This window comes from Molothrus aeneus, chromosome 3 (assembly GCF_037042795.1).
Source record: "Molothrus aeneus isolate 106 chromosome 3, BPBGC_Maene_1.0, whole genome shotgun sequence".
Classification (NCBI taxonomy): domain Eukaryota; kingdom Metazoa; phylum Chordata; class Aves; order Passeriformes; family Icteridae; genus Molothrus; species Molothrus aeneus.
The window spans coordinates 74,299,726-74,588,083 of NC_089648.1; the positions used below are offsets into that span (position 1 = coordinate 74,299,726).

Here is a 288,358-nt window from a genome sequence, read left to right on the forward strand (position 1 = left end):
TACAAATCAATACCCATAGTATTCTTATGAAGCTGTTGTCATATTTTAAAATTCAGTTTAACACCTATGGATTTAAGATTGTCTTTATAAAACAGGCTCGGTCAGAAGAGTGATGTGTAAATCCTAAGAAGAGCAGCTGTCTTTTTTTTTTTTTAAATTTCTGTATCAGATTAGGTTTAATGTTTCTCAAAAGCTTATTAAAACAAAAAAAAAAAAATCAAAAAACAAAACAAAACCAAAAAAAACCACCAAAAACCAACCAAACAAAAAAGGGCAAATAGCAAGACTTCTGTCTCAGCAACCTGCAGCCCAAGTTTGCAGGCAACCCTACATCACCTTCCAGCCTCGCGTCCCAGGTACAGAGGTGCTTCCCCGTCCCTCGCACCGTCCTCCTCTCACACCGGGCCCCGCCGTTCTCTGACGAGGAAGAAATTTCGATGGTTTTTGTTTGTAAAGACCCTGAGCGTGCCGGGGCAGGCGCTCCCGGCGGGCTCTACGCCCGCTTGACGCTGTTGAGGAGCTCGGTGAGTTCGCCGATGTACTTGATGGTGTACTTCAGGGTCTGGATCTTGGTGAGGGGCTGGCCCCGCTGGCTGTAGATGGGGGGCAGGTAATTGCGCAGCGTGTGCAGCGCGTCCGCCAAGGTCCTCATCCGCAGCTTCTCCCGCTCGCTGGCCTTCCTGCGCCGCTGGGCCGACATCCGCACCTTGGTGCCCTTGGGCAGCCGGGCCTGCCCGGGGCTGGGCAGGTAGGCGGCGGGGAACTCCACCAGGCCGTACCCCGCCAGGCCGCTGCCGCCGCCGCCGCCGCTGCTGCTGTAGGGGGTCTCGGCCGCCGCCGGGCACGGGGACGAGGAGTAGGATTCGAAGGAGGGCGTCGGGGACAGGCTGTGCGGGGGCGAGATGGGGTGCAGCTCGAAAGGCCCAGCGGAGGTTTTCCAGTCCCAGGCTGACAAGCAGGCGGGGTGTTCCGAAGCCAGAGCATCTTCCATGTTGATCAATGTCTCGTGCAGCTTGTCCATGCTGGAGGAGCGCTCGGGAGAAGCGGTGCCCTCTGCCCACCAGCAAAAGCTGGAGCCGCCGGCTGCCGAGAGCTTTTTATGATGGAGGGAGGAAAGTGACAGAGTGGGAACACGGGCTGGGTGCGAGGAGTTCAAAGGAGCGCCAGAAGTGCTAAGATAGAAAATGAACTCCTGATGTGCTAGTTTCTTCTCAGTGATAATTATCAACCTTCAGCTAAAAAGCCTTTAAGCTAACAGGCAACAGCAAGAAAGGGAGAAAAAAAGATTATCTTCTCGCAACTAAACCGATTAAGGCTACGCATCTACACTGAGCATTGGGCTAGAGGGAAAAGTGCTGAGAGAGGAAAAAGAAAATTAATCATTTTACAAAACAATTTACAGATCTAGAATTTATTGGTCGCTAACACAGACCCTAAATTTAGGCCATTGAGCCCTGATTTCTGAGTGACTGAAGGTGATGGCACTGCAGCAGTGATATGTGACCCATGCTGACTGCTGCTGGGCTATCTCTTATCTGCATGTTAATTGTGAAAGTCAAAGATGGTTTGTTTGGATTTGTGTGTGTTATGGCTCTCCGTGGATTTTTCCTGTCATGAGATTGCATCTCACGAGAAACCAATCACTTTGGTTTTCAATATGAGAAAGGAGGAAAGAACTGCAGTACATTCCCCTGCAGTTTGTAGCTTTATGTGCTATTTTAATACATGACTGGGAAATCAAAAAGGAAATCTGTAATTGTAAACAAGGTCAAAGTCCCATTAAAAAATAGGAAAATGTAATTAAAAAGAAAGGTCTAGGAAGCAAAATATACAATGTATAAACTTTGGGTCCAGACAAATGTTTTCTATGGAAATTTAATTCAAAGTAATATGTAGGTTATATATGTGTTAGAGAAGAGTAGAAGCTACTTCTGTAAAATTTTCTACCTCTAGGAATCTGTTCTTCTGGCAGAAAAGCCCTTTTCTAGCCCCTGTTCAATGCAACAGTAGTTATATGTTACACAGTTCAAATGAAAACGTATAACCTATAAATTAATATCATTAATAATAAGCACTTCCCATCTCTAGGCTTCAGTACAGCTTCCAGTGATGATTAATGGTCTCTATTACTCTGGGGAAATGGATAAGTGGAGGCAAGGAGGAGCTTTCCCCAAATCACACAGCAAAGCATTAGGAGAGCCAGGAAAACTGTCCAAAACTCCTGAGCTCTGCAGATGTTGAGCAGCTTGGCTGCCAGCCATGACTTTGTGTTGGCACATAATGGAAACAAAATGTAATATGTAATGAAAAGAAGGGGAGAAAGAGTGTCAGCCTGGAGGAAAATTAAAAGTAGGATTTATTTTAGAGTTTCCTTCTGTGTAATGATCTCTGTGTGCTCCATAATCCACTCCAAACAAAGGCAGGGAATGCCTCAGAATTGAACATGGCCTGCGGAGGTTTTGTGGAACATGCCACTTCTTTCTGTGAAATCCTCACTACAACCACACAGAAAAAACCCAATCCAATACTCAGCATAGTCACTGAGAAGGCTTTTGTGAGTTTTTCTGAGTTAGGTATCAAAATGTTAGGAGGCATCTTATGGTTTAAAACTTAGTGGGTTTATCCTGAGATGAGCAAGAAAGTACCAAAAAGTGAAGGATTTTTGCATTTCAACCAGGGCTGAGAAAGTTTGACTATTGTGACATCTACGCCACACAAGAACTCAGGGCACAGCTCCTGCAGACAGGATTGCTTTGTGTTTTATGGATACCTCATCATATTCTGAGCTCTTCTCTGGTCCTTCTTTAAGGAAAATGACATTAAACAGTCCTAAGAAGCACAGAGATGCTGAAACTGCTGAAAACTAAATTAAGACAAGATGACATGTATTTTCTGTGACTTCAGTGATCTGAATGGTTTCATTGAGTACCCAGACAATGGTCACAATGTCACAAGTTAGACATGGGATCTAATTTTGCATAAATGGGGAACTTGTGCTATCCAACTCTTTCACCTTTTTTTTCCTTTTTCCTCCCTGTATTTGTGTTTGTAGTGTCTTTTCCGTTTGATAGGGCCCCTGCTCTTATTTAACTTTTTTTTTTTCCTCTTAACACAGCAATTAAAAGACTACAAACACAGAAATAGAAGGAGGGGGAAGTGGAAAAAAAGGCACTTTTGTCAGGATGTGAAAAGGAAAAGAAGCTTCCCAATATATGTATGCATATATGTATGCGTACATGTCTATATGTGCATAATATATACATATGGCATATTTAAATATATTAAAAATACATAGCACATATAGAGACTGTTCTGTACAGCAGTTTCATTTTGGAACCAAATAGCAATTAATGCAGTCAAATTTAGAAGCAAAAACATCAACCAGTCACTTGTTTGATGACTATAAATCAAAAATCAGTTAATTTATGGGTAATCATAGAAAGTGTTGGTCAGACACCAAAGGGGGAAAGGATTTTGTGCACATCCAAGATTTTGTTCAGATTTTTGCTGTGAATGAGAGATTAACTCATTCTGATTTCATCTCTCTGTTATATATTGAGATTAGGCAGGGAAGAGGAATGCAAATTATAGCAATAGCTATAAATTTTCTTGTGTCTTATGAGTAAATGTTTAAAGCATCCAAGGCAGGATATGAGAGTATGTCGACAAATATTCTAATAATTGCATGAAAAATCACTGGATCCTGTAAGGTTGTGCTCCTTGAACTGTTACACATGCAAGAAAAGTTTACAGGTTTTTCTGTATTAATAGATATTATGGGGCTGATGCCTTGCAGTTCTTGTGCATCCTTTTTATGACCATTGTGCTCCCTGACACTGCTTTAGCTTGGGCACAGCTATTTGTGTCCCAAAGGCTGCCTGGCTGTGGTCCAGGGGTGAGCAAAGGGCTTCCCCAGACTAAAGCAAGTGTTGCCACAACACATCTTCAGAGCCAAAGGAGGGGCTGTGCCCTGTTTGCTCTGCTGGTGGAGATGCAGACAGAGGTTCAGTTTGGAAAACCAGCCACCCATTTCTGGCCACGGCCCCCAGGTTCCCTAAGAAGACTCAAATGAAGCATGCCTCAGTTTTGGCTGAATTGGGAAGCTGTGCAGCACCTTTCCATGATCCTGGTGTGATCCACAGCCTGCATAAGTCAGCAGAGTCTCATGGCATGTAGCTGTTCTTGGATTAACGAGTTTTGGACAGTGTTACATTTGCACCCACTAGAATGAGAATTCTCACTTAGGAAATTATCTTGCAAAATATATAAGAAAGTTATAACACACAAAAATCAATGGGAATGGTAGAACTGTTCTCAGTGCTATTTATAACACTTTAAAAAGTATCATACAGAGAAAGGTAAGGCTACAGGCTGGATACCAGGTTTATTTTTCTAAACCTTATGACAACTGGATGCTCTCATTGAAGGTCTAAGAAAGTCCAGTATTTCAGGTGGCCTCTTCCTAGACATTAAATACACAGAAAAAGGAAAAAACCAAAGTTTTGCAATCTTTATTTTATTCTGCCTCCTCAAAATTTTAGGAATTTCCTTTTTATCCATTAATAATGCCAAAACATTGAAGGAAAGTGAGATACTAGGCTAACACCAGTGAAATATGAACTGACAAAAAACGATAAGGCATTTTCTTCTTGACTGGTAGTTTGGATTTTCATTTCAATAATATATTCTGCAGTACAAAGGCTAACATCTCAATCTTCATCTCCTTTAAAATGAAATGTTCCTTGCTCATATTTTTTAATTCATCACAGGAAAATGGATGCATAAAGGAGCAAAAATTTTTCCATTTATAAAACCCAAACCACCCATGGCATAGAAAATTACTAGAGCTTCAGGTTTTACATTTAAAATAAGAAGTCCAGATAATATGGCATGATTATGTATAGTAAAAAAATGCATTTTTTTGTACAGTAATTTACAACTGATATAATTTTTTTTCTATATTAGAATGTATTTCCACTGTACTGTGATTTTGATAGGAGAAACATAGAGTGAGTAAAAAACTATAGTGGCTGGGAAGAATGCAGGCTGAAACTGAGTTAACATGGATAAAGATGTTTAAATAACACTAATCTCATCACAGTCAGCCTCCTTCACAATCTTGGCTTATTTTTCACAAGAAGTAGATCATACTAACATCCTTGTAGGGCAGTTAGATGATACAGTCTCATCTTGCAGTTTGTAAGGTGAAAAAAAATCTCCCAAAAGCTTTTAAAGTCCCTTCACCTCCTCTTTTACAAACGGCTCCCCAGGCATTGGCTGCAGTGCCACCCGCTCGCTGGGGAGATGTCTGTGGCCTTCCTGCACAAGGAGTCACATATAAAACGTGGGGCAAGCAGCTGCAGGTCTCACCAGCTTCAGCAGACCCAGCAGGTGTTCAACACTTCTGAAAAACAGTGTTGAACACCTCTGTTTGCATCCAAGCTGGCAATAAAGGAAGGAAAGGATCCACCACATTTGTTATCCAGACTCACCATTAGCCACCAGACAATGCTTCTCTCCTTTTTAATGCTTTGCCTCAGTTTGGGTAGAATAATTTTTTTTTTAGAATTTTTAGACCTTGAAGCTCCCTTCCTACTTGTGGAAGAAGGTTTAATCTGGGTCCAACCTTAACTGAAGAAAATTAGACTTCTGAATAAGCAAACTGGTCAACAAATCCATATATTTGGGGGTTTTTTAAGGTCAGTATGCTGAAGAATGCAGATGCATAGCCACTTACAGTTCCCAGAGAGAAAAAAGGCAGTAAGAGAACAAGGACCAATTCTAAGTCCAGCCGTATAAGAGGGAGGCCAAAACTCTTACTATAATCAATTAAAATAATACGTAAATTAGATGTCTAATTGTTATTAGACAACTAGACCATCTTTAGTCAAGCAAATTTGTGGCTAGCACAAAAGAAACTGTTGTTATTAATTTGTAGTAAGATCAGAATGCTGTTAAAAAATGTTCTACTGCTGTTAAAAAAATCCTGCCATAAAGGTTTAAAATGTTTAATGTTCTCAAGGGTGCAACTCCAAAATATCCAGACTGGACCCTGCTCATGGAGAAGAAACAGTCAAGTGAGTATCACCGATTTCTCCAGGGCTTTGCATTGTGAACCAGCATCTCTCTGGTGTTGGGCTGGGAGGATCAGGACTTATCTATTTGCTTTACATCCTCAAATGTAAGTATTTGATCCTCCAAATAGTGTCAGTCCCCATCGACTGACAAGTGACATCAGCTCCGCAATTCATTTAAAACATCTGATCTCCAAGCAACTGGCTTCCCAGATGAAAAGCCCTACGTGTGGAATTTACACCTACCCACCTTTTAAGTAGTGAGTTTATTACCTAGTGGTTTTCAGCTGATATTTAGGAATGTCTTTTTAATACCCCTGTTAACAGAAGTTGAAAGGAGGTTCGACTATGTGGTTGGTCTTTAATGTCCACTGGCTACTTCAGCCAGAAGGAAGGGGCAAAGCTGGGGGAGGAAGGAGAGCCCAATAAGATCAATTTTGCTCAGAAATGAGAGGTAACAGATATTATCAAAATAATAAAAGCCGTTTCTGCAGGAAAACTCTATTAGCACTTAGTGCAGCTAATTATGTCCATTTTCATATTTAGTTTTAAAAACTGTTGTGTGCTGTAGTGGAGGAGATATATCTCCATTTTTCATGGGAGAGGTGGAGGGTTACCTGTTGCAAGTATTTCAAGATTAGCTATACCTCCTTTCCTACCCAAAAGCATACATTCAAATTTAATAAATTGTGAAGTACAATATATTTTATCCCCAAGTGTTTCTTCTACTGTCCCATGAACAGTGGGATGATTGCCTTTGCTATGTGTAACAGTGGTTTCACAGGCCTTATTAAAAACTGGGATAGCACCTAAGGGTTTGCACTCTTGCTTTCCTGCTGTTAAAATGGGCTTTCATGCATTCATTTTGCAATCTGATGAATTTTCCAGAACTAGGTAAATATTACAAGAAATTAAAATAGCCAAGAAAATTGCATTGAAAGCTCAGTTGTGGCTGTAGTCGAGCTGCAGAGCTGTGTGTTTGTGAAGGGAGCTCTTTTTCAATTTCTGTGATTACATTTCAGTTCAGGCTGTTCCTTTTTGTCCACTGAACCTCCTCATCAGTATCTGCTCATTTCTTCCTCCCCCACATCTTAGCACTGATGGGCAGAATTGCTGTGTGCTGCTAACAGAAATCATGTTTCATCTCCAAGCTAAACGAAGTTATGCTCTGGGCAAAGTCTCAGTTCAGTAATTATAAAATGGATCAATAGTCTGGATAAGAGACAACATACAAGTGTTAGATTACAGATTTTATTAGCACTTACATATTTCACATTCTGAAATAAAATGCTGTGCGTCTGTTTGAGCACCTTTCAGAGCACGTGGTTAGCCCCGGGTGAGGACCATTAATTTCAAACTGCAATAATAGATTTCTTGACAAGTTGCTAAATCTTAATTTTAGTCACATTCAATCTCACCAAAAAGCCCCCAAGTCTGTCTTTCAGGCTATTGATGAATCTAAATAGGATGTTAATTTGGGGAATTTTTTTTTTTTGCATTTGCTCAGAGTGCTTCCATGAATTTTGCCTACTGAATTAAACTCAGTCTTAGAAGAGTCCCATGAATCCATTTGAGTAAAATCGTTTGTATTTTTGTAGATAATGCTGTGTATGCAGAGGTTTCCAAATGATATTGAAATGTAGGTAGTGGTTAATGTCTTGGAGAGCAGAGCTTCCATCAGAGGGACTGGAGAAAATTATCTGGGAGCAGCCATGGGATGTGCAGAGAAAGCAAAAGCAAATCCCTGTGCTGGCTGGGATAACCCCATGCAGCAGCACAGGCTTAGGAAGACAAGCCAGGAGGCAGCTTCTTGGAAGACTTGGGAAGCCTGGTGGGTTGAAACACTGGAGCAAGTCTAGAAAAAGTTCACCAAGCTGTCTGGGGGACCCTAGGGAATGTGGTGTGTGGAAAGAGGGCCAAGGAACTCAGGGCAAGCCTTACCTCTGCCTGCAATTGCAGCTACCTGGTGGGAGGGGAAAAGAAGAGCAACCAAGCTCTTTGCACACTGCAGGAAAGAGGCAACAAACAGCATTTCTGAGTCTTAAAAGCCCTTGACCTTTCAGTGATGCATTATAGGTTTCCTGCTGGTGATAGAAGACACAGATATTTTTCCTGCCTGATTATATTTTTGAACGGTTGTGTTTGGGTTATGAGACCATAGTGCAGAGGTCTACGACTGAAGACCCTGCTCCTTTTCTTTACCTCATAATCAAATTTTATTTTCTACCCCTTCTCAATTTTTCTACTTCTAGTTTGTTCCATCTATCACTGAATATTATTCCTTTTCCTCTTTTGTTTGTCATTTAATTAATTTAATTTCTCTCTCTCTTTCTTTGAGGTTTCATTTACTTGATTTTCGGTGTCTCTTTTTGGTTCTTCTTGGTACTGACAGTAGAAAATTATGCCTTTTCTTGACATCTCCTGCTCACATAATCATACATCTCTCTTTATCTACTCATGGATAAAGTTAACTTAGAAGCAGGAAACATGTAATTATCCACTTGAAACAAGTTTTTAAGGCAGTCCTAAGCACAGCCCATCAAACAGGTATATTGTTTTACTATATAGTTACAGCTGGGGACTCAGTTAAGGTTGTAAAGTTAAAAAAAATAAAAACAAAACTTTAGCTCACTGCTGTTTAGAAAACTAATTTTTAATTTCTATTTTTAAACACAAAAGAGAGTAAAAAACCTAAACTCCAACCAAGAATACTTAAGTATGGGCCAATAAGTCAAACTTAGGAATCTATCATCAGGTCAAAGAAAGAGAAGTCAAAATGTAGAACTAGAGGGAAAAAGGATTACCAATCAAACCCTCAGCTTGCCTTCATTCTGAGAGCCCATTTAGCTGTGTGTTGCTGTCTCCATCACTCTGAGGAGACACAGACATCTGGTTTGCACCCTGCCTGAGTTCCTGCTTAGTTAATGGTAATTGGATGTGTAAAAGTGGTGCATGCATGAATAAGCAGGTAGATCTCACAACAGCAGGTATGCAAATCCGGGAGGCAGCTGGTCCTGGCTACCACTCCACTCCCTTAGCATCCAGTTTGCTGCAAACCAGGGAAAACAGAAAAGCGCTGTCTGTGGAGGCAGCACAATCAGGTCACAATCAGGATGGAAAATCAGGTCACCAGTGTCCCGTTCTCCACCCTGCCACTGAGCTGCGTGATCACAAAAAGGCCCTGTCTTCTGCTCTTGCTCCCCAAATCTCTCCCTTCCTTGGAGAGAGGCCGTGCCAGGGGAGGGATTACCTCTGCAGATATCTCTATAGTGCCCACCACAGCGGTCAGCTTAAAAGACTGTATAAAATGGAGACGGAAATAGAAAGCAATTACATCTAAATTCTCTGGTTGATACTGCTTTAAGCCGGTTGAGCTTCCAGAGAAGTGACTTTCTACAGTAAATATTGGCAAATGGCTTGTAGTAAAAATAAAAACCAAGGGGAAAAAAAAAAAAGGAAAACGTTGATTTCCCTGACATTGACCTGCCCTGTCAGGCTGGGATGCGCATTCATCAGTGTCTCGCTCTTATCTGGTATCTGACATTCTGTGATCAGTTGAAATCAAAGTAACACAGATGGATGGCGTTCCCTTTTGAAGAACAAAATGTACCGAGAACTGAATTTTCAAGTACATTCAACTTGAAGTTAACTATTAGATTGAAGGAGCATCTCTTAAAGGAGGGGCAGGGAAAAAAAAAAAAAAAACAACAACAAAAACAACCAGAAACTCAGAAGGGCATTTGGGGTTTCCCTATTGATGTGCACCAAAGTAAGCTAACATTTACATAGTCCCTGCTACCTTCAGTGTGCTCCAGACAATGGCTAATCAGTACTCATTACACAGCTTTAAAAAGGCCGAGTATTCTGGGGTGGTGACCTGCATCCTCCCAAATAAAACCTAGAGCCTGAGGCTATTTGGCCACACACCTCCATCCTTGGAGCTTTCCTGAGATCAGACTGGCTGTCCCCCTCCAAGGAACCTCCCAAGCTTGTATTCTTTCAGAGGAAAAGATCAATTTGTAGAAATATCATTTGCTAATGGAACAGGAAGGAATTTGATCCAGGGAATCTTTTAATTAGTGAAAAGACTACTTTAAGAATCAAATCTGTGATGAGAATGAAATGGAGCACTGGCTCACACACCTGGAATTCATCATTACAATCCAGCAAAGGAATCAGCTAGTTTTGTGAAATTTTAAAAAATCATGAGGGATACAACACTCCTGTTTCAAATTCTAAGCTATGTTCCTACTGAATCCTTAGACTTCCGACTTATATTGGGGTCACATAGTAAATACTAAGAACATCTTTTATATATCCTAGGGTTGTGTGTTTGATTATGCTTGCACATGCTCATGGTGCCAGGAGCACCCTGATTTTTTTTTCAAGGTTTCCTCTTCTAGCCCAAAGATAGCTCTCTTGCCCAGAGAGTTAATTTTTTTTTTGTTGTTGTTTGTTTTTTAGCAAAGCAAAAATTAAAATAATATTTAATACATGGTTCCATGGCTCCCACAGTCTTTTCTCACTTGGTATCAAAATTCTTCAAGTGTTCTGCAGCAAGAAGTTCTTTTCAATAATAAATTCAAACCTATGGAAGAAGCCAATCTTTATAGCTAGTGGACCACCAGACTGTATTCTTTAAAATTTTCCATGAGGACTTCCTCTAATTTAAAATAAACTCTAATAATAGAAGTATCAGTGTATTTTATTTCTAGTATTATATAAAGGCCACTCAAATTCAGCAATAAAATATTTTCTGGACACAAATAATTTCTTTTTTTTTTTTTTCTAGTGTAAGTCTTCAGGGTGACTCTCAGAGCTACTTTTGCTCCTAGATCTTCCACCTGGTAAAACGTGCACGTAGGTGTCCGGCCAGGGGCACAAGCACTGAGGGGAAAAGATCAAAGGCCTATAAATGTGTCAAACTTTCAAATGCAAATCACCTGCCATAACTCTGCTGAGAACAAATCCTTCATTATCACCATTCTGTGAAATGCTTAAATTAGCCTGAATTAGCTGAAAAGAACAAGAAAAAGAAAGCCATCTATCTTCCTGTGAGTTTTATTACCTTTAGATTTATTTGGCTAATGGTTTGATAGCCCACTAATCCGAATATCTGCATAACCGATTCTTCAAATAATCCATAAATAAAATACGCGATCACAGAATGTTGTTATTAAAGTGAGATCTGTGACAATAAATTAATAAAAGAGCACTTAAAATAAGCCACTCCTTTTCATTGCCAAACTATGAGCTACTGTGAGTGATATAATAGCAATTATCAACTGGCTTCTTAGTTTGAATCACATTTAGAAGAATTTTTTAATGGGCACTTCCTAAATTGTATGTTCTCCAGATAGATGCCGCACTCATCTTTACTATTGGCTGTCATTCTGCAAACATAATTACTTTTCTAAGAGGTACTGTATCTTGGAGTTTTTTATGAATACTTTTAGTGATATAATAGAGTATTTGATCAATTTAATTGACTAAAAGAGCAAGAGTTATAACCCCCCACAATTGCACTGTACTTTATTTATAAGGGGAAGTCCTAGCACTGTATTTTGTTAAATGAACAGCTGCAGAGAGGTTTTGTTAAGTGAACATTATTTGGAACTTGAAAGAGGGTAGACTGCTGTTAGAAAGCTCTTGGTTGGGTTGGACAAGGCAATGTCTGGGAGGAGCTGGCTGGGGACCCTGAGCTCCACAAGCTTCTTCACAAGGTGTCCTTGGGTGGGTCTGGTGGGACTTCCCAGAATATCTTTGCTGGTAAATTCTATCTGCACCATGGACACTTTGTACCTCACTGGCTCTTCTGTTGGTCAGATTTTTTAATATATTCCCTCCCTGAAACATTCATCCCACACAGTCACTTGCTTAGGTTGTATTCCAAGTTATCAATACAGTTGATCACAATATTCAAACTTGGGTCTTTTCCCCAGGCAGGAGTAACAAGGTTCTAAGATTTCCATACAAGAGGGCTATACCAGATCATATGGATGAGGACCCCACAATTTTGAAATCTTCCTGTTCACTGTCATGTCAGAGCAGCTCCAAGTCTTTGACTTCTGTAGTGATAGTGTCCTGGCCATTGGAAGACACCAGTGATTGTTGATAGTGATTTTTCCTGAATCTGTAACTTATGGCTTCCTAGCACAAACAGTTTGTGTTGTAGTAGAAAAGAAAAAATAAATCCCACACTTAAATTACTGGTATTTTACAAAGTAAATATACTATCACAAAGAAGTTTTTGCAAGATAACACCTCTGTCATTGGTAGGAATATAATCTTGGTGGATTTGTTCAGTTCTCTGTAAAAATTCCAACATTTTCAATGCCAGAGCCTCATATCCATTTTACACAGTTATTCTTCAGATTATTAGTGTGGGGAGAGGAATGTTGTCTCTGTAAAACCTCAGTGGTGAGCTATTGAGAACAGAACAAACAAAGAATTACTGGTCTTTTAAATTTTTTTTTATTAAATATGCTGGGTTGTTATACAGAAACCAATAGATTATCACAGGATATTTTTCAGCCCAGTTTCCAAACCACTAACACCAGAGACTACAGTGTGGAAGGTGCTGGATTAGAAGGTTCTGGATAAAGGTTTGTTTGGTACATAGAAACTTGGCCTTTGAAGCTGAAAAAGCCACAACCAACCCCAAATAGAAAATATCGCTGTTCATCCTGCTTGGTTTCATTATTATATCTCAGAACTCCTTATCTATATGATTATTGTAGCATTTTCTTCTGGTATTGCTAAAAAGAATATTCTTAAAACAGAACAGCAGAATAACATGTTCTATGAGTTTTTACCATTACCATACTAGAAACCATAGCAGGCAGCAACTGACTGTAATAGTGGGGAAAAACAACAAAATGCCATCAACTGAAAACAGCATTTCTTTAGAAATCACAAACAAAAATCATGAGGCTACAACTTTTCCCAGATATCTTTCTTGCAAATTCTAAGCAATCTGCAAGAAGAAATGGGATTTTTAGAAAGGGAAAAAAAGCGACATCCTCTTTGATGATGGCATTTCAGTAGATGCCAGAACAATGGTGTATTTCTGCTTGGAGATGCATGAGCACAAACCCATCACCTTCCCTTGGACCTGATTGATAGGAAGAACACCTACAAATCCCACACATCTCATGATAAATAGTAAACACAGACAACACAAATCACTATCTGAACCCATGCTGTAAAAGCTTGTATTTTTCAGGTTAAAAGGTAATAGAAAAGCAGGGGTAGATGTTGGGCTGTGCATGACTCGCTAAAAATCATTGTAGGAGCCACACACAGGGAGGACACAGTTTGGCTGGGCTTGTACGGAGGAGTACAGACTTGCTGATCTGCATGCCTTGGACTTTGCCAGGAGGTTATACCAAATCTGGCAACACAAGTGCTTGGGAATGCAGGATTCATATATGCCCTATGCCACCCCACTGTACTATTTCCTGCTTTTCTGTTGTATTTCCTAAACTTCTCTCTAATATCAGCATCCCCTTTTTCAGTTTTTTGATATCTCCTCAAGGCAAAGCCTTTACATCCTCATGTACCCCTGCTGTACCCGCTGTATTCTTTGATGTGACAGACAGCCAGAGACAGCTCACATCACAGCTTAGGGCAGCACATGTGAGCTGGCTGCCCAGCAGACTGTCAGCAGAACCACTGCTGATTTTTTTCCATCAGGAAGGCATGGCCCTAATTAGCAGAAATCAGACTCTACTCCACATTTCTAACTGGCAGGTCACAGAATCACAGAATCACAGAATTTCTAGGTTGGAAGAGACCTTTAAGATCATCGAGTCCAACCCGTGTTCTAACACCTCAACTAGATCATGGCACCAAGTGCCACATCCAGTCTTTTTTTAAACACATTGAGGGATGGCGACTCCACCACCTCCCTGGGTAAATGATTCCAGTATTTACCACTCTTTCTGTGAAAAACTTCCTCCTTAATTCTAGCCTGGTGTCTCCCTTGGCGCAGCTTGAGACTGTGTCCTCTTGTTCTGTCTGTTGTTGCCCGGAGAAAGAGACCGACCCCCAGCTCACCACAGTCACCCTTCAGGAAGTTGAAGAGAGTGATAAGGTCACCCCTGAGTCTCCTTTTCTCCAGGCTGAACAACCCCAGCTCCCTCAGTCGTTCTTCATACGGCTTGTGTTCCAAGCCCCTCTCCAGCCTCGTTGCTCTCCTCTGGACACACTCAAGCACCTCAACATCCCTCCTAAACTGAGGGGCCCAGAACTGGACGCAATACTCAAGGTGTGGCCTCACCAGTGCTGAGTACAGGGGAAGAATGACCTCCCTGCTCCTGCTGGCCACACCGTTCATGATACTGGCCAGGATGCCATTGGCCTTCTTGGCCACCTGGGCACACTGCTGGCTCATGTTCAGCCGACTGTCAGCCAGCACGCCCAGGTCCCTTTCCTCCTGAGCACTGTCCAGCCACACCGTCCCCAGCCTATAACGTTGCAGGGGGTTATTGTGGCCAAAGTGCAGGACTTGGCACTTGGACTTATTGAACTTCATCCCATTAGATTCTGCCCATCCATCCAACCATTCCAAGTCCCTCTGCAAAGCCCTCCGTCCCTCTAACAGATCGACACACGCTCCCAGCTTAGTGTCATCTGCAAATTTGCTAATGAAAGACTCTAAACCCTCATCCATGTCTGGATGAGACCAGACCCCTGAGGGACACCACTGGTGTGATTTGGTAAAGAAGCCATTCAATAATTAGAAAAACTAGCAACACATTAGTCTGGAGATAAAGTCCTATGAAGCCCCTGTACATTAGGTATGCATGTGGCTGTCACTCTTGAAGCCCTTTGTTCCATTAAACTCCAGGTTTTGGGGATTCTGAGACTGAGTTCAGGGCTCTTTCCTACCCAGTTGTAGATCAAGCAGCGAATCTAAGTCTCCAGTGCAAAAGCTTCAAAGAAAATGTCTACAATACACTGCAGTGGGCTGAGAGACAGAGGCTTAAAAGCTAAATCTGCTCTGGGACATGTCAGTCACGTTGGACTGAAAGATAGCCTGAATTCAGCCTCACAGGGGGCCACAAATTTCATGGTTTTGAGGCAGTTAAAACTTGGAGAGTTTCTAGGGTTGTGCCTAGCTCATCTGTCTGTTGTTATGTGGTGTCACTGCCAGGGCAACACTGGGATCTTGGCATGGACGATTAAGACAGCATGCAAGGGCTCATCTAGTTTGCCCCTGAAATTATCCAAAACAGACCACACTCACAATTCCTCCTACCATGTGCCAAAGAATACCCAAAACTTACCACAGATCCAATGTTTGTGAAAAATATTTGGTGAGACAACTAGCTGGGCTTCAAACTTGGCTGCAGAGGTGCTCTAGCAGAGCAAATTGTATTTTAAAATAAGATATTCAAATAACAAACGCTAATGTAGAGCTACTTCTACACTACATTGGCATTTAAAATATTCCTGATTCTTTTCCTTAATTGATTTTTATTCAGGCAGCTTCTGAATATTAAATATCCATCAGGAATTTTAGTAGGACTAGCTGTTTTTAATGAACAAGATTTTTCAAAGGTATGTCCCTTTCTACAGTTGTGCTCAAGTCTCTGAAGTGGTAAAACCTCTAACAACTTGGTCTTGGGGCAGAGGTGGTCACAAGGCTTGGGCTTAAAGAATTTTAAGGTTTCTTATGTGATTAAATTAAATTCAGTACTGATGGTAGCTGCAATGCAGGATACACGAGCAGGAGAACTGTGCAGAGTGGTTCTGTCACCGATTGTAATTTTGTTTTTTGAAACAGTTAAAGTGTTTTGTTTCCTGAAGGAAAAAGCGCCAAATCTAGCGCCGAGTTTACGGTTTCGTCAGTAGCACTTGGGTTTACAACAACTCCCAGTAATATTCTAACTGCAGTTTCCTTTTATCTGCTGTTATAATATGGCAGGGCCTGACACCTTTTTAGACATGAAAAGACTATCTTGTCTCAAGTAACAGCTGCCATTAGTCTCTTTTGCCACTCCATTTCCAAGGATCTCCCTTGACACAAGAACACAGAGCCAAGGCTGTGTAAAGTTAAATAAATCCCTTCTCAAATTAGGAAATTTCTTGGTTAACTATCAAAAAATTCATTATGTTCATCAAATTTTTGTGTTTGTTAGGTAGGTTCCCATGTGGGTAAGTATTTCAGTAATCTCTACCAATGGAAAAATGACAATGGGATACAGAGACATTGAGAAGTGATCTTTTAAATTATTTTTTTTTCTAGCTCTCTATGTATAAAGTCCATGTAAACAGCATTTATTTTCCTTTCTTGTTGATTGTGGACCTGAAATAATAAGTTACAATCCTAAGGAATGCCAAGTAAATGTTTCCCTTTGTCAAGCTATGCTGAACAAATGAACTGCATTTAATGTTTGATACTGTTTGTAAGTGGAAATATTTACCCTGCTAAGACAGAACCTATGGCTCTGCTCTATATCTCTGTGAGCATCATTCAAGCTAGAGGGATGCCAGCAAGAGTGACAGATCAGGTAAAGTACTCAGGCTGGGACAGCAGATGTGCAGAAAACCTTTCAGAAAATGACTTTAAGGATGAGCCCCTTACCTGCTCCACCTCCATGGTAGGTACATTTTTATTACTTTGTATGAAGCACCCTGGTAGAGCCAATTCACACAGATCAGGACAGACGATAAATGAAAATCTATTCAGGCTCATAAGGTTGATGCATCAACTGATTTATTCTTACAGGCAGTTTAACAGAATCCTGGAGAAACATTCTCTGCAGAAGAAAGTTATGTTACACCCCCTCAATTTACTTAAACATCATTCTCACAAGTGTGAGAGGTTGCAAAGCAGTCAGCACAGTAAAAAGCTCCAAAAAAACCCCATACCTAATCTTTAGATTGAGTAAATTACATAAAGATGAGAAACTAAAACAATTTAAAAACTGTAATTACCCTTCTGTAATGAATCACAAGTTTAATTCAAGCAACAGTCATCCCCAATGATAAATGTTTTTATTTACTGCAATGAGCAGCTACAGCATAAATAGAGGGAACATTCTACAGAGTTGGGTTTTTTTCTCCCACATCTATCGCTGCTTCTACAGTAGTGGCAGAAAATTGGCACAAAATTTGGATGCATTACATATGAAAAAATGGAGAATTTTCTGCTTTTCATGCTTGAACTGTACTTGTGAAACCCGATTAATTACCAGGAAAAATCAGCAACATAATATTTTTTCCTCTGTGGTTCTTAATATATCTCATTTCTGACTTTCATAATTCACATAATTCTGACAGTATTTTCACCTACTCATCCATTGAAGCAGTCATCTCAAGCAGATTTGGAAAACAAAGAAAATTCCCTCCAAAATCCACTCGGGCCCCCCGATTCTAAAGAAAGCTCTAAATCACAGAAATCCACACATTGTGGGTAAAACTGAATGATCCCCCAACAAAAAAGCACATTCCCGTATCCTAGGAGGGAACAAAAGTGTGTTTACATGATATTGGCATTTTTATTAATCAAAATTTAAACACTTGATTTCAACTTTCAGTATTCAAAACCATCAGGAAGAAAAAAAAATCATACATAACCAAAACCAGTGGTTTTTTTCCCAAAAAAAGAAACCTCCCACTCAGATCCCTCCATTACTGACCACTGCATAAGGAATGCTTCCCTGCCCATAGCACAGGGGTTGGAACTGGATGTTTTTAAGGTCCCCCTCGACCCAAACCATTCTGTCATGCTATGAATCTCTCCCTTTAAAATTCCCAGGTGACTCCTATTCTCCTTCACAACTCTGTTCTTCCAGCTACCTTCTCACATCAGCTGGGCACTTAAAAGGCTCCAGAAGTCAAAGATCATCTTCAAAACTGAAAATATGTTTCCAATATTTTCAATTTTTTTCTCATTTCCAGAATACATCTCTCATTTGGAAAATCGATTATAAATAAAACTTTTCCATCTTCCCACAGAGTAAACTAAGAAAGTACCATTTTGTCTAATTACAGACTGTATTAGCTATAGGTTACCTATGTCTTCCTTAAACACATCTGGAATTCAACTTCCAAACTTGGTCCTTGACCATGATGAAGAACTGACGTTTTTTACTAAGGCACAGATATCCTAATTTCTCTTGTTAACAATATGTCTTGGCAAGAATTGTCTTCCTTCTGGCTGGTGCACAGAAGTTACAAACACCTAATACAGACAAGGAGGCATTCCTCCAAAAGGCAACTGTTGAGAACAACTTTTTCTGGTGTATGAACAGAGATTGCTTCTGCAGTAACGAGGTAGGAAGAGCACTTTCAAAACTGTACTCAAGTTTCCTCTTTTAAAAAACACCCAAACATGATATTATCCAAAGAACTTGCAATACGATAACTAGATTTTCTGTAACTTAACTTTCACTCTATTATGAATGGAAGCGAATTTTAGATGAGATTTCAGCCTTCTTTAAGAAAAAATGTCCTAATTAAATTTAATTAAATCAGTCATCAAATTTCCTTAAATATTAGATATGACAGCTACAACACCAGAGTATCCTTACATGGCTTATTCCACTCTTTGGAAGAGGTGCACCCCCGAAGAACAGCTTATTATGGGGCATGGCAGATATAAATTCAGCTACCCTGTGAGGTACATCTGCTGTGTGTCTCTCTCTGGTCCTTTAGAGATGGTCAATACAACCAGAAACACAGGATTTCAAAACCTATTTCAAAACTTGCAAAATTAAATTAGTAGAAGAGAATGGAGAATTTCAGTTAAAAATGCTGCATCACTTTGTCTTATTAGGAAAGTCCAACAGCACTGCAGGCACTGTTTAGTAAGTGTTTTTGTAAGCAAGACTAATAGCTGTACACAAAATCTGCACAACTGGTTGGGAAAAAACCCCCTTTTTCTTAAATAAATCTCCCTCATCCTTGCATACTGTATCCTGATGCTTATGTATCAAGTTCAGAATGTAAACACACGCAGAATGACTGGTACTTGCCTAGAACCAACTGTTCGCCACTTTTGTTAACATTTTTGTTCCAAACTTCAGCTCCAGTGCCAGCACTTCCTATTCATTAAAACTGTGTCCACATAAGATTGATAGAGCATACTGCAGAAACTCTGAGAAAGAACTCTTCAAGAACTGACAATTAATTGCTATCATAATCTATTTTATGGAGAACCTAATTGATTTTGATTCTTCCTTTCAGTCTTTCAGACAGGGGAAGGGGACTGTCTGCCCACGCAGAAGTCAGAACAGCACTTTTCTCTTGCTGTGTGGGATCAGAACCCAGTCTTTCAATTGGTCTCTCTGGACTTCGGGAACAATTAACTTCCTCTACAGAGGATGGTTTTGGAGCTGCTTGCACTGAGAAACTGTTGGCAGCTTTCTTTAAATTGGTCATTTTAATCTTCCCCTTAATTGTAAGGGCTGAGTCACTGTTTGTCCTTTTGCTAGTAACAATACTGCCCTTTTTCTTTGTAAAACATTTCTTGAACTGGCCAGGGTTCAGCTGCCTTTTCTGCTGCTCATAAACCAGGATTTTATCCACATGCCCATCATCACTGTCTTCGCTGGAAGAGCATCTGTTCTGACAGACACTCTTCTTAGAAGAAACTTTCCAAGTAGTTTCAATACAAGCTTCTTTAATGTGACAGCCAGTTGCATCTGCTGCCTTTTGAGATGCTGGAAGCATTTCACACCCAGGATGAAGTGTCTCTGTTGTTTTCCCACTGCAGGTTAGAGATGCTGAACCACTTCTAGAAGGGTCTTTGTGCACCATTTCAGCCAAGATGTCAGCTTTTTTGTATGCATCTTGATAGATATGTAGGCTGGATTTACTAGCAGAGTTTTCTGATAGAACATTTTTATTTTCCTGCACTGGGTTATTTAACTGACATGAGGAAGAGACATGATTTCTATCAGGATTCAATGTTTCTTTTGGTTGTTTAAAACAATTCAAAGACTCCAGTTGCACTGCATCTTCAGGCAAAGGCTGTGATGGAATGGGAGCCTTCTTAAGTATTCTCTCACTTAAAGACCACTCCTGAATTTGTCCCACAGCATAATTTGTGAACAAATCATCTTCACTCTCAGAATGTATATCAGACTGTGTAACATCAGAATATTCTGAGCTATTTCTTACTGTTTCATGACTTAGTGGATGTGAGTATTTTATGCATGTGGTTAAGTCAGCTGCTGGATCATGGTCATCACCTCCATGGGCTGGTGTCGTGCTGAAGGAGGTTCCTTTCCCATCAGTACTGCTCAGTTGCAGACCAGGTACAAAGGAAGAGGATGACATCCCTGAATACTTAGTGCACTGTGAGGGCACAGATGAGTCAGCAGGAGCAGCTGCTGATGTTGACACATGAACTGATGTTATGCAGGAAGCTGAAGGTAATGCTACATCTTTTGATCCATTACTTCTCTGCTGTGTCTGATCTTCTGGGAGAGATTTTGTATCTGACATGGAGTGTTGCACAGGAAGAATTCTGTGTGTAGGCTTTAAATTAATTTGAGACAGAAGACTGGTAATTTCATCATAAGAATTTGGTAATTCCTTTTCTTCTGATCTGTCTTTCTTTTCTGAAAAGAAAAATAATAAAAAGTGCACTTTGAATGGTATATAAATCACAGTTCATATTTCTTAGTGCAAAAGTACAGAATAGTAAGATTAAAGCACAGTCCTCTCATCTTGCTTTGGCATTATATTGTTCAAGAGTGGAAGAAATGTTTTTTGCATTCTGGCAAGACATATAGATTCATATGAAATAAGCTTCTGGACTTACTTTTCTGTTTCTTCTGAAGCATGTCTGACTTTTCCACTTGATAGAGGGCAACAACATCAGGATAAGCAGCCTGAAACAAAGACTCTTCTTCTACCGTGACTACAAACAACTCCACAGGCTCATCTTCTGGATCAACATAATGTTCTGAAAAAATAATGAATTTACTTTTGATATGAATATACATGTCAGACTAGGGAATGAAAAACCAAACAGCAAAGACTTGAATAAAAAGAAGGTACATAAAAAATCAATAGTATGATATTTGAGATTTATCTACAAGTGAGGTCTTTCTCTTCCTGCCAGTCTCCTGGCACAAATGGACACATTACAGGGAGGAGTCTGGCAGCACAGAAAATTTTCTAGCTAGTAAACAGTGACAGCTTCGGATACATAGTGAAATAAGGTATGAAATACACAGTTTAGGTCTTATTTACAGGTACTAGAAAAAGTAGCTGAAGACTGAGTCCCTTGCTTTCTAGGTAAATTTGTTTTCTTTAAAGCATTGCTTTTTCTTTCAGGGTATGTGAAATTTGATGCACATTTCCTGTTATTTCCACAGAACAGTTTCTAATCTTGCGCACATTCCATTGCCTTAGAGTGTTGCCAAACTCTTGTCCTCTATAAAGCTTGATTTTATTTTTTTCTATGAACTGTTTTGTTCCATAATGTACATAGAAACCAGACCCACCTGGTTTTTGCCATTCAATTTCAAAACAAGGAATTCCATTTTTAACACGTGTTTTAACAATCCTGTAAGAAGAGGAAGTCCATTAAAAGATTTAAATCTAGACTTAAATCTAAAAATATTTCAATATTCTAATTTGGATGATTTAGAGAAAAAAAAATCTTCTCATGAAATTGAAATTACTACATCTTTAAATAAAATACACTACTCTGTATACAGAAAAATCTGGAGTATAGATTTGACCACTGAAACATTTTTATTTGACACTCAGAAGAGCATTCGTACAAAATAAAAAAAGCTTTTCTGTAAGATACAAACATAATGCAGTCTCCTACCAAACATCAGTTTGGTATCTTCAGCTGACCTGCCTGAAAGGCATGTCCTGCTTGACCAACCTGATCTCCTTCTTTGACGGGGTGACCCACTAAGGGGATGAGGGAAAGGCTGTGGATGTTGTCTGCCTAGACTTTAGTAAAACCCTTGATGCCATTTCCCACAGCTTTCTTCTGGGGAAACTGGCTGCTCATGGCTGGGATGGGTCCACTGGGTTAAAAATGGTTTGGATGGTCAAGCCCAGAGAGGGGTGGTGAGTGGAGTTAAATCCAGCTGGACGCCAGTCACCGATGGGGCTCCCCAGGGCTCACTACTGGGGCCAGTCCTGTCTAATGTCTTTATCAGTGACCTGGATGAGGGGATCAAGTGCACTCTCAGTCAGTCCACAGACAACACCAAACTGGGCAGGAGTGCTGACCTGCTGGAGGGCAGGAAGGCTCTGCAGTGGGGTCTGGAGACTGATACTGAGGCCAATGGTGTGAGGTTCAACAAGGCCAAGTCCTGTCCCCTGGGTCATAACAACCCCTGCAGTGCTGGGGAAGAGTGGCTGGAAAGTGGTCAAGAGCAAAAAGATCTGGAGGTGTTGGTCAACAGCAGCTGAGCATGAGCCAGAGTGTGTCCAGGTGGCCATGAAGGCCAGTGGCATCCTGGCCTGGATCAACACAGTGGCCAGCAGGACCAGGGCAGGGATCATCCACCTGCAGTCAGCACTGGTGAGGCCACCCCTCAAATCCTGTGTCTATTTCTGGGCCTCACCACAAGAAGTGGTACTGGATGTGCTCCAGCAGAGAAGGGCAGTGGAGCTGGTGAAGGGTCTGGAACACAAGTGTGAAAGGAGCAGCTCAGGAAGCTGGGGGTGTTTAGTCCAGGGAGAACCTCATGGCTCTCTGCAACTGCCTGAAGGAGGTTGCAGCCAGGTGGGGGTCAGTCTCTTCTCCCAAGTAACAAGTGATAGGAAAGGAAGCGGCCTCAAGCTGTACCGGGGAGGACTAGATTGGATATTAGAAACAATTTTTTCATGGAAAGGGTTGTCAACCACTGGAACAAATTGCCTAGAGAAATGGTTGAGCCACCATTCCTGGAGATATTTAATTTAAAAGATGTGTAGGTGTGGAACTGAGGGACACAGTTTAGTGGTGGACTTGTCAGTGTCAGGGTAATGGTTGGACTTCTCCAAACCAAATGATTCTATGATTTTAAGATAGTAATGCCAGAGAAGGCTGCTGCCCTGGACAGTAATGTTCTGAATGATCAGACAGGGTCATTTGTCCTCATGCTCTCATGCAGAAGATAGAAACACAACTTGAACTAAGCAGGGACAGTCAGTCACTGAGATTTTTCTAAAAAGTCTATCTACACCCCAGTTTAGTAGCTTCCTATGCATGAAGAGTAGGATAATGCTGATCCTGCTGGGCCATTACTGCATTTTTAAACACTTGTTAACAAAAGAAATCTTCCAGTGCATGCACCACCTCTCTTTTAAACTCTTGAAACACCAGAAAGTGTTATAAACAGAGAATGTCAATTCATTCATTCATAAAGGTAAATACTGGTAATTTATCTTGCTAATCAATTTTAAAAGCATTCTCCAACCAATCTCCCCAATCTTTTGAAAGATAACACTGAATAGATGAGCATCTCTAAAAGTACTAATTCAAGACTATGACACATCAACCCAGAAGTGATACTATCACACTGCTATTGACTGTCCTCCTGTGCTCCAAAATTAATGTCTAAAAACTTCGACTAGCACGGAAAAATTACTAACCTTCTTCCAATAAAAGAATTAGGGAGGCAGGGAAAATTTGGGTTTCATTTGGGAAACAAAACCATCAGATAAAATTAAAATAAGTTACAATTCCCTTCGCAAAGTGAAGTTCAGATTTGCCAACAGACACTGTAGATTCTAGAAGTTGACTTAAGTTTAAGAAGAGATTAGATCATTAAAAAAATAAATTACATTGAGGGCTGACAGAATAAGAAACTGCTAATTCTGGCTCAGTAAATTCCTAAGTAACAGAAATCTGGATGGTGGGAAAGTATTCTGGGAGAAAGTAATTGCATGCTTATCTTGCTTTTTCTTCCCTGCATGTCCATTTTTAGTAACTGTATACTTGGCCATTTTTCCATTCCTAGATGTAGCAGTCCTGAATGAAAAGTAGGGTTGACACATAATACAATGAGAGCTGGTAGGTCTGATAAGCAATCAGAGATTATGACTAATTTTGCAGATGCTCATTTCTAAGCCTGAACTCTTATTTTGAGACACAGAATTCAATCAAACGTAAGCTAAGAACCTGAGAAGAGGACTGAGACAGATCTAAGGAAAAGGAACAAAGAGCAAGCATAGGAGAACACAAGCACTGCCAGTTCGAATGAAACTGCTCTATGTATTTGTGCAGCAGTAGAACTGGTGCACTGATCTGAATTTTTACCTCTATTCAAAACAAGCACAAAGCTTGAAACAAAGATGGAAGAAAACAATATTTCTTTTTTTTTTTCAGAAAAGCCTTGTGGTTTTTATCTGGCATCAGAAGTAAACATATTAAGTTCAAGAAATCAAGCCACATTACCGTATTGCCTGCAGTTGTTTTGAGTCAATATTTCCAGATTTTCTCTGGATCATATCATAACGTGTCAAAAGTGCTAACAGCTTCTTACAAGCATAATGTTTGGTCCATTCCATCTTCTCTGAAGCAAATAGCTGTTTGTATAAAAAAAAAAAATCCCAAACTTTAAAACATTCTTTATTCTATTAGATATCATGCTTAGATAGTTATGTAGTTGGGACACTGGGCTAAATACTTAAAATATCTAGAGTACTTTTATATATTGGTGTAATGCCCACCAACACCTCACTGCCAAGGGAGGGAACAGCCATCCCTAGCAGGGCACATTCATCAGCTGTCAGTGACAAGCCAAGGGAACAGTTGTGGGGTGGCAGCAGCAGGGATAAGACAGTTGTTAAACACCTTCTCAGGTTCACATCAGCTCTTCCAGGAGCTGTGAAAGTTACAGGTTTCACATGTGAGACAATGAACGTGGATTTTCATTAAAGCCACATTGTTTAACTGATCTACTCTACTATGCGTAATTCTTACATTGTCATCAAACCCAAAAAATTAAACATTGTAAGAGATCTGATTTTGCCAATAAAAACCAAGTAAAAAGCCTTCCTAGAAAACAATGCTAATGTACATATATTAACATCTTCACCCCCACCTAGCAATACTGGACAATGAAAAACAAAACAATGACAAGTGAGCTTTCTCTTTCTTCCACTTTTCTATCTAGCTATTTACAGCAACTGATTTTTTCCAAAGTCTTCAATTTTAGGCTTTCAAAACAGTGAGGTATATTAAGATGTTGTAGCAAGATTCTTTAATTCTTATTTCAAGTAAAATTACCAATGAAGATCACCATTATCACTTCCTTGAATATTCAATATTTTGTTACATACCTGAAAGGACAATAAATTTGGCCTTCGACATTCTTTTATGTTGATCAATTTATTCTTGTTTATAAGAAACTCTTGGATAACCTTGAGATAAAACATAAAAGAAACAGTTTAAGAGACGATATAAAGCTGAAATTTAAACTAATTGATTAAAACAATTGATATTAAGTAGGCTTGTTTGTTACCTCAGAAAATGGAAAGCCCTCACAACTCATGGCTTTTCTGGAGGTAAAAACAAATGTGTTAGGAACTGAGGAAAAATGGGAAAAAATTATGCATCTAAATGCTCACCCTGCATATGAATGCAGGGAAAAGCAGTTAAATTTTCAGGCCATTCCTACTTTCTGATACTGTCCTCCACTGCATTTGCTTGTTTCACTCGCTCCCACTGATGCCATGCACAGGGGCAGCAGTGTTTGGAGTCACTGGGCTTGCAGCATCTCACACTTTCACAGAATTTACATCCATTGTGCTCGTGTTCCTTGTAAGATCCTATAGCAACAGACACACAAAGTGAGGAGAAAAGAGGTTCCCAAAATCTCCAAACCTCTAAAGGCAGTATTACAAATACAAAGCTCAGAACAAGTATGAATGTGATGTGAATGGCAGCTGTAAGCAGATCTGAGTGCATTATCTGCATTTATGAATCTATAGTAAAAACTGAAAAAGACATGCAGGCTTCCATTTTTCTGAAGACTTTTTCCCTCAACAGTTTCAGATCTTAAGCTGGAAACTTATTATCACAAAACTACAGAAGTAATGCATGATAACCTGGAAAACATATAAATAATGTATTTAAATCAGGCTTTTCCTTCACCAAATGATGGATTTGAATGAATTCACTGATCAAAGATGATACCAAAATCAGGGTACTTGGGATTAATTTCTTCTTGAAAAAACACTGCCACATACCTCATCAATTATGAGATTTGGTCCTCTTGATGCAGGACCAGTTCAAGCAACTAAAGAAATAGTTGCTAGGCAGTATAGAGTACAGCACGCTGTCTTTACTGATCATGTTAAAAAGGCAAATATCTGGGATCCCACAACAGCATAATGATAACATTCCATATGCTGTCCACTAGTTTCACATTTGAAGAAAATTAGTCCCAGGCCTTGGAAGTGTTTATATAAGGGCACATATACATAATCTTGAAAACATGAAGATGGAAGCTGAAAAGTGTTTTTAATGCTAGTAGAAAAAACCCCATAACCCAATAAAACAAAACCCATCACCCCATAATAAAAAGTAAACAATGAGGCTAAAAGTACAGCTCAGCACTTTTCACACTGACCTGGATGATGGCACTCTGAACAATGAATTACCCTTTTAACAACAAAAGGTGGATTATCATCATGCTGAAATTGTTCCTTCCACTGCTCAAACCTGAAAGGATGATGGTAAAAGGATCAAGAAATATTTTTGGCTTTCACACTTAAACCACTGAAAAATAATTTCTTTATACTTGTCAAGCATTTAGCCAAGAGACAGTTCTTAAACTTGTGAAAGAGGGGTCTTTTATAGTATATCATGTTGGATTTCTAGCATTGACACATACATTATGATAACATAGAAAGCACTTGGTATCTCAAATCCTAATCCACAACCCAATTAAAAATCAGCAAGTCTCATTAGTCCCTACAACTTTCACTCCAATATATCAACTTATACCTGCTAGCTCAAGAGCTAGGAGCCAGCTCATGTTTAAAACAAATATGAGACTTGCCTAGCAAAACAATTCCTTTAGCAAACATAAGGCAAGGAATGTGGTAATATCCTCCCTAACTTAAAGTATTACAAACATTGTCTTGGAGTTGAAGTACATACTGTTAAGTCTTTGAATAAAAAACACTTAAGTAAACTTCCATCTTACCTTTGCAATAAGTTTTGACCTTTCAGAGTCTCAATTAACTTTAAAGCTTGCTCCTTCCCAACTCCTGGAACCCCCTATAGTGAAATATGAAATATTATTTAATTACAAACAAAATATTCATATTCTCACAAAAACATCTTTATTACATAGTGTAGAGAAATGACAAAAAGTTATTCCAGATGTTGAGAATAAATTGAGAAAAAGATTTTTGACCAAGTTTAAGGGCAGAGAAGGTGACAGATTAACAGCTGTATTGCCAGTGTAACACACAAGCTGTTCTTATGCTCAACAGCACCTGAGATAAAACAAGGCAAAGAAGGAAGTAGAAAGCAAAAATAAACTAAAAGCAAAGAGAAGTTACAATGAAGTAGAGATACACTGGCACAGGTTGCCCAGGGAAGTGGTACATGCTCCATTCTGGAAATATTCAGGGTCAGGTTGGAATGGGGCTCTGAGTGATGTGGTTTAATTGAAGATGTCCCTCACTGCAGGGGGGTTGGACCAAGTGAACTTCAGAGGTCCCTTCTGACCCAAACTACTGTATCAGTCTATGATTTAAAATACACACATATTGCTTTCCAGTTCTTTCCATCTTCACCCTATTTTGCCAAGAATCAATACACCTGATTATGAAGATTGCATAGAGTGTACTTTCTACAGCATCATTACAAATAAATCTGTATTTATTCAGTTGTAAGGGCACAACTGAATACATACAGCCATGTAAAATAAATCTACATTTCAAACCAAGTCCTCATTGGACTTCAGTCAGACATTCACGTAAAGTCAGACATTCAGCTTCTGCAAGGAAAGATTATTTTGATGTATTTTCAACAAAATAAGTGCATGTATAGCATGGTATTCTCATTTACCTGTTCTGCCAATCTCCATTCCCAATGCACTCCCATAATTCAGCTATCTTAACAAGTTTCTGTCTTCATCTATTTTGCTGAGCTGCAATAACTGAAAGGATCTATCTGGCATCACATAATTATGACATTTTAAGACTATGTAAGAACCTGGCATTCCAGGAGCTGCTTTGGTACAATAACCACTGATTATCCACTGTTTTTTTACTCCCTCTCTTTACACAGTAGTAACAAACTAAAGATTCCCATAATAGAAGCAAAATTAAAAAATAACACCCAAAACAAAACCCAAACCAAAAATAATGAAAGGTTTGTTTTTTCCAGCAGTATCAGTTGTTTCAAGGATAGTTTTATCAAGCTGGGACACAACTATTTAAGAATAACTAGATATCTGCAGCAAGCCTGAATGGGAGCAATCATTGTCTGAAGTCACTACATGATGAACTGTAGGTTAATCAAGTTTCATCCCACTTCTTCTCCCTTTCAAATAGCCATAACAACAGCTTCTGTTCAGTGTTTCAAAAAAGAATTTAAGAGTTTACAGGAAAGAAAGAAAAGAAAGAAATGAAGCAGTTATGAGTGAGATTCCTCTCAATTAATTAGGTAAACTTCCAAATAGATAACTTCTAATTCTTCATAAATTATATATTTACAAACAATGGAACAGGAATACATCCAAACTGCATCCAGAACTGCCTTTACTAATAACTACAGCTCAATACCATCACTACTAAGTCTTCCAAAGAGCACAGACAAAGCCATTTCTTCTCATTTTCCACAGCTCCTCTGCCAGGGATGCACTTTATGTGACTTGTTACAAAGCATCCTCATAAACAATGGAGTTCTCACACCTTGGCTCAATGTAATCAGCATCTAAACTTTTGCCTTCCCCTCCATTATAGAAAAGGTTTGGAACGAGACAAAACAGTCTTAGACTGATGTTCATGAACCATTTTGAATATCTTTAGCCTTTTAGAAGGCTAAAGAATAGAATTTACAAATAGAATTTACAGTGACTTCCTACACATCTTCTGCTGGATCTCAGTAATCATGCATTGCATAAGCTTTCCCAGCATGCATATCTCCCTTGATACATACATTTTGTTGTTTTTGAAGACAGTGTAAGTGCCAAATAAAAAATAATTATGTTGCTTACCTTTGGAAGATAATCACAGCCCAGAAGAACTGCTAGCCCAATCAAAGACTCTCTGTCACAACCGAGTTTCTCTTGAATAGAGGACATTGTGTAACTGTCAAGATGTGGATCCTGCAAGAGAAATTTATTACATATAGTTGCTGTTACATCTGTTACAGGGAAGGAACTGCCCTGAGTCACATTCAGTTGGGATTGCTTACTCACCCCTATTCACCCACACCCAGAGGAAAGGGCTCTACCCCATAAGAGGGGTCTAATAGAAAAAAAAAATTGCCATTAAAATTTACAATGTAATACATGGACACCACATGAACAACTACAGTTCTGGAACTTCAAGTATGGGCATCAACTGTTGAAAGAAACTAAAATAAGCCAAGAGGTCCAGCTGGATAACCATGTTAGATGATAGGTGAGCAACTGCCTCACAGGTCAGGCACAAAGAGCCACAGTGGATAGGGTTAAATCAAGCTGGCAACCTCTCACAAGAGGAGTTCCACAGGGCTCCTCAGCCCACTTCTCAACATCTTCATTATCATCCCGAACTTGATACCAAAAGTGGTAATTCAATTTCAGGACTGGAAGGAATACTAAGTAAGTTTGCCAACAACACTAAATTGGGAGGAGTTGTTGACTCCCTGAAGGGCAGAGAGACAAAATGGAGAGATGAGCATTCACCAACCATATGAAGTTTCACCAGGGGAAGTGCTGGTTTCTGCACCTGGCACAGGGTAACCCTGGCTGTGTGCACAGAGTGAGCAATGAGAGCCTGGAGAGCAGTGCTGGGGAAAGGGACCTGGGGGTCCTGGCTGATGGCAAGTGGAACATGAGCCAGCAGTGCCCTGGCAGCCAGGAGGGCCATGCCTGTCCTGGGGGCATCAGGGACAGCATGGCCAGCTGGGCAAGGGAGGGGATTGTCCTGCTCTGCTCTGCACTGGGGCAGCCTCACCTCCAGTGCTGGGGGCAGCTCTGGGTGCCACAATATGAAAATTTCATTAAGCCATTAGAGAGAATCCAAAGAAGGCAACAAAGATAGTGAAAGGCCTTGAGGGGAGGCTGTATGAGGAGTGGCTGAAGTCATTTGGTCTGTTCAACCTGGAGGAGACTGAGGAGAGACCTCACTGCAGCCTTCAACATCCTCACAAGGGGAAGGAGAGGGGCAGACACTGATCTCTGATCTTTTCACTCTGGTGACAGTGACAGGACTCGAGGAAGCAGCATGAAGCTGAGTCAGGGGAGGTTTGGTTTGAGTATCACAAAAATGTGTTTCACCCAAACAGTCGTTGGGCACTGGAACAGGCTCCCCAGGGAAGCGGTCACACCACCAAGATACACCTGACAGAATTCAGAAAGTGTTTGGACAAGGCTCTCAGGCACATGGTGACTCTTGGGCTGTCCTGTGCAGGGAGACAGGAGTTGGATTCAATGATCCTGATGGGTCCCTTCCAACTTAGTATATTCTATGACTCTAGGTGTTTTTATTGTTTCCTCCCTGTAGAAAAAATGTGGCAAAACTAATGTTATCAAATCCTGGTGGCTGTGCCAAGTCATTTCAGGAATGCATGTAATCCTAAACATTAAAATGCATGTAAACATTTCAATGTACTATGTAAGTAAAATAAAAGAATAAAAATGTTATCTAACATATTAGGCATAAGCTAAAGAAATATTTGAAAGGTAAAGGGACTCAAATACAAAATGGAATCAAGATTAACATGAATTAAAACATAGGCCACTGTCTCCTTCCTCAATCATGACAAAAAAATTCCCCCACAAGCCAACAAACTGAAGTGATCCATTTTGCTAGAACAGCTGCCCCTGACAGTGTGCACACTCACAAATTATTTTTTATGCTGACCTATATACGTACCTAAGTACACCTGAAAGATTGAGCTTGCCTTCACTGTTGGTGATAAGTGACAAGGAAGCTGAATGAAAGAACCAGGTTAAGGAAGAACTCAAACATGGTGTCACCAAAGCAAATAACCTTCCATCAACCCTAATTATTTTTTCAGAGTTAATTATTTGTAGTGCATTTATTTTGTTCTATTGATTTTCTCATATCTCCAATGTATTTTTTCAACAAGTCTTTCAGATGAACATTATAAATTACAGAAATCTGGAGTAGCCTTTCTCCATTTCTGGAAAATTGTATTCTTAATAAATGAACACTTCAGTTTAAGGCCATAAATTATTTGGTTTTTGAATGATCTCAAAAATTGATTGTGATACAGATGTACAATCCCTACACTATTCATATCCAATTGAGGTGAACAGCATTAACTGCAAGTATATTCATAATAAAATGAACCTGTAAGATGCAAGTATGTGAACACTTATTAGACCCAGGAGGCTGATCACTCTCATATGACTTAAGGGTAAAATTTATAGGAAGTAATTACTTTGCTCAACTTCTCCACAATAAAGAAGGAAATAGGAAAAAAAATTGCAATTTAACTTTATATGAGACACCACAGGGTACTACAAACACAGGCAATATTACCCTATTCTCAGTAGTTTTCCTCTCACAGCCAATACAACAATTACCAGTGAATCAAATAAAATATTCCTGTCTTAAACACACTATTTTAAACAAACCCAACTACTACAAGGTAAGTTTAATAACATATAAGTATTTTTTTAAGTCCTTTCCTTCTATTTACATTTTTATAAAGAGTCTATAGAAAGGGTAGGAACAGGGTGAGATACATTACCTTAGCATTCATGGCAAAGTTTCTATAAACTGTTTGAGCTCCATACAAGAAAACATCTCCATCATTAGTAATGCAGCCATCAACAAGTCCTTTTGCATTTAGGTAGGCACACATTGCCTCTGCCTCTCCAGCTGCTTGAACCCAAGGGACACCTAAACACTCCAGCAGTTCAAGACACTAAAAGAAGGAACAAAAGGAAAGAGGTTGAATGTTGAGCTATTAAATTCACTTATTAGCAAGCATTTTCTCAAACACAAGTGCCTTTAAGAACTGCTACTGTTATTCTGCCTATGTAACACCTCATCAATGAAAGCACTACTTCAGCAAAAAATAATTTCCTGTAACAGTGAAATAGTAGATATCTACAAAGAGCTAAGTATTAATTAGAGGACTTGAACACAGCATGATTAATGGCCACTCCTTCACAAAAATCTTTACACTTTAAATAGATATTTAGGATGTTTTCAGAAGAGTAGTAACAAAGGAGTATTTATCTTTGAGAAGCAATGCTATTTACTCAAGCAGTAATGCTGAGCCAGAACAGACATCTTCCAACATATGCCAAACTTCCCAAGAGTATCAAGCAGAGAAGTACAATGCTGTCATCCTACCAAGACTAGACCACTGTGCAAGACACACCGATACATACATACAGATTTCAGAGAAAATATTTTATTTTAGAATTTTAGAATAAAACATGAATTGGTATGTACAGTCCAGTGAAGCCCTGAACGGCCATGAATTCTACTTCATAGATTTTTGAATAGACATAAATGGTTAATGGGGGTGGGAGTATATGAAGAAGTATGGATACTAACACCATAAAAGAACAGCTAAGTTAAATTTTGCAATAAATCCTCAGTTATGGTTGTCAATCACAACAGCACAACATGCTGTTGTGCTGGAACATATCAATAAGAAAATTATTCTGACACTGTTTGTCTTCTATAACACTTAACAGATGCTCTAAGGCCTGACTTCAAAGGTGCACATTCCTTCAAACTTCAAAACATCATTTACTTTTGTTGTGTTTAAAGCTGTGAGACACTGAAGTATTAGGGGTTAATAACTCAAACAACTGGTCACTTGAAAAGGCAGCAGGTGCTTTGCTGAGGGCACATTTGCACCCCCAGCCAAAGAGCAGGAGAATTTTTGGGTGTGTGTTGGTGAAACCTCTCATGTAGTATGACACAGGGGGTGCACACCCACCATGGAAGGATGCCAACAAAAAAACAGCCTTTGTTTAGCAACAAGCTGGTTTTTGAGCTGGGTGAGGCCAACAATAATCAGATCCTGTGAGGTGGGATAATGCTTTTTTAATCTTGCCAATTTCCTCCTTTACACAACTGGCTCAGGTGTAAAAAATGTACACACCAGTCATTCAGTGCCATTCCACCCTAATCTGCCCCCAAGGAATCTCTTAACAAGAACCTCAGTTACCTGGCCTTCAGGGGTGGGTTGTAGCAAAAGCTATCAATTATTTCAAACTCCTGTATTTAATTTGGTTAAGATTTCTTTCTATCACATTAAAAATACTTCAACACTCAGTTACCCACCTCTTTTAACATGCCTGTAAATAAAGATCTCCCTGTTCTTACAGCTCCAGCTTTCTTCAAAGGCCCATAGCGCATCTCATTCCTCTTGCTCATGGTGCCTGCTTTCAGCCTGGGGGCCTCTCCCTCCATGACAAACACGAGTTTAATTCCCATTGATGTAAAGAAAGAGAACCGAAAAAACAGGTTTCTGCAATAAAGCAAAGTGTTTCATAAGCTGAACTATTTGTGAAGACTGATCTCTTCAGACATTTTCCTTATTTCTCTTATATTTTCCTGACCCTACCACTGGAAAAATCCTAGCATTGCCTTTACCTCTAATGATTCTCTCGCCCCCAATCTAAACAAACCTCTGATCTATATTCCTGTCTTTGGCTGAAATTGTCATACTATGAAATTGTAGCAGCTTTATAAAATTCCTAAGAAAATACCAACAGAAAGGATGTTTTTTTGGGTGTAAAGATGTAAGCAAACTTAAAAGGCTTAATAAAAATATATTAAATATCCAAAATCTGCCTCCAAACGCATATTTACATTGATTATTTTATATCAAATATTAACCCCAGATCTATCAATACAGGTACACCTCAAGTGACTGAATGCTGTAGTATTGGACAGACTTCTAGATACCATTACAATGCCAATTTTTCATATGCAAACCAGCACCACTGGGGGGTGGAGCTTTACAAGGCTGCAGTAATAAATACTTGGACTGTAACAGTAAAATTAACAGCAGTCATATCAAACAGCATATGCTTTAACCAGTAATTCCACTATCAATCTTTCCAAAGGAGTAGATCGAACATTTATATCACTTTGACAGACATGGAGAGACCATTACAGTAGATTTAATTTTGTAGATTTAATTTTACTACTAGCAAAAACCAGTAAGCTGGTCTTTTGAGGTTAGTTCTATTTTCACAAATGATGTAAAAAATCAATCTAAACAATAAGTTACTCTAAAATACAAATCCTCAAAAAAAAATATTTTCAACTGTCTGAAAACATTTTTTGGTAGAAATCTGTTCAACTCCTTGTCTTGCTTTGGAGATCTGGACTGATGCTTCCAATCCACTGCACACAGGACATCTTACCACACTGATGTAATGACTTTGGTAATCCTGCCAGTTTTATAGTTAATTATCCATCTGAGTTTGTAAGTATAAAACAATTTAAGACATTATTCTCAGAAAATTCTGAGATTTTGTATCATGCTGATATTTTATATTGTGCTGAATTCAACAGAAGTCACAGGAGTGTATAACACCATGTAGTAACTCAGTATTCTACACTGGTAATTAACAACAAGGACTGATGAAAATTTGTGTATGTTTTCATTATTGTTAGCACTGTTTGCAGAGAACAGTGCTTTGAAATTACAGATGCTTAGACATGCTCATTCCTTAGATAACTCATTTAAATTAAAAATAGATCCATATTCCTCAAGTTTGTTCAAATGCCTGAAGAATGACTTAAACATATTTAATTCAACATGGGGGTCTACTTAGAACTCACTTCAAACCCTTTACATATGTAGCATAAGTGATAACTGAATCAAAACACCAGTTTTGATTTTTCTAAGCTACTCTTAGAATTCTATTGAATAAGTAACATATTTAAATTATACAGCTCCAAAACATTTGGCTCAAATAATTTATATGGATACCTGAGATGTGGCTTGGTAACTACTCCAACCATCTTTTTAACAGTCTGTGCTTCACAAACCCACAAACTTAAATCAACAGCAAGTGTTTTCCCTCTGAGACTACTTATGTTGACAGGTTGCCTCACAGGCTCAAGGATTTGCCACAGGTAAGTCACTCCCATTGTTTTCGCTTCCTTGTTGTCAGAAGGTAGATTTTAACTGTGGAGACCAAAGAAAATAAAACAGTTTCAGCACATGGCATGAAGTGAAGCATGAAGTTCAGAAGATAAATATTTGCCACTATAAGTGCTACTTTTTGGAGGCAAGAACACTTGCAAGTCCAAGTCCACTTCCAAGTCTTCTAAGTGTAGCAACTCCAGTTCACAGATGGTTTATTACCAAATACCTTCTTTGGACAGAACAGCTGCATTGCTGAATAAGCTGAATAATAAATAAATATAATAATAAGCTGAACATAAATAAAACCAAACTCAGGGAAAAGAAAAAAATAAACAAAAAATTATTCATTTCCAAGTCTTACGTGTCCCTTACATAAACACAATCCAAGTTTTATTAAAAAAACAAACCACAGAATTCTTAAGGAACTTATGTCCTGATTTGAGGTAGGATTTACATTAAAATTTTCTGTTAAAATAGAAGTAGCTTAAAGCTATTTGAGGAATATTTACAATGACAACAGAATTTAAACTTTCCTTGCATTCCAAGATGATACAACAGGGGTCAACACCCAGAGATTCTGGCTTAGGAAATTCAGGTTGGAGTTCAGGAAAAAAAAGATGGTATTGCTGCTGTGGCTGCTCACAGGTTGCAGACATTCTTAACATCCAGCTGCCACACTGTCCTACTTTTAATCCAGTGCTGATGGAAGCCTCTCTGAGCAGGGAATCAGCAGTGATTGGCACTGAAATTTGTGAAGAGAACTCCAATGCAGTATTAAGAAGGAGGCAGTACTTTATTCTGGCCCTGGATGCCTGGGGAATAGCTCCATACAACATGCACACCTGGCTCAGGATGGTGCACCTCTTTCTTGGCCAGGATATCCACGTTCATCAGAAAATTGTTACTTTTCTGAACTTCTTACTTAGGGCACAAAATCCAAACTTATCACTTCAGGCAATCACAGAGCCCTTAAAAAGGACTGGGCCAACTTGTTACTAAGCTCTCGGTGCAACATGATGACTTCTGAATTTGCCTTCCAAACAAATGTCCTGGCATTTCTAACACTGTGACTGCAGAAACACACCAGTGTGTTTCACTGTGCCAACTCTGGTACTGCAGGACTAGCACTACCTATAATGCACACCAGTTGAAAACATACACCCACTAGGAGGTATACCTCTTCATCTTATGTAACTTTACTTACACAGCTCCACTCACCATGGCACCCCATTACCACACTCATTTTCTTCTTTTCATTATTCTTCTGGTTTTCACATCCTGCCAGTTTTATACAAGGCCTCGAGCACATACTCTGCTTTCCACTCTCACAATACCAATTTATTCCTGCACTGTCTTATGGTACAAAGTTTGTCTCATGCTTATTTATTTTCTCTCTTCTCTCCCAATATTAGAATATAAAAATCAAGTACAATGTGGAATGTTTTGTATTTCTTTCTGCTTTTGACACTACTGTATGATCAGATAAATTAAAATGCTCCTTTGAATAAATCAGACTAGATGACCCCTAGAGATCTGAGAGATCTGCTTAAGACACATGAGGAGCTAAGCCAGTGTGTGGTCTCTCACAATTAACACCAGAGTCTGTCAGGACAGCAAGCCTGCCTTTGGAGGGTGCATTATTTCATACTCTAATTCTGTTTTAAAGCAAGGCAGCTATTCAATTCCAGGTTGTTTACTTTCAACACAATCCAGGCCTCTAATCCATTTCTTTAACTACTACAATGACTCAACCTCATTTTAGTTGTATGCAGACAGAGAGAGTATTGCTATTGTTGTTGTATGTCAAGCACATAAAAATTAGTTAAAAATACAAATCAAGCATACGGCTACATAGTACAATTTCTTGAAGTCCAGGATAATCAGTTTCTCTGATGCACAGGGCAAGTATCCAAACCTTCCCAAAAGAAAAGCACAATAATTCACATTCAGTGAGAGAACACCTAACAAAGAAGGGAGATGTCTTTTTGGTGTTATAAGTTGGTTTCTGCTAGTCTGCATCAATACAATTGCTTAAAAAACACCTGTTAGTTTCTAAGTATTGTTATGGAGTGTCACATAGTATTTAATTAATGGGAAAGACAAATACACTGCAAACACCCTATATCTGGTTAGATTACAAATAATAATAAAAAAGCATAAAAATTGAAAACTAAAAAAGTCGACTTTTTCACTGTAATAAAGTATAGCTATTTGAGGACTTAAGTTTTTCACATCACTTTGAATATATATCTAACAGTGAGTTATGAAAGCCTACAAGACTGGTAGCAGTCTTTGGTTTTTTTGAGTGTATTTCATAAGATATTTAAATTTGAATTCAGTGTACAAATAGCTTAACTACTCTTAACATGAATGATCTGTCTACTCGGATTTTATTTAACAGCTTCGTTCATCACGAGCCTCCAACCCTAGAGAGATGGCAACTTCCAGAGAAGCAAGACTGAACTTGATTTATTTGCATATACTTAAAAATCACTGAAGATGGTTAACAGTAAAAATAACCACTCACCTACAAAACCTTCTCAATGTCTCTTCAGGCCAGAATGTGCTAAACCTATAAAGCTTTTTATGCCGTATATAGTGCTTTAAGACTACATTCTGCTCTACTAAGTTTTTTTACACTGCCAGAAATGCCAGTTACTTAAAAATAACCACAGAAAGCATTTACCGCTGAAATTCAAACTATACAGAGATATTTTCACACATGACCAAGGTAACTTGCAAAGACGGCTAAGCATATATTTTATGTCTCACCCGGAGGCCTTTAAAAAGAAGGAAAGATACGGCAGAGGAAACATGAAAGCCCTGACGTTTTTAACAACTTTCCCTCTCTCTGCGTTACCCCAGCACAGCTTTGCCAATAAACCAGCACACCCGAAGGACAGCGGCGGCGCGCTCCAGCATTTGCAGATTCCTCCTCAGCGCCTGCGGATCCTTCCGGCGGGATGAACACAAACAGCCCCGAGCCGCTGCCGGCGAGCCGAGCGCGGGCTCCCCGCAGGCAGCGTTTGAAACTCCCGCCCCGCTGCGCCCACAGGAACAGGCGTGCCCGAGCTGCCCTGGGCTGCTCAGCCTCGGCCCGGGAGCGGCCCCGCCTCCGCGGGGAGCAGCAGGAACGCCCGGCCCGTGACGGCCCCGTGAGAACCTCGCCGGGCCCGCTCGGAGCGGCTCCAGAGCGACGGGCGCTCCGCCCCCCACACCCGATAATGGCGCGCGCACGGAAACGCGCCCCGGGGGACGCGGAGCGCGCAGGCGCCGCACTCGCGGAGGCGGCTCTTCCGCCCGCTTCGGCCCGTCCCGCCCCGTCCGCCCCGCCGTGCGGGCATCGGGAGCTGTCCCAGGTAACGGGGCGCGGAGCGGGCGAGGGGCGGAGGGAGGGGAGACGAGGGACGGGTGACCCATGCCAGGCGAAGAGGCCGGCGGGCGCTGTCCGGGCGCGCCGCGCTCTCTGGACGGCTGGGAGGGAGGGCGGCCTGGCGGCCGCAAGGCGGAGCAACCGCTGCCAGCCGCTCCTCCCGCTGCCCCCGCTGCCCCCGGCCTGGCGCCGCGCTCCTGGCGCAGGTGGCTCTGCGGGGCCCGTTAGCGGTGGGAGCTGGCGTTTGTCACCCGCTGCCCAGCGTGGGCGTCCCGCCGGGCGTGAGCCCTCCCTCGGGTGCCCATCCCTGACGGCGGAGAGCAGAAGCGGCGGCCGGACGGGCGTTCCGGCCGCCAAGGGACCCGTGTCTCTTTTCTGGGGGGTGGTGGAGCCTTCCGGGTCGTGCGGTGTTGGGAAAAGCAACAGGTAATGGTGGACTTGAGGGGATTTGTGCCCCGCTTTCGTTTTCGCTGTCCGTAGAGGAGGCAGAGCTGCCCTCTGTGCCGCAGTGCAGTTCTGGGCTCCTCAGCACAAGAGAGAGGTGGAGGTCCAGTGGAGGGCTATGACAGATGATTAATGGAGTGAAACATCTCTTCTATGAGGAGAAGGCTGAGGGAGTTGGACCTGTTCAACTTCGGGAAAAGACTGCTGAAAGGGGACCTCAATCCGTGTAAATGTTTAAAGGGAGGGTGTCAAGAGGCTGGACCTGGCTCGCCTTGGTGGTGCCGAGCAGTAAGACTGGAGGCAACGGGCAGAAACCGATGTTCAGAATGTTCCACCCGAACATGAGGAGGAATATCTTTGCTGTGCAGGTGAACACGAACTGAAACAGATTTCCCGGAGAGGCTGTGGAGTCTTTCTTACTGGAGATATTCAGAAACTGCCTGGACACAATGCTGTGCTATGGGCTATGGGATGACCCTGCTTAAGCAGGGAGGTTGGACCAGATGTTCAACCTATGAACACTGTGAACCTATGAACGCTATGTTCACTTCCAGCCTTACCCTTTCTGTGATCCTCTGGGTCAGGCACTGCTTCTCCAGTGTTTGATGGGATGGTATAGGCTTCTTATGTACTGGCTGCAAATGTGTTAGGAGAGGAGTTGTCAACGTCAGACATACAGTCTAACATAGAACATCTGGCTCAGATAGTCCCAAAAATGTAGAGCACTCCACTACTGTGTCTTGAAACTGGGCTTCTGACTTCAGCCCTCTGTAATACCTCTCTTTAACTTCCCTTTCTGCTGTAAACGAAGTTGTCACTCCCGAAGTTAATGTTATGAAATTCCTTTAGAAACCTTCTCCCCTCTGCATCCCCCTCACTGGTTCTATGACCTGGATGTTAATTTGTAATTTTATTGGTATTTTTGTGACTGTTAAATGTAGTATGCTATACATCAGCTAAAGACCTCAACTATTTTCTTCCTCTCCTTACCATATCTTGTGTTCATCCTGCCGTAGGTCTGCTCTGATGTCTTTGCTTTACCTCTGTTTTGCCAACTGGGTGGAAGGCAGGGTTATAGCTGGGCTGTGTCCAGAGTGTTTAAAGTGGATGTCCCACAAGACACATGGGATACTTTCCTACCTTATCTGGATATCAGGCCAGCAAGGGTTGCTAGAAAGGCACTCATGTGGGTTTGGTGACAGCAGATTGGTTGTGTCAGCCCTGGATGAGCCAAGCTGTGACCAGCCAGGCAGGGAAGAGGGAAACAGTTGTGGAACTCCATAGCAGTGAATACTTTGGAAAGATAGGCCATTGATTAAGTTGAATCATGGGTGAATATCAGTGGATGCAGCCTCTGCCTTCTTATCCTTTGATGTGTACAGGGTAAGTACTTTTCTAACATGTAGCAGTCATTTTATAGAGGGCATTTGGGGCTTGCATTTTTCTTTTGTGCTTTCATTATATGCATAAAAATTGCTTGTTGTAATTTGGAGTGATCCTTTGATTTTTCTAATTGAAGCTGTCTTGCTCCCAATTTGCTCCCAATTATAGATCCAGTTTTTATACCTAACTGTATATTCTTATGTTCCATGATAGTGAAGATTGTTTTTATTAAATCAGTACTCTTGATTTCTCTTCCTGAATGACTGTTGGATTCTTGTTTGAATTATTAACTTGACTTTGTCATCACAAGTTTCCATTAACATACTCTTACTTTATATTGTAATATACTAAAGTATATTTTATACTTTAGATTTTAGGTATGATACCTGATCCACTAAAAGATCCTTTTGTTAACATTTGTTAATAATGTCCTTTGTTGGCTTCTCAGTAGTATATTTTATATTTTTAAAATGTATTGATGTATTTTTTGCCAGTTTAATTGTTTCCAGTATAGTATTGCATACTTTAATAACCTTCAGATAGCTTGGATCAGCTGCTTTTCCTTTGCCTTGAATAGTTATTCCCAAACTGTTGTTAAAGTTAGGCTAAGTAGTGCAGAGACTGAAAGCAATAATTTTTCCAATTAAAAACTTAATGTAGAAAATTAGGGGTGCCTTGGTGCAGGAGTTTGGGAGCAATTAATGTAAAAAAATTCTTTTCTTGTCAAAAATACCCAGATGACATGAAGAAAAAATTCAAACATGTCATTTTCTGTTTATTTATTTTTTAAAATGATGGTTATTTCTTCCTGTGCCTTCTAAAACCTTGTTTCTTGTAAAATCTTCTTAATGGGTTCCTTGTGGTTGCGGTCAGTTTCTTTCTTCTTTTGGATTTTTTCTACTCAGGGAAGGTTCTGCATCCACTGATATTTGTCATAATTTCTGAGGCTGAGTTTGCTTGTAGTTCCAGTTAAGTTTTGTTTTCAGTACTATCTCTTTAACAGTTTTGAGGTGCAGATGGTTCTGTCTTTTGCTTTCCTCATAGTTAGATTACATGAGATTATTTTGTTCTGTGTTCCGCTCTTATACTCTCTTTTCCTTAAATTGTATAGCAATGGAACTCATAGCCCTCGTCTTTAGTTTGGATGTTATTAATTAAAACATTTAAAGCTTATGTTTATGTCTTCATATTTGGGTGATGGATGCCAAGAGCTTGCAAGTGACTGATTCCTGATCTCAGTAATTTGGCATGAAGGCATGTTTTTGTAGTAAAGCCAGAGTAGCATAACAAAAGGTATGTAAGCTGAATCATGAAGTGTATTTGCTCCTTGATTTCCTTGTGTGTTCTATTAAACTACATAACATAAAGTGGATATGATAGTTTTGCTGTAAATACTTAATGGGCATCATCATTATAACAATAATAGTAATAATAATAATAATAATAATCATCAGTTATAAACATCATCATCCTTCTTCTCTTGCTCATCTAATATTTGATAAAGAAATCCCTACCATACAAAATTATTGTAGGAGTGTCAGATGGCAAGTTTATTGCATTTCTGCATTTGCTTTGTGTCTCGGTCCCTCTGCGAGCCTCTCAGGAGCCCTTGGCCAGTCCCAAGTCGGCAGACACCGGGGGGCAGCCCCGACACAGCGGGGAGACACTCTCTGTGCCCCAAGGGTACTGAGGGCACCTGGGCTGGCAGGGAGACACTCTCTGTGCCCCGAGGGTGCTGAGGGCACCCGGGCTGACAGCAGGGAGACACTCTCTGTGCCCCGAGGGTGCTGAGGGCACCTGGGCTGGCAGGGAGACACTCTCTGTGTGTGCCCTGAGGGTGCTGAGGGCACCTGGGCTGGCAGGGAGACACTCTCTGTGCCCCGAGGGTGCTGAGGGCACCTGGGCTGACAGCAGGGAGACACTCTCTGTGCCCCGAGGGTGCTGAGGGCACCTGGGCTGACAGCAGGGAGTCACTCTCTGTGCCCCGAGGGTGCTGAGGGTACCTGGGCTGGCAGGGAGACACTCTCTGTGCCCTGAGGGTGCTGAGGGCACCTGGGCTGGGCGCCTTTGCAGCACAAGAGACACCAGAGACATCGGTAGAAGATAAAGGGCCGACTCTGAGCAGGGGTTAATCCAAGGTTTTATTAGGAGTCCCAAAGGAGCTCCTGCACCTCAGGGGGCCTCCTGCCGAGAACCCCGGGAGATGGGCCAAGGTCACATTTAAAGGGAGGTGGAAACCAAAAGTAGATAACATTTTACCAACCAATGAGTGACCCTAAGGGATGGATGCTGGGGGATAGACATATAGTGACCCTAAGGGATGTATGCTGGAGGATAGACATATAGGACAGCGTAAGGGGCAAGGCTTGGGGGGCTGACTCCCGGCCTCTGGCTAATCACTCGACGACCTGGACTGAAGCTTCTGGATGGAGGGGATGGGATGCTGAATGATTGACAGAGAGCCAGGGTGGGGGTTTGGGGATGATCTCATCCCGGGAGAGGGATAACACAGGTAAAGGGAGGCGGGTACAGTTTGGTATAAACCGTTTGGGAAAAATATGGGGATACAAAACAAAACTACTTCAAAGTATTACAAAGTATAAAAACGCACTACAACATCTCCCTCTTTTTATTTAAATAAAAAAGGGGGAGGCACCTAAACATTAAAATTCAGCTTGGATTGATCTCAAGCATCAGCAAACCAAGGCTGTTTTGTGGACTCTGCAGAGGTTTCTGTCTCCTCCTCAGAAGAGATGGGAACAGTCACCTGATTGATCTCTAAAGGGGAAGTAGCTTTTGATATTAATTTGGTCACAATGCTCTTGATGATCCCAAAGCTGATCAAAATAACAAAAAAACCCAAGCAAAACTAAAAATACAGACTTCAGTATGGATCTGACCCAGCCCGAGAGTCCCCATCCTTGGAAAAGTCCGTCCATCCAGTCTGCTGTTCCCTGCTTGATGTCCTGGACCATTTGTTGCATCTTTCTGATGATTTTGTGGACATCCTCAGCCTTGGATGACAGATTCAGGCAACAGAGACCTTCAAACTCTTCACACTGATGATTATGTTGTAGGAGAAGAAAATCAATTGCAGCACGATTTTGTAGGGTGGCTTGCCTTGTTGTTTCATTGTCTGCCAGGAGGTCCGAAAGTGCAGCTGATGTAATATTGGCCTGTTTAGCAACCCAACACTCTAGCTGTGATAATTCACCTAGAGCTTTGGCTGCAGACACCCATGGCAAAAACACAGTGATTGCAGCCCCTTGTGGTTTGGACCAATGTACAATTTCAGAATCGCAATTTGGGTCTAAATTCCTTAAATCTCTCTTTTTGTAGGCCAAATTGCGGGCGCTGGTTTTGGTTCACCAATCCATGGTTTGGGTCTTGTTGGGTGTAAACAGGCTCAGCTTTCCAATGGTTCATGGACCTCTGATTAGACGAGAGGGGATGCCTGCCCATGCCCTGTCACCACAAATGAGGAAAAACCCTTTAGGGAGGGCATGGGGCTTATTATTGGGGGTAGATGACATTTCTACATGGGAAATTTTCTTACCCCAAATTTTTGCTGTGTAGTTTACCTTAAACTACAAAACTAAAACTAAAAACAAATTTACTTGATCTTTCGGTGTAAACATAAACTGAACACAATAAAATGCTTTTGCAGAACCAAGGAGTTCGAATTCTTGGGGTTCCTTTTCTGTTATTGCTTGTCTATCAATTAATTTTGCCCAAGGGGATAACAGATTATATATTGGAAAAAAGGGGTAGCTAATGTTGGCGGAAATTCATCATATTTAGATGGGATCCCCACAAGGCAAGTGGACATCGTGTCAGACACAGAAGAGGCAGACAGGCAAATGTGATCTTGGTTGAGGACTCTGGCAAGGGTGGTCCACACATTTGCCTGAGGCTGAGAAACAATCCACATCTGACTTGGATGGACGGCTGTCAACAGGAGCAGCAGAAGGATGGGGCTCATTCTGATGGTACCGGGACTGAGTTCAGATCAAGGGGAAACACTGAAAAAACTGAAGATAAAAAATGTTAAGAATAAGGTTCAGGTAATAGCAACTTAACTCAAGAGTCTGACGACGCTTCCTCCTCCAGCAGACATCGGCTACCTGTGCTGTAGCTTTGTCTTTTGACACCTTTGGAATATATGGTCTCACCCACTTGGAGGGGATCCATCTCAAGCCTGAGGGAGTGGATACGCATGCATATCCCCTACCCCAGGCCACGAGCTCATGGGGCCCTTCTATTTTCCAAGTTTCAGGGTCTTTTATGAGGACTGGTGGCCTGACTTTTAATTTATGCTGACTGTTCTCATTAAAGTGTCTTATGATAGGTGGGTTAAGGTTTTCATAGGTACAGTTTAATAAATTCAGTGTGAACAGCGCTTTGGACAGCCGGATTTGAGGGGTCTCCGTCTTCATAACCTCATGTTGGTGAAGGACCTTTTTTAGACTCTGATGGGCCCTCTCCACTACTGCTTGGCCTGTCGGGGAATAGTTTTGTGTTCTATTCCCCATTGCTGCAGGAAGCTCTGAAGGTCTTTGAACTTGTACGCTGGGCCATTGTCTGTTTTGATGACCTTAGGGATTCCTAATGTGGAGAAGGCTTGCATGAGATGTTTTTTTACTTCACCGACCTTCTCCCTTGTGTGGGCAGAAGCATAGATGGCACCAGAAAAGGTATCCACGGAGACGTGGACATATTTAAATTTGCCAAATGATGAGATGTGGGTTACATCTGTCTGCCACACCTCACAGCTCTGCAGACCCCTAGAGTTTGCTCCTGTACTTAGGGAAGGTAGTGACTGATTTTGACAAGAAGGGCACTTGGCTGTGATGGCTTGGGCTTGTTTGTGCCTCAGGCAGAATTGCCGAACCAAGGCAGGTGCATTCTGATGGAAAAATTGATGACTGATCTTTGCTTGTTGGAATACATCTGGGAGCGGGGCCATTTTGGCTGATGCCGCAAGGGCATCAGCCCTACGGTTACCTTCTGCAATGAACCCTGGCAGGTCTGTGTGTGACCTGACATGCATCACATAAAAGGGTTGTTCTCGGTGGGAGATAATTCTTACTAATTTTGAAAGTAATTCATATAAAGGAATGTTGGAAACTTCTTGCAACACAGCATTCTCTGCCCTAGACACTACACCTGCAATGTAAGCTGAATCAGTAACTAAATTTAAAGGCTCGGAGAACCTCTCAAAGGCTCTGACAACAGCAGCCAACTCAGCAATTTGGGGTGATCCCTCCACCTTGGCAATAGCTGCCTCCCACTGTTGAGTTTGAGGATCTTTCCAAGTCACCACTGACTTGTGAGATGCACCAGACGCATCAGTGAAAACTGTCAGTGCCTTTAGAGGCGTCTTGCTCTGAATACTTGTCAATGATAAAGAAAACTGAACATCCAAATTAAAAATTTTGTGGGCTGGTCGGTGAATTGAAATTTGGCCTGTGTAGCTGTCTAGCGCAAATTGCAGGGCTTCATTCTCTTGATAGAATTGTTCTAGCATTGCTTGAGACAGATGGCCTGATTTCAGGTTTAAGGAGATGTAAATGCAGTCAAAGTCACACCCTGCCAGTTCTCTGATCCGAATCCTTGCTTTCCGTATCAGTTCTGCCATAAGCTTCTGTGGCATTGTCATCCTTTTGGACCTGTTGTGACTGAGGAAGACCCATTCTATGATTAAGAGTGGATTTTTCTCGGCCTGGTCACCTTTCCTTGCCTGGGCAGTTTCCCACTGAAAGATCATCCCATGGAGGTGTGGCAACTTGCCTAAGATGATAAAATTGAAGGGGATGCCCTGCTGACACCTGTGGGCCTGCCTGGTAGACATTATTTTCTGAACTTTCTCCAGTGCAGTTCTCGCCTCCTGGGTGAGGGTCCTAGAAGAACTAAGGTCATCTCCCCCTTTTAACAAATTGAAAAGGGGGGCTAGGTCCTCGGTGGAAATGCCTAGCCAAGGTCTCACCTAGTTTAAAGACCCATAGAGTTGATGGAGATCCGCAAAGGTTTTGATGTCGTGTTTGATAGTTAATTTTTGCGGCACAATGGTCCGCTTTCCAATTTCGAGACCCAGGTACCTCCAAGGTGGCATCTTTTGAATCTTTTCTTCCTGGAGCTTGAACCCTGCAGCAACCAAATCTAATGCATTGATTGTCAGGTCAAGTGTGTGAGTAAGCACGTCATCGGTTGGGGCACACACCAGGATGTCATCCATGTAGTGCAGGATGATGGAATCTCCTGCAGCTTCACAGACTGGGAACAGCAAGGAAGAGATGTACCACTGGCAAATCACAGGACTCACTTTGAGACCTTGTTGGAGAACTTTCCAGTGGTATCTCTTCATTGGGGCTTCTAGGTTAATGGTGGGAACTGAGAAGGCAAAACTCAGGGCATCGTCAGGATGCACAGGAATTTGAAAAAAACAGTCTTTGATGTCAATTACAGCTAAAGACCAATTCTGTGGAAGCATGCTTGGTGAGGGCATCCCTGGTTGTAGAGAGCCCATGTCCTCAATAATATTGTTGATTGGACGGAGATCGTGGAGAAGCCGCCACTTGTCTTTGTTGGGTTTTTTAATGACAAAGACAGGGGAATTCCACGGTGACATGGTCTCCACAATGTGACCTTTTCTTAGCTGCTCTTCTACGAGCTCTTCAAGCGCCTTTAATCTGGTTTTGTTGAGCGGCCACTCAACTACCCGTATTGGAGTATCAGTTTTCCAAATCAATTTTTGGGTGTGGCGCACTTCAGCGACCACTCCCCGAAAAACCTGCGGGGTTTCTGGGATGTAAATTGTGGTTCCCCACTGAACCATTAAATCTCTGCCTCAGAAGGGCTCTGTGTAGTCTAAAGCAAATGGGCGAAAGGAAGCCACTTTGTCATTCGGTCCTTCAATTTGGACAACGTTTTTTGATTGTCTTGCCAATTGAATGCCCCCTACACTTTGCACGTGTCCTACCACGTTCTGCAATTCCCAGTGTGACGGCCACTCCTTGGACGGAATGATCGTAACATCTGCTCCAGTATCTAGAAGTCCTTGTATAGATTTGTACTCACCACCTCGGTGCAACCCACATGATAACTTGGGTTTTTCTCTTCCGAATACCTGAGTCCAGCAGACATTGGATGGAGTTTATCTTTGAGGGTGTCTGCCTGCTCCTGGTCCCATGGAGGCTCAGGCACTGGGATGGCTTGGACTATTATTTGGCCCTTGGGCAAGAACACAGGTGGGTGAGTACAGTGGAGCCAAATGACAAACTGTTCGGGTCTGATGCTATGAGACCCGGAAGAATGTTAATTTCCTGGGGTGTGTGTTTTGTGTCCCCAAGGACGACATACTTACTGTGACGTTTCTGGCAAAGCTGTGTCCAGGTACCTGGCTATTCAGGGTTAACAGTTATGAAATGCCAGTTAGTGTCCTTGAGATGGAGAAGCTCTGTCAGTGCCAATCTGTAAGGGTTATGGGGAGAATTGGTAGTTAGAATTGGTCTGGGATTGTCACAATTAAATGAATGTTCTGTTTTGTTCATTGCCAGTACCTGACTTGGCACAGGTACATCTCCTAACTAGATATTTTGTCCCCCCCCGTGCTGGAATTGAACCCACCCTATTTTTGTCATAGTGCTGGGAAAAAGAGCGCTCTTTATTCAGTTTTTTGAAAGGTTGTCTTTTGGGGAATTCTGATCTTTAAGCTTATTGTATTTAAAATCTAAAAACCCCTTTTTCAGAGGGCAGTCAGGCATCCAATGCCCTAACTTCCCACAGAGATAGCAAGGTCGATTAGAGTTGGAGATTCTCTCTTGTGGCATCGTGACGCGCTGAAGCTGGCTGGTGGATGGTGGATCAGGGGCATCCACAGCTGCAATCTTTCTCTGTGGTTTTGGTCTCTCGTCCTGGTCAGCAAGGGTGATGGTAACTTTCCTCTCACACACTTCTAACATTGCTTGTAGTGTTGGTGTTGGCTCAAGAGGCAGGCTCAGGATGGCAGCTTTACACTTCTCATTGGCATTTTCTTTAGCAATCTCGGTGAGTATTTCCATCCTGGCTCCTTCGTTCTGAACTTGCAATTTGACAGCTTTTCTCAACCTTTCCACAAAACTCAAAAAGGACTCAGATGAAGATTATGTTATTTTCAAATAATTTTCAAGCGGAACACCAGGACAGAGCCCAAAGAAAGCTTTCTCATCTGCTCTAGCACATTCTTTGAAAACCTTTCTGGGAATGCCCTCTGCCTGATTTGCTCCTTCCTCCCACTCCCCTTGTCCACAGAGATGGTCGAGAGATATCAATTTACCATAAACATCATGGGCAGTAGCTTCATCAGCCCACAAGGCTGGTAAAATTTCTCTCAGTCCTTTTTTCCATGCTGCATCCCACAAGAGATATTCAGATGGGGATAACAGGCAGGAAAAAAGGTGTTTGATATCAGCGGGGGTTAAGGTATTAACAGAAAGTGTAGCTTTAAGAAGTCCCCTAAAATATTCACTTGATCTATCAAAATCTTTTTGGGCTTTGGCAAATTCTTTGACAGAATCAACGGAAAGGGGGGTATAATGTGGCTGAATCCCCCCATTTAAATCTGAAATATATGACACAGGGGCTGCAGAAAGAACCAGTGATGTTTCTGGCTTCTGGCTGCTGAACTTGGCATCTTTGTTTTCTCTGACCTGGGAGCTGGAGGGCGGGCTGCGCAAGGGGCTGCGGGAGGCCGCGGCTGGCGGGCAAAGCCCTGAGGGGGTGGAGGGGGGCTGGGGAAGGGTGCTGGGAGGGAGGGTTTCAGGGGCGCGGTTTTCCGACCAGAATGAGTTGTTGGGAAAGCGAAAGGGATTGTGGAAAGAAGAAGGAGCAGGCATGGCCATGTGGTATCTACCATCGTGGTCTGGGGAAGTCACCTGAAGCGGATCAGGGGTACAAAAGTGGGCACAAGAATTCCAGGACAGGGTATCACAGCTTGGGGAAGTAGGGGGAAGGGTAAGATCCCGGAAAGTTTGCCCAGAGCTTTCCGGCGTGGAGACAGGGAGTGTCTGAGGGAAGCTAGGGAGTGTAGCTTTCTTCAGAATGTCCTGTGTCAGGGCTGAGGGTGAGGAAGGAGGGCTAGGAGAGGGAAAACATAACTTGGAGGGGGGTAAATCGGGTTTCTGGGAAACAGAGGTGTTGAAACTGTTCCCGGATGGCTGTTCTTGCATTTTTAATTTGGATTTTACAACATTTCTTATCTGCATAGCTAGAAAAGCAAACTTTGACAAAGATTTGTCACCTGACTTCCCTGCTCTCAATAAATCATTGCCAATTTTGTCCCAGAAAGCCAAATAATGAATATTTTCAGTTAATACATCGGGGAAATGAAGGAACGACCATCTAACAAATTGTTTAACATCTGTTTTTGAAAATCGGATTTCTTCCCTCATAAGAAAATTCAAAAGATGGTAATAGACACCTTTGTGAGAGCTGTGATTTAAAGTGTTGTATCTCAAATTTCACCAACCCAGGTGGGGCAGGGGAAAGAAAGAAAAGCCTGCAGCTGGCAGCCTGCCAAAAATAGAGAAAAAAAACTTTGGTGCTCCACAGTGAGCCTGAAAACAAAGGCAGGGAAATACCCTCCCCTCCCGAAGAGGGGAGAAACGGGAAAAAGGGAAAACTTACCAATCCAGCTGTAGGACAGGAAAACGGGAGGTCCTGGCATGGTGACTTCCACCTGAAACTGAGTCTGGAGGGCGCTTCAAAAGCTACCAGTTTTGTCCACAGAAGAGCAACTCATTAAAACTGAGTGTGTTCTTCTGAGGTAGGTTGCCGGTCAAAGGCTTTGCGAAAGGTCTAAAAGAATATCCGAGCCCTGTCCGTGAGGTCCGGGGATGGTCTCAGAGCCCCACGTTGGGCGCCAAGCTGTCTCGGTCCCTCTGGGAGCCTCTCAGGAGCCCTAGGCCAGTCCCGAGTCGGCAGAAACCGGGGGCAGCCCCGACACAGCCGACAGCAGGGAGACACTCTCTGTGCCCCGAGGGTGCTGAGGGCACCTGGGCTGACAGCAGGGAGACACTCTCTGTGTGTGCCCCGAGGGTGCTGAGGGCACCTGGGCTGGGGGGAGACACTCTCTGTGCCCCGAGGGTGCTGAGGGCACCTGGGCTGGCAGGGAGACACTCTCTGTGTGTGCCCCGAGGGTGCTGAGGGCACCTGGGCTGGCAGGGAGACACTCTCTGTGCCTCGAGGGTGCTGAGGGCACCTGGGCTGGCAGGGAGACACTCTCTGTGCCCTGAGGGTGCTGAGGGCACCTGGGCTGGGCGCCTTTGCAGCACAAGAGACACCAGAGACAGCGGTAGAAGAGAAAGGGCCGACTCTGAGCAGGGGTTAATCCAAGGTTTTATTAGGAGTCCCAAAGGAGCTCCTGCACCTCAGGGCCCTCCTGCCCAGAGCCCCAGGATATGTGCCAAGGTCACATTTAAAGGGAGGTGGAAACCAAAAGTAGATAACATTTTACCAACCAATGAGTGACCCTAAGGGATGGATGCTTGGGGATAGACATTTAGGACAGCGTATGGGGCAAGGCTTGGGGGCTGACTCCCGGCCTCTGGCTAATCACTCGATGACCTGGACCAAAACTTCTGGATGGAGGGGATGGGATGCTGAGTGATTGACAGAGAGCCAGGGTGGGGGTTTGGGGATGATCTCATCCTGGGAGAGGGATAACACAGGTAAAGAGAGGGGAGTACAGTCTGGGATAAACCATTTGGGAAAAATATGGGGATACAAAACAAAACTACTTCAAAGTATTACAAAGTATAAAAACGCACTACAACAGCTTTGAATTTTGTTCATTCCACATAATGGAAAGGGATTGATACTGTTTTTTCTTTATCTTTTAGATGCTGTGTCATAGAAAATTAATGAGAGGATCATAAGACACTGTATTTTACAAAGCAGCCAACAAATATGTAGACTAGAAATTAAAAAGTCTTTGTAATGATGTAGAAAATTTTGATGTCTTGTGTGTCTCTTACAATAAATGCTGTTCTCTGTGGTACATGGTAGTATAAGCTGTCTGACCTCTCATCAGTTGAATTCAGGCAATAGTTTGACCAGAACATGAGGCTGACACAAGGAAACTGCTCAGAGAAGCCTCTTGTTCTCCACAGTGACCCACCCATACAGAGCTGCATGCTGAGGTGGTTAGGAGCTCACCTAACTAATTTTAAAAGAAAGAAGTTCTTTCCTGCGTTACTTTTTGGTAGAATCAAAGACTTGAGGTGATTTATTATTTTGTTGTGCAAAGAGCTGCTTGCGCTCAGAGGCATGAGACAGAATGAGAAGAGGGAAGAAAAATTGCTCCCCTCCATTGTAATACAAGTTCTTGTGACTAAAGTTGTACTTCAGCAGTCTTTATTTAATTCAATTCTTTGTAGATTCTCCAAGTAACTAATCTTAAAACAGAGAGAATGTGGAGCAAGACTGCTGAGAAGCTCTGGGAGAGCTTTGACAAGAGGGCCCCTGGGGATCCTGAGACTGTGCACTGCACAGCTGGACCTGCTGTGCTGACCCACCCAGCTTTCTCACAGAATGTGCCACCTCCCTCAGGAGGTCATGGTAGGGACTGTTAGGCTGACCTCTATGACTTCTCTTCCGGATTATCCCATCTGTCCTGAGGGACAAGGAGTGCTTGCTTGTTGTCATCACCTGTATTCATGACGAGAAGTCTTCTGGCCTCCAAGTCCCCAGTGTGTTACCAACTTTAGGCATGCTAGGTCTCTAATGCTGGTCATTCTTTCCTGCACCAAAAAATAATATTTTTATTAATTTATTTTTATAAATAAGCAGCCTATTCTTAGGCCATGTGTCATTCAGTGATCTTTCTATAGGAGTGAATGTTAAGTACATTTATTGCCTCAGAATTTTCCTTGAACTGGTGCTGTGCATTAAAGTTGGTTGTCGTCTTTCTACAGGGGAGCTCTAGATGAAATTCCAGCAAACAAAACTGAGTAGGAGAACATAATCCATTTCAGAAAAGTTTTGATGTCAGAAAACTGTGCAGCTGATATTAGTTTTAGCCTGTTTTAGGTACTTAGCATAGCTGACTTAACTGCTGACAAATAAAAAGATTGTGTATTGCATTTGTGCAAATAGCACCTTGCTTCTTCTTAGGGCAGGTATGTCAACTTCTGTATTTTGTGTAGGTCTTTGAGTCTGTAGGTATGAAGAATGTAATATGTACTTTTGAGGGAATAAAAACAATGCCATAAGCGTATGATTACAGAAAATCTGAGATTTTTGTATGTTTTAGTAAAGCTTGTTACTTTTGCAAGATTTGTTGCAGACCAGTCCTATTAGTGCTGGAAGTCTGTGCATTATTTATTGATTTGTAGAGCAAATTTATACATGTGTCCTCTTTATAGAGAGAATAGTTATCCTTTATTAGGAGCATTTTGTTTACTGTGATCATGTTATACTACCTTGTAGTGTAAGAAACAGCTCAGGAACAGTGCTATGAATCTAAATTTCCCTTTATTCTACTTTTATGTGTTCTGCATATTAATTTTCTTGGCTTTTGTTAGCTGACTTCAATCAAACCTGTATTGATGGTGCTGATTATACTATGTTAGTTACGTACTTTTTACCACTATTCTTTGTGGCAGTGTGTTTTTTGATTGTAATGCATTTCTAGCAGTCAGTTTTATAATCTTTCCTACTTCGTACTGTTACAGCATATTTTATTACTGATGGATTGTTCCTGTCCCCCCCGTGTTGTTGGTTTTGCCTTAGCTGTCCATCTCCCCAAAGATCTGTTCCCTGTTCCTCGTCCTATTGAACGTCAATCCCTCCCCAAGCCTGCTTCTTTCTCTAGAAACTTCTGTATCAATTTTGTATCATTCGAAACCCCATTGGTTTGTTTAAATTATTCTCCTCCCCTGCAGTCCCCTATTGGTTTAAACATTGTATTCCCCACCTTGTGTTCCTCCCCCAGTTTTTCCCAATTGGTCAAAGATTGTATCCTCCCCTGGGACCTCCTACCCCTTATAAGTTGCTGTATGGGGGTGAGTTTGTGTTTCTGTCCCTGAACCTCTAGGAGTAAAGTTCTTTGGAAACCATACAGAAGACCTCTCCCTGATCCTTGTCCAAGGAAAACAGAATCAAGGTTGATTTTATTTATTCAGCTTGATTAGAATAATGAAGCTGTGTTTCTTTTGTTTTGATGCAAATCCTTCATAGCAAGCATTGCCTTAAATTACTGAGGTTTCAGTTCTGGGAAAGTATTTGTTGTAGTGTTTGCTGTGATTTTAATATTTGTTTTACCGAAGTAAATAATTTGGTATTTCTGCGCTATCACCTGTGGGTATGTTGTCAACTAGAAAACTGAAACCTATAATATTTCATTACTTTCATTTTTCAGTACTCATGGGTAAGAGAAAGGAAGAAAGTGTTCTAACTCCTGGGTCCCAGAAAAGGCAGAGAAAAGAACACACAGATGAACCTAGTGATGAGTCTGATGAAGAAGAAACTTTAGAGTTCTCAGCTAGTAGTGGTCCCTCTTCACAGTCGGTAAGTATAAAAAGTCATAGAGAAAACGATATAAGAAAAGTTCTGTGCCTGTTGAAATAAATGTCTTGGATGTAGGCATCAGTAGAACAAAGATAAAAGAAACTAAGGATACTGTCTGTGGTGAGGACTTCTGCATGAGGTTGTTCTTACCTTATTTCTTTTGGGTCATATAGTTATAATAGTCAATCATAACAATATTTGGATTTAATAAAAGAATGCTACTGCAGTTGTAAAGTAAATGAAGGAAATGGATTTGGATAGAACTATGGAATGTTTCATTTATAGTAGTAGTAAAGGCAGAAAAAATATTTGGAAAACTATTTACTAAAAGAAGTGCCGAATATTTGTTTGTTTTGCATTGCTGACACTTTCAGATATCTGAAAAAGATCTAGTGTTTGAAATGCAAATTTTGATTGAAAAGAAACTCGAGAACGAGAATATTATTATTTTCTGCTTTTCTTTTAGTAGTTGAATTTTAATTTGATAGAAGACTTAAAACAAATTGTTTTTGAGATTGCAAATACTGTCCTGTGTATTTAGATTGGACATTAGGAAACATTTCTTTACCAGTGGTAAGACACTGGACCAGGCTTCTCTGGGAGGGTTGAACCTGTCTGGGTGCCAGGTGTGCACCAAAACCACTCTTTCACTGCCCTCCTTTCCTGGATAGGGGAGAGAAAATAAAACAAAATACTTGTGGTTGAGATAAGGGCAGGGAGATATCACTCCCCAGTGACTGTCATGGGCAAAACAGCCTCAGCCTGGGGAGATTACCTGAATTTATTTACAATCTAATCAGTATTTGAGAGATAATGAGAAATGAACTGAAATCTTAAAACACCTTCCCTCCTTGGCTCCTCTTCATTCCCAATTTTCTTCTTCCGCCAGCCCAACAGCACAGGCAATTGGGGGGGCTTTGGTCAGTTCATTACATGTTGTCTCTGCTACTCAGTCCTCTTCAGAGGGAGGACTCACACTCATTCTCCAGTCTGGATCTCTTCCACAGGATGCAGTCCCTCAGGAACAGCCTGCTCCACTCTGGGTCTCCCATGGGCTCACAAATCCTACCAGCAAACCTCCTCCAGTATAGACTTCCCATAGAGTCACAGCCTCCTTTGGGAATCCTCCTGCTCCAGCACAGGGCTCTCCATGGGCTGCAGGTGGATCACTGCTCTGATGCCTGGAAGACCTCTGTCCCTCCTTGGTGTCTGCAGAGCTGTTCCTCTCATATGTTCTCACTCTCTTCTCTGGCTGCAGTTGCTGTAATTGCAATTTCCCTTTCCTGGCTCTTAGCCTGGAGGCGCTTCCACTGTTGCTGATGAGCTCAGCCTTGGCCAGCAGTGGGTCTGTCTTGGGGGTGGCTGGGGAATGGCAATGGCTCTGTCAGACATGGGAAAGCTTCTGGAAGGTTCTCACAGAAGCCACCCCTGTAGCTTCCTGTCCCTGCTACCACAACCCAAAACCAATACAGGTTCCCAGAGAGATGGTTGGTGCCCCAAGCCTGTCAGTATTTACGAGACATTCAGACAATGCCCTTAATAACATGCTTTAACTTGGTCAGCCAACTATTTTGGACCTATTGCCTTAATATTTTATGTTGATGGTAAGTTACTAATAGGGAGAACTGTAAGTTACTCTGTGTGCGAGATCAGCTTTGGTAGCTTTTTATTTTAATAAATAGCTGCTCTATAGCAAGTGACTTTACACAGTGTTGTGAAACATTTCTGTTTCCTTGTGGCTTGTAACAACCAATGTTTTATATCATACTGTCATTTTAATTCTCATTGTCTTTAAAATATACAAACTTAATCTCATTAAAATGCATATATAACTTGAGTTTTATTTGTTCATTCTTTAGTCTGATGGTGAGGTTGGGATAATTGAAAGTATCCAGCTGAAGAACTTCATGTGCCATTCAAATCTGGGGCCTTTTCAGTTCGGATCAAATCTCAATTTTGTTGTTGGAACCAATGGAAGTAAGTATTAATTGCATAGAATCTTTGTCGAAGAACACTTCTGTTAATACTGTAGAAGATGTAGTTTTTTTATTTGAAAAAGAATTGCTGGCCATCTTTTAGGTGTGGACAAGGATTCACTTTTGAAATGAGGTACCGCACAGGTCTATCCCAGTAGTTAAAGGCTGGTGAATTAGGTCTTAAAATTGGCGATTTTTGCAAAAGATTATGTGAATATAAATATTTTAATAGCTAAACAATGCATACATTTTTATTTGAACTGAATGTACTTATATGTTTATTATTAAATGCACTATAATTGTCCAAGTACCCGCAGTGCCCATCTCTGAGTTTGGACGAACCACTGTGGTTGTAATGGGGATTGAAGTACTGCTGATAATTGCATAATGCTAAACTAGATCTAAAGCACATTCAGCAATATCCTGCTTCCCGAGGACATCCAACATTTTGAAAAGCTGTTGCGGTTAGCCTGGAGAAGGAGGAGAAGCTGTGTCCTCTCCCGGCTGGCTCTCGGCGGGGTGAGAGGTGCAATTGCGAGCATGTGCCGCTAGATGGCTCCCACAGCCCAGGGTGAGGGGTTGCCGAGCGCACGGACCAGGCGAGTTCCTGCACGGCCGGCAGATCCGTCATGTCATTTATTATATCATATCAGGTCATTTGCCGTATCATATCTTATCAGTCAGCATTGCAGAGTACTTCAGAATGATAGCCTTAGCCCAGGCTCCAAGGGTGATAAACAACAAAGTAGGGAGTGCCTGCTATGAGGAAGGTGTTACATAATGCAGCTCTGAGAGCCAGCACAACAGCTCTGAGAGCAAATAAATCAGCATTGTGATCAGCAGCTATTAAGCTAATGTCATGAATGCTTAGAGCAAATTTGTTTTAACATACTCTGGTCAGTTATATCAACCCTTTGAGCCCCACAGTGGGTGCTAGAAAGGACTGTTGTCATTTAATCCCTTTTAGCAACTAAATATCATGCAGCCACTCACTTCCCCATGTCCTCCAGTGGGATAGGAAGGAGAATTGGAAAAAGGTAAAATCTGTGGTTTGGAATAAGAACAGCTTAATAATTGAAATAAAATAAAATACAGTAATTATTGTAATGACAAACAGAAAGAAAGAGAGCAATAAAACCCACGAGAAACAAGTTCTGCGTAATACAGTTGCTCACAACAAGCCCATCCGTGAGCAGCAATCAATGGCTCCTGGACAGCATTCCCCAGTTTATGCACTGGGAATGATACTGTATGGAATATCCCTTTGGCCACTTCAGGTCAGTTCTCCTGGCCAGGCTCCCTCCTGCCTTCTTGTGCACCTCCTCAGTGGCAGAGTATGAGACACTGAAGAGTCCTCACCTTTGCTGCTTAACAACAACCAAAACATGAGCATGTTATCAGCATTATTGTCATGCTGAACCCAAAACACAGCACTGTACAAGCTACTAGGCAGAAATGGAGCTCTATCCCAGCTAACCCAGGACACAGAAACTATTATAGGAAAAGGAAGTGATACCTATTTATACAATCTTGTTTCTTCTGGAGAAATAATTTTAAAAAATAAACATAAATTTTGAAAGAGAGCTTAAAACCTTTCAGGAACTTAGATAAATGGTAATGTGTGTTTGATTTCTTTTGTTGTGCGCGTCTTTTCAGTATGCTTTTAAGAAAGAGGAGATTCCTTCCTTCTGACTTATGACATGGTGAATGCAAATTGCTAAACAGAAGTAACAGAAGTTTGGGTCAGCATGTTGGGTTTTTTTAAGGAAGATTCTTGAAAATGGCAGATACTTTATTAGCATTATTGTTATTTTATATGTTGAGTAAGGACAGAATTTGGACTTGTAATGCATGAATATATAACAAGTCAAAAACTGAAGTCAAAAACTGTAATATAGGTGGCATAGAAATTACAATATCTTCTCTTTAAAACAAGTTAAATGCTTCAATTACAGGTGGAAAAAGTTCTGTATTAACAGCACTAATTGTTGGACTTGGTGGAAAAGCCACTGCAACTAACAGAGGTTCCTCATTAAAAATGTTTATTCAAAAAGGAGAGACGTAAGTTAAACTTTAATCTAAAAGTTGCATTTGTAGTTTGCTGATTGTCGTTGAGGTTAGCTTACGAGTTTTCTGTTTATGATAATTTTCTGCATCTTCTTATGGGATCCAACAGACTTGAATAAAAAGCATAACATTTAAACAACACTCTCCCCTTGCACAAAAACCCCAAAGCCTGAAAACAAAATACTTCAGAAGTTTTACCACTTGTATATCATTATTCCTGAATGTTGTATTTTGAAACCAACTGGAAATTAAACTCCAAACAGTTGATCTCTGTCTCCTACAGTGAGAGAGGGATAAAGATGGAGATTGCGTGTTGAAATAAAAATGTATTGAATAAAGCCATCAACGAGATAAGGAAAACAAGCGGTAGCAGCAACAATACTAATAACAACAGTGTATAAAAGAGGGTGATTACAAGCAAAAATGCTCACTGAGTCTGATGCAAGGTGACTGCAGCACACCCCCAGTCAGACATCTTCTGAGACAAAGAAGAAAATGGCAAGTGGAAGTGTCTGTGCTCATGTTGTGAAAAAAAGAAACAATGGTGGACAAATATCTGCACCCACACTCCCTCCCCAAGCCCAAGATGAGAAAAACAATGACATACCAACCCCATTGTAGGACTGGAGCCACTCCACTGCTTCACTCACCATCCACTTTCCCTGGAACAAAGGAACAAAATGGTAGCAGTTCCACTTCGTGTTCTCCTCTTCCAGCTGAAGCTGTGTCCCCAGAGATGATGTGTGAGGTATAGAATAACAACACTCACATGGCTCTGGGCTCTGCCCCTCACAGTAATGGCAAGAAAATTATCTCTGTCCTACCTGAGACTGGGACACTGAACTAGCTAACATAGTGATGTGTTCTCTATATTCCCTGCTCTTGTGTATTACTTCCACTCTGTCATTGAATATCCTACAGAAAAATGGGAGTCCACTAGAAAAATTCATAGGTGACTAGTTATCATTATTTTGCAAGCAGTGAGGTTAATTATTTTTCAGTCTTTCTGGTGATGTGAATGAATGAATGTAAAGACCTATGTTAGAACATGCAAGAAGTGGATTCATGTCTGCTGTGAGATTGGGGATTATGTGTTTAGGGAAACCAATAAAAAGATAGAAGGCTTATGAGTTTACATTTACATGAAGCTGTTATTCAGAGTCAGATATCCCAGTCTTTTCCTTTCAGAGGTGCTTAAGAGTAAAATTTTGGTAGTTCTTGCCTTGTTATTATTAAGTTAATGTTTCAGCACTTACTTGAGAAACGGGAAATAGGAATTTGGAACTGAAATCACATCTCATGTTTTCTAGAAGAATGGCTTAAGCATTCTGCTGTATATTACTTTGCTGAGGCTGTAGAAGCCAGACAACTGTTTCATACAGAAACCAATTTGAAAAAAGGAGAACTACCAAAAATCAGCTTGATTCTGCGATGTAAAATGAGGGCACTCAAGATGAGGAGGGAAGATGGAAGAAATCTTCTCTCACAAATACTGCTTTTGGCTCTTTATTTAGGTGAAGCATAGGAGGTGCAAGCAGTCAGTGTAGGGCAGCAGTGTGTCATGGTTATGGAGAAGAGGGCTGGACTTACTGGCGGTGTTTGATTCCATACCACCAATGTCATGGCAGGGCTGTGCTGTCAGCATAAGGAAGCCGGGGCTGAAAGAAGCTTCTGCTGTCCCCAGGTGTGAGGGAGGGGGTGTGTAGGTGTCAGGGTCAGCCCAGCAGACTTTGCCCATCTCTGCCACTGGCAGTCTGTCTTGGTTTAGGGACAGATTTAGGAAAAAACACTCTGGAATGAGTGTCTTCTCTGAAGAGAATGGCTTCAGTAATTCTTTTTGCCAATGAGAAAATGAATACCAGTGGGTGAAAGTAAAAAGCTCCCTGTTTATTAACCAGAAAAGTGCCTGCACAGCGTGAAAAAAAATTAAACAAATGCTAGATACTGAACTTTCAGAACCTTACCTCCCCACCCACACCACAACAAGAAAACCTCAGAATGCCAGGGGAAGAAATAAACAGGCTGGCTGCCTGGCAGAGGGGGGGACAAAATGGTGACTGGCTTTTGTCTCAGGGAAGAGGAAAAAGTTCACGCAGCGGCTTAGGCAAAACAGATGGGAGCCTATTGGCTGGCATTGGTCCCCTCCTCAGAGCAGATGAAGCTGATGGATTTTGGAGTCCTTTCTCTTGCTGGTTCATCTTTGCCTGAGGTTTTGGGCTGGCTGGAGTGGCCCCCACTGCTGGTCTTGGCGAATATCTGATCTTGGACCAAAACCAAGCTGAAACAGTTCAAGAAAAACTTAAAAAAACACCTGCAGAAGGATTGTGGCTGCTGTCCAGAGGAAAGGTGGTGGGGTGGGGGGGAAAAAGGAAACTTTTTGCTTAGCTACTAAAAAATCGAGTTAGCTAAGCAACAGAGCAACTGCTGCTCTCTGCAACACTCAGCATGCTGGGGAGTGAGTCTTGAACACGAAGTCTGTGCAGGAGCCCCCCAAGGCTCATGCCCCTCCTCTGGACCCACCTAAAAGTCACTGCAGCCATTTCTGGGCATAAAGCAGACAATCAGGAATAGTTCATCCTCATGAAATCACCCCAAGACGTGGCCCCTTTCCCCTTCCTCCGAGCCACGGCTTTTCTGGTTTGGTGCTGAAAGACAAGGCCAGCAAGCCCAGATGCCACTCACAGAAAAAGAAAAGGGAGGGAACAGCATCAGCGCGGGGTAGAGCCCAGCCAAGCTGTGTGGAGCCCCAGCCACCATGGCTGCAGCACTGCAGCACCACTGCTGCAAGAACCACCGAGCACTCCAGTCCCACTCATGCACAGTCAGGCCCAGAAAAAGAGTGCCCTGACCTGATTCAGAGCCCTGTCAGATCCCACCAGGTTTTGTCTTGTCCCTGTTTTCCTGTTGTTTTCAGAAAGGGGAAGTTAAGCCATGAGCATCCCTGACATAGTGTTGATTTATCATACACTACATGGCCCAGCACAAGGCCAGTTGCTATTTTGCCTTTGTCTGAGAAACCATGCCAGGTGCTGTCTTGGGGATGCATTTTTGTTTAGTGTTGAATACCCTTCTGTGGGTAAAACACTCTCTGTTTTGTACAGTCTTACTAATATTGTTGTGGTTTTGAGATTTTGCAGTAAATTGCGATTTCATTTTATAATCTCTGCTATTGTTTCCTCCACTGTGGGAAGGGGGTGGAGGGAAGGGGACAGCTTGAGTGGGTTTACTTTTCCCTTTACTTTACTTTTATTTTACTGCTGGGTACTGCTTTTCCCTTTACTTTACTTTACTGCTGAGTTTTAAATCAGCAATGCTTCTAATGCTGTTATGGATCAAACTAAATAAACACATGTTTTTCTGACTGGTACTGTGACTTGACTTGCAGTTGTGACCTGTAGCATACATGACAATTTGTATGGAAAATTAAAACGTTCTGACTTTTTTTGTTGTTTTTAGATTTGAAATTAATTTCAGGGGTTTTAAAATTATTTTTGTTACTTTTTTTAGCTCTGCAGATATTTCCATAACTTTGCGAAACCAAGGAAGAGATGCTTTTAAACCAGAATTGTATGGTACCTCTATCACTGTGAATCAGCATATTAATCAGGATGGAAGCAGAACTTGGAAACTGAAAAGCAAATCTGGTTAGTGGTAGTTTGCTTTGTTCTCAGTCTTAGAAGTTCTCTAAACTTGTTCATGGATTTGAATGCCTTGATGTTAGTAAAGGATGTTGTTTCTCTTTTCATAAAACCACTCAAGGATGATTACAATGTCCATTTTTCTTGTTTTTATCCCAAACTAAAAATATTTTAGTAGGTCAAAAGCAATTATGTATTTATTGATATGTATTATTTAGTATGTCAGATATAACATTATGTATTTGTTTTCACAAAAATCTGCTTGTGTGATGAAGCTGAACATAGTTTTTAGTCTTTTTTGAGGTTTTACTGAATTCGCTGATTTATCTAAATTCTGTCACAGAGGGTTTATGAGGCAAAGAAGGACTTGAAGTAGAAGTCTTTCTGTGCAAATGAAAATGTATTGAAAAAATAATAATTAAAAAAACCCCTAGTGTTTCTAGTTCAGGACTAAGTCTGTGTTACAAAGAGATGGAATTCATTTCTTAGATTCTCTACAATGAAGAAAATACTCCAGGGCATTGTACCTATTGATATTTTTCCTTTCTTTTTTTTTACCACTAGGGACCATAATTTCTTCAAAGAAAGAGGAACTCATAGGAATACTGGATCACTTTAATATACAGGTAGTTGTTGTGGTGTTTAAATTCTGTGCAATTTAAGAAGACATTGGTATGTGATATTGTAATTCTTCAATTAAAAAGGAGAGAGTTGCACCTCTTCCATATCATTTAAAGATCAAATTCATCAGCAAAAGGAAAATTGAAATATATACCTCATGCAATGCAGAATAGGATTCTGTCCCAGACAGATAAGTATTTGCTGTCATCTGTGAGCTGTGAGTCATGTGTTCTGTTGATAAAAGTCTTGATATATGTAGGTTTCTTTGGTATCTGGAGAGGTTTTTTCTGCTGATTATTTCAGTTCTAGCTGTTTCAGAAATTTGAATGTGATTTTTCTGCCTAATTGATTAATAAAAGATCAGGTAGTGCATGTGAAGTTTAAAATATGCAACTTAGAATTTCAAATAATAGGAATTGCAGTTAGTATGTATTGATTTTATTTTGTGGCAACATCTGTAAGAATATATGAGTCAATTAATTGCATTTATTGCAATACTTTGACACAACAAGAATTTCTAATGCTGATTTTGTTAAATAAATGGAACTTACAGGTACTGTTTTTATAGAAGTCACATATCCTCTTGGAAGCAGTTCCTTAGTTGTCCTTGCTGTGGTTCTATTTTATATTTGATATAGTTTTTTAATTTTCTGTTTGTTACTGGTTTTGTTTGTTATGTTTTGTTTTTTTTTAAGATGTGAGAGGATTAGCAAGCTTGATTTTACTACATTAGCTTAGTAATAAGTTGCAAGACTAAAACAGGGTTCTCACTTCCATGGATTTGCAGTTACATGGTAACTTGTAATTAAAATAAAATGAAAATTATTTATTTTTACAGGTAGATAATCCTGTGTCTGTTTTAACCCAAGAGATGAGTAAACAGTTTTTACAGACTAAAAATGAAGGGGATAAGTACAAGGTAAGAAAAAAAATAGCATAGTCATAAAACATTGAAATACCAATTGCAAATTTTTAGAGCATTTGGAAAAAAAAATCAAATTCCTTGATTTTAATCACCTGTTTTGGGCTAATTCAGGTAAGTAGCTAAATACCACACAACCACTCACTCACTTCCCTTCTGTGCTGCCCCCAAGCTTGGGCTGGGGGAATGGGAAATGAAGAGTAAAAGTAAAAAAAAATGAGAGGGATGAGATAAAATTTGTGTGATAACTGAAGTGAAAGCTGGAAGGAGAGAGAGAGAGAGAGAGAAAGAAAGTGAAGCAAAATAAGAGATGCAAAGGGAATCATTCACCACTTCCTATTGGTAGACTGAGGCCCAACCAGTGCCCAAGAAAAAGATGGCTAATCCCCCCCTAAACCCTGTCTTACCTGTTTTTATTACTGAGCATGGCTGTGCTGGTTTGGGCTGGGTTAGGATCAGTTTTCTTCGTGGCAGCTTGTATAGGGCTACTTAGTGGGTTTGTGCTGAAATAGTCTTTATAATGGGGAGATGTTTTCCTTATTGCTGTTTGGGTAACTGCTGAGCAGGCCTTACACAGTCAAGGCTTTTTCCTCTTCTTTTTCCACACCACCATCAAGGAGGCTGGGGGTGCACAAGGCTTTGGGAGGGGTCACACCAGGACAGATGACCCCAGCTGACAAAAGGGATATCCCAGACCATGTGGCATCATGCTCAGCATATAGAGCTTGGGGAAGAAGGGGGAATTGGGGGATATTTTGAATGATGCATTTATTTGTCTTCCCAAGTCACCATTAGGCATGATGGAGCCCTGTTTTCCTGGGGATGGCTGAACACCTGCCTGCCCCAGGAAATGGTGAATGAATTCCTTGGTTTGCTTGGCTTGCCATGTGCAGCTTTTGCTGTTTTGAACTATTTTTATCTTATCCCATGTGTTTCTTGCTTATACTTTTCTGATTCTCTTTCCTATCACACCCCAGGGTAAAGTGAGTAAGTGGCTGCAGCTAAACCATCACAATGACATTTTCTGAGGTGGCAAATCTTGTTGGCTGCTTGGAATCATTTGCCTGTTTGTATACCTCCCCAACTTCTTGCACACCCAGCTGGTCTATTCACTGAGAGGGCAGAGTGAGGAAAAGGAGGCTTCGGTGCAACAGCTAACATATGAGTGTGTAGTCAGTAATTTTTCGATCACATATCTAAAACAAAACACCAAATTTAACACTGTTAAATTTCCTGTAAAGTAATTTAACTCCATCCCAACCAGAGCCAGTGCACTATCTGATTGCACCAATTATCCACTTGCACAAACAATATTTTTGAAGATTCTTCTCTCTAAAGAGATGGATAAATTTAAATTTTAGGGCTCATTAGTTAGTTAGTTCATTATTCAGAAGTACCCCTATGGGAAATGAGTGTTCTAAGTCACCCAAAGAACCACTGGCATAGGTATCAGCAAAAGCAGGTTTAATATTAAAGTGTGGCTAGGTTTGTTGGCAAGGTTCGCTCTCCTACTTACATAGATGCACAAGAGGAAAATTGGACTAAAACCTGAAATTAATAAATCTAAAACCAAAATTAACCTAAAATCATTTGTATGGAGATTGGAATGGAAAAAAGGTATGGATAAAAAGGAGTAAAGGAGACCTTCCCATTAAGTCCCAAGGTTCAGAATGCATCCTCTTGACGAACCTAGCGCTGGACTTGACCACACTTCAGGCCTAAAGGTTTTGACAGTGCATTAATTTAACAATACTTAATTAGTAGCCTCTTTTAAACAATTTGACAGATGATTCTTAGAGAGTTTACAATACTACAGTGGTAACTCACTCATAGGCCTAATTTTCTTACTAATCTAAGTACTTCAGAATCTTAAAAAACATTCATAATACAGTTGCTATGCCAGATGCACACTTGTATGTATACAGACCTAATGATTGTATACAAGTTGTATACCTGTGAAAAATTCCCCTGCAACTCAGAGAAGTACTCATGTCAAATGCCTTTGGATCTTCTCAGAGGGTGGAGGTTGATTCTTGAGGAGTGGGGGCATCAGCCCAGGCTCTGTCAGCTTCTGGCAGCCCTCCTCCAAATAAACTTGATGGTTCTCTGGCTCACAGTGGTGTCTCACTCAGAGACAGATGCTGCCACAGCCCACTGTGGTCCAGGAGAGCTCAGGGGGTCTCACTTGCTACCATTGTTCATAGGCTCACAAGAGGGTGGGCTTTAGTCATAGTAATTTTTCACCCTGACCACAATCCAAGTCAGTAATTTCTGTGAAAATTCGGTAACAAAAATGTTGTTCTATTTGGGTTTTTAGTCAGGCAAGAAAAACAAGTTTCAAAGGCTCTTCATTTAGAAAGAGGAGCTTGTCAGACAGTGTAAGTTCCTGGGAGTAGAGAGTGTTTCTGATAAGAGGAGAGTGTTTCTCATCAAGAGGAGATGATCCTAGCTTCTGTTCATCAAGGCTGGGACTAACAAACATTTCAAATACCACATTGTGGCCTGAGGAGGGGGTGGAAGTTGTACCACCACAACCTGACCAGTTTTTTCACTTTGGATATCATTAAGCATGCAGGGATGTTGGGATGAATGGTCATTCTGTCATAATTATTGAAGGTCCACTTAGATAGGGTGCTGATCTCACATCTGCATCTTTTTATTCCATTCTAGTTTTTTATGAAGGCAACTCAGCTGGAACAAATGAAAGAAGATTATTCATTTATTGGGAAAACTAAAAAAAATACCCGTGTTCAGATAGAACAAGGGGAAGAGGTATGTAAAAGTTAAAATAATTATTAGGACAGATCTGAGCAGTGAAGGAAGTACAGGAGTTAAACTGCATAGTTTGGTTTTATTAGGTCTCAGTGACATTAAATTTCAAAACCCCAAATATTTCCAAAATTTCATGTTGTATCACAGCTTTTCACAGTCATGATGGAACCCCTATTTTCTTTTTTAAGCGTCTTGAAGAACTTAAGCAGCTTTATTTGGAAAAGAAGGAAACTTTCAAAACCATCACGTTTGTGAATGACATGCAAAATCGTCTCAAAGATTTGAAACATCAAATGGCGTGGGCAGTGGTAAATGTCTTGCTAAAATATGTTTGTTCATGTGAAATGTGCTTCATTCCCAGTCTCCTGTGCATATGCTAATACGGGCTTCTTTAGGTGAGTGAGATGGAAAAAGAAGTAGAGCTGCTCAAAGAAGGTGTCAGAGCTGAAGAAGGAAATACAGAGCTCCCTCAGAAGGTCAAAGAATGCCAGGTAGGTATGTGGTCTAAACCATATAGCACTCTAGCTCCAAGTCAGAGATCTGTTGTGAAGGTTTTCGTGGGTATTGTTGCCTTTAGAAAAGAGCAATGGTTTCAAGAGACATCTGGAAGTTTTGGGATGGTTCCTAAGACTTCTGTAGGTAGCAAGAAAAAATAATTTTGTCATACATTCTGATTTGCATATGAAACACATTTTGTGCAGAGAATCTGGCATCATTATTTTGAATCTAGAATCATAGAATAGTTTGCATGGGAAGAGACCATAAAGATCATCCAGTTCCAACCCCCCTGCCACGGGCAGGGACACCTTCCAATGGATCAGGCTGCTCAAAGCCCCATCCCACCTGGCACTGAGCACTTCCAGGTATGGGGCATCCACAGCTTCTCTGGGCAGCCTGTGACATTGCCTCACCACCCCCACAATAAAGAATTAATTCCATATAGCTAACCTAAATTTCCCCTCTTTCAGTTTAAACCGATTATTCCTTGTCATATCAATACAGATTATGAAGAATCCCTCTCCAGCTTCCTTCGCCACCCTTCAGATACCAAAAGGCTGCTATGAGGTCCTCATGTGACCTCCACTTCTCCAGGCTGAACAGCCCCAAAACTTCTCAGTCTATTAAAAGTCCTCCAAACTGTTCTTGTTAGCACTTATTTTCCTTTCTTAAAAAAATGTTTTTATGGGTTTTTTTCTTTATTTTAAAAAGTACGTGTTTCACAATTTCACCTTTTTTGGTTTATGGTCAGCATGTCTATGTAGCAATGAAGGAACACTGTCTAGACACTGGTTTCATTTCTTTTGGTGTCATGGTACTTGACCTTATTGTATTAAAAGTCCTGTGGTTGAGTAAACCTTGAGATAGAAAATAGTCTGCTGTCTGTGTCAGATTTGGTAGCCTGTTGATTTCCCAAGAATGAACATTTTTGTGTTTTCATCTTAGCATATCCATGGTGGCAATGTCTTGCTCTTTTTTTTGAAACCCAACAGAACTCAAACAATTGATGGATTCTTTTGAGAGATATTTGTCTTGTAACATTAAGAGGTTTTGAAGAAAATTTTGTTCCATTACTACTTGTTTTGTTGTTTTTTTCACCAAAGGAAAAAGTGAATGAAGCAGAAAAAAAGTACAAAGCAATACAAGACAAATTGATAACAGTAAGTGAAGAAGCACAAGCCCTTCATCCTCAGTGTATTTCTTTGAAGGCTGAAGTGCAGGCAAAAAGAAAAGCAGTCAATGAAGCTGAGGTAGGCAAAAAAAACCCTTTCAAAGTTCATACCAATTTAAAGCTATAAACTTGTCCGTGCTCTACCCATCTCTAATTCTACACCTGTGTCTTGGCTTCTTAAGTCCATGGTGAGTTCAGAACAGGTGCAGTTTCCTGCCTGACTGGCAAGTAGTGTCCGTTCAGGAGCCCTGGCATTTATGCCTTTACATAGTTACTAAACAGTGTTAAGCTTAGGTCAAAATAAATAAATAGATGTAATTCTGAAAATCAAGTTAGGTTTGTCTCATATGGTGCAGTTCTGTATTTACTCAAAACTGTACTTCTTTCAGAAATTATTTCTTCTATTTGTTAAACCACTGTATCCTGTTTTCTTGATAGATCGTTTATAATCGCTCCAAAACGGAGTTAAAACGTCTGGAAAAAGACAGGGAACAGCTCCATAAACGAATTGAAGAACTGAAAAGCTGGTAAATACAGAGACAGTGATTATGGTTTATGTTTATTAATATATAGGTGGAAAAGAAGTAAGCTTTTCTGATTACTGAGAAAACCTGCAGTAATAGAAAATTTTTATTTAGTCTGTAGCAGGTTCCAGTTAAATACCTGAATATTTCTGATCCTGCTCCTTTACATACCAAGATTTTGACTAAAATGTCAAAAGAAGAGGCAATTGGGTAGCAAAAGTGCTTTTTTGTTTGTTTTGAGGTTGTCTTGGTGTGGTTTGGTTTTGGTGATAATAGATAAACTTTACCTTCCATGATAGTGCAAAACCAATATGTCTTAAACTAAATGCAATAGGAATGTAACTGGGGGGAGTTACGTGTGATTAGAAATCTAAAAAAAAATGAAAATTGGCATTATTGCTATGTATATCTTGCAACTTAACTGAATCTTAAATGTAACTGATGAGTGAATCTTCTCTACACTACAAATAATGAAATTCTTGTCACTTTTAAATCATCAATATGGTTTTAAAATATGGACCTATGTTCTTTTCTAGTGCTAATCAGGATTCAGAGCCTGAGAAATTGGAAAGAGAAAGGAGAATTGCATACTTAAGGGAACAGTTAAAGGCATTCCATGATGAAGAAATAATGATTAGTCAGCAGTTGGATCAGTTTCAGCAGGCTACATCTAAGTGTAGGGAAGATCATTCTAGACTCAGGTAAGTTATGCTTTTTGAATGTAATTGTTTGCCTCTGTTTCAAGTTAGAGGGAATCCCTTCTTTTATGTATCCCTTCTAATGTACCTGTGATCCCTGAGGTATTAGGCTCCAGTTTATTTTTCACATTATAAGAGAATAGATACACTTAGGAGTAATTGCTGCTTCTGTAGTTAAGGCAATCCACAGAGGCTTTGAGGCAAAGAGGTTCAAATACGAATTTAGCCCATACCCAAGACAGAAAAAACAAAGCACTCTGGCTTTGATTTGAAAAACTGAACTTGAACAATGATTACTGAAGGGGATTATGACAATGTCAATTATTGTCTTAAAGGATTTGAGAATTGTTCCTTATTGCACCTGGTGTATTAATGTAAATGGCTCTTACCAATTATTATAACCAATGCTTACTGTATGTTTTGTTGAAGATCTTTGAAGACAGTGAAGTTGAAAAAGATAATTAAAAATAAAATAAATTTATTATAATTTGTTAGAAATAAAAAAGTCTTGTAGAACTGTTACAAAGTAGCATTTTTCTCACTTGTTTTTTTTTCTCATGTTTCTTGAAACTATAAAAATCTTACTGCATGTGTGTACCTAGCTTTACATTGAACTACTGATACCTTGATACACAATCCTATTAGTAATTGAAAAACAAGGCTTTACAATTATTTTAGCGCAATTTAGGCTCTATAACTACTGAAAAAAATCTGTTTTCTTAGGAGAGAAAGCAGTGAAGTGCAACAAGCACTGGATGCCCAGCAGAAACAGCTGAGAGATCTGAAAGATAGTAAAACAAACACTTTGAAAAGATTTGGACCATATGTACCAGCATTTCTTGAAGCAATTGAAGTAGCCCATAAACAAGGACAATTTAGAAAGAAACCTCTTGGACCTTTAGGTGAGAGCAGTTTCTGAAACATACTTTTTCATGGGATATTTTTGTATGGCTGCTAATCTAAGTAGTGGTCTTTTAGAAATCTTTGTTCTTTAAGGAACTTCAGATATATCTTTTTCTTCTGTACTTCCTGGACTAAAGGTTTTACCCTGGTAGGTTATCTTTTGCTTCTGTTATGCACTCACTCACATCTACTGGCTTTCCTCATTTTCCAGCCATTTTTGTTGAGATATTTTACAATGGTAAGCTTTCAATGCATCCCTCCAACTCCCCCACATCCTTAAGGCATCAGAGAACTGTGCTTTGACTGCTTGTTCCTCAGTGGATAGCACTGTCCACATCATGGACAGATTTTGTTTAAAATGTCCAGTTGCTGACTTGTGGGTTTCTCAAACTTGAGATGTTTGGAAGGAACAGGTCAGACAGACACAAATGAGATTTTCTTGGGAAGTTGGCTTTTATTTGTCTTCTGTCCAGCTCTGACAATGGCTGTTATTTTCAGTTTGTGAATGGGAGGAAAGGTTTCAGCATATTCTGGATGTAAAGTACGTGGCATTTACTGCAGGGTAAGAGAATATGTGCCACTGAAGACCAGTGATAGAATGGAAATCTTCGTGTTTGTTTAATTTGCAGTATAGTTGTTCCACTGCCTTCATCCTTAAAGCCTTAAATTTCTGATAAGCTGTCTTTGCCTTGATTTATTTCTGCTAAGCTTTCATAAAATTGGTACCCTAATGGAAGAAAATACAGGCCTCCAACAACGTATAGGTTCTCTAGGCAGAGAAATTATATGTTTGTAGAGTCTTTTAACTTTTAGTCAACCTCTTAAATTTTCTTTTTCTACCTATAAGAAACGTTTATTTTAGACTCTTAAAAAAATGTAGGTCTGTTATAGAGTCTTTTAACTTTTAGTCAACCTCTTAATTTTTTTTTCTACCTATAAGAAACGTTTATTTTAGACTCGTAAAAAACCTGAAATACAACAAAACAAGAATCTTGAGTGGTAAAAATGCTCTACTGAACGTTTTCTCATGGAACACAGCACCTAAAGCCTTGCTTCTTGCTTCTTATGTTTATTTAGGTGCTTTGATTCATCCAAAAGATCCTGAACTGATCTTGGCTATCGAATGTTGTTTAAAAAGCCTTCTTCAGGCATTTTGCTGTGATAATCATAGCGATGAAAGAACTCTTCAGTCACTGATGTCAAAATATTATCCACGTGGACATAGACCTCAGATAATTGTAAATAAATTTCAGAATAAAATTTATGATACTAGTCAGAGGTAAGTATGTTATAAATTTTATTGCTTAGCCTTGATGGTTGAAAAGAACTATTTGTATTTTTTTTTTAAGAATCTCATGTGAGTTTTATGAATGGTGTTTTTTTTCTTTTCTTCAGAGCTGTTCATCATCCAGAATTCCCAACAGTTCTGGCAGCATTGGAAATAGAAAATCCAGTGGTTGCCAATTGTCTGATTGATATGAGGGGTATAGAAACAGTCCTGCTGATTAAAGTAAGGCTTTATGCTTCCTGTTGATCTTTAAAGAAAGAGCATGGAGCATTTATGGTGTCTTCACTGGTAATGTCTGTAATGGATAAAAGAGGTAGAGGAAGTTCTGCTCCCCTCTCTGCCCTATGTGTTTCAGGACCTTCCCTGTTTGTTTATGGGTTGTTTGCCACTACCTTTCTGGGCCTCTAAGTGGTGTAATTTGCCAGTGCAAATAGTCCATGTGTGTGTAGTCAGCCTCCTAACAGCTGGCTCTGTCTCATGTCTCTCTGTTACTTGGTGGGTTCAGGATGTGCTGCTTTTGGGTAGTCTGGAAGTTTGCAAAATTTCCAAGCTGGCCCTACCAGTTGTACCTAGAAGCTGGTAGCTAAGTTTCCTGACACTATCTGATTTCTGATCTTAATTGATTTTTGATTTTCTGTTAATACCGAAGATACCAGCTCCTGAAGATAAGATTACAGATAAAATATTCAAAGATAAAAATAAGGCGTATGTTTTTATTTAGAGAAGGCAGGATATTCTCTAAGTAAGCAGAACTAATGATCCTTACTTTTTGTGAATTTTATTTTTCTCCAAAATCTTTTGTCCCAGTTTATCCTCTGACATTCTTAGTAGGGAGAGGTGGTTCATTCTCTGTCTGAAGCAGAGCTGACTGTTTATCAAGCATGACTATCACTGAGTGGGTTATATAACAGCTGAATTTTGTAGGCTTTTGTCATGGCAGGAATGTTGGGATTGTTCTTCCCCCTCTGCCTGAACTCATCAGTGATTTTCATAACATTATTACCTTTGAGGCCTACCTGAGCAATTTCAACTGAATCTGAAAGAAGTATCCTGTGGAAAAATTAATACATTGGAATGGATAACATGGTTGCCTTGAACAATGGCATTTAGTCTGGCACTGCCAATGCTGGGATTTTTTACCAACGTGTTTCCCTGAACTTTAATAGAATCTTGTTTGATGTCCTTTATACCTTGCTTTAGAAGCTTCTCTCCTCTACGTTTATTTACTTTTGATAGTTGAATATATCTGTGCATAGTGACCTTCTGGTTAGTGATTTTTTCCCCCCAAGGCAAATTATAAGGGACTGATTAGATTACAGAATTCGCAAATAAATGAGCAATTAAACTTAGTGGGTTCTTGAGAATGTCTTGCTCAACTAAGAAAAGTAGATTCTTGATGCTACAAATAATATTCACATTCTTTCATTAATGTATTTCTTTTCAGTAAGAATTGAAATTATTTCTGGGTGAAAACATCTGGACAGCTTCTAAATTCTTCTCTTTAATTATGGTTGCATTTCTGCTGGTGTTATAAGGCCATTTTGTTTTTCAGGTTAGCCGCAGGGCTCGTGAGATAATGCAGTGCAATCGGCCCCCGAGAAACTGTAGAGAAGCTTTCACTGCTGAAGGTGATCAAGTATTTGAACGACGCTATTACTCTTCCATTTTTGTCAGACCCAAGTTCCTAAGTCAAGATGTTGAGGCAGAAATCAGGTTAGTATCTTGTAACGTGTTTAGTAGAAAGTGCAATTGTTGGTATGAACAGTGGAATTGCATATTTGTCTATTTGCATGTACACTACTCTCTATTTTCTCCTGGTATTTATACTTTCTCCATTTTCTTTCTGATATTTATACTTCCTTTCTGAGAATTCTAGAAAATCTCTTAATTTCAGTGCCTTTTTGTGATAGGAACAAACTTGCATTGTATTTAGTTGTCTTTCAGCTTGTGGCATGTAGATCTTACCCACCAAGCAGGGATTTTCTGTGCTCAGTACTGCAGGAAATCCAGCTACCTTCTTTTGTATGCTTGGTCAAAAAGAGTATGAAGTCAAGGCTGTTTCTTTAAAGATACAATACTTGAACAGAGATGTCGTAGTTTACTGCAAGGGAGGCCTGACTATTCAAACCAAAGTTGTTAGCACACATCCTCCTGTTGGTTTCAAACTTTGGATCTGTGTTTCCTCAGGCTTTTGACTTCATTCATGGTAGTTATCTCTGAGAATTCCCTCACCTTTTATATTTTTAGGGGTTTTTTCTCTCATTGCTTTCAAAATGGTAGTTGGAAAAGCAAAATATACTACAACGATTACAAACTCTAGCTGTCACCAAGGAATTTGTGACAATAGAATACTTTCATTTTGAGGCTCAGATTATATTAGAGACATATTAGGCAATTTTAGTATTAATAGCTGATAGTATCAACTGAATTGAATGTTAAAATTCATTTTTATAAACTCAAAAGTTTTAAATGTGTCAGTTAATTGTAGTTTGTTCATGTCAGTATATAATGAATTTCACTCAAAAATTATTTTGATTTTCAAAGTGTTACAGGCATTCCATTACAAATTTTGCTATGGGGAAATGATGTAGGCTAGTTAAAAAGAAGTGCATTTTTACCCTTTGTCTTGTAATGCATTTAATTTTTTTTTTGTGTATTTCTGTATGTGTGTGTCACAAATAATACATGTGTAGTATGTAACATCTCAATATCACTTTGTTCATAAAGTCACTTGAATAAGGAAATTGAAAACAAACGGGCACAGTTGACAGCCTCTCAGCAACGCTTACATTCCATTGAAAATGAGATTAGGCAGAATGAAGATCATCTCTGTAGTCATCGGCGACACCAAAAGCAGCTACAGGTAAAAATAGGTACAGTGTTAGTTTTTAGAAATTCCTCAGTCTTTTCCTATTTCATTTTGACTTCTGCAATCTATCTGGAGTGCCTGATAGTTTTTAATTTTTCTCCTTACTTTTCTTGTTTGCTTTCATGTTTTGTTTTGTTTTTTTTTCATTGTATGCTCTTACAATTGAGGACAGAATGATAGAGGCCACATCAATCCTTATACATGCTGTTGTTTCTGTTCGGTATCTTTCCCCACCTTGTGCTAAACCTTACAAATTTATACTGCTATTTTTGACACTAGTAGTAAGTTGTTGCACAGAAAAGACACTTGCATCATATAATGCTTCTCCCTCCTTTATTTCTGTTGAGCCTTGCCTCTTCATTCCCAGAATCTTATCTTCTTGCTCTTCTGGTATATTCTTAAGCCGTCTTGATACGCTTAATATTTCTTCTTTAAGTTCTCTTCATTTTAATTTCTTTATAAACTATTTTACAGCTGTTAGCCTCCTTTCTGTGGTCTCTGGTACTTCTAGGTAGGATATATATTTTTGGTGGCCAATGGTGCTCCTGGTAGACAGTGTAAGCTAATACATATTATATCAGTTTATATTCAGTAAATAATAAGTAAGAAGCAGCAAAAAAAACCCCTAGCATGCAGTCTGAAATGCTGAAGATAAATACTTGGAGAAAAAATAAAGTGTATTTTATTAAATTGTCATATTGAATGGAAATATGATAACTTAAAGAATTAAAGCACACAACGTTCAGAACAAGTTATATCTCATGAAAATGAATTCCACAGGTGGGTGTGAAGAGTTGTGTATCTTGTTAGTCACTAACAAAGCTAAAAAATAAAAGTATCTTCTTTCCTGTGATGACTTAAATAAACAAATGTGAACTTTTCTCTTTAGTTAAGCTTCAGAACAAGTATTTTCTTTTTCTTCCCAGGCAAAAATAAGAACAGCAAATGCAGAGATAGCAGATCTTGAAAACGTGGAAGAGCACCAGTCAGCAGACATCCATATATTAGTAAGAACAGATTATGGAATTATGTCTAATTAGCATATGGACAATGTCTTTTAATTTTGGCAATGCTTTGAAATAAGCAAAGTTGGATAGTGAGGAATGGAACGCTTGCCATAATTCTAAACATTTCTTTAAATTGAGGAATTTTATTTATTTTTGGTGATTTAATTTTTTTTCCCCAGGTTTTGCAATATTTCTCTTTTTGAATCAGAAAGTATTTATGATGATAATTTATTAGGAATGATGTTATTTTCTAGGAGACAACAACAATTCACTTACTCTTCCTGCATTGCATTGTGTATTGGATGTATATTGGCCACAGATCCAGAGGGAAGTTACCTTGTTCTTTTCAGTCTTTTCATCACAGCTCCGAATAAAATCCTCTTAATTTTCAGTCACATAAATATGAAGTTCCACTTTCATTTTGCACTTTGATTTATTGGTCTCCTACAAGGTCTGTCAGTCTCTTCCTTTGGGCTTTGGTGACAATTACATTGAGCTGCTCCTATTCTTACTAGAGTTACAGAGAACTTCATGTAATACTGTACCCTAATACTGATAGTAAAAAAATCTGGTACAGTAGTTTACAAATGTGTCTCTTTTTATTATTCTTAACTTTAATACTTTTTGACAGCAAGACGAAGCTGAAGAAAATAAGGGTAGGATGGAATCTGTGAAACAGGACATGCAGCTACAAAGCAGAAAAATGGAAGAACTGAAAAATAATCTCCAAACAGCTGAAAAAAAATTAGAAGAGGTGAAAGAAAAAATTCATCAAGTGGAAGAAATTGCTGGCCCAATTAAGGTAACAATAATTTTATATTGTATTTTTGATTTGTTCCATTTGTGTGTCAAGGGGAATGAGGTTAAGAAGAGGTGAGGCAAGAGAAGAGAACTTGTTGTTGCCTGATATACTTAAGGTATACGTAGAAGATGGAAATGGAGCATTCCATCTAGAACATGTTGGGAAATGAGCTTGGTAATATTTTGAAAGTGATGATGATTGTTATCTGTAGAAACTGTAGTGTTTTATGTTTAAAGAGAGTTAATTTCTAGGTATCTTTAGTCATGGAGTAAAAAGGCAGGAAAACCAGTTTCCTTGACTTTCCTTTCCTGTGCATCACATTTTTTGTTTTGTTCTTGGCTAAGAATGTTCATAACTATTCATTTCTCAAAATATCATTTGAAGTTCTATATGAATTGGTTGTTATTTTATGAAGTTACATAATCACAGAAGGTACCAGTATATAGTTTTAATTATTCAAGACTACAGAAGGCACCTGGAAATGGCAGAAAAATAGCAAGACTTAAGACAAATAGCAGAATGTTGACATGCAAAATTTGATATTGGCAAATGGAAGGTAATCTCACTTTGGCAAGAAGAACTTATGGTTTGAAAATAGAAAACAGAAATAAGAGTTCAGGACATTTATAGTACTTTAAACTTGTAGAAGGATGAAATGAAGAGAACTTAAAAGATCACTATGGCAATCTCTTATATGTTTCATTTAAACTGTAAATTGCTGTGTAGTCAGCCCAAATTAAAAGAGCAAACAAAAAGAGTAAGAAAACAGGGCAGCAAAGCAACAGATAAATGTGTGTGTTCTAATGTATCTAATACGGAAATTCTAGAGATATTATCTATTTTAAAAGAACCACTCTGTATGGAAAGAGATTTATTCAGAATATGAAAACATTTCTTGTTATTTAGAGTACTGAATGCAATTGAGGGAAGCAGTGAAATTCCTGAAGAGGTTTTAAATCAGATGTGTTGTTAAGTGTTCTACAGTTGTTTAATTAACTGTTGACCTGTAGCAAGTTTTGGTTTTAAGATAGAATTGGAAAAAAGTAAGAGCATATATTATTGTTGGTGATGGTTGGTTTTCTTGTTTTTTGTTCTGGGGGTTTTGAGTTGTTTCTTGGTTTTGTTCTGTTTGGTTTGGTGTTTTTATTTTTGTTAAGACAAGCCATCTAGTTGACAGGGATGAAGAAGAAAATGTGTCCTAATTTATGTCATTCTTTAGACCTCTTTTCTTCTCTGGAAAGATACGTCACTTCAGTGGTATCAGTACTTATATAGAATAGAGGTTTCTGGTGAAGGGTGTGGAGCACAGTTCTTGTGAGGAGCAGCTGAGGGAGCTGTGGCTGTTTAGCCTGGAGAAAAGGAGCCTCAAGGGAGACCTTAGCAGTCTCTACAACCACCTAAAAGGAGGTTGTAGTGGGGTGGGGCTCAGTCTCTTCTCCTGGGTAACAAGTGACAGAAGGAGAGGAAAAGGCTTCAAATTGCACCAGGGGAGGTTTAGTTTAGACATGAGGAGAAAAAATTTGATGGAAAGGGTTGTAACCCATTGGAACAAACTGCCCAGACAAGTGGTGGAATCACTATCCCTGGAAATGTATAGCTGTTGTCCTGCAGGATGTGGTTTAGTGGTGTGTATGGTGGTGGTTTTGGGTTGATGGTTGTACTTAATGTTCTCAAAGGTTCCAACCTTAACTATGCTATGAGTCTATGATTGTATATTACAGCTATAGCAGGATACTGAATTTCCACACAGAAAGGCAGTTCTGACTGATATCACACAGGCATCTGAAGTTCCAGATAGAATGTAGTGTAAAAAATAAATGCATTTTTTTTTTGAGCTTTAAGAGAAAGCATAGCTTTTCTTAAAGATTAAAACATCACCTCAAGATATAATTCCTAAAATCATTGCATGTATTTGTTCCTTGTCGGAATTGAGCATAGACTTTCTCATAAGCTCCTATTAAAGCTCCCAGACTCTAGAAGTAGTGTTACTGAAAGCAAAATAAGTTAGAACAACCTGTGAGAAGTCAGTAAACATTAGAGAGATTCTCAGGAATCTACCCCAAACAGCTCACATCGTGATTTGTTCCAAACAGGCTGAATTAAACCAGGCTGAGTCAGAAGTGGAAAACAGTAAACGCCATTTGCAGCACTATGAAGACAAACAGAGAGAACACGTGGCTTGCATAAAAAAGCACAAAGATTTACTAGTTTCCAAAGAAAAGGAATTAGAGGTATGTGTGGTGGGGTTTTTTTTAGCTGTTGAAGTCAGATGGTCATGATTCTTCTAATATTTAATAATAAATCATTCTACTTGTAAAACATACAGACCATATTAATATACTCAGCTGCACTGAGTATTCTCTCAGCCATGACTGTCTAAAGCAAGTAAAGTAATTTTGTGTAAGTTAATTGAGACCTCTTTTTTTCTGATAGGACACCAGTTTTCTCTTGACAGATAAATTAGGGTTCATCATTCTAGGAACATTTCTTCCGTCTTTTGCAATGAGAAGATTAAAATTACTTAAAATTTGTGGCTTAAGTTAAATTGAATAATGTTGTTTTGGTTTCTTGGGTGGTAGGGTTTTCCTTGTACAGGCCCCATATCTGGTCTTTTGAAGACTTACCTAATCAAGCTTTATTAAATAACTCTGAAATCACATCCATAAAGACTTTTAGAAGACTGCCCTATTTAAATATGGTGATTTTGGTTCCTTATTTGTCTGCATTAGTTAAATAACTGTGATTGTATTAAAAATCTTGGATACAGTTCTTGGCACTGAAATAACTACTCATGTATAAATGTTGTCAATAAAATTGTCAACTGGGTTTGCTGTAATGAAAACAGAAAGAACACAAAAATATTGTTCTTGCTTGGAGTTTGTAGCATAAAATACTTGCTGTGAAGACTAAACACATTTTTGAAAAATGTGGCAATTGTTTGAGTTTCAAACATTCCTTTAGGAAAAAACGGCAAAAGCAAGGCAAATCTTCTCGGAGCCCATCAAGGTCAGCAGAACTGTTAAAAGTCTTGATGCAGAAATGAATCGCTTGAGAGAGAAGATAAATTTAGAAAGCAGTCACCGTGGAAACAGAGAAGAAATAATCCAGTAAGTCATCTTTACTGTCTAAAACAGTTCAGGTGGGATGGAAAAGAGAGGAGAAAGAAGAGTTTTCTTACTGACTCACTATGTGTTTATGTGTGTTTTTACTACTTAAGCTATCTATGAAGCTGTAGAAATGTTTTGTACTGATTCTCCCAGTACTGAACAGGCTTAAGAGTCCTGAAACACCTTCCAGTGGTTTTAAGCAGCATCTCTGCTTACATATATGATGGTACCAATAATCAGACACCCTCTTATGTTTTGACGTATCCCAGTTACAACAACACGAATTTAACTCGCCGTATTGTTTTGTGATGCATTGAGGATTAAGCATAATTCTGGTTTGCATAACTAATGCACAAGCTGGGAAGCTCCTTGAGTGTATTTCAAGGAAGCACTCCCCTCAGATATTCTTGAGCATGGAGAAACCAGTCATTCATTCTCCTTGGTGAAAGAATTTATTTTCAGAAAAATTAAAAATAGAATTAAGATTTAATTTTTGTCCACATTTCATAGTGAACAGTGTCTTACTTATCAAATGCTTTTAGCTTTCACATAAATTCTCACAAGAAAGTTTTCATTTGAATATTTTATCAAAATTATTTTCAGCATTTAAAACAATTGCTCAGTTTTAATGTAATGCATATTGCTCCAAACCTTGCTCCTAACAGGCAATTTCAGTATGCAAAGGAAAGGTACGAGGATGCAAGCAATAAAGTAAAGAACTTACGTAGATTTATTGGGGTGCTGGATGAAGTCATGGCAGAGAGGCTCAAAGTGTATCGGCAGTTCTTAAGGTGAGTTTGAGACAGTGTTCACAACAATCTTTTTAACCTATGATTGCTCCCACTTTCAAGCTTATTATGCCTGAGAGTTTAGAGGCAGCCTGGACTGACAGCTGGAAAAGCAGTGAGATAGTGGAGCCAGTATTTTGCTTTATCCTGAAGACCTCAACTGTGATGACTTCATCCAAGGCAGTTCTGTTTGAATGCTGGTTGTGGTCAGTAAAATGTTAACAACATACTAGGACTTGAAATAATTTGGGCTGTCACTCATTTTTATTGATTATAATCAGTAGTGCTGAGCTCCTATAGTTTCATTTTAGGCCAAATGATTCTCCTCTGCTCTGTGCTGAAAATTTTTGAAGCTCTTGATTCAGATTCTATAATTTGACAGCTTCTTCCCCATTACTGTGTACACCTCTTCTTTTTTGCTTCAGTCCCTTATTATCTTATGCCTATCCATGAAGATTTTTGTTGTTTCCTTTCTTCAAAAGGATTCTCTCCAGTACATCTAATGTTGCCCACTTGAGAGTGCAGTTGATTTTGGGGGAATACTGTTATTGGAGGAGGGCTTAATACTTAATGATGTGGAACTGTTGATGTAAATCTGTTGTCACTTTTCATGTATTTAAAAACTTGCTCCCCTAATGTTTGTTTGCTTGATTTAAGGAGCCTTTCTATGCGATGCAAACTCCACTTTGAGCATTTATTACGTGTTCGAGGTTGCTCTGGACATATAATGTTTGATCACAAGAATGAGACGCTTTCCATAACAGTAAGTTATTTTATATTTCTTCAGTTACTATAATATATAATGAATTATTATCTGTTTTAGTCTCAGATACTAGAAATGCATTGCAAATGATAGCATAAATTGTTTTTCCCTTTGCAAAAGGTGATACACTAAGTTGTAATGTTATAAATATTCTGATCAAGTAATCAATTTAATAATATAAAAGAGTTAGCTATGATTACAAGAAGAAAATTGTGAAGTATAAGGTGTAGAAATGTTGTGCTTGAAATATGCGGCAAGAAATTGCTGGACTTCTGTGTTCTGGTTCAGAAACTATGGAGACTGTCATGCACACCAGTTATGCTGCTTGGAAACCCCCTATCCTTCCCATCTTGGTTTGAATATTCCAATCAGTAGGCCTCAGTAGAGATGACCAATGATTGTTTTAGGACAAGAATGCTGATGAAGTTATATAACTAACAAAACCAGTCATTGCAAAAGTTAAATTTAAGAGTGGGCATATTATGTATGCCTAGTATGTAAAAGAACTTATGTAACAATGATTCAGCAGAAAAAGTATGTAAAAATGGCTGGATTTTGTCTGTGGAGCGGGACACACGTTGGAGGAGTTTCCAAAAGCCTCAGTGAAGAAGTGTCTGCTTAATCACAACAAATAGGTATTGGATAAGTTTCTTTAGTCCCATTTGGTGACAGTAGGATGTTATTGAAAACAAGCAAGGACAGAAAACATTGCTATTTTAAATGGTTGCTAGATGACAAGGAATAAATGTGAATTGGTCATCCAGTCTTTCAAAATAACTCATTCCTGGATCATCGATAGGAAGTTCAGCAGTATTTGTGTGCTTCGTAATGGCTCTAGTTGTTATTTAAACAACTTAATGCAGGTAAATTTTGGCAGGTTTTTTCTGTGTATGTTTTAACCTACATCCCAAAAAGTTTTATCATGGATTTATTTACTTTAGTTTCTGTGGCAGACTTCAGTTTTAGGGATTAAGGGGAAAAATGTGCAGTGACAACATAAATATATGTCACAGTCCTAATTAGACAGGTGAAGCACATGTATCTGAAGAACTAAACTCAGTCCATAAAATATGAAGTCTTTACTTGGCTTTATCAGAATATAGTTTTTTAATAGCTGATGTCTTACATATCTCACAAAAGAGATCTGTATTTACTCAAGGAATATAAGTTACAAAAAGCAAACAATTCCCTGCAAAAAAAGATTCCACTTCAAAAGAATCCTTATTTGCCTGCTTAACTTGTTAAAGGCAATGCAATTAGCAGGGCAAGAAAATGCCCAAGTTTCATCTTACAGAAGGAGCACCACAAGATGTCATCATAATCAATGTAACCAAATGGCTGTTCACAATGTTTCATGTATTCCATTTAAGAATCCCTTCCTCATTTAAAATTCTTCTGTAAATCAATTCCCTGCTCTTCTATTGTACCTGGTAACCATGGGATTTTACTGTTATGTAAACATTTATGTTGACATTTATTAAACACCGTGTAACAGCTATTAGAAATAGAGATTTGAATAACCAAACTCTGGCAGAGTCATTTAATCTGTTCAGTGTGTATGACTGATTGAAGAAATTGCAGTGATCTTAGAAATGTGTTACTAAATGGTTAGGGGCCATCCCATTCTAGAATGGCAATTGCAGTGAAATGCAGAAAAGTGTTTTCAAGTGATCTCTGTTCATGTATAATGTGTTTGCTGTTAAAATTATGATTCTGTTAGTATGTCTTCATCTCAGATGAAAAAATTGTTCCAATATTTTTATTTCAAGGTTCAGCCTCGAGAGGAAGAAAAAGCTGCCTGTAGTGATCTGAGATCCTTATCAGGAGGTGAACGTTCCTTCTCCACAGTTTGTTTCATTCTTTCTCTGTGGAACATTTCCGAATCTCCCTTCAGATGCATGGATGAATTTGATGTCTACATGGTATAGTTTAAATTTAAACTATATCTTCTGTTCTGATTTGTGTAAACTAGTAAAATAGTTGGGTTGTTACTTGTATTTGATTAAATTTAAAACCACTATGGTTGACTGCAAATTATAAAAAGCTCCCATACCAAAATCAAAATCCCCCAAAACAAAATTTCTTAGTGATCTTGTATACTTTGTTTGGTAAGTTTTGAAGCTTTTTTGTTTCTGAAGTTGGTATCCAGAAATATGAGCCTTTCTGTTAATTTACGTGCTCAAACCATTGTTCAGCACAAAAATAATAAATCAGCTGGTACTGTGTTTGTCAGAGGTTGACTCTGCATATTGCTGGGCTTGACATGTGCTTTGATTTCTGCCAATTTTGAGATCAGTGTGGGTTTTTTTCAGAGCAAATGTAGCAATTGGATTCACTGTTGCTACTCATTTTATAGAAACTCATACTTCAGCTAGGAGCATTTTTCCAAGATGTTGGAATGCAGAATAATGAACAATAAATACTAATGTTGATAAAACTGATAAATCGTATTTCTGTGCACAACTTCTGTGGACAGGCCACTAACCCATTTTGAAATTTATTTTCTTTTTTTTAAGATTTATTTCCTATTTATTAAATATGCGGGGTGGTATGAGTTTAAGAAAATATTTACTTCAGTGAGACAAGATTTGATACTGCCTTATTTGTGTCTCAGTGTCCCTTCCTCATCAATCATTTATTTACTAGGAATCACTTAGAGGGAACAAAGATAATACATTAAAGAATATTAAAGAATTCACAATTTCTATTAAAGAATTTTAAAAAGGACAGTATGCATCTAAGGAAGTGAAACAGTCATTTTTCAGACAACTTTCAAATCTTAGATCCTCTTGTAAAAGTTAGTTGTGGAGAAGTTTGTCCATCTTTTCAGAAAAGGATGGATACTCAGAACTGTAGGCCTTGCAAAGAGCTTGCATGTCATCTATTCTATAAATGATTCCAAACAATTTGTCTTTCCACCCCAGTGCCAGTAATGCAGCCTTATTGTCCATGCATTCTGTAGTCTTGGTGTAGTCACAGAGGCCCACCACATGAGGACTCCATGGTGTATTTTCATGGGAGATCTCTGCTTTCATGAGGAGCAGGGCACAGCAGTAGAGCTTGGTTGGTTCCTCCTAGTAACAGCTTCCTATTGTGCATCCTTTTCAGTAAGCCTAATGCACAAGGTTCTATTCAAAATAGTAATACTGATATTAACAATAATAATCCTAATAAAAACAAGCTCCATAATATCATAGGTTTCATGGAGCCCTTAAATCCTTTCAGGTGATTTTTCAGGCAGGATTTTACAGGAAACATTATTCAGCTAAAGTACAGTTCATCTCAGTGTACCAATAAAGTAAGAAGTACATCAGAGTATGTATGTACATCAAAGATGATAGAAAAACACTGTAATTAGATGAATGTGTGATGTTTCTAATAGAAGCTTTCCATTGCCCATGTATGCTAAAAAGTACAGTCTAAGAATTTCCCAGGCTTTTAGATTTTTACCCTGATGTTTCTCCAGGTTTTCTTAGTTTTTATTAGTCTTACTTAGATATTTTCTATAGCTAGCCTTGAATGTATAGCAATTAATTCTGGTAGGTTTTCTAGAATCATGCTTTCTAATGTATTTTTTACTGTCAGTACCACTACCTGACAAATCTTTTGTCTTTAGGATATGGTTAACAGAAGAATTGCCATCGACATGATTCTGGAGAGGGCTGATTTTCAGCCCTATCGACAGTTCATTTTGTTCACCCCCCTGAGCATGAGGTAATACTCTTGTGGTTTATCTCAGGATAGAAGAATTGCAAGGAGTGTAAGTTGAAAAAGTTGAATGTGAGGAGAAAAAAATTCTGCTGTTTGTTGCAGTAGAACATAAAAATTGAAGCAGTTCTGTGAATTTAAAGGGTTTTTTTAACATAATGGTAATTCAGTGGGACTTGGAATAGTTCATCTGAAATAACAACTTTTAGAAATGTTTTATTTTGTCAAGCAGGCTCTTCTTAGCCTAGCTTTGTATGTCCCTCTCCTGTCCCAAAAATAACAAAAGAAAGGATTTTTCAGTTAATGCTATACTACTTCAAAGGGGTTTGTCATTTGAGTTGATTTCATTTTCTGGGTTTTAATGTTGCTGATCTAGAGAGAGTCGTAGCTTACACCATCTTTTAAATTTGTCATCCAGTGGTTCAAAATACTTTAAAAACCTCTGTATAAAGGTAGAGCCATTCCCAGTTTAAGGGGACAGTCATGTCTCTAACCTTGTGCAGCCAGCTCCTCTCTATTAACCCAGTGTAACTAGTGAAGCCTGGGAGGGTAATTAAAGCAGCCTTCAAAAAGAAGTTGATTTATTCCTAATTGTCTTCCCTCACTAAAGTATATAAAAAGTAGAGTAGTGGTATCTGTTGTTATTTCAGTGGAAATGCTTTTGTGGAGATTTTCTGAAGCTAGTAATCACGCAGGATTTTTTTGGTATGGTTACTGTTGAAAAAATTAGTAATTCAAGTTCACTTTGAATTTGTTACATTGTTCCATGTTTCACGTTTAGCAAACATTAAATTTAAGAAAAATATGGGGGCAACTTCAGGAAAAATCCATTTAGGATAATCAGTGGAAAAGCCTGTGTGAATTTATGTTAGTAAATTAGCTCATTCTTAGTATGTTGGGATTGATTACATGTGTGTATAGTATGTGCTACTTCAGTATCTGTAAGGCAAATCCTTACTTGTATTCCATCATTTGTTCATTTGGAGGTTTTGGTAAAAGAACCTTTTCTCTAGTTAAGGCAGTCTAATTGTTAGAAATCACATGATTGAAATGCGTGCTTGTCTTTACCTCAAGATTTTATTCAACTTGGGCCCAGGATCAGTTCAGTGAAGCCCAAACTTCACCTTATGTTACTGTTTTTTAAAACTGTCAAAGAAAAAAGGTGGAGTTATTTAAAGGAAAATACGTAATTTAAAGAATCAAATGGAAGTACTAAAATTCTTGGAGAAGAAACACTGTTTAAATGATGCATCTTTTATTTTTAGTTCTCTGCCTATGAGTCCCCATATTCACATCCTCCGCATGCCAGACCCTCCAAGAGACCAAAGAGCACTGACTTTCCAAAATAGGAATGACGGAGATGAAGATCAATAAGTATCTCTGTATGAATATGGTATTATATTGAGGACAAATGTGTAATAATATATGTAAAAGTGTTGCTTCCTGAATCTGAAAAAGATGTTAAATTGTTAGATACTCTCAGGAAGATATTTCTGTATTGTTATTAATTATTTTTTAAAGGATTACTGTGTGTGCACAGAAGACGAATAAGCACAGTTTGGATAAGGAGAAAATTTTGAACGTTCTGTTGATATTTTTAGCTACCAGTTGTAGAATTTTTTAATCTGTTGTTCTGATTTTTCTTCTGAAAATTTTGAAATATATTTTGTATAACTATAAATAATATTTTAATAAACTGGTTGAACTGTTACTTGTGGTAATGTTTTAGTGTCTCTACACGCTTAAAATCAGCATTAAGTTACAAATACTGTTTTCTTCCTAGCTATGCTTTATTTCTTAAATGTGTGGTAATACATGCAGTAAAATGTGTTTCATTTATTTTCCAGTGAAACCACCCACAGTAGCTGAATATGAGCAACTATTAGAACTTACACTTTCATAAAGAGAAAAGGAAAAATTATATATGTAGTATATTATCTTGGTGGGAAAATAGTTCTTTCATTCTTTTCTTAATGGATTTGGACATGAGCTTACAAAACCCAGCAAGCTGTATCTTTATAAACCTAGATTCTTAATTCCAGTGAACTGGTTCTTACACACTCTTGAGTTTCCAGGTACAGAATAAGTCTCTAAATATTAATTTTATTATCATAAACTACAGAGACACAAGTCTTCCCAATATATAGGAATGAAGTAGAATAAGAATTTTGGGAAGTAATACTTTAACTTCTCTACAGCATTGAGGAGCTGTGTTTGGTTGGGTCTGCCTGCCCTCTCTCCCGATCCACATTTTCCTGGGACCAGAGTACTTAAACTTTATTTGTTTAGATATTGCAAGCACTTACTGGGGATAAGAGGGAGAAAGAAGAAGCAGATTTTTTAAACTCATTCAAATTAACGTGTTTTTCTTGTCCTGTTTTTTTTTTTCTCCAGGAACTCGAAATTTTTGTCAACTCTTCAAAAAAACCCCACTTTTTAGAGTTCAGCTGCATTTCTTTTTTGTTGTTGTTTGATGGGGGATTTTTTATTGTTGTTTGATGTTATATGGTTACAGGAGCCATTGAGACTACTCAGAGAACAACATTCAGCAGTTTCTGCACTTTCTTACTGAATAGCAGTTCCTCAATAAAACCTTATTACAGTGTAAGTTTTAACTTGGTAGCGTAATTTGTTTTCAGTCGCAGTACAGTATTAAACTTTTAGGTTTCTTTAAAATATGGAAGCTAGGTAGGAAATACACCTTAGAGAATCATGGATCCATAAAAAATGCTGAGTTGTAAGGGACCCATCAGCTGTGTTATGTTCCCAGCTGACTTCTGGCAAGTTGAAGTCCTGCATAAGGGGAAGGGCAGTTGAGCTGGAAGTGTCCCTTAGTTCCTCAGAGACCATTCCTCAGTGTCATCATCCTGGCCCAGAGGTCTATAGGAGACTTCCAAGATGACACTGAATTATTTGTATGTCACTTGATTCTTACTTAGAGGCTTGCAAGTATGCCATTTCCAACTGTAGGCTCCGTACATTACATCCCTGACTTACAGTGCTGCCCTGCCCATCGCTCCTGAAGAGCCTGTAACCATCCAGCAGGGCACTCCAATCACAGGACTAAGCCCACAGTTTCACTTAATGCCAGTGATGCCAAATCTCTGAGATTGGGCCAAAGGCTTGAGATGGTCTTGTTCCTCATGCTGTGTGCATTAGCATAGAAACATTTCAGCTGTGGTGCTTTGCAGCCAACAAACCTGAAGGACATGGCGGGATCCCATTAGTTTTCTCAAGTTCTTGCACGCCATGCCATCACTCCCCACTGGCAAGCCTGGTTTTGTCTCTTTCCTCCTTCCAAGTTGGTTTAAATTTCTGTCAGTGAGCCCTGCTGGTTCCTGTGCTAGAGCTCTTTCCCCCCCTGAGATAGGTGCATGTCATCAGGTGTCAGTAGAGCAGGTGTTCAGTAGATCATCCCATGGTAAAAACCTGATTTTTTTTTTTTGCTTACGCCAACCTTGGAGCTATGTGTTGACCTGGTGAATCTGCCTATTGCTGTCAATATTATTATTCCTTGTTACCAGAAGGATTATGGAAACTACATGTGCTTCTGATCCTTCAGCCTTCAACTCAAGCCCTGAAGTCTCTTTGATTGTCCTTGGAATTCTCTTTGTTTTTTCATCATTGCTGGCTTGAACGACCAATAGTGGATAGGAATCAGAGGGCCTTACTAGATTGGAGAGTTTTCCAGTAATTTCTCTTATCCATGCCCCTGGGAGCCAGCAGAATTTGCCATGAGTTCGGTCTGGTATGCATGTCAGGCCCTCCCTCACCTCCCTCCTCTTAGAGGGAGTTTCTTATTACTGCTGCCCTTCTTTTGCTGTTATCAGAGGAGGTCTTGATGCAGGGTACAGGAGGTGTTGCTTTAAGAGGCCCCTCTGTCCCAGTAGAACCTTCGCCCACCTCATTGTCCGGCCTTGTTCCAGGGGGCCTCATAGCTGTTGTAGAAGGTTCCAGTCCTACTTGTTTTCAGGAGGAGGAGGAGGAGGAGGAGGAGGAGGAACCTCCTCCCGGTACGTGGAGTGACCTGCTTCCAGCCTTCATCTTGAGCAGACCCTTGACTAAAACACCCTTGACTAATTACCCTGCAGGGTTCTGAGTCCACTTGCTTCTCCACTACAATGGAGGTTTGAGACTCCTGGGAGTCTTGATACTGTGGCATCTCTGTAAATAACTTATCTGGTGCTTGTTCATTGGAACACCACATAGCCTGTTCACTTCCTCCTGAAGCCCCTCCACCTGGCAGCAGCTCCTCAAGCACAGCACACCCTCCCCAAAATAACTTTTTGTCAGCCCCAGCCTCTCAGAGAGGCATCAGGCACCCCTGTGACCCGCACTGAGGACCCACACAGAGCCCCCTCTGCCCTCAGCACACCACACTGTCCAGAGGCCTCTGGCACAGCTTCAGTGATCCAGCAGGGGAGAGAGCTCTACACCGAGTCATCCATAACTGGGGAAGCTTCCACTGCTACACAGATGCAGCTGGGGCTGAAGGGATCTTTTTGTACTCTTCTTCAACAGGCCCTGAGGCTGTTTGCCTCTCCTGGCAGACTTCAGACAGCCCAGGGTAATGGGCAGACTCCCGGCAGCTGTGAGGAGGTTACTGACAAACAGGACCAGGCTTTGTTAATGTGCATGCTGCAAGAGACAGCAGTCATGGATTGAAGTGGGGAGGTTCTGGCTGAGCAAACCAGGAGGGATTGTTCATGATGAAGGTAAGAGGCATTTGAGCATGTTACACAAGCAGGCTGTGAAATCTCTGTCCTTGGAAGTTTTTGAAGTCTATTGAATAGACTCCTGCATCTCCTTCAAGCAGGGAGCTGGGAAAGAGATCTATGAACATCCTTGCCCATCTGAACAATTCTATAATTCCATAATTCAAGGTACTTACACCTTTAGGACTATGTGAAGATACTGGGGGTGCCTTACAAAGTGCATGCTTGGCAAAACTTGTCTGGAACCAGCAGGTTGAGGGAGGTGATTCTACTGCTCTGCTGTTGTGACATCCTGCCTGGAGTACTGCTCCCAGGTCTGGGGTCCTCAGCATTGGAAGAGCATGGACCTGTTGGAGCAGGATCAGAGGAGGCCACAAAGATGCTCAGAGGGCTGGAGAACCTCTGCTATGGAGACAAATGAGATTTTCATCTATTGAGTCCAGAGAAGGCTCCAGAAAGACTTCGTGGCACCATCCAGTACTTAAAGGGGCTATAAGAGAACTGGAGAAAGACTTTTTACAAGGGCCTGTTGTGACAGGACAAGGGAGAGTGGCTTTAAACTGAAAGATAGTAGATTTAGATTAGATATTAAGAATAATTATTGTGAGGGTGATAAGGCACTGAATAGGTTATCCCAAGAAGTTGTGGACACCCCATCTCTAGAAGTGCTCAAGATCAGGCTGGATGGGACCCTGGGCAACCTGTTTTAATGCAAGATGTGCCTGCAGGGGGTTGGAACTGAATCATCTTTAAGGTCCTTTTCAACCCAAACAATTCTTTGATTCTAGGACATGATCATGAGCCACATGTGGAGCTTGACTCGATTTTATGATTAAATTGGGGTAGGTTTCAGACCTTTTTACAGTATGAGATAAAATAGCATTGCTTTATTTCCTCCTGATTCTCTTCAGTATCCAAAAAAAAAAAAGGCAAAAGTGCAGAGGCAGAAAAGAGTAAAGCATTTATCTTCATTAGTCTTCTACAATGAGTTGTGTGGAGAAAAGAGATTAAGGAAAATTAATGCATTCCTACGGAGCTAACACTTCAGCTTTCTCCCAAGCTTTTATAGACTTACTTGAAATATTGGAGGAGCTGGCAACAATTCTGGTCTTTCATTCAAATCAATACTTTGTATTTATTCTACTCTACCCCTGTACTTGATGAAGATGTGTTCTTGACTGTATAATTATTATAAGCATATTTTCATGGTAGAGAATGAATTCTGAATAAACAATTACTGAAGCCCTTTCATGGATGCACTTATTTTTGCAGTGATCCTACTAAGGTCTCCAACTTATCATATTCTTGGTTCTTTAAATACATAGTTTACTATTGTGGCTACCTAGAGAGAAGATTGCAGTGCTGATGTTACATTTTTGAGTTTGACTGTGTTTTTGAGTTGTTGGCCATTTTGGATGGCAGTGCATTGCTTAATGCTGCACTAAAGTAAATGGAGCCTGTCTAGATACATAAATTCAATGTGCAGGGAAACATAGAATGAGAAATTGTTTTTCATGTATGTAAACCAGAGGCATAAAATCTGAGAAGTATTCAATGTGAGAATATAATTCTCAGAAGTATGTAATTTCTAGAATGTGTATTTTAAGTTATGGCCAAACGCATTAAGTGTACTTCTCCCTCATTTGCTAAGACTATTATATGTGTAGTCTGTAGTAAAATTCTAGAGTAAAAATTGTAGTTGACATTTGTGCTTTTGCTGTTTGGAATACAAAGCAACCCAAAACTGATAGTATGGCTCTGGTTGTGGCAGCCATCGATTCCGTGATCCCCCCCCCACAACAACTCTTAGCAAGTTGTGTAACACTGCTTTTTGTTACTTGTTTTCTTTTCCCTTTAATTTTAAGATAAGCTTTGCATTTTAAATTTGAAAATACAGAGAATTATTTGGTTTGGGTCATGTTTTATTGTTTGATTTTTAGCTATTAAAAGTACGGTCCTGTTTCTTCATAAGGTAAGGGAGAAATATCAAACATGCAATTGTAAGATGTTCAGATTGCTTTTTTTTTTTTCTTATAATCCAGCAAGCAACCAACTGTTTAAAGCATCAGGGAAATGGGGCATAGGGAGTTTTTTTCATTTGCAGTTTCTGCAGTCTGATAGTTCTTTGTTCTTTCCCAAGGCTGTGCAGAATTTGTCACAGGATAGAGAGAAACTTGATTTGTGCACATAGAATTGAAGAGAAAGTTGGTTCTTCTCACTATCCCTCCTTTATCATCATACTTCATGGTTAATTTATCAGTAGTGATTTTTAACATCATATCTGTTTATATTAAACATAGAGTAGTTTAGTATCAGATGGTAAGAGGGAAGTCTCTTACTTCAGGAGGGAAAAAACATTAAAAACCAGGTTTAGGCTGAGCAAATAAACTGTATTTCACTTACACAGCTTAAAAATCAGCACAGGTTTAGCAGCTGCGCTGGTAAATCTTAGCAGTAGATCTTAGAGCATCAACAGCTGCTCCAGCCTTAAATACAAGAACTACAACTTTTGGTTTTGAATAACATGCCTATTCTAGTGAGTGAGTGTAAAGTAGTTTTCTTCATGCTTCAATAATGAAATACATATTTCCCAGTGTGCAGTGACAGATAATTAAAGAGATTGAACTTTTTCTTTTTTTATTACCATGCTGAAGACATGAAATAAGAATTAGGGGAAAAGGTCAAATGTTATAAATTTATTTTGGGACATATATATTGCAACCTCTGTGGAAGCTTTTGAAAATTCTGGCAAAGATCAATACACTTCCAATAAAACCTTTAAACTTGCAATAAAACAATATTTTAAACATTATATATATATATATTTATATATATTCTTAATTAAAGGGTTAATTAATTTTAGCAGGATTTTCTTTTTTTTTTCTTAATATACTGCATTCCTCTGACATAGCTCTTTCCATATTGAAGGGATGCAAATGAGGTAAGAATTAAGGCAAACCTAAAAGGCATGCAAATGAAGTACATTTATATCCACTGACAATACAAGCACGTGTGGACCAGACTTGGGAGCCGAGAAGCTCTTCCCTTCTGTCTGTCCAGTACTACTTTACAGCAGAATGGTGACATGATTTATAATAAACAGTTAACATTACCATGGGAATTCAGTGTCACTAACATTACTCAGTCTAGGAGACACAGAGCTAGCATCAGTAAAACATGAACAATAAATAATATAATTCACTGCAGCACAGGCCTGCTGCACAGGATTCAGAGGAAGAGGGTTGTTATGAAATGACATTGCACACATCACGTTGTGGCAGTTTATTTTTATAATATATACTTTTAAAATTCTTTAGCAAATGACATTCTCATGCACACAAGTGTTTCAAACACAAGAAGCAAGTCCATTTATAGGTAGTCCAAGCAAATTTTTGTGTGTGTGGAAATAGCTGCAAACTGAATGGAACATTAAACTTCTGTGCAGTCTATGACGCGTTGTACACGAGCTCATTTTTGAATGTCACACTGCAGGAGTAATACAATGGACGGATCACTCTTTGCAGCTTCTTTGAACTCATCCAGTGTGATCTGATCGTCTTTGTTCTTATCCATCTTACTGAAGATCTTGTCTACCCGTTGCTCAGGCGTCAGGCCATCCTCATTCATTTTCATCATTATCACAGTGCCCACCATTTTGTAGATGGCCTTTGGAAAAAAACCAAATGGAAAATTCAACATGAAATTCAATCTAATTTTTTGATGTGATCAAATTCTGGAAATATGTTCTAACAATAAAATGATTGCAAGCTTCTCTAAATATTGGTTTTGGGTTGGTTTTTTTTTTTTTTTGCTTTTCTTTCTTAGGATCCAAAGTCCAGATACTTAAAACAAGGAAGAATATGTTTTACTTTAGATGTAAGTTTATTTTGGTGTTTACATTTTACATCCTGGAATGAATTTCTTTGGCTTCCTATTTCACTATGTAAAATTCTTGTAACTAACTCTCTGAATCAATTGTTTAGTTGAAATATTTCACATAAATTCTGAATAATTGGTTTTAGAAGTCACCACCCTTAAATAGGTTTCTGTGTGTAGATGTGGGCACAATCTGGTATTAACTACTGTGGCAGATGACGAAGGTGGTAAACTTTATCCTTCCTCTTACAAGTTGTGGTCATCTTAAAGCCCATCTGCGAGAGCTCACTTAAAATAGCGTGTTGTTATCCCTGTAAATTTCTGTAATCATCTGAAGTTAATCTCCAGTAAGGCTTCAGCTACTTGAGCTACAGTTCAATAATTTCATGGGTGTCAAGTGACTGAGATGGGCTTTGTAAATCCTGTGCTGTTCTTGTGATTAATCCATTCATCAGGGGAAAAAAAAATCTCAGGATATTTAAAAGCTTATATGCACATATGTAGTCTCTGCAATTCTCCAAGATTACATCTATTAACAAACATGTGAGTGTGCTTGTACCACTTGGGCACCAGTCAGTGCAGGATTAATGCATGTAATGTGCATTTAATGTACCCCTCTGGGTACATTAGCCTCTGGTGAGCCTAAAATCTAAAGTCTGTGTGAACAAAGAATCAAATTTTATTAATGTTGTGATGTTTTTGAGTGTCATATTGACCTCACCTCTATAATTTCCAGCATTTCCACTCTTGTAATTTTACCATCACCATCCAAGTCATACATGTTGAAGGCCCAGTTCAGCTTTTGCTCAAAACTGCCTCGTGAGGTGATGGACAGGGCACAAATGAACTCTCTGAAGTCGATGGTCCCATCTCCGTTTTTATCAAAGGTTCGGAAGGCGTGCTGGGCAAACTTAGAAGCATCTCCATATGGAAAGAACTGCAAAATAAAATAATATATAGAACTGTGTTAATGCAAAGGAGAGAGCTGTATACATGACTGCAAAACACCAAAGTGAGGCATTTATGAAGAGTGGCTGATAAGCTTTGTGGGAAACTGAGGATCTGCAATGTAAGGTTCCCTAACAGTTACACTGGAATCATTATTAAATCCTCAGGTTTCCACAAACTCTAATACAAATATACAAATATATATAAAAATACAAATATATATACAAATATATATAATGCTACTTTAAAGCTAAATTAACTAGATGAATCTTAAAATGAAGTTGAGCATAAATGGTAGATTGTAATATTCTCTTGACTATGAAATAAAGAAGCCAGGGTGCATTCTAAGAGAATTTTAACCAGCCCTTGAAATGTTACAACCAAGTATATGTGTGGGATTGTTGTTATATAACTTCATTTATTTAAAAAAAATAATCCACATGTAGCATAAAAACCCACATGAACATATGTTCCATTCTGCAATCCAGTGTTCAAGTACACAAGATGAAAGCATGGATTCAGTTAAACAATACAGTGCAATGCTTTTCATGTCTAATATCCTAATATCCTTCAGTGAACTCTTCAAATGGCTGTAGCTTAACAGAGTATTTTAAATGACTATAACATGTAGGTTTTCAGCTGATATAATCTTTTCCCCTCAGTAAATGTATTTAAGACATTTGAGCAGGTAGTTGTTATTTCTGTGGGTCAGACTCAAGAATACACACCCCTAAAGAAAGGGAGTTTTAAAGTGCTGAAGTGCTATTGCAGTGCAGGGACCATACACAAACAATGTTTGTTATTATATTCCCAGCACAATTTCACTGAGGTTTTCCTGCTCCTAAAATATAAACATGCATTACTCCCCATATGAGAGCCATCTTATTTTGTTCTTTTTAAAATTCCAATTCCTATTAAATACTGCATTTATAATGTAAGCTTGAAGGAAAGTCTGCAGTGACAGCCGAAGTGGAACTGCATTTTACAATTTTCCATTTCCCCATCCAGAGCTGTGTCTTGCCTTAAAAATGCAAAACGTAGAGCTCAGCCAGCTGCTTGCACTGTGTGGCCATGTGGATCATGTCAGGAGCCACTCCTGTGTTGCCACAGGAGTCTCAACCTGAAAGTTTCCTTTCAACTTTCTGTTTTCTCTGAAAGAGCATTTGGTATTGTCTCCTCCTGAAAATGTAACTTCTGTGCCTGTACTCAACCCAAGCCCTACTTCTATTTTGATAATCATAACTGATGGTGAGGTCAAGGTGCTGCCACAGATCCTTCTGTACTTTCTGCTTTCTGGCCATTGAAAATGATCATGATTGGGCTCATCAACAGATACAAAGATATTTGGGTTCTCTGATACAACTTAGGATTTCAGAGGCTGCAGTTACCAGACCTTGCTCAATTGTTCTTCTAGTGACAGCCTCAACCTTTTGTCAAAGCAAGGAGAGCTCCCTCCGTGGGAAGGCTCCTTGGGCGCACCGCCTGGCATTCAGGGCCAGAACAAAGTTTGCAAATGTTATCCAAAACCTGAATGTTATTTTCAGGTTCCTCATTGCTTTCTCTTGTCCGTGACCCAGCTCCCCCTCCAATTCCAGCTCTGAATCTTAACATAGGTGATATTTAATTTTATGTGTATGAGTAGAATGTGCACTTCTCCAGTCCCCTGCTGAGAGGTTAAGAAATGGCTCTCATGGCCTGTATGCCACCATGAATTCCATGTCCCCCAGCTTTTATTCTTGAGAGTTTGCCGGCTGTTCAAAGCTGAAAGGATAAATCTTTTGTTTTTTAAATCTGTGCTGATGACACTATCCTGTGATGCATGTGTAACTGAACAAAACACTTCAAAATTTTACAGTCTTTCCAAGTATTTTTGCTCAGAGCTGACTGCTGCTGAGGTTGCTGCCTGATCTCTGTTCCTGTGACTGTCACTCTACAGTCTCTATAAAAGAAAAGTAAATACCTGGAGGGAACTGAGACTGTTCTTTTCACTGCCCAGAAAACCAAAGTACAGAAATGGTGCAAACATATTAGTGAGACCAAAGAATGAAAGTACAATGGAAAAGCACATCTACACAAAAGGGGAAGAAGTGTAAGACACCCCAAAACATGTAAGAGTCCAAGAACAAAGTGGGGAATTAGGTTGAGTCAGTGGCTGGAAATCCTGAAAGCCATTTTTAAGTTGTTCTGGAACATATTTTTCAGTCTCCCACTGGAGCAGCATCAGCAAGCTGTGCCTACCTCTTTGCTGGTCAAGCCATTAGCCTCATGTAGCAGTTAGGAAAACATCCTTCTAATTTTTTATCACATACAAGACCATGCTTTTTTTCCTTTTTGAGAAGACAGTGGCACTGCTCAGCTAAGTCTTGGCCTTTACAGCATCATATGGAACTGTTACCTGTTTTTAATTTTTTTTTCCTATTTGTCCTCCTGTAGGGAGTAAATGCAGTAAAATGTACTGAAGGCACTGTTCTCTAGTCTGTACCTGCTGATTTGTATTATTTTTAGCTCAGAAAAACCCAAAAACATTGTCAAAACTTGTTTAAAAACCTACTTGAAGATTTCCATTGGCCTGTTTTGAAACTATTCATAAATAAGACATGAAGTAAAGAAAACTAAAACAATAACAGAGCAAAAGATGCCAGCTCTGGTAAAACATTTTTTGACTATTAAAACACAGTGAGCCCTTAGCAAAGTATAAAGGCACAGGCTTTAACTACTTTCAGAGCAGCCTAAGCCAAGTGACAATGGGAGACAGGGATCTCTGAAAGACAAACACCAAGTTTTTGTCAGAGGGAATACGAGGAGGGTGGTTTAGTTTGACTCTTGCATGAGCTCAGTGAATACTTCAGAAAAAAAGTAAAGAAACACAACTGGGATTTTCAGATACAGCTTCACCTTTCAGTGTTCCATCACAGCCCTGGCCAGGTGATCAATCTACATTTGAAAGCAAGGAGTTCCCTTCTACTGCAACCTGCCACTAAAAAGGGCACTCCATGCAGCAGCATTGTCTCCTCATTTACCCTTTTTGTCCAAAACTCAAGACAAACTATACCAGCCAGTTCCATGGGTGACCCAACACTGTTCACTGCTTTGTTTCTGCTTCTCCAGCCTCATCTAGTGAAAGGCCTCCCTGGTCTAGAGAAAGGTGCCCCTGCCCGTGCCAGGAGGTTGGAACTATATGATCTATGAGGCCCCTTTCAACCCAAACCATTCTAGGATTCATCTCTTGCTTGGCCTGTGTATTTTCTAACCAGCTGGATTAACATGCTGGGGTGTGAACAGTGTTATCTCTACAGTCAACTGCCAATTAAGAAAAGGAAGATTTAAAAAAATTCCCTTATCTGCTTCTAAATTTTGTATGAGGATTGTCTTGCAGATTCTTAGCTCCCACTGTGTTTCTGAACACTTGTCTGGTGTTTGGGGGGCATTCAATCAGTCCTGGAATCAGAATAGCTAATGAATAACACCTACAAATTGTACTTAACTCTTGGGGAAACTGAGCAGATACCTGGAAATATTTATCTGCTTGGCTGCAGCTGCTTTAGCCTCTTTGAAGTGATGCTGTTCATAGGCAACCCAGTGATCAATTCATTCAGATCATCTTTGGGAGGGAATTATTGCAAAAGCAGAGCATATGCTGAAGCATATGGCTAAAATTTTAGCATGTGGCTAAAACAAAATTTTAGCATGGCTAAAGAAAAAAAAACTCAAAATCGACTTCCCCAAATTCCCCAGTGATAGGGAGGGCTCAGGAAAGAAAAAGTCTCTCTATCCTTACTAGGATGAGGTAGAGTGAATCTATAGACTGGCCTGAGTAGTGCTTTGTTTTCCACATGCTGTTTTATCATGAGATATTGGGATGCATTTCTTTTAAAAGGGAAATTCTGCTATAAAATAGAGAAAACTAGAATTTCACTAGTGTACAGAAAGCAGGGCAGGCTGTCTACACATGCCCAGGTCACTGATGTAAGGTCGCAGCTTCCAGAGCTGGTGTGGGAGCTGTAGCCCAGAACAGGAGGTGGGAAAGCAGGAGATGGCACAGGGCTTCGTACCCCAGGCTTGGAGAGGATGGAAGAGGCAGCTGCTGCTTCCCCTATCAGAGCCCCATCTGGGGCTCAGCACCACCAGCTCTGCTGAGAGCTGAAGCAGAGAAGGGGAAGGAGGGGGCACAGCCAATGCAAGGAGCGGAACAACCATTGTCAAGGGCCAGCACATAAAAACAACCAAGCATTTGGCTCTCATGGGAAAAACCTTAAACATTTAATGCTGTTATGCTTTAGGAAGGAGTTACCTACTCTTGTTATCTACTTTGTTAGTGTTTTATTTCGTAAGTCTGCTAGGCATCCATGTTAACTCTGTAAGTGAAGAACACGAGCACTTTGAGAATCAGAAAGTTTGGCTGCTTTTTGAAGCTCAGACAGGTATTTTTTAATAGCCAAACCTCTTAAAGTTGAACCCAGATGCAGATAGCTGTTGGTCTAGCCTGGTCTTAGAGCTCCTCAGAACTGTGCTCACTGGGGATGATGCCTATGATGATGGGGAGAACGTTTCTCCTTGCTTATTTTCCAAGAAGATGAAGTTCTGGATTCCTGCCAGCAGCACAACACGGGAGTTGATGAGATAATTGATGAGATAAGAAAAAAGATTATTCTTTAGCTGTGTCCTTTAGAAAAAGAAAAAAGAAATTTACTACAATGCACTGTACTCTTGCACTTCTGTTAAGACATCAGAAGGGGAAGTGGAATCCAGGCTGGGACTGCCAGGACCTGTTGGGAAGGCTGTGCCACTCTGGTACCAGGGTGACCTGCTGGGCTGCAGCCTGTCCCTGCCACCACCTCTTTGTAAAAATGAAAACGGATGTAACAAGGGCAGAACTAGGCCAGCACAAAAAGACACAGCCACACATCTGTCCTTGTTCTGGAAGAGATCTGACTGCTGCACTCTCCAGCACATCTGCAGTGTGAGGTAGAAATATCCCACCTAAAGCAGAAATATCCCAGATACCTGGCTTCAGTCTGCTAGAGGGTCCCAAGGAGAAGGGACCATCCACAGCTGTGGGTCTGTATTTCTAGCAGCAGCTAAAGCACAGGGCTGAGCCTCTGGAGAAGATAATCTTGTAGACCACCAAGGAATCTAAATCTAAATCTAAATCTAAATCTAAATCTAAATCTAAATCTAACTCTAAATCTAAATCTAAATGTCTCTTTAGATCCTGGACTCAGTTCTCCATGTAAATCTGTGAGCTGTCCCCACCTCAGAGGTGCACTGAGGATAAATACAAAAAAATATTTGTGATGATTTCAGATGCTGCAGCAGGGGAAGTCACAGAGCTGGCAAGAACTGGGGAGAGCTGCCAAACCTCATGGATGTTTGCTCATGTCTCTGCTCAGTAGCTTTAATGCTGTGAATACGTGTGCATGCAGAGACACGTGAGGAGGTGTACAAACAGCTGTTAGTTCTTTACATAAAGAAGAAGTATTTAGATGAACCAAGAAATGTAACTTCTTCTGCTGGTTCACCTGAAAAATTCCCAACTTGTACAGGCTGAAGTGGGATCACCAAAGAGTTTGTGTCTCACCTAGACCTCAGAGACTGTGCCTAGCCCTTACATTATGGTTAAGGACTAAGCTGCTCTGTCTTGCAGGTCTTTTAACCACCACAGAAATGCTCATTTGAAGAATATGCAGAAGAAATATTTGAGAATTTAGGAGCTGACCATGAATTATCGACAGCAGTTCCTTTCAATTGTGTAAGACATGAGTTAAGAGACCAGAGAATAAGCACAAACCACAGGCTAAGAGAAGACTCTAAACAGCTAGAATACTCCAAGAGATTGGAGGAAGATGAATGGGAAAAGAAGAGCCACGCTTCTTCTTCACAAACACTCATCTGGCAGGGTCTACCTCTAAAAAAACATTCAACATGAAAAGTTAATCTTTATATTCACATTTGTGGGGAATTAGTCATTAACTAGCAGGAAATGAATCGATTTTCAATCCCAGCTTTTCTCTGATTAGATTTGGACAATAAGAAACTTAATTGAGCTGTGGTAGTGCTATAGGTCAATACACCAGCAGCTCAGCTATTACTCAGTGCTAATAAAAAAAATCTTCAGGGAGAATTCTCATCAAAACAATTAGTATTGCTAGTGCTTGACACCACAACTACCACTGATTAAATGTTATTTCTCTTTGATCTTCCTTAACTGAGCAGCAGCACTGGAACACTTTATTTACTTTAAGTTTGGCACAGTCTTGCACTACCCCAAGGTCAGCGACAGCACAGGGCTATCAGGATCCTGCTCTATTGTGGCTCTGTCCTGGCCTAATTACAGCTTCAGTTTTCTTGACACCATGTTATCTCTCCAGGAATCTGGGAACATACCAAATGGAGAATACACTGGGATATATCTCTTTTTTTCCCCTCCTCTTTTTTCTCCCCCCTCCAGTAAAGATCATCTGATTTCTTTTCATTTCTGAAAGAGACTTATTTTTTCCCAGTCAATTTTAGTTCCCAAGGTTCAGAGTATTAACTTGAATGCTATGCCTGCTGTGTTGTGAAGTCCTCGGTGCAAATTTCCCAAAAGAACAGGGCTGTTGAAGCACCAGTAAGTGCCATTTCCAGCCAAAAAGGGATTTGAAACACGAGTCACTAAAGTCTGAGACAGCCATCTCATGAATATACAGATGGAACTACAGGAAAAAATACTTGTGCCTGAAATATCTGACTGTCTCATATACTTATGTAATGTGTCCTCCTAAAATTCCTCAACATATGGAGTTGTTATAGCCTGGTACTGCAGAAAGGAAACTGCAGAGAGAGAAGGAAAATGGCTGTAGCTGGGCCTATCAGAGAACTGATACTTCCAAAAAGGGAGAAGAGGTAAGAGAATGGAATGGACCCCAAAAGGAGAGAGTTGGATGGCAGCAAAAGCAGCAATAGTTGACATAATACAGAGGAGACAGGCGGGCAACAACTTGGTGTGGGCATTTTTTCCCTGTTGTCCCTAAGCATATCCTATTGACTTTGAGTTTCAGTATTGAGTTTGAAAGCAATCCAGCAATTCACAGAGGAACTGTGCTGAAATGAAGTCTTGAATAATTTAAAATCAGGCCTGCATTTTTAACTGCTACAAGGTGTGTCTTCAAGCTTTTCATCTGCATTAAGGCTGAGAGCAGATAGGTTTTCAGGTACCCTTGCAAAAATTCTGTACAGCCTAACCTATGAGATTCATCCCTCTGTAATACTTCCAATTTTTTTCTTATGAAGAGTAATATTAATAAAAAGAGACTCTTTTACCACAGTGCAGTTTTAAGAAGACAGCTTTCCAAGATAATGTATTTTTGTCCATATCTATCCTTTCAAAAAAGTAACATAAACCCTTCCAAAGGTCAAGGCCAAGACTTACAAGCCCAACAGGATATAAAAAACTTTGAAATACCAGCATTCTGGTGCAAGGGATCATGCATCTATACCTTTATACACACCTAGAGAATCATGTGTATATCTATAGAGACATACATCAAGGGGATGGATTAAATCAGTTCTTGTTTAGAAATGGGACAATACTGTTGAACTCACTGTTGTTTAAGAAAACCCACTTTTATTTACATGAAGTGCTGTGCACATTTGCAGTTCCACATGGATAACTGTTGTTATTGCTGTTATTGAAAGTCACAGTATATAGGAATCTTGGTGGAGCAGCATTTGGGTAACACCTGAAGCTCAACATATAAGAAAGAGGAAAACACAGTGCAAGGAGGGTGGAAGAAGTTTATTTGTGACTTGAAAGGATTTTCACAAGGCTGGGACAGAAGACAGGAGCAGTGCAACCTTTTGTGTCACCTCCTGGTAATTAAGAAGCTGCATGGGCAGGCCTAGGATAAACCACAGGTATTCAAGCAGTGAGAGCTCTCAGGTACACTTGGCTTTAGCCTCACAGACCAGCTCCCCTAAGGGGAAGATGCCTTGAACAAAGACTTTCAAAGGATGTCTGGAATCATAAAAAGGAGCATCACACTCTTGTTCCTTGTGTAAAATGGTGCAAGAAGGGAAAATGCTCATAATATACAATTTATTTTTTTCTATCATATGTATTATTTTCTTTCTGTAGAAAGAGATGTAGAAAACCTCCCTGTGGGCCATATGGATAACTGCTTTCACACAGAGATGCCATCTCCCTGAACATGCTGGTGCTGTGCTGGTACTGGCTGTGCTCAGCCAGTGGAGACAAAATGTGGATATTGGTATTAGTGATACTCAGTACTAGCTGGCTCCCAAAGGTGTCTCCTTTTGAGGGAACAGGCCAGCTAAAGAAGACAGTGTCATGCCACAGAGTAGAGTTCCTCCCAGATTTCATCCCAATCAACTCCAATCAACTCTTGGGGGATGCAGATTTTTGTGAATTCCATGAAGTGGATCTTCAGAGGGGGAAAATTACCCATAGATTCTGTTTCCTCAGTAACTCTTTATCAGGGTAACTTTGTATTATCAGCTTCCAGTGGGTTTCTATGGGTTTATCCACTCTTCCAGGTATCAAACACGATCACAAGGGCTCATTTTAGGGAAATACATAAACCTAAACTATGAACTGGAACATGATGCTTGTTGACTCACTGCAAATGAGAGTGCCTCCTCTCCTGCATTTGCCTGCTGATGTAACCTTCAGTCCTTCAGTGCCTGGTAATTTTGAATTTCAGCTTCTTTTTCTCATGATTAAACTATCACTGATGCAAAATAAAACCTATGAATAGAGTAACCTCTTCTGTTACACAAAAGTCAACCAGCTATGGGCTTACCTGCCACTTGGTTCCTTCAAGATCTTATAGTTATTTTCATATACTTAGTATATGAAAAACTTTAAACTAGAATGCAGTAAGACCATAAAAAGGGATAGTATAAGACAAATTCTAAAATCTGGAGAGAATGAGTTACCTTTAATTAAAAATTATTTTTTTCTAAAATGTGAGAAGGACTATACTCACAAAAAAAGCATCAATATGCATGCTTAAAAGAAAGCTACTATCCATGCCCATTCTTCCAACACCAGGATCTCTCATTGCATGCACTATTTGACATCATTACAGTGCCCAAAGTTTCAATAATGTAATTGGGAGTCATCTGTAAGGAAGACACAACAAAAAGTACTTAAGCAATACACTTCTCTGATGTTGATTCTTTGCTGCTTTATTTATCACAGGAGCTTTATTTATTAGTGTAGCTACATGTTTTCCTTTGGATTAAGTTTCCCTCTGTGCACCAGACCAGCTGAAGGTCCCTGCATCATTTCAGTTGAGCACAAAATTCTGAGCCTGACAAATGTAAAACTGACATCTTCACTGGACTGGTGAAGGAAATTGCTTTTCAAAATCAGATCGATAAGAATTTTTCCCATCATTTTTACTAAAAACCTGGAAATCCAACTAAATAAAATTGCAAGTAGCAAAATACAAGATCTATTTCTAGACATGGCAAAGCATAACTAGAAGGATGTATCATAATCAATGTTTGCCATTAACAAACATTACCTCAAAAACACGCTCAAAAATGTAGAATGATGCAATTTGAACTGCCCAGCACTATAATTATAGCAACTATCTCACACTGGGGAGCAACTTTTATTTTCCATGCTGATTAATGAATATGAGTAATAGATTTGTGCTTCTCCGCCCCCTCCAAGTATTCTGGTAAACATGTTAAATAAATCAGACTTTGGGGTTTCATGAATACCCAACAACAGCTACTCAGTCTAGAGCACAATGACAACAAGAATGGCAAAAAAAGAGTTCAATATGGGGGTGAGAACTCAAAGGAGGTTTGATTAGTCATATGTGCCTTCAGAGAAGTTCACTCTCCTATCTTGTGAGAGCAGCACATTGTATCATCCTTAATATTCTCCTGCCCCAGAGTCAGTGAAGGTGATTAAAAAGCTGTGTAGACATTAATGGCTGAACAATAAACAGTATAATCACAGCCAACCCATTATGCTACCAACTGCTTTCCTAAAGGATTCTGGTTTATGCTTGCCAAGAGGGAGCCTCCCAGGAACACTGTTCTTGGGAAGCCAGTTCCCAAAGCATCCTGTTAAAGTTTACAGCTGGGAGATAAAGCCCAGCTCCTGACATCCACAAGTTCTTTCATATCTCCTCTGTGAGCTGACTGCCTCTAATGCTCTCTAGACACAAATTGTTTCTAGAGGCACAGTAACTACATATATTTTACACTTACTTGATGGACTCACATTTCATACCAGATGTAATTAAGAATAAAATATAATGAGTTTATTCTAGAAGGGTGTTAAATTCCCAAACAAATGAAAAATATTAAAACCAAAGTCACAAGAAGATGAGAATTAAACAAGAAAGCTTTCTTGCAATTGTTTGCTATTTCACAGAGGTGAGAGGTCTTTTCTTCAGCAGGGGGGCTTTTATGAATTTCCTCCTCTATTGCATTTTCTCAACACACTCCTACCTTAAAGTCTTCTTGATGATCAAAGGATTTTAGAGGCCAAAGACTCTAAACATTTAATAACCCATTTGTAAGAGGCATTCAATGAACAACCACTTTCTTATGGCAGCTGTCTCTAGATTGCAATGAGTTTCACAGAGACACCATGTGACATCTTATTTAAAAATATATGACAGGCCTGGCATTTCAACTGCTTTAGAGTTCATGTTCTTACAAAAACAGGGCAACCTCCTCCTTCTTATAGCATCTTTATGAAGAGGTGGCAACATCTTCATAACTATAGTTACAATCAGATTTCCTCATAAAGAAATCTCAAAATTCTTTTCATCTTTCCTCAGTGACATCCAAACACCTAAGGGTAAAATATGCCCAGGAAATGACCTTCTACAAAGCAGCCAGTCTCTGAGGAAGTAACAAATACTGACTGAACAAGAAACACAGGAGAATTGTGTCTAGTCCCTCTTAAAAAATAGGAGAGAAGAAACTTGAAGTATGGACAGAATGTGTCTAAGGAAAAACAACAGCCTACCAAGCTAAGGGGTGACAATACTTTTCAGTGCTGTCAAAATACAGCAAGCCTATGTGCCAGGCTGGGGTCTAGGGTCCAACTAGAAATCACAACTCTGGCATTTCTTGCTGCACCTGGGATGGAGCCCAGAGGATACCTAGTCCAGCTGCCAGGGCAGATATAGCAGCATCATCTGCTATGACCCTGGGAACAAACACTGCATGAGAAAGAAGGCAAAATCCTAAACCACAGCTCCAGAGCTCTCAAATTCAGCATTTTAAGCACTCATCCAAGAAGACACCATTAGTAGTTAGGAACGGTATTTTAATTCTCTGAAATCTATGAATGTCAATCAGAGACTGCTTTCTGAGGAAGCTCTGCTCTTCCTTTCATACACAAGTGTTGGCAAGAGCCTGCACCTCCAATGGCTCAGTCTCTCCTGTTAGAATGTCAGCACACTGCCAGCTCTCTGGAAGCTCCCAGAGCTGAATGATATTTTCACAGAAGTCTGCCAGCTGGAGACTCCTTGTGTCAAGGTTTTGGCTCTCATCATTTGGGAAACAGTGAGCATATACTCAAAGCAAGCACTGAAAAAGGTAGACTTTTCACAACTGTTCAGATTATTCTTGAAGAAAATTGTCTAAATTCAATCTAAATAAAGCCCTGCTGGCAGAGAGAGAAGGTCTCAAATTTAATCACTTCTACCTGCAGTCAGCATCAATACTTTTCCAGCCCTACCCTAAAAATGTTTATATCTAACTTCTCTCATTCAGAACATTTTGGACACTCTCTCAGCTGTGGAAAAGTCCTGATATCCAACTGGTGCCACAGGACCTACACATCTCATCTGGGAATATACCCTCTTTTCCTCCAGTGGCACTGTTCACCTAAAATATGTTTTTGTGAGTTGATGTGTTTAAATGGTTTGGCCCATTTAGCCCAACAAACACCAATTCAATGCTCATTGCTCAATGGAGAGAGGTGCTGCCTCTTAGTGGGGTGATAAATCCCAAGGTGGGTTACAAATCCCAATGTAGGAATGTCCCAAATCCCATTCTAGGTGAGAACTTTGTGATTTCTTGGGTTATGAAGATTTGCATGACTAAGGCTGAATACATGAATATCTCAGTGAAGAGTAAGATTTTAATTCTCAACTGAAATATAAAGTGCTATTTCCTCATTCTGTCTTAAACTGATGATGTACCTATAGTTCTTCCAGATTTCCCAATGAACATCAGTCCTGCTGCATGTCCAGTAACGTGCATAAATATCTGCAATCTACAATTACCTATTTCATGTGCTGATCTGAAATTACAGGGAGAAGAAGGGGTGGATGGTATGGTGCTGAAGCTTGAGCACAATGTAAATTTGAGGCCACAGCATCATGTGTTTGAGGCCTGTCATGAGGCTGAAATACAAGTGAAGCTGTCACAGCAATACAATGACAGCACAGTTCAGCATGCTCAGGAAGAGACTAAAATCCAGGATGACTGCAGAACCAAGGGGGAAAAAAAGCTGTTTTTTTCCCCTACCCTGTGTACATAAATAGGAAAGATCTGGTTGTGTTGTCCTGTGAGCACACTGAGATGTCCGTCTAAAGCAACAACTAACCTGAGCTATAATTATAGAGTGGCAGAATATGTTGACTTTTCAACTGAAATGTATTCCTTGGCTGTTTCTCTTGCAGCAGAGCTGTGTTTTCACAAGAGGGCAATGTACATTTTCTAGTCGCAGCAAACCAGTTTGTGCTTTTCCCCTGACAGATATCAACATTCCCATTGTCTCAGGAGAGACAACCATCTGTAGATGCAGCCAGCTATGCCAATTTGTAAGATGTGTACTTAATAACAGGTTTTCAATTTAAAAAAGAGCTGTTTTCACACCTACAGAACTCTGAGTGATCCCAAAGTGCTGTGCTGGCATCAATCTAATCCCACAATCTACGCACATGGGTGGACACCAGAGAACCTGCAAAGCCAAGCGACAAAACAAATGAGCTCATGGGATCACACATAAATAAGCCATCTACCAGCTTTTATACCTGACCTATCACTTTATTATTTTTGAATCCATCTGCTTGGGACTATCAGGTGAAAACAGCATGGAATTTAAGTAGCTATTATGAAAATTCAAATTCCAGATAAAGGATCATCCTGCATTTGCAGGCTGAGTCCCCAGTGAGGCACAGCCTGTATAACACGTACCAGGAACACCAGGGTGGCTGCCCAGGCACTGCAGTCAAACAGCACATGAACACTATGCCCAGGACTGAAGCCAGAAGGTGCAAAGCTGATGGTTTCAGAGCAAATCAGTTATACAACATACAGACATCAGTTACACAACATACAGACATTGGGAGGAGCCACCTGTTATTCACACTGCGTGGTGTGGAAGCACGTAACTCTCCCCTGGAAGATTACTGAGAAGTCCAAATGCAACTAGAAGAAACAGCATTTTTTGAATTTGGATATTGGAAACAATTATCACATCTGAATCATCTACAGCTCTCAAGCCATGAAAGCAAATAGCACTCTACTGAGAGGGAAGGCAAATTTCTGGCTGCTCTGAAAAGCCCAGGAATTACAGTTTCCATGTAAAGCAGGTGAGATCTTGCTTTCCAAATACTTTGGATCATGAATCTGATCTTCTTCCAAATTCTCCATGGAAAGGTTGGTTTTTGGTTTTAGGCATTAGTAACAAATGCCAAAGCCAACTGATGAGCTAAGATGAGGCTTTTATGTCTGTGTTATGTTTCTGAACAAGTCCCAGCCACTTACTTAGTCATTTACATTTGAACACTGTGCCATTCACTGCTTTCCATCTCACTGTTTAATGCCAGGTTTTCAGCTTTACTTAAAGATTGTCCAAAGGTGAGGGAGAGTATGAAGTGTGAAGGACCTTCCAGGAGCTCCCACAGTGGGGGGCCAGTTTCATACCGTCTCAGCATCTGATGCTGCTCAACACTTCTGGGCTGCTAAAAGCTAGGCAGCATCCCAAGAAGCTTCAGGGAATTGGCAGAGCTCTGGGGCCCTGCAAATAGCGACCATTTTCACTGGAAACATTTATGACACTGGAAGGAAGGTCGCCCCATGATGTTGCTTGCATCAAAATCCTGTGGACATGTCCTTCCCTGCCTGGAGAGCGGATGCAAGAAGGCTACAGCACTGCTGCACCTTCAAAAGCCCCTGCCACCATCATCTCTTTTCAGTTTAACTTGAAAAGATAAAAGCAATTTAATCTTTCCTGCCTTCAACTTGAAGGTTTTGTTCTAAATATATTTTGACAGCAGAAATAAAGACAAAGTTTTAATAGAACTAACTGAACCACAAACTGAATTATGTATTTCCATTTCAGGAGACAATCTTGCTGCTAATAACATCACTCTCCTTCCAAAAGCATGCATGACAAAACTCAAAGCATTTCTCTGTTCCTTCACGGCATCTGGTGTCTGGCAGCAGCTCTGCAGCACAGAGAGCTGCCTCTCACACGTGTATGTGTCATGTGCCACACACTCTGTCCGGGAGCTGGGGTGGAACCACCTCAATTGCTGAACCAGTCTGTCTGGAAAATTTGTATGCTAGGGGATTGAAACGCAGGCTGAACCCTGGCAACAGCCCTGCAACATTGGATCTCGGCCTAGAACCTTTATTTCTTCAGTGCTCTCTGGAAACATGCAGCAGCTGCAGGCTTTCTGTAGGACCCCCACACCAGCAATCTTCCCCCTCAATGGAAGCACATGGCAAGGCAGATCTAAACTGTACTGACAGCCTGGAGCATCTTAATTTTTCAACACTGGATTCTTCATTTGGTTCCCATCTTACAGAAACAATAGCAGTCAAGCAGCTTACTAAACCAGGGTCAAATCCTGAATAGATGCCTTGCTCATAGATTTGTTCTTAATTAGCCAAACTCCCTCTGAAGTCAACAAAAGTGCCAATCAAACAAAGACACATTTTATTTTGTGGCCACAAGGAAAGGGATTGAAAGAATTTACATCGCCTGCTAAGCATATGCTCTAATGACCACCACTGGATTATTAGAAGTGACCTAGATGTAGAAAGCTTTGATCTTCTTACTCCTGGTTTATTATCCAGTTTCTAGATCTCTTAAGGTCAACCAGAGTGAATAAAAATTAGGATGGGTAGAAATTGTGTGTGATCCAAGAAAGAGGACCATGAAATATCGATCCCAGACATTTCACTGACTAAAGCAGGCAGACACAAGTAAACGTGATTAATCAAGAGCAAGCCAGGAAACAGCATTACATTTCAAAGAAGTCTAGGGGTGAATAGCTTGAGGAAATGAGATACAAAGTCTTTCACATGTAGGTCACCCCTTTTAATCCAGCTCTGCTCATAGCAAACTCCAGTCATTAATATCTGACAGCTGCCTGGCAGCCAAGTAGAACGAGATGGTGGTCTTTGTTAATTGCTAGTGGTATCTGCAAAATATAACATATCAACAGAACTGCAACACTGAAAAAAGTCTAAGCAGGAAGGTCAAGAACTGACTGGGCTTTGACAGAGGATCTCTACCCGCTTACCAAAAAGCTTCATTTCCTATTAGTGTCAACCTGATATATCTCAAGGGTAATAAATCTTTGTGGGTGAAGAGAGGATAAAGAGAGCAAAAAACAGTTCAAAGAGAGCTGTGGTAATTCTGCTGCCTTGAACTCAGAGCAAGGGCCAGCTCCCCAGCTGGTGGTTCCTGTGAAGTGCCAGCACAACACCAGTCCACCCTGGCCCAGGGCTGCTCCCTGCTCCTTCCAAGGAGAGCAGCACAAAGCCAGGACCAGCAGATGCAAGGGCAGACACATGGAACCAGGGAAGGAAGGCAGAGAGCAGATCATGGCCTCAGCAAAGAGACTCAGAAGAAAAAAGGTGCTCTGAACAAGACTAGAGGGTGACAGTGCAGAAGATGACCTTAGCATGGGCCTTTCCCCATATGGAGCTGGTTTTCACACCTTGGTGCAGAAAGAATTTAAGATGTGCACTGTTGGTCCCACTCTGTCTCACAAGGGGGTCACAGGGGGCACCAGGGCTGCAGAAAGAGCCTGACCACGTGTCACTGACCCACCCCTCAGCCCAGGGTCCCTCTTCAGGGTCTCAGCACTTGCCAATTGAGAAGTACAGTGCGGGGAGAGGTTCAAGCTGTAATTCATGTGATTGGAATAAAGGGTCCATACATAAATGATGAGTAAACAGAATTCCTTACTGCTGCCTTTTCAAAGCCTTTTCTTTACAATAGGAGAGAGGTCTGGATTTCCAAAGCCCATGTGACATAACTGACATTCACCTCAGGTAATGACAGAAGAGATTATTTTACAGCTTGCAAGACAAATCCTCCCAATTGCATATCAGAACAGAAAGCTGATTTCTATGCTTAACTAAAAAAATATTATTTAGGTGGGTTTTTTGGTTTGTTTTTTTTCTTTATTTTTTAATAAAGGCCAGATTAAAAAATTCAGTTTTGATTCAAAAGAGCAATGGGGATTTTCTTTTTCTCTAATAACTGTGCCTTTTTTTTTGGACAAAATTTATCTCACTTTATCTGTTCCAAACCCAGGTATTCCATCTTGGCTACTTATCAAGCTTCCCTCAATAGTGAATGAAGAGAAGCAGTCACCTCCAACAGGAGATTGTTCTTCTTAAACTAGGAGGATGTTTGGAGTGCGAAGGATGAATTCTCCTCTCAGGTGGGGGTCACTGGAGGTGCCCAATGTGTACCTGGTTTGGACTTCAACATGACAAAGTAAAGTAAGTTGAACACAATCTTTTGTAACCTGGAGTGACTCTTGAAGCATTTTATGGACATTTTGCATGTGTATTTTGGGTTCTGTCTTGACCAGTGTGCACTTGATGCTATTATATAAAGCACAATACTTTTATGTGTCACAGATAGATTGTCTGAAGGTTATTCGTTTGTGAAAATGAAAAATCAAATGTGTCTAAAAAGGATAGCATAGAGTTAAAAATGATGGGTTTAAATACTTCTTCTTCACAACTACCAATGTTGTTTAAACTGCTCAGAATAAGAAACGTGCCAAAAAGGGGGGCATGGGTTTTGTTTGGATTTTTTAAAAGTATTTTCCTTTTAAAACTCCTCCACTTGCTTTTAGAACTGTGTACATGACATTCAAGAGTCACATTTGCAAGTATTTTGCATTCAGCAATATCTTATAAATACCAGTGATCTTTCATATTGCATTTTTCATTCTATACTGATCATTCACATAGCCTCTCCTGCTGTTATACAGGGACAGACTTCCCAAGAGATTTTTTTAAAATTTTAATGTTTTCACTAAGTAATCAAATAAATTATGCAAAAATGTTTTGAGGTAGAATAGCCCCAGGTGAGAATTTTCCCAGTTTCCAAGATAATGCTGTGTAGTACTCTTTAAAGTGCTGTCCATCAGGCTGGGAGGTAACCACCACTAGATGGTGGTGGTGGATGCCATACACAGGGTACCTGGCACTTCTTGGTTGGCTTTCTCTCAAGAAACACTTGGGCACACCGTGGAAACTCTGGAAACTCTGCTGTGCTGTAAGTGAAACATTATCCTGGACCCCACTCCAAGCAAGAACCAAGTGCTTTAACTTGCTACAGGCTGTTGTGTTACTGTCAGAAGCTGCATAATGGAAAGACTTAAAACTTTGGAAAAATGTCATGCCCAGTGTGAGACATCTGAGCACTGCAGGACATTGATAAAAACAAAAATCAGGAATTTGGGAGTTTCTCTAGATTTCATTTAAAATAATCACACTCTGTCCCATCATGGTTCAGCTGCTGTTGTCAAATTCAGCTCCATAATTGGCAGTGGAAACCTTTTTGCTTCCTCTCTTATGGAATTTACATGTTCTGCTGCTCTTTCCTTCAAGCAATGTAATTAAAAAGCCTGCTTAGCATAATTAATTTGCAAACAGGTTGGATGAAATGGGATTGTATCCCAAAGGCTTTTTCAGCATTAAGTAGAACTACTTCTTCAAGTATACTTTAATCTAGAGTCTCCTCTACATAAATTTCTTGCATTTTGCATTTTAAAAGCTCTTCATTTTAAAAGGTGCTACAGTTGGCAGCCCAGTTCTGACTTGTGCTTCTGATATGGTCCTAGATTACACAGCTCATTCTGCAAACCATGTCCCCAGAGCATCCAGTCCCTGAGCAGAGGGAGGTTGTGCAGTCAAGAGCTCCTGCATGCTGAAGAGGGTTTTTTTCTGAAAACAACTTATTTTCCTCAAAAATCCTCTCTCCAACATCATGTGAAACAGCAACATAGCATTTTAGATGATAATGGGAATATTAAAATCAGTCCTGCACAGCCAGCCAGAGGAATACTGAGGGAACAGGGAGGGAGGAAAACCTTCCAGAGGGAGCAGCTGGGACCTCTGCCCTGTGCCACCGCTCGCATCAGCAGCCGTCGTTCCCACCCAGAGCTGCTCTGCTGCCTGCACCAAGACTTGGCATCATTCCTCCTTCCTCTGTAGGCTTTGTTTTAGGTTGTATTTTTAGTTGTGTTTGTTTTTTGTTGTTCTTGGTTTGTTTTCCTTTTTTTTTATTTTGTTTCGGTTTTTTTTGAACTGAGAACTTGTCCCCTTCGCTCTACACCAGAGAGATTTCAGCACCCTCCCATGACAAACTCATTTCCAAAGAGTGATAATAAATCAATCATTTATGGCATTAACAGCTTAACTCCAGAGACTTTTAATTCCAATACAATTGCCAGTAGCTGGCAACAGAAGGCAAATGGAAAGCCCTACCCCCCCAAACCTCATTTAAAGCTTATCATCCCAGATTAGAAACAAAGAAGATTATTTCAGTGATCTAACCTGAGAAAAGATCATTTGGGTAGTTTGACAAAGAGGGAAGTACACTTGTGATGTGATAGTAATGGGCAAGTGCTGTAATAAACAGTAAACAGTCCAGTCTCCTTCATCACAATCTTTCCACACTTGAATTTACATGGATACTAACAGAGTTGGCCTGTCAGTGCAAAGAATAAAGATTATTCTCTGCTAATAAAAACTGAGGTGTTGTAGTGAAGCATTTATTACACTCAGCAGTCACATAACAAAAGTCATTTTAGCAAGCTCACAGTTTCTAGTGATTATTGATATTACCAGCCAATATTATCTCTATTTATGCCCTAATTGTACTGCTTTTATAAGCAGTTATTTTCTAATACAAGCTATACAGTTCATCAAGTAGTGAACTGAGTGATTCTGCTCAGTTCAAGTAGTGAACTGAGTGATTCTCACCAATGGAGAATATGGGGAGAGAAGTCACTGGACTTTATCTGTTGCTTCATGACTGGAAGCAATGAACATGCATGATGCTGTCTGAGGCACTGAACTGGTCATTCCTCAGAAATCAGACATGAATCCCAAATAACTGTCAATCTAACAATGCTTCTAAAACATGAAGAAATTTGAACAAAAGCAGTTATAATATAAGAGCCACTGCCTTTATTAATGAAGACCTCTTCCACACATAATCACTGTATCACATCACTAGAGAGTTACAGGATATGTCACAACTAAAAAGCCATGAAAATAATCTGCAGGGCATACCTGAAGCCTCGAATTACAAACTTATAATAGACATGAAGGTTTATCAAGATCTGTATGTAAGGCATAATCATAACCTACTATGGTTTAAGGAATAAATTTAAAATCAAAATGATAAGACAAAAATAATGTAATACATTTTATCTTGTTTTAAATTATTAATAGGATGGGAGAGAAACAAGTACTTGATTGCTTCCGTAGGCTTCATAATCTTAATTGGTTAATATCAAATACTTTATTGAAATCGTTAATAATTTAGTTTCATTATTAAATACGATATTGAACAAGTTATTAAGCTTGCTAACAGGGGAAAGATAACCTCTTGAGCATCAGGCTCAGAGAAACTCATCACTGCCTCTCACAACTGAGTGCCTATGGGAATTGCCTGATACACCAGAAGGCTGCAAACATGCTCACAGCTCAGTCACATCATCTGCATTTTCTTAAGAAAGGAGACAGCAAATATTGCCCAGACTGATATGACAGACCAACTCTAGGCCCAGCCAGTGGCCTTGGCCAGCAGCTCTGACCTAGCACAGCCCAGCACTGCTGCCTTTGCTCAGCAGCACAGAGAAGAGGCTGAGGGAGACTGACAGAACCACATTAATGCCAAGTGTCAAGGGGACCTGAATGGGAGCTCAGAAAACTACACTGAAGTAATACTTCCCAGTGGTGGTAAGATTGCATCTCAACTCCCAGGATACTTCAAGACATTTTTTTATGTGCTCTAGAGGAGACACAAACACTGCTTTTGTGGAAAGGTTTGATTTTGCTGTGGTGCCCTGCTCCAGGAAGGGTTCTCCACCCTAGGAATCAAAGACTGACAGACACAGCTGTCATGAATCCCATGATTCCTGGGAGCACTTCTAGATCTATACCTCCTCTCCTGCACATTTTTCATTGGAAAATCAGCTCTTCCCTGAAAAGACTGGCTCAGGTGACTAAGCTGACCCCCACACTGAGCAGGCACCTAGAAACACACCTTGTGTGAAGAAAAAAAATTAAAATGTATTTCCCCTTGAATCTGCCCAGTTAGGTCAATTGTACATTTTTTGTTTCTTTAACATCTCCACTATGCTGGTACACTCAGGATCTCCTGTGGACATGCTGTTTATACAATTTTTTTCCAAAAGCGCTCTTCATCTATACAGGCTGTTCATGCTCCTTTTCCAAAATTAGCCCACTAGAGCAATTCACAGCTCTTGCTGTGGAAGTGCTTCATTACTTTGAGACAGACTGTCAGCACCTGGATTTCACTTCTGAATTCTGAGTATAACAGAGGGATGCTTAACTCATAGACCTTCTTATCTTATCATCCATTCTGGGTCCCTTTATCTTGGCAAAGGCAGACAAAGAATGGTCTTCTCTCATGCTGGCACAGAGAGGAAAAGATCAAACCAAGCACAGATGCTGTAATAAAATGGACTCTGATTTGTAAAAAATAAGGCTTACCATGCAGAACAGCCACTGCTCACACAATTTATTATTACACACAATGTGTTAAGTCCACCACTAGCAGTGGAAGGGAAAATAACAACCATATGTTCTTGGCTGTACATGGTGGAGGGATAGCTGACATCAGTAAGCCTTCTTGCCAGAAAGCTTCTCTTATATGCAAGAGGAAGATATCTTTTAAAGACTAAGCCGATGAGAGGAGGCCATCCTTTAAGAGTTAAAAAACTGTCTCACAAGACCAGACAATCATTATTTCTTCTTAATTTAGTGATGGTTAGTTCTCCAGAGGAATTCAAGACTGTTTTGGCAGCTGAAACCACCTCAGCTTTTGGATTTTTTCCTCCAACCTGTTACCAGAACTGTCCATCACTCTGACTTTTCCTTGTAGTTGTAGATGGCTCCCATTTCACCAGTGGACTATTTTAGCAGGAGGTTGTTTCTGTTTCCTCTGTAGAGCATTGAAAGAGCATTGCCAGCTTCACAGCACTGTTCTTCACTCCTTCAACACAGAAGAGCAGTTTGCAAAGACACTTTTGGGTGGCAGCTGGAAGAGGATAGGAATAAAGACTACCTGCTCTTTCTGGATCTGCCCTGTGGTTCAAGAGTGACAACATTACCCCTGTGCCCCGAGGAGTCCCAGGTGGGGGTCGTGGTGAGCACAAATTCTGCCAGCACAACCACTGGCAAACACAACTTCCCATTGTCAGAGCAGGAGCAAGAGAGGCTCTGCTCTCATCCAGAATCAGGGGGATTAATGGATTCATTCCCCTGGATAGTTAACCCAAGGACACAGTTCCTCCATTCCAACAGTACTACTGGAAAGAATGAGGAGTTGTTTCCTTGACTGATGTCATCCAGATGTGATTTTATGGAATCATAGAATCATTTAGGTTGGGAGAAACTCTTAAGATCATCAAGTACAACTATTACCTTGACTCTGCAAGACCATGAGTAAATCACTTCTCTAAGCACCACGTCTACATGACCTTTTTTGGCTCTTTTGTTTTGGGTTTTGTTTGTTTGGTTGGTTTTATTTTTTTTATTTTGGGGTTTTTGGTTTTGTTTGTCTGTTTGCTTTTGAGTTTTCTGTGTTTTTTTTTTCCTTACAAGTATTTTATTTCTGACCCATGATCCTATTTCAACTTGTATTTCAACTTCTCCCTGGATACATTAGCTCAAATTCCTTCAATTAAGTTAAAACATGTGGGCACAGGTGAGAACATTCATTGGAAGTGCTAGCATGAGGAATAATCAAAATATTAAGAGATTTATTTTTTTTCCTCACGGTTTTTCTCCACTGGTGCTGATGACACAATCTCTTTATTCCAAGCACTTCAGGTTGTCACCTTCAGGTGCTGCCATTCAAGAAGTAATATGATCCTCCTTTATGAATCATAATGCGTGAGAAAAGAAAAGGTAGCCATGCTCTATGAGAAAGCAATCACTGCTCTGAGAACAGCAGTAAGATTTTCAAATGAGATAGCCATTGCCTCTCCTTACAGCTTTAAACATATCCTTAGGGGGAAAAAAAGTTAAGGCTAAGAATACATTGCCTTTCAAAACAGCATTAACATATTATAGAAAAAAAAGAAGAAAAAAGTATTGTGAGGCACAGAAATCCAGAAAATAGAGTTAGAGACCTTGTATGGATGTTAAAGTGAGCAGCTGAAAGTCTGGGGTTATCTGAGATGTACTTGTCTCTCAAAGTTCCTCTGCACTCAGTAGAAATATTCTTGTTCTTGGTGATTCTAGGGAGAATTTTTATCTCTTTTCAATAACTCTTCTATAAGAAATCTAGGAGACACTAATTTCAGTCTGGTGAAGGTCTTTGCTAGATTCTTTGGAAAGTCAAGGAAATTGTATTAATCAGATTATCTTAACACAGATGTTCACCTACCCCATCAGACACCTCTAAGAGGTAAGGAAAGAATACAGTGTTGACTATTCCCCAGCACACTGTAAATACATAAATAGCAGTAGATACACTTCAGACTTCATACTAGTGATACTAGACAGGGGAAGTATAGCTAAATTTAGAATGTATAGCTAAATTTAGAATCATAAATCTATGATTCTAAAACAGAGTTACCTGAGTGCTAAAGAAAAAAAAATTGTTCGGTCAGACTGAGCCATTGATATAATCTGAATTTTTGTATGTCAATTTTCCATGGCATTTGCCATTTTTTTTCCTAAAAATACAATGTGGTTTTATCATAAAAAGATAAATAAATCCTAAGTTTTTTGAATGATGTTACAAATCCAGTTGTTCTGTTCTTATTGTGCACAGCAATAAATGTTCATCTTTTTCTTTCTGCATAAAATTTTTTTCAATGTTTTTCACAGTCTAAACATTTTGCCCCAAATGTCACAATTTTTTTGTCTCATTTCAATAGTTTTGTTAGTAAAGCAGTGTGTACCAAAATGCAAGCAATACATGTGAAAATGCTTTGTCTCTTATTCCTAGGGGGTAGCATGTATATAAGTTGGTTTATAGACAACCAAGGGATCTAAAGAATAAGGAATTTATTTCATAAACATCCTGGCTAAAATGACATTTTGTGATGTTATATTGTCATCAAACTCTATCTTGAAGTGCAGGAAAGGGTAAGCATTTTTTAGGAAACTTCCCTTAAATGCTTTAATAAAGATTAATAAAATGTAAAAAGTTAAACGGTATATAGTGTTATTCTAGAGGAGGGAATGCCCTAAGGAATTAAAAAATGCCTTAAAAACTAGGGAAACATATGAACAAAATTAGAGGAGAACAAAGAACTTCTGCTTCTGTTGAACATAATGAAAATCTGTCACTTTTGCTGTCCAAACAGTTTGAACTTGACGACTGAAATTTTTCTGTGTCCTACAAAATTTGTCTTCCTGCTGTTAACACCATGCCAACACTGCTGCAGAATTAATTTAGCTGTCCTGTCAGCTGAACTGCAGCCTTCATGGGACCTCTTTCTTCCCCCTACCAAGGCACAAATGCAGACTGGGTCTTCGAGCAGTGGCTGTTACCTGTTACCAATTACAGTTTTGTAGCAAGCAGCATTTCCCACTGCAGGATGGCTCCTCCTTTTCAAATGTCCCCTTGGAGTCTCCCTGTTGTTACCCAAGGCTTGACAATGAGGCAGCTGGCATTTGGGCTGTGACTTCTGGGGCTCTTGGTGTTGTTTCACTCTTCACATTTATTCTCATGGTCTGTTTCCCACCCGTGCACTGCCTCCTCCTCCAGTGCAGGCTAATTTGCAGGATAAAGGCATCCTTATGCCTTGTGCTGGTACAACACTACTGACCATGCACCCTTAGACTTAGATGCTAATGCCATTAACTGCAACAACATTTCTAACATCCAAACCATTTCTCAGAAACAGTCCCACCCAGCTGAGCCAAAGCTGACACCAAAAACAGCGATGGAAAAGAAAGCCAATCAAGCCTTTGAAAAGCACTTGAGACTGACTCATTTCTTATCCCAATATAAATACATTTGTCTCTAAAAGAAGAAGCAAAATCACTATGCATAATACTATGAATCAAACTTGGTTGGAACTAGATGATCTATAAGATCCTTTCCAACCCAGGCCATTCTATGATTCTACTATTTAGAAATACTATATGCATTAAATTAAATTAAATTTTCTTGGTGATGTTCTCCCTATTCCTTACTCCCCATTATCCAACATTGCATATACACCTAACACTTCTTGGTAAGGTTTGGCAAAGCAAAACTAATCTGACCACAGCGTGTTTTCAAGAACAAATCACCAAAATACAATAAATGGCTTGATTTTCTTAACTTTCTCTAACACATTATATAACCCTTAGTCACATATTTCTAGAATGGAATTGTATTCCTCTTATACCTCCACATTTCTACATATTTCCAAAACCACATTCCTCACTTGTTATTTTAACTATATTATACATCTGTGTTTCTATCCATCCTCTTTACAGATCTGGGATTTAACTCCAGGCTTTTGGCAGGTAACAGCCCTGTTGCTTAGCAGCAGCTGAGGCACATGTAAATGCAATAATGGAAATTCTCATGGTTTCAAAAGTGGAAAGCCTTTGCCTGCTGAAAATGGACGCTTATAAATTGTCTGGGAGTGGAATAAGTGGCACCATTTCTATCCAGCAAAGAACAGTTTTGAATACATATCCAACTGGCCTGACACAAGCAATAGAGACTGAGGCTAAAAAAGTAAGAGTCAATATTTAATTATGATTGCTTTTACATATTGATTATTCCAGCATTTTAACCATTGTATGATTACTAGTAAAATAGGCCACTCTTAATTTCATTTAGTGGGTGAAATAATAGATCCACAAAAATCAACCACAAAACTTTCACCACCTTTATAGAACTGGGATTTCTTATTTTCTAAATCTGTTTTCATTAACTCTTATTTTGAAAAGCATTGATCCAAGTGTTAATGTGGATCCAAAGCCAACTGCTTAGTACTTCATCTTTGCTTAAAAAAATACCTGTTTTAATCTGCATTTGACAGATCCATGTGCTCACAGAAACATGCAGATTACAACCTAAGCTTCTTAATTCTACAGTACCAGCAGCAGAAGGGAACCTAAAATGGTCTCCAAACAGAACCAAATTAACATGAGAATGATCCCTGTCAATGATGAGAATTGTCCCTTTCTACACATACTTCAGTGTAGAAAGGAAGTTTCTGCATTGCTGGCATGTAGCATGTTGAGGGGTGAGCCCACACTCCTCATGCAATTTATCTAATTTGCATCCAAGTTGTCTAAGTCTAAAAAACAGATATGAAACATGAAATTCCCTCTATAGTGAAAAGAGAATGCTGCTTCCATAGCATCATTAATTTATTTCAAAAATAAAGGTTTATGGTCAGATTAATTCCTTTGAGAACTCTCCTTTGGTCCAGCAGCTATTAAAGAAACAAAGGTGGTTCTGCATAAGGCAGACAAAACTAATAATCCCATGGAACTACCTCTGTCTTTTCATTGACTCTAGTGTAGCCTAAATAACAAACTAGCCTTCAGATGACAAAATTAATCCCAACCCTTGATTCTGTGCTGAAGCTCAATAGCAGAGATGAGGGTGAGTAAATAACCAATGATCTATTGGAGAACGCCCTGGATTTTAAATGACAGGCTCTGCATATCATCCCCAGAGGTGCAAGCAATCTCCTGAAAATTAATTTTTGTCTATTTCCACCTCCAACCCAGACTGATTCTTACAGTGTGTGAAACAGTTATTTTGATACACAGATTTTGTTCAGGACTTCTTAGACCTAAAGATAATTTGAAACCTCGTATTTTGCTCTTCAGCACCACATTCCCAGAGTTCTAGCTCCATTTGTTGTTTATACATTGCATATTTCTATATGGCACAAGATTGTTTTTCTTCACTGAACTCTGTACAAGAAAAGGATGAAATAACAGATTTTCCTACTCTAAATATTTGACAAAAGGTTTTATTTATTTCAGCAGAATGCTATTTATTCTTTTTTTTTTTCCCCTTCTACGTATGATGGTTTGTCAACTTGTGACACTCATTTTCTATTTATTTTCATCAGCTGTGTCTCTGGCTCCCATGAGAACACTTTAATTTTGTTGCATGGCCCAGAAATATGATAATCAACAAATATTTCTAGGCCAAATCCATTGTCACAGTGTCAGCAGGCTCATGTGAAATACTGATGCAATTAAACACTGATTTGCCACTCCATCTCCCAGCAAGAGAGATATAAAGTACAGTTTGGTTTACATAGATCTTTTTAAATTATCCCCTTTAAAAACCTTATGAAAGATAATTGGTTATACTGAAGAACTGTAACAGGAAAAATGCTTAATACTTTTACGTTGTTTTGCATTTTACTGCTGTACAAACATTAAGCCTCACAATACCCAAGTGAGGAATGGAAGGAAACATTATTATGGTTATATATTATAATTATACTGTCTCATTTAGAATTTCCTGGGTTTTGAGTTTTAAAGTAATTATTGTAATTATCACAAAACTAATAAAAAATCAGAAACAGTATTTTTTTTCCAGCATGAATATGCTCTAAGCTAAGCAAATAAATAGTTTACAAATACCTAAAAGCACACTTTTTTCCATGTAGCTCAGCTTTTGCTTTCCCTTTGTCCATCTGAGTCTACAGAATTTGATATTGTTTCCAACAAAGGGGAAGAAACTCTTTTCAATGACCACAGTGGATGCTTGAATTTAACAACAAATATATAAAGAATGTGTGAAGTGGGATTATCTCTGGGATTTTTACCATTTGCTAAGAAAGTATTATGAGATCTTGATATAAAACATGCTTATACATCCTGAACAACATTATTAAATCTATATGATAGTTTGCAATTGGGATAAAATTTTAATTATTATTGTTATTATGCAAAGTTGCTTTTCTCTCAAATACCTCTTACAAAGGTCTGGGTTCCTCTTCCCAGTTGTAGACATCTAAGAGCTCACTGGCACCCTTTAGATACAGGTAGATGGTTCTTTCCAAGAATGATTTCTGCCATGTCTCTTATACATCTATCCTGTAATAAGATGATTTCCCAATGAAATGCCTTTGCTCTCTCCACTAGTAGCATTTTCTCTCTCCAAGTCCCAAGCATTTCTCCTATAATCCTGGAATTTTCAAGGTCTATAGGGACAAAATCCACTTTATTAGCCATAGAAAATTGTCATACAACATTTGAATATTCAATTGGCTTCATCACAAATAGCTAGTCACTGCAAATTCTTAGAAGTCAATCACAGCTTGATTATCCTCTGGGAGAATATTCCTTATAAGGCCATAATGAACCAAATTATAATTTGGAAAGGGATCTCAAGTAATTTCTGTTTAGTTGGAAAGATAGTTTCCTTCTTCTTTTTTAATTTTGTGGGAGAGACGTAATATTAATAATGTTTGTAGAGTGGATTGAACAGAAGAGAAAAAAGAGAAGTCTAATGAACCCAAAATATGCACAATACTCTTTTGTTGGCAAGTGCTGGAAAAATTTAAAAAAAAAACCCAACAAATAAAGATCTGATAATATATCAAGCAGGTCAGGCCAAGATTAATAGAAGACACAACAGAAGGATGGGATACCATCTAGAGGGACCTGGACAAACTTGAGAAATGGACCCAAAAAAACCTCATGAAGTTCATTAAGGTCAAGGGCAAGGTGTTGCACATGGGTTGATGCAATCCTAGATATGAACACAGACTGGGAGCAGAACTCACTGAGAGCAGCCCTGTGGAGAAGAACTCAGGAGTTCTTCTAAACTATTAAATAGTTTAGTATTCTAAACTATTAAATAGTTCTTCTAAACTAATAAATAAAACTATTTATTGTGCCTGTGCAGAAAAAATTTCTTGCGCGTGAAAATCTGGACAAAAGCACAGCCCAAAAAGCCAAATGTGCCCTGGGCCGCATCCAGAGCCCCGTGGGCAGCAGGGCAGGGGGGGGATTCTGCCCCTCTGCTCTGGTGAGACCCCAGCTGCAGGGCTGCATCCAGCTCTGGGGTCCCAGCACAGGAAGGACATGGACCTGTTAACAGCAAGCCCAGAGGAAGCCACAAAGGTGCTCAGAATGCTGGAGCACTGTTCCTGTGGTGACAGGCAGAGAGAATTGGGGTTGTTCAGCCCGGAGAAGACAAGGAGCTGGGGAGACCTTATAGCAGCCTTTCAGTACCTTAAAGGAGGCTTATGAAAAGGAGGGAGAAGGACTTTTTATATGGCCAGATTGGAACAGGACAGGGGCAATGGTTTTAAAGTGAAAAAGAACAGATTTAGATTAGATGTTAGGAAGAAATTCTTTACCATGAGGGTGGTGAGGCACTGGCACAGGTTGCTCAGAGAAGCTGTGGATGTCTCATCCCTAGAAGTGTTTAAGGCCAGGCTGGATGATGTTGGGAAGGATGAAAGTTTGACAAGAAAGTCTCACAGATACGTATGCTTGGCAGAAAGATTTTTAAATGTAGAGGCTGATGAAGGAATACAGATGGAAGCAAGTTTTGACATAGAAGAAAATAATTGTTGAGCCAGTCTTACTGGATAACCACGAAGGCAAAGGGTGTGTTAGTTAGAAGGGGTTTTTATGATTTAGAGCAAAGGCTAAACCCACCTCAAACAAGAAGATGTTTTTACCAAGCGGGACGATAGCACAGGGAAACAAGCCTGCTGATGTGGCAAGTAGAAAAAAGGTTCCAGAATTTTCCACTGCAAGAAAACTGAATAACAACTTCTAGCTTAAACTGTAATGTACTAACTTTTAGTGATTGGAGAATAGTAACATGAATATGGTAATTATAGTAGTTATGATAGGCTACAGATAATAGTTAAGGTATAGTTTGGTTCTACTGTATGAAGATGCTAAGCAAAGAAAAGTCTATAATGCAATGTAACCAAAACCAAAGGGTATCCAGGCCTGTCTGCAGCTGGAGCTGACAGCTGTAGGCACAGGCTCTGTCGCCCATGACCCTGGACTGCTGTAACCTCTTGGATGGAATAAACTGCATTTTGGAGAGCTGTCTGGAGTCCTGCATCCCTCATTTAGGCTCTTACAGGATGAGGCTTTGAGCAAGCTGATCTAGTGAATGGCATCCCTGTCCATGGCAGGCAGGTTGGAGCTGGATGACCTTTAAGATTCTTTCCAACCCAATCAATGCTATGATTCTATTATTCTAATATATTAATATTATATTAAATAGATTAGTGTTCCCACCTTGCAATCTAGAAACCAGCTGTGTCTCTAACTCAGCATGATGGCTTCCACCTACCCAAACCATGGCTGGAGATGGTGCTCAGTTCATTTGCCTGTTATAAAAGGAAACTGCCATCAAATACCATCAACAGGGGTCTTCTGTAATGTAATTCTTTTTCTGCATCAAGTTGTCAATACAATCCTTGTTATAGATAGTATTTTGACTGCACTTTCCTCATGACACTAGAAAGACCATCTGGCTAAACACATGTGGTAATCTGATTTGTTTGGCCAATGAACTGAAAAGACCCACAATGGCTTGAATGGGAGTTCCCAGGAGTGCCCAATCCAGTATCTTCTCTGGATGCTTCCAGATACTATGTTTATAACTTCAGGAACAGTTTGGTAATTATTGGAATATGATCCCAATATTACCGGATGGAACGTGCCTGGGCTCATCTGGCCCTTGCTGCTTGACCAGAGGTGGCAGCTGTGGTGTTTCACCTCAGAGACACCTTTGGCTGGCTGGATGCTGCAGCTGGCACTTGGAACAAGTCCAGGCAAGCAGGAACTCAGGTTTACCTCTAGTGGAAAGGCTTTAGGCAAGGTGAAGAGGAAAAGGAGATGGATTCTGCCGTAGGGTTTAATCCAGGGTTTTATTCCAGGGTCACAGATCTCCAGATCTTGGTAACAGCTCCAACAGAATCCCGACCGCATGGTCCCGTGTCTTTTTAAGCGCGGGGAAAGGGGGAGGGGAAGGGGTAGGTGTGCCACCAACCAGGTGGGAGGGGGGCAGTCTCAGGGGACAATGACACCTGGACTGGCCAATGACCCCAGGGCTGAGAAGCATCTTTGGAACTGCACCAACCAGACAACGCCCTTGCTGGAATGCTAAGACTGATGGACAGCACCCAGCAAGGGGGCAAGGAGGAGGGGAAGGGAAAGGCTGGCACACCTGAGGGACTGGGAAAGGTGAAACAGGATATTGCTTCACACCGCAACAGGTAATGGCTTATTTGCTTGTGGGAGTTACCAAGAAAGCAGGAATTTCCATACAAGAGACATAAAGTGACCGTATTTTCATCACAAAAAAAATTAGCCATAGAGCCATCTGTTACTCTTTTGCAGTGTTTCATATGTTATAGAACGAGAAACTAGAAAAATGCAAGCCAAACCTTCGTCCCTCAGAAGGTGTCAAATCTCCCATGGACTTGAACAGTACCATCGGCTATTTCATCTGTTTATTAACAACCTTATCTAAAGGCTGCAAGTGCAGGTCTTCTCACAGCTATGTGTTTTATTATAGATGTACAACCATAAATATGGAATGGCTTGTCTAGATAATGTCCTCCTGACAACATAATCTTCATCATCTGTCATAATTTTTAAACCCCTTAGGTTCATAAAAATAAATGTAATTTTAAATCTTCCAAAGTCTACAGCAAATTTACACTTACCCAAGCCCAATTTCTTCTCTTTCAAATTTACTTTCATGTCTCAAGCCTGTTCTGCTTGATAACACCATGTATATAACTTACATTACTGCCAAATTAGTTTAAAAAATTTAAAAATTATAACGAATGACCCTCACCCAATCTTTGGTTTTATAAATTAGAAATGTATTTATGTTTAAAGATCAAAAGGAAGGCATTTCAAAAATCTTTCTGGAAACATTTCATTTTAGTTCAGGTAGTAGAATCTGGATAGTTTCTTTTCTCAAGTGTTTCTCAGCACCATTACAATGAATAACAAACATTTATTATGCCCACTCATTTTGCTTTGCTATGCAGCATCTTGCCAGAGCTTTTAGACTTATTTTTTAGAGAAGTTTCCAGATATAAGGTTCTTCTTTGATAAAGGACTGGGCTGGCTTTCTGATATTGGACTGCCCTTGTCTTGAAGTAAGGAGAGAGACAAATTAAAAAAAAATGACCAAGCCCCAGTCACAGGCTGAACAAGCACAACTAACAGCAAGCTTCTCATTATGCTGCAGTCACAAAGCCGAGTTTGCAGAAATTCAAAAGCTGGAGAAGAAAAGGACAGAGGTACAGACATCCCATCAGGCTTCACCACTCATCTAGCTAGTGCCCTAGGGAAGAAAGATATGAGCTGGCTGGGAAGAAAAGCACATTACAGTAAAGAAGAAGGTGGGGATGTATCTAAAGATTCCACATGCCTGACAGCCAGGATTGTACAGGAACTTGGAGGTTCCAAGGCTGCATCTTCTGGTGCACTCCAGGAAGAAGGAGGGTACTTTGTTCCTTTAGGAGAAAAACATTTATTTTTTCATTGTATTGCATTTTGTCAATTTAGGATAGCAAGAATTGAGGCTTTAATGCAATAAATGAGTTCTGGCAATTTAACAAAGCACATTTTTAATCCATCATTGATTATATTAATGGAACTGTCCTCACTTTGGGCAAACTCTTACCCTCCACCACAATGCTTCCACTCCACTGCAGATGTGACATGCCCTGTTGCCACTCCTTTGGTTATGCAGGAGGTGATCCACATGGGAACTAGGGACTGCATTTCTTGTAAAGAGTTTTCCCTTTGTTTTTCTTTTGGCTCCAAGACATCCTGTCTGCATAGCAACACGACTTCAGCTGTCCCTTGACCCAGCTATTGCACCAATGTGCTGGCAATAAAAGCTGAGAGGCTTCTTCAGCCAGGCAGCCAAGTGAACTCAAACCACCCACCCACAGAGTGCCATGGTTTTTTCATAGTGTGTCCACACAAAGGAGAAGGAGAAAAGGTACAAGGTATTCTGGCCCACTGATGTACTTTGCAGTGACATGGGCCACCTCACAGAAATCAGTGGCCCTTTTAGGACTATGTGCTGGCTTTCACAGCGTTATATGTAGAACAAGATTTCTATGAAGCTGGAAATGCAAATATAGCCCAAAGTACTCTGGCAACATGCACACGCACGAGCCCAGAATAGATGAGAGCAAAGAAAATGATTGAGATGAACAGTCACGTGGAAATAAAAACACTGGCTACATGTATAGAAAATGAAAACAAATAACTGAAAACTGCCTGAAGGCAAGTACTACTGGTGATAATCCAGGGATAATGTTTTCCTAGGGATTAACTGTTCTGGAGCACTTTTCCCATGTGTAAAGCACAACATACTTTTTATTCAGATAGGAACTATTTATTGTGCCTGTGCAGAAAAAATTTCCTTGGACAGCCAGAATAAAGGGTTTTTTTCTCTCCCACTGACAATTGCCTTCTGGATAGAGCTCAAGAGCTAATTTCCCACAGATCGTCCACTTCTATAGAACTATTAGAAGCTTGTGTGCCAAACTAGTAATTTTGAATCTTGTATTTTTAATAAATTTGGCTACAAGTTAATGTAATTTTTATACTGAATGTGTTCAATTCATTCTTTGGAAATCTGTTTCGTTTCTTTGGCAAAATGTCATTATTCTTACAGAGAAGCAACAAAGAGGTACATCACTTTAAAAGAAACTGCTGTGCACAAAGACCAGCATTTACCTTTTGTTAGCAGTATTTTTTACTCAATTTTATTGCTGTGGACCTGCTGGTGATTTTCTGTAGGAGAAACTAAATTTCTTGAGAATGAAAATATGTTTTGCTTTTAGGCTGTTTTAGAGCATGTGCTCTTTCTCATGATTTTTCATGTTTCAAAGATATCCCAGGGTAGTAGATACAGGAAGCAGAAATATCCTTATTCCTACAATTCTTGGCTGTACATTAGAATAACCCCAGAATTTATGTCTCTGTGAAAATAACCTTAGGCCCATTAAACACCATTTCTGTGCTATACAGAAAAGCTCCTGGGGGAAAGAATCTCAAAAATAAATAAGTGGATAGACTAACACACCATAGGGGCTAATTTGTGGCACTGAGCAAGCAATTCTAACACAAGGTCACTAATTTTTTGGGTTTCCCTTGTCATATACTTGCCACAGTTGTGGCAAGAACTAATCAACACATAAATAATTGCTTCTTCAAGCCAGGACTCATATAGCACCTTTACAATTAAATATGATTATTACTATTATAAACTACAATTTTCAGCATTTGTTCTAGACTTTAACCAGTTTCCCTGCAGAGCTTTTAAGAACCACAGTATAGAACTCAGAAAGTGTACCTTTCTCAGTCCAGGTGTTATTGAAGTATTACTTTGTTGTAAAAAACCACAATCAAGCAAGCAAATGTAATGTATGAAAATTATATTTTAAAATAAATAAATCTATAAAATATTTAAATATGAAATATTGGGAATTTTGACTTCTAAGAGTAATAAATATAGTGTTAAGACATCCCTTGTTCTGTACAAATGTGCCACAGAAGAGATGAGATGAAAAACAATTATGCATGAGTTCAAAACTAATGATGCTCAGCTGTATCCTTCTGTGGCTCTAGATATACCATTACTGTATTCCTCCAAGAAAACTGTGGGATTTGGTCATCACTAAGCAACTGTGAGCTCAGAAGTGATTGCCACCTAAATCACTTGTCCTAATCAAGAAGTTTAATGTGTGTATAATGTTTGTACTGAGTATACCAATGCACATGTGATAAAAGGCTCGGTGTGCTCAAGATGCTTTGTACAGAAATGTAGAAATTGGGTCCTGAGGAAAGGAGATGTGTTTTCCTCCTGAATGAAATCAACATTGTTAATTGAGCACAGTGGACAGCACCTGATCTGCCAAGGTGTTGGGTGGGAGGCTAAGTGGGAAGCAGAAGGTAGATGGGCAGCAGATATTTCACAGCTCCATCCTTTCCTGCCAGGGCTAAGGTGTGTGTGTGTGTGGATAGAAAGGCTCAGAAGGAAGCTAAGGACATCTGCATTTCACCAGGACCATGTCCAAAGAGCATCACCTCCCAGAGACCAGCATTCAGCAGCTGGATGAACAGCAGCTGCATGGAGTTTATTCTGGTGAAAACAGATCCATGCCAGGAGGAAGTACATCCCCTAAATTCATTTGCATGCCTCTGATGTCCTGTGAGGCTTTCACAACATAATTTCTTGTTTTAGCTGATCCATTCTTAACAACTCCATCATTTAAATGTTAAATGTTTTTAGTTATAATTATCTCACCAACACATAAAATTAGGGCACAATAATTGCTACATTAATAAACACCAACACGAAGTTTTTCAGAGCCAAAAAGGTATTTAGAAGAGGGACATGGGTACAGCCAACATGGACATTAGCAGTACAAGCTGAAGCCTGTGAACACAAAAGCAAATTCAAGGACTCTTTCCTTTGATCAACCCCTGTGTATCTGGTGTTGGCACCAGGGACAGGAACCACATTGCCAAAATTCATGTATCTTGGAACAGGGCTTCATGCATCTCCTATCCTGATGGTTTGACAGGGAGGAGCAAACTTGAGGATGTCTGTCAAGGAAAGCTGTAGAGTCATAAGTATCCAGAGAGGTGTGTAATATCCAAATAAGGGATAACAGCAGTCCTAGGGTATAATGAAACAGGAACTCTAGAGAGATCTAGAAATAACTTCATAATTTAAATAACTTCATGTACTTCTTGTGAAAGCTGCTGACAAGGTCTGCATACAATTTTATTTCAATAAATGAAATACAAATTTTTAATTCCTTTTTTTGTTAACATGGAAATAATCCCCAGTTGATAGTCACTTGGAGGTGAACTGCAGTATTTATTTACACCTTTGTTTATCCTGCTCTTTCTCTGGACTACTGGGGGATTTTATTTAAAGCTGCATGTTCAGTTTTGGGCTATTCAGGGAGCCAACCTTCACATCTCCTTCACCTGGTGGATTTCACACCACATTTTTCTGAGAAAATTTCAAATGCATTTTAGTAAAATGGCAAAATCTCCTTCTGTCTAATTTTCCTTCTGTTGATTACTTTATGTTCCAAACCATATGTTTTTCTCATTTTGTTTTGTTTGTGATTGAATACAAAATTAAGATAGTTAACTAATTCTCATGCCAGGTAGCAGTAAGTCAACTCAATTTGGCAATCATTAGGTTTGTCAGTGCAAATAGTCTATTCCTATGAGCCTTAATTAAACATGAAAAGATGGAAATTTACTCTCATTGAAGAAAAAGGAAGTTGATATCCCAAGATACTGGAAGCGTTCAGACTACAAATAGTAGAAATCTGACTGGAATGGCAACTAATGTCTACATGATAATAGAAACTGTGTTTGACTTGATAACTAACCAAGCTCCTAGATGCCTTCCCATTCCACAGTACCCTGAAAAAGCACTTGTTTCATGAGCTGCATGGCTGTAGCTCCCCACAGCAGCACATGCTGCAGTGCTAACAGTGATTCGCCATCTCAGCACACCGCAACAGGGGGAACAGGCTGACACACGCTGTGCTTGCCTGTGAACACCATGGTTCACTCTAACGAGTCCCCTTTCATTTTTGAGGTTTTCACACCCAGCTACAGTGACTCACTCCATCAAGTACACATTAGTATGGTAAATTAACTTTCTGCAGGACTGATGAGTTTCCTGGGAGGAGAGAGGGAGAGAAAGGTGAGGCAGGGAGTTGGAGACAGTGCAGCAAGATGAAGGACTGTGGTTCAGAGCACCAAATTCTTGTCTATACCTTTTGAAATAAGAATGTTGTTTTCAGCTCCAGGCCCCGTGTGCAAGTGAGATATTGAATGCCCACTTTGATACTAGAGGAAAGCACTTTAATGTTTGAAAGTAAAAAAAAAAATTACATCACAGTAATTCACTCCAGTGCTGAAATGAAGCGCCCTGCTTTAATGCTTCCTTCAGGAACCCTGTAAAACTAAACAGCTTTTTATATATATCTTAAACAACCAGCAATGTTTATAGTTCAAGAAATGTGACAAGAAGAGGTCCCTGAAAGACACTAGTTCACTTTGTCTCAAGTAACAAAAACACGATTTCTAGCCTGCAGAATAAGGCTGGTATCATCCAAAAAGGAGGATCTGCACTTGAAAATCCAGGTCACTGAAGGCCGAAAATACAGCTTTCCACTAAGACACGGTCACACCTTAACTACAAGGCCCAGAAACCAGTGTAGATCTCAACTAGATATTTGATTAACATCTGGCCAGAAGTGCCATACTGTTATGTGCATGTATAACTCCAGGAAGGTATTGCTAAGCCAGCCTGTAGGATAAAAGAACAAACCCTCACTCCAAAGAAATGAAGTCAAAAGGGCATTTATATTTTGACCCATGAAGTAATTGCAGCCCTGACTTTGCTGAAGATATCAAGCAAATGGTTTAAACTTTCAGTATTTCAACTGTTCATACATAATATAGAGACTTTCTTCATTCATGACAATTTTATTTGATTGCAAGAGAAGAGAAGATCTCTGAAAGAAGTATAGTCAATATTACCTCTCTCTCTCTCTCTCTCCTGTGCATCCCCAAGGATTTTCACAGGTTTTGTGAATACTCTTCCTTGGGATGAGAAGGAAAACACTGAGGTGGGATGAAGGGAGGTGGGAAGCAGAAGTTTCAGGATGACAAAAGTCAGAAACACTTGACTTTTGCAACAGATTGTATAGAGGTTGTGAACCACTGATCAGTCTTGATAGCTGCTGTGAGGACCATGTAACAATGGTAAAATAAACATTGCTACAGCAGCTAGTAGATCTGAACATGATAACAGCTATGGGATGTGATGCTGACAGTTCACTGTTTTTTTAATCTTGAGCTCTTTCATTCTCAGTGTTAGCAATAGCTCTCTCCATCCAAGCTCCAACATTCCTCTATTACCCTTCAGATAACCTTATTAATGAACTCAGTATTTTACTTCAGAAATAATCACAGTATCCCAAATTCATTGTTTTGATTTCTCAGAGGAATAAAACATAGATCAAAGGTGAGCTGCAAAGGAAGAAGGTCTCTTATAAAAATGCATGACAATTTTGGGAACTAGTGAACTTCCTTCAAAATAAAAGATGAAGTGAAAGTAATTTGCATGTTATTGTTGGAAAATTTACCCAGCCTGCATTCTTTTATCAGGCTATGCTGGAAACTGGGGCATGCATGTAAATGGTGATATTTTTAAGCATTCCAGGCTGGATCATCTTGTCCTGTCTGGATGTACTCCCTTCAATGTATTGGGAGTGAGTTTTAAATGCCTCAAAGAACCACATAGAGCCACAGAATTACAGATATAGTCAATGCTTGGTAATAATCAGAAGTTTGGACTAAATATTTGCGTTCCCACACATCTGCTGACTCTGTAAGCCCTGAAGTTGCCTTTGGACAACTGGACTGCTTTCTGGATTCATGTGACCATGATTGCTGCCTCTTCCAGACAGAGTGTCAGCATATGTTACTGATTTGTTCAAGCATTAGGAAGATTCATTCCACCAGCCTGGATACTCCACAAGCTACCGTTCAGAGCAATTAAGATTTAGATGTTTAGATTTCATCTCTTAAAATTGTCTGACTTCCTCATTTCCCAGATTTAGAGTCTCCAGAGGAGATTGTCTAGAGGATATGAGCCATTATATGCTCTGCAACAGAAGCAGGGGAAAAAAAAGTATTTTAGCCTTTAAAATTAGCCACTAGCCCTAATACTGCAAGGAGAAAACAACTTGTCTTTCTTTGCCTGTGAAACTTTTTTACCAGCTTTAGGACCCTTAATTTCACCCCTTTCCTCCCAGATTTAGGTTTTAAACCATTGCTGCCTTTAAATGACAGCTCCCAGCATGCACATCTTCACATGTGGTAGAGAGGAGCTCTCCACACTCTAGATCCAGCTTGTAGGACTGGACACTAATGGTTAATGGAGCTGGCAGCAGACTTCACAGCACTCAGGTCTCACAAATATAAACAATTTTGGGAGCTCAGTACAGTCCTAAGCGCTTAAGTAAGGATCAGGAATGAAAATTCCCATTAGCTTCACTGAGATTAGTGTTTCAATCTAAACTGACTCCATTCCACGTTGTTAAAGGCTCTTAGTATCCAATGTTGTGATTTACAGCCATATTTTAAGAACTGCTTGCTACCCAGCATGCTGGCCCTCTTCTGGAAATTACTGTTTTCAATTTGCTTTGCAGCTTAAATGAGAATCCGTGGTTTTTTACTCTGGGGTGGTTTTTTTTTTTTTTTTTGTTTTTGGGTTTTTTTTTTTCCTATATGGTTGCTGATCTTTAAAGCTCTGTTTACTAAAGACAGATTTTAAAATCTGTTCCACAAAATGATATTAAGCCCAGACATTATTTTTCCTGGGATAAGCAGAGAGACAGAAACGCAGCAAAAAGGCACGTGACCAGTATCCTCCCCTTCCCTGAATTGCCCAAAGTCAGCTTCAAAGTTAATGCTGCCTTCAGGGTTTGTTTGATTTTGGTTTTTTAAGTAAGGAGCATTCTAGCCCTTTGTTTTAAAATTCATGGAGCACAATGTCAGCTTTTCTTTGAAATATATAATAAGCCTTTTATGTGGTTTAGAAGTAGACCTGCATTTTGGCACAGAACCTGCCTATTCATGTCTATAAGGAGAAGAAAAATTATAATGGCAAAAGCAGTTTTGTATGGAAAACATCCAGGCAACAAGACCATGCCTTTTTTTTTTTAGCCAAGTCCTGTTTGAAAAGCATTTGCAATCACTTTTGGTTTTAAAGTTATCAGAACCCAGTTTTAACACAGCTTTGGAGCACCAAGAAGATTGCTCATCCTGAAAAGCACACCCCAGTGATAGTGCTGGGCCACAAGCCCAGTTGCTTTTCAGCACACTGCCATTTAGATTCTCCTATATTAATTTTCTCTTCATAGCAACTTCACTGGATCTCTGGTGAAAAAGAAATTTTTTTCCTAACGATTTATAGTAATTGTCTCAGATGTGCAGATTTGTATTAAGTGCTTAAGGAATGCATTAAGAATCTCTACCTCATCAACTGTTTTACTACTCCACACAAGCAAAGCTTCTACTGAGGCAAATAATGTTACTGTCATTCCTTCCCAGACTTTATCTGCCCATCTAGATATGCACTGCTCCTTATAGAGCCATACTATGGACATCCCCAAACCAGTGCTATTTGTTGCTCTATTGGTTTGCATAAAATTCCTAAAATAACAGCATTAGTTTTATTATTCCATATCAGTTTGAAAAATTCAATCAAACAGCAGTAATATTAATAATTTTAAAGAGTTTTTATAAGTAATCTTTATAAATAAATACATATGATGTTTTCTGTGTTGCAGTTAAATTTAGGTGATTCATGCAAGCAAATATCCTGTCATACTGTCCAGGAATACTGCTGGCACATCAGATGTAATCTTCTGGAAGGTAGCAACCAGGCTAAAAACATTGTGTGGGTAGATAAATCAATATTTTTTATAATCTACATTATTTCAAGACATGCTGAAGTTCTATAGCAACATAGGATTGGTATAATATGCTAAATATATAAATTATATTTGGTGTAATACACTTAACATTGGTATAATGTACCTTAAAAGTATTCTTGTTATAGGGAGAGCTCAAGTGGCCAAAGCACACTCATAAAACCAGCACAGCTCTACCAGTTAAGAGATGATCCCAGGAAACATCAATTTCTGCCAGTACAATTGCATCTATGTTTGGGACATCTGTAAACACAGCTGTGCCATTCTGGAATCCTACTTTTTTACCACTGAAAAGCCTGAAATCCAGCTCTAACCTGATATTTTGAGGAGCTTTGTGCTATCTTTAGAAAGATGCTAGTCTGTCTTGAAAGAGGCTGCAAATACACCCACTTAAATTTCAATATATTTTTGAGAATCTTTTGTTCTATGCATATTAAAATGAAGGACTAAAAATCAATTCCCTTCAAGGCCAGAAATGTGAGATAGAATCCAAAAATATGACAAACTGTTTGATTCCAATTAATGAAATAGCATTCTTTTTTCTTTTTTTACACCCTTCATTTAAAAGTTATCTATAAAAGTCCAAAACATATCTAAATGATATAGGGGCAATAAATTCACAAAGTAAGTTACTTTATTATTGTTAGCATTATATTATGATCATTCCTAACTCTACTCTTCCAGCTAAAGAACCATTGGTTCTTGCTTCTATTAGAGCAGAGATATGCTTCTCATGTTCAGTGACCCAGTTCCAAGAAGTATCACAATATAGAAGCCTATTTTCCACTTAATAAACATGCATAATTCCTGTGAATAGTAGCAGTGATTATGCACACTTACATACTCTAGGGCATATTCATCTAAACCCAGTGAATTCAAAAGATCTGAAGGAAAATGTATTTGGCCCTTTAGACTGCAAGAAACCCTAAAGAATGATAGGAACACTCAAGAGTTTTTTATTGGTATCTTTTATTTTAATGACAGTTTTGTATATTAATTTCTTAGCTCTCTGCCTGCAATGATAATTAAGTTTTATGCAAGATAAAAGAATTAAGGACTTTTTAGGAGAGAAAAAGGAAAATTAAGACAGCTAGTAAGGATTAAGCTTAACAGTGAGGATATTCTCTTTGAAGAAGGAAATTTTAGGTTTCAGCTTGTCTGATGCTATTTCCTACAGAAGAATAGATTAATTGAGATATTGCCAGCAGCCCAGAAGGTCACATCTCATCACAGGTAGATAAATGAGAGGGCAATCAGTGCAGATTCAAACAGAGCCATGATAATTCACAGAATAGGTAAAGTTGGAAGACACCACAGCAGATCATCTGCTCCATCTGCTCCAGCCTCTCTGCTCAAGCAGGGCTATCCCAGAGCACATGGCACAGAACTGCATCCAGAGGGTTCTGGAATATCTCTAGTGAGGGAGACGCCCCAGCGCCTCTGGGCACCCTGTTCCAGTGTGTGGTCACTGCACTGTAAGGAATTTCTTCCTCATATTGGGAGAAACTTCCTGTGCATCCCTTTCTGCCTCTTGTCCTACTGCTGGGTACCATGGAGCAGAGCCTGGTCCTTCCTCTTGACACCTTCCCCTCAGATACTGATAAACATTGATGAGATCCCCTCTCAGTTAGTTCTTCTTGAACAGCCCCATCTCCCTCAGCTTTTTTTCATAGCAGAGATGCTCCAGTCCCTTCATCATCTTTGTCCCCCTCTGCTGGACCCACTTCAGGAGCTCCATCTCTCTCTTGCCCTGAGAAGCTCAGAAATGTACACAACTCTCCAGATCCATCTCACCAGGGTTGAGTAGAGGGGCAGGATGACCTCCCTTGGCGTGCTGGCAATGCTCTTCCTCTAACTGATTCAGTTTTCTACAGCTTAAGGAGTACATAAACCACTGTGATACTGGTAAGGCAACTACATTATTTTTGTCATTAAGAGTGAAAGCAAAAGGCCTCCAGTCAGGTGATTTTGCTTTTTCTACTGTTCTAGATAGTTCTCTGCAGTAGGAAGATCTAACTCCCATACCCTGGAGAAACTTAGAATTTAGCACCAGCTCCTGTCCTGAGCAATGCCTCGTGGTTTTGCATGTAACTTCACAAAATGCTGGCTTGAGGTATAGCTTTCTCAAAGTGCTATCCACGGATTTCTCCCTCTCCCATGCTCTGTGCAGACTTTGAGGACAGCTATCTCAGTGTTTCAGTATTGAGGACTCCTTGTGGCTCTGGGCTCCCAGTACATACTCAACTCTTCAATAACTATTTTAAAAACTGCAGAACATTCACTTCATTCAGCACCATGGAGGAAAACATGAGCCCTAACAGTTTGCCATGGATTTCATATCCCAAGAAGAATCCATCTACCCAAAAATGGACCAGTATTTTCAATGAACCCACTATATTGCAGAAAATGTTAAATATGCAAAAATATGAAGCATATTTCTGCCTATTAACTGCTTATTTGAAAGAGATACTTTTGGCTGAAAATTTTTATATACACTTGCATTAAAAGTGCTGCAAACAATTTTTCCTGTAGAGTCCATTGGTGAAACTGCTATTTATTTTAAGCAATGGATGATTTGTATTCATAATGGAAACTTCAATAGCAAATGTTCCCAAGCCAAACTAGAGTAATTCTCCCTTTAGTCAATACAGTATTTATCTACATCAGTAAACAGCACAGTACAATTGATGCAAATATGTAGAGTTGGAAGGGTTTGTGTTGAGGACCTGACATCCACATCACACATGTTCTGGAGGTTCCCTTTCAGACCAACTCAAGCTTATTAGCAGCAATTAGATACAGTAACTTATCAGGTATGATCCCAGGACATATCTAGTTATGTTTCATAAAAAAAACAGAACCCAAACAGTTTCTATGCCCTAAGTGCATCCCACTCTGTAATTCTGATGGAAGTTCAGATAACCAGGAAACTCACTTCAAACTATTGTTAATATGAAATGTCTTGTCTATTTAAGCTGATGATATTTTCTATTGTGCATTAGTAAAAAAAAAAGAGTTTCCTTTGCACCTAAGTTAGATGACCAACACCTTTTTATCAACCCACATGAAAATGCTCCCCCCACAGCTCTCACAAACAAAGAAACAGTGTCATCTTAGGTCAACATGAATTGGAGATGGAGGAAAGTCTTGTATTTCTTTTCAAAATATATTGATCTATTGAAATCTTCCTCAATAAAATCCAGTTCAGACAAACAGATAAATGTCATCCCTCCCAACTAGAAGTTTATGCTGAGGAATTACAAATCAATACACGCTTCATGCATTTTCACCCTGAATATATTTTAAGTGAAGTGAGATGCTATAAATGTAAATCATAAAGATTCAGGTCTCCTGCTGGTGGCTCCTCCTGGAAAGATCAAATTTCACATCTGGGGGTTTATCTGCAGCCAGAAGCTGGGGTAGACAGAATGCCCTACACAGAAGTTGCCACCATGGCCAACACTCAGACTATGAGCTCCTCAGAGACATTATTTTTACAAGCATTTCTATGACACACAGAGAAGTAAAGCTCTGGATTTACTACAGGTAATCATGTTTCTCCTCACAAAATTAGTATTTTGCCCCTTATGGACATTAAATATAGGATGACAAGAAACTAGACTAAATATATGGCAGTGCCATTACATAGCAAAAATCAAACCCCACAACTACCAAAGCAAGGCAGAGAATCACATTTCATGTCCATGTCTAAAGATACATGAGGCCATAAAACTAAAAGCTGGATATTGCAGCTTAGTAAGATTACAAAGCTGTCTGAAAATTTCAGGAGCAAAATACTGCTTGTGCTCTTCATGTTATTTTTTGCACTACCATCTCAGAAAACATGATATTGAATTTACTTTACTCCTGAAGACACATCAGAGAGTATCTTGTGAAATATCTTATGAACACTTCAAACACTTGTTTGAAGGAAGGAAGTCCTGGAAGTTCTGAGTTATTTCCAGATGTTTTTCCTCACAGAATACAAAAATCATAAAAAAAACCAACAAACCAAACCACCACCCCACCAAAAAAAAAACCAACCAAACAAACAACAACAAAAAAGAAAAAAACAACAAAACAAATAACCAAAAACCACCTTAACTGTGATTTTCCAAAAAGAAATAATTTTTCCTGAAGAGTTGACACACTTTATTAAGAATTTTTTAAAGAAGGTTTACTTTTTTCCAGAAACATGTATGGGCAATGACTGGATGTCTGCTCTTGTTGGATGTGCAGTGAGTACTGTTTAAAATGGAACTTATAAATTATCAGTCAATAACAAGTACAACACCTGAGGTTGTACAGATTCTTTCATCTGAAAATAATTCATTACAAACTTATTTGTTTCTTAAGAACAGGATTGTGAAGCAACATCATCTTCAGCCATGAATATTAAAATATGAAGACAGAAGCTTATTTGTGTAAGCTGAATTAGAAGTTTATGCTAGAACCATTTGTTAGAAAGGAAAAGGGTCTAGGTAATACTTTGCAGAGTAATCTGGTTCAAAGCTGAAGAAATTTAGGAAAGAACCGCAGAGTGCATCTGAGGAAAACGACAGTCCCACTTGTCTGCAAAAATTGCCAGTGTGCTCAACAGTAACTACCTACACTTGAAAGGCTGCTTTATTTTTATTCAGCCTCACATTGTATTTATGATCCTACAGTTCATCATTGCCATTCAATATTTGTCCTAATTAACATTACTTTGAAGTGTCTGACCTTTAGGTCGACACTCAATTCTGAATTAAAATATAATTATCTTTGTAACATGAATACACTTTTTATGCTTCCCCCATGTTCTTCTTGTTACAGAATAAATACATAATAAATGTAAGGGAAAGACTACATTGAACATGACAAAGTAATAAAAAATAAGAAGAAAATAAACAGATCAGCCTGCTTTCCCTTCCCAATAAGATGAGAAAAAAGTGACAGCAGGGAAAAAATAAAAAGCAATATCTAAAATTTATGGAAGAAATCCTTTGTGCACAGTGCATAATTTATCTGCAGGTCATACTGTCATGAAACTTCACCACTTTTATATAAATGTGTCCGGCTATCACATGGTTTATATTGATGACCATGGCCATCCTTTGAAGGTGAACGACATCACCTTTAAGATTTGAAATGCATGTCATGAATTTCAGAGCACAGAGAATGTAATCTATTTCTTGTGAATAAATCACAGCTTTTTTTCCTAAACTTTGGTTCCTGTCACTACAGTTACACAAATCACTGGTGTGAAGAGGGCAACACTTCCCACTCATTGTCTCTTCTTCACCCTTGGTTCTCCAAGCAAAGTTATTCCTCAGTCTAAATGACCAGCAGCTCTGGACCATATGTTTGCTTTACATTACTTCATAACTCTTTCTACAGTCAAACAACTTACTTTTAAGTTAACAAATAACTTAGTAAATAACTTACTTTTACGTAGAGCTGCTGAAACTCCTCAAGGTTCAGTCTACCACTTGGACAGTCCTTTAGAAATCCTTTGTACCACTGTTTTAGCTCGTGTTCATTGAACTCCGTGCTCTTCACCAGATCCTCCATCACCTCAGGGGCCAGCTTACTATTTTGTTTCCCCATTTTGCCTTAGGAAGAAACACATGAATACAATTAGCCAAATGTGAACATTTTAAACTGGAAATAGCCACATAACTTGAACAATTGTTTTGTGTTCACTGCTGCTTTCAGGCAAACGTAACTTCAGAGATTTGCTAGTGAACATGAACCTAAGTTATGCTTGATTATTGGAGGCTGAAAATAGTAAAAAAGGAAATGTTCTTCTTTCATTCAGGAATCTTAAGGCCTGGAGACAGATTACTCTCATTTGCCTTAAAATTAGGCAATTTACAGCTTTTCTTTACAGTAAGATTGAAAATGATTACTTTTTTTTTTTCTTTGAATGCAACTAGAAAAAAAATCACAGATTCAGGGCTGTCCACAGAATTCCTCCTTATCTTTGTCTTGAAAATATCTTCTGATATGACAGCTACAGTAGCAGCTACTCCTCATGTGTCCAAGGCTGTAGACAGACAGGCTTGTAACATACAGCATTAGGTATTCCACTGGGAGAAAACAATGCAAGAGTCCACAAACTTGGTCTCAAACAATGACAAAAGCAAACTGTAAAAATAAATTTAATTCATATGCATTTGTACATACACATAGGTATAAATAGATGTGTACTTATATATTTAATGCATAATCGATAAACAGACTGTTTACATTTCATGATCATTAACTCTGAAGATATTCACTGCATCTGTTATATACATTTTGTATATATTTAAAATATTAAACAGAAATACAAACTTCGCATGTGTGAATAGATAAATACAGCAATTTCAGTACTACTCATGTTGGCCCTTTGAGACACTTTCAGGTTCTCTGACAATTCACCAAAGATGTCCTTTGAGAGAACTTTAGAGAAAACTTCATCTTTAACATTTTCCCATTTTGCCAAAGTTTTTTCATGACAGATATCTTTCAGTTTCTTTTTAATCAGATGAGAGACAACACTTAACTTGTCCTGTAGAGAACTGCAAAGCAATGAATAATTTCTTTCCAGAGCCCAGCTTTGCATTTCCATTTTTATCTCCAGTTTAGCATCTGTGTCTAATGACTGCACCACACTGAATGCATTGATTTCTAGTCCATATCACCACCCATTCCCAATTTTAATCTATGGCTTTTGGCACCTTCCCCTATTTCAAAGCAGAAGTTTTTTTCTCCTCAAAAGGACAAACATTGTTCTGCTCCAACAAATCAATGTATTTATATAATTTCCTTTATGGGAACATTTCCTTGAGCAGGTGCAAAGTTAATAATTCCTCCTGGTCTCTGTGTGTGGTGAACATGTCCCCTGGTGCCACAGTGCCAGCAGCACCAGGTCTGCTCCTACAAGCCCTCATAGCCCCTCTCCCTTCTGGCCAAGGGCCTCCCTGGTCTGAACCTACTCCCTGCTCTAAACTCACTTTGAGGCTCTGCCAAGCTCCTGTTCACAGATTTCGGTAAACTTAGCACAAATATGTGAGAGTTCAATCTTCCAGTTAATTGTCACAGGTAAAACTGTGCAGATGTCCAGAAATCAGCTATTTTGACTAAATGATGGGTTTGCAGTTTATGGTATTTAGAGCAACTGCCCCAGCCTTATCTCTGAAGTCCCCATTTTCTCATGTATGACCATGACCCAGTTTGGCACATTCTGAATTTAAATCCCACAGAGATTAAAGTATACTAATGCAGTTATTTCTCTAGCTCCCAGATAGGTTTTACAAGAAACAGTGACTTTTTAAAATTTTTTTTATTCTTCATGGGCTGTGTTTTCTTCCTCTTTTTCTTTTTTATTTACATGCTGCTATTTTGTCATATATATTGCAAGAGTTCTATTGTCATTACACTGCAAAGGTTCCATATTGCTAGAGTTTCATACCTCCTTGATTTTTCTTGCAGGCAACTCCTCTAGCATTGACTCTTCCTTATCCTCACAGCAGCCAACTGAATCTAGTTGCCACCAATCCACTCTTTTATATCACTCTTCTTATTGGCTTCAGGTGTGGCCTGTTAACATCAGGCCTGCTCCTAATCTTGAGTAATTGGCTCAGCTGCAACTCTTTAGGGGGTAAGATTACATTCTATAGCACCTTCCTTTACCCATACTGTATCCCTCTACACTGTTATCTTTTGAAGTCATAAGGTGCTTTGTTTAGGATCCAGAAAATCCCTAAAGATACTCAGCAGTTATAGTAACTATCCTAGGTACATTCAAAAAGCCATTCAAAAACCATTCTTCATCAGGATTCATATCCCCATAAGTATTTAACTTAACAATATTTATGGATTAAAAAAAGCATCCTCAATGGGCAAAATCAGGTGGTTTTGACTGACCACTTTTCTGTTATAGCAGCTTTTTGATCCATGTTAGCTTTACAGCCCTTGGGCCTGGCACTACAGAGAGCTGAAACAGAACAGATGTGGTGAATCTCAGCCACATCTGCCAAAGTTGCCTTTGTTGTTTTCAGTGATGGGAACATAATCCACGTGGGCCTGCATGTGTGTAAAATACATGAATAGACACACATATCCACACATAACCTATCATCAGAGTCAGATAAACAAGCCACCAGCTTTTGCCTCAGTGATCCAGGTCCCTAATTTGGGCAGCTGCCTGTCTGTCACAGGTTGTCCAGTAAGTGCCAAACATCTTTCAGTGATTTCTGATGTTACCTCACCACAGAATATCTCCTAGTAAAGGAAACACTCTCAGATAAACACTCTCAGAAACTATTTTTTCCACAGAACCAAACCAGTATTTGAGAAAGGTATGATTTGTGATTTCTGGGTTCTGCATTCTTATTTGCTGCTCCAGCATTATTATGGTGAATAATCTGCTGGGCTCTGTTTGGGACAGAGTAAGCAAACTGACCTAGCTGGTCACAATGCTTTCCTGGAATTAGAAGCACTCATTCTTTCTTCATGTTTTAAAGCTCTTTTCTTAGAGAAATTGAATTACAATCTGCAAGAAAGCTCAAGAGTCTCATATAATTATCAAATATAAACTCAGACTTCTGGCTCTGGGAGATCCATCTTATTTGGGAATAAAACTCAAATATGTAGATTATCGAGTTAATCATATCCTAACATCTTCTAAAGCTTCATTGAATCTCTTATTATTACTGAAAAAGTACAATCACCCATTAGTGATGAGTATGCTACTGCCAACACATTTAGTTTTCTAAAATGAAAACTATTTTTAATTAACTTACAATCACAGTTTCCCAAACAAGCTTTTTCCTTGTGAAAATCTACAAATATGCTTTAGGAAAAGACAGGTGAGAGCAGCTGCACAGTCCCTAAGATTTTAAGAGTAGGAAAGATCACTCTGCAAGCATTTTTTTGTTTATTAAATTTTATAATTTTGAACTATAAATTTGTTTCTATGTGTCATATTTCCAACCATGCAATGTGACAATCCAAGCACTGCTATTCATAATCAGTTGTGTTTTCTGGCAGAAAATCATTAAAGGAAAAAAAAATAAAGCCTTCATGTGGGGGAGAGATTCCTGATAACCAAGGAACCAGGTATGTGGGTGCCACATAGCATGGATACAATGTCAGGTCTGTTCTCAGTGAGATTACTTTGGCAGGAGAATGTTTATTAACACTAGCAAGGACAACACAATCCAAATTAGAGATCAAGAAAAACACTAAAACTCTACTGTTGTGCTACAGGTAGCAAAAGCAATGAAGGCTTTTTGAGGTTTTTTTGAGTTTTAAAACATATCACTTTTCTGAAACACTTGAAAAGGCTGTCAGCCATCCAGAGAAAATTGCTTTTCAGAAATACTTGGTAGGCTACTCCAGTATTTAATTAAGTAACACCTTAATTGCTGCTTCTACAGGCTCATAGAAAAGTCAGATTTTAAAGATGGAATTTTGTTAAACAGCCAATCCCCAACCTAAGGCAGCCCAGGCTGTGCCAGCAGCAGGTGGGGCAGTATGAGGATGGATCTGCCTGCTCTTTGCCTTGCTGGACCTCAGGAGGCTCACACCAGACAGCTCCTCCAGCTTTGAGGCCCGGTATTGTTTGTGTGATGTATTTCCTGCAATGCTATCATCTCCCACACATGCTCATGTTGTTTCAAAAGCTCTCCACTCCATCATCATCCAGACCTCCTGGCCAATGGCAAGGCTTTTTCCCTAGAATATTTCACAGCAGGTCCTGCACAGGTTTATCAGGTCTGCCTCTCCCATTTGGCTTGCCAGCAGTAAACTGTCAGTGTGAGCACAGTTTCACAAAACAAAATTTAAACTGCACACCTAAGAAATAAAAAAAATAATTTGAATAACAAAACATGACTTATAGAATCTTGTTTGCTTTTTAATGATATCAAAAGACCCCATAGCTTTTGCTTACACAGCTCCATTCCCAGTCTTCTTTCCCCTCCTCTCATTCTCCTTCGGCCTCCTTGGCATCTGCTCAGTGTTCAAGGGGACCAAGAGCAAACAAATGAACTCTGTCTGTTCCTAAGGGAGGGTGAACTGTGTGCTGCCTGAGATCTCCTATTTGTGCTGAAAAAGAACCCAAATTCCACTGAGAAGACAGCCAACAATGTCCCTATAACCCACCTCTGTGTTGTTTTGCTTGCTTTCCTTAGACATAGTTACATAACCCATTCTCTGCTAACAAGCTGCTTTAGGAAAAGTGCTGCCAGCAGTTTGAGGGAGGTGATTCTTCCCCTCTGCCCAGCACTGGTGAGACAGCTCCCACCATTCCCCAGGTTGCTGCGTCCAGTGCTGGGTTCCCTACACTGGGCAGACATGGACTTACTGGAGTCCAGCAAAGGGCCACAAAGGTGATGAGCACTGGTTATTGGAAGGAACTCTGAGAGGGCTGGGGCTGTTCAGCCTGCAGTAGAGAAGGCTCAGGGGGTCTTACCAGTGTGGGTCTAAATACCCAATGAGGGGAACAAAGACAGCAGAGCCAGCCTCCTCTCAGTGGTGCCCAGTGAGACAAGGGCCAATGGGCACAAATTCAAGTTCAGGAAATCCTCTCTTGATGTAAGAGAACATTTCTTTACAGAGCAGGTGATCCAACACTGAAACAGATTACCCAGAAAGGTTGTGGAGTTTCCATCCTTGATGATATTTAAAACCCAACTGGAGCAATCATCTATAGTTGACCATGTTTGAGCAGGGGTTTGGACTTGAGCATCTTTGGAAGCCCCCTCCAATCCTGATGATTCTGTCATTCTGTGAAACACAGGGAATATGTTTCACACATAAATGGGTCAGTCACACCACCTATTTTTGATATCCACAGTAGCTGCTTAATTTCACTCAATTCCCACATGGGTAGCTGAGAGAAAAAGTGCTCTTCCAAGGCAACCTTTGGAGAAGAGGTACTGGCGACTCAAGCCACCTTCCTCCCCCCACTGATTCCAGAAGTGCAGAAAGATTCACCTCATAACCCTGGGCAAAAGCACCAAAGTGGTTTAGGCTACCCCAACTTATTCCCATGTACTCTGGCTGCTTTGACACGTGCCTGTGTTCCCATGCTCACTTTCCCAGTAATTCTGCAGGAGTTAGGTAGCTGCTAGTCAACCAATACCTCTGCAGCCTCGTGAGGTCTGTGCATTAAATGAATTCCCTTGTATGGTGCATGTTTTTCTTGCTCTTCCCTGGCTTTGGGAAGTGGGAATGAGTCGTGTGGACTATGCCAGAGGCAAATGACAACACTCACTTTGCCAGCTCAGCTGTGCTGGCAGGCACTCATTAGGCTGGAAGGAAAACTGTGGTTCATCCCCACCCCTGTGCCCACTCCCAGCCCACGAGCTCCCACAGGAACGTGCTGACTCCTGGGCACGACATGTGAAATCCAGGCACTGAGCAAACAGGAGTGGTGGGTGCCTTTGCAGTCTTTCACCCAAGGCAAATCTAGAAACAGCATACCCGTGTTTAGACTCCAACATACACACATATAATAGGGGCAACAAAACCCCAAACAATTAATGCTGGGGAAAGCAAAAACCTATGTCTATAATCTACAGTAGCAGAATAATTTCCCCATGATTTTTAAGCAGACTATTTATCGAATTTCCAGCCTTGTGCTGATAACTCCTAACAGCTCCCAGCATTGTTCCTTTCTCTTCAGGCTGTGTCAGATACTGCCTTTTCTCTACTAATGCCAGCATGAAGGATAGATAGAAAAGCTATCAAGCCACACAGATGCCTCATTCCTTCAAATACATTTATTATTTCAAAGAGGAAGAAATTTGAAGCTAAAGTCTGTCTTTCACACACAAAATAAACAACGGCCTCATACCCAAAGTCCCATGGAAATAAGTATCCAAGGAATGACATGTTTGGAAAATAAGAGGAATTTTGCCATCCCCATGGAGAGAGACTCTTTACTAGGAGCTGCAATGACATGACAAGGGACATTGGTTTTCAACTGAAAGAAGGTAGATTTATCCTGGATATAAGGAAGACATATTTTACAGTAAAGGTGGTGAGGCACTGGAACCAGTTGTTCAGAGAAATTGTAGATGTTCCATCCCTGAAAGTGTTCAAAGCCAGGTTGTATGGGGCTATAGGCAACCTGTTCTCTGTTCTAGGGAAGGTTCCTTGCCCATGGCAGAGGGGCTGGAACTAGATGATCTTTAAGTTCCTTCCGTCCCAAATTGTTATACAGTGATATTTTCCCTAAGCAGATAGTGAAGCACCCTTCACATCAGTTGTCGACACAATTTCTAAGTCAGCTTGCATGTAACAGGGATGATGCTGAGCCCTCTCCTAACCACTCAGTAAAGCCCTTTTTTCTCCCAACACATGCAAAAGATGAAGGTATTTTAAAGGAGGTTCTGGCACTGTGGCATCATATCAGCTCTTAAGATTCTGACACAATATAAGTCCTACACTGTGATTAAGCCTTCTGAAAAAGGGGTCAGTCAGGCTAGGCTTCTCCTTTCACTATCTCTCCTGGAATTGGCCTTTACTTCATGATGTGATGGCATCTGCAGCTTTCCAAGTTCCCATAGGACAAGAACTGCCTCACTCAGTTCAGTCCCATCTTCCTAGTCTTTTCTCAGAACCCCTGGATCCAAACCCAGAGCAGCTCCACGCCTGCACTTTCCTCACGAGAAAGAAGGGCTGCAACAACCTGTAGGAGTGGAAGATGAAAGCAATCCAGCGGCAGGTGTTTGGTGTCAGGACAGAAAAGGCAGGCAGGGAGCAGCATGGCAGACACTGGCAGAGGTACCAGGGCAGAAGGTACCCAGCACAGTGACAGCCAAATGGGGCTGGGCAATGCCAAGCAATGGCCCTGCTCTAGCTGACCCTGCTAACTGGGGCTGAGCACTACACAGTCTTCAGAAGTCCCTGCCAACCTCCACAGTTCTGAGATTCAAGAACAGCAGATATCCTTTCAGTAGCTGTTGTGGGAGAAAATTGATTATCAGGTATAGGTAGATTTATAATTTATAGACTTTCATGTTGTTATATTGGCCATAGTGACATCAGGACCACGGTTTTCCCTTTACTCAGAAACAAAACTGACCCTGAACTAATAGCTCCTTTCTGCACACAAAACTTAGGGGTCTATTTTAAGTTTTTAACCTGCCATGATCAAAAAATAAGAATTGAAATGTATGTGTGTATGAGGAATAACTTCTTTATTGTGCAGGTGACCAAGCCCTGGAACAGATTGCCCAGAGGCTGTAGAGTCTCCCCCACTGGAGATATTCAAGAACCATCTGGACACAATCCTGTGCCATGAGCTCTGGGATGACCCTGCTTGAGCAGGACCACATGATCCACTGCAGTCCCTTCCAACCTGACCCATTCTGTGATTCTGTGTTTGTGTAACACCATACTGAAATTAGAAGCAGTCATGATTTACTGATAACATAAACCTCAAACTATGGATGAAAAAATAGGCTAGGTTCCAATTTATGTGGCACTACAGCAAAAATTGGAATAAATCCAGTGATTTCAGATTACTTTACTGGCTTTACCAAATATCAGATTCAGGCCTGCAAGCTCTCTCTGTAAAATAAATGGGGGAAAATAGAGAGTAATGGCATTAAGGAATGCAATTATCCAACCAAATTGAATAATGAATGCAGAAAAGAGGTCTAAGCAAAAGAAGAGAGATATATTTTTAAATTTTATTTGAAATGAGATGGATATTCAATTAGATTCAAGCAATAAAGAAAGCATTTGAAAGGGTAAAACCTGTACAGGGGGATGCTCTAACTTAACAATGACTGATATGTAGGGTTTTTCTCTCTAGGTGACTAGAAAGCTAACAATGAACTTATTTCATTAAAACCATTTGTTTTCTGTTAATTGTGGAATAAAGCAAAAAGGTGTTCTCTACATTTTCAACATGAGAATCAAGGGCCATTCCAGACTGTCAAGTAGCTCCACTGTTGTTGCAGCCCTGTGAATCACAGTAGGGCTCTATTCACAGCCCGAGGCTGAAACCAACAGCTTGGGTAGAAATAAACCTGCAGACAATGTTCTGAACGACATGGCAGGGTCTCATTTCTGCCCCCTTTTCTCATTTGGATTGGGAAATTGCTTACAAAAAGCCATAGTTGGCTTTCCTCCTTTACAAGTAGACAGAGATGACAGGACAAAGTGTAACTTACTTGCGTTGCCCAATGAGACACAAGTGCTCAGAAGAGTTTCCAGGCTCTACCAGTTAGTTTTAAACTTGGAAAGACAGGGGCAATATCCCTCTTTGGCTTGTTCTTTCTCTCAGGCTCTTTTAGACCACATGGAGGAGTGTCCACCTTTCTGGAGGAAGCTTAGGCTCTGAATGTTCAGTTCTCTTTAAGAAAATTTTTGCTTCCCCCTTACCTCCATTATTTGGCTTTGATACATCAAAGACTTGTTTGTTTCTGGTTTATTTTCTTCCAAGTCCCCTTTTTTCCAGTATTTCAATAAAATTTACTGATTTATATGTTCTACAGAATTTAGTGATTAATTTCTGACAAGAACAATCAGCTTGTTAATGTTGAGTGTCAGACACATACTTGAGTAAATCTGTTGCCATAGTTTCATTTTGCTATTGGTCCAGTGTCTGTAGACAGTGGTGATAGTAATTAACAAAGAGGTATGATTTGAGGAGGAAGACTGATTTTTCAGCAATGGAATGAGTATTTTCTTCACTGGACTGTTGTCCAGGAAATTCTGTCCTTGTAAATAATAATCTTAAAATGCCTGCAGAACATTTACCTTTCTCTAATAATTCATGTGATGAACAGCATTGCAATCACCTAATTATCCACAATGCTCCAACATCAGAGCTTTGCTGTGACAAATTTGTTTTGTACCTCATATGAAATATAAGAGTTTTTGACTGCTTTCTCTGAGGTTTTATTCTAGAATATGGTTTCCAATAGTCTTTCCCTCATGAGATGAGAAATCTGTAACCTCCTGGACCTTACAACTTCAAAGTGGCCACAGGAGAAAATTACACAGCAGCATTACATAAAGGTCACTTGCTGAGCCTTGCATTTCAAAGAGTGTTTTATACAATTTTAGGTATGTCAGAGATCTGTCCAATATTCAGTACTGAACCTTTTCTGGGATAGTTGCTGTAAACATCTCTTTTTTGGAGGAAGATTGACAGGGCATGCCTGAACATTATAGCTTCCCTGAGCATGTTCCAGTGTTCTGGAACCAGTCTACATTTGTGTAGACTGTAAACAATTATTTTCTTTTGTTATGCCAAAGTGTATCAACATTTCCTCAGCCCGAGACACAGATTTTTTTTATCAATTTGTAGGGACTAGTGTCAATTCTAGCATCAATTAAAATGCTGCTTTTCTTTGAGATAAAGATTATTGAAGGTTCACACTTGGGGATACGGTTTTTTAGACTTTAGCCACTGCCTTGACTTCATTTACATGTATGCACAATTTTTTTTCTTAGTTTTCATTTGTCTGTAAACAAATATTCATCTGTAAAAATGCTATTAAAAAAATAAAATAATGCTATTTAAAAAGTTAACATGTGCTTTCTCTCTTAAATTACAGGATGTTTTGTTTGCTATCAGTTTGTTTTATTGTTAGTTTGAAATGTCATTTTACTCTTCTGTTTGATATATGCAAAACCAAATTCCCTAAGGTGATATGCTTACAAAGAAGTACTTTTACTGTTCACCTTCCAGCCTCATTTTAATTTGAGTTTGACTCCATCAGGTGCCTTTTTAGAACTCTGACTCATAAGTCATTGTCTGGATAGTACACGCTTCAGTCTTCTCTTATATCCATATTCCTCATCACAATAACTGCCCTGACTCCTGCAAAGGTGGATTAATCAAATCTTTGCTGTTTAAAAAGTCAGTTGTCTTTGGTCTCTCTGCAGTCAATGGAGAGGGCCAGAAATTTCAGTGATTCACCCCGTGCAGAAAAGACATGTGAAAGAGGCAGGATGAATATATGTGTGTGTATTTTAAGACAGAATGAATCAGCAAGCATCTCTTTCCTTCTGCCACTTGTAGAGGCAGCCCTCTAAATCTTCTTGGATCTGAAACTGGATTTCTAAATGCTTAAAGTGACGCAAGAAAAGTCCCACCTTGCTCATTGGCAGTGGATAACCTAATGCTGTTCCTGATCTCACTAGGAAAAACATACATTTGCCAAAGTCCATTGCTATTCCTATGCATCACAACACATTCAGGTGTGATTAATGCCATTACAAGTACAACATGCTGGTGTACCAAATGCAATCCTTCCCACAATGCTATTTATGTCCCTCATAGCAGTGGAAAAACTCTCTTCCGCTCTTTTCCAGGCCCCCACAAAACAAAATAGTTTTAAATAGCTGAACTGCAGAGATCAAATTGTTCAGGATTGTTTCATTATGCCCTTGTCATTTCCTGCTTTTTCCTCAATATAGTTCTTAACCAAGTAAAGTACTGGCCTCTAAGAAAAATCTTTTTTATTATTATTAAATACAATATTCTTTTGCAACAAATTTCACTCTGACCATCTAAATGCTATATTAATTTCTCCCTCCAACTCATCTCTAATATCCACCTCCCTCTTTACCCAACAGAGTCCCTTTAGCAGCCATGTCCAGTGGTGCAAGGCCCTGTCTTACTGCACTGGATTCTCAGGGGGAAGCAGGTATGGTGAGCACTGTATGGCCCTCCTCCAGTCTGCTGGGAATAACAGATCAGTGCTCACACTGGTTCCTCTCTGTTCCCAACTCACACAGAAGTGACAGGATCTCTTTCATCTAGTTCGTGCTCCTGTGTCCTGCGATGACAACTGTGATTCGCAAAGGGTGTAGTAAAACTGAGCAGTGATATCAGCACATGGTCTATAAATAGTGTTGTGATAACTGAAATAAATATAAGCTAACACATACAGACACACTTCAAACCTTCATTTCCATTCAATTTCTGCATGAAAAGGAGCACCCCAGACCCTGGTGTTAGCTGGCTTTTGCACACCTATGACTGCTGTACATGAGCGGATTTCAACAGATCATTTTGACCTATGGTCTAAACTCTACATTACTAAAAACCACGTGGCTGTGTTACAGCTGATGTTAACAGGAGTGGTTAGCAGAAAAGCAGATTACAGCTTTTTATTTTACTAAAAACCTTTCAAATTCAAAATAAAGTGTTTGTATCATTGTGGCTAGTGATCCATTGACGCAATGCTCCCCCCAAACTCATTACAAATGAATCTCCAGAACTGTCCCTTGTGACTGCTTCAGATGGAGCCTGATTAAATGCAGAGGAAATATATTACTGAGAAGATGAATCATAATTCTGCAGAATGAAATCAATGGCTTTACACCTTTGAGTTGGACACAGGGTTGATCAAAAATGTTACTCATACAAATGAGTGAACAGATGAATCGTGTACACAGCTTGGACAGGGAAAAGGTATCTAAAACAATCAGAAGTAGCCTTGACTATGACAGAAAGCCAGAAGAAAAATTGAAATGCTTTCCCTAAGGTAGAACTTTCAAATAAAAATTCTTTCTTTGCACTGCTATGAAATGCATGTTTTTTTCATCACTTTCGATATTATGGTTTGGAATAAATGTAAAAATTTTACTTAGAGTGGTGGGATAGCTCATTTGAAACAACATTTCAGTTACTTCAATCTAGCTCTAAGCTGACAGGTTGTTAACAAGGATGAGATGCCCTAAGAAGTACCCACTGGTATGACTTCAGCCACTCCAGTCAACTCAGCTGCTGAGACACAGGGTGGATGTCTCAGACACCTTAGGTCCTTTCAGGTAGCACTAGACACCTCCACTTAAGCAGATGCACCAGCCAAATGAGATCTTTCCCTCCAGAAAGGGAGGGACACCTAACTTAGAATCATAGAATCTTTAGCTTGGAAGAAACGTCTAAGATCAATTCCAACCTTTACCCCAGCACCACTGTGTTCACCACTAAGCCATATCCCCAGGTGGCACATCCGTGTGCCCTTAGAACACTTACAGGAATGGTGACACCACTACTTCCCTGGGCAGCCTATTCCTATGTCTGACCCCCCTTTGAGTGAGGAAATTTTTCTTCATATCCAATCTAAACTTCTCTTAATGCAAGTTGAGGCCATTTCCTCTCACCCTGTCATTGTTACCTGGGCAGAGACCAACCCCCAACACCAGCTTGAACTTAACAGTTAAATGCTGCAGTGCCCTGTTTCCATAGCAGAGAAAAGTCATTGTGGAGAAACCTTACTCACTGAAATTGATTCATCAAGATTCCACCTAAAGGCTCTCCCTCTGGAGTTTATGAAAAATGTTTGCCTTCCCTTAATCCCCATTTATGCTATGCAGGCAGCATCTGAGAGCTGGGAGGGAAATAAGGTGTTTCTGATGCCACTTAACACACTGACACTGCTGTTCAATGCTGTGCTAGACATCAAGCTGTGAGCCCTGCTGCCCACTCCAGCAGGCACACACCCAACCAGCAAAGAGGGCACGTGCAGCCAGCTGCTGTGCCAGCAGTGCCCAAAGCAGAGCTGCCAACTCACCTGCTCTCGGTGCCCGCATGGATCCAACCACAGAACCACGGAATTGTTCAGGTTGGAAAAGATTTTTAAGAACATCGAGTCCAACCAGCACCACCAAGTCCCCTCTGCTATTTCAGAGAATAATGCACAAGAGGTCCAAATCACAGCTGATCTCATTTTTCAACCTTGACTACTATCCTTAATCGATATTGGAGCAAAAAGGTCAAAGCTGGGAATGTGTGAAACTGAACTAGTCCCACCAGTTCAGTCTGAATTTAGAAGTATTCACTGACAACTGTGCTTCCTCCTCTAGGACATTCCCTTTCCAGAGCAGCCAATCCAATTTCTGTCATACAGCACAAAACTGATTCAAATTTTAATATGGTTTTAATGCAGACTGAATCTATTGGCAAACCCAGCATCAAAAAGCAATAATGCATAGAACTATTAGTTGGTGTTTCCTCATTGTTAATTAACAATCAATATGTGTTAATTAACACCTATTAGTAACACTTTGAAATCACTCATTGATAATATAGATGAGCCTCATAAACCCTTCTTCCTGGAAAAATGAAAGTATTTTTACAGGTGATAGAACTACTAGCAAGGTTATATATTGAGAGGAAAAAAAGAATGCACTCTGACATTAATATTGATAGAAACTGCAAAATGAGCAAAAAGGACAAAGCAAAAGGAATGCTGGCTGTCTCAGAGGAGACTCTATGTCCCCAGTACAGGAACCTCATTATTATTTAATGACCTTAATGGCAAGGCCCTGAGCCTCGTGTATGTCCTTCATAACTAAAGACTAATTACAAATACAACCCAGTAAATCTCAGCCATGAAGCATTTGAAAGCTGTTAGCTATTTCTTCTGGTTTTGACTTCATTTATACAGTATAATAGTTCTGCAAGACAGCATGGTAAAACATACAACATTCCATGGGTCCCAAATACGAATTATAGCATATGGTCTTTCTGCTAAAAGATGCCAGAGGGAGACAGGGAGGGAGAGAGAGAAAGCCTCTCGTGCTAGAGGACAGCACAATTTCATAATTTCATACATTAAAAGTAATTGGAACAATTTATTCCAACTGTTTTTCAATGAGAGCTCTACTGGAATAAATTTATATAAAAACTGGCTACTATTGCTGTGCTAATAAAACTGATAAATTGCTCAGCTGAATCCATGTGTGTGCAAACATGTTTTTTTTTAGTTTGTGAAATAAGAAAAGGTATACAAAATGAAAAAAACAGAGAGAGATAGAGTCTAAATTCCAGTAGCATTTACCATGGCCAAGAATAATAAAATCTATACCAAAGAAAGAAGAGAAAACAAACGAGACCAATACAACACACCACACATTTGTAGTACCACATCATCCATTTTCATCCAGCTTCTGTGCCTCATCCTGCAAAGGACAACAGGTTTGTTGTGTTTTGGGCTTTTTTAGTTTAAAGACATGCCTATTTTTCAGACCACTTTCTAAAATCTAGGACACAGAGTTCAGCAGTTGTATTTTTGGTGATGACATAAAAAAGTAAGCAAACTTTTTGATTTGGGTTGATATCAGTGCATGCAGAACTCCTTCAGCAAAGCACATGGAAAGCTGCTACAAAGGAACAGCTCTGAGACAGGTCATAGAAATACATTCAACAAAACAGAAAAAAAGCAATGGTGAAGCAGATAAAAATATGGAGGAAAACAAATAAAGCTATATAAACCCTTAAATTATTATGAAATTCACAAAAACTGTTGTCTGAATTCCTTCAGTTTAACAACCATGAAGATAAAGCACTTGATGGAGGTTGCTAAGCAAAGACAAGCTGACTCAGAAATCTTTCCAAAGGTCTCAAAATTGCAAATCTAAAATAGCAGCCCACCGTTCCATTAAATTGTCTAGGAAAATATAATTTTGTTCTGATTCACTGTCCACCTTTGGTAGATAAAGACCCACTGAGGAAACTATTTTAGAAAAACAAGAAAGAAAAAGACATTATTGTAGGCTATGAATATTGGAAAGCATGATATATAATTCTAATTCTTAAGGGACAGGATGTTTTTTTCCTAATTTAGGGCTGTCACTGAATTGTCCATAGGAATAGCTGAGGTCTATGGAACCGAACTACAAAGGTGCTGGATAAAAAAAGGGAAAAGTAACCATAAAAAGACATTTTTATTTTCTAGCAGACCTGCATTTGCAGAAACAACATCGAGGGTTTTGCCAAAGCTGATCAAGGAGGATCTCTCCAAACTGAGGGGGAATTTTTGGAGGTAACAGGCAAGAACAAAGAGCCTGGACAGCCTTTGCATGGCTGTGCCTTTCACAGCAACTGCTGCTCCCAGGTGACAGGAATCAGCAGTGGGTGAAATATTTTTATTCCCAACCATGATACTAAGCAGGAACTGCACTGGCAGCTACCCTGGACTATTTAAGTCTGTAGAATCTGGAAAGCTAGAAATATCAAACACTGCCTTCCTTGGCATTACCTCATGATTACTTCGCTCATCACTGGAGAATGTGGAGGCAAAAAGGTTTACTATAAAATGGTTGTTGCTCTCTCTCATGATTCCAGAGGCTGGGAATGATATAATCTCTCTGGGAATGATATAATCTCTTTCATATTTATTATACTTCTGCTATAAAGCATACAAATTAAACTGATTGCAGGAAAGAAAAAAAAATATCTTGAATGACAAATGGGAAAATATCCTTTCTTTATAATCAAACACCTTCTTCACCACTGAATTGCACCCACAGCTTTTTTAATTGCAAAAATGCCCCACATCTTTAGTACAGGAAAATAACATCTATGGTGGGATTTAAATCAGCTTGCTTTAATGCTCTCCAGTTTTGGTGTCTGTACTAAGTTAGTGACTGAGACCAATAGAGACACAGTCATCTCCAGGTAGAGACTCAGCAAGTTGATCTAAGACACTTCTCCTGGGTTGGGATGAGTCATAGGCTGGAGGTGCTGTCCTCTCTCCATTGATTCTCCAGACTATCATGGCTAATAATCACTGATTAAATTAGCTTTCCTGAATTCGTCTGATCCCTTTTCGGCCACATTTATATCTTGGTCTCCACAACATCCTGTGGAAATCAGTTTTGTAATTTAATTAAATGTTATACAATAATTTCATTGGTGACCCTCTTTCTGGCACTGTGAGAAAGAGTGACTATTTCTTACTCACCTGCTCCTCATCAGACAAGAAATAGCCAGACTCTGTCCAGCCTATGTGCCACATTTCTAAACAATTTTACTCCCTTCTTCTAGGCTTTTTACAAACTTACTAATTGTTTACCATACAAGTGACTATAATTACAGATGGAATGCTCCACGTGCTTATAAAATAGAATACATTTCTACATTTTCATATTAGTTCATATTTTCACATTTCTAAATTTCTACATTTTCATATTAGTTCCTAGATATTTTAGCTGTTATTTGATATGAATTGGTAATTTCAGAGATCTGTTCTCACTGATTTCCATTTTCTCTCCCAATTTCTACTTGTTACAGTCATCCATGTATTTTGTCCCACAGGCATTCCCTTTCTCTTATTACCAGTAAATCCACCTGACATTTTATATTTCCGATATTCAGTATTTTATAATCATGTTGCAGCAGTTTATAGTCAGATTTAAATCCAATTGTTATGAGTAATCTCAAATCATACACAAACCTTCTCACTTCACTAGACAATTCCACAAGTCATTTATGAATACTTTTCATTTTTATCCCATTCTTCATAAATTGCAAAAATGTGTGATAAGTGTTTTTATGTCTAGTACCTTTTACCACATTATGTGTATATAAGCACTACACATAACTTGAAAAATTTAAAACTACAAAGAAAATGCCTTAAACACATTGTTATCATTAAAGGCTAAAAACTTGATAAAATATTTCATAGAGTCCTGTATTTTAACAACCTAGGAAGAAGTGTTGCACTCATTTAGGGTAGAAAAAGTATGATTTCACGCCCAAATTCCTTGTTCATCTCCAGTATTCGTCATTGAACAAGAATACAGATTTTGGATAGGCACCTGGTCTTGATTCAAAGTCTTGATTGAAAGCAACAGATAATCCACAGGTCTGCAGCTGGATCAGGCCCTGCTTACGTTAAATGCTGTGCTGGTAGAGCTGTTAATTCTCTCTGGTGTGACAACACAGAATAGAAGTTAAAATAAATTAAGGCTGCAGTTTAGGAATAAGACAAACAATGGAATAAAATATAATAATAACAAAAAAAATCCCCAAATCCCCAGAATCCAACATCACAAAACACAGTAATGTTAAAAACTGTAGTGGCACTTTGCAGGAGTTTAGAATATGTACTAAATCAAATCAGAGGACATAATATAAGAAGAGTTCCCTTCCAGAAGGCAAAACTGTTTGACCTAGTTATACTTGTAGCAGGGTTTGGGGTTTTTTTCCTTTCCTTTTTTTTTTTTTGGGGGGGGGGGGGGTTTTTTGGTTTGTGGTTTTTTTTTTCCCTCAACTACTCCCAAAAGATTCACTACAAAAAGAACCTGTTACAGAATGGCCTCTGGAAGTGAACAAGGCACCAAATGATGGGCTTCTGATAGTGATATTTTTCAATCTCCAAGACAAAAAGGAGTACAGAACAAATGATATTCAGGAAACCTGCTTTTCCATAGTGAAAAACAATCCCTTTATCTTTCCAGATCAGAGTAGCCCTGTTACTGTGACCAAGCAAGAAGGGAGGGGAGTGAGTGCGCGTCAAGAAATAGATTCAAGGAAAGGGATCAAAAATCTCTTCTCTTGCTTATAAAAATCTGTATTATTATTTTTTTGTGGGAAATGTGTATATCTTGGAAAGGAAAAATGTAGACTTCAAAACAAGTGATATAAGGCCAGCTTTACAAAAACATGTAAGTGCTTCTGTGGGTCTGGACCACTGGCTAATGTAAGTACTGTTGCCTAATTGCATTGGTTCATTTCTATTCAAGTAAATCAAGGTGATGTTCAGTACAAATGTATCAAGCATCCCTCTGGCAGCTTGAGTGCTCTTCAGAAATCTCACCAGGTACCTAAATAGCTATGCAAATCTCATCTCAAGTATTTAGTTGCTGCATTCCCTGCTCAAAATGCAACTTAAACTCTGTCACCTTTACTTTCTAAGAATACAACACCAGCATACAAAGCAGACCAGACACTGAACTTTAAAAGGCTGTGAATCCGTGCCTTGGTACCTCACGTGGTACCACTTCTGAACATTCTGAAGGTCCCAGTTTCTCACACACTGCCACTGCAAACCTGTGAAAATTCAGGTTGGCATTTTATTCTTCATGAAAATAGCCAGGCCTGTGAATAATCCTGTATTATATCAGTGTTATTCCTGGGTAAATGTGAGTGCTGAGCTGTGAGTGCACATTGACAGAGTGTGGTACAGCATGTGCCTGAGCAGCCTGTGAAAGGATGGGCTATAAGTGCTGCTGAGAAACAACACCACATATAGAGATGTACACACACAATAAATATAGGCTAAGCTGTTTTATTATAGAGATGTGCTTAGCATTAAGGGTGCCTGCACAGCATTACCATGATTCTGCTCTGAGACAGACAAGTAGGTAACAGCAAATTGTAAATCCCAGGCCCAGGTTGTCCCTCTTCCTCTTCTTCTTCCTTGTCCAATCCTTACCCTGTACTTTGGCTCCCTGGATTGCCAAGACAGTCCCACTAAATCTGTACCAGCTCATCCTGACTCTTTCTCCTACTTTCCTTCCCTCCATCCTTCCTATCTGGTTCTTACTCCCTACCCAAGGCCAATTCTCATCACCCCTGGTGTTTTATTTGTACTTTGTCTTTTCCTTCTCTGACTTTCCATCAGCAAAAGCAGTGAGAGCAGTGATGTTCATAGCAGGCAAGATGGATGCAGAAGGACAAAAAGCCAGGTATGCTTGTTTAGGCTACAGTGGAATTCATCTGGGCAACATCTTGTTGACATTTAAACAGTCTTGGCATCTTCAGGCACAAAGATAACACAACCACTCCCAGAGAGCAGAGAGGGATGCATGCCCAGGCTGCCAGCAGGGCTGTCAGCATCACTCAGAGAGGCAGAGGCTGAATGGGAGGCATGGCAGCAGGATGCAGCATGTTTAAATGATGCTGAGAACTCTAACATATTGAAGAAAATTTTATGTCAAAAAATAGATTGTAAAGCTTAGTGAGTTATGTTGTGTAAAGCTAAAGAAACCCAAGCCAGCCACGAAAGAAACACCATGGTTTACAGGTTAGGGATGGGGGTGCAGATGAAGCTGGGAGGATGAGACTGATAGCAAATGCTTCCCTCACACCTGGGCAAACAATCTCCAAGTACCCTAAATCACCACAGACTGGTCAGAGGAGAAAACACTGAAGAAGAGAGCTGACGTTTCCCAGTAGAGGCTTAAACTGGTTGTGTTTGCTTTCCCCAGAACAAATGCAGAAATGAACCTGACTTGCAGTTGCTGATGCCAGTCTGTCCCTGATCAAAGGATATAATGAAAATGCAAAAGGCAATGAGGCCACAGATGTCATGTCACTAGCATTTGTACTTTCTCTTTTAAAACTAAGTATACTTCTCAAAAAAAAAAAAAAAAACCAAAAAAATAACCCCAAACTTTTCAGAACATCTAGGAAAAACCTTTTTTAGGGTTAAGAGCAGCATTCAATTTACTCCTTTGCTCTGCTTGTCATATAGGTCTGTTTCAAAAAAAAAAAACCAAAAGGGAAAAAAATCTTAGATCTGACATGCATGGGAAAGCCCTGAGGGGCTACAATCTCCAGAATACCCAAATAATTACTATATTAGAGTTTCCATGAAATTAATGCCTGCCTCCAAATAAAGCCATTTGACAGTTGGCTTATTCTTCACTAATGTCATGGTCCCACCCTATTTCACTATCTGTGCTCCAAACTTTATTAGAAACATTTTTTTCTTTAGCTTGAGAAGAGTCACATTGATTTATGACTCCAAGAAGCTGGCCAGAATCCAGAAAATCATCCAAAAACCAGCCTTTAACTTAATCTGTTCCATCATGAAAATGAATTAGTGCTCTTTACAATATTATTGATGATTACAGTCAATAACAGAAACGGCACAATTTTAAAAGCTTTCATATGATCAGGAACAACAGAAAACTGAGCAACTGTACTATTAATGGCAAACCATTTGAAATTACTGCAAAGAAAAACAAGAGAAGACTCTAGTCCTCTAACACAGTATCTATAAATCACACAGAGAATAATAACAGGGAAGTCATTATAGTCAGTAGCAGGGAACTAGATTAATCCAGGTTATTTCTACTTGGGTGGTAGCCATTAGAAGTTGGATATCTAATCTAAACTAGTCATCAAGGCTCCAATGTGCAATGGAGAGAAACAGGCACCCATTTCAGCAAGAAGCCATTCATTCCATGCTAAACTATATATAAAAGGTGACTGGCATTCATTGCTCTCTGGAAATACTTACTCTTGTTTGACTAACAAAAAAAATCTACACGATTAGTTTAGACTAAGCATTTAACTCCTAGACAGCTAAAAAGGCATGAAAAAATATTCTACTCCCTGAGCTCAGACTGAGATGACTCTCCCAGTTTGGGGACAACTGCAGAGCCTCCAGCCAAACTGTGCTTCACACCTTGTGAGCCAAACCTTGGCACTGCCTGGTTGGTGAAGCCCAGTGAAGGCAGTGGAGCTCTGCTGAGCTTGTGGGACACAATACCAGCTCAGCATTACAGCAGCCCCTACACAGACTCTTCCCAAGAAACTCTTTCTGCCAACACAGCCAGTGACCAACCAGCTTCAAACAACAGACATACTAAAAATCACACAGATTAATGTTCTGATTTCTCTGAAGCCGGTCATATATTTATGCAGATGATGAGCTTCTCTTAAATGACAGAGGACTACATTAACTTAATGATTTTTAAAGGTGTTTTTGGCAGGTTAATACCATTGCTGATACTTCCATGGGGAATGACTTAATATCAACTGGTTCCAGTCCTTGGTAATTAATCTACAAAAAATACAAAAGAAATAATACAACCATTTCTACAGTATTCCATTTCTATAATTCTATAAAATATTTTTTTATTAATGCCTCAGTAAAAGTTAACTTTAGAAAACAGCATCTCTCTGGTGTTACATAAAGAATTAGTTGTGACATTCTCACTGCATCTACAATGCTTAGTTTGGAGCACCAAGAGATAGGGAAGTATCCTGAAAATCCTATTTCTCTAAACAGCACAGGTCATTTTGACATTTTTAAAGAGGACTAACTTACTAGGCATCTGAGCACAGTGTAAATTAACTAAATGTGTTGAAGCACATCCAGTCACAGCCAAGGGTTCCAGCTCAGACACCATGTAACTCTACTTCCAGTTCTTGTAACATGTTTATCAAGATTCTTGTTTTTCTTCAAGAACTGTCCTCTGAATACAGAGGCATGCAACCATCCCTAACTTCAGCCTTACTTAAGCTTCTTTGATTTGCTTTCAACCATGACATATACTCACTTTGTCCTTGCTTTTGTTCTCTAAAGCAGTTTATAAAACTTGAAAAGAAAAGGAGTGCTTTGTATCATATGGAAAATAACTGTGCTGTAAGGAACAATACCAAGGCTGAAAAGCCTAAAATTAGACCTGCAAGCTTTGCTTTCATTGGCAGCGATGTGTGAACAGTCATATTGTCCCAATCCCACATTCTACCTCTTTATTCTTGCTAAACACACTACTTTCTGTAAAACACTGAAGTTTAAAATTAGCAAACCTGTCTGATTCAAGGGTATACTGACCTTGGTGATGGGCTATTTTGATCACCTTTAGGCCTTAATAGTGAATTACACGATCAGCTATTTTCAAAAGAAGCAAAGAAAAAGCATTTGCAGAACAAAAAGCTAAACATCTCTGAAATGGTGCCTGGAATAATACTGCAATTTCTAGCTTGCTTTTTTTTTTTTCTCCTAAGAAAACTCAGAAGCAAATCTAATAGCTGCATTTTTGCTGAAAGCAAGCTAGTGAGGAGATATGCACTGTATAAAGTTCCTGGGGCTGGGCAATGTGGGACTAACAGGGATAATTTAGTCATAACAGGTTAGCATCTATGATATACCCATTCCCTTCTCAGCTATGCTCCTTCAGCTCCTACTGCAGTCAACAGGGGAGATAAATAAGAGCAAAATGTATTCAGAAGGTCAAACTTCATGGATTTTCAAGAAAGCCACAGAGAGGCTAAAGTGAAACCAATGCTTGCTACTGCCTTAAGTATAATTCAAGCAATTGCTAGTGTAGTGTTTATTTTGAGTGTCTCCTTGTGGAATTTCAGGATAAAATATGAGATTGGCAGTGAGCCTGAAGGGGGTATAGTCAGAGCAGTCCAATTTCAACAGACTATCAAGATGAACTGTGGGGAGTTATTTTACAGGTTTATGGCTATAGCTCACTTTGAAACAGAGTGTTATTAATATTTGTAGAGCACTATGATATAAATAGCAAGACTACATCCACCACCTTGATACCTGTGGTATGCTCTGACAGAGCACTTTTTAGATTACTAAATACCATTAAATGTGCCCCAAATGCAATACTTGAGATAGGATATTAGATAGAGATGTAATGCAACAGTTATTTATGCATCAAAAATGCTTATGCAAAAATGCAGCACTAACATTAGCAGCCTTAGGCACTAACTCCAGGGTGATTTTCTGTCTGAAACCAGAATTAATTCTAACACTGTTACAGCACAAGGAGCCAAATAGTTTCTTGGAGTTAGTGGAAGCCTAGATAATGCTGGTCCTGAACTGTATTCAGTGTTTCCCATTGGAAAATCTGTGGCCATAAAAAGTAATGTTTTCAAAGTAAGACAAAGAGCAGCTGGAGAATTCTATTTATTTCATCACACTGTTCTTGTCAGTATTTCCTAATGTTTCCTACACCCTGGAAACAGCATAGGCTGTCCATCAAGTTTTGCTTACCAGCAGCAAGCTCCACGGGTCACATGGTGGCATTTCAGACAAAGCTGAGCTTTTGGAAAAAGAAGGGAGGCGGATTGTGCCACTGAGAAAAAATGGAGATGTTAACTACCAATTAACCACCAACTGCCTCAGGAGCAGCAAGGAAACCCTGAGAAAGGTAAATACACCTTTCTCAGGATCAGGGAGTTTTGTCCTAGATCCAACCTCAAGATGAGGTAATTTCTTCCTGGGACAGCCCTTCTTTTGTGCCTAATAAAGCCAGGTAATTGCATCCTGGATTTTGTGGGTAGGAACATGATGTACAGCAAGACCATTTATGGAGCTGTGGCTTCAGTCTCAGGCTTAGCTTTCTATTCTTACATATAGAGGAGTAATTTTACTCCCTTGGTAACTGGTATTTTTCAAGTTTCTGTAATTCCTTTAAACACTTCTAATGATTTAATCCTTATGAACATGCCTATACTTGAGCTATCGTTCAAATTAAAATCCGTAGTGGATATGAAATACACAAAGCATTTCTGAGAAATTCAACATGACAATATTCTCATTCCTTCCTTATTCTTCAGAAAGCATCCTGTTAATACAGTTACGTTTCCAATGAATAATAATTCCCTAGAATAAGAGTATTTATACATGGAACTATCTTGGAATACCATTTCCCAAAGAACATCTGGAACAGGAGAACTTCTCTTTGCAATTCACTTTACTACCAAAAATGTGGGCTTTAATTTTTCATAGAATCACATAATTTGGCTTGGAAAAGACCTTAAAGATCATCCAGTTCCCAGACCTCTGCAATGGCCAGGGACACCCTTCACTAGATCAGGTTGCTCCAAGCCCCATTCAGTCTGGCCTTGAACATTTCCTGGGCTGTGGCACCAACAACTTCTCTGGGCAACTTACTACATTGTCTCACCATGCTCATAGTGAAAAATCTGGTGTGGGCACAGACAGCCAGCATGAGATGTGAAAAATAAGTGAAAAATTTCTTGTCAACATCTAATCTAAACCTGTCCTCTTTCAGTTTAAAGCCATTACCCCTTGTCCTATCACCCTATGCCCTTGTAAAAACTCCTTCTGCAGCTTTACCCCTTTTGGTACTGGAAGGCTGCTATAAAGCCTCCCTTATAGAAGGTTTAAGAGACACAGGCCTGTATTCCAACAGTAATAAATTTCATACTATTTATTAATTGTTATAATGGATTATCAGTAGTAGGATTCTTTACTGTGAGGGTGATGCAGCACTGAAACACATTGCTCAGAGAAGTTGTGGATATCCAATCCCTAGAAGAGTTCAAGACCAGGCTGCATGGGGTTTTGAGCAACCTGGTCTGGTGGAAAGGTCTGTTCCACTCCAAACCATTCCACACTGGAAGAAGAATTACCACATAAAAATAATCAAAAGAGTTAAAGATTCTGCAGTGAGCTGTAGAATCCTTTTTTAAATATTTAAATTAAATTAAATTGAATCTACTTTAAAGGAATCCCTACAGATTCCTAAATCCCCACACAAGCTATGCACACTGGTGCTGAATACTTCATAAATTTATATACTCCATACTATACCATATGGAGGTTCTGCACAAATGTTGGAGGTAGATCTGAAAATTCCTTCATGAATAGTGTAGGTAAATGTAATTTAGGCTCTCCCAGAGCCAACTTACAGAGCAGAGGTAATGGCACAATATCCTGAGTCTGTGTGTGCCCCAGACGAGCATGAAAATTTTTCTCCAAGGTTCACCCAGACCTCAGGAAAACGCAAGGTTAAACTTGTGACCTGGGCATAACTGATGTGGGATGTTTCTATCTTAGGGAAAAACGTGTCATCATTCAAGCTGTCTGTGCAGTCTCCAGGTTTGCAATCTCTTGGAGGATCTTCATGGCAGGTGCCAGCCGTCACTAAGTGGTGGGTGCTGAGGTGAGTGGCACTGGATTTCAGAACTGCACTGGATTTCAGAACTGCCCCAGCTCCTGGGCTCCACAGCTCTCCCCAGCCTGCCCAAGGCAGACACCTGATGCTGGCTGTGCCCACACCAGATGCAGAAATGGGACCTCAGCAGCATCCTCTGTGCTTCACTGCACACCACCTACTTCCCAGCCAAGAAAATATGTATTCCAGTCAAAAGCAGTCTAGACATAAGGTAATAGGTGCAATACAGATGCACAGGAGATTATACCTGACACAAAACTCAAAGAAATCATCTGATAAACTTAGGAGAAAAAATTAAGATAGGCTGAGTAAGCTATTGACTATATTCCTATCATCTTTTTAAAAGCTACTTCATCTGCTCACCACAGGAAGAGCTGCTTGCCACTTCCCACCAGCCATATTCTGCTTTTCCACTACTTGCAGCTTGTTTTGATTTTGGCTGAGTGGAAGAGAGATATGGAAAATCCTTGCAGGAATGCCAGAGTGCAGGGAGCAACCTTGCCTACTAATCGATGCAAGCTGCCCAGGAAGAGAGGCAGGCTGATCATTTCCTCCCTGCTTGTTCATCTATTCCCCTGGGAACAAGTTATACTGCAGTGACACATTAGGGCATGTGCTGTCAAAGTACTTCTGACAGAAAAAGTAAGTGAAGTATCAAGTGACTGAGCCCTTTAAGCTAGCCATGGGATGCAGGGCTGTTCCAGCCAAAGCAAAGTCCCCCTACAGCTGAGGAATACATTTAAATTTTTCATTTAGAGTGATAAAAAATCCCATTGAATAGTCTGCTACAGGAGCAGAGTAAAACTGGCAAGTTTGTTTGTTAAAAAACAACCAGACTTTGCAGTTCTACTTTTAGAATACACACCTAAGCTGGAAAGCTTTCTGTATGAGCTCCTGAGTCTTGATGTGCTGAAAAAAATTGTATAACCAACTCTTAAACATGGCAAACCTTCTTTTGTCTTCCATAATGTGGTCTTGGACAGAACTTAATAACAACTTGATGGAGCCTGATGGAGTTGAATTGGCTTACATCCAGCATGACTGGTGCTCAAATGACTCCATTTTTAAAATAATTTGCCATAATAATAAATGGGAAGTTATGATCACCCACAGCTGGCCAAAGAATAAGGGATTTTTCAAAGGAAAAACAGGAAGTACACAACTTAAGGACCATTCCACATAAAATACATACCTTTCATTTTCTTCTGCTCTAGTACTTCTAAAAACACTATTTTTACCAGGTATTAGGCTTTACATTGTCACACCCATGCCTCTCTGAAACAAGGAAGAGTGGATAATAGCCACTCCTGCCAAGGCTTACTGCAGAGACAAATCTCAGGCACAACCCTTGGATTAGCAGAATGCAACTGGTTGTACCTGTTCTCTGCATTGTACTGAGAAATCCTCACATTTCACTTCATTCACAGTCAAACTGAGTTCCAGGTAATGCTAATGTCCAAGGGGAAAAGCTACAAAGCCTGTCTAAAATGGAATTTTTCTGTACATTATAGAGCTTAACCATTTAGCTCTATGGTACAAAGCACAGGGATCAGTCTCATGCTTCTTTCTAAAGGATAACTTCAAATGCAAATGAGAAACTGTTCTGATCTTATTTTTTCATAGTACTTTTGACAACATTGCATGCATGTGCAATGAGCATGTTGACACCTGTATTTTTATATGCAAAAGCCTAAAAAGGAAAAATATGTCAAGGACTATGGCTTAACTAATAATTGAAACTGACATAAGAATTGTATGGAAATGCAATATAATGACGTAATTAATCCAATGTAATTAAAACCCAGAGATAACAGAGACGTGCACCTCCTCACTATCTACTCAAAGAGCCCAGTCCATGCTCTGCAGTTCACTCCTCATCAGATTTAGTCCAAGTGGATCATCATTATCACAACACCACCCAACAGATCTCACCACATTCACTATTAAGCACAGGAAACTGGGAGACATACCTGCTTGTTTGCATTTCATCAACATTCCAAAATTAGACTGCTGCTGCTACTAATGATTTAAATGTAAGCTATACAATATTTATTATTTTTATTACTTGTTACTTACTATTATTATTCAATAATTTTGTTAAATCTTTAGTTCATCAACTATACACAAGCACGTGCTCCCATAACAATTTATAAGGTTTGCCAATATTACTAAACTGCAATTTTTAGCTTCCTACCAAATACCTCAGAGAGCCAAGAAGAAAGACAAGCCTCAGGAATAGGTCACAGGCTGATCACAGCTCTGTATTGCTCCCATTGCACCATGGGATGATTACATACTGATTTTAATATAACACAATCCAGTTCTCCTGCCAAAAAGGGTTATACTCTGCAAAGAACCATATTCACTTTGGAAAAGAACTCCTTACCTACTGTCTTGTGTATATCCCAGGATTTGTGTGGCCATGTGCAAGGTAGATAAGAAAAAACTGGTCATGCTTCTTTACCCAGAAAAGGAAAAAAAGGGGCATTTGGGTGAGATAAACCACAAAAAAAAAAAAAAAAACCAAAACAAAACAAACAAACAAAAAAAACCAAACAAACAAAAAAAAAAAAAAAGGCAAAAAGGCCATAAAGCCCTGCCAGGAAAGGCAAAGTTCAGCTTAAGCTGGTGCCATGTTCTCCCTCCTGCTTCTAGGAGCAGAGATCACCTGGTGCTGGGGCAATCAGGCATAGCCCAGACAGACTGGGGCACACCAGTGTCACACAAGAAATCCAATGTGACACTGCTTTCATCCAAATTTCTAGTCCTGTATCTTCTTCCTTTTAAAACCCCAGATGTGGTCACACCCCCAGCAAATCTTGTACTACTTGTCTCTGGCAGAAGACAGTCATTGATATGGGAATGATACCAGAACTGTGTGAACAACTCTTTTGAGGCAGAGATTGACTTTTACTGATGTATGGCACTGAAATGCTTAGAACTGAAAAATTTACACAAGTTGCCAAATGCTTTTCTACCTTGACTTGCAACAACTAGAAAATGTTTGAGGTTTTGTACAGCCTCTTTAAATTTATCAGTGCTAACTGAACTCCTCCCATGACAGGAACTTCAGTTTTAGCACTGTGGTCAAGCACATGCATAAAACAGGTTCTACAGTTCTCTGAGAATAAGGGTTTGGGATTCCATCCTCTGCTTTGCCATCAGTTCTCTAAAAGCTCTTGGACAAGGTACGTTTCTATCTTCTGCATCATCATCATCATCATGTAATACTAAGTGAATGAAATCATGTTAAATTCTATAAATTTGCCAATATTGTAGCTGCCATATCCCATTCAAAACTGGCATCAGCAGTGAAAAAATACCTGGCACATAAATACAAATGCAAAACAATGAGCAACTTGTCACATAAATTCTTCAAAATCAGCTCTCCAAACAGGTTTTTACTTCAGAAAAGAAGAATTTTTAAGAACAGCTGTTCAGTCATAAGATCAATGAATCATATGATGAGAGAACATATAAAGTCTTATGCAAATACTTCCCATTTTATTTTCCAATCCTTCTCCCCACTTAGTTTCATGTCCTAAATGCCTTTGGATGAGCAAATTCCCCTGCACCCACACAGAGCTCACAGTCAGAGAGAGCCTGCACTGGGGGTGTTTCTGTGGTCATTTTTAGGACTTGTATGTGACTTAAAACCATCTCAACTCTCCTTCCTTTTCTCCAACAGCTACATCTATCACTCATTTGACACATAGTTATCACAGAGAAGTTATCACAGCTCAGGTAGGCATTGGCAGTTCAGTAGGAGCTTCCTCTGAGCACCTAACTCAGATGCTTCTGCCCTGGCACAGCTCTGATATAGCTTGTCTGTTACTACATCAGAAGGAGTAGTTCAGAGAAAAGTGGCAAGAATCAGATGGATTTATCATTAAATTCAATGTCTCCTGCAAATTCAAATTTTCCCTGTGGAGTTTTCTCACAGCACCTAAAAAATCACAAGAAGTAGTGCATCTGTTAGTACTTTTCATATTAATCACCCTTTTGGTGAGAGACTCCACTCAGTGTTTCCTAGATGTTGACACCTTTGCCTTCTGCTATCTTCAAATGTTATGCTACTCCTTTTCCTTGCTCCCTCCTTCCTTTTTGATTCATTTAAAATGAATCTCCCTAGCACTGAAATCCTCACAGACCTGATCCTGCCTACATCTCTGACATGATTCATGATCACACCTTCTCCTTTCCCCGAGTCTCATCTCCTTTAGGCTAAGAGCTTGCTGAACACTTACACCTACATTTCCAGTCAACTCTGTGTGTTCAAAGCAACAGATTTCCCCATGCATTTAAATCCAGTCACTCACAGACATGTTTTGGTGGTTTAGCATGTACTCTGCAGCATTCAAATCCATTCCTTGATCAATTTTTTTCCAGTAGGGATCAGACAGATCACCTCAGAGAATGATTCCTTACATTTGTATGGCCTTGGGTCCAGTTACTTCAGGAAGGGATTAACCCAGAAATCTCCATTTCACATTTAACTCTATGGTAATTTTTTATAATGACCATCAAGCCATCTTTTCATGTGTTCCTAAAGATTTCCTGATGTCAGTATTTGTCAATAATCCTGCTAATGCCACTGCCAACTGATGGCACAGATTTCTTTTCACTGTACAACCACACCTAACTTTCACTGTAATTTGAATTTTTAAAGCATGGCAAAGTAGCATAGCACAATTGTCAGAGGGTGACTTTGCTTTTGTATCTGGTATGACTTTGCTACCTTTTTAGTTTGTTGGTTTCTTTCTCCCAGACTCAATGTTTATGCCAGAGTACCTCATTAGTCAAGTGCCCAGAGTGATACCTACCACTAACTTTGCCCGTTCAGAACAAACCAAAAATGCTAATTTCTGCAAACCCCTTGAAGGTATTTTCAAAGGAAAACAGAAATGCAAGACTGAAATGGCTGCAAGCTGCTGTGTAGGTCTTCATAGACTTGAGAATCTCGTAAGTTAGAGTGACAAAATGCAGAGTTGGAAAAATAAGGGAATGTGTTAGTTGTCTCACACAGCTTCAGATGTTGAAGACCTTCTGAATATATCAAAACTGTCAACAGTAAATGGATGGGTTTACTGGGCAATACAAGAACTACAATCTCCAGCTATCTCTGTTACATGCAACACCAGAACAACCTTGAACATTTCATGAACTTTCTTTTATCTGGAGATGGGCTGACATTGATATATTGTTATTGGTTTTCACTAATATACTCCTGTTGGCAACAGGGAGATGCTAGCAGCTGAAATGAGTCACATACTGCAAGACCTTGCAATTTATATGGAAAGAAAGTGCAATTTAAAAAATATGTCTCCTCCTCAGCTGACTGTGCAATGCAAGACACCCACTAAAACTCAAGTCATAGTCAGACAGTTATTTTTCATGTATTTGAAGCACATGAAGTTGCAGTGTTATTTTTTTATTTTAAATTGACTAGCTTTAATTCGCCAACATTAAAAAAGCAATACAAAGTAATGCTAGGAGCATTTGATGCTGAAATAAAAATTGGTCTTGTATTTTATATATACCATGGATTTCTCAAGCAACAATTCAGATCTTTGTTACACTGTTTTCATTTATTTATAGTTGAACATTATGAAAAAATCTACAGTTGGTTACAAATATTTGAAGAACATAATAATCTAAAATATACCTCACAAACAACTGAAGTAACTAGCCAACTATTCTTTAGCTCATTCTCATCTAAAGAAAGCAAACTGCTTTGTAACTGAAGGACTTGCAGGGATAGGTTTTGTTCAGCAAATTGACAACAATGGCATTAGATGATAGGTACATACAATAGAACTATTTATAGCACTGTGCAGGAATAAAAAACACAGAGAATGTTATCATAAATTACTGTAACATTGAATCTTTTTACCCCAACATTCCACATCCCAGGAAAAAAAAAAATAAAAAAGAAAAAGAGGTATATAGGCTGTGTTTCTATTCTGCAGATTTACAAGAACATCTTGGGTCTTGCACTGTGATAAATAGTTAAGGTGCTGAAGAGAGTGATTCAACAGAAAAAGCAGACAGACACACAGACAGAACACAGCTGTACTCAACATCTGTTTACATTGTACTGTGACCTCTTACAGACTTCTCTTTGAAAGTACCAGATACCTTGTACATATCTAGAGCTATCTATATACAAGCCCAGCTGTTTAGGACATATTCTAGGGTATATCTACACCACAGCTCAAGAGCTGGAGAACAGTGTGTGCCTCAGCCAGCTCTCCACTCTCTGGCTTTGCCACTGTGAACAGCCCCATTGGGGGGAAGCAGAACGTGTCCTAATTAGCTCTGCAGGAGGCAAACCCAGTCCCTGCTACCAGGCATGGATTGGCTGAAAGTCACTCCATTCCACCCCTATACTTGCACCCTATCTTTCTGCACAGGTTGTAGGCAGAGTACGTATCTTGTATATTGCTAGAATTTTAATAAATTTACGTTTATAGCTGTGTACATACAGCTGCACTTTCTAGAAGATATGCAAAGGCCAGATCCTTGTTTTATAAAGCTCACAGTTTAAAAAACAAACACAAAACTACAGCTAAAATGCAAGATGAAGGAGGCATCCAACACGGTTAAACACTGCACAGCCAGGATCACCAGGGAGAGGGAGGTTCTTAGGCAACAGGAGACTTTGGAGCAGAGTCAAAGACAGGAAGCAGAGCCAGAGAGGGAGGAAAAAAGGGATCAGTAAAAGCTAAGGATGAGATAAGACATGAGGCAGTTAGTACCTGTTGACACTTCAGGATTATATTCTCATATAACAGAGTAGGAAGCCTGACTGAGTAATGTCCACCTCTTAAACCATGTAGAAACAAGTGTACAAGTGTTACTTACTGATCTGTGTTCCATTAGCACCTCTTTGTGGCAGACACGTGAGAAATATGTAAAAACATCACAGCCCCTTCCAACAATCCTATTTTCCCAAACAGGAATTTAAATGATTAAAAAATAGCCATTGAACTAAGCAGCTAAGAACTCACCCAGTGTGGGGACAATTCTTGCAAACAAAACCTATTTATGAAGAATGATCAAGGCTACTTGGTGGTCTTCTTACCATACCTGAGGAGGAAAAGGAGTCTTAGAAGCTACTCCTGTTAAGCACTTTGGCATTTCAGTAATAGTGGTGTATTGTTAGGATTTCACTGACAGACGGCAAGAATATTTATGCACATGGAAAAAACAGTTTGTGATTATCTGACTCTCTTTATTTAAGAATGCATGATATAGTTTTAACATGTAACATACTGATATCATACTGTTCTTCTAAATGTTCTCATTCTGTATAGATGGCAGGGACCGGATTCCAAACCACCTGGAGCTCTATGTTGAGCACTGTTCAACCTTACAATGTGGTTGATGTGACATATCTAAGTCAGATTAAAGAAAAAAAAAAAGACGCAAATGATCCTCCAACAACAAAATCCGCCCCCCCCTTCCCAAAAAACCAGATCAAACTTTGTTAGACATTTGAAGATGCAGCCCTTTTGTACAAGCCAGTCTGGTTTGCAAAAATCATCAGTATCATCAGATGTTTCATGCATCAAACTAAAACCACTTTTCAGGCTTATCAGTCTTCCAAACTGAAAACCTTTTACGCCATTCAAAACATGAATTTTAAGAACATTCACAAATACTCATTTGTATGGTTTTAAAAATGTATATTTAAAAAGAAAAATGACTGTTTAAAGAATAGTATATATTCTGGTGTAATGAAAGAACATTGACTGTAATGAAATTGACTGGATACGCGCTGGATGTTAACAATAACTGCACAAATAATTTTTTGCAGCTTTATCCATTTATCCAGCTGATTTTATTTTCAGTGCTAAAAACCTTTTTAAATGTTCACTTTCACTAACTTTAGAAAATCGTAACTTTTTCCTCTACATATACCAGCTTCTACTAAAAAACAAGAGCATTTTAATTCTAACTACTAACTGATATCTCATATTTCATTCTCTAAGAGTCTTCAGTTACTTTGTATTTCTAAATATAGCAGATAAGAGTACAGAGAAATACGCTGTATTGTAAGAGCTTTTACAAACAACAGTTTCTAATTTTAGACTACTCCATTCTGAATAAAGTCTAATTAAACCACATATATTCTCAAATGCAGTTCACAAAAAGGATAATATTCATGTCTCCTCACTGCATTTGATTCCATCTTACAGTGAATGACTTAATATCTACTTTTGAGTAAAAATGTTTTCTATAAAGTGGAACACTAAACTTTCATTTAAAAAATAAAATTTCAGTAACATATTACCTTTGTGAAATTATTTTCAGGTATTAAAATCAAGTCATAGGTACTCTACACACACCAGGCTCAACAGCTGATCTATTTTAAGATTTTTTTTTTTAACTGCTTTGGGGATTGATTGTTCAAGAACTCGTAATTAAGTCCAGAACTATCACATTCTAACACTAAGGATAATTAATTACTAAAAAAGCTTAGCGAGAACAGAGATACATTTTCCATTCTCCATGGTCTTTAAATCAAGACTGATTTTTTTTCCCTTCCCCCAAATTTGTTTGTAAAAGGAGAGCAAAGGCATGACTGAGTCAAATGCTATAGCTTCTGCTAGACATGCTTAAAATGGTCATTAATCTCCCTTGTAGATTTAAACATTTATGAACCTAAGAGCTTTCTTCTCTACCATACAACTTTCTGTTTAGCTAGAAGTTAAGACTAATAAGAGTAACTTTCATCAAAAGTTTTAGAGCCTTATATTTATTAGTCTAAAAACTCTATAAATTTCTGTCACAGCCTGTTTTCTTTTTGAGTATATAGTTTGACTTCTACAAAGTCAGAGCAACCAAATTAATCCCAATGGTTGATATTATATTGGTTGATTCAACTCATTAGAAGTTAAAACAGAATATACTATTTTTTATTCCTAACTACTGTATGAAAATATCTTGAAAGGACCAAAAAGAAATTTTTCAACATCATTTCTAAGTTTTATTATTATGGATCTCCATTTTTAGATCTTTTCATAAATGAACTTTGAGAAAGTTTAAGTTAGTGAACAAGAAATTGAGTAAAATGGTTTATTTCTGTTATTTAACAGTGCTGCATGATGCTTCTCTGAAATCATCAATTACTTAAGATTAAATCTGTTTTAAGCCAAAAGTGATAAAAGGTCATTTAAACCAAAAAGTTTAGTATCTCATATTTGTATTAGTGTAAAAGCTATAGGAATCAGCATTACGTATTTTTTCCTGCACATCAACTCAGACTTTTTAAATATAGATTATGTAGATAATCTTCCTCAAAAGGCTTTGTGATGGTAAAGTGATGTTAAAAGTCTTTATCTTCCTATTAAGAAATTATATTATGATAATTATCTTAAAAGATCCACTTGGTAATCTCAAATTATAACTTCTCATTATTTCAAAGCTTGTAGGTTCTTGACAAACTCAAGAATGTAGCAAACTCCTGATTTTTCAAAACAGTGAAACTGAAAAAGTTATAATACATTCCATTAATTTTTACAATCTGGGATTATATATATGACTTTATAGGGTTTATTTCAGGGAGAAAATCTTCAAAAATATCTGTAATGTTTATTCCTTTGTCCTTGATATCATAATTTCAGAACACATAATGCCTAGTTCAAAAAAAGATGCAGTTGTCCTTTCACTCCCAAGGAGCACAATTTATTTCAATTAGCTGTGGTTTTACAAGTTATTTTACCAAACATATTCTGTTCCTTACTTTCCTCAGGGGAATAATCACAAAGGAAAACAGCTTGATATTCTTATAAACAAATCAGTGAATTTGACTATCAAGTCACTTTTATCTTTTTCTCCTTCAACTGTCTCCTTGAAACTACTTGCTTTTTTCAACTTTCATCTATGAGACCATCTCTAATGCTCTGTCTTAATTTACTACAAGTGTACTATGGTCCTTTCAGTCACATTCACATCCAAATGTGGAAAAACTCTTGAAAGCAGAGAGCCTGTGGATAACATAGTTTAAAAAATAAAAAATACATATATATTTTAGCACTTTACAACTTAAAAAGCAATAAAAATTTGTAGCACCACTCCGAAATTTTACATTACATGAACAAATATCCTTTCTATCATCTGTTTAATTTTCTTTGAAAAGTTTTATAGCTATTACTCTCAGACCAATAGCATAAAAGTCAAAATTTAAGATTCTCTCCTTATGAATAAGACAAGTAGTTGGAGCTGAGGTAAGAAAGCGCCGCCCTGTGATGGGAGCCCATCTGGATCCTGACATCTTCCAGCACAGCAAATGCTCACAGCCTTCCCTGTTGGTGCTGTATTCCTGTACCACACAGAGGCTTCAGCAATGCCATGGAGAGAAGCTATGGGGTAAACCATGGTCTTTCCCAAGAAAGAAATAAACAGAAAAGAAAATAACTGGTCAGGTGGAAAGCGATCCAAAAAATGCAATGAACATGCACAAAAAGAAGGAACAAAATTACACTCTGAAGGAAGAAAAAACCCAAGCATGTAGAGAATGACAAAAGGTGTGCAAATGCAGGTAATAGTAACCCAAAAGAAAATGGGGACAGATGAAATGGTCTAAGCTCATTATAGAGTAGTCTGAATCGAAATTAGGCATGAGAAATAATGCAGGAAGATCACACTGTGCTTTTCTCTGTTAATGTAAGACAAAATTAAAGAAAGCAAAGCATCCATGGGCAATCAAACCCACCTGGAAACAAGCTTCTTTACAGACCACTCAAAATAAAAGGGTATTTAGCCCAAATGCACACTGCTAAAACAATACCTATTAAAAACAAAAGGATGAAGACCGGTGCTGACAATGTTTAACATCACAGACGAGGAGCACAGCTGCTCAGGGTAAGTGCTGCGTGTTTCAATTCCTAAGACTTTAAAACCAGATCTGTCTACCATACTTTAAATTTTCTAACTCTATCTTCAATTAGTGTACATTGCTGTTTGATTCACAATTAGAGGATGAGCCAGCATTTTTTGGCCAAGTGACATAAAATTCTGGAAATCTGTGGGAATCTGCAAAGGTTGACAGAACTGAATACCTAAAATGGGAGCGTGAGGCACAGATACAATACAAAAAAGCTTAGGAATCCATTGCGCAGACAGACATAACATTACAATTCCAAAACTGAAAAACAGAACCAGGACAACAGCTTGAAATGTAAACAATTACGGAATCACCCACAACAAAGTTCACCACGCTCATGTGTTTCTTAAGGGAACCTGTATCCTTAGATTTAGATCCTGCAGCTATATTGAGTGTATAGACAGAAAGAAATGTCAAGAGGCCTGTAGCAGCACAATGGTGCTGCAGCTCTCTAGGAGGACCCTGCTGGAAGGAACATTGGGATCCCCCCAGACCCCAGACACACTGCAGTCAGCAGGATGTCGCAGCCTGGGACACGTGGCGCCTTTTCCAAACAGCACCAGAGCCAGTGGCATTGCACCGCTTCCATCCTGCACAGCCAGCCTCATTGCCCTGCTCTGCTCTGCCCTAGCCTGCCCTCTCCATCACATCCCAGTTAGACTTGGCCTCATCATTTCGGCCAGAGCAGAGTTCCCCTTTGGCTGGTGCTGTGGGGTGGCATCAGCTCTGAGTGTTCTGGTACACTACAGCAGGGGAAGGGACACAGGGAACCGCACAACGGAGCGGCAGCGGCAGAGACATCTCGGGCATTTGCTCTGTGTTGTGAGTTACATAACGCTGTGATACTCCGGAGTAGATGCCGCTTGATGACACAACTGATCTGCTGGCAATAGCTGCATGTTCCAGAACAAGGAGCACGTTGAAAAATCAGTGTTGTGCAGGTATACCTTTGTATCAGTCAAGAAGACAGGGCAACCTAGAAAACTGGTTAAATATTGCAGCTCTGTGTCATAAAAGTTTGTGGATAAATAACAAAATTAAGGATTCAGTCCTTAATTAAAAGGTAGGGATAACACATAACCAAGATGAAGAACATGTTTCCTTACTTTTCCTTGACAGCAACATCAGCCCAGACTACTTCATGCTTTGTTTGAATGGAAAAAAACATAATTAAAGTTTTAATTAGAATTGATCGCAGTCCACAAACCTGAAATGGATTGTGCTGTATGAACAGTGTACTAGAAGATCTTTCAAGCAAACTGATGTTCTTAAATGAACTATGTTCTTTAAAAAGGAAAGGCATTCTGTCAAGTAATAGGGTAGTAGTGAAAACTAATGACTCTGAAAATGTGTGATAGAAACAACTACAAGGAAGTACGCATTCTGAAAGGGACAGTGATTGTGTATTCTACAGAGACTGAGCTTCCACATACACTTATTTTTCTGTGTGATTAATCTGTTGCATGTCGTATTCTGGTTATGAAATGTGTCCATCTTTTTATTCTTCATAAAGAGATAGTGATACCTCGGAGATCTGAACTTTCCAATATGTGAAGGAAGAGAATGTCTATCCAAAGGCACACTAATAACAAAACATTGCTAAAAATATATTGCCAGCAGAATTGTTGGGAGAAGTATCTGTATTGCTTAAACCCATCTGCTACAATAACATCTGTACAAGAACACGGAATTTATTCATGTATTTGGCCTTTTGATAATTGGCTATGGGTTTAATGCCCAAGCAATCACGCTTCGATTTTAATGTAAAGGGCAGGTGTTTTCATCACCCCGTTATCTGCACGTTTGCTTGTCAGCCAGAAAACCTGGCGGTGCAGGCAAACCCCCTCCCCGCCTTGCTGCACTGCTCCGGGTCGTGCGGGATTCGGTACCTGCGCGGCAGCGGGAGCTCCGCCCGCTCCGCCTCCAGCTGCCGTCCGCCCGAGGAAGGCGCAGAGCCCCGTCCCACCACCGAAAAGCCCCTGAACAGGCTCCTCCAGGGCCGGGGAAGCGGAGGGTCTGCAGTTGCATAACATCAACCCCCCCCTCCCCTTCGCCTGTCCCTCCCAATCCCCGACGGTTCCTCCGCACGCCGGAGGGCCGGAGCAGCCAGCCCGGGATGGGGCAAGCCGGGGAGGTGCCGGGGGAACACCCAGCAGAAGAAAGGGGAAAAGCTCTTGGCATTGGGGACGGGATGGGAAGCTGGGGTGAGGGGAACCTTGCAAGTGGCTCCATGCAGGAAGGGGATCGCCTGGCTGGGGTGGGAGGAGGGAGGCGTTCCCCTGTGGGGGCAGTGGGGAGAGCGGGGGACTCCGGGGGGTGGGGACACCTCCGGGCGGGCGGGAAAAGCCTCGCACCGGGGGAGCCGGCGGCACGGGCAGCGCTGCAGAGGGCAGCGAGCGGCGGGGACCGAGCTGTGCGGGAGGGCGGCAGTGCTGGGGTCCCTTCTGGCAGCGCCCCGCACGGCGCCGAGCCCCCTGTCCCGGCGCGGCACCACGGGCGCCGGGGAAGCGTCCCCCGCGCAGCGCTGAGCACCGCGCTCCCCCCGCACCCCGCGGCCAGGACCCGCTCCTTCCCGCCGGGGGATGGAGGAGGAGGGCGAAGAAGCCCTCGGGGCACCGGCAGGCGTTCCTCCCCTCGCCCCACACAAGCAGCGCGTCTCTCCGGGTGCGAGCAGCTTATTTCCAAGCGATGCTGGCGCGCAAAGTTGCGCCGGTCGGGCAGCCCCCGCCCGCGCTCCCTCCCTCCCTCCCTCCGCAGCCGCGCACATCCCGGCCCCCGCAGAGCCCCTGCGCTCCGCTCCGCTCGGGTCAGCGCGGAAATCGCCTCCCTCGCTTTCCGCCCCGGCTGCTCACGATCTGCCTCAACCTGCTCCACCTTTTGTTTTGATCTTTGGAAATGAAATTCTCTCTCCTGCCGTCTCCTTTCCCTCCTCCTTCTCACGCCTTCGTGTGGGAGATGCCCAGGATCGCACACCAGCTTTTGTTATCTCCTCCCACCTCCATCTTCACTCCGATTGATGCCCTAGTAAATAGCAGGAGCGCGGCACCTCCGCCCCGCACCTACCCCGCTACCACCTGCAAACACTTCGCCTGTTAAATAAATTAAACGATAAAATAAAAACATCCCTTACAGGCACTGTGAAAAGCGATACAGCGATCGCATGGATCGGGAGCACTTTTGCCTCCCTCGTGGTGTGATGACCTTGTGAAAGCTGCTCTGGCGCTTGGTTTCGCAGGGTCTTTTTTTTCCCTTTTTTTTTTTTTTCCTTTCCCTACTGGAAAAAAAAAAAAATCACGCCCTTTTCGCTATCCCTTTTCAAACGAACACGAGCGCCAGACTCCCTCTTCCACCAAAGCGTTTCAAAGCGCAAATTGTTACGCGACAGCTCAGCTGTTCCTTTGGATGCTGTCGGTGCTCATATCCGGATCGGTGGGGGATTCGGTCCCATCTCTCCACAGTTAACGGCAAATCGCCGCGGGTACGATTTCCCTCCATCTCGCCAGCGGAACAACTCCCGCACACCGATCGCGCACACCAACTTTCCCGGTGAGGATGTTCTCCGACCGCCGAGCAGCGCCGAGGCCGCGCAGCCCCCGCCTCAGCCCCGCCGCGCCTCCATCCCGCCGCCTTCCCGGGAGGAAAAGCCCCGAGCGGGGCAGCCCGGCAGCCGGTTCTCGCCCGCACCTCGCGGGTGCGGAGCCCGGATCCCCCCCTTTCCCCCTGCGGGCCCTCCCCGCACTTACTGCGGGCGGGGGTCTGTCCGCGGTGCGGAGGAGGGCGCAGGGCCCGGGGTCCCGCGCGCTGCTGGGGCCGTAGGGACACGCGGCGCCGCCTCGGTGCGCGCCCGCCGCCGCTCGCGCCGCAGCTCCTGTGCGCGCCCCCGCTCCGCCCCGCGCGCCGCCCGCCGCCGCCCCGCACTGCAGGACCGCCGCCCCGCGCGCCGCCCCGCGCTCCGAGCATGCGCGCGGGGCCGGGCGGCGCGGGCGGGAGCGGGGGAAGCCCCGGGGCGGGCGGGAGCGGGGCCCGGAGCCGCGTGGGGCGCAGGCTGAGGGGCACGGACCGGCGGGGTCGGCGCCGGCACCGCGGCCCGCTCGGCCCCGTGGCCTCGGAGTCACTCACGGCCGAGCGCAGGCTCCCTGTGCCCGGTGTCGTCCGTGCCTTGCCCGGCGGGCTGCGCCTCGCTCAGCGGCTCCTTCGCTCCACGCGTGGAACAGCGCTGCGCCCGGCGTGCGGGGACAGCGCCGGCAGCGCGGTTATGGCAGAATCGCAGAATCAATTAGGTCGGAAAAGACCTCTGAGATCATCGAGTCCAACCTGTGCCCAAACATCACCTTGTCAACCGGCCCGTGGCACCGAGTGGCACGTCCGGTCTTTTAACACCTCCAGGGATGGTGACTCCACCGCCTCCCTCGGCAGTCCATTCTGTTATCTAACCACCCTTTCTGTGAAGATTTTCTTCCTAATGTCCAACCTAAGCATCCCCTAGCACAGCTCAACACTATGTCCTCACACAGGCAGTTGCCAGGGAGAAGAGGCCGATCCCCATCTGGTTCCCATCGTGTGCAAGGGTGAGGGCAGCGCTGCCCCGCGCCCCGAGCCGCCTGTCGCTGTCACACGTGTGTGTGTGTAGGCGTCATCTTCCATGGCAAGCCACGCTTACACCTCTTGTCCACAAGCTTCTTACACTATCATGGAAGTTGATGTTATATAGCTTAGCTTCAGAACATCATTCAACCCCTGAAATGTGAAATTTAGGTGGTCTTGCCCTTCGATATAAAGCCCAGCTGAGGTTGCCCTGCCCTCGGTTTTGTCGCTTTTGTCGCTGTCACTGTAGCAGTTGCTTTGGTGGTAGGAGTAAACCATCAGGGCTCCTTCCCAAGACACTGCACAGCGTGTAACTAACTGTAGGTCCTCTCTAAGGCAGAGACATACATCAGTGTTTACTTTCATGCATGACGAGCTCTGTCACTGACTGTTTACATAAATTAAGCATATTTAGCATGTCCTAAGCACAACACTGCAGAGAGCAGATGGATACAGCAAGGAGGTGAAAGGGAGGCAAAATAATGACATATATAAAAAAGTGAATTACACCTTGCCTGTTTTTAACTATCTGCTCATTATTTCAGATAGACAAAAGCATGAAGATTGTGTAGTAAGTGATAGATGGAAATAATGTTTCATTTACTGTTGAAATGCCCGAAGAATTAAATTATAACACAAGCTGATGTGTACAAATGTACAGGAAGTGATAGTATTTTCAGTATGCTAATGTAGACAGTTGAATTCATAGGTTATCTTTTTGTGATTGGTGAAAATCACCAATTTTTCTCCCAGACTTTTTTTTTGTGTGTATGTGTGTAGGGCAGGGGGCAGGAATTTTATGATTTTATGCTTTTATTTTTAATTACCCAGTGCACCCCTCTCTTCAGTTCATGTTTTGATTTTCTGGATGTGTAAAAATACCACCTGAAAATGCTAAAAATTTAGTTCTATTCCAGGCTTAGCAGAAAGAAACAGGATTTGATACACTTCACGGGGTATCTCTGAAATTCATGTTTTATTTGTTCAGATTAATTCAAATTATTTTCTGTCATCTTCATATTGTGCTACCTCATTGCTTTCTTGGCCTGGCAGATCATTAATAATCATCTCTAGCATAATGAAAGTTAGAATGCCATAACATCTGCTTCTAAGTTTTAACCATGTTGCTCCCTCATATTTTCTGTCTCTTGCTCAGTTCTTTATAAGCTTGTCTTTTACCACCACAGTGCAACATTCACTCTGTGTGACCTATTTTGATTTTGTCCATATTGCAGTTATTGCATGACTTCATCTCATCTTTGTAACTTTTCTAGTGGCAGCAGCTTAGCTATGGAAGTGCAGAGCTGTGGGGTGACTCTAGACTCAGGGATGTACTTGGTGTCTCAGCTGAGTTTTCTGTGTTCTTCCACAACTGCCAAGGTAGCAATATTTCAGGCAGCTGGCAAGAAAGCTGCCTTAGACTTGATTGTCCACTGTGTGACTGGGACATAGAGAAGATGCCCATTTCCTCATCATTCAGGGTCATCCTTTGCAAAAACCTGAACATTTGCCTACCCTCAAAAAGCAGAAATAATAGGTTGAATTTAAAAAAGTGGATAAAAGACATTCAAATAGGACTTTTAAAACATCATAGTATTTTTTTAAATCTAATTCAGTGGCAGAATTCCCATCAGCTACAAAAAAGGTGTAAATTAAGCAGCATAAACTATGTAGTGTGTTTTCATTTACGACTTTCCCTGTCTACATTTATGTAATTCCATATAAAATCAGGTTACTTAGACTGCATTTTCAAATGCATTTGAAAACAAGATCATCCTAAAAAAGAGGTGCTCTACAGTGTTACTCTAGAAAACTGGCTTATTTTTACATGTATTACATCACAGAAATAATGCAATTCAAAATCCCATTTGAAAGGTGCATATACATAGAAAACCTCTCCATTTGCATTACTAGAGCTTAGTCAAAAACTCCCATGAAAAAGCTTCATTTTGGAGTGGATCAACAATTTAATAAGTTACCTCTATTCTATTCATGGTGTTATCACTAGAAAGGTAATAATGACATAACCAGTGTGTGCTATTATGACACGTCTTACATGGTACTGTCCTACACTGCATGCAATTCCTGAAGGCTTTTGTAAGTTGGTTGTAAAAGTTTACCTGTTCAGATTGTTGGCATTTTCAGCCACTTAGCATTCATTTTTTTATCTGTGCAAATACTGTTGTGTTTTAGACTGTGGAGAATTACATTCACTACACTTGCTTCTCAAGATAGATAATGGTAGAATTTTCCATTTTCTTGCTATACAGTTCTTTGGATGTTGCAAATGCAACTTATTGTTGCCAACTAATTGTTGCAACTTCAGATGATTTTTTAACCTAAACAAGATGATGCTCATAATGGGGCTACAGCAATTTAAAAGAAGTCAGGGTCTGACCCAAAGTTTTCTGTTGAAAGTGTATATTTTTTACCCTCATTATGAACAGTGCAAATATAAGAATTCTTAGCTTGTGAATGAATAGCCTAACAATGTGGGTACCTGCTCTGTTACAGTCTTCCATGCCTTACATGGGTCTTCTTTTGGCTTTCAATCTCCTGAACGTGCTGCTTGTACTATTGAAAGAAGCCAAGTGAGGCCCTAAGACTCTGATCTTGTCAAGGGAGATAGATAGGCACCTCCAGAAGGAAATTCAAAATCTAATGAAATTGAGGATCCTCCTCCCCTTTTTCCTCTCCCTCCTTTGCACTCCAGAGTAGACAATTCAATATTAAAAGACACAGGAGTCTCTGAGAGGACTCACTATCTCAGCAGGTGGCTTACTGGTAATGAGATTTTTTTTTTTTTTTAATTGAGCATGATCTCCTGTTTTGCAGACATCAGTTTAATCGCAGAATACCATTTTGGGGGTTGTATTTTCCCCTCTCTCTCTAATGCTCAATACTTGCTAAGAATATATTTGCATATATATTTTACGAGCATCAACAGCAGAAAAAATATAATTAGAAGGAGTTTGAGTCTATATCTACATCTCTAGCTGTATGCTTTATGTTCTGCCAGGCCTTTTGAAGGAATGATTTTCTTTCTTCTTCCTGTGTTCCCTTGGTGCAGTTTTTGCACACTGAGATGTACTTGTCTGTTAGATGGGGAGCTGAAAGCAGCAATGCGGCTGCAAGGATTGGCAGAAGGGAGCTGCTTCAAGGCTCTGTGATTACAGGAAGCTGCTGCAACACACTGCAGTTGGAAAGGGGTGAGATTCTTGATGCTCAACAGCAAACAATGAGCATGGCTGATTTTATCACTTTCAAAGTGACTACAGATTGTCTTGCTTCTTAATGTGCTATATATAATTACATGAAAATGACATTTATATATATATATATATAATCTTTCATTTTCATCTCTCATTTAATTTTTTTTTAAATGATGCCCCTAAGAATACAGATAAAACAAAATGAACTTATTTTACTAATAAATGCAATTTTTCTTCTTTATGAAATGTAGTGATTTCTTGTGTGCAGATCACCTTTGTGTCAGACCAAATAAATTATAATTCAGCCTTTTTATTAATGAGACCATTTATTAGTCTTCAATTTCTTAGGCTCATGAAATGAAATGCAAAGAAAATACCATTTATGTAACATTGTCTCTGATGTTGTATAATACAGTCACAACTGGGGAGTGTGTGCAATGCCTGACTTTAGAGCCTACGTTTGATAGCTAAATACCTGTCTATTTGCTTGAATTTCCTTTTATGTCAGTGAAAATACAAAGAAACTGTAATAGAGTGATTCGGGCTGGGAACCTGGCTAGCAAGAGTCAAGAAAAGAAATATTTAAGTTCTGGCACCTAAATGAAATGTCTGAAGCTAAATGGCATGAGCCCAGGTTTCACTCCAGTGGGCTGCTTCCCACAGAAGCTCTTCCAGTTGTTCTTCTTAAGTGAGGCGTTTGTTCAAGCAGAAATAAAAGGTTGAAATTCTGGACCTGAGAAATATAAGCTTCAAGTAAATAATGGGTGTTTAGAAGGATAGGAATGACAAAACTTAGAAGCATTTCATTTCTACAAATGTCCTAAACATAGCTTTCCTCTGCCATTTAGCTCAAGGCAGAACTTTTACATACACAGAATAATTCCTGTGAAGTCACACTGGTCATGTGGCCTTGAGATGTTCCAACTCTGTTTGGACTTTGTTTGCTTATTTGATCTGTGAGTGATTGTTCTTAGCTAAAATATTATAATGATGACATGGAAAAATTGGAACACAACTGTAGAAGTAATAGCAAATCATGAAATTAAAAATAGAGGAAAAGGTCACAAATTGCAGCTAGGTTAGCAGATTTATTACTAATGGAATTCTTACTTTAACCAGCACACATCAAAGCAAACAAGAGTCTACCTAACCTTTTCTGACACCAGAATATCTTACTCAGCTTTTCATTTGTGTCATTATTTTTATTATTAATGTTTTTCATAGATCTTTATCATTCATAATACACTTCAATGCTGTGATATGAGTGTATTTTCTACCAAAAATGGTGGGAAGGGTAGATGGAGTATAAGCAGACTGTTTACTTGCTTATGGACAAAATGTACTCACAGCTTGGTGATACATAGGTAGTTACCTTTGTGTAATTAAACTGCACTGTGAGACATGATGACTTCATACAGTAGTCTTTATTTCAGAGGTAATACTTTTTAATATGATTTGAGAGAGCAGCAGTGAATCAGCACTCTTGGACCATCACAGGAGCAGGATGTACTGCTAAGAGCAGAGATGCGTCTCAGAAAGTGGGCTACTGGACAAAATCAGTGCAGAACCAATAGACAGAAAAGAACCATCAGAGAAAAGAGATGTTAAACAAAATGTTGAAAACTTATTTCATAATTCTATTTGCAATGAAATAGAATTCTAATGCTAGGTCATCTTTTCCTGCATCTGTTAACCCCTAACATAAGTGCAGTCCTCTGCCCACACCTTTCTAATTGCCAACATCTCTATTTGTCAAAATCCTGCTACTGCTTCTCTCCCCAGAATACATCACACAGTATCCGGTCTTGTACCTGGTATCAGAGCTTAAGAAAAATCTTAACTTAAGAAAATCTTATCAAAAGCAAAGCAGTTGCACAATGTTTCTATTACAAGAACTCCTCTCTTTGTAGTAGTTTCAAGTTTAGGAACATGCAGAGCTGGAGTACACTTTTGGATCAGGAGCCTTAACAGGTAACTATAAACTACTTAGTAATGAGTCTTTGATACTTAGAATTCATGTCTGTGATTTCTGTAACTTCCTGTTGCAATGAGTTTTACATTTAACTAAGTTTTAGATATGTGAAAAAGATATTTACCCATACCATTAATCTAGAACCCATTTTTCATATTCAGGGATGAAAAATGTACTGCCACACTGAAAACCAGCTGAGCAATAATAACATATTAATTTGAAGTAATGTTGAAAATGCTAATTTATAAATATTTATTAAAATACATAATATAAAAAGATAATATATTAATACTGAACTAACTGTGCTGATTCTGATTAAAAACAAAGTTAAGCTTCAAACAAGTGTTTTGTAGTATATCCTGTCTCCATGTATACTTGCTACAGAATTCATGGGCATTTCCCCAGTCAGACCTCAAGGAGCTCCTGGGGATTGATTTATTTGTTTGATGTGGGAAGATGAAGAGGGGAAGATGAGGAGGGTTTGTGTTCTCAGAACCCACCTCCTAAAACACTGTGTACTTGAAAATCATTTATCTGTGAGAACCATCCTAGGTAGTTTAGCCAAACATCAGACTCTGTTTTGAAGTGTTTCCTCTCCCCTGGGCCTCCCTGAATACATTCCACTCCCTTTTGAAGGCCTGTGGGTAGCTCTTGCTAAATTTCCATTCATTGTGACTTTTGTCTCAAGTCCCTATCTGACTGTCCTGCATCACTGTTTGCTCCTTCATCACTGGCATGTCCCGTACTCTCTGCTGCACTGAGCAACCCCTTTCCATTCCCTCTTCCAGAACAGCTGCTTCCTCCCAGGGGAGAGTCCTATCAAAAAGTGAGAAAGGATGACTGTGTACATATTCTATTTTAAATTTAAGATATAGCTTATTATCTTATGTATGTATCTTGTTATGCAAGAGAAGGAGAATTTTAATATTTTCACTTGCTCTTGTGACTTTTTCAACATTGATGGAAAAGTAAACAAAGCTGAAGGGAGAACAGTCAGGTGTGGCTGTCATAAACAAATAAATATGTAGCAAGCCAGAAGACTTAAAACAAATGCAGCAGATACTTTGCAAAACTGTTGTCTCAAATATGCATTCCAAACTTCTCTAGTTATATTTATTGGTCTGAGATATCTCAAATGTCTCTGGAGACTACTGAAAAATATTCACATAATTGCTAGCTTATCCAATTTAGGAATAATATAGCAATAATAAATATTTCCTGTGTGCATTTTTTTTTAATTTTCAACATGGCTATTTACTTATATATTTTTTTATTTGGTATTTAATATTTGGTATTTGGTATTTTATTTGGTATTTTATTTTTAATTTAGTTTATTTCATGTTTTACAGCACTGTACACTGTATTAACAATTTTCCTCCAATTTTCAGACCATTTTCATATAATCATGATTTTTGTCCCCGTAATTTTTTTTATGTGATGTGTAATGTTCTGGTCAGCATATTTCAAGTCATTCTCAGTGCTGTTTAGTTCAATAATGAAGCCATCACTGTCTGTAATTTGGGAGGTAAACCAAAAATCATGGAGTTAGCTGCATTAGGTAAAATCAACTCACTGTGAAAATAAGGTTGCCCCTAGTTCTTTATTATGTGACTGCAGGCTGCTAATAACTGGGCAGTACATTGTAGCACAACACTGTATCACAGCAGGAACAGCAGAGAATTGAAAGCAATATTGAGTTGGATGAATTTTAATTTTAATCTAGATCATTCTTACCAGAATGATCCCTTTCAGAAGCAACATTATAAGAAAGCAGAGGTTAGGTTTTAATGTCATATGGTGTTCTAGATTATTTGTCTTTACAAAACAGATGCATTCATGATCCTTAACTGTGATGCCATGTCAAACTACTGAAAGTCCTAATAAGCGTTTTGTCCCATTTAATTTAATATGAGCAGTAGTGTAACTGAGATTCTGTTGCTTCTCTTGAGAAATTTATCTCATGGTCTACACAAGTTGAGAGAATCACCAAATGTGCCAGGCTGTTTAAATATGTTAGTGTATATACATAATTTGTGTGTGTATATGCACATACACACAAACACACACATACTGTTAAAGCTGTATTATTTACTGCCAAATTTCATGTGTTAAATGATTTATTGTCTTATTTACAAAATTTGTTTAGAATTTTTTTATTGACTACTTACTCCCCTCAGTTGCTCTTTAGGCAGATGAGTAATTTAAAATAGGCCTTCCTATAGGAATTATCTTTCCTATGGATTGATCTCTTTTACCAATTTGTTGATGTTTAACAAAATATCTGAGATATTTCACAGATGTTTTACAGGACATCTGAGCTGTTTCATAGATATTTAATCAGCTTTCCTCATGTTGAATCTATTAATTTCTATCCACAGGTGAAATGGGGGTTGAATGTAGGAATTTTGTAAAGACTTACTGGAGTGTAATTTTTAATTTATACATGTGTTTACACATAAGAATGTCTCATACAAAATTGTACAAATGTACATAACTGTGATATACAAAAATATCTATGATAATTTCATACAGGTATAAAGCCAGCATATATGTAATTAGTCAACCTTTTATGTGAGACCAGATGATCATTTTACAAGATATTTTAGAATAAACGCCTGCAGACTTTCTCATGTTGGTAGTGGACCATGCTTAAGACCGAGCCAAGCAGGAGCCAGAAACTCTCTTATTTTGCAGTAATTCAGCATGAACCCCCAGAAAAAATTCCACACTCTTAAGGAATTTTACCCCCTAAGGCTTTAATTCAACACATATTTCTGATTCATATTCTTGAAAAAAGGACATTAAATTCTTCCTGTATTTCCTCCACCAATATTTTTTTCCCTAAGACCTAAATGTGAAAAACATTTAAAAGGGAGATTCTGTTTTAAATAATTAACTGATCCCTATTCATACCATAAGTATTAATGAAATTCTGTGTCTCTTTCCAACTAGCAGCACCTGAATAGATTAAAATAGATTAGGAAGAATGATTGCTGAATTTAAAAGTGAACTGCTTATTAAATCAAAGTAGTCTACGAGTTGTTTTAGCAGGCAGTCAGTGTGGAAACCATTTACCAGTTGCTAGGATGTCTCATTTCTAGTGTCGACCTTCAGCTGTATCAAATCACTGCCTGCTGTGAAAGAGAGGAGAGGAGCAGCCAGCCTACCTGTGTGCTCTGCCTGATTCCTGAGGCTTGCTGAGCACAGGCACAATGCTCTGGCACTTTACTGCAGTGCCAGGCATGCCTGGGATCACAGGAAAATATATTCCCATTGGAAACTGCACTCCCATCCAGCCCACTCAAGGGATGAGTGGAACTGAATGGTGATGAGTGGACATTTTACCTCTGTGTTTGTCTACTTCAGCAACTTTTCCTGTCTTCCAGTGTTTTTCTATGTCTGTGGAGAAGACTTTTGTAAATAAATAGATGTGTGTAAATTAACACTACACTGTGATTTCATTGTATATATCAGAGAGCATCTTCTACATGAAAACACATGAACAAAGGGCTGCTATTTTTTCAAGATAATGAGACAAAGGCAGTGATTTTTTTAATGTACTAACCTATTCTCTGAATACAGAAATAATGAAATAAAACCACAGAATCATGGATCATCTTGTTTTTATTGTTGTATAACTGGTATTTTACACTGTTCACATCCTAAAAATGAATATAGATTTTATTTCTTTTTATTTCTTTTGTATGTGTTTTTAACCCATGAAGTATTGCTCATATGAATGGGCACATAGCAATTTTTATCATCATTCCTATTCCTTAATGTATCATGTTAGTAGTTTTTTTAGACTTTCCAGTCTTGCACACTAACAAATTAAAATAAACATTTTGATCTAAAGTGTTTTATATGTGTTATTAAAATTAGACTATCTTATCAAATCACTTTAAAAGATGCTTAGAGACATCCACTATGTTTAAAATTGATCTGGATAAAAAATTTTAAACTCATTTGGTTTCACCTTACTAGTACTGCACAAGAGGTCAAAATCTTATTATTGACAGATCATTTTGAATTGTGCTTTCACAGGGAAAAAATATATGTATTTTAATTATAAGACATTTAGAGTATTTCATCATTATAACCTACAGTTTCCTTAAATACTATCAACAGTATTCCTGCTTAGGAAGTTAGGGGAGTTTCAGGTTTTTCCAATCTCACTTGCATAATTCATCTTTTAGTCAAAATTTTAAATATAGAAGAAAATTTATTCACAGTAAGCCACAATATTCTTCCAGTGGTTTCATATTATATTAATAAAAAGCTACTGTATGTTACTGAGTGTGTTTTATGCTCACTTTTTATGCCCACAACTAATACTCTGTGTTAGATCAGGAAGATGAGGGAGAATAAAAAAAGAAAAATAATGTGCCTGTTGGTTAAAATGTGCCTATTCCCTTACAGTATAAGCATTTAATTAAAGAATTCAGAAAATATTTATCATTGCTAATATATAGGAACAGAGGAACATTTGTTTGGAGGAGAGCTTTAGCCATGGATTGCATATGTAAATAATTGGGAGTAGAGATTTTGGTAAGAAATGCGATTTATTAAATTGTAATCCCATTACAGGAAACAGTTTCTGAAGTCCAAATAAGAGATTTTAATTTTGAAGAACCTATGGGATGTTAATATGTAATGAAAGCTCCCTCTGAAACCTTTGCCATGGAATAGTGTGCTCTTCAAATTCCAGTCAATTGTTCTCAAAGTCAAAACTGTCTATCATGTCTATCATGAGAACAAAATGTACCAGTACGCTGTTCTGTCTGCTGAACGATCAACATATCTTCTTTTTGTCACTAAAGAGGTACATTTTTCAGGAAATTTCAAACAGGAATGATCAAAAAAGCAAGGAAGAACTCATTCAAAAATATTTAACTGATTTAAAGAGGGATGGATATTCAACCTGTATAATGGACATTGGGTTTTTAAGGCCAGTGATTTATTATTTCATAAATATTTAGTCTTGATTACTTTTCATTAGTAGCACATTTCATCATACAGTATCTTCTGAAAATGAAAAAATACAATTTCAGAAGTTACAATAGCACAATTTTGAAACATAGATAAAAATCTGAAATATGTATGTAATTAAAAAAAAAGTTAAAATGTCCATAGTGGATCAGTTGTTTGTGTTTGCCCTGGACACAGATGGCACAGTACATTGACTCCAACACTGACCAGAAGCTGATGTTTAGAGGAAATGTAAGAGAAAGGATCCAAATATAAAGTAATCCTTCACTTGGTACCTTGTAGCTTCTGATGATCAACATTTTGCAATTTTTTAAATCTCAATTTGCAGTCAAGTCATTGTGTTTAATATATTATGGAGGTCTCTTTCTTGAATTTATTTTAATTGCTTTTTAAACCTTTCATATCTTTGATCCTCATAACTACATGCAACCATGAGTTCCACAATTTAATTATATATGAAAAGTATTATATTTTGTTTGCACTAAGCTTCTGAAGCAGTAATTTCTGTGATATGTCCCAGCTCTTGTCCTGCAAGGAATATGGAATGCATTATTTGATTCATCCAGAAATTATCTGGAAGGGGGAATGCGTAGAAAGGTGGTTAGGTTTGCTGATGATATTGACCAGTTTAGAGCGGCAAAAAAGACAACCACAAGTGAAGGACTGAATAAAAACCTTGTGAGGTGGGGCAATAAACTGGGAATTTAAATTTTGTTTGAAATAATGTAAAATGCAGCGGAGAGGAAAAAATAGTCTTAGCTTCACATTTAAAATGATGGACTCTGAAATGACCCTTACTGCAGAGGAGCCAGCTCTTCAAGTTATGATGGATGGTTCAGCTAAAATGTCAGTGATCATCAGCAGTCAAGAAATCAAGCTAAAAGTTAAAAATTATTGGGAAAAGAATAAACCTTAAAATGAAATAATATTAAAATGCAGATGCTTAAATATGTGAAGGACCTGCAATTTTACCATTAGATATACTTCTGATCTCTCATCTTACAGACAGTATGGTAGAATTTAAAAGGGCTCAGAGAAGGGCACCAAGGATTATCAAAAGTGTGGAATTTTTCTTGTAATGGCATCAACCAAATAAGGCTCTACTTCAATCTATAAATAGATTCCTCATCATGATGTGATAGATGTTTAAGAAACATGAATAGCCTGTCAGGATTCCGTAGGGATTGAGTGTTCACTGTGTATTTCTAATGCAAGACAGCAAGGTGGTAAAGCACAGCACTGGTTTCACATGGATAGAAAAGGAACTTTTCATAAAATTGTTGAGGTGAAGCTGGTACTGCAGTTCTTTGATCTTAAATCTTGTAGGTGCTAAAAGTTTATGTGGAATTAAAGGGAGATTGGAAAGAAATCATAGAATCATAGAATGATTTGGATTGGAAGGGACTAAAGATCATTTAGATCCACCCAACCTGCCATAGACAGGGACACCTTCCACTAGACCAGGTTGCTCAAAGCCCCATCCAACCTGGACCTTCAACACTTTCAGGAATGAGGCATCCACAATTTGTGTGGACAACCTACTCCTGTGCATCACCATCCTCACAGTAAAATTTTCTTCCTAATATCGATCTTAAAGCTGCCCTCTTCCAGCTTAAGGCCATTGCTCCTTCTCCTATCACTACACGCCCGTGTGAACAGTCACTCTCCAGCTCTCTTCTAGGCTCCCTTCAGGTACTGAAATGCCACAATATGGTCAGCTCAGGGCCTTCTTTCCTCCAGGCTGAATAATCACAACTCTCTATCTCTATATCTTTCTACTGAATATAGAAAAGAAATCCATGGAAATCCTGATTATGTAGACTGTAACCAAACTAGAAATGGTTGCAGACTGAGGCCTCCGAGGAGATGTACATGTGACCCCAGACTTACCCTCTTTACATGGGCCTGAGTTTTTTGTAGCTGTCAGGATGCTGGGCTGGACTGACCTGACTATTTCCCAATATGGCCTCTCTTCATGTCTATGAATACTCCTTTTCTTGTTCCATATTTTATACTATCAAAGATTTTATGGACCCATATCTTCTTCATTACTAATGATCTCTCTTCTTCAGTTAAAACATATACATTCAGTTAAAATATATATTCTTTTTTCCACAGGAAACTTCTTTTACACTGCTCATCACTGTTGCTTTTTCTACATTCTCCAATTCTATTCATTTGGGGTTTTTTTAAAGGTGGGATGACTGGAGTAAAACTCACTGTTAAAGATTTGAACATACTGTGGATTTTAGAAATATAATTTTCCCAATAATTTCTTATTTTTTCTCTTTTTTTTTGACTGCTTGTGAATGTTGACTTGCTGTTTTCAGAAATTTTCTGTAGAATGCTCCATATATTTTTTCAGAGTAATAAATAGCTAATAAATATATATTAAATGTACCTGTAAAGAGAGGGTTATATTTCTTTTATATATTAACTTGAATTTTTCAATAATGAAATGTATCTATTTTATTATTTTGCTGTTGTTTAGTATTGGAGGATGATTCTGGGAATCTTTCCAACCAGCTATATCTTTGAGTACTTCCAATACCTGTGATCTTTCTTACATAGTAAATAATTTATGAGTATGTCAAACAGCATAGTTCTCAGCACAGGTTTTTCAGAAATAAAAAGAGAACTAATAAAGGGTTTGTCAGGCACATCAGTTTGTTTTCATATGAAGTTTGATGCTCAAAGGTAAACTAAATACACAATCCTCAAAAGTGCACTTCAGTTTTTTATATTCTCCTTCAAAAGGCACTTTCATCTTGCACACTTAATTTTCATCTGTTCTTGCCAACAAAGCAGGTATTATAATCTGGATAATTTTAAGAAGCTAGATGGCAAGTGGCAGAACAAGACTTTAGAATATCCCTGATAAGGGAACTAGAAGAGTTGATTATTTTCCTGTTTCTGATACAGCCCCAAACTATCATGAAATGATGCATAATACACTTTTGCCAAATACCTTTGTCTGAGAGTTCAGGGACCCAAATAATTAACCTGCAGTGTTTTTATTGCCTTAAGGCAATAGACTATCTATATTAGTTGTCCATTTTTTTATACAGGAGCTGAGGTGCAATGGATGTAGGGAAAGTACCTTGTGAAACTCCTCCACTGCCCCATGGATACTTTGCACTGAGATTATGTGCCTTGGAGGAGCATTTTGTGGGTGCAGATCAAACTTTTACACTGTAGACCCCCCAACATAAACTGTACTTCCCAAGAGTTTCTGCACTCCTTTATTACCTCTTGAATGCCTCCACTTGTCTGAGAAGCTGCTTGAGCAGCTAAGCCCTGCAACTTCTACAATATACTTGGCTAGTAATGGCAGAAATGGCCCCAGGTTTGTTGTCAACCAGGCTTATTTCCAAGGGGATAAAGATCTACTGATAAGCAGATATGGCTAATACTAAGTTTTACTATTTGATTCTGAAACATCACTTATTAGCTGTAAAGACTGTTCAAGAGCAAAATAAGAAATCCAGATATTTTATATCTTCATGATGTGTTTAAAGATAAAGACTTGCTTTTTAAAGGTAATCTGTTATTTTAAAAAAACTTGTGATCAGAAATATTTAATTCTGTAAGACTGAGAGAAGAGCCATGTGTATTACTCATGTATTACACATGGTTTAGTTAATCCATATGTGATCAGCATAGACTAAAAGAATTGAACAACAGTAGAAAAGAGAATATGGATTACTTAAAATTTAGCACTATAACCAGCTTTTAGTAGCAAGCACTTCAGAGGCACTGGAGAATCTCTAACCCTAGAGATACTCAGATCTTGACTAGAAAAGCCCCAAGCAGCTTGATGATGAAGGACTGAAGTTATATGCAACTTGAAAGCTGGCTGTGCTCTAAGCAGAGTGGTCCAGATGATCCCCAGAGATCCCTTCCAAACGAAATTCTCTGTGACTCTATGAACCGGCCTTATATTCTATGCATCTAGAGCAAAAGTGAAATAGGATTAGGGATCATATAGACTGAGTTCATTGTCCTGCTAGTATGAAAGAAAGAATGCTGCATCTCAATGCCTCTAGATGTGTGTGACCTGAATTCAGCAGCACTGCAGACGTTCAACAAACAGATTTTGAGCTGTCTGACAGGCAGAACTATTTTCACTGCCCTTTATGAAGAAGATGGATAGTAACAAATAAAATTTGATGCAGAACATTTGTATCTCTATGTTTTGTGCTCTGTATACAAAGGGCCTTTTTTGCTGCTTCTGTTTTGAAATTAAACTACAAACAAGGTGTTTTAGCAGGAAAATGAAAACATCTTTGAGATGTACAGGGACTCTTATAACAGAGAATGATATGGTGACAGCAATGGAGCAGTATGATCAAGCAGTGTATCAGGTGAAAGATAATGTGTCCAAAATATCAAGTCCAATAAACAGCAGTTTTTATTCAACTTGACAGCTGTCAAATGAGTAGGACAAGGCAGTCAAGCAGCAACTTCATTGCAGTGGACAAAATAAAGGGGTCATGGAGGGGTATGAGTCACCCTCCAGTTCAATAGAATTGGTTCAAGTTCCTAAGCAAGTGTGTTCATTTCATGTCCCTCAAGATGTAAAAGAACTCCCTTTGAAAGCAATGCTAGAGCCTATTCCCGCTGGAAATCAGAGCTGGTCATTGTGGTAGTCAGGCAAGTGAAGACCAGTGCAGGGAGAAGGTGGTGTGGGCCCTTTTCCCAAAAGTTAAAGAAGAAGCTTTGTCTTGTACTTCCCTGTTACTCTCAGCTTTAGACACAGTGCCTTCTGAATCTCTTCACACCCTTTGTTCCATAACCCAATTCTATATAGTAACAGTGCTGTACTTGGGTTGTGTTAAGCTTCTGGAACAGTGCTTTTTCTTGTATGTCCCAGTTCTAGTCCAGAAAGGAGTTCAACACAGCCACAAATTATTTGGAAAGGGTAATGCATAGCAAGGTAACAAAGTTTCCTGATGATATGGACTTGGAGGAGTAAAAATGAGAACTACATGTGAAGAATTGTAGAAAGACTTTGGGAGATAGGGCAGTAAACTGGGAGTTGAAAATCAATTGGAATAATGTAAAATGCTGCATAGGGGAAAATCTAGTCCTGTCTTCACATTTAAGCTCATATTTTACATAATTTTAAAACTCCTTTTCTTGACAGAGTATTTTTCTTTCATTTTAGCTTTGTATGGAGCTACAGGAAAAAAAAAGATTTATGGAACAGCTTCCTTCTTTTATGAAAGCTACTTTTGTGTTGGTCATAAAAGGGTTTATAAAGACAGAAAAAATGAAAATGGGAGGAAATATTAAAATAATAGCATCTCAAGAAATGTCACTGAGCTGTTAGTAAACTTGTACTAAGTAACTTTTCAGAGAGTCTGTGATTTTCAGGGCAGTTTTATTCCAGACCCAGCTTGGAAGGACTAACATATCACTAAATCACTGCAGGGCTGTTTCTTGCATATACGTGAAAGCTGATCATAACACCAAGTGTCTTCCACATGATATTTTTTCTTTCTTAGTCAATATAGATACTCTGTTGGGAATATGGAATTAATATCTGCAATGAGTAGAGAAAAAAATAATAGCTTCCTTATGATTTAAAGTACATTGGGTAAAGATGGGATTCTACCTCTGTTATAGCAAAGAAAAGGTTTATTACCAATAAACAAGTGTGTCAGTATTAGTTATTTGGGACAGTATGAAATACTCTTGAACAAAAGTAAGGACTAAAGGTTTTCCTTAATCTAATTCAAAATCACATGGATACATAGGAAGCATCTGCATTAAGGCTGCAGATAGAGCAGTTGTGATAGAAAAGGTTAAAAGTATTTTCACACTCCATTTTTTAATGAATATTTTAAATAATTACTTAATAATAATGGTGGTTGTGTGAAGTGTCAGTAAGATGACTAAAAAGGTAATTTATAAAATGCAACTTCATACAGTTGATGACCAATATCCTGTTCATAAAACTAGTACCAAATTGAACCTTTTCCTAGTCAAACAGGAAATTCCCTTTGGAATATTAATTATGACCTTTGATGAATCAATGTTACAAGGTGAGCTACTTGCAGAGCGGAAATATTAGCATTACAGTGCATGATACAAACATGATGGATTACAACAGTCCTTCAGCCTTGAAATTTCAGGTTCCGAAAAGGCAGTTAACTCACAATGAATTCTAAGCACAAGGCTGCAGTCATTAAGCCAGCACAGCTAAATTGAGACAAAGGACTTGAGCCAAATTGCACTGTTTCACTTGACAAATCAAGATTGTCAGAATTTAGTGTCTTACAGATCACATTGAATAGCATAATTGATTTTGGTGCTGTCTTTGTGAATATTTAACTCAATTAAAAAAAAAATTATTCCTGACCTTTCTTTTAAATATTTTGCAATGCTTTTCTTTGCTAGTTTTCAATAAAAAGAATAAAAAATAAAAGAATGAGAGCTGCAAAACCTTTTGTAAGAGTTTTAAATAATGGTTTGGCTGCTGCATCAGTATCCAAAATTTCTTTCATGACTTTGTCAAGATACTGCTCTACAACATACTTCATCAACTTGCAAGCACAGTAGAAGAGCTAAAAGAAAGTAACAGTTGGAAAATAGCAAAATTCTACAATGAAAGCACGGTGTTTGCATCCTATTAAAATTGAACCAAGTAGTGGGGAAAGCAATTATGTCTTTTTTTCTACTCCATTACAAAAAATATGCTATACCCAATTTGTACTAGAAGTAAACAAGTGTTACAAATAAATCTTCTTCATGAGTTCCAAATTGGAAATTGCAGAGCGTGCAAGATATGCTCCACTGTAAGTCTGTCAGATGCAGCAAAGTAAGCCATGGGTGTGGAATAGCTGGATGGAGTTCCATAAACAATTTTAATTTATAGCTGTGTAGATGCAAGAAAAACCAGTTTTCTTTACTGTTCATGTAATTCTGGTTGTTTTAACTGGCCAAACACCAGAATAATTTTAAACTGGCTCCCATTTACTTGCAATTCACCAAACACACTAAGGAACTGTAGGCAGGTGGGAGTGGAGGGTAATATTCTGTTCAGAATATGTTAGAAAGAGTGGTGAAACCTCCAGCATTTCTGTTCAGAGAAATACAATGCTTTGCTTCAGGAAAGTAGATGCTATTCCAACACACAGGAGTAGAAAACATAAGCAGCATGGTAAATCACTCTTATACACCTTAAAATCCTGCTTCTGGTTTGCATGATGACCTTCATTCCATATGGTATTTTAAATATTTTAAGATTTATATGTAATCTTGATTTAATAGGATCTATATCTTGTTAAGTAAAGATTGATTAATAATTATATTTTTAATTATAAGAAGTAGATATTTGACTGGCTTTGCTTATAAAAGCAAAGCTGTTAAAGAGAAAGCTATTTTAAGGCTCAGTTCTAGACAATTGCTGTGTGTAACATTCACTACCAGGAACAGGGGATCTGTTGGGCTTCAGTGGATTTGTTTACTGTAGTTTGGATGACAAACCTTAAAAAAACATATATTTGCAGCAACAGGCCCCCAGGATGTTTCTATTTTTACTGCCCATCTGTAATGGTATTACAGTGACCTGCTAGTTTAGCGCCAACTTTGAAAAATAACCATTTGGACATTCCAGTGTTTGGAGAGGAAATGTCTGTTTCAGAAGCCCGGAGCTATATGGATACTGCTTATTTTGGGAATAAACTCCTTGGTGGATCAGTGCTTGATGCGGTGAAAAGAAAGATCAGGGATACAATGTCTGCTCTGGAAGGGAATGCAGACATAACCTTTTGCTCATGCAGGGCCTCATATTTTTGGAATCAGGGAATATGGCAAAATACATCCCACTTGTGGAAACAATCGGCGTCGGGATGCTCCGCTCTGCTCCGGGGCACGCCGTGCTTAGGCTTCAAATGAAGGATTTTCCATCCCAGCCGCAGCCTCTGCCGCCGGGACTCTGTTCCACCCTGACCCGCAGCCTTTGGCGCATGAATCCCGACCGGCCCTCGGTGCCCGGGCCGAGGAGAAGCCGCCGGCTTCGTCCCCGGGGCAGGGACACCGGGACAGGGCCTCCCCTCACAGCGGGCGGCCGGGCGCGGTTTTCCCGCCTCGGAGGCGCTGGCGGCGGCGGGAGCCCCCTGAGGGTGGCGGCAGGACCCTAGCCCGCGGCTCCCGGTTTCCAGCTGGGCAGTCCCGTGCCCCGAACCTGAGGGCAGGGAAACGCTGGGCACTCCGGACCCCGGGAGGAGACAACGCCCGGAGGAAGCGGGGGAAGGCGGGGGAGGCGGCTTGGCTGCGGGGGAACCCCTCGCCCCTGAGGGATGCTCCGCGGGCGATTGCCACAGGGCGGGACCGGGGCTCTCGGATAAACACTGCGGAAGGCTTAAAAGGGAAAGCTTTCAAGAGGTTATACAAACCGAGAGGGAGGGACGGCTGCCTTCACACGTAGTTCCCAGAGGTGGGAAGAGGGTGGGTGACTGCCAAGAGGGAAATCACTTCGGCGACAGGACAGGGCAGTCCTGTCACCTGCAGCGAGGGGAACCCCTCAGGGAGGGTCAGAGCAGCCTCAGGGGAGGCGGAAAAGCCCCGACCGTGAGGATTCATTTTACAGGTATATCCCTCAGTCACTGTGCTCCTTGCCAAAGTAGATTTTCCTGTGCCATTAAAAAAGCAAATCTGTCAAGTTAGGAACAGTATGTGATTACTGAATCTCGTAGTCCTGGTTAAGAAAATTATTTGTCTTAATTAGGTAGTTAATGAAAGGTTTTGAACATGTTCCTGTCGTCTCTCAGGTGTCAGCTCTGCGCTGTGACTGGGTTGTTCAGAGGCATTGATGAGGCAGGCTGATACAAGTGTGATTAATCCTCTCAATCGCTATACAGAACTTAATTCAAATTATGTTCTTCACAAGAGGCAGATCACTTTTTAAATTAAGCTGACGAGTACATTTACCTTGAAAAAACATACACTAAACATCCCCAGCACCAGGACATTTAACAACCCAGATTTGTGCCTGCAACAGCACTGCCTCTTTGCATATGAGGATAAAACCTGATACAGTGTTTTGGCATACCTGAGAGCTTTTGATAAACTTTCCTACAGTTGCACTTTACAACTTGACACACAGCAAAGACAAGACTGTAAAATTTCTTTTAACAATTAAAATTTCAAGAGTTTGAAAGGATCCACTCCCAGATTTAGAGGAGTTCATCAGTGGTTATTACTTTCTTGATATTTGTTCTTAGTATTCAGGGGTTTTTTTTGCAAAAATGCTGTGTAACAAATGCATTAGAAAATGCAATTAATCGCCTTAACTTGTCAACATAGCAAAAATATACATTTTATTTTTACAAAAATCTGCAACTTTAGTAAATAATTTCTTTTAAGTTCTAGATCTTGGTTTTAAATGTTGTTCAGTGATCCTGCCTTTATCTCAGGTCTGTAATGTATATATATATATATTTATATATATATATGTGTGTGTATATATATATCTCCACATATAAATGTGGAAATAGATTCTATAAATGACAAAATGATAGAATTACTGATTTTTTTTCTTACAGAGTTAGGAAACCATTAAGATGCAATTTATGCCTAAAACTTTAATATTTTTAGCTTTCAGGACTGTCTCTGCAAATATAGTACTGATTTTTGTGAGCATGAAAAGTGCATATTTCAAAAGATTTTTATTTGCATCACCAGATGAAACTGAATGTTACCTTTATGCAAAGAGAAATAAAGCAGAAAATGGTCAAAAAATTGGAGAGAAAGAGGAGCAGCAAAAGCTAGAACAAAGCATAGACTGTGGGAGCAAGGACCAAACATCATCACGTGAACTCCTCTATTTGTCAGAAAGACAAAACAACTGGGCTTTAGAAAAACAGAGTTGTGATACAGAAAGAAAAACTTGTATGAGGGAGTTTTTCAGTTCTAAAACTTGTAGTAATGAAAGATTAGCATGTAGAGTATCAGAAAATGAAGCATTCACCAAACAATGGAGTCCTGAAAATGAAGACCAAAGTCCTATAGAAGATGACATGTCCATGAATACAGGTGGACAGCCCCTTGAAACAGAGCTGCTCAATGTGTCAAGCACTGCTGACACATGTCAAAATCCACTGGCACTAAACCCACCCCAAGTGCAGCAGAAAAACAATATAGAACAAAATAATAAAAGAAACGAGGATAATGAGCTCAAACAAAATTCTTCAGTTACATCATTAAACAGACACATGTTTCAGACTGAATTGTTAAGTCAAAAGTCTGTCTCCAATAAAAAGTGGCAGCGATACCAGCTTTTTCAAATTCCATTTTTGAGTGGAACAAATTCTATGTTTTCATGCGTAGAAAATAAAAAAAGTAAATTTCTGAAAAATGTATGTTTTGCAGAAGATAAAAATTATTCCAATTGCAATAAGGAAACTACTGCAGAAAAAGATAATAAAGAGAAAAATAATTCAATGTATATAATGCAAACATTGAAACCTCTTAAGAGTATACAACCACTGGAAATCCCTAATTTTCAATTTCCTAGGATTTCAAATAAAATAAATAGAAAACAATCATCAACTAACTTTAGAGAAACAGACTGGAAGAATTTTGAAGGTGAACCATCTTTAATGCCATCTAAACAGATACATGGTGTGCAAAAAATGTCTGAGATAGGGAAACAAAAAATTCAAAATGATAAAAGCAGTGTAAGAGCTTCAACTGTTGATTCTGAATTAAAAGAAAAAAAATGCCCCCCAGTTAACAGGAGCACAGTTAAACAGGAGCACAGCACTTTGGCAGAAGGAGAAGTATCTGGAACTTATTTCAGATGCAACAGCACTGACACTGAATGTAATAAAATATTTGCTGAAAATGACTTCAAAGATAAAATAATGGAGAATTCAGAGAGTGATGATGACCAGAAGTCAAAGATTCACATTTACATTAGTGCTAAAAATGTTCAGAATGAGAAATGTGTCAGCTCTAATGATCTTTTGCAGAGAAGGGGGAGGAAGAGCACTAATGAGAGTGTGGGAATGTTTCATATGCAGATGAGTATTCCAGTAACAACAGAAGCATTAGAGAAAAATAAGTTAAATGTACACTGTGGCGTGCATGATTCCAACAGGGATATTTGTTTGTATGAAGCAGAATCAAAATTCTCCACAAAGAAAACACTTGATTTCCAAAGTTATGTAACAAAAAATATTACATTTAAAAGTAGTTGTCCTTGCATTACTGTGCAGGATTTACCATATAAGAGAACAAGTTGCAATGTATTTATGGGGAAGGAAATGCTCAAATTAAAGTTTTCATTTCAAAACATGTTGTTTGGGTGCGTCAGGATGTGGACTGAGTCTTCCCATGAAGATATGCCCACGTGTCAGGATGACTGTGCTACACCTTGGTCTCATTGCTGTGACACATTAAAAGAGCAGTGTGATGCTCAAGAGTTGGTAAGGAGCACTATAAATAGGAGCCACAATGATAAAATATTCATGTGTTTGCTGGCTGTTGTTTCAAAGCATCTGAAGGTGGAGGTACTAAAGAAAATGCTTGCTTCCTTTTTCAGTAGCACAAATACTCTATTGACAACTGAGGGGAAGTCTGTGCGAGGAGAGAAACAGTCCTTATGTGGCAGAAAGCAAAATCAGTTAAACTCATGCACAGATGATTCTTTGAGGCAAACCACAGGATTTCTTAAAGAAAATGAAACTTATCCAGGATTTGTAAGTTCTAAATTTGTGGAAAGCATTGATTTTGAGTTGCATAATGGATACCAGAGAAGATGCTTTTATAGAACTTTAGGTGAAGAAGAGTACCCTTTCGTTCAAAGAGGAGCTCTCTTTTGTAACCAAAAAAGCAGATTATGTAAGAGAAGACATGTCAGGAAACACCACCTCTTATCCAGAGTGAGTGAAGGGTTTAGCACTGATTTGAGGTCAGTCAGTCATAAAAACAGTATGAAAAAGAAAATTTTACCTGCTAAATACCTTATCTTGCTGCAGGGCTCTTCTGATAGTTCTTCACTACACAAGACCTATTGCTGCAATATCACAAAAGTACAGTATCTGATAAGAGCCAGTGTTGGATACCAGAGTTACTTTCCTGCTGATTCACAACCAAAATTTGAAAAGGTACATAAGAAAAGAACAAATCAGGAAATATCAGTAAATACTCTAAAGCAGGAGAAGAACAAACCAAGCATAAGGCTTAATAGTTCTTTTCATGTAGAGTTATTTAAAGCTATCCCTTTTGTTTTGTATGAAAATAAGAAACATAAAGCAACTGGATATAGAAATGGCATCACTTCTACAAATAAAGTCACTAATGAAATAGCATACACCATGAAAAAATATTTGAGTAACTCGAGTTATAGAAATGCTGATGAAAAAGAATGTGTTAATCCAAAAGAGTTGCAAATGAATTGTCATGATTTTCTTTATAAAAAATCTTTTTCTATTTTTGACACATATGAAAAAATCCCCCTAGCCACTGATTCTGAAGATTTTGACCAGATCCCACTTGTAAAACAAGACAGTTCTATCCAAAAAAAGTTGTGTGAAGAAAGTGCAGTCACTGGTTCAAAAGAAATTCAGTGTTTGCCTGTTAAATCAAACGATGTCTTAATTCCAGCTGAGCAGCCAAAAGCAACTACAGAAGAATATAATTCTCTCCTCTTGCTAGATAGACAAATAAATAAACATGAGAATTGCAAAGACCTAGATACTTGTAGCCCATATCTAGCAAATAAAAAAGTAGACAACCAAAATACTTATTTATTTTCTGAAAATTTATTTCCTAGTTCCTCAAATATTTATCAGTCTGTCACATTGCCACTGGATAGCAGCTCTTTTGTCAACAGAGAAATAAGTGAAGATGGGCACTGCAGGAATTCCTCAAGTGCAGGCAAACAAAAGGCAAGTGAAACAATTCCTGCTGTGGTACAGTATCTATCCGGGGGCAGTCCTGCCATGACAGATACATACTTGCAATTACAGGGGAAAGAAGCTGCGCAGTTTTCTGTACAAGGCCACAAAGAGACGAGTAAGACAGGCAGTTCAGAGCCAGCAACTTTGAAACATCTTGAATATGTAAAAGAACAGGAAGAGAGAAATTATGAACAAATGCATGTAACTAATGAAAGTCAATGTGAGACTGTAATGAATTACTTGATTATGTCATATTCAGAAGATAAATCTGAAACATTCATTGCTGCCGACAAGGAATTAAAAATGCCTTTATCCATAATGAACAATGGATGTCTTGAAGATGTGAAAGATAAGTATTTACCCTTAGAAAATAAAATCACCCACGAGTTTGAACTGAAGAGAAAATTTGATTTAGTGCTAGAAGAGCTACGGATGTTTCATGAAATTAGCAAAGAAAATGTAAACAATTTATCTAGTTTGGAAACAAACTTGCCCAACACTTACTGCAAATTAAATAATGTTGAGGGAATAGATGAAAACGTGGCAAGGGATTCTCAAAGGAAAATAGGTATTTCTTCTCCAATCTGTGGTGCCACAAAAGAAAAACACATAACTGACATTAATGAAAGTTCACTACATGAAAAGATATTAATTGAAAATGAAGACCAGAAAGTATCTAAGGACTATTCTATTTCAAGAATGTCAAGCAAAGAATTGCTGCACTCTCCTGCAGAAGGTAAGCACATGGAATTACAGTCTTGTGTAATAAAGAAAATTTAAATGTTAGGCAATATTTAATTTGCTTTAAAGGTAAATTTCTCAACTCAAATAATTTTATGTTTTCATGGAATTCAGAGTTTGGTGGAAAAATGTACTTACATATGAATAGCCAAAACAAAAAAATCCCACACTACAGCAGCTACCTGCACACTGTGCTGTAGCAGGTCTAGCTCAGAATGCAGCTGGTCAGCTCCAGGCTTGCTCCAACCTGTATTAATGCACATTCTTCTTCCTATTATTAATTTTGTCTGATTTCATCACAATGAGCCCTAAATTCCCTAGAAGAGTCAGAACCACATTCAAAGAGAGAAAAAGTCTCAACTAAAACCGGATACAATGTTTACAAAGGAGACAATTGTTTCATTTCACTGACATAATGAATTCAGCCATGGAGTAGTTTGAGTTGGAATAGATATTTATAGGTCATCAAGTTTGACCTCCTGCAATGAACGGGATCATCTGCAAATAGATCAGATAGCTCAGAGCCCTGTCCAACCTGATCTTGAATATAACTATATAACTCATGCAATTTATATAAATATAGTAATGTTTGTTCAAAATTTAGATGCTGCTGGTTTTAACACTTTCAATTTTTTTTCCCCTAGAGAAGATCAATCCCCATTACAAACAGGATGTGGGGAAATATGATTCATAAGATTTCTTAGAGTCATAATACTCTAAGACTGATACCCCTTTTGCTAGATAATCAAGAGGTATTTAATGAGTAGAGGAAGGACACTGGGAAGAAAACCTGGTGAATGCTTTACCTTCTTGTATAAATAACTCAAAAGTGATAAGTAAATTATTCAAAAAAACCCTCTTGGAACAGTTTATTTATCAGATTTTGGACCTGAAATTCAGTTTGCAGAAGTGATGAGTTCTTACAACTGCAAACAAAATTTGTGAGGTTCATGCTTTGGTCACATTTGGTAAATTACCTGCTGAAAATGCAGCTATCTCAAAATTGTCATCAGAGCTAAATTTCTCCGGGATTTGGCTCTAAATTTATAAAGTGAACATTTCAGAGGGGTTATGAAAGTAAGTAATGTCTGGGAAAAAATTGTTAAAGTGTCACAGAAAAAACCCCAGAAGGAATTCTGTTCAGTAGAGCCTTAACAGTATAATGTGCTGCAAGTTACACCTGAATGCCTTGCAGAGCATGAAAACCTGACAGATACTGGGAAAATGGCTCAGCAAGTGATCACTTTTCTGCCTAAGCCTGGAATAAGAAGATCCAAGTGGAGCACCTGATATGTCACCAGAGGATTAAAAACTGCATTATTGCATTTATGCAAAGGAGAACTTCATGAGGTGTAGAAGCAACTTTTTGCAAGCCTCTGAGAATGAGACTTTGTAGTTTTGTTAACATTACCTATAGTGTGCACATACATGTTTTAATCACATCAACAAGAACCACAAATTAATTAATAGATTATTTGTTTCTAGTGATCAAATTAAAAACTTAAATGTATTTATTTTTTTGTTTTAACACTACTTAGGTGCAGCCTATAGAAATCCATACGCATGGAATCCAGCATTTTTATCTGGCACACTTTTTAAGGAACAAAGCTATAATTTACAGGAAGAAGGAGGTAATGTTACATTATTCTGCAATTTATACCACAAATCTTAGTGCTAATAGAGTTACTTCTCAAACATTTGTATTTGTTTTCTTCTCTTTTTATTTCTATCTCTATAGAAATCACATTTGGTTTAATTGTAGGTTACTAGAAAAGTGTCCTGTCTTCAGCTTGGTTTACAGAACAAGCCATGCTAATGAGTATTTTTGTTCTTTGGAGAGAAGAAAAGAACTTTAACAACGTGAGGTTTCCTTTGTTGCTTATTTTGGAGCCATTTGGAACAAACAGCTTTGGGCCTTCAATCATTGAGATAATAGCCAAGCCACGTTCTCTACAGGGAGAACATGGTTCGTTATACTTTTTTTGAAGATCTACGGTTTTGTACCCATTTTGGAAGGAAATTCAGAAGGATATTGTGAAGTGATCTTTTAGCATTTCAAAAAGCATGTTTTGGCAGTTTGTCCAACATATGGAAACAGTAAAATAAGGCATTTGGTTTATTCTGAAATGAAATTCTAAAACTTTGTCAAGGAAAGGCTCTATGTAAACTTCTGTTTTATTTAATGAAATCATCTACTGCTACTTTGGCTGTTATTCCCCATTACATCTCTTAAAACTGTTGCACAACTTACTGGTTTGAGGATTCAGAAACTGTTTCCTTCACTCAGGCCATTCTGGGAAATACAGAGACTGAAAAACAGTTAAAGATGACCTCTGGTGTTCTTTTCACCTATACTTTAATAAAGTTATGTCATGTTGTGAACCATGTACCAAATGCAAAATGTTACAGAAAGTTCTGCTTTACTTCTTTGCTCTTTGTCACTACTCTCTAAGATTTTATATTTTTTGTGATGTGAATTCTAGTCTCTGACTTACATAGTAGGTATTGTTATTGCTTAGGGAAATTCAGATTCCAGAATGCTGTATTGTGCATAACACGCTAAGGGAGTTGATATTAACATCTTCTTGGAAGTCTTGTTCAGATGAGATTGAAGCTTGCTAAGTGAAACATTGTTCCTCCCATGACTGAACCTGGATGCTTTTCCTCTTCTTTCCCTGCTGTTTTGGGCTGCAGGGTCAAGGGCAAAGGAAATTAGGTGTTTTCTCCTTTGCTGCTATGTCTATTTCCTTTCCTCTGCTTCCTAGTGTTCTCTAAATTCCCATCTGAGCTTCTCCAGAAATGTTTGGGAAGAGACCTTAGCAATGAGTGTCTCCTTTTTTCCACCGTGATTGCTGAGGAATTGGACAGGTTGTTAGGGCAGTGGCATATTTCTAGGGCATTTTATTCCTTTTTTCTAGTGTTTTGTCAGAATCAACAGGAATCTAGTATTCTTCCAGTAGAAGAACCTGACAAAATGGAATGTTCCCCTCATCATCCTTCTCAGTTGATGGCAAATAGGAAACTGTTGAGTATCGTCTTTCCTTGAGGAGGTACATTGGCAGAGACAGTTCTCTTCCATTTACACTGAAAGTTGCCTTGGAGGTTATTCTGAAACCAGGTTTTGTCAGGGGAAATGCTACACTTACTGTACTGATAGGAGTTAATGTCAGCAGCTATGCTGATATGTGACTGTCTCCCTCAATTTTTCAGTAGAATTCTGAGCTGTCACATCTTGTCACAGAACCTGTGGCTGCTTTGGAAAGGAGATACCTAGGTGGGACAAGAAGATTTATACTCCAGTAACTTTACAGTTTACTGTGAATAACAGCTATGCTCTCCTGGCAACCTATAAACCCACAACACTTGACTGACTTTCAGTTCATGCCTTTCCTCTTCTAGCTGGCTCTTACAAGTCCTAGAAAAGACATAGCAGCACTGCTCTCTCATCATTGACTTAAGAATGGAACTCTGGGATTTTTTCTCATCCCACCATTCAAAATTCCCAAAAAACCCTTAGAGAAATTTTTCTCTCCCATTACTGGGATACCAGGTGAATACCTAAGGCTCTTATACCTGCAGGATTTTATGTGCTGGCTAACTGCTCAGTGCTTCATCATTTTATAGACTAATGCAAAATAGAACTGGAAAAGATCTTGAGAAATTTGACCCTTTCTTCTCCCAGATGAATCATTGTCCTAATCTCTAGTTAACAAGGTCATGGACTTCTATTCTGCCCAGTGAGTATTATTTTATGCAAAACAAAACAACTTCTAAAGGATGACTCTTACCACACTGATCAGTGATAGAGATCACTACATGGTGCATACCTTACCTAATAGAATATGGAACAGAAAACAGACATCCTCCTACCCTGCTTTATGTAAAATGAGTGGCACAGAGCAAGACGTTAGACTAATTGTGAGTATTAAAGTGCATCCACCTCAGCATGTCTACTCTGTCCTGAAATGTTAACCTGTATCAAATTGTGTGCCTTTTGTGCCTGTTCCTGTAGGAATGTTATGTAATGTTGGGTTGAGGATTATTCTAATCAGAAGGAGTCTGCACATGACCCAGCTGCCAGCATTTCCTTCTCAGCCCAAGAGAATCTGTTAGATGGTCTGCAGCAGAGTGGAGGTGGGATAGGATGTAGTAAAGGATTGCTTAATTAATATTGGTCTAATTTATCTAACTGGTCAGGATGTAATTCTTATCTATATCATACAGAATTCTGGGTCTGCTTTCATTTTTTATTCTTTCTTTTAAATATAGGATACTTTTTGTCTCGTGACATCATAAGAGTGCAGCCTCTTAAAACATGCAAGGGCCCCATCAGGATTGGGCTGTCAAGAAAGGCTCGGCCAAAGAAGCTTCATCCTTATCTGAAATGATTTCCTGGATTCTTTTACCAACCTTCACATCTGGGATCACTCTGCTTGAGATCTGTTGAAATGTTTTAACGTTAATTTTTTTGGTACTTTGATCTTTGTGGTTTAAGGGGGTTTTAGATATTAATATTTCAGTATTTGCTAGTGATTTATTTAGGAATACTCCTGTGAATACTTGATAGCAAAGGGATTTATAATGAATGTTTACTAGTAGAAGTTTTAATGGAAGGGTGAATTCCTTTTAAAGTTTATGTAATATTAATAAAATCTGTCATATATTTTTCATCTATTAAAATATACAGTTGAAATTTTCTGTCACATCCACACATCCTTAGAATCCTCTGTGTGTTTATGTAGTTTTAAAAACTCTGTATTTTAAAGAGATTTGTTACAAATGTTTAGAGTGATGTAGAAGAGAATTTCAGGAAGTTAAGTTTAGATTGCTAAAAGAAAGATTATGTTTTAGGCTTCAGTGGCAGTTTCCTTTGAGGTACTTCCAGTTCCATGTACTTGTCCCACTAGACAAAGAGTTGGAAAGGAATAAAGCTATAAATGCTACAGACGGATTGCCTCTTTCTGAGGGTACTGATTCCATTGCATACATAATGGAGGCGAAATAACAGCGCATAAATTCTGGAGATTATGTATCCTGAGAAATGGGACACTTGGAATGCTCTGAAGCATGCAGACCTTGGTTAGGGACATCTTCTAATTCTTATTATGCTGATATTTTTGTTATAAAGAATAGAGATAGTTTCAACTGAATAAAAGCACAGCAAGAAACAAACCTGAGTGAAGTCTGAAAAAAATTCCTGAAGTGTCAGAACAAGAGTAATCTAATAACAGGTATTCAGAAGAAAGCTTTAAGCCCTCTGTGATTGCACAGAGTGTTTTAGATGGAGAATATTTCACCCTGCAGCGGATAAGAGAGTATTCCAGTATAAAAAGTGTTACAGAACAGCGATGGAATGATGATAAACCCCTATAAAAATAATAATATGTGGTTGCAGCTGGCACAAGGAAACTGAGCAAGCTGAATTGATAGGGAATTTATCTGCAGATAAAATATTTTATATAATATCTAGCACCAGTGCAAAGACTAAGTAACTTCAAAGTTATTTTCAAAGTTAATTTCTTTAGCAGTGACATTGAGAATATATCATATGTAATAGTAAGCATATCAGTATATTTATGTTATAAGGATCTCAAGAAAAAAAATTCAGTCCACAATATTGAGAGAAATCAATGAAACAATAAAATCTAGATAAAGAGTTATAATTTGGTTCATAGTTCCTTTTGTATGAAATAGAAAGAATCTCAGATGAAAATTTGTTTCTATGAACAGCTGGTTCTAAAATAAGAGTTTCTAAACTGATCTATTGACCACAGGTCTAAAAGGTCTAAATGGTCTAAAAGGTACAGTAAATGGTGTGCACCTGGTTTAAATTTTAATTTAAATTTTAATGTGATTTTTAACAACAAAAGTTGCTAACTTTACCACTAAAAATTTGGTGATGCAAATGCAAAACTGTACATGCTAATTGAAAGCATAATTTTGGACAAGACATTATCCTTCATCAGTATAACTAATTTATGAAAAATTTAAAAGGGCTAAACAAATGGATGACTGGGACACATGTTCAGAAGCAGCTCCTAGCAACTCCCTTGGGAGTATGCAAATAAGGCAGCAGCTGGACAGGAATGGATGGATGGATGGATGGATGGATGGATGGATGGATGGATGGATGGATGGATGGATGGATGACTGTTGAACCTTCACCATCAGCAGCAGACATCTGGGTCTCAGAGAGGGTAACTTGGCATCACAGGGTGACACTGTGGAGCAACTTGAGGGCCTATGGACTCTAAATGTCAGCTGAGGATCAGTAGAGGAATTCTGGTTTCTCAGAGCTTTGCAGGAAGTATAAACTTAAGTTTCTCTGCATCCCAGAAAGAAGAAGCTGATCACAAACCTTTAGCTGAGTGCTGTTAATTGTGTGCTGGCACAGAGCAAGGGGAGCTGGTCTATAGGCATTGGAATGTTCCCCTGGAGTTTTGTCCTCACAGCTGGGCAAACAGTTTTCAAGTGCTGCCAGATATGAACCGGCTTTAAGGCATTATGTCTTATCAATAGCTTTTTTAGGTCATATTTCTAAAGGTTGATGTTTAAAATAGGAGGATTTCTTAAGATTTGGGAGAGATACTTCTGTATTTAAAACCCGTTCTCGGAATTCTTTGGGAAAGCTTTTCTCTGTGTCATCTCCCACAGAGATATATCTTTACCCCATGGAGTCATTTTCCTATATCCTCTTGTTCCATTGGCCTGTGATAATTAATGACACAGGGAATACAATTAAAACATTGCATTTTTAATATTTAATGATTGTGGGCAGCTCTGATGGCCATGGCTTGGAAATAGGTATATAATTTCTGTCCTAGCACATCTGTGCTCCCTCTGTTCAGAGCATGGCAATACCAGGTTTCAGCTGCCTTGAAAAGCCACTAAGCACAGAACTTCACAGATCAGGGCAAGGATGGCAACCCGACCATATGTGTCTACCAGCAGCTTCCACACCACAGAGTGGTCCAAGTTTGGAACGTCCAAGGCTCAAGACCTTAAATACTTAGTATGGAGGCTTCATAACTTTGATTCATAGTTAATAGCGTCCAACGGACCCAAGAAAATGGCCTTTGTCATTCTGAAATCAGTTACTTCAATACAAAGTCATGCATGGAGATGATATGACCCTACCAAAGCGTACTTGTAATGAACATTCACATAGATAACTCTGAAACTGAAGGATAACTGTTCCTTGAAATACTTAGGCAATTTTATTCTGCCTTATAGTAAAATTTGGGATGCCTGGAAACTCAGATTAGTCTAAAAACTGCAGAAATTAATATCATGGAACGATTATGTGAAATGGCCTCAGAATTATTTATACAGCTAATCATCCTTCCACTGAAGAACACTTTTCCCTATTTTTAAATTAATGAACTCACCTGTTTTTAAAATATGTCAGTTTATCTGATGCTTGTATAAGGAAATACTACATTCCTCTTGTCTGCAGAAGACAGAGGTACACAAGCTACTTTTTCAGGACAAGAGATAAAGTCTTAATTCATGGAATTTATACTCAGTAGCAAACTCCCTTGTGTTTAATGATGCAGCTTGTGCAAGAATGTCCCCAGATATCCTGGAAAAGAGTCTGGAAAATATCCAAATAGAAAAACCCAGACAATAAGTCAAATGAAACAACAAAAATTGGACCATGCAGAGAAGTAGAATAGTCCAGCTGACATATTATGTAAACTTTATGTCTGACTGCTCATTCAGCTGGAGAGAGCTGCTAACAACATGCCCTCATCTTAAATAACAGAGGAAGGGTTGGCACTGGGAATGCTGCCTGGCCTTCTGCCAGCTTCAGCTTCCCCAGCCACCATCAGTTCAGGTACCTCGTTCTGCTGGGGAGCAGCACAAGAGCACTCAGCTGTGCAGAGCAGCGATGGAAGCTGGCGTCGTTCCAGGCACTTTGGGAATTGCACGGGAAAATGCCAAGTCAAGATCCTGCCGTATGTCTTTGCATGTGATCGAAGCAGTATGTATAGATTTTGAATTTTTCCAACACAGACACCATATCTGGATGTTTTTTGAGTTCTCTAAGCTTGCTAATGCTGACTGTAACAGAAATGCAGTTGTTAAGTGTCATTTTACTTTAATAATTATGCAGGAAAGCTTAAATATAATTTCTGAATCATTTTATATCAGCTGCTAGAACAATAGATATAGCTTGGGCTTGTTTAACACAAAAGGATTCAATTATAGCCTACTGAAAACCTTGAATTCCATTATATCTACCAATACATGTGATTTTTTAATAAAGAGTAATTGAATGTATTTTTTTCATCTGCCTTTTGAATGACTGTATGCAAAGCTAAAACTGCTCTTCTCAGTGTGTTTTGAAAAAATGTGGATGATTAATGAGTCAATATATGCAAGATTATTAAAATCCAGTTTAATAACAACAGCTGTATATAGAAGTATGGGTGTTGTCTCTATCAGGGAATTGAATGAAGTAATGAAGATAATGAAGTAACAGGTAATGAAGTCCTGTTACTCCTTCTACTGTTGGAAGACAGTTGCCAAACCAAAACAGATGACAAATTTCAGGGAAGTTCATTTGGAGGAATGGTTCAAATGACTTTATCTATCAAAAAGTTGGGCATTAAGAAAGATGGTACCAAGGCATTTTGTGAATACACTTTACCAAGTTTCATGTGATTAGGGAGGAGTTCTACTTTTGGTCTTACAATTCATATTCAGTTTAGATTTTAATTTTCTTCTCCCAGCATGGACATCCCATCATGTTATTCCAGCACACCACTGGAGAACATACCTGCTGTTTTCCCCTAGCCAAGACACTGAGGTCACTTCTCCTCCTGCTGAGCCAGAGGTAGAGCATTTCTAAACAGAGTGACAGGTAAACTAAAAGTACATTTAAAAAATATCAGAGAAAGTGAAAAGTTAATTTTGTTCAAAGTTATTATTGTCAATAATGGTTCAGGTAAAAATGTAAATAAGGGCACTCATTTCAACATTTGTCCATTGATAGTCTGTGTGGTAGATGAACAGTTGATAGTTGTCTTTATGAACTGCAGCAATTTAAGAATTTATGTTTAATTTCATGAGAAAAAATAATTTACCATAATCTGATAAAATAATAAAAGATATTATTATTTTATAAAATATATGCTACCATTTGGTATTTGGTCTGAGTCAATGCTACCACAGAAGTGTGTCCTCCATTATTTGAAATTTTCCTAGTATGAGGCCCCTTCAATGATGAAAATATTTTTAGCCAGGAGCAGTAGTGGAAATTCAATATAAATCGTATTCACTGTATGCACTAAGATGCATAGAATAATCTGCTGTTAAAGCACTTTCTATCAAAGCTTAAATATGCAGAAATATGCAAAAGTTCCCAAACAAATGTGAAAAATAAGTGCATCAGCATGTATATAAAAATTTATATATATGTATATATATGCACATGTATAACCTACCATGTGTAAAGTATTATCAAAATATATGTTCCTATTACCAATGACATTTTGAAGCCTGTAACTCAACACACTGGCAATGATAGATTCAGAAATTGTAACAGATGCTATGGCTGTGTGGAGAGATGAGAAGCAGATTGAATTGACTTGGGAAACCCCAGCCAATGGAGTAAGGTAGGCCCTAAGGCGACCTGAATTGCCTTTGGGACAGAACTGTCTTCCTCCATTGAACAGTGGGGAGACTTAGGGGAAGCTTTGCCACAGTCAGTGTTCTCAACAGACTGAAAGAGTTGAAAAATCTTTTTTATCTGTTACTTGGACCTAAGGGTGGAAGAATTTGCTGTTTAAAGTGCTCTCTAGCATTGAAATCCTGTTATTCTTCGGTCTATATTCAAGCAGCATCCAGGATCTCTGCTCACAACTCACTGTTTACTACACACTCTTGCAACAAAGACTTGGTTTCTGTCCCAGAGTTTTTGCAAGTAATTTTTCTCAGTCTGTAAATTTACTTTTAGTTATTTCTCGTTACTATGATATTTAAACATGGCAAAATGAAAAAAGAAATTTTTAAAGAAAGCAATCTTTGGTTTATTACTACATGGTAGATAAATAAATCTTTCCATTTAAAAATATCTCCACTTTTTGGAGAGGGATGCTGATGGAGTCATGAGTGAAGGGATGGATTACATGTATGCAACAGGCATGGAACTGTCCCTGGCAAAGACAGTGTCCTATAGATAGTCTGGAGATGGATTTTGAGTTTAATTCTTCTCATCTGTTTCAAATATTCTCACACTTTTTGGAGAAAACATTTCCTTGAGAAAATGAGTAATGTTTAATGTGCCATTTGGGCCAGTTTCTAGAATTTGCACTAGAATTTTTTTGGTTTTGGGCCTTATCCTACATATCAAATTGTTCTTCTTCATGCCTCACTTTCTTCCCCGTCCTTAACTTCTTTTATGCTGGAATTTTCTGAAGTTCTGCCATTATGGTAGAAAGCAAATAGAGTCAGACTTTCCCACACTCAGCCTAGTTCCAGCACAACTTACCTGCCTGTGCTTGCCAAAGTTGTGAACTTACCTTGCTTGTGCCATAGATGTGCACTAGAACTGAGCAGCTGTCACGAACTACTGGTCTTGTCCAATATTTTCACTGTGACAGAGGTTCTTTGGCCATGGGTGGGTGGGGAATTGTCTCACTGTTCTTCCCTCACCACATTTCTGTAAGCCTGTGCAATCATGGGGAGTGCTGACTCACCCAACTTTGAGCTGGTGGGCAGGAATGGTTCTAAAATACAGTAGTATTAGAAATCTCCATTTCCCAGGGACATGTGGAGTGTGGTGGCCAGGGAAACTTGAACAAGACATTGATTTTGGAGCCATAGTCATAAGGAGAGTGCTGTGAGAATTAAAATATAACTCTGTTTTTGCTTCCTATAAAGTATTTGTGAATATTTCTGTGCTTATTTCCTTTTCTGCATGTATATTTCTATTTTATATGTACATTTTATTATTTGTCTTTAAAAATCCCTGTTATTATCAATATATATGTAAAAAAAAAACTTTTGTGAAAAGGGAAAGTTGTAGAAAAATATGTTTTGACGTATTTTCAGAAGAGGATCTCTATTGATATTTTTCAGAAGAGGAGTTTTTTTAAAAGATGATGAAAGCTTGAATTATGCTTGCATGCCACACTACACTGCTCTTCTTTTATCCCATAGATTTAGAATGCTATTGCTTGAAAATAATTATAGGGTACAAAGATTGGAGCCATGAGAAATGAACATTTGAAAAAAATTTCAAGACTGTTCCCAAAACTGAAGACACAGCACATGACATGTTCATCCTTGTGAAAATTCTTCTTTTGTAAGTGCTGCCAAGGTCAATGTCAGCTTGAATTCTTTAATGCATACTGTAAGTGCAAGCCATGCAGATTAGATCTGCCCAGAGCTATTCCTATTTGTTCATCCAGCTTTTAAAAATACATGTTTGTGCTCTTCTATTAAAAAAATTTCCATTAAAGAAATCAGCAGTCCGAGCTTGTATCTGATCTTTCATTATATTCATTCTCCACCTACCCTTCATTTTGCCCCAGAAATACATACCAACAAGTTTCCATCTGCACATTGCTGAATGTATTTTCACATTCAATAACAACAACATAATGTATTTCCTGCATTTTCCAGATAAGTTAATGAAATTAGATTATGTAGGGAATAAAAATAGTTCCATGTTAGGACTCATTATGGGAATCTTTACTTCAATATTATTAGTTCAGAATTTACTAAAATGCTGAACTAATAATATTGAACATGAAATTGTATTTTAATTGCTTTTATCTCTAGGATGAATCTTTACCTGCACGAACTATGTTATTAAGGGCACAAAGTAATCCCAAGTGCAGCAATATTTCATGCAGTCCAACTTATTATATTAAAGCTCTTATTTTTCTGAAGCTTCCAAGGAAAGAAGAGGAGCAAAACAGTGAGAAGGAGAGAGAAAATCGTCCCTCTTTGGAACTATTTGATATGATTTCTTAAATTGTGAAGTCAAATGAGAGGTTGTTTGGCTATTGAGAGATTTTAGGGCCAAATCTTATAGTCTTTTTTTGTATCAAGCTGCTTTTCTCTAGCAAAGAAAATATTGGGAGAAAATCTAAATTAGCCTGATTCCTAGAGATCCCTAGAAGACTCCTTAGAGATTCCTAGGTCCTTATGGATTCCTGGAGATACCTGTCAATATGACAGGGAGGTATGAGATACTTCTGGGGCAATCACACACAGGAGGAGTCTGTCAGTGTTTGCACTAGAATTTGTACAGAGTCAGTTATAGCTTTGCCCTTGGCAGTCGCTTTCAAAGAGCTCAGGAATGTTTCTGTAACAGCAGATGGACACTTTTGGACAATACGTGTGTAAAAATCTGCCATAAATATTAAAAACTTCTTCAGGAAAATTGTGGTGTCAGAGTTTTTCTATCATCATCAATTATTCTGGACTACCAAAGAAGGTGGGTAGTCCACTGGGTTTCCCAATTTGAAAACAATTGATATTGATTCACTGGCACTGAGACATCTGCATTTCAGGGAGATGATTCCTCTTGATTGCCATGTTAGTAAGCAACTCACTGTCTCCTGGCTTTACTTTGGAAAAAAAACAGTGGGTTTTCAAAAGTTTAAATTACTATTTTCTTCTGTTTCCTGCTCACTCATCTCTCCTTGCTGTGCTCCTTGCTGCTGCTGGTCAAGCTGATCCTGCATTGCCTGTGTCCACTGCCAGGATGTCTGTTGTGGCGCTGACTTTGACCCATGGCAGGATGCTCCCACACGTGTCCCCCTCTGTACTGTTGCAGTTCTCACAGTGCCTCTGTGAATTACTGACAGTTTATGTCATACTTTTCCCTTAGGAAAAGTGATCTCTCTTAAGACTGTGCAAAAGGCTGTTTTTTGATTGGTGGCTGAGCCAAACTGGAGAAGTATTGCCTGAATTGGAGGGGGTTTTGTGGTTGACTTTTTGTTTGTTTGTTTTTTTAAGATTTTATTTTTGTAGTAGATTTATTTCTTTTTATAGTTTTTCTCATTGCAATGGAAGACTGAAAAATAGTCATTGTGGATCAAGTAATTTGACATCAAACATGACATTTTGTTTCCAGTGGAGATTGTGCTAACAAAAGTAAACAATATAATTACGACACTGAAAGTTAAGCATCAGTTGCAAAACTGGCCGGGAGCATTGCCCTCAGTGAGTAGTTAGGACATTTGCACAAAATGTCTTGGGCTTGCATTTAAATCCTCCCTCAAGAAACATCACTTCTTCACTTTCTGCCTGCCTGATGCACGTTCTAGATGTCACATTGTGAGGGTGTAACTTTACTCAGTCCTTCCACTGCAGACATTCTACTTTGTGTAATTATTTTAATAGGAACTGACAGCTGTGTTCTACCTTCTCCAGAAGTGTGTGTGTAACCTGTTACATCATTCTTAACTTATGAATTTTCCTCCCTTGTGAATATTTGCAAGATGAAAGAGCTTCTGAAGAAGAAACTGGAACCACTTATTTGAGAAAGCATTACAGCCACTGCAGTGGTCCCATACCGTGTTCTGAGATACTGTTTCTGAGGTCCCTGTTCCAAGTGCACACTGTGAAACTGCTGTTATCTCCTTGTGACTTTGTTGAACATAATTCCAAGTGGTTTTGTTTGTAATAAAGACGTTTTTATATTCCTGTGTCACTGAGTTCTAAACTGTGCAGACCACAGTGACCCCTGGAGCAGGAGCTGTGCGTGTACCAAGAGAATTTGTTTTCCATCTTGATCTCTGCAGTTAGCATCAGCTCTTGAAGAAGGATTGGTTTCTGACACGATGATATTAGTAATGAGTTGTGAATCCTGAACGAAAAATTGACTCCTTACTTATTGTTTGATCACTTTCAGTTTTTAGACAACTGTAGGTTGAAGTGAAAACTAAGTACTCAGTCTCACTTTCACTGGAATCCACTCCACAGAGAAGTCAAATCCAAGTATATCTGCTTAGAATCTTGGTGTCATAATGGTATATAACCTTTTGAAATGCTTGCAATATGTTCTTAACTAATGTGAGTCTCCAAAACTTTCTCCTTGTTTCAGTCTGATACTTCAAAAAATGAATAAAAACTCTTATGCTTAGCTATAACTAAACTGGGGATATTATTCCAAGCCATGCTATTTCTGTTCACTGTCATGATACCCTGATATTTGCTGCTTAAGCTTATTTTCCCAAACTACTTCTTTTGAAAACCCAAGCTGTGGGATAAATCTGGGTCTGACCCATTTTCACAGGTAACACTTTTTCTCTGCTCAAACCACAGCTTTCTTCCACTTCACTCATTCAAATGGTGAGACTAAGGTGATGAAGTTGAACAAATCCCATTATGAAACATTATTTTTCCTTTCAGTGACAGGAAAAAAATTTAATGTTGAAAGGTAAGTCCTCTAGTCATGAGTATTTTAAAGCAGAATTGCAACTCTCCTTTAAGTTACCCCTTTCATGAGCTGAGCTGTCTAAAGGAGTAAAGCTCCTCTTTTTTATATTTAGTTCAGCAATATCAGGTGATAAACCACAGCATTTGAGTTTATATCCCTCTCTGAAATCTTAATAACTGAGTCTCTAGAAGCTTTCTCCTTCACCCTGCCTTCCTATTTAATTAATTTAAAAAATTGGCTTCAACTTCTTTCCTTGTATTTCTTACTCCACATTATCATTTTTGTCCAGAAAGATGTTATCTTTTCATTTCACTTTTATGGAAACATTTTTAAACTATTTTTTATTCTTTTGCCTGTATCAAATGCTTTTCTATCCACAGTTAAAAGCTGCGCTGAATTTAAACTAGTCTTTTGGAAACTGCTGAAATTATAATTTGCTTATTATCTGAATGTAATTTCTCAGACCATTCCTTTTGTTATGAAGACTGGGATTAAAGTGATCTGATTGTCAAGATCACTACTGTCATTGTAAACTTCTCTGTCATTTTCTCAGTTTAGTAAACCAGTTTTAAGAGAGCTGCCAGGCTATGGCTCAGGTAAAAGGGGCAGCAATTGAAGTTCCTGCAGCACTTCCTAGATATGCTGGAACATCTTGATAAGCACTTTCATAGTCTGGACCCTTTCTTGGAAACAGAGGGAGATGGAGTGGTTTATTCATCCTGTCATTTATTTGTCATGTGGAGCATATGTTTGTCCTAATTTCCTGAACCTAAGAATCTAAGACACTCTGGTAGAAAGTATTCTTTTCTATAAAGGCAAGGGACTAATGATGTCCATTCAACCATCCCCCAGTCATAGACAGAGGTTATGTGTACTCAGTCCCTCGTTAAAGCAGGCTGTGGTGGATAATTCTGGACTTTGCCCTGGCATTATTGGCACCCTCCAAGGCCCTGTTCTGAATAAAAACCATCCTTCTTTGGGGATAAACACAACACAGTATGATAGTGATAACATTTACATAACATTATCTTGGGAACCCACACCAAGGCAAACTTTCAGAATATGCACACTTGTATTTCTTAGGGTGTTGTATTATTCATTATCTGTTCCCTCATATCAGTTAGAGGATTGCTGCCATCAATAATGACATTGCATGAAAATTATGAATAACGAGACCATAGAATTATTCAATATAGATTTGGGAATCATACAAGCAGTCTGAAAAAAGAAGGAGGGCAAAATAAATATCAGGCAAATATGATTTCAAAATACAGGCTCTTAATAATCTTTCCTGAAGAATAAGACTGAATATCTTTGCACAAGCTTCCAAAAACGATGTGTTTTCTGTGGGAGCACTGTTTGGCTAAAGAGAGCAATGTGCTGTGCTGCCTGAGCGTCAGGCTGTGCTTCCCGACTGAGAGCAGATGTGGAGCTGCTTACACTGCTTGGAATATTTTTTGCATAACACTGAAACCCAGCAAAACAGAGGAATATTCTGCAATTATTCATCTGTTCATCTCTTCACAGATCTGCAATCTGCAGATGTCAGCCACATGAGACCACATGTTTAAAGTAAGAAAAAAATAGTATGGAGCAGATGAAGGTAGCTGGTATGACCCAGCAGGTAATTTTACCAAAATTTTCACCTGACATGTCATAAAGTATTCTTGAATTTAAGATGAAAATACCTTTTTTTATCCAATTTCATATAGATTCATGAGTGACTTACATGTTATTTTACAGTAGATTAAAAAGGTTGTTTTTTTTTTCAGCTATAATACTCTAATGCAATCTATTTGATAAGAATAAATTCGGTTTTGATCCTGCAAAGTAATATGGAGGTTGAGAACCTGAAATTGTTCTGAGAGGATATGAGGATACACAAGCAAATGCCATGAAAAAGGATGTTATCAGTGTGGTCAGTATAAATCATAATTTTGTCTGCAGTGCTATAATGTATCCACTCTTTTTAAACCCATGGCAGCTACAACGTGTTTCTTGTAAAATGGTTTTTTAGCCCAACACATTCTCCATGCAAATTCATTCCAATTTAAATTTTTTTTTTCCAAAATCAGCAAAACAAAACAACCAGAAAGGTGTTTTGCTAGCACAGGAACATGACCCAAAAAAAATCCACCAAATTCTTTTTATTAATCTACCAAATTCTTTTTTACTTTTCCGTAACCATTTAAGCATGTTTAAAATGCTATTTCTTGATTCAGCAACTGATTTGGCTATTCCTTCCCAATTCTGACTGATGTTATTGATTGGCTTCTCAAGGCCTCTTGAAGTCAGTAGGACACCACTAATTTAATCTGTGTGCTTTGGATCAGTCCTGACGTTTAATCAGAATAATTGATGCCTCTTTCTAGACATCTTGCTCTTCACTGTCACTGATTTAGTAACAAAGTGAAATCAGCATTAGCTGCAATTAAACTATAAATTCTTAGTCCCTCTTGTAATTAAAACATAAAGTATACAATGAAAACATGATATAAATTATGAATGATAGTTCCTACTTTAAAAAAACTCACCTAATTTTACCTTGAGAGGAAAATCATTTGGGCATACTATGATTTTGGTTTTTTTGAGTGAGAAAATGAAACTAATATTAGAAAGTATAAAGATCACAGGGTACAATATTTGTAAATAAACCTAATGCAAATCTATATTGGGGTTTGAATGAAATATTTTTAATCGTTCTTAAGTCTATTTCAATTTGAAGCTCCCAATTTATCATGCTCTGAAACAAAGACCCCACTATAATGTTAACATTAAATATACATTTGTGCTCCTACTCTAAAATGTAGGAAATAGATTTATTAGGTAACAAGGAAGTAACTTTCCAGCTGCTAAAATACTGTGTTAAGTAAGTTCTTCTCATTAAATTACTTTTGTGCTGGAAATTCATTAATATTCATTCTCCAAAATCCAGCAAAGGTCAGCCAAAATGTAATTGTGTCAGGACTGAATACCTTTCCTTGGAACTTTCTGTACATATTAAAGCCAATTTTTTTCCTTCTACTTCTGCAAAACTAATTTGCAGTAGGATTTACTGTCTCTGTCAGATCTCTCTTACTTCAAGACAACCTTTTAGAAGCTGTATCTTCTGCAGACACACACATTCCCACCAGTGTTGTAAATTTACATGGCTGTGAGGAATTGCCAGCACCCCTGGGGAGCAGCCTGCTGTGAGCTGCAGTGGAGAGCAGCAGCAGCAGCTGGAGGCAGCAAGGAGTCCCCACTGTGTCACCCAGAAACTCCAGTGGAGCTGGGCATGATTTTCCAAGCACCAAATTGGTGCTTGGCCAGGAGAATGCAGCAAACCCCTGACTTTTAAAGGACTAGCACTTGAGCATTAAGGAATTGAAGAACAAACTACGGAATTGAAGAGCATTAGGGAAGAAAGTTGTGCAGACTTCACATTTCAGCCAAAAAGTGAAACCTCTGCACATAAAGGGCACATCAGCATTTATATAATGAGGAATGGCTTCAACTCAGGCTCAAAAATAAGAGTAAATTGTTATTTACTGTAAACAACTAGCTACTTTTAAGCTCATCTTAAAAGTTCAAGTTGAACCCTAGGGGACAATTAAGGATTGCTAACTCAAGCTTGTGTATCATCACTATTTCAACCCAAGAGCAATGGATAGTATTTTACTTTTTGTTGGAGTTTTGTCCTAGGCATAATTTATAATCTGCTCAGGTATCAGGGCAGTGTCTGGTCAGCAAAGGGAGACACCAGCTCACCTTTGTGTGGCCCTAACCCTCAAGAGGAGCTCTGTAGACAGGTGAGATTGCTCTTTCCTGGGGAGATAGTGAGGGCTCATGGATGGCAAAAACTCCTGGAGATGAGGGAAGAAGAAGCAGAGACCACCTGGGAGCAATTCGGCCACAGGAGGAGAAGATGGGAGGTTCCTTAGCAGAGCAGGGACATGATCAGACTTCAAGGTGCTGGCAGGGAGACTTTCCTAAAACTGCACAGGGCTTTTTCATGCCAAATGCACTGACAACAAGGATAGGAAAGACAGGAGAAAAATTTGCTAATCTCACTGAGCAGACTTGTGTCCTGCATATAAAAAGTGATTTTGTGTTAATTTTCATTCGACTCAGTGTCTAAGATTCAGAGCTTCTTGGTATCTTTGGTGCCTGACTTGAAGCTAGCAAATCAGCTTATTCAGACTTACGTTTTTTCTGTAACTGCTGTAGAATTTCTAACCAAGCCAGTCAAATGCCAGCAGCTTCCAGCTGAACTGCCAATGATTCCTGAAAGGTCACTGTGCCACAGGGACGCTGGGTGCCACTGAACCAGTTCTCTCTCATAATGAAAGAAATTTAAGACTGGTAGATAAAAGGTTTTGCAACTTAGCAGTTACACAAAATCATTGCATTCTTTTGTCAAAACTATTTTATCTGGGCTTGCAAACACCCTGGTCAAATGTTAAAACTCTTCCAAAAGATAATTAGTTAATCTTTTTTTTCAGAGAAAATACAGTTTCCTGTCAAATGCTACATCAGAACAAACCCAAAACTGTTAAGATGCCAAAAAAACCCACCTAGAGCTGGAGAGAAAAAGCTGACAAGAAGGGCACCTCTTAGGTCTTGGTCCTCTTTCTTGGTCTCAGATGTCTGATATGGGTTTACAGACCACCCTTGTCATTTTGTTCCATGCCTGGGAAGAAGTGTTCACAATTTTTTTCTGGACTCAACTATGCAGCAAATATTTTATCTACACAAAGTAGGCAGCAGGGCTGAAGGAGGAAAGGTGCAGCCCATGGCCACTGTCATAGTACATTGACAGGATCTCAGAGACCAACTTTTATCTTCCTCCCAGCTCAAAAAGTGCAGGTTGGAACATGGTGCCACATAACTTCGCATATATACCCCTCCATAAATACAGAACTGAGATAATGGGAACATTCCCATTTGGTTTTTTGCCTCAGATTTAAACCAGTTTTTCTCACCTCACTTGAAAATACTGTAACAGTGAGGGTTTTCCAGGCTTGAGGAGCTCCTTTTTACATGTAGGAAGACAACTTTCTCCACAGAAAGGAGAGGCATCACCTCTTAGAGCTCACTCGTCCAGAAAGAAAATGTTTATAATGGTTATTCTCATTTTAAAAATAATTTGACTAGTAGGCACTCAACTCAAAGGGACCCATTGATGGTTTTGGGTGTAGTTTATTTCCTAAAAATGATTATATTTCATTAAAAAATACACAAGTAGTTTCCAGGTAGTAAACCAAGACAAAAGTATCTTCCTTCAACTGAATCCCCTAAACATAAATTTACTTAATGTTATTACCAATGTGGTCTAGAGAAATTTGAGTGGGTTTCTCACAGTGAGATTTCAGTGGGGAAGACTAGGATATCATGCTCCATCCTCATTTTACCTTCAGGAATAGAATAACCTGTTGTGGTTGGGAGATGGAGATTTTACTTCTTAAGTCTGAAAAGAGAATTCATCCCACTTCAAACAGAAATGGCAGAGTGAAAGGTAAATAGTACTGCAACAAATGCGTCCTGCAGGGTGTTTGCTTCTGTCAGCATCTGATACAGTCTGAGAATCCCAGAGGCCCCTCAGAAAGATGTGCTGATACCTATCAGCCTAAGCTGATACTTAATTACAGTAGGGTGACTTGGCATGCACAGACGTACTTTTTGTAGCTCTTAGAGAGAAATGAAAAAGAAAAAAAAGACAGAAAAAAATTAAAAAAAGGAAAGAAAAGAGATTAGATTATTAGATTTAGCCAGCTGGTTAAAATAAATTTTGAAAAGTGCATTCTGCCCCATATATCTGGCATGAGTCAGGTAATAGTTACATTGAGTGTGGCAGAGATTTTTGTGGCCACTTAAGACTTAGATGTATCTGAAAAAAAAAGCATTTTGCATGGTCTGCTAGGAAAGAAAATTAAAATGTATGTGTCTGTTCTTATGGAATGAAATCGGCTGATCAGTCTGATTCGGTCTCACATGCTGAGAGATATCATACTTCTCACATTGCTCAAACTTTCAAGGATAAACAGCATCTAAAATGAAGACTGAATAAATGAAACTGTTCTTTTTCAGTATAATTCAAGGTAAGGCAGATGTCCAGTACAAGTATATGTAGTACCTCTACCTTGAGAATAATTTGCCTGAGTTTTAAAAGATACTTTGCTATAGGTTTTATCAGTAGTTTTCCTAATTGAAGATATGAGCTGTTGCAGCAGACCCACAAGAAAATTGCTAAAGCTGATCTGATCAAAAGGTTGAAAGCATTAACATTTTAAACAGCAGACTAATTGAAATGCAGACTTCTTCAATGCTAGGCATGGCTTATCATATTAAGAAACTGTTTCATGTGAAACTGGCTAAGAAGGATAACGAAAACTGATGCAACAACAAAAATACAAAAAAAAGAAGATGAATAATGTGTTTTCTGGTATTACTGCTGATATAAAAGTTCTTCTTGTATTTATGTGTGTAGAGATGTCATGACAAATATTTTGAAGGGCATGGGTGACATTTCTCTGATTTTTACTGGAAACTAAGGAACACCAATCCAGCAGCATCAGCTGAAATCAATAAGTTCTACAGCAATTATCTGCAATGCAGAGGATACAGGGGATGTGCATTTAAAAGCAGCCGGGGTAAAGAAAATTATACACTGATGCCTGGATACAGATTTCAAAAGGGAAAAAAAAACCCCAAGCAAAAACCCCACATAGGCCAAAGCTGTCCTCAGAGCCTAGGCATTTTCAGCATGCAGCAGATAGCAGTGACCAAGTGTCAGGAAAAACAGTGACATAAGAATTAGCAGCTATTAGACAAGCTTTGGATAGCAACAAGTACTTCTAAATGAAGTCATCATGTTATCTTGTTTTTCCTCCAGTTAATGTGTAAAGGGTAATTTAAAAGGAAGATCCCACTCTACCAGTTATAATTGAGTTTTATTTTATCTGTTTCACATTCTTATTAGGGAGAATTAAAAATGAAACACGTACTAAACTCCCGTTTGTCTTAGGGCTCATCATGGCAGTGAGGAATACCTTCTGTGAACTGAAATCCAATAATTTAGCATCATACATCATGCTGATTTAAGGCAGACTTTTTTGCCTAAAGGACACTCTAATGATACACTCAAATGATACACTCACTCTCTGTATTTAAAGTTGCAAATGATTTCTCTTTGTGTCTGGGTTTTAATCTTGCCATTTAAAATGACCAAAACAAAATTAATTATTCAATTGATATATTTGTTTGTTATAGAAAGTTAAAAGTGTGGTGATAAGCTGATAAGCAAATTTTCTTAGTAAGATATGGCAGTTTTAATAAACTTCCTTCAGTAAACTTCTGACTTTTTAATCATTATGTCTCTTTGTGGTACCAAACATCATTAATTTTTATTGATTTCAGAATTCAAAGTGAAACCTCTGAGTAGTTTAGGATTGCAAAGTAGTTACTACTTAAATCATCCTAAACATATTTGGAGAACATAAATGAATTTTATGATATATGGAATTTAAGTTACGCTTTCTTTATGGAATCTGCAGATTTACTATAACATTTCATTCCTGACATGAAAGAAGAGGGGATGAACTAAGGCACTTTTCATATAGCACTTATTAACCTTCTTATTAAGTGCCCAATTCATGTCTAGGAATCTACAAGTTTTAAATTCCCAGGAACTTTGCCACAGAACTGGAGCCATGGTCCAAGGTATGCTCCAGTTAACACCATGGTAAGAAAATCAGATGCAATCTGCACTGGAGTGGCAGGGTTGCCCACAGGTGATAGAACTCAGATAAAACAATCTTATTCATCATCATTCAGATGATGTCACTACTGACAAGTTTTAGGAAAAATTAATAAAAATCAAATGTCTTGGTCTGACTTTTTGGCCCACACCACTGCGGATTCAGTTGTGAGCTGTGAGTGATCACTCCTACCTCTTCTGAGCAAAGTTTTTATGTTCTTATTTTGGGGATTTTTGTTGAGCACTTACAAGCTGGAGAACTGCAGATTAAACTAGAAGCTACTTAGATTCAGAACAATTCTTCAGAAATCTAACCTTATTTCTGGTATGATTGAAGTATATACTTTTTTTTCATTGCCTCAAATCTAGTCATAAACCTCACTTTTCAGTCCAGGCAAACATCCAGGCAAAAGACTTAGGCTACAGATTCCTGGTCACTGTATGTTTTTGCTGCACATTTGCTGGAATCTCTCATATTTATTTAGATTATAGGATTGCACATGAATTATTTTGACTTTGTGCTCTTAAATTATTGCCATTCTTACAGATTGTGATCATCCCCAAAGATAATAAGAAAAAAAAGACCAATGGGCAGCAGCAAAAATTGTTAGTGCAAAAAGTTTAACTGAGTATTTCTAAACTTTCCAGGAGTTAGGTGTCATGGTTTGACACTGGCACAATGCCAGTGCCCCCATGAAGATACCTTCTCCCTGGTTTCTGCTGTGAGATGTGACCAGGAATAAGCAAAGCAGGCTCCTACTTAGGGAAAAAAAAAACCCCAGAACTTTATTAACTACTCTACAACTACAAATAAAAAGGAACACACACACAGGGAAAATGAAAACCTCACAAATGCATTTCCTCCTCCCCCCACCAAATTTCCAACACAATACATTTATTCCTCAAATCACTAACTCTCGGTCTAGCACTACTTTTTAGACAATCAATCCTCAGTTCATCAAGAGGAGAGGAGTCCTTCTTGTACCATGAGCTTCCCCTGGAAACACAGTCGAAACCCCGTGTGTTTCCATGTCACTCGTGGCACCGCCCGGAGTACATCTGCCGTCGTGACCTCTTCCTTTCATGTCCAGTGCTCTCACCACTGAATACGGACCAGAGCTGCTTCTAGGGTTGTCTTTTAAGGATGCTCTGTCCCGATCCAAAAAAGGCACAGTCTCTCCTTTGGGACACCTGTCCCCCACAATCTCTCCTTTGGGACACCTGTCCCCCCCATATTTTCACCCCCTGGGGCCAAGGGGCATCAACACTGAACCCTCTTGGTTCTGAGGCCATTGCCTCCCCCTAGATGCAGTCTCTGTATCACAAGGAACATGGTTCTGTCCATGGCTATACAAAAAGAGTCCAGCAAAAGCCACTCCATCATCTCTTCCCACTAGGATTCTTCTCTACTCTTCCACTATCTCTCGCTCGCCCAGACCTCTCTCACACTTGCACATTTCCTTCCTCATCTTCCACTCTATCTTCCAGGAGAGGTCAATGTTCTGTAAAGTTCTCATTCTCCAAAAAGGGGTTAAAAGCTCCTACAAGCGGCCGGCTGAACCCCCCCCTCTTCTCCGTCCCAGCCGTGCTGCCGGCACAGGCCCATGTTTATCCAGTTTCAAGGTTACAGTCCCAGGCAGCGGCTCTTTCTCTCTCTCTCTCTGTGTCTCTCGGGGGGGGCTGCCCGATGGCTCCCGGTGTCTCTCTCTCTCTCTGTGTCTCTCAGGGGGGGCTGCCCGATGGCTCCCGGTGTCTCTCTCTCTTCCACCCTTCCACCCCGGGCTCAGGCCTACCTCTCTCGGCCTCATGGCTTTCCCCTCCCCCTGCCCGGCCAGCAGCTGGGCCGGGGGAGAGACCCGAACTCTTTCCCGCCGGAAACCCAAAAGGACCCTCCCAGGGGAGAGCTCTGCTTTTAACCCCGTGTTCTCAGAGGCGTGTCCATGTCCCAATGGCCAGGTTAAATGCCAATATTAAAGTCTGAATATCCATTGGCCAAAAACACAGCATCCCAAAAAACACATTTCCTGTCAAACCACCACATTAGGATATTTAGATTGAGCTTGATTCTGACTTCAAGTTCAAGTCAAGACCAAATGTAAATGCCTTTATGAAATACAGGACAATTCAGGCCTATCTATTTAATGAGCATCAATGATTATACAGAAATCCCTCTGCCTGTGTGTTAATTGAATGTTGAGATCCAAAAAGGAAACTATTCCCATTTTACTAAGCAATTGTTTCCACAAATTCAGAGATTCAGGAAGTCTGCCCAGCAACACTTGAGATTGATTTTTCATTTTTTATTCTTATTGAGCTAAATACGTTGGAGTGCTGGCTTTCAGCTACATTTATGGAAAGGAGAGCCATGTACCAAAGCAACAGTAGTGCAGTAACTACTACTGTAGTAATGTGGCAATGCTTAAGATCACAAATTATTTGGCATCCTGTAAAGTTCAGTGACATACTTCAGGCACATATTATGTTATTTAACTGTTAGACTTGAAATGCCTGGCACTAGACTTCAAGACTGCTGCAAGTAATAGCAGAGGCAGGCCTCTCCAATTTGGCTCTGCTTAGTAAATGATCCAGAAGGCCTTTTTAAAAAGGTATTTTAAGCCCATTTAAAATCAATAGACCAAATGGCTTCTAGGATCACTACTGACTTCATTGGGCTCAGGCATTGTATCACTACTCTTCTGGTGCCAAAAAGATAAGTGAAATTACATTATTTCCTTTTTTTTACTGGTCTGAAAAGTGAATAAGAGCAGGAGTGCCTCACTTTCCTCAGCTGACTGCTGGAAAACTTTTTAATGTTGTTAATGTAACCAAAAATCCTTTGTAAATGCAAAAAAAAAAAAGTATAGATAGTGACTTCTGCTCCTGTACTTTATTTATCCAGGTAAATGTGAAAGAAGCCCTCTGAAGGAGACAGGTTGCCCTTCTCACTTGCTCTCACTTGTTTCACTTCTCACTTAGTGGCAGGATGCTGGGTGTGGGAGGGCTCATTGCACCCCTGTTAGAGGTGTACGTGCAGGGTTCTGTACTCAGTTGCTGTGAGAGTTTCACATTTCACTGGCTGGTTCAAAAAGAAGTTGTTAGCACAGGCCAAATTCCAACCAGGTGTAAGTCATCAGAGAAAGATTTGAGCAGCTACAGGTGGGAATTCATTAGAGAAATAAATTGAACGGGAGAAGGAAGATGCTTGTAGCAAAAGGACCCAAACTCACTGTCTTGTTTGGCACTTAAAAGTGGCTTTGTCCCTTTGCAAATATCAAAAATATTTCACTGGATGCTGCTCATAGCCTTAGAAGAAGTTTCTCCAGGATAGAAGAGGAGCAGCAAGTCCATGGATCTGATGGAAGTGTTGTCTTTCTTCAGTATCTTTCCTCTCCAAGGTGTGGTTGTAGCATGAGGAGCAGAGAACAAACTCCATCCATCTGTGCACAGATATCATTCTAAGCTTGTAAAATGGTGCCCCTTTATAAGTAGGGTATTGAAACCATGACTGGGTAGAGATGAAGTTAATGTTGTGTTTCATTGCTGTGTTATGTGATTATTGCTTGAATAGCTGGTTTATATTAATCTGTTTAACTTGAAATAGAGCCTAGGAAGAAAAGTGTTCCTGCTGCCACACACCATTTTTGGCTTGGCAATGGCAGCATGAGTCCTCCTGACTCTCGGGAGAGACCTCCTAGCTGGTTTTCTCCTTTTTCACTTTTCTATAGCTGAAACATATTTGACTTGCTCTATGAGAACTAGCACATATTTTCAGAACAAGCTCTGTAGGGAATGACAGGTACTGGTGTTGCTTGTCTGCTGAAACCACTGTGATTTTAAATTAAACTAGTTGCACTTTAACAGAGTAGGAATAAAAACAAAGAAAAAGTTCTGCCAGCTGTGAAATTAGGAGCTCACTTGAGAAATGTCCCCTGATTTGGTCTCAGAGCCAAATCACACTCTGTGTTGTGTTGGGATGTTGCTGCTTACAAGCATTTTTTTTTGATCCAGGGTCTTCTTCATAGTGCCACATTCTTGATTCTTGAGAAATGAGCATAGTCTGAATTGTGTGAAAGGTTCAGATTTCTAGGATAAAGTGGCAACTGAGCTTATCTTACATGAGTGCTCCAAATACAATGATGTACTTACAAAAAAATCAGACTCCAGCTTTTTCTATGGATTTTGCTTGCTAAGTGGCCAGACATTCATTTTTGAGACCTTAAATATTGAGCAGATGTGTTAAATGTGCTCTAAACAAGACAGTAATGTGTCTTGCACTACAGCAGAGCAGAACCAAATCTAATTCTGAATCAACCAGGTTGGGAAACAGGACTTGCTTAGACTCCTGTGGTTCTGATTATGTGCAAAAGTGTAAATAACTCTAACAAAATGAGGATGTCTAGTCTATTTTGTGTCTAGTTTGGGATAAGCTGCAGCTGACAAAGTCAGGTGAAATATTTCAATTAGATACAATTTATTTTGAATGCAAAATATGTTCAACATATTATTCCCCCAATGAATTTTCTAGGCATAAAAACTATTTCTATATTTGAAATCATCAATCCAATAGTCAAATCATGTATCTCTATTATTCATATAAATAGTTCAGGGATTTTCATGTCCTTGCAGGTTGTCACAAGAATTAGCAGCTAACTAGCCTTGGTTTCTTTTTTTAAAAATTGTGTCTGTTAGTCAGGAAGGTTTCCATTGAGTCCCAAGGACTGACATGGGGGGTTTGCTCATCCAGTTCAGAAAAAGCAATTTGATTCAAGAACTGAGATAGAGGGACTGTAGTCTTTAATTTATTTTCCCAATAAACTTGCCAATTAAGATACCAAACATTCTCACAAACCCAGATTCATCCTACCTTATTTAGACATTGAACCAGAAATGCATTTCCAGAGGACAGTTCAAACTGGAGCTGAGTTGATTTGCTTCCAGTGGTGTCTGTATTTCCTGGCTGACTCCAGGAGATATTTAAGGCATCCAGACTCCTGACTAAACCCTGCAAGTGCCTACAGCTAGCTGAGATGGATATAATGTCTAACTCATCCATGCTATCAATTGCTTGGATTTCTTAGGCAGTGAGCTGCATAACACCATGAGCACATGTATAGATTCATTGCCTGTATCAAGAAATAGAGAAGCTCTTGGAGAAGAGTTATAGGGCTTAGTTGAGAACTTTGTAATTGGTGATGTGGTATTTACATGAATTAGGGTTTGGCAAGCTTTGCTCTAAACTAAACCTTATTGCCAGGGTTTGAATGGAGAGCTTGTGTCACTACCATTGATCATTACTCCCAGGAACAGAGCACAGCATTGAAGTAAGGGGCAAAAGAGGCAACAAGAAAATAAAACCTACCATTTTTATTTGCTATTTATTTATCTTCTTATTAGATAGAGAGCAAAGTGGGTCCAAGAGAAAAGAGCCATAGAGGTTCTCTAGAGAAAGGCAATGGATACAACTGGATGCTAAATGTACTTGTTAGAGATGAGCATTACAGCAAATAGGTCAAAGGATTATTTTTAGGGATGGAAAATGTCTGAAATGGAAAGTGATTCACTCTTTAATAATGAAATTTGTGTTTTCACATTATGCACTTTCACTAAGCTGCAACAATTAAGCCCTCTCATTTTGCATGATGCCCTTGATATCTAAACACACTTCTATTGTGAATTTGGTACCAAAAAATACCATGGGTATTAAAAGAATTACTTCAAAACCAGAATCTCAACTAGATAATTTTTTAAATAATAAAATTTTAATAATTTAATAATTTCCTTCTAAGAAATTAGTAAGTTCTAAGTTCTGCTTGCCCTTGTTTCAGGCACACAAAATTGCTTTTTTAAAAAAAAATAATTTTCTGTAGAGGTATTTTAAAATTGAGAAGGAAAAGCATCCAACTGATAATGAAATAAATGGTAATGTGGCAACTTACTCTTCCTAGAAAAGCTCTGATACCTCCAGTGCAAAAAAGAAGTAGAAAGCCCAGGTAGTGAATGTACAGCACAGCAATTCCCAGCTGGGCAGGATTAAAAATTAAATTTCCTGAAAAGGTCACCAGAAGTAGGTGGGGGTATCACTTCAAACACCTTTCTAAAGGCAGAAGCCCTTACTTTTGCCTTTGTCCTTGGAAAAGACCTTGAAAGAAAGCAGCAAGTCCATCACCTTGTGCTTTGGAGAAATTAGGTTCAAATGCTTGAAACAAAAGGAAAATTCCTAAGCACGCTGTGCTGTCTTTTTCAGATTACATTCACTGTGATTCATGCTGCTATCCTTCATTTTCTAGTACTTTGCTCTTGGGACTGCTGGAAGATTTTGAAGGGATGAATGAATATTAATTTGACGAAAAGGTGAAAGGCATATCTATCATACCCTGGTTTTAATCAGGTAATTTCTAAAGAGGCTGCAAAGTAGTAGTAACTATTGTAGGTAGATCGAGGATTTTCTTTTCCTTTTGAAATTAAGCACAACTTGGTTTTATGCAATTATTTGCAAACAGCAAAAATCCCAATTCAACTGAGAGGACCTGCCATGCTATTTGTGCTGTGTAATGTAATCAGGTGGGCATTGAGCGAGGTCCTCCAGGGACAGACATGTAAAAGCAGCACTTCTGCTGAACCTCTGTTTCCAAGAACTTCTCTGACATGCATTTCCATGTAATAGAGGAATCCTTGAGCATAAGATGAGACATGTCAATTATCAGTGAGTCAGGAGAGAGTTGTAGCAAGGTTAATGTGTGCGTAGGTGGCAGAAGTCTGTTCCCTCTCCTGGCTTCTGCTCAAAATGGTTTCTCTCCTGTTTCCCTACAGAGGTTTGGAGTAGAATCTTTCTAAACAAAAGCAGTGCTGATTGTTAAAGTCCCATTGGCATGGAACTGTCATCCACTGGGGTTTTAATTTCACCTCTAGCAGAGATCCTGAGAATGACTGGGACACAGAAGTTACATCAGTGCAAACAAATCAATCAGTGACCTGGGTCTGGTGTTGGGAGAGTGTGTATGGGTCTGTGCATATGGGGCTGTGTGGCCCAGCAGCCACTACATGGTAATTCTTTGCCCAGTTTTTTTTTGTAATTTTTACATGGTAATTTTTACATGGTAATTTTTGGTAATTTTTACATGGTAATTTTTTGCCCAGTTCAGTAAAGAAAATGCACAGAACAGATATGTACTGATTTTGTTAGGGTGAAAACAGCCTAAACTAAACTCACATTTTCCCATTTGATTTAGCTACACATTTAATTTCTATAGTGAAGCAGCACAGGTGCACAAAAAGCTGGTTAAATAATTATTCAGTTTTCTGTAGTATGATCACTTAAATTTTAGGAACCTGAAAGTGGAAAATAAAAAATTTTGGTTGAACTTCTGCAAACACTTATACCAGTGTCATGGCTACTGAAATTCTGAAGTTACATTCCTAGTGCAAGCATCTTCCATGTTTTACAGGTGGAAATGTTTTCTGATTCGAAGATACAAGAAAAACCTGATCAGTATTTGCCTGTCTCAACTGAAAAAATACAGTGCTCTCCATTTTACTGTGAATATATGTAAAATGTAGTCATATATGTAAATTTTAATTATATGCAAAATGTCCCAATTCTAAGGCTTTTGTTCTCATGATACATTTTAAACTTTCACTAAAAGGGAAAAATCTCTAGTCAGTAAAAGTGGTGAGTTCCCAATCAGCTTACTATCCTCCATGGACAAGAAACACATTACATGGGTGAAGAGACTGAGAAGCTTATCCTCCCCCAATAAACATACTCCACACATTGATATGTGGTTTTGTAGTGCCATTAATTTAATCTTTAAGATCTTTTATGCTCTCTATTGGTCTCAGTGGAAAATCTTCTGGCAATATATTGGTGGTTCAATAAAGAGTCCTGTTCCATACTGTGATTAAATCAAGGTTATTTTCATTCTGTGTTAAAGGGAAAAAAAGACACCATACCAAAATCCTCTTTGACATAGATGTAACATCAGCTGATTTAAGGAAGCCTAGGTGGATTTTTTAACATTTACAAAAAGTGTTCAAATAAATAAAAATGTAAGTGTTGCATAGGTTTTTATGTTATGAACTGTTTATTGGATTTTTTTTGTTTGTGAAAATTACTCCAAAGAAAGGGCTGAATAAAACCTGGCAAAAAAAGTTTCAATTCCAATAAATCAGTATTTTTGGAAAAAAACCCAAACTCTTAAAAACTGCTTTTTGATTCAATGTATGTTAAAATGCAAGAGTAAACATGTAATTTACTTATATAATTTAATACATATTTTTTTCCATTATTTAAGTTCATGTAATGGACTGTTCTAGCACTTGAACATCAAAAATGAATTAACTTAAAGTGAGCTTTTGGTGAATTAAGTTAAATTAGAGGAGGTTTTAATTAGATCCTGTATATCTGCTGAAATTTCATATTTTGCACCAAAAAAAATTACATAAGATATTTAAAATGTCTTCAAACAATGAAAGGAACTGTCTTAGTGTATGAGAAATTATTCTGTCAAAGAGTTTATTGGAATTAATGAGTCTGGATTTGGCTAACTCCACTGCAACCCAGAACTCACCAAACTCCAGGGAACTAAGGGTAATGCACAGACAGCACAAGTGGAAATGAAAACCTTGGTGGTCCTCTGAAAAGACAAAATAGGAGGGAAATGTAGTAGAATTTTCTGTGTGGACTCTCTTGTCTTACAGTCTTGCAGAACTAAGTGAGGATCTTAAACCACAGCCCGTCACCTTAGGGATTTGAGATCTGGTAAGAGTGATTTGAGGAAAGACTCATTCAAATAAATAAATTATGGTGATACTTTCTGGTTATCTATCTACTGGGATCCAGTTTGATGAAGATATATGTAAATATTTACTGCTTCTTAAAAATCATGAAAAGATGCGAACCCAGGCAGATTTTATATAGTTTGTGTTTTATACCCATTCTTAACTTCTGTAGAGATATCATTTGAAGATTTTGAATTACCTTATGCCCTCACTTCAGTTTTGCTGTAAGTAGCAGTTGCCTGCCCTGAAACCTCAATTAATTGTTATAATGTATTTGCATTTGTATTAAAGCAGAAATGATGTGTTGATAATTGCATGTGAAAAAGTAAAAAACAAAGCCACATGTTCATTTCTTATCCATGGTGTGAATCCAAAAGATGATAATTCTGGTCCTGCCTCTTCAAATACAGCCCTTCAAAGAACTCTTTCAGTTTAACATCACGGAAAGCACTGGGAATGTCAAAACTCTTTTTGGATTGCCTTTAAGATTTTGTTAGCTAGTTCTCAGGAAGGCTGTAAGAGGCCCACAGCATTGTCTATTTGCATCCATGTCTGAGATCCAGGTGCTCAGTGTGTGCAGTCCTTTGCTTGGCTTTTGCAACAGTCCTTTCTATTCCCTCTCAGGCCCCATGCCCCTTCTCCTTCCCCCTGCCCTGTAGCACAGAAAAAACGTGAACTAGGTTAACCCACCAGCTTTATCACCAGTTCTGATTTTTCCTTGGGAATTGGTTTGCCCTAAGCTAGTATGATATGAAGCTCTCAGCTTCTTCTGATCATTTTTTCTCTTTTTTTTTCTCTCCATGGAAATTGCAAAAAATATTACCAAGCAGGAGTGGAATAGAAATGCAAGAGAAACTACAGGTTTCCTTTTTCAAGAAAATATGTGCTTGAAATTGCCATTAGTCATCCATGAGCTTTTGCAAACTTTTAATAAAAATAGATTATAGTGAAAAGCTTTTTACTTAGTATTTTTTAGATTTTCAAACTTTTAGAGAAAAAACCTAGAGAAAATTGTACCTGGCTGTCAAAACTTTTTTTCCTATCTATGATATATCATTTCAGATAATGCAATCAATAGCAATGCCATCATTCCAATCTTTACATCCTAAAATTCAATTTTTGTAATAAAAGATGGTGCAAAACCCCAAGGCTGACCATCAGAAATTGTTAGTCTTGTGGTTTGTTTTCTGATATTATTAACAGAAGAGAATGCCTTAGAAATGGCACAGTAGCTGTCGAGCTTGCAGTTGCTTTCCAGCTCAGCTGGAAAATCAGTAATTGCAGAACAAATTTCACCAAGAATTAATGGAGATGCTGGCAGTGGGGGAGGCAGCTGCCAGATACCCACTGTAAACATAATGTATATAAGTGAAACTATTACTGATCAGCTATTAATGTGCATAACTGGTAACCAGTTTCTTAGATTTAAAAAAAGTCAGTGTTTTTTGTCCTTAAAGGCATTTTCTGTGTTTGTAGAAGTTTGACAGGCACTAGAAAATTAAAACCTCTGTTTCTCCATTGAATAGACGCTACATGCCAGGGCATTTTTACATGGGTAGATAGGAATAGGACAAGGGTGAATGGTTTATTCTTCAAGAGGAGAGATTTAGATTAGGTGTTCTTTGCTTGGATAGTGGTGAGGTACTGGTACTGGTTGCCCAGGGAAGTTGTGGATTTTCCATCTCTGGAAGTGTTCAAGGCCAGGTTGGATGTGACTCTGAGCAGCCTGATCAGTGCAAGGTGTCTCTGCCCATGGCAGGGATGTTGGAACAAGGTGATCTTTAAGGTCCCTTCCAACTCAACCCAAATCTGTCCGTAATTCTATGAGTTCATATAAATATCAATACAGTTTCTCCTCTTGTCACAAAGGTTCAGCTCAGCTCTCCCAGTTGCAGGGGAAGGTTTTTTAGTGTCAAGAAGAACTGACACAGCTGGATTTTTAGTATCTGGGTTTACACCTCAGGCACCAAAACAGGCATAATCATGTTTTCTGTTAATTATTTAAATATTTTAAATTTATTGTGTGGAATATACACAAAATAAGCAAAACAAACTTCTTGTCACTGAAATTTTAGGTGGAGAAATTAATGCTTGGAAAAGTAAATGCGTTTTAACAGAGATTATCTGTAAATCACAGCTAGAACCATCTGCTAAGTATCAGATTATCTTTCACCAGCAATGTAAGTCTTTTTCTAAACAATTTAACAGCATGAAAGAGGTTTAGATCAATGAAATCCTACTTCTTCTCTTTTGGAGATCATTGAAATATTTATTCTATGAAACTCCCTAGTACAGCCTTTTAAATGGTTCCAGAATATTGAAATATTTTGTAGCTGATTTACCCATATACTGCATTATCTAAGTCCAGAAAACAACAAATAAGAAAAAAAATCATTAAAAGTAGTAGGGTTTGCTTAATACATTAATGAAAATCTCATCTCTTATTAATAGGACATGTATTATTAACTATGTCAATGGATATTGATGTTATAGTGTATTTTGTTCAAATGAAATGTATGAAGAATATAATCTATTACCAGATTTATCTTTTCCTACACAAGGTTTACCCATAATCTGATTAATTTGTTCACTGCCTCAACACCATTCATGACAGTAGCAACTGAGCTCATTTCCTTGCATTCTGGTTCACACTCATTTTTCTCTTTTAAGAAAACTCACTACAGTGTGATAAATTCAGGTCTCAAGACTGTTTTAAACAGGTAAGATACATTTTGACAATTTCAGAAGAGGTTTTGAATGAGGGGGAAGCAATTAAATTTCAAGCAAAATAGCCATCCAACTAGCAAGATGTGGAGGATGGGGAGAGAAAGACATCTTGTGGCTATGTTAATTAGGAAATTAAACAATTGAGGACAGCACAGGATAGCCCATGTCTGTACTATTAAATAATTTTATTCTTCAAAGCATTTTAGCAAAGCCAATGTATTAAGTAGAAGAGGAATATGATACAGCAACTGGAGGTTAAAGAGTTTCCCTTTCATAACCTGATGCCAACACGTGGCTGATTTGTTGGTGCCCATCCCCAGATTATAAAACCCTCATTGTTAGGTAACAACTGTCAGTGTTCACTAATCCAGTGCTCCAGCTCTGGGCTAGAGAGTGACATCCCAAAGTGACCCAGGCTCCAACGAGATGTGACCGCCTTTTCACACCCAGCTGCCCTCACAGTTTGTAGCTGTGTCCCAAAGTATGTGGTTGAGAATGCCTGGGTGACCAAATTTTCTCACTGATCTTGAAAACCAGATTTCTTACAGATTTAGTTTTTTATGGCTAATTGGAAAGGTGTGCACACCTGGCTCTGGTTGGGGTGTGAGGGGAAAAAATATAATATTCCTTCAGACATTTCTCTTTATACCAGTTCTTGTTCTCTCCTCTCCTCTCCTCTCCTCTCCTCTCCTCTCCTCTCCTCTCCTCTCCTCTCCTCTCCTCTCCTCTCCTCTCCTCTCCTCTCCTCTCCTCTCCTCTCCTCTCCTCTCCTCTCCTCTCCTCTCCTCTCCTCTCCTCTCCTCTCCTCTCCTCTCCTCTCCTCTCCTCTCCTCTCCTCTCCTCTCCTCTCCTCTGTAGAAATATATCTAAGATTAGGCTGCTGAAATGATGCAATTCCTATTTCTAGAGGAACAATTTTGAAATCAATATGAAAAGCACGCACTGGCTTTTACACTAATAGGCATAAGTGCCCCTCAATAAGTAAATAACAAATAAATAAGCTAAAGCTAAAGGTATATTTCCACCTGTCAAATGGAGTTAAGAAAATTCAATCAGAAGTCATCTAAATATGATTTGAATGCCTTTCATTTCATTTAGAGGTAAAAGAGATAGCCTTGAATATAAAATCCTTGAATACCAGATGAATGGATTCTTTCCGTATAAGGTTCAAACCTCATGTGAGCCTCCTATGGAATTTCAGTCACACTCAGCCTATCTCTGTTCTGACTTTAATCTCACACATTATATTGATGCATTCCAGAGGCAAAATTTATTTATACTTAACACCTTTATCCTGCAATAATACATATAAATAAATAAATAAATAAATAAATAAATAAATAAATAATTTTAACAAGGGAAGCTTCTGGGTTGATGTGTCTGTATTACTGATATTGGTGAACAAGGGCTTACCTGTACTTGTAAGAAATGAACAAGACTGTCAGCACTCACAGGACTGCCAAGACCATATCAGTTCATCTCTTTATTAATTTTCTTGAGAAAGAAGATTAATGTTGAAATGAATGGAAGAACCTGTCAGTGCATGACAAGATTTGAGGAAGATGTGATGCTTGAGGAAACAGTTTGGTAATCAGCTAATCCAGGACACCAAATTAGATATTTCAGGTTCAGTTTTCAGAAAGTATTCCTGAGCTATATACAGAAATCAGCAATTACAAAACCAGGATAAGAATATGTCATAGAATTCAAGAGCATGTAATTCAATTATTTAAGCAATGACTCTTCTTTGAAATAACAATAAAATAAAATAAACTCTGAAAGCATATATTTACAGAACAATAAAAAATGCCACTTGAGATTTTTTTAAAACATTTTGTTGATTTAATTACTTAGCCTGCTCTGAAAAGCAAGTTAAAATAAAATGCATTTAAACAAATATGGAAGTTCCCTTGCTCACTATTTCTGTATTCGTTTTACTCATAATCAAAAAACGGAAACTTAGAAATTGATTTTAGCACTTAGTATTCAAATTGCTCATAGCAAGAAGCCCCTTTATCTTCTGTGTTATCTTTTGTTGTGGCATTAGTGATACTTAGATAGAGCAATCTTAATATTCAAGACAATTATTCTGAAAAGAGCTGTTCTCCAAGATTTATCTCTAACTAGTATCGTCAAAATATCATAGTATCCATATATGTTTTGCTGGGTTAACATTTATCACTGAACTCTTTCAATATGAGTTTTCATCTGTGGTGCTGTTATTTTAATGACAGCCTCTAATTATGGTTGACATTTCACTAGCCTTATTTCCAAATTCAGCTCATTCTGACCTCAGACAAGTTATTTAAAGCTGTTGATCTTAAACTTTTATCAAAAGTGGTGTGCAGTCTTACTTTTCCAGACTTCCTTTTGAAGTCCGTTTTCATTTGCAGTGTACATGTGATGCTCGTGGAAAGGTCCCATCTGCATGAGCCACAGAATCCTAGGATCATAGAACATCCCAAGCTGGAAGGAACCCACAGGGATCACCAGGTCCAACTCCCAGCCCTGCACAGGACACCCCAGGAGCCACACCAATGTGCCTGAGAGCTTTATCCAAGCATTTTTGAACTCTGCAGGCTTGGTGCTGTGACCACTTTCCTGGGGAGCCTGTTCCACCATCTGGCTGAAGAGCCAGAGTCAGGAAAGCTGGCACACAACATGGAGAATGGATTTGCTCAGGCTTGCCTTTTGGCACCAGAATTTCTTGATCTGGAATGATGTAGATTTTGTACTTTGAAAGAAAACATCAAAGTAGTAAAAAAATCAATAAGTATTGCTGTCTGGGTGTTATTACATGGCTTTTATTATACATAATAATGTAATTCTGAAAGGTCTAAATCTTTTTTATTCGCATGGATGGAAGGTAACAAAAACTTGGAGGATTAGATGAAGTGGAAATGCTGACAGTAAATATGTTGTTTACAGCTCTGCCTTTCATTGTAGCATTGAGCTGTAGCAGATTAAAGAGCTTATGAACAAATATGTGCAAAGAAACTTCAAAGGTTAATTTAAACAGTTTAATGCTGTGAAAAGTGAAACAACTTATCTGCAGTGAAAATGTGGTGCCTACAGTGAGTTCCTCAGATCAGGGGTGATGCTTTTCCCTTTCCATCAGTGTGATATAACCATCATCCCACCTGACAATCTTATGAGAAAGAATTGTGCTGAAAATCAGTAATAAAATGACAATGTTCTTGTTTATTTCTCATGGCATTTGACAAGCATTTTTTTGTACAAGTTTCCATGTCTGGATGCAATATGCAATCATACATTTGATGCTCAATCAAAGGATTAGCTTTAGACATGTGAAAATTATGACTACTTGCAGTAGTAAAAAAGTTAATTTTGTGGCAGAAATATATAAAATTGAGCATTAAAATCACCAAGTGATCCTTGTTTCTGAAAAGATTTCATGAACTATTTGTTCGTGAGGAGTTTTAAATCCTCGTGTGCAGCTGTCTTGTAACAAAACCCAAGCTGTTGTACAGTTCTTCTTGAGCACAAATACATTTTATTTTGCCTTTTTTCCCTGTCTGTATTTTTTTTTCCTCCTGTGTGCTGTTTTTAGCTGGAATAGAGTTAATTTTCTTCACGGTGGCTGGTATGGGGCTGTGTTTTGGATTTGTGCTGAACACAGGGCTGATAGCACAGAGATGTTTTTGTTATTGCTGAGGGTTTTTACAGAGCCAAGGCCTTTTCTGCTTTTTGTACTGCCATGGGGAGGAAGCTGGGGGTACATGGGAGGGTGGGAGGAGACACAGCCAGGACAGGGCACCCAAACTGACCAAAGGGATATTCCAGATCATGGGGCATCATGCTCAGTATGTAAAATGGTGCGGAGAGGGGACATCTGAATTGATGGTGTTTGTCCTCCCAAATCACTGCTATGTGTGATGAGTCCCTGCTGTCCTGCCTGAACACCTGCCTGACGATGAGAATTGATGAAAGAATCCCTTGTTTTGCTTTACTTGCATGTGTGGCTTTTTCTTTCCTTATTAAACTGTTTTTATCTCATTCCACAAGTTCTCCAGCTCTTACTCTTCTGATTCTTTCCTCAAACCTGCTTCTGGGGGAGTGGGCAAGTGGCTGCATTGTACTTGATTGCTGGCTGGAGTTAAACCACAGCACTCTTCAATTTGTTTAAAGAGCATTCAGCTTTCTTGTGTCCTCTCCAGCACAGTCCTATTTGAAAGAGCAGAGGGTGAGTGTCCCTTGTCTTCAGGACAGTCTTGCAGAGATTAATGGGAAAATGAAAGATACCTTCTGCTAGGAAAAAAAAAAAGAATGGAAGGGATGACTTTTGGATGGGAAGTCTTGAGGAAATGTTTTTGTCTGATTCTCCTTCCATAAAATCATTGGTTTTACGTTCATTTATCTCATGGCTTTTGAGCATCTGTCCCCTCGAGCATTTGTGTACATCTGTTGAGCTCCAGTAGTCTGGCTGCAGTCTGGGTTTTAGCAGGCAGAGCTTGCAGGAAGTTAAAGCTTTATTAAAGCATTGGAAGCCAACTTCTGTCTGCTTCTTTTGCATCCATAGGTCTTGTGTGCCCGAAAGCTTTTCTGCCTTTTCCTGAGCATACCTGTTGGTCTAATAAAAACTATTAGGTTTGGATCATACTGACACAGCAAGAGAATCAGAGAATGGTTTGGGTTGGAAGGGATCTTAAAGATCATCTGGTTGCAACCCCCTTCCATGGGCAGGGACACCTCCCAGTTGCTGGGGTCTCAGTTGTTGGTTTCTCTGGGTCTGGATTGAAGGCACTGAGATGGTATTTCATGTTTGGACTCAAGTGTTTATTACTTCTTATCAGTAGAACAGTCTCAATACTGTGAGTTTAGCAGCTTTTCATTAGAAGGCACAAAATGGCCAACAATCTCTTGTTACAAGGTTTTTTAAGACTAAACTATCCAATTAAGAGCTGACACCTAGATTATTTTCCCTTTTAGCCCAATAACTGATCCCAAAGAGCCTGCAATGCAGACTTTTCTGCCCAATTACAAAATGCCACCCAAACCCATGGAGAAGGAGGAAGAAGCAGCATGAAGAAGAAACCCAGGATGACACCCTGTGCCCTCCATTTTGCTTCCATCCACAACATACTAAAAATTTCAAAACTCAAATTTCTCACCAAGTGATACACCTACACTACTCTCTGTAATCTATTTCACACTTTTGTGGATTCCAGTCTATCTTTAAGTCTAGGAAACTTTCTCCATGAATGAGAGTCACAGTCAGTGCTCCCCTGGGGGTCAGGGCACCCCAGAGCAGACAGAGAAATATTCCCGGTGCCCTGGGCTTCCACACCCACTGGTCAGGTTACCCAAAACCCCATCCAGCCTGGCCTTGAACACTTCCAAGAATGGAGCATCCACAGCTTCTCTGGGCAATTGATGCCAGTGCCTCACCACCCACACAGCAAAAATCTTTCCCCAATACCTAATTTCAATCTCACCTCTTTCTGTTTAAAGCCATTTCCCCTTGTCCTGTCACTGCATGCCCTTGTCCAGTGCCCCTCAATGACACAGCTCAGCTCCACCACAGCTATACCAGAGCTGTAGCTACCCACAAAGGCAGATGTGCACACTCACAACTCTCTGTTTCCTCATTTCTTACACTGCATATTTTTCAGTGTTTTTCTTTCTCAAATATAAAGTTTCTTTGTGGTTTATCTCTACACTTAGAATTATTTCAGAAATATAAAAAGTTGAAGAATTATTATTATCTCTTAATAATAATGCTTCATCATTCCCATTTCTTGTATAATTCAGTGGAGCTTCATCATAAAAAAGGAAGCCACACAATATAAGCTTGATGTAGCATATTTCATGATCCCTAGTGCCCAATATTTGACTTTATATAAAAGAAATATGCAAAAGATTATATTTTAATTATATCTCTCCACAAAAATAAAATGGACATCTCTAGTATTGCAAAATTGAGAACAAAAAAGGTGAAATAAATCAAGAATATTAGGCAGCTCTTTTTACAATGATTAACCCTTTTGTCTGATCTGAACTGTATAGTTTTGCAGTCCAAAAGACAGAGTTCCTTTTGGGATTAAACACTATATGAAGAGATATTAAAAAGCCATTTCATCTCCTCTGTTTCTATGACAAGTATGGTTTGTTTATCTGTGTCATAGGCTTTTAGGTAATCTCTTTTCCAGGTTTTAAGACCCCCCAGACTACTCCATTATTCCACACATGGAAACTCTCTCACAATGCTGATCATCCTTTTTAAGCTTTTCTGAAAATTTTTGATTTTCAATATGTCCTTCCTAGGACTAACAAGACAGAAATGCACATGGTGAATGAGTAACAGATTTGTAGAGTGGCATAGTTGTATTTGTTCTCTTGTTACTCATTGTTCTAGTAATAATACTTAACAGTTGGGGGAGGGACTTTTTTTGGTCTGAGTTGTTTGTTTTTTGACTGTCAATAAGTCCTAAAATGATGTTTTAATGGAATTAAGTGATGACATTTTAATGGAAGTATCTGTCATAATCCCAAGGTTTCACTCCTGAGCAGTAATGCTCAGCTGAAAGCCTGTTTGTTTTTTTTCTTAGACTCCAGGATTTTATTTGCCTGTGTTCAGAGTTTTATTCATGTGTACACTGAATTTCATTTGCAAAGTTTTCAAGGCCTGTGTAATTCTTCACAATTAGATCCTGTTCTTCCAAGCATGAATAACTTTGCAACGTCACAAAATTTGTTCATGGCTCTGCTCACTTGTTTTTCCACTTTTAAAAATAAAACTAGTGGACAGCACAACCTTCTATCACTGTTGACCTCTCTTAACTGTTGAGAAACCTTAATTATTTACTAAGAAACCTTTATTTACTATATTTTAGCAGATAATTTAACCATTCTAAATATCTGTCACATTTTCTCTTCCCCTACCAACTGTTCACTTCTTTTGTGACTATTTCAAAGTCTTTATCAAAAAGATTGAAGAAATTCAGATAATTCATCTTTATCCATGTGCCAGCTCAGCCGACTCATTCAAAGAACAGCAAGAGGTTTTTCAGATCTGGTTGTTGTTGTTGTTGTTGTTATCATTGTTGTTGTTGTTGTTGTTACTTCTCTCTGTGTTCAGTTTTCATCTAACAGGCCCAGAGTTTTCCCAGCCTTCTCCAAAAGTTCTAAAGATTGGCCACTGATTTGCTCATCTCCATTTTCAGTTTTCAATAAGTTTTAGGTGAGAGTTAACACACAGATCTCAGTAGTTCAGCTGTTCCATCCTTCAGATCTTTTAAAATACTTTAATAAATTCTCTGTGGTTTTGATGAATTATTTCAGTTTATTTGGTCTACTTATACCATATTCACTTCCTCTGTTCCTTCAATCTCACAGAAAGTCACTGCTGAGCCCCTCCATCCCCCACAAGGTTTCTCAGGTGGGATCTGTCTAATTCCTTCTGTGGCAAAAATTGATGGGATCCATTGAAATGGTTTTGTCATCTCTGAGTGTCCCTTTTATGCCTTGGACATCAGTATTAGTCAGTTAAACACAGGAACTTGATCACATTTAAGCCATTTAGTGTCTGATTGGTTTTGACAGTCAGAGAACTTCTCCCAGTTTCAGGAACCATTTGGAAAGTAACACAGTAACTATTCTCCATGTTTTAGAGGGAGTTACCCTGCTATAAATAGTAAGATACTATATGGGGATGATCATGCTGGACCAGTAAGCTGAAGGACACAGCTTTGTTTTTCAGAAGAGATATAAATCGTTCTGTAGTCACCGTCCTGTGTTGGAATAAATCGGCCCAGAGTTTTCATTTAAGATCCACCATTAAGCTTTTCTCCTTCTTCTGACTTAATGAGGTGAGACAGATTTCTCTAGTTTTTATCCTGGAAAAACATTTTTTTTCCCACCTTTTTCAGTCAACTCTTCACTAATGAAAAAGGGATTCCTCCTTACAAAGTTATATGATAGAAATTCAGTTACAATACCTGAATTTTTTTTTTCCTGAAGGAAAATAGAAAAGCTATACCACAATTGTACACAGGGCTTAAAAACATATTTCTCTGTGAAACAGACACTGAGGGGAGGATACAGCAGCCTAGTACCTATGTTTTAGTCTATGTTCCTGTCAGCTGAGTTTCTCTCTAGGTTCCACTGACTGCACCAATTTAATTCATTGTGTGTAATGGGAACTTAGACACCTACCTCATACCAACCCTGAGAAACAGATATTTGGGTAGATTCTATTGACAACAATAATTTGATTTAAATGTTCTTGGAATAAGATGGATTGGAGAGGCACTGGGATGAAATAGAAAAAGGCAGCAGGTATTCATAGCATTTAGGAACTTTGGAGGAGAAAGGAAAAATGAGCCCATTTGGAGAGGCAGGTGTAGCAAAGTGTGCCTGCGTTGTCTCAAATATGCCTTTTCTGTGAGAAGGAATGCACTGATTAAAAAATAAAGACTAGATTCATATTCACTCTATGGTGCCTTATTATCCCTGTCTGTATAAGGAGACCTGAGGCAGGTATGATATCTCAAACTTCTTGCAAGCAAGATGAAAAGTAACTAAGAATTCAATCCTGGATAGATAACTGGCACTTCTGAGTTCAGATTTATTTTGTCTCAAGACCAGATACCTGGCAAAGGACAAAACCCCCTGCCAGAAACCCTCCAGGTCTAAATAACAGCTGTGAATAAAACCTTCACCTGGGATATGAGAATTACCTTGGATGTATATTAGCTTGTTCAGTGTCATCAGTAATCAACATTTTGTAGAAAAATTTCAGCATGCCTGCCCTACCCTTTGTAGCAGAAGAAATAATGAAGATGCTCATTAATATCTCTTCTCAGCCTATTCCTACAGTTACCTCAATCAACATCTAAAGGTCAGCTTCTGCCTTTGATCTCACGTATGCATGACAGTAAAAACCTGAAGAAACAGGCTTTTGTCACAGGAAATATATCATCAACTTACAAATCAGAGATGTGTGGAAATAAGTCTTCCATTAAGAGTTGTTTTACAAGTTCAGCTCAGGGAAATGAAATTATTTGTTTTGTTCTGGAGGGTTTGAAACCACAGGGTTCTTCTGGCCTCGTGGCTGTGGTGTGTGTTCTCACATCCTGTGTTATTACAAAAACATTCCACTTCCAGCACAGAGTTTGGCCCCAGAGTTTGTAGTACATAATGGTATCTATTTGACTACCAAATGTGTTGTGATGAGGAGGACACTTGTGTGATTGGAGAGGCAGCTGGAACACAAGTAGAGGCTAGAGAGGGGACTCACACTTTGAAACCATGGCACAGAATTCTAAGAGATTCTCTATTACAAACAATCTACAGTCATCACAAGGCTTTCTGCTACAATAACCTGAATCCACTGGACACTTTCTCCCAGATACAGTAGGCACCAATACATTTGTTTCAGACCTTCTGACTCTGACCTTTTTTATGCTAACTTTAATAAAATGCAGCTCCATTCCCCTTGAGATATTCCTGAATCCCATCAAAAGGAATAGGAGGAGAAGCAAGTACCGGAATACTCACTTTGAGTCCTCCATTTGAATTAAAAAGATTTTCTTTCAAGTCCTGAAGCATCGGTTTTAAAGCATTAAAAATTGAAGTACAGCTTGAATGAAAGATTGCTCTTGATGTCCTTTAAAAAAGTAAAGAGTCTGGGATACAAAAAGGGAGGGAAGGAGGCAAGTTGGAAGGATTTTAGTTTGATTCATCTCTTTTATAGAAAAAAAAAAATTGATGGAATGAAGTTCTGCAGAGGGATAAGTGAGGTACACAGGCAGGGTAGGGGGAAGCGTCCAGGACATGACCCCTCTTTTTACCTCTTTCTCTGTGTGTTTCCATGAGCTGATAAAATTGAGTGGGGTCAGAGGGATCTCTGTGTCAAGCTGTAGCAACACAGAAGCTAAAGGTTTTGAAAAGTTATTTTATCTTTGACCTGTGCATTGTTTGTCTGTCTGGTGCTGTCTGAAAGTAAAATGTATGGTTTGTTTCTTCAGAATAGGCAAAAAATAGCAATGATCAAAGTTTTGGGAATTTCTTTTGGAAAGTCACCAAAACACAGTGCAAAGATATTTTCTGCATCTGCTTACTAATGAGTGTTTTGTTTTGAAATGAGAGTGGCTGGGGTTTCTTCTGAGGAAGAAAGATTTCCTGCTTCCACCTGGAAGCCAAATCAGCAAAGCTGAGCAGCAGCCTGGGCTCTGTGCTCAGGAGAAGCAGGAGCAGTGCTCTTGTGTGCATTAGCTAAAGCCACTGTGCAGCCCCATCTGTTCTAGCTGATCACACAGCTTGCTGGAAATTGTTTGTACTGGTATTTCTTGAGAATTATTTGGGCAGGTGTATTTAAAAACATGACGGTCTAGAACTGGGGACCAATATCTCTGTATTTTAGCTCATCAGAGACTACCTCCTTTTTTTGGTGTTTCTTTCCCTGGTGTTTATTACAGTAGACCATGACCAAGAAAAAACATATCCAGAGTTTTGAAAATGGTGTTTTATTTATGTTGAAAGAATATATCTTAACATTGCAGAACTGTTTGATTTTTGTCTTAGATTTATTTTCTAACTGTATTCCCATTCCATTCATATTTCCTCATGGCTCAGGTTTTAGTACATAGTTTTTCTTGTTTATCAGAATCTCACAAACTGCATGTCCTTTACAGCCTTTTAGAAAAGGCTATAGGGAACTCAAGTTCACTCTGCCTGAAGATAATCTACAAAATCTTCTGCACAACAGAGCTCAGTGCTGAAATGCTTAACCCTTGAGTGTTCTGCTCTCTGCAAACCTTGATGAGCTTCTGATGCCTGATACCTCAGAAAAGTCTAGGCAAAATAAAAGCAACAAAATGAGTGAAAATTTGTAGAATTTCTTAGTGCTGCTGTTTAAGATTCTTCTGGAGTTCAGTGTTCAAAGCAGGGAAAAGAAGAACAACAGAAAACACAAAATCAAACCTTCCCTCAAGCAGAATCTGTACACAGCAAGTGGTGAGGGAGTTCAAGGGGGATGGGAAGAAATCTCTGCACATTAAGGAGAGACTTTCTGAAGAGCTGGAAAGAGTATATGTAGGGAAGTGCTGTAAGTGCAGAGATGCACAGCACTCACTCTATGGAAATTGCTCTGCTTTGGGTATTTCATCAAACCCTGGAACAGCAACTTGAATTTTATTTTATTTTTCTCAAATCTCACAGTACGTAGACAGTACGTAGTACTTTTAGGACTAAGAGCCCTAAAAATCAACTTTTCTCTCTGGGTCTTTTAGCAAGTAAACAAATTAACTGAAATAATGTAAAAATGGAAGATGCAAGGTAATTTTCACAAAAAACCCAAGAATTTGGAGAATCAGAAATCTGTTTTGATGTGTATGGCCAAATCACTGTTTTGAAGCCCCCAGGAAGAAAAGGAATAAAAACCTACCTGTCAGGTATGAGGTCTAGCACTGGGGTAAAATGGACACAGCTGTGGTCATGGAAGGTGAATCATCATGACTTTTTGCAGCAATTATAATCTGAGGAGTTCAATTGGAGTTTAATCCAATTTATCTGGTCTCTCACCAGAATAGGACAGGGAGAATCCAGAATGAGGATTATTTATGTCTGTGATTGTAGCATAGACATAGGCAGCTGTAACACTTGGGGAAGCTGCAAGTGGAAGATTAGACCAAGGTGAAAATTTTTTTTCATATCAGAAACTAAAACTCCTGTTGAACTTAACCTTTAAAGAAGGCTATCCTTGTTATCCTATAGGTGTATTCTACTGAATTTAAAAAGTTGGCTTACTGGACGATCTTCTGTGTGGGAAATGGATTTGTAGAGAATTCAGAAAAGGGCATAATCTGACACTTCTGATGACATCAGACTCAAGTTTAAAGGACACCTTATTCCTGAGAAAACGTGAATTTACTTGGTGAGGAATTAGATACAATTTCTATCCCTGGGAGGAACCACCAGACCAAATTAAGTACCTGTGCTGCTTAGGGTGCCATAGGGTTACCTGTGTAGTGAAGCCTCATTCCACATTTTGTACGTTCTGAGGACCAACCCTTGTAGCTTGGGTCAAAAGGAGAGGTGCCACCACAGTTTGTCATGTTTGTATATGTGCCCTCAAATTACCACATTCCTCACACCTCAGTGTTCAGGCTTAGGCAGGATTTCTCAAGGATATGTGCAAGATGTGCAAATCAAGGCCATATGCTGCAAAAGGTCCTCCTAGATATGTTATGCCAGACCTGTACTTAAACCTCTGAGACAATAAATGTATCTGGAAGGATCTTCAGATTTGAAAGTGACTGGTTAAGGGATGGGGAGCTGATAGGGCATAAAATGCAACTAGTTTTCATGCTGAGGTGTCTTTATTTAAGTAATATGGCACAAGTTAATCTCCTCTAATGTTAGACAAAGCAATGTACTACTTGGCCCTGAAGTATGGTTTTCTGTGTCTCCCTCTATAGTCAGTGGAAAGGAAAAGACATTTCAAGATGGCATTTCCCACCATATAAGATCTGGTGTTTTGGGAATCCCTTTTCTGCATGTGTGTTTTGATGAGGTGAAACATACCTAGACATCTGCATGGAAAAGCTTGTAAAGCATGAGGTGAGGGGACAGATATCCTGAATAAAATTGGGAACAGTTTGCCAGCTTTTATAATGTCAGGCTTGTCCTAGCTGAACAAAGGTTTGGATCTCTGTTCTGCAGAGAGAACAAATGCATTTTTGATGTTCAGCATGTGGTGGGAGGGGGAGAATGGCCCACAGGAAAAAATAGACTGAGACACAGAGGCCAGGGAATTTCCAAGATCGGGGGGTGACCATAGATAGATGAGGGGGATTTTCCAAAGGCTACTGAATGGGCTGTGTCAAATTCTTTGCAGGTCAGGAAGCATCCAAAATTTGCTGTATTCAAAATAATACTGGAGAAACAACTTCCAAGGAAAGGATGCATAGAGGAAGAGATTTTATTTTCGAACTTTTTATTTTTTCTTTTATTCTCTCCTACTTTGTTTTTTCTCCCTTTAGAAAGTCATAAATCGTGAACTAGCAATTCATAGCTCTCTTTGTATTCTGTGTTCAGTTGAAGAGAACAACAAAACCTTTCAAAGCCCTGGCTGGTTTGAATGTCCTGGGTCCCCTTGCTAGAGAGGTGTGAGGAGCTCTGCCCTGGTTACAGAAATTGAAGCTTCTGAAAAAGACAGATGCTCTCTTTCTAATTTGCCTCTGGGCTCCTCGTTTTCACTCGAATGAACAAAGAATAAGACTCTGGTTTTCAAGTTGCTGTACAGTGATGATTTTCCTGCAATCTTTTGCAGCAAAGCTAAGGGATAGTTGGAGGGAACACCTTCCTGTCTTATTCCTCATTGGCTATCCCTGCCACAGTTTTTAGCAGGCAGAAGCATGGGGTCTCTGTCTCCTACAGAAAAATGAATCTTTCTGAGTGGAAGTGTTTCTATGCCTGCTTTGAGCCCAGCAGAAATTCAGTTCAGCCATTTGGCTGCTGTTGTGTTTAAAGTGCTGCTGGAGGGCATTGACATCCTTGGGATAGTCCACCTGGCCAGACCAGCAGGAGCTCAGTATAAAACAGTATAGCCAGTTTTCAACCTCTTTAACATATGGTATTGATCATGAGGGAGGACACCAGGATAATCAGAAAGGCCTTAAAATCAGCTGGAGTTTCCATGGGCAGAATGTGTAGTCTGCCCCAATGCAGAAGCTATTATTAATTTTAAAACTCTGCAGGAATATATTTGCAGAGACTGTTTCATATCTTGAATTTATTAATGCCTGGGCCTTAAGGAAGCAATAAACAAGAAGCAACTGGTCTTGCTCAGCTCTTTTCCTCTGTTTCTTTTCATTTTCTGTTCTGTGGCTAACTTTTGAGAGTGATTTCTAATACCACCTTTTTGTGGCTAATGCAAAAGAGATGCTTTAAAATAATAATATTTCCAAGGGTTTTCTATAAAATCTTGAAAATATGTTATTTCTTTTTTCCTAAAGAAGTAGAAGAAGCATTTTCCTTTCCTTGGTTAGGCTGTGAAATGTTGGCCATTCAAGTAGAATTAGCGCCAAGTAAATTTCAGTCGTGTACAAGCGAAAGAATGGAGCCTGAAATCGCAAATTACGTTAGAGAAATATTTTAAAATATATCTCTGAAATTTTAGGCATGGATTCCCTTCTCTTGACTCTAAGGCCTTCAGGTTCTAGTCTGTTATCTTCTCTGCCTCTCTGGTCAGTGGGAGGAGTGGGTACCTTGGGGTGCACAGGAGAGTTTACATGGGCTGGGTTGGTGCTTCTTTGGTTACATGACCTGAATAAAACCTAAGAAAGGAAATAGTTCTGCTGCACATCTTCCTTGGCTCTTTTCAGACAGCCCAGGAAACCATCTCAAGACTTTCCTTGAAAGCTTGTCTTAAAAACAGAGATCAATGTTCTCTATCCTTGCATTAGATGGTACCAAACTCCAGAATTGTTTCCTTTTAATTCAAATAAATTTTTGCAAAATAAGTAGTTACTGACTAGAAATATCAAGTGTCCAAACAGAGCTTCTAGGTGAAAAGCCATCTGTGATATGGTAAAAAACTGCAGGCTCCCCAAATATATATATATATATATATATATATATATATATATATATATATATATATATATATATATTTCTTCTTATCTTGAGAGAAGAAAAAGCTTCACTTGTTCTGATATTTTATGAGTGATCTTTTGTTTTGGGACAGAGATCAAGGAGAACAAAAATCAAAAGGGAACACAAGCAGAACTGGCCACTATATGTCACCTTTTCCCAATGGAACATTAAAAATACAAAGTAACAACCAGTTCCCAGATCACTGATTTATCAAGTTACGAGCAGCTTTATCATTCTTCCCCAAGTCCTAGGGAGATGGCAAAGACCACTACCATGGATGCATCACTCATTGAACAGCCACACCACCTCAGAGTTAGTGCTTGGATTTTGTTCATAGGGCTGTAGGACACACATTGCTGAACAAGAACAGCTGGTCAGAGTAGAAACTGCAGTGTAGGAGGCAGAAGAGGAGATTGGATCATGTAACATCTGCAGAGCTATAAAAGTGCACAGTGTGGCTTTGGAAGGCTGAGCTAAAAAGAATAAAACGACAACTCAAAATACAGATATCACAGAGGGGAAAAAATTCCCAACCCCACAGCATTATGCTGACCCAAAAAATGACCACTGAGCAACATGTGAGATATGATTTAAATCATGACATAATTCCAGAGGGCACCTTCAGCAGCACAGGGCTTGCTAAAAACCTACGGGGGCTGGCTGGCTGAGGACAGCACATCCTCCTGCTGAATCTGTGACAAGCTTTCCTGCAGAAAATGAGCTTCTTATTTTTTCACTGAGGCACCTGATGATGCCTCACTTAGCTGGACTGAGGACTTTTTTTTTGTAGGTTAGTTTTTGCACAAAAAACCCAAAGGGACCAGCAGCCTAGCTGTCTTGAGGATGTGCACCACTGTGCAGGACAGGACTGGAATGGCTGCATTTCTCACTGTCTTTAGTGTAGTTGACCTCAGCAATAGGAACCTGATGTTATTCTGATGTTCCAGAGGGAAACAAGCCAACAAAGCCCATGGGCTATATTAAAACAGACACATAGGCATTGTTGTAGCAAAATCTGCAGACTTGACAGCTAAGAGCTCTGGGATCAGGATTTGTACTGCTGAGGTAGCTACTGAAACTAAAGGAGATGCCAGGCATTGCAGGACTGAGGTCTGTGGCCAGGAACCCTGCTGTCTGCTGGGCTCAGACACTGCCTGGCAGCCTGGCAGAGGGGCTTGGAAGAAGGTGGGATTCACAGCTTGAATTTCCACAGGTACCTGTAAGGTGGTGACAACCAACAGGGGGTTGTGCAGGCTGCTATTGAAAGCATTTACTGGAATATGAGACCACTTTTGAGGTCTGTCTGAGACAGAGAAATTGCAGGGTTTGAATTCAAAGTGCCTATTGCAGAGAGGGGCACACTAAACATGAGGATAAGAATAGGCTGTTCTCTCTCCATCTGTTTCAAGTAGGTCACCAGCAACCCAAATGCAAACTCCTGTAAGCACTGGAGGGCTCCTCTCCTCTGGAACAAGGATAGGAGAGAAAAGTGAAAGGAGTGATCCCAATGTTCAGGGAATGCCCATGTATTCTGTGTTCTGAGGAGTGTATGTGTCCTTTGAAGATATGTATCAAGAGATCACTAAACAGTCATTGTAAATTCCCCTGGCCAGCACAGAAGTGTGTTTCATTAGTCAGTAATTGAGCTTAGCTTCTCATCTTAAAAAGAGTTATTAGTAATTAGATGATTATTTTAATTATTCTATTCATATGATATTGAGCAGTACTCTTTGATGCCCACAAAATATTATGGACTTTAACTCATCATCATAGCAATTTGGGAAAGAAACTACATTAAAAATTGCATGGCAGTATTGAGAATTTCTGCAAGATTTTTCCTTCAATTGGTTCTTTACCCTGTATGTAATTAGAATAAATTTTGATTACTTAAAAGAAAGCATGAATATTTTAAAGAGATTAAAATCTTCAGCAATATCTCTGTATGTAATTTTTTTGTGAGTTGCCTAGGAAATTGTTTATCTGCATGTAGGAGAGATATCATTTTTAGTCTGACACAGAACATTTATCACAGCTTTTTAAGTATTTTTCTGCAACAAGGTAAGAAACAGGCTCTTTAATCTTATTGATCAAGATGCAAGTCAATGCATATCTGAGAGACAGTCCAAGTCTGGATTAGGCTGTACCAAAAGAAGCAGATCTGATTTAGGTATGTAAATTCAAATGAACAAATCTCATACTATAGAAATATTCACTGAATCCTCCAGGAAAGTAATTTTGAAGATATTATTTTGGAAATAACAGGAGATGGAAATCTTTGCAGGAGAGCCATTTGCTTTTCATTTAGGATTAGAATCTACCAGGTACTTGAGCATTTTACAGAAATAGCAAAGCTGAGATGAATCCTCTGTCCTTTCTACCTTACATAAGACAGGGAGACATTGCACATCCTGCAGCTGAGAACACAGCATTACATCATCCCAGCCTCATGGCTTCTGGTGCCCTGAACAATGCAGGGAAAGGACAAGGACCTGTGATGCTACAGTCTTGTGCAAGCCTGTTCTGTTTCTAAAGCTCCAGGCTAAATATTTATTCAGACATATATAGGACATGGTAGAAAAAAAGGAAACAAACCAAATCAACAAAACCAAAAAACAGTTTCTGTTTTGCACATAAGCTTTTCAGCTGAACATAAGCTGAACAGAGCTGTTCAGCTGTTCAGGACAGAATAGGACCATAAGGAATTACCCATGATGTTCAGTGCTCCATCTATCCTGTTCCCAAGGATGACTGTTGGAGATGCTTTTTTAAGAGCAACCCCACTCTCCACAGGTCATCACCCTTGCTGGTTCCCAAAATTAGATTAGGGATGTTGCAGGTCCATCCCTCCATACACCTTTGTAATCTGGCTGTGCATCTGTTGTCTGTGAACTTGCCTAACAGCTTCTTGAACATGCTTTAATTATTAGTCTGCAAAAACCGTCATAACAGAAATTCTCATTACTCTCTATGTAAAAAAGTACTTTATTTTATCTGTTTTAACTTATTGCCAATCAGTTTCAGTGCTCCTTATTTGTAATATTGTGGGACTTGGCAAATGCCAGTTCCATACTGAATTTACACAACCTTCCGTATCTGAAGTTGTCCTTTTTTGAGCAGGAAGTATGACCAGGTGACTTTCTGAGGTCAGAAGATGATCTCCTGAGGTCTCCATACAGTTAATATTCCATCTTAATGTACTATTCATGTTTTTTTGTAAATCCCAACCATATGACTCTCCAGTCTTCATCTTGGCAATTTGAAGTTTCAAAATATTTTGTCTCTTTTTCTAAGGCAGCTGCTTAAATGTTTTAGATGCCCTTCTCTCAATTTTCTATAATTACAGTTTGTTTTTCTGAGGGAAATAAAAATGGAAAGAATCAGAACTTCACACCACAATAAGAAAAAGACCTTTGATCATCCCAAAGTTTTATTCAATATCTGTTTCCATCTGAATAGCATTCCTTACACTGCTCACTGCTCTGTTGTCCCACTTCAGCTATTGCTGCTCACAGATTCAGAGTTCTGACACTGATGGCTCTAAGATCTTTCCTCCTGAGTTGTGGATGTTGCCTTCCCTAAAGCTACATGACATGGCTTTCTGTGGTTCATGCCTGTATGACAACCCAATTTTTACATCTTGGTTTTGACTAGTGTCCTAAATAAACTTCAGATTTCCTGCTTCGCATTTGTAATACAGCACAGAAACAGGAATACAATGCAACCATAGGGGTCTCATGTGGTTTTCTCAGGGAAAAAAAAGGTAAGGACAAAGAGTAGATAAAACAACACCAGCTCCAGGGCTTCAAAATGATGGAGCAATATGAAGTGACAAGTTTGCTGTGTTCCAGTAATTGCAATGCTGTCAGATTGTAACACACATCTATTCATCTGATCAAACGTTATGCGATGTCTGTGATGTTCGCTATTATGGTGACTTTTCTTCTCTGTACACAGGGTTGCTCTGATTTTTTTAAAGCAAGAACAGCATTTAATATCTTTGCTATCCATGAAGAGTGTAGTAGCATCCTCCAAAATATAGCTCTTACTGTTTGAACACAATAGAATTTTAGAGACTATATAAGTGTGTTTGCTAATTAGTCCATGAATAAATTTAATTAAAAATGCCTTCTTAAAAAAAATAATCATGTACAGGACTCCCTTTATCTTTAGCAATCTTGATAATTGACTAACATGGATTCTTCAAACATTCCTGAGTTTCAGTAATTAGTTTCAATTAAGTTGCTTGTGACTGTCATATACAATCTTTGTTACTGGTGAATAATAGATGAAATCAAGTCAGCAGATTATATTTTCCAAAGTATGACATCTAGGCATGATCTCTTGCATCATTCTGATATCAGAGATGGTGCAAGTGTTCATTATTATTTCTCACCACCTCATTTGTATCCTGTGCTTTTCTTTTTGAAAAGAACTCTCAATAAAACTTGCTCTTCAAGAATTTATATAATTATTAGTATCTGAATATATTTCAGTGACGTTGAACTGGGGTTTTACCAACAGATTCTCCCTTACTGAACTAAAGAAATTTTAGTCTATTTTCTTCCTTCAGAGGACTAAATGAACAACGAATCATTGGTGACCTTGGAAGAGCAATCTGGTCTCATTAAATAGGTCACCAATGATTCGTTGTTCATTTAGTTCTCTGAAGGAAGAAATACCTGGGTGGTAGGCATTTACAGCTCCTCCATGGGGAGGTGTTGTGGTGAAGGATTAGACCACACACACCTTTGCCTGCAGAGTTGGGAGGATGCTGCTTGGGGAGTGCTGAGGCAGGTTACAGGAACAGATGGCTTTTTCAGGCACGAGTCTCACCTGCTGCCAGCTATTTCTTGCTGCTCAGGGTGGTCCTTGTACAACATGTGCCACCAGGTTCTAAAAAAAGCACCTTCAAGGAACATGGTGAACACACATCCTATGCCATAACATATCACGTTACCAAATTGTAGAAAGAACTTTTTACAACTGTCTTTTGAGACATTACAGACTGAGACCACAGCTCTAATATTTTAATTTCTAAAGAGCTGCTTTTATGCACAGTTTGGCTAATTTTACTCTTATTCTTTCTGTGGCTGGATTCTGATCTCCTGGCTCTGCAATCTTTCTTGCTGAATTTTGCTGTGGGAACTTCAGCCAGAAATCCACAGGACCTTGTAAAAAGCCAAGAATAAAACAGTGCTCAGGAGGAGGATGTATGAACTGAATGCTTACCTATACAAGTGAATCTGATGTCAAGTTTTGCTAGGAATGCATCTGGTAATTTATTAAATTAAAAGTGGTATCACCATTGAAGTTTTCCAGCAGTTTGCAATCAAGATTTGACTGCATTGAGGGAAAATAGTTGTTCTAATTGACCATACAACTTGTCTAGACTGTTTGTTAAATTTCTCATGTTATATTTTAAATTGGGTTTGCATGGCAAGGGTTTGGTAGTGGGAGCAGTGACTTCTGTGAGAATCTGTCAGAAGCTCCCCATGCCTAACAAAGCCAACGCCAAGGCCAGGATGGACGTACCAAGGCCAAGCCCATCAGTGATGGTGTAACAGCTCTGGGATAAAAGAGTTAAGAAGGAGGAAAGAACTCCTGTGCAACTGCAAAAGGAAAGACCCTGCAGACCCAAGGTCAGTGCAGAAGGAGGGACGGGAGGTGCTCCAGGTGCTGGAGCAGAGATTGTCCTGCAAGCCCCTGGTGCAGCCCATGGAGAGGCAGCTGTGCCCACAGAGCCCATGAAGGACCACAGGGGAGCAGAGATCCACCTGCAGCCCAGGGAGAGGCAGCTGTGCCCCTGCAGCCCATGGAGGACCCCACAGTGGAGCAGTGGGTGCCTGAAGGAGGCTGTGACCCTGTGGGAAGCCTACCCTGGAACAGGCTCCAGGCAGGACCTGTGGCCCATGGAGAGAGGAGCCCACACTGGAGGAGGTTTGTGACCCCATAGGGGACCCACAGTGGAGCAACCTGTTCCTGATGGATGGCATCCCTTGGGAGGATCACATTAGGGCAGTGGAAGAGTGTGAGGAGTCCTCACCTGAGGAGGAAGGAGTGGCAGAGACAAATAATGAACCGACCACTCACTGTCCCCCTGTGCTGCTGCGGGGGACGAGGAGGAAGAGGAATTGGAGTGAAGCTGAACCTTGGAAAAGGGGAAGGGTGGCGGGAAACTGTTTTAATATTTGGTTTTTATTTCTCTTTACTCGGCCTCTGATTTGATTGGTTATAAATTAAACTAATTTTCTGACTTTGAGTCCAGTTTGCCATGAGTCACTGGGGAGTGATCTCTCCCTGCCCTTTTCTTGACCCATGAGACTTTTGTTGTGTTTTCTCTCCCCTGCCCAAATGAGTGGGTAGTGACAGAGAATTTTTGGTGCCATCCAACCAGGGTCAACCCACCACATATATCTGTTTACTCTCTGAGAGCTGGATGCATTAGTAGATGTTTGAGGACAAAACTTTTCAGAAAATAAATAGTTTAAAGGCAATGTTTTATGTTGAACTGTAACTTCATCCAGTTTCATTTCTCCCTTCTGTCTGTATATAAATCAATGATTAATTCTCATCTCATCCCACTTCAGTTACAAAAAAAGAGGATTATTAACTTGATTCTATACACTATAGAAATAAATAAAGATTTTTTTCTATAAATATTTAGATACTCAGACTAGAAAATGTAATTATGGTCAGCACTCTTCTCCTAATGACATAATTGTGACCTAAGAGGCAACATTTATCTGGCTGCAAGAACTGCCCAGCTTACTTTCTGTTTTAAGAGAACAAAACCCAGGACACAGTGGTGATAAAAATGTGAAATCTATAAAAACTAGCTAATGAAGATTCTGCATTACTCCATGTAGTGGTGTCAGATTAGACAGGTGACAGAAAAATAAAGTCTAAAAATTTGGTCTTCATACACAGATCTTTAGTGTTGTCCTGCTCAGAGGGCTGTACTTTCTCTTGAAAGACTTTTCAGAACACAATGAATCATCCACAGAATTAATGTTTTAAACCAGAAAATGCTTAACTTAGTTACTATGAATTTTACACTCTGAAAAGATAAAAGGTCTGCAGCATCAGACTTAGAGAAATGTCTTGCCTTGTATAACCCATACCTTAATACACTGAGATACTTCTACCCTATTCTTCACACAATTCCTACAATTTAGCACTTTGATGTTTCATGATAGAAGAAAATTGGAGCTTTGTAGTTGGTGTAGAATATTGCGCCAGATCCTGAGTTTAAATAGGAAAGGCAAAACCCAAAGTGCCATTTTGAGGTTTTCTTGTTTGTTTTTTGCTTAAGTCTGGTCAAAACATTCACACTTGCAGCTGCTTTTTAAATTGGCATATATTCTCACAGCAGATAATCTCACAGGTCCACTGAAGAGATATTAATATCACACTAATGATGCAGAAGTATGCAACTATATTGCTCAGAAATCAGAAGTCATAAAGAAAGGGACAGTGTTTTTGAAGTTCCTTTCATAATACTTGTTCCTCAAACCTCTGATGCCACCCTGGTCATTACACTTACTATTTTTATCTTTTTAAACTTCATTGCCATTTCGAGTATTGCTGTATGAAGTGAGAGCTTGCAGGAATGGATGCTTCATTACCTCAGCCCCGTTGTGCTTTTGTGAATTTGCCTCTTAGTAAGTTAGTTTGAAGGCAGAGAATGATTTTGCCCTTTAGCAATACTTCTTAACAAATTTAGGAAGTCTTGCTCAGAACAGCTTAAACATTGGCTTAAACACAATTGGTTACACTGTGCTCAGAGGTTTTGTTATGGTATTATTGGGAGTCCAGACTTCCTCTCAGCCACCTGGATCCCTCCTGGATGAACTCCCTCTGGCAAACACTGTGAGTGCTCCTAATCATGATGCTCCACTTAGCTGAACCTTTTTCAAGAGCTGCTCCTAACTGTGACTATGTTTTGTACTATATAATGTTGAGGACATAAGACAAATATAATTTTCCTATGAAATTTCACAACAAGAATGAGAATTGCTTTCCTTTTTGTTTTTCAGTAAAGCAGATCAAGAGTTATTAGGAGGGACAAACATAATAGTAATTATATCTCTGGATATACCTCTGGTGTGAGGAGGAGAAAGGAAAAGATGTTACAGGAACTGGAAAACAGGATTTAGCCAGCACAGGTGTGATTGGAAATATTTCAGAGTTTAGGCATAGCTATTTTGGAGCTTTTGCATCCTGGTATACAATTCCTTAAATTATTTTATTCTGTGTTTTTAACTTAATTCTGAAACATCATCTTTTGGGAACTGGACATTGAGGAATTCAAATAATCATTATTTCCCAGTAGGGAATCAAAACCAGTGGAAGAGCATTCCTTGCTAAATGGTGTTGCTCTAACCTAGGGAGAGAGCAGACCCTGAGTCACTGCTTGTTTCCTGTCAGACTCCCAGAGGCTTTTCTCTGCTCTGCCCACTTGTATCATGGAGACAACTGATGAGATCCCATCTAGGATTTTCTCACAAGCACATCTAGGATTTTCATCACAATCTCACAATTGGGTTAGACCAGGTCTAGTAGTGGGACCTGTCAGATGGGCCTGCACTCATGTTCTTCACAGCATTATAAGGAACAGCCTCATGTCATTGTGTTAAGTAGTTATATTTATGGGAAATTATTGATGAATCAGTAGAATTAATTAAATTCTGAGAGGAGATTCACATGGAGTTGAACTGAATGAGCTAGTTTAACCTGGAATTTAATTAGCTTGGCTTGGCTATTCTCTGAAAGAACAAGCAGTTCCTATTGAACCATTCAGGTCTCTTGGGCAAATATGGAATAAAGTATTTTTCTAATATAGTTCATTATTTAGCTGAGAAATCAGAATGAAGAAAACAAATTAGTAAAAAGTTACATCCTTTTCTCTTTCATTACAGAAAAAAACCTTCCTAATTAAAATTCACATTATCTACTGGAGTTCATAAAAGTACATAATTTAAATATGCTAATACTGGGCTGCTTTAAAATTACAATGTATTTAAGATTATATTATGGAATTAGTGTTTTTTTAATATGCACTGTTTACCCCAAAGATTTAACCAGCTCTGAAATACTTAAGGTGGTTTCAGTAAAACAGATTTCTCTGAGAAACTCTTGTGTGCCACCCCGTTACCACCAGTAATGAGCACCCTGTGGCTGGTGTAGAGTAAGCTGAGTTCCTTGGCCTTGAATGTGGAGAATGAAATTCACACCACTGCTGCTCCTGCTGAAAAGGTGTTTCTGCTTTGCTTAGTCTGTATGGGGTCTTTTATTGTCCTTCAGCCCTATAGCAACCAAAGGCTTCCTACTACTGTTTTAAAGGACTTACCAACCTTTGATATTCTTTCTTGCTCTCTCCTCCAGGACCCACAGCCAATGGCAGCTGTTGCAAACAAAGATTTGAGATGTCAAACATGATAAATTTGGTGTAAGTGTAAACACTTAAGGAAGAAACTAAGGGCCAGGGCTGAGTCCATGTGGAAATAAATGGGTTCTGGTGGCCTGCAGCTTGTGGGCAGCAAGGCAGGGAAATGAAGATGCTGGAGGAAAGGAGAAGAGGGGAAAAGAGAAGGGCTGAGAACAGGCAGTCTGCTTAAATGGCTTTATATTTACAGGACAGTGAACACTACCAGAGCTGTACAATACTGGGGGAAAGAATTATCTGTAAGATCAACCACAGAATCTTCCAAAAGTTGATAAAAAGGAGTGGAAAAGATTTCTATTCACTGTAAAGGGAAATGTGAACACATTTCTTTATGTGTAGGCTCAAACATAGTATTTCTCCTGTATTTTTTTCTGTTTGCTACAAAATTGGTGCAACTAGCAGCAGTGGATGATACTGGGCATAAATCATACATCCTAGTATGGAAAGAGAGAGATCCATTGATACAAACCCTCCAGCCTGGGGGTTCAATGCTGTGCCCTCTTTCTCAGCCACTGCCAGTGGTTCTGAACCATGGGATAGTTCTCAAGATGCCTACTTTTCTGCAAGTTTTTGAGGATTTCACCAACAGCTGCAGATGGATCACACCCCCGGTAACCCCAGCACCCCCAGAACCCACAGCACACCTCTGGTGTGGCAGCAGCAGCCACAGTGCAGCTTCAGGGTGTGCAGAAACAGTCCCTGCATCAGCTGCATCTTCATTCTTCTGAGATGTCCTTACAGCTGCTGGGTTCCTGCATTCCCCAGGGTCACAGTGAATACATATTTCTGACACTGTCCTGGCAGGAAGCTTTTAGGGGAAGGTGCAGATGAGAGCAGGTGTTTTTACCTGCTTGTGATTATTTTTCCTTTTATAGACCTGCTGTGAATTAGTGGCACTTCTGTTGCCATGAATTACCCTTACTTATTCACATTAGACATCAACCCTTTGTCTTTGAAGCAAAGTTGAATATTTGTCTGGATGGCTAATTTACTGATACTGGGAGCTGTGATCTGAACCAGAACATTCAAGACAGGATGAAAAGTATATGAAATAGCCCCTGAAGATAATTTTTTGGGGAATTTGTAAAACATTAAAATCTCATAAAGATCAATATTCTCCAATACTGAATTTTACATTCACATCTAGTATCCAGAGATACAATTACTATGATGTTTGTTCCTCATAACAACTCTTGATCTGCTGTGCTGAAAAACAAAAAGAAAAGCAATTATTCTTGTGAAATTTAATAGGAAAACTATATTTGTCATATGTCCTCAACATTATATAGTACAAAACATAGCCACAGTTAGGAGCAGTTCTTGAAAAAAGCTCAGCTAAGTGGAGCATCATGATTAAACAAATCTTATAGAAAGAAAACAGGAAATTCAAACATTCTTGTTAAATGCCTAAAATCCGTGTATGGAAACTAGATTTATCTATTTTCCCTGGGCGAGGAACTGCAGTGTGAGGATATTTAGCCTACAAACTGTAAATAAAAAAAGGGTGAAGTGTTTCTGAAAGCCCTTCTCTCCTGCAGTTCACAGGGGCTAAAGTAGTACCCCAAAATTACAGAAACTGAGTTTTATGTCTTCAATTCAAAGGACTCAAACTCATGTATTTTTATTCATGAAAACAAAAACAGTGCCATAAATGGTCCAAGTTGTAGAGCTCTAAGCTAAGCTGAAATATGAATGTTCACTGTCTGTCCTGTTGAATCTGGGCCTTTACACTGAAGGGCTGGGAGGAGGCACAGAGAGCACAGTGGGAAGTTATCTGAGTTCACAGCCATTTGGAAGAAAGAGCAGAGAGTTTTAGCTATGGGATCTGCTGATGTGATCTAGATGGAAGATGAAGTGCTTGGGGACAAAGGATCAAAGATAACTAAGACTGTGTGTACTGAAAACTCAGTAGAAATCAAGGATGATTTAAACAACTAATTCAGAAAGAAGATCAATAGTACCAAGATACTGGAAAACAATTTCCTGACTATAAAAGCATTCTCATTCAATATGGGCAAAATTTTTAGTAGAATGGCAAAAATTTTTTTCTGAAGAGATCTGCTTGAAGTATGAGATATTAATTACAAAGGCAAAATGTTTGCAAAATAATTCCATGGCTTTTGCAGAACTTTGAATGGGAGATTGTAAGTAGAGAAAAATTGATCAAATTTACATGACAAGAAACTTTTCCACAGACATTATTTAACCTTAGGCAGCCCAGCAACTGCTTCAGTTCTTCCCTGTTTTCATTTCACATACTCATTTGGGTATCTTAGATACCTCTTATGTTTAAGCCAAGAGAAACTAGGCAAGAAGTTGTGAAAAAAAAATTCATTTAAGCATTTAATTAAGCTCAAAGTTCTATAAACAACAATAACATTTTTCAGAAGAATTGTAATACATTGTACTGCTGCCTTCCCCCTTTCAGTTCCTAGATATGGTTTATAGTGTCTTTCAATAGTTAAAGAGCCATAAATACACATTTGTCATTTTTGCTCATTGCAGGCTCTTTGAGCTCTCAAAGAATTCCAGCTGTTTCCTGGTCATAACAAAACCCCTTCTATATGTTACCCACAATTAGTGTAAATGAACAAGCATCTGGGGTTGAGCTGGACAAATGCTTCTGTGGTGGTTGTTATCACTTGCAATAAAATCATATAATGTCTTGGGCACGAAGGGATTCTAAAGATCATCCTGTTCCAGCCCCCTGCCATAGAGAAGGACACCTTTCACTAGACCTGCTTGCTCAACACCTTATCCAACCTGGTCTTGAACACTTGCAGGGATGAAGCATCCACATCTACTCTGAGTAAACTGTCTCACCACCTCCAGAGTAAAAAAATTCTTCCTCATATCTAATCTAAACTTGCCTTATTTCAGTTTAAAGCCATTTCTTCTTATCCTGTCACTACATGTTGTTTTATTAAGTCCCTCTTCATCCCTTTAGTCCTTCCCAGGAGGGCTGCTCTGGATCTGTTCATTCCCTTGTCTGTGTTGGTACTGAAGGCTGCTCCACACCAGGTTCGGCACCTTGTACTTGGCCTTGTTAAGCCACATGAGATCCCCATGGGCCCACTTATTGAGCTTTTCAGGTCCTCCTGGATGGCATCCTGTCCTTCAGGTGTGTCAGTTCCACCCCTCAGTTTGGTGTCATCAGAAGGCCAGTGTTTGTATCCATGGCTAGTGCATTGCCACAAAGCTGTGCTAGACCTTGCTTCAGCCCAGCTCACTCAGACACCATCCAGTGAGCCAGGTAAGAGATGAGCTGCACTGCTGCCTGTACCTGAGCCATCACCAGATCTGTGAAAATGCTCTGCAGTCCCAAAGCAAGTGGAGGTTTTGCTGTGTTCCCATGCCTTGGCAGATGGCACTGAAATCCTCAAGAGAGATTCTCTTAAAACACAGTATCGATTTTAACTCCGCTAGAGCTCTCCTGAGGCCAGTCTGCAAGGCTGTTCCCATGAGCAATAACTCAAATGCATTTCCCACTTGGTGCTAGCCAGTAACAGTTCTAAGCGAGGAATATTTATTTATCAAGCATTCAAAGTTTACGATCTTCACAGATAAGAGCAGGAAAAAGAGTAAGATCTCCCAATCAAGTTGATTCTGGAGGGATTCAAGCCTCTTGTAGTCAACAGCTTCTAAAGTTGGGATGTATGCTGGGAGTCTGCTGAACCTGGAGGATTTGGGTAAAGCAAACTCTGTCCATGGTAGTTTCTCCTTGATTTCTAACTAAAGATTATTTCTCATGTGGTTTCTGTTGGGTGTTTTATTAGTCCCAGTTGCGATGGGGACATAAAGAGATCCATGCCGGCTTACTGTAAAAGGGAGAGGATTTTCTGCCAAAACAAGACAGTAAAAGTATACCTGTTTATTTCTCAGTTCTGAAACTTGCTATTTTTTTTTTTCTGAACAGAGAGGAAACCTTTCATAGGTTTACTCAGTCTCTGAGTATCATTAAAGCTGTGTTCTATACTTAGTGAAATAGGCCAAACAAGGTCTTTTCATATACCCTAAGCTGTTACCTTTTTGCTAGAATGATAATCACAGGTGTCTTTTTTTCCTACCTTTTTTCCAAATCTGTTGTTCACACATTTCTGTTGTACTTCACACTGGCATACGGCTTGGCAGCCACTCAGCTGTTGCTGGAGTTGTTCTTGTGTGGTTTTGGCTACCATACCCTTCCTCCCAAGATGCCTTTTTAATTGATTTCATTCTATTATTGAAAATTAATTTGAACATTATAAGCACAGCCTTTAGAACATTTGCTCATGCTTGCCAAAATGCTTTCATGGCCCAAAGTAGGGCATCATAATTACATATACTTGGCATAGATCCATTTTCTGTTTTTACAATTTATCTTTTTTGTCTGATTCCTTATGTAAATAATGAAAAAAGGATGCTAACATGCATAAATAAGCTGCTGTTTGTGTTTGTATATATGTATGTATGTATGTATGTGTATAATTTACTAAAACTTCTATTTAAAGAAAAATACTGTGTATGATTGCCCCTAGTTGCATAGAAAGTTGTCACTTTTGGAGGATTATGTATAGTGTTTTAGGACTCAAAAAACATGGATTCAGTTTCTAATTTTGTCATCAGATTTCTTCACAATCTTTTAATTTTGTTCCCTGATTCAGTTTTCCAGCTGTAAGGGGATGATCACATTATTCACTTTGCTTGTGTAGCTTGTTCATTTTCTTGGCTTTTGGGGGTAGCACTCAGCTGATGTACACATGAAGTGAATATCACAGTGGGGTTATGCCTTTGTCTCAATCCAACCAATCTCTGCACTGTCAGTGAAACGAGGAGCAGGGGAGCAGAACAGTTTACAGGTGTGCCCACTGGAAGCACATGTACCATATTTGGCTTTTTGAAATCAGAAAATGCTATTGCTTTGCCTTCTGACTTTTTTCACTGGAAGCTTTCCAAAGAAAGTGTGTGATTTACATAAGTATTGAATTATTTATAATTAAATTGCAACATTAGTTTGAGACTGATGAAACATAACTTATTTCTTTATTTTGAATGGAAATTAATCATTAATTGACAGATAAGTGTAATACATTATTTATCCCCAATTTTCATTGATGCAGCTTGGCTAAATTGTACAAGTACATAGACATGAATAAACAACCTTTTTCAAAGGGAAATGGGAAACCCATAGTCTTTGAACTTTAATATCTGCAGCTTTTGGAGTCTTTGCTGTAAACAAGGAATAAGAGCTCAAAGGAACAAAAGCTCCTTTGCTTATTTAGCCCAAACTCCTGCTTTAAACACCTGTACAGAACTTTTAAACCTTACTGTAGTCTTCAAAACACATTTACAGTGGGGTTCCTAGTCTTCCTATTCTTGTCAGTGTCAAAAAACTGCCTGGAACTTTACCTAAAACATCAGAGGTTTCTCAGACCAGACCATTTGCTGTCAGACCTGGAGATCAGCTCAGCTGTCATAGCAGGGTGCTAATAATGCCAAGGTCGTGGGCTCAATCCCTTTATGGGCCCTTCACTTTAAGTGTTGGACTTTGTGATCCTTGTGGGTCCCTTTTAACTCAGAATATTTTGTGATTCCACCTGTAGGGCTCTGTGTCATTCAACCCCCAGATGGCAAATCAGCCAGCCAAACAGGCTGAAATATGACTGGAGATTTTTTGGGTGTGTGTATACTGGAAGTAGAAGGGTTGAAGAGATGAGGCTTTGGGTTTGGGAGGATGATTTTTATATCTCTGTGCTTGGACTTGAATTTTATTTTATAAGCTCCTGGTGCTGCGCTGGCTTTGGAGTGCCTGTCTCCCTACTTTCATAAGAAGGGTCTGGTTTAACTCAGGCAAGTAACTCCAGGAGAAGATCAGTGGTTAAAGTAATCCACCTCAGCCTACTCTTCCTGCCTGACAGAAATTAAAGCCTAGCAAATACACTGGAAAACCAGACCAGTTCTCTTTGGCAACAAATCTTCAGGAGAGCTTTAAAAGTGTATTCATTTTGTATTTCTCACACTGTGCAAGGGAGACTATAAATGAAACCTGCTGGGCTACCCTTCTCTGCTCAGCATCTAATGAAATCCTTCAACATAATGATAATACAGATGACTCCAGAGGTTACCTCCAAAGATAGATTTCAAGTGGCTCACCTTCCTGACTTTCACATAAGCAGGGAGTCTGATCCCCATCCATGCCTGGCTTGAAAACCCAAGGCTTTAAAGCTGTCCCTTGCTCTAAGCTGTACTCGCTGTTCTATCACCAGCAGAGAGAAACATCAAACCCTTGTCCTTGGGTTTTCTTCATCTCCTGACCTCTGAGGTTTCTACTGCTGTCTAAAAATATTTCCAAAGCTGGCACATTGAACTCCCTTCTCGATTCATACTCTGGGACAAAGTTTTTTGGAAGAGCTTGCATCTGAGAATGCATCTGTGAGCCCCACAGTGATGCCTGGCTGTGTGACCTGATCCCTGATTTCACAGCATCATCAGGGTCACAGCTGTGTCACAGGTAGGGCTGGGATTAGAGTAAAGCCCCAGTAAAGCACATCCACACTTTACCTGCTGTGTGCAGAAAGCTCTGCCAGGCAGCTGTTCCTCATGATACAGTGGAATTGCAAACTTGCTACTTTCTTCTATTTTCTCTTCCCATAATAGTAAGGCAGAATCACTACTTCTGGGATATCTATTCAGCATTAGGCAGGGATAATTTTTCCTAACATAAATCTTAAAAAGTATGTTAAGGACACGTCTGCATGTACAAGGCATTGTTAAACACTTCATGATACCCTTGTAATACGTTGTTTCGAATCTTTATTACCATTTAGGATGTATTTTATTTATATCTATAAATCTCTGCAAAGACCATGGGTTTGAAACCACCTGCTTTTTGGAAGGAGTCTGGTCTCTGGCCATCTGGACAACTTGCCACATAGCAAGATTAAAGGCATCTGGGAATGGAACAGAAATGAGGAGTGATTCCTCATGACTGATTCCCTTTGGTGGCACAATAAGCATCAATGCAATGACTTTCAAGTGCTAAAAAACAGATGCAAGTGTGGGGCACACTTGAGCCAGGCATATGTGAGTCCTGATTTATTCACTAATGACATTTAGATAATACAATGGACCTTCTCTCACTTGCAATGTTTGTTGAAAAGTGATTTATCAGCTGGCAATGCATTTAAGGATGAAGACGACCTAATGAGAAGGTAATGGTATTGCCATATTTTACATCAGTTCAATGTGTTGCACAAACCCACCGAACCCATGGATACTAAAAATACCAAGCATGGTGGCACTGCAGCTCTTCTGCACCTTGATCCCACAGGACATTGCTGGAGATTTTTCCTCACAAAGGTAACAAAATGGGAGTGTTATTGAAAGCACCAGAGTGGCTGTGGCCCATTTGAGTGTTTAACACATGCAGCACAGCACCCCAAGCAGACCTGCTGCTACTTAACTTCCTATTCAGAATGAGAAAAGCTGATTTTCTGAGTCAGGAGTCTGAAATGAGCTCAGAGCAAAGTGTGGAAAGGCAAGGAAGAAAATATGAAAATTGAAAGTATTTTTCAAGATTAAATAAAAGAAAAAGATCATAGAGGAAAATTCATTTAATATCCAGAAAATTTTAAAAAGAAAAGTGATTTTTTGTAATAGTATGTCTAGAGATTTTGTCTGTGAGATACAACTAAGAGCTAATATTATGCTGAACATGTGCAAATATCAACATCAGCTTAACTCCAGTATTAGATCTCTCATAATGATTCAAGAAGAAAAAGGAGTACTTTCAGCTTTTAGATAGTTGAATATTTTGGTGTTTAGGAAATAAAGTCCAGTCTGCTCTTCAGCTTTGCCTGCCAAATGGTCATAAAAACTTCACATTTTAAGCTATACAACACATTAAATTCTTCTATCACATTCATGATGTTAATTATATCATTCTCTTATCTTTTAAAAAACATTTTTATTGCATTATTCTTTTTTTCCTTCTATGTTTAGGATAAAAACTCTTTCTCCAACCCAACATCAAAATGTAACTTACCTTTTACATGGGTGCATATGCTATTTTTCATATAAAACCAAGAATATGGCTCTGTTCTCTCAAAAAAAGCTGAATTCTCTTGCACATGTACTGAGCTTGAGATAGAGGAAGACAAGGCTGAAAAATATAAGAAGAATACGTGAGCATGATAAAATATTTGAAGCACTTGGTAGACAGTGCTAGAGCTAGTTTTAAAGGTTGAATTCCTATCCCCCAGGTAAAATTGGTAGTAGCCAGAAACACAACACTTTTTGACTTTGAACAAATACCTTATTTGCATTTAAACATATAATGGAACTCTAGAAGGTTCTGATTCTGAAAAGAATCTGTTTGATTACTTTATTAATAGAGATGATCTTATTGAGAAAGTATTTGTTTCTAGACAGGAAATTATCATTAACCTTGGGTTATTTTTTCAGATGTACAAACCCACACTCTAAGTCCGCTTCAATCCCAAATTATCTGCAAGTGGGACTAACAAATATGAGTACAAGATAATTAATTTTGATTAGATATTTAACTTCTAAGGAGCTACAATTAGAAGAATTGAGTCCTTTACAAAGTGTTTTGGTGTTGTGGGATGAATCAGGATTGTTGAAATACATCAGTTGAAAACATCAGAAAACTTACTATAGGTCAAAAAATCTTTTATCTTTCTTAAACAAATTTTCAGTATAAAATTCTTCTACTGATTTTTAACTAATATTGGTCTTTTTAAAAATCAATAACCACTGTACACCTTCAGATAAGACTATGTAGAAACACTTTTTTGTTCTTATGTTTTGATTATGCAGTTAGATATTTAAGGAAATTTCTCTCCAGCCATTTATTTATGAGTCAAGTCTTGATCAATATTGAACTTAGAAAATTTTGCCTTTCATTTTGAAACATTTTAGTAGGTAAATTCAAAGTGATGTCAACAGTGACTTCAAGAATTTGCCAACAGTGAAACCAAGTAAGCACATTTCTAGTCTCTGAAAATAACTCACAGGGGATTTTTTGCATTTTAAAATTAATTTCTTATTTTAGAAACATCACTCTCTATTTTTCTCTTTCTCTTGGTTGAAAGGTTTCACACATCAAGAGAAGTTTTTTTAGTGTTATAAATGACCATGAAAATATAGGAATTTCTATGAATGGAGAATGAAAAAATACGAAATTAGAGAGCAATTATTGTGAGGGTTTTTTTGTTTTTGTTTTTTTTTTGTTTGGTTTTTTTGGGTTTGTTTTTTGTTTGTTTGTTTGTTTGTTTGTTTTGTTTGCTTGGGTTTTTTTTTGTTTGGATTTTTTTGAATAAGAACTTACAGCTAAGGGTGCTCCACCCTTTGGGGCCTATAATGGTCCTTAAGAGATCTTCCAGTCCAGCCTCCATGGTGGAGGAATACTGAGGATATTTTCACTGAATATTTACCAAAACTCTACTTAAAAGTTACCCATGATAATATTCTATAACCTGACTCAATAATCTGTTCTACATCTTAATTATGCTTATCATTATAGTAAATAAAGAGTATAATTCAAACTTTCCTGTTGAATAAAGGGAAAGAACATTTGTTCATTGTAACAATCTACTTGTATTTGAGGACTGAGGTCTTATTGGATACGATGGGTATTGGATAAATAGAAAAAATCTTTTATTCCATTCAGACTAATGAGCTGCCTGAGTCCATAACAAAATCCAGTGCAGACCTGTTTATATAATAAAACACAGTGCAGCTCCATTACCCTGAAAGTTGTTTAGGAAGATGAAAAGTGAAAGACCCACTGCTGAAAAACATTATGAAGGTAAAAAGTATGATCCTTTAAATAATTTTTTCAGCAGCGAATTATTGTCAGCTCAATTTTACAGGTCTATTAGAACTGAGATGTAATGAAAATAAACAAAAACCCTACCTGCATTGGAAATCTCTTTTCTACAACTTAATCTGCATTGAAATGTCCAGGAAAATTTTTATTAAAATTAATTTTTGAAAAAATTCAATCATCTCTAACCATCTGTTGTCTTATTGGAAATTCCGTGTGCAACTTGCAGTTAACTGTATTTAAATATGATGATTCAAATCACTTAACTCTTCAAACTATCAGCAATTCTGTATAATTTTTTACTTCTACAAAGATGAATAAAGCTGTAGGCCGAGTATTCTGCATCATCTCTTTCACTTGGGTTTTCTGCCCAGGAAGGAAAAGTGACATGAGCAGTTTGCCCTCGTGACAAAGGGGGTGATTTTTCCAGCTGGTTGGAGGCTGTCCTCCCATCATGATTGCTCATGCTGCACTGCTGACACCATGTTCTCAGCACCCACAGCTATTATGGATGGTGTTAAAAAAAATCACATATTTAAAAATAATATTTGTGTTTTCTTGTTTTTGAGTTGAGATCATCCATTTTCTCTGCCTGTCGAGACTTTTTGATTAACACTCAGAGCTCTGCTACCTAAAGCCAGTTTTGGAAATGAACATTGATGTCACCTGAGTTCTCCCAATAGGGATCCAGGAGCTGATGCTGAGAGAAACACAGCATCCACAGGGACAGGAATGCACGTGCACAGGAGTCCTGAGAATGGTAACACTATGTGCAGTGTGTTGTCCAGGGTTTTCCAACCTGGTTTGTGGGTAGAATATTCTGGTCTAACACTTCTCAGCTTGTTTCCTGATAGATAGCCTACTATTTCCTTCCATCCCAATTACAGCCCCACACATCACTCCCTAGTTAGCAACAATTTATGTTTTACTTCTCTCCCTTTTAACTTCAGAGTCCATTTTCCTCTCTGCCTAGAGTGACTAGGATATCTAACCCTCCTACAGCTTCCACATTTTGAAAGGAAAATAAATTATCAATATCAAACCTCAAGGCAGCCTTGAATATCTTCTCTACCACTGGTGGATTTTTGGCTTTACCACTCTGCTCACCCCCACTGAACCCCCTCTGTTCCCAGGGTATCTTAGAAAAATAGTGGTTATAGAATCCACACCAATTAAAGAATGACAAAGGTGCAGTATGGACAATTTGTGTGAATGCATGACACAGCCTTTCCAGAGGAAAGCTTTTCCCTGTCCTCCTAAGTGATGGAGCTCTGCTCTGTTGGTCAGAAATGAGAACACAATAGAGCCAGGAGGAAAAGGTTCATTATGGTTCTTCTTTGAGAATTTTTACCACTGTCCATTTAAGCATCTTTAATATTTTTTTTAATCTGGCATTGACAGATTTTAGACAGCATCTGGCAATCTATTATATCTCTTGAGAGGAAAATTCTTGCTTGAGGCTTGAGATTTTTTGTTTTAGATTTTTAAAAAATCTCATCTATTCATCAGAGATGAAATGCAATTTTGAAGAGAAAGGTTATGTAGATTATCCTATGGCTGTAAACTTGAGAGTTTTGCTGAATCTCCTTAAATAAAGAGTTTGGCCAGAGGGGAATTTATGTGGATCCATCTGTATGGAAATCAGAGAATACAGCCCAAGCCATTAGCCTCCATTCATTGTCTCCCTAGGAAATAAAAAATCTCAGGAACTAGATCTTAATTTATAGGAGTAAGTAAGATATCTATTTCTTCCTCCCTACAATTACTGGGTGTCACTGTCGAGGCGGTCACGACATAAAGCAGAGACTACAAGCAGTCTCAGTTGGCAACACTTTATTATTGAATATGGCTGCTTTTTATACACTTTCTAATTGTTTATCTTTCTTCTATCTTTACTATTGGCCACAATAAATCAACATAATACTATTGGTGAGAAGTTATGGTGACTTAATTAACTTTCTAAAAATGTTTCATCCAGCTGCAAAGTTCTTCTATCTTTCTTCCCTCGGTCTCCTTGGCTACAGCCTTGGAGAGAGCTCCTTATCAGTTTCTTCTTACTTCTCAGTTTCTTCTCGCTCCTTTAGCTAACAGGCCCGCTGTTAGCCCCTTCCACAACTGGGCATGTCTTTATTCCTGCAACTCTTTTCTTATCTACCTGAAAACTCTTTTTATACTTACTTGAGAAAGAGCAAGCATCTCTTTGTCTCCATTCTGGCACTGCAACAACCCTACATCCCAATCTAACTCTCCAGTTTAATTTTGGGAACTCCTGAAAGGCTTAAAAAATTGTCTTGCAGCAGCTCCACTCCCCGGGTCCATCCCCACCTGACACAGCAGGGCCAGCCTGATTCCTCCAAGCACAGCCCATGGAGGCTGTTCAAGCAGTGAGTAGGGATTGACCAGGACTGCAGGGTGAGGACTTTGCACACAGTTCAAAGTATTGGAATTCCTTAGCAAAACATCCAAGCCATGTCTTGCTGTAGTTTTATGGCCTTGTAAATGCTTACTTGTACTTTCCCAAAAATATGTTTCCTGCAATACAACATACATTATCTACAGTCCTACAGGGCAGATAAATGAGTTGCTAGTTCTCCAGCTTTCTAGTGGTTGAAAAAGAAATGTAGAAAGTAATTTCCTTCAATACAGGAAAAGGAGTTGTGGGAAAATGGTGAAATATTTGGAGATTCTTTCCCTGTTTTGCTATGGATCTTTCTAGAACCTGTTAGTTGACCTCTATCCTAATGTCTTTCAGTGTTTCTGGGGAAACAGCAGATTTTACGGAGTTTATTGGGTCATGGAGTTTATTAGCAAAGTCCCCAGATGACATTAGAGGTAAATTTATGTTGGCCCCTCCACTGCTTTTTAATTTCTACTATTTTAAAAATTCTTTGTTTGTTATACAAGGGAAATGAAAGACACTTCTGATACATTTGCATTTCATACAAAGATTAATCAAGGATTAAAGAAAGGAAGAGTTAAACCAGTCACACTCTTTTTATACCACTTATACCACTGAATCATCTAATTTATTCCTAATTCTTATATTCTTGGTAAAATAATCCGTCTGAAGTATCTCACTTTCTTTTTTAGATAGACTCTCTTCAGCTAGAGGTAGGCAAGAGAATTTCCTCTATTACAGAAAAACAATTTCTCTTTGTGGACTACCATGGTAAAATGACTTTAAGGAGTTTTAAAATGAAATATCTGACCCTGGTAGGGGCAGAGGGAATCTCTTCTGTATTTCTCTGTGGAACTTTCAAAAAGAATTCTCACTGGGAATGGATCTTCTATATTAAATTGTGGGTAAACAGAACAAAAGAGAAAGCAAATTATTTCCCAGATGAGAGGAAGAATCCTACCTCAGGCCATTATGGGTGAAAACCATGAAAAATTTTTATATGGCATTATGAAAAATTTCTTATGAATCATAAAAATTCCATATATTTTTTCATGCATACCTTCAATACCTATAAAATGTAAATAACTTTGACCTTAGGTGTTTTGAAACTGAAGCATCATTTTTTCCTATAACACAAAGAATGCTTTTCAAAAGAGACCTTGACACAGGCAAAGCGGTAAAGATTAGCAATCATAACTTCAAACCAAACACCATTACTCCACCATTCCCTTCTGTTTATCATGATTAATCTCCTCTTTCCAGGAACATAGAAACCACCCAATCTGGTGGTAAAAAGAAAAGCTGCAGGTATTTTAAGTGTCAATAGGATTTCAATAACTCCTTAAAATTATTGCAGGAAAACCTGAAATCTTGACTGCTGATGGTGTTTTAGCAAAATCCATTTGCTGAGGTTAAAGGAGTCTCAATAGGATGAGGGAGTGCAGAGCTGTAACACCAATTCTGAGCATCCAGTTCTGCAGCTGGTTCCTGCTGGAATGTTTTGTTACCTAGTTTTGTGACAGTATTGGATTGTTAGCAGAGGTCATGGGAGCGCAGTCTGAGCTGGCTGCTTGCTGCTGCTCCTATTTCTTTGCAGGAAGAGCTGCATATGGCTCTGTGTGACCACACTGATCACATCTCTCTAAGTGGTTTGGTTTTAGGTGCTGGCTGTTGTTGGCTGCAATTGAATAAACATCTCTGTGCGATGTACTTTTGTGTATTCATGGCTGCTTATGCAATTTGTTTATTCATAACAGAGCTGGGTTGTTATTGCTTTTGCCCTTATGATAGGAAACCTTCCACCATTATCCTTATGGTTAATTTTATCTTGTTATGCAATCCTTTTCCTCAGGTGTCTTCTTAGTCCTTGGAGGGAGAAAGAGAAATTGAAACTCTGTTTCAAATGTGACTAAATTCAAAGAAGGAAAATCAGTCAAGACAAAAAAAAAAGCTTATGTTTCTCTCAAACAAAACTCTATATAGTTAGAAAAACTATTTAAGTGACACCTGTGAACATATATTGTACAAATGTTATACTTCATTCTTGAAATGACAACAGTAGTACATGAAATTTTGAGTATTTATTTAATTTTCCAAGACACATTTCTAGTCACTTTAATAATAGCTGGTGATTTGCTGGTATCATATTTTTGTAGCAACATTTTTTACTTAATCTCTTACAGAGAGAAAATGCATGGAATTGTAAAATATAGGCACTAAATATTTTTCTTCTAGGTACATAGAGAATGTTCTTAACCGAACCCAGCAGTCATGGTTTTCCTATATATTTCCCTCTATGACCCTCATTCTTCCTGAGGATCTCATGTTTAATCAGTTGTGGAAAGCCTCTATAGTAATTTCAGAAAAAAAATCCCCAACTAAATATTGGTCAGCTCATATTGCTCAATTCAGACTTTTCTAGAGAAAATGATTTCCTAAATGGAATGCAGGTGCATCAATCCAGAGCCATTTCTCAAAGAATAACATTTCTTTGAGGAAGATGGTATGCAAGTAAAGCCCCAAAAATTAGTACAAGATGATCTGCTTGGAATTTAAATTATCTTTATTAATTATGGTTGTTATTTATTAGAAATTTATGAAATATAAATATAATAATAGATCAATTCCTCACAATTATTCCCAATGAGATTCCTTCACATCATGTCTATGAGTATCTTTGTAAAACAGAGCAGTGAATGTCTTCTATTTTTTTGTTACTATATTCTTGCATTTGTAACTATCTGCTTTTCAGTGTATGATACTTTTCTGAAGGAACTTCAGAGGGAGCAAAAAATAGCAGAAAGGGAGGGATGGCAGATAATAAAGTGGCAACTTAGTGATGAGGGCAGTTGCTTGGAGACTGTATGTGAATCTCATTTCTTTGAGGAGGGATTGAGTATAAATTTCCCATTACTTCTCAGTTGTCTACTGCATCATCCCAATATTATGTGTGAAGAAGAGGTACGTTCTATGGACTTGTTGAAAAAAATAATTAATCTGCAATAGCATTCTGAGAAATCCACATGTGTTGTGAATAGAGTTTGTCCCATGTATCACATTGCTGTCTTCAGATTGCTTCAGTTTTTTATCTTTGGGTTTATTAGTCCTAGGCATGACCAGAGCTGAAACAATGCTGAGGAGCATTTGAAGTTCAACTGGGTTGTACCTGGTGTATTTAAGTCCTCTCTAAATTATTCAAGAACTGAGCAAGATCTTTCAGGATCGTGACTGTGGACAGAGGTAACCAAACTTTGTCTTACACTCTTTTTGACAGCTGAACTTCTGTTTTTCCCCTCACATCCAGCCATGATGTAAATGATACATGCAGCACCAAATCCCTAAATTTAGACAATATTAAGGTGGAAGCTGAAGCTGCCTGTGTGGTTCAGAGAGGTCTCTGGAAAGCACATCAAGCTGCCTAAATTTGACAGTAGTCAGGTCCCTAATTTGGGTGACCTAATTCCTGTCTGGAAGCACACACTTCTCTCTGCTGACTGTAGAGGGAACCTGGGCACCAAAGGTAGGTGCTTGCAGAGGTGGTGTCTGTTCCCCATTGTCTGCAAGCTTTCCTTTCAGAAATGGCAATTAAATCCTGTGCTGTGTGTTCATCTCCTGGGCTATTCTAAAGTCCACAGAAATTAGATCTTCCCTGTACCTTCCCTGTACCTTTTCCTCTCTGTTTACTTTGGAAGTAAAACTTGCATTGCACACAAACCTTGCCCACACACGGGCTCATAATTTGCAACATTTAACATGAAACATTCATCTTTGAAGTTAATAACTAGAAATTTGTATACTTTCTCTGTCTGCAAGGTTGTTTGGAAGGTTTAGCCCTTTCTATAAGTAGTAGTAGAAAAAATATTTTTTTCTTAATTTATATTTTCAATAGATCTATACAATGAAATTGTGCAAAATTTAAAATAAAAATTATATTAAAATAAATAAATGTTTCATAATATTTTAAAAGATTAGGCCGACAGTCTTTATTTAGTGTTACAGCTACAAAACCTTTCCATTATATGTATATGTTGTTAATAGGACTATGGTGAAGAAGCAGAGAAACAGAAATATTTCCCTTTACCACTGATTTGGGATTTATTGGCTGCATGTGAATGTGGATTAGTCAGGATTTTTTCTATACATTTTTTTTCAATTTACACATATTCCTTCCTATCTTTCACGTATTCTTCCTATCTTCCTGGACTTTTCTTTATGTACACAAGACTTCTTGGAAAAGGCTAATTCTGAGTCTCATTCCTCCAGATTTTGTTAGATTCATGCCTTCAGGACAGCTCTTCCCAGCTTATTTTCTTTGGCTGCAGCAGTATTTTCCAGGTCAAAGTCAGCTTGCTTTGCCCATTCCTTGAGCCAGCCAGAGTCTGTGAAACATCAGAAGCGTTCCACTGAGCTAGAGCTAACAAACGCCACGACCCAGCAGGATTTATTTGTTCTGAGGAGTTTTGCTCCCCACTAATGCAGCCACAGTCTTTCAGGAGTCAGCAGGAGGGAACCAGGGAAAGAATAAGCCTGTGAATCTTAAGACACTTTTGCTGAAGCTTGTGCAGCAACACGTGAGCTGATGTAGAGTCTTTGCCCTGTGATCAGCTGTGTGAAGAGAGAGGAAAAAGCCATTGAGACACAGATCTCAGCAAGTGGCTGTAGATGGCCCTGCTTCAATGAGGAGCTTGGCCTTCAAAATTCTTTTTCAACCTCAACCATTCTGTGAATTTCATGCCAGTGCATTTATGGCTTTCATAGCATGAAAATCTGTTTTCTTGATAGGTCAAGTGTAATAGTAACAAAAATTGGCTTAATTGGTGGCCTAATTATTCTCTAGGGAAATGAATTATGCCTGATGCTTATATCTTGACCTTTGCTTTGAACTACAGCAGTTTGTACCTGGGGCAAAAGGAAATTTGCATTTAGCATCAGGAATAACAGCCTCAAATAAAATGGAGAAATAAGTTTTAATAATACTTCAAATAATTAAGATAATGCACTTGTTTTTCTTTGCTGCTATTAGTTCTTTCATAATTGCTACAGAGCCATCTGAGAAACCTCCAAGATCCCAGTTATCTCTAGATACTGATGGAACATACAATTATTTGAATGAAATCCATAATATCCAATTAGTTGGACATCACTAATGTACTATGTAGCACAACAGAAAAACATTTGAAGGCTCTGCCAGATATTTACTTAGAAGAGACACTTTACACAAAATTTCTTGTAGGGATAAGAATTTGGCCATCCTCTCATACAATCTTGCCAATCTGCTTGTTTCAAAGCACAATTCTAAATGGACCTGGATGTGACATCTTTGGTGTGTAGAGCAAAAAGTTCTCTCAGCCACCAAGAACAAGCAAGGATCTTCTGAATTTTAGGCAGCCACACAGAATGATTTCATGAAGGGGAGGTGAAACCTCTCACATTCAGAAGGGGTAAGAAAGACTTGCTACTTCTCTGCAGATTCAAGAGAGCAGCTGATGGAAAAGGAGCTAAGAAATGAGAAAACTATCCAGAGAAGTGGAGGGGTTGAAGGAGGAGTGGCCTACAGTGGGTTATAAATGTGTATGCTTCCTGCCATGTGCTTGCAGAACACTTTGGGTGTTCAGATGAGATTCAGATGCGGATTCAGACAGTTAAATGCAAGGGTTGAGATCACAGAACCTAAGAACATGTCAAGTTGGAAGGGATTCATAAGGATCATTCAGTTCAGCTCCTGGGCCTGCACAGCACCATCCCCAAGGGTCACCATGTGCCCAAATGCTTCTTGAGCTCTGTCAGGCTGGTGCTGTGACCACTTCCCTGGGACCCTGGTCCAGCACCCAACCATCCTCTGGAGGAAGAACCTTTTTCTAATATTCAACCTAAACCTCCTCTGACACAACTTCAGCCCATTCCCTGGGGTCCTGTCATTGTTTCACATGTAAACTTCTCATTCACCTGCAGTGGCAGATGAATTTAATATTTACTGTATCTCCAGACTGCACCAGTGTGTCACAGGTACTTAGATTCAGCTCCAAACTTGGAACTGAACTCTTGCCCTTTGTCTCTGGGATGCAAGTGTCCCCAGTGCTGTATGCTGGTGGTATAAGGACTGTCCTTATGCCTCAGGCACCTGTTGGTCATTTCTGCAGCAGCCACCTGTGTAACCTGACACGGGGAGCACAGTGCTGTCTACAAGAGTCTATGGCAGGGTCCTGTGAAGAGCCAACTCTCAGAGCTTCTCTGTTCCTGCCAATCTCATCTTTCTGAAATGAAGCAGGAGTTGAGGAAGGACCAAAGCATATGCACCAGTAATGAACAAGACAATACAGAAGTGACTTTGGGATTAAATTGTGTCAGCAAGCACATAAATTATTTCAGCATTTTTAATCCAATTCTTGAGAGCAAGAACACACCTTACTCTGAACTCATTTGGTAAAATAGTTTCATTCATTTTGTTTTCTAAAACAGAGTGAAAGCCACTTCACTTATTACAGCAGGGAAGAAATCTAATACAGCTTTGATTTCTTCATCTTCTTCCTTTGGGCTGTTAACTGTGTCTGTAACAAGGAAGGGAGTTGCTGTTCCATGAGGCTTGCTGTTCCCTGTTTGAGGTCAGGGCTGGAGCAAGGCACTTGTCCCATTGATGTGTATGTTCCTTGGCAGGTTTCTTTATGCTAGCATCTTACACCTCACTTGGTGACACATACTGGGACAACTTTTAAGCAGGTTGTTATTAAAAGGATGGAGGATTATTTATGTGGCAGTTTTTTTGGAATGAGTACTGTGTTATAGCCCATCAATTCTCAAAATCTGCTCACAGACATTAAAATGAAAAGTGCACTTATCAGACATAGTTCTTCCATTGTTACTGAATCTAAAGATAAAAATTTTATTTTCTCTGTTGGAAAAGATTTGGGACAACTAAAATATTAACTCCTCTTACTATGATCATAGAACAAAGTCACATTACAGGTTTAAAATCTGAATGTGAGGATGAGTTCATCTGATACTGAGAAGACTATTTTTCTGCATGCTATAAAATATCTGAATGTGGGGACAGCATGTGTTTCAATATGTGGTTAATTGGGTAGAAAAAATGCCAAATAGCAAACAATCATAACTTGTTGCAGTTTTCACTCACTGTGCCTGGATGATGCCCAAACTGATGCACAGCTCTGTATGAGCAGAGGTTTGAGATCCATCACAATGCCAAACACTTCATATCTACCAGCCTTTGGGGCAGTTCCTGCCAGGAGAGCTGAATAGTGAACTCACTGCATCTTAGGGAAAGCTGAGGGCAATTTGTGTGAGAGCTTTTTGAGAAAATGCTTTTTTTTTTTTTTTCTTGTGCCCCAGTTTCTCATTAAGGCTTTTGCAGGGGGGGAATCTCCTTTTCCTGTCCTCAAAGATTAAATATTTACTTTCTGAAGTGTTGCTATGCTGCTTCAGAGAGGTTATAGTTGTCACTGTTGACCTGTTCAGGAGTTAATTCCAGGTGAAGTAACTGGTGCCATGACCAGCCCTGGTGCTGTACAGAAAGGGCACAGGGTGGCAGCTTCATCACCCCTGCCTGCACAGGACCTGAGCTAAACTGCACAGAGGTATCACTTCAGAAATAACCTAATTCACTGTTCATCTCATTTTTAATTTGTAAAATAAGAAATATTAGTGTTCTTTTTCTCTTCTAGAAAAGATTATCTGGAAAAGACCTGTAATTTGGTGGAAAATTTTCAACTGTCCTTGCACAAACTCTCATGACATCAGGCTGAATTATTTCCAGTACTATCCTTGTAGTGCCTTCTGAGGAACCAGATTTACTAAATTGCTGTATTTTAAGGTGCATAATAGCAGGTTACTAGTGATTAAACATCTCTGTGAATTATCTAAGTAAGGCTAACACAAATTAATCTTGAAACTCCATCTCATTGCCCACCTATTTCTGGTCTTTCACAGACTATGTCCTTTTCTTCGGAAGTCCTTGTTCTTTGGTATCTTTATGTACAAAGTCTGACCTCACTACATCTCTGACTAATCCTGCCTTGTCTCAGGTGCTGATTTTATACTGACATGATGATATGAACCAGGTGAGGACTAATAAAGATTCCTTTCTTATGATTTTAAAACAGCATACATAAGGTAGTGCAGGTCGTACACAGAACGACATAACAGCATTGCTGTCTATCAATAGAAAAAACTTATGGTCTAATGAAAAATAAAAAATTGAATCAATGCAACAGCATCTATTTATTCTTGCTTTTCTTGTCTTTTATGTAAAAAGAATTGGTAAACATATTATGGAATTTGACTATCAAAGGAGGAACAAAATGTAGGGGAGAGAAATAAAGATGTAAAGAAGAGGGAAGGATGATTTTTTGAGAAGAGACCTAACAAATCAATGAACCTTTGGGCCAAGGAAGGTAGCTCCAAATGTCAGGTGCTGCACTTACCTGTTTGAATGATGAATTGCAGCACAGAGAACATTCTGACACAGGGCATGTAACAATATGCCAGTGCGAGAAAGGTTGCGGAAATGTCACCTGTCTCACACTACACACCTTTATTGCTGGAGTCACCCAGTGTCATGACCATTCTGCATGCAGTGTTAGCCACTGTGATGAGAACACACACTTAACATATGTGTTATGGTTAATTTTCACCTCTGAAAACATTAATTTAACGTCACAAATACAGTGACAAAATTGCACAAGTGATCATGAAGTGTCTGAGCAAATTTAGAGTGTGATATGGCAATAAAAATCATGATTTTTGTTCATGTATTCTTCAAAATCTAAGAAAATTATTAGTTTAGGCATTTGGCTCCACTGAAAGCATCTCTCTATGTTTTTAAATAATGTTTTGATAATCTTAGCATTGCATGGCATTTCAAGGTGGGAGCATTTCATCTGAGTGAAGCTGGAGCTTGTTCAGGGGTGACACAGCCTGAGGAAAGGGGACAGGTAGCCCCCTACCCTGCCCAGGTTACCTTGGGGCTGGTATCACGTTGGTACACACAGCTCCAGGGACCCAATCACAAAGTTACTTTGAGAAATTGCTTAGGTTTCACCAGGAAAAGTCTCAGCAGTCTCACTGGAAAGCTGGTGCCAACTTTTTCAGTTAATTTTTCCACGTAGGTGAAGCAGAAAGTCAATAATAATCAGCTTGTAGGAAAAACACTCTGATAGTTAAACATATTGACAATTTTTATTTATCTGTGCAATGACCATGTTGGGGATTTTTGTGAACAGAAAAGCCTCTCTGGTTGAGAGTGAAGTGTGTAAGAGTTTTCTGCTTACTTTACCCTCCTGTCCCTGAGTCATCTTTTCAAATCTTATTGTAGATATAGTCTGGGAAAAAGAAAAGTAAAGCTGAGGCATCCTCCTGGCAGTAATCCCTCAGGCAGCAGGAGTAGGAGCAGTTGTGTGTATGGGGAGATGCCAGGGGAGCATTCCCTCAGATAAGGGGACAGGGACTGAGCTGATGGGCAGCCATGCTCTGCGAAAAGCAGAGGCTCAACCCCAGAAAGCACACCTTTAGAGGTGATGGTCTTACAACAGCCAAGGATTTTATTTTTCTACTTGATATTGAATACCCACCTAGGGAAAGGGAGTAAATATTTACACTATCCTGCTCCACTCATGCATGAAAAGTGTCAAGTAACCAAGTTGAAGCAAATTGCCTTCACAGCTCCGTGGCCTTTTCTGCCTTGCTTGCAGTTTCTCCCATGCTTCTGCAGGTAATGATGAAAAATTCAGCCTCATGATACCAGGTGTGGGAAGCATCCACAGCTATTACATGGGAAGATGCACAAAATTTGATTAAAGGGAGAAAGATTTCCTGACAAATGTAGGACATGCAGACAAGATGTCTGAAAAGGCCGGCAGCTTTCCTCTTCGCCCACAGCAGTTTTTAAACTGCCACCAATTCCTTCTCTCAGACAGCTGTTTATGATATTCTTTGGACCCCTGTCTGAGGCAGAGCTCCTGAAAAGTAATAAAGTGGAGAGTGTGGATGTCTTTAGGGATGGTGGTGTTATTACTTACAGAGCTGCATAAGCTGGCAAGTGGAAGGAGAGCTTTGCACTGCAGGTACCTCTGCAGAGCACTTTGAGTACAGCCATGAGCGTAAATCACACAGCCTCAAGAATACCCCTGGGAAGCATAATTCAGAAAATAGGTGACATTATATGTAAGAGTAGTTTCTGTGAGTTCCTTCTTGCTTTCAAGGGGTAATGTTATACTTGTGTAGCAGAAAATCTCTAAACAACAATTCCAATCAAATATACTAAATTGCGTTTGGCCAGCCTATCCTTGCTTGCTGCCTTAGGGGTCTGTTCCTGGCAGGATGTAACAAGGATAGAACAAAGATCTGGGTAATACAATTGGAGGTGTAAGCAGAGTGGTTGTTTCCTTGTGCAGGCAAAGAAGCAGAGGGAATAGGAGATTTCATCCTGACTTGATAAAGCTTCCTCAGGAGAGGAAAGTAGTCACACATCTGATGAAAAATCCACAAAATATTTTACCTTTTTTTTTCCTCTGAAAGGAAAACAAACTTACTTTGAAATAAAAATCACACCTTTAAATTAAGAAAAAGACCCCAAAATATTTTTGTCTTTTCATTTTCATTTAGGTAGAAGAAAAGCAGATCTTTGTCCATACTTGATGTTCATTTCTATCCTTTCCATCTCCACCTATCTGTGCCTAAGTTTTACTTCTTATTTTAAAACAGAAATCTCATCCAGAATGTGATAGCAAGAAAGTTATTTCTTGTGTTAAAAACTTTGCTCCTTAAGCTTCTTTGACAACCAACTTCATGAGGCTTTTATTCACTGCCAGCTAACCCTGTATGCTTTATTTGAAGTGTGTTAATTTGTCACTTGTTGGTCAGAACACACAGTTATCAGTCCAGGCTTGTGAAAAAGAATTAACTTAAAAACCAAAGTGTGAGAATGTATTATTCTTTCAGAACTCTTGTGTCCTAATCTGATCTGTGGATTAGCAAGGTTTTGAGGGTATGCAATTGAAATCTTCACTAGTGAGGACAAAAAGAGGGCCAGATACTATAAGCTTTTAGAGCATCAATCTTCCCCCAAGTTCAGTAGAAATTTGTGCATTAAACCTTTATATGTCTATTCCAGGGACTGCTCTATATATTTCCATTCAATGTTTGCAAATAAATAAGTGTTTCTGTAGGTACAGAACTTGTGTCCCACAGAGCCAGGGATGGTTTTGAACTGAAGATGAGCAAGTTTGTTGATGAAGGCTACAGCTTGGTTCTTAAGACCTGGATTTTAATATGAGGGGAATTTGAACTTTCTGTGGCTCTTTCATATTTCCATATACCATTTTCAAGCATTGACTAATTTCAAACCAAACTCTTTAAGACAAAACCAGCAAAACAAAATGTAATCTTTGTCAGACATGAGGTTTGATAATCCAGCAGTCACACAAAAGTTCCCACAAAGATTGGATAACCCTATAGGGAGTAAGTACATCCCCTCATCAAATTCGGTACCACTAGAAACTGAATGAAAAGAGGAAAAAGTCAAATTATATTCTATTTAATTTTATCAGAATAAAAAATATAAATAATCTCCAAATGATTGTTCTATAAGAACAGACATGCTGTTAGTGCATAATGCAAGAGAACATGTGAATTTTGTAAAGTTCCCTGTATTGACAGACTATATTGCTCCTAATAAGTGTGAAGAGGAACATTTTGTGTAAAGACCAAGTAGTAACTAGAGAGAAGCCTCTGAAATAGATGCACACTCTTTGAGCTACTGCAGGGTACTAATAGTACAGACTGGATGCTACTCTTATCTTTTGAATCTGGAAGACAATAAAGAGGTACTGAAAGCCCAGCACTGCAAACAGATGAAGGTTTTGCTAAGAACTCATTCCCCTTTAAATGTGATGCCGCAAACCTTGACATCTTTGGAAGAAAAGGACAGCATGAGACAGCTATAGCCTGCAAAGTGACAGGAAACACACAGAATAGACATTTATATATTGAGTAAATTTTCCCAAGAATCGCTGAGAAAGGAGCAGGGGTCTGTCTCCTAGTCTTTGTAATTCAACTTTTTGGGTGAAGATATTTGTCTTATCCAATCTACATTATTAAAACTGCAGTGTTAATGACATACTTGCAAATACCTACACTCAAACTAACTTTAAGGGCTTGAATCCTAACTCTCTTGAGTAGTTAAGTTATTGATAGTCATAGTACAGAAAAACTCTAAGCCTATTGAAAATCAGTGCCCATCTTTTAATTTGACCATTCATAAATTTATCTGGGCAATATTGAGTTTTCAGGCAACATTTGGCCCAGTCTGGGTGAAGGCTGAAGGCAGGGATTTATCCACTGATGTAGCAAAGACGGTAGCGGGGAAGAAAAGTCTTCTTGGATGAGCACTGGTGTTTGGATACATGATAAATATAATGCTGTGGAAACCTGCTGGGTTTCCTGCCAATCCACAAGAGAGCACTGATGCTTGCCAGGACCTGCACCAGGGCACCTTCCTTTGCTTAAAGCTCCTGGCATTCCTCTGCCTGCTTCCTGTCTGACTCCTTTCTTCTGTGACATGGCTGGAGGCCTGGGATGTCTAGTTAGAAAGTGCTGCTAATGCTTGTGAGCTCATCTGGATTTAAGTGATCAGGACAATGGTTTTCCCAAGGGCTATTCCCAGAGACATTTAAGGGAACCTAAATTCCTTCTTCTAATCAAGAATTTGCCTCCAGATTGCATGACATAGTAACGCAAAGCATTTTTAATTGAGAAAGGAGACCAGAAGGCCTTGTGGGGAATATATTGATTTATATTGATTTTTCTGATCAGAAAGCAAAGAATGACTCGGGTAGAACCTCGTGAAAGGAAAGAAAAAATTTCGTAAGGGTGTTTTCCTATATTCTCAGAGAGCTCCATGTTTGGTACTGGGGGAAACCACCACTCTCTTTGAATTTTTTCTTACAGTTACCACATATGTGAAAAGAAAGATGATGACAGACATCTGAGGTGAGAAGAGCACAGTTCCTATAATTAGTATTTGTGAAAACATCACTCTGGTGTCCTCGATAAAGGGAGTCTTCTGTCCCAGCCATATATTAATATCTAAAACTTTGCAGAGCTAACAACTCATTTCTTTGCTACTACAGTTTGAGACCAAAAAACCAGTATTTTTGCAACTCAAAGATTAGCTGATGACTATTGGATTCTTTCTACACTTTTTAGCAGAATGAGTGTTTTTTGATTGATGCTCATTCTGAATGCAGGCAAATGATCTGGCAGAGGGCAAAATTATCCAGTGACCTAATGTCCTGTCACTGATACACAAATAATTGTATGAGCACTGATCCACATAACATCCGCAATGTGAATTTGAATGCCCATCTGTTCAGTCCAGATTAATTGTGACACTGATAGCTCCACATTATGAAACTGTTATTTTTTGGAGCCTTCCATGAAAAGCAAACCCCCCCTTCAATTCCTCCCCCAATTCCAAATAAAAAAAACCACAAAACCAAACAAAAAATGACCAGCTTAAAAAAAAAAAAAAAAGCAGGTCCATAAGTTCAAATAAATTCAAATATTCCCTTCACTGCACATCAGGACCCAAGGGAATAGGTCATAGCATAAAACCTGCTTAGGAGTTAGAAAGAAGACATTATTCTTCAGCCAACCTTTAGATTCTAAGCAAGTTTTAAAGCAATACTAAAAGGTTCAATTCATCTTGTCTAACATTAGATGTCAAAAATATGGACGTCTGTATCTGATCGAATCACCCTTTGAGTGAATGATTCCTTTGACCTATTTTGGATGTTTACTTTAAGACAAGACATATTTGCACCAGAATTTGTTTATTTCTCTAAGAGACCCTAAGAGACCTTAGTGGCTGAGATCTGTTATGAATGTTATACTGTAGATGAAGATATTTGGTGAGATAAATTACACCCTCAACTAATTTGTGGGTAAATTGATTAATTTTGCATGCCACATATACTTTAACTGCATTTTCTCTTTGTTGACACCTTATTCTTCTCATATGTTTTGATTCTTTTGTATTTTGAAAATTTCTCACTAATCTATGTAATTACAAGTTTTGCTAACTCTGTCCTTCTTTGCAGCCAGAGCAAATACCCCAAAAGTTAGCATTAATAAACATTTTTATCACCATAAATGATCCCACTTGCAGTTTGTCACTAGATCGCTTTCGGGTCCTCCACTAGAAATTATCTCCTAGATCTTAGAGCTGTACTCTCAAACACAAGTTAAATTTTCTGATATTTTGCAGTGTAGCTATTAATTTTGAGTCATGAACTTTTATAACAGTGACATTAATTTTTGCATGCATGTAAATATATATATGTAGTTGGCCCAAAATAGCCTAAAGCACATCATTTCCTGCACATTTACACAGATTTTCATGGTGTAGTCAGATTCACCACTCTGTTCATAAAAATAATTCCATTTGCTGAAATGTGATATAATTTTGAAAATAGCTGGAAATCATAGCACATAGCTTGTTTTTAGCCTAAAATACTGGAACAGATCTCAGTTTGACTTTCATAGTTTGTGTAGAACATATGGCCTCATGACGTTGTCTGTCATGTTGCCTCTGCTTTTCCTTTAGACATCTATATTCTTTGACAGGGGGAAATAACAGCAAATCTATATCCAAAATTAGAATATTTCACAGATAAAGAACTGCATACTAACATATTTTATCCACAATCAGGCACTAGAAAGACAGTTTATGGTCATATTTTTTTCAGAAACCTTGAGTGTTGGAAACCTTAGTATTGCAGCAATGTTAAAAGATAAATGTGTACTTCCCTTTGAGTGTACCTTATCATTTTTGTGTTCTGTGATATGATGTACATACGCTTTTCTTTTGTCTGTGATTTCTTTTTTTTCTGAATATTTTCAGACATTTTTTCTAGAGAAACAATGAGTGTTTATACATAATAAGTATATTTGATTTAGTGAGGGTGCTTTTTAACAACCATTGAGATTAGCA

At 39.1% G+C, this 288,358-nt stretch overlaps 4 protein-coding genes across 5 annotated transcripts; 1 reads left to right on the forward strand and 3 right to left on the reverse strand.

Moving 5' to 3' along the window:
* Positions 1-493: 493 nt before the first annotated feature.
* MSGN1 (mesogenin 1) lies at positions 494-1,021 on the reverse strand. Its single transcript, XM_066545850.1, has one exon. The coding sequence runs from the start codon at positions 1,019-1,021 to the stop codon at positions 494-496; it is 528 nt and encodes a 175-aa protein (XP_066401947.1).
* Positions 1,022-16,775: 15,754 nt separating this feature from the next.
* GEN1 (GEN1 Holliday junction 5' flap endonuclease) lies at positions 16,776-35,406 on the reverse strand. The gene is made up of 13 exons (XM_066545851.1): positions 35,158-35,406; positions 33,495-33,681; positions 31,939-32,115; positions 29,228-29,338; positions 27,203-27,276; positions 26,624-26,715; positions 25,670-25,820; positions 25,514-25,550; positions 25,332-25,412; positions 24,445-24,575; positions 21,542-21,603; positions 20,854-20,997; positions 16,776-20,650 (listed from the first exon to the last, which is right to left on the reverse strand). The coding sequence occupies exons 1-13, from the start codon at positions 35,316-35,318 to the stop codon at positions 19,245-19,247; spliced, it is 2,814 nt and encodes a 937-aa protein (XP_066401948.1). The 5' UTR covers positions 35,319-35,406; the 3' UTR covers positions 16,776-19,244.
* A 3,215-nt stretch (positions 35,407-38,621) lies between these two features.
* Positions 38,622-85,894, forward strand: SMC6 (structural maintenance of chromosomes 6). Its single transcript, XM_066547179.1, has 27 exons — positions 38,622-38,675; positions 53,913-54,061; positions 55,921-56,038; positions 57,993-58,098; positions 61,612-61,748; positions 62,307-62,368; positions 63,202-63,282; positions 65,956-66,057; positions 66,246-66,365; positions 66,453-66,548; positions 67,659-67,805; positions 68,165-68,253; positions 68,787-68,951; positions 69,672-69,850; positions 70,929-71,130; positions 71,247-71,361; positions 72,692-72,852; positions 73,867-74,002; positions 74,935-75,015; positions 75,647-75,817; positions 77,911-78,048; positions 78,779-78,924; positions 79,590-79,715; positions 80,370-80,475; positions 82,245-82,397; positions 84,092-84,189; positions 85,449-85,894. Exons 2-27 carry the CDS (start codon positions 53,918-53,920, stop codon positions 85,555-85,557), a joined length of 3,288 nt encoding a protein of 1,095 aa, XP_066403276.1. The 5' UTR covers positions 38,622-38,675; positions 53,913-53,917; the 3' UTR covers positions 85,558-85,894.
* Positions 85,895-91,509: 5,615 nt separating this feature from the next.
* Positions 91,510-178,889, reverse strand: VSNL1 (visinin like 1). Of its 2 annotated transcripts, none has more exons than XM_066547181.1 (4): positions 178,757-178,889; positions 139,136-139,302; positions 93,496-93,711; positions 91,510-92,564 (listed from the first exon to the last, which is right to left on the reverse strand). In XM_066547181.1, exons 2-4 carry the CDS (start codon positions 139,295-139,297, stop codon positions 92,367-92,369), a joined length of 576 nt encoding a protein of 191 aa, XP_066403278.1. In that variant the 5' UTR covers positions 139,298-139,302; positions 178,757-178,889; the 3' UTR covers positions 91,510-92,366. The 2 variants fall into 2 exon arrangements, with proteins under 2 accessions (XP_066403278.1, XP_066403279.1); XM_066547182.1 differs by lacking the exon at positions 178,757-178,889 and adding an exon at positions 177,888-178,011.
* Positions 178,890-288,358: the final 109,469 nt, after the last annotated feature.

Bases quoted from the DNA above. Each gene is read 5' to 3' on its own strand.
- MSGN1 (XM_066545850.1), bottom strand. From the start codon at position 1,021: ATGGACAAGCTGCACGAGACATTGATCAACATGGAAGATGCTCTGGCT.
- GEN1 (XM_066545851.1), bottom strand. From the start codon at position 35,318: ATGGGAGTGACTTACCTGTGGCAAATCCTTGAGCCTGTGAGGCAACCT. The intron at 33,682-35,157 runs GTATCCATATAA...GCTTTATTGCAG, and splicing joins GTTACCAAGCCACATCTCAG to AAACCTGTTTTTTCGGTTCT. The intron at 25,413-25,513 runs GTAACAAACAAG...TTTTATCTCAAG, and splicing joins AGGGCTTTCCATTTTCTGAG to GTTATCCAAGAGTTTCTTAT.
- SMC6 (XM_066547179.1), top strand. From the start codon at position 53,918: ATGGGTAAGAGAAAGGAAGAAAGTGTTCTAACTCCTGGGTCCCAGAAA. The intron at 62,369-63,201 runs GTAGTTGTTGTG...TTATTTTTACAG, and splicing joins TGGATCACTTTAATATACAG to GTAGATAATCCTGTGTCTGT. The intron at 74,003-74,934 runs GTAAAAATAGGT...TTTTCTTCCCAG, and splicing joins GACACCAAAAGCAGCTACAG to GCAAAAATAAGAACAGCAAA.
- VSNL1 (XM_066547181.1), bottom strand. From the start codon at position 139,297: ATGGGGAAACAAAATAGTAAGCTGGCCCCTGAGGTGATGGAGGATCTG. The intron at 93,712-139,135 runs GTAAGTTATTTA...TTTATTTTGCAG, and splicing joins TTCAGCAGCTCTACGTAAAA to TTCTTTCCATATGGAGATGC. The intron at 92,565-93,495 runs GTGAGGTCAATA...TTTTTTCCAAAG, and splicing joins AAATGCTGGAAATTATAGAG to GCCATCTACAAAATGGTGGG.